The sequence below is a fragment of the Drosophila serrata genome, unplaced genomic scaffold, assembly GCF_035046125.1.
Source record: "Drosophila serrata isolate PLE 108 unplaced genomic scaffold, ASM3504612v1 contig_359, whole genome shotgun sequence".
In the NCBI taxonomy this organism is placed as follows: domain Eukaryota; kingdom Metazoa; phylum Arthropoda; class Insecta; order Diptera; family Drosophilidae; genus Drosophila; species Drosophila serrata.
In genome coordinates, this window is record NW_028257257.1 from 1787967 (window position 1) to 2076324 (window position 288358).

The 288358-nt window shown below is 35.6% G+C and overlaps 18 protein-coding genes across 31 annotated transcripts; 7 read left to right on the forward strand and 11 right to left on the reverse strand.

The window, feature by feature from the left end:
* Positions 1 to 41633: 41633 nt before the first annotated feature.
* On the reverse strand, positions 41634 to 42818 carry Jon74E (Jonah 74E). The gene is made up of 3 exons (XM_020953914.2): positions 42412 to 42818; positions 42082 to 42344; positions 41634 to 42023 (listed from the first exon to the last, which is right to left on the reverse strand). Exons 1-3 carry the CDS (start codon positions 42648 to 42650, stop codon positions 41710 to 41712), a joined length of 816 nt encoding a protein of 271 aa, XP_020809573.2. The 5' UTR covers positions 42651 to 42818; the 3' UTR covers positions 41634 to 41709.
* Positions 42819 to 43373: 555 nt separating this feature from the next.
* Positions 43374 to 46184, forward strand: LOC110185176 (brachyurin). The gene has a single exon (XM_020953894.2). It carries the CDS (start codon positions 43636 to 43638, stop codon positions 44440 to 44442), a length of 807 nt encoding a protein of 268 aa, XP_020809553.2. The 5' UTR covers positions 43374 to 43635; the 3' UTR covers positions 44443 to 46184.
* On the reverse strand, positions 44766 to 51982 carry CycT (Cyclin T). The gene is made up of 4 exons (XM_020953893.2): positions 50628 to 51982; positions 50468 to 50513; positions 49088 to 49707; positions 44766 to 49017 (listed from the first exon to the last, which is right to left on the reverse strand). The coding sequence occupies exons 1-4, from the start codon at positions 51193 to 51195 to the stop codon at positions 46811 to 46813; spliced, it is 3441 nt and encodes a 1146-aa protein (XP_020809552.2). The 5' UTR covers positions 51196 to 51982; the 3' UTR covers positions 44766 to 46810.
* Positions 51983 to 53890: 1908 nt separating this feature from the next.
* On the reverse strand, positions 53891 to 139214 carry Eip74EF (Ecdysone-induced protein E74). Of its 2 annotated transcripts, XM_086838627.1 has the most exons (8): positions 138421 to 139214; positions 114228 to 114858; positions 108205 to 108797; positions 106702 to 107052; positions 104331 to 104811; positions 59438 to 59815; positions 58646 to 58963; positions 53891 to 56554 (listed from the first exon to the last, which is right to left on the reverse strand). In XM_086838627.1, exons 3-8 carry the CDS (start codon positions 108289 to 108291, stop codon positions 55524 to 55526), a joined length of 2646 nt encoding a protein of 881 aa, XP_086694753.1. In that variant the 5' UTR covers positions 108292 to 108797; positions 114228 to 114858; positions 138421 to 139214; the 3' UTR covers positions 53891 to 55523. The 2 variants fall into 2 exon arrangements, with proteins under 2 accessions (XP_086694753.1, XP_020809568.2); XM_020953909.2 differs by lacking the exons at positions 104331 to 104811; positions 106702 to 107052; positions 108205 to 108797; positions 114228 to 114858; positions 138421 to 139214 and adding an exon at positions 72736 to 76468.
* A 655-nt stretch (positions 139215 to 139869) lies between these two features.
* Positions 139870 to 141548, reverse strand: Vps60 (vacuolar protein sorting 60). Its single transcript, XM_020953964.2, has 5 exons — positions 141143 to 141548; positions 140923 to 141074; positions 140513 to 140678; positions 140172 to 140402; positions 139870 to 140108 (listed from the first exon to the last, which is right to left on the reverse strand). The coding sequence occupies exons 1-5, from the start codon at positions 141209 to 141211 to the stop codon at positions 140046 to 140048; spliced, it is 681 nt and encodes a 226-aa protein (XP_020809623.1). The 5' UTR covers positions 141212 to 141548; the 3' UTR covers positions 139870 to 140045.
* Positions 141549 to 141584: 36 nt separating this feature from the next.
* Positions 141585 to 151217, forward strand: anchor (integral membrane protein GPR155 homolog anchor). 4 transcript variants are annotated; one of them, XM_086838629.1, is made up of 14 exons: positions 141585 to 142357; positions 146593 to 146882; positions 146994 to 147133; positions 147196 to 147527; positions 147594 to 147759; positions 147844 to 148083; positions 148143 to 148334; positions 148400 to 148553; positions 148798 to 148890; positions 148949 to 149315; positions 149386 to 149760; positions 149833 to 149958; positions 150058 to 150110; positions 150484 to 151217. In XM_086838629.1, exons 1-13 carry the CDS (start codon positions 142164 to 142166, stop codon positions 150089 to 150091), a joined length of 2703 nt encoding a protein of 900 aa, XP_086694755.1. In that variant the 5' UTR covers positions 141585 to 142163; the 3' UTR covers positions 150092 to 150110; positions 150484 to 151217. The 4 variants fall into 4 exon arrangements, with proteins under 4 accessions (XP_086694755.1, XP_020809630.2, XP_086694756.1 ...); XM_086838630.1 differs by having other exon boundaries at positions 141595 to 142357; positions 148798 to 148866; XM_020953971.2 differs by lacking the exon at positions 150058 to 150110.
* A 4085-nt stretch (positions 151218 to 155302) lies between these two features.
* On the forward strand, positions 155303 to 162234 carry LOC110185219 (prostaglandin F2-alpha receptor). Its single transcript, XM_020953950.2, has 5 exons — positions 155303 to 156473; positions 159565 to 159781; positions 161050 to 161242; positions 161303 to 161661; positions 161720 to 162234. Exons 1-5 carry the CDS (start codon positions 156262 to 156264, stop codon positions 161984 to 161986), a joined length of 1248 nt encoding a protein of 415 aa, XP_020809609.2. The 5' UTR covers positions 155303 to 156261; the 3' UTR covers positions 161987 to 162234.
* A 434-nt stretch (positions 162235 to 162668) lies between these two features.
* On the reverse strand, positions 162669 to 170633 carry Pep (Protein on ecdysone puffs). 5 transcript variants are annotated; one of them, XM_020953904.2, is made up of 5 exons: positions 170438 to 170585; positions 169447 to 169545; positions 168564 to 168933; positions 166003 to 166235; positions 162669 to 164771 (listed from the first exon to the last, which is right to left on the reverse strand). In XM_020953904.2, the coding sequence occupies exons 2-5, from the start codon at positions 169452 to 169454 to the stop codon at positions 163202 to 163204; spliced, it is 2181 nt and encodes a 726-aa protein (XP_020809563.2). In that variant the 5' UTR covers positions 169455 to 169545; positions 170438 to 170585; the 3' UTR covers positions 162669 to 163201. The 5 variants fall into 5 exon arrangements, with proteins under 5 accessions (XP_020809563.2, XP_020809564.2, XP_086694758.1 ...); XM_020953905.2 differs by lacking the exon at positions 169447 to 169545 and having other exon boundaries at positions 170438 to 170633; XM_086838632.1 differs by lacking the exon at positions 166003 to 166235.
* Positions 170634 to 171723: 1090 nt separating this feature from the next.
* Ndfip (Nedd4 family interacting protein) lies at positions 171724 to 178650 on the reverse strand. The gene is made up of 2 exons (XM_020953928.2): positions 178361 to 178650; positions 171724 to 173581 (listed from the first exon to the last, which is right to left on the reverse strand). The coding sequence occupies exon 2, from the start codon at positions 173577 to 173579 to the stop codon at positions 172770 to 172772; it is 810 nt and encodes a 269-aa protein (XP_020809587.2). The 5' UTR covers positions 173580 to 173581; positions 178361 to 178650; the 3' UTR covers positions 171724 to 172769.
* Positions 173922 to 174953, reverse strand: Krn (Keren). Its single transcript, XM_020953930.2, has one exon. It carries the CDS (start codon positions 174951 to 174953, stop codon positions 174285 to 174287), a length of 669 nt encoding a protein of 222 aa, XP_020809589.1. The 3' UTR covers positions 173922 to 174284.
* A 188-nt stretch (positions 178651 to 178838) lies between the features above and the next one.
* On the forward strand, positions 178839 to 179717 carry LOC110185204 (selenoprotein F). Its single transcript, XM_020953931.2, has 3 exons — positions 178839 to 179035; positions 179098 to 179216; positions 179280 to 179717. The coding sequence occupies exons 1-3, from the start codon at positions 178997 to 178999 to the stop codon at positions 179656 to 179658; spliced, it is 537 nt and encodes a 178-aa protein (XP_020809590.1). The 5' UTR covers positions 178839 to 178996; the 3' UTR covers positions 179659 to 179717.
* A 5644-nt stretch (positions 179718 to 185361) lies between these two features.
* Positions 185362 to 194911, reverse strand: Crtc (CREB-regulated transcription coactivator). The gene is made up of 2 exons (XM_020953965.2): positions 193693 to 194911; positions 185362 to 189247 (listed from the first exon to the last, which is right to left on the reverse strand). Exon 2 carries the CDS (start codon positions 189213 to 189215, stop codon positions 186762 to 186764), a length of 2454 nt encoding a protein of 817 aa, XP_020809624.2. The 5' UTR covers positions 189216 to 189247; positions 193693 to 194911; the 3' UTR covers positions 185362 to 186761.
* Positions 194912 to 197569: 2658 nt separating this feature from the next.
* LOC110185253 (uncharacterized) lies at positions 197570 to 211792 on the forward strand. 4 transcript variants are annotated; one of them, XM_086838634.1, is made up of 4 exons: positions 197570 to 197610; positions 200262 to 200448; positions 204175 to 204350; positions 211523 to 211792. In XM_086838634.1, exons 2-4 carry the CDS (start codon positions 200271 to 200273, stop codon positions 211757 to 211759), a joined length of 591 nt encoding a protein of 196 aa, XP_086694760.1. In that variant the 5' UTR covers positions 197570 to 197610; positions 200262 to 200270; the 3' UTR covers positions 211760 to 211792. The 4 variants fall into 4 exon arrangements, with proteins under 4 accessions (XP_086694760.1, XP_020809649.2, XP_020809648.2 ...); XM_020953990.2 differs by having other exon boundaries at positions 197580 to 197960; XM_020953989.2 differs by having other exon boundaries at positions 197580 to 197699.
* Positions 211793 to 220751: 8959 nt separating this feature from the next.
* Ccn (cellular communication network factor protein Ccn) lies at positions 220752 to 288321 on the forward strand. 2 transcript variants are annotated; one of them, XM_020954014.2, is made up of 11 exons: positions 220752 to 220859; positions 221083 to 221287; positions 248369 to 248466; positions 255483 to 255578; positions 255692 to 255713; positions 260317 to 260396; positions 262710 to 262854; positions 274959 to 275296; positions 275671 to 275823; positions 276862 to 277179; positions 286724 to 288321. In XM_020954014.2, the coding sequence occupies exons 4-11, from the start codon at positions 255486 to 255488 to the stop codon at positions 287123 to 287125; spliced, it is 1551 nt and encodes a 516-aa protein (XP_020809673.2). In that variant the 5' UTR covers positions 220752 to 220859; positions 221083 to 221287; positions 248369 to 248466; positions 255483 to 255485; the 3' UTR covers positions 287126 to 288321. The 2 variants fall into 2 exon arrangements, with proteins under 2 accessions (XP_020809673.2, XP_086694764.1); XM_086838638.1 differs by lacking the exons at positions 220752 to 220859; positions 221083 to 221287; positions 248369 to 248466 and adding an exon at positions 254402 to 254420.
* LOC110185265 (phospholipid-transporting ATPase ABCA3) lies at positions 263599 to 269193 on the reverse strand. Of its 2 annotated transcripts, XM_086838637.1 has the most exons (4): positions 268062 to 268197; positions 263947 to 267975; positions 263834 to 263894; positions 263599 to 263776 (listed from the first exon to the last, which is right to left on the reverse strand). In XM_086838637.1, exons 2-3 carry the CDS (start codon positions 267957 to 267959, stop codon positions 263876 to 263878), a joined length of 4032 nt encoding a protein of 1343 aa, XP_086694763.1. In that variant the 5' UTR covers positions 267960 to 267975; positions 268062 to 268197; the 3' UTR covers positions 263599 to 263776; positions 263834 to 263875. The 2 variants fall into 2 exon arrangements, with proteins under 2 accessions (XP_086694763.1, XP_020809671.2); XM_020954012.2 differs by having other exon boundaries at positions 263947 to 269193.
* Positions 269165 to 274745, reverse strand: LOC110185266 (phospholipid-transporting ATPase ABCA3-like). The gene is made up of 3 exons (XM_020954013.2): positions 269513 to 274745; positions 269393 to 269453; positions 269165 to 269332 (listed from the first exon to the last, which is right to left on the reverse strand). Exons 1-2 carry the CDS (start codon positions 274573 to 274575, stop codon positions 269435 to 269437), a joined length of 5082 nt encoding a protein of 1693 aa, XP_020809672.2. The 5' UTR covers positions 274576 to 274745; the 3' UTR covers positions 269165 to 269332; positions 269393 to 269434.
* Positions 277201 to 280986, forward strand: LOC110185268 (spermine oxidase). The gene has a single exon (XM_020954015.2). It carries the CDS (start codon positions 279252 to 279254, stop codon positions 280722 to 280724), a length of 1473 nt encoding a protein of 490 aa, XP_020809674.2. The 5' UTR covers positions 277201 to 279251; the 3' UTR covers positions 280725 to 280986.
* LOC110185270 (spermine oxidase) lies at positions 284266 to 286289 on the reverse strand. Its single transcript, XM_020954016.2, has one exon. It carries the CDS (start codon positions 285879 to 285881, stop codon positions 284445 to 284447), a length of 1437 nt encoding a protein of 478 aa, XP_020809675.2. The 5' UTR covers positions 285882 to 286289; the 3' UTR covers positions 284266 to 284444.
* Positions 288322 to 288358: the final 37 nt, after the last annotated feature.

The window sequence follows — 288358 nt, forward strand, 5'->3', positions numbered from 1 at the left end:
CTGAAATTATATTCTGCAAAAAAGGTATAAAAACAGACAATTTCATTGAAAAATCAATGTTTTCCAAACATCATAATTAAGCCGAAATAGCTTTAATTTTGATTCGGAAAACTTTTCTGTGCGAGTTTTTAAAGCACTTACAAATCTGCATACTACGTTTTTTGATGCAATCAAAAGTTTTTGACTAAAATAAAAAAAACCCTTAAAATAGGTATAAAAACAGCAAATTTCTTCAAAAAATCGTAGTTTAAAAATCTCATAACTAAGCCAAAAAATCATGAATTTTAATTTGGAAAGCTGATCTATGCTAGTTTTTACTGTATTAACAAATCTGCATACTCAGTTTTTCAATTCAAGAAATTCAATTTTTTGTCGATTTTTGATAAAAAGAACGATTTTTGATAAAAGAACCCCTTATCAAATTTTTAAATTTTCACAAAATTCGGATAATTTTATTTTTCTTCCAGACATAGCTAGATCGATTCAGCAGTTTATCCCGATCAAGAATATATATGATTTATAGGGTCGGAAATGATTCCTTCACTCCGTTTCAATCTTCGGACTGAAATCATATTCTGCAAAAAAGGTATAAAAACAGACAATTTAATTGAAAAATCAATGTTTTCCAAACATCATAATTAAGCCGAAATAGCTTTAATTTTGATTCGGAAAACTTTGCTGTGCGAGTTTTTAAAGCACTTACAAATCTGCATACTACGTTTTTTGATGCAATCAAAAGTTTTTGACTAAAATAAAAAAAACCCTTCAAATAGGTATAAAAACAGCAAATTTCTTCAAAAAATCGTAGTTTAAAAATCTCATAACTAAGCCAAAAAATCATTAATTTTAATTTGGAAAGCTGATCTATGCTAGTTTTTACTGTATTAACAAATCTGCATACTCAGTTTTTCAATTCAAGAAATTCAATTTTTTGTCGATTTTTGATAAAAAGAACGATGTAACCCCTTATCAAATTTTTAAATTTTCACAAAATTCGGAAAATTTTATTTTTCTTCCAGACATAGCTAGATCGATTCAGCAGTTCATCCCGATCAAGAATATATATGATTTATAGGGTCGGAAATGATTCCTTCACTCCGTTTCAATCTTCGGACTGAAATTATATTCTGCAAAAAAGGTATAAAAACAGAAAATTTCATTGAAAAATCAATGTTTTCCAAACATCATAATTAGGCCGAAATAGCTTTAATTTTGATTCGGAAAACTTTTCTGTGCGAGTTTTTAAAGCACTTACAAATCTGCATACTACGTTTTTTGATGCACCCAAAAGTTTTTGACTAAAATAAAAAAAACCCTTCAAATAGGTTTATAAACAGCAAATTTCTTCAAAAAATCGTAGTTTAAAAATCTCATAACTAAGCCAAAAAATCATTAATTTTAATTTGAAAAGCTGATCTATGCTAGTTTTTACTGTATTAACAAATCTGCATGCTCAGTTTTTCAATTCAAGAAATTCAATTTTTTGTCGATTTTTGATAAAAAGAACGATGTAACCCCTTATCAAATTTTTAAATTTTCACAAAATTCGGATAATTTTATTTTTCTTCCAGACATAGCTAGATCGATTCAGCAGTTCATCCCGATCAAGAATATATATGATTTATACGGTCGAAAATGATTCCTTCACTCCGTTTCAATCTTCGGACTGAAATTATATTCTGCAAAAAAGGTATAAAAACAGAAAATTTCATTGAAAAATCAATGTTTTCCAAACATCATAATTAAGCCGAAATAGCTTTAATTTTGATTCGGAAAACTTTTCTGTGCGAGTTTTTAAAGCACTTACAAATCTGCATACTACGTTTTTTGATGCACCCAAAAGTTTTTGACTAAAATAAAAAAAACCCTTCAAATAGGTTTATAAACAGCAAATTTCTTCAAAAAATCGTAGTTTAAAAATCTCATAACTAAGCCAAAAAATCATTAATTTTAATTTGAAAAGCTGATCTATGCTAGTTTTTACTGTATTAACAAATCTGCATGCTCAGTTTTTCAATTCAAGAAATTCAATTTTTTGTCGATTTTTGATAAAAAGAACGATGTAACCCCTTATCAAATTTTTAAATTTTCACAAAATTCGGATAATTTTATTTTTCTTCCAGACATAGCTAGATCGATTCAGCAGTTCATCCCGATCAAGAATATATATGATTTATACGGTCGAAAATGATTCCTTCACTCCGTTTCAATCTTCGGACTGAAATTATATTCTGCAAAAAAGGTATAAAAACAGACAATTTCATTGAAAAATCAATGTTTTCCAAACATCATAATTAAGCCGAAATAGCTTTAATTTTGATTCGGAAAACTTTTCTGTGCGAGTTTTTAAAGCACTTACAAATCTGCATACAACGTTTTTTGATGCAATCAAAAGTTTTTGACTAAAATAAAAAAAAACCCTTCAAAAAGGTATAAAAACAGCAAATTTCTTCAAAAAATCGTAGTTTAAAAATCTCATAACTAAGCCAAAAAATCATTAACTTTAATTTGGAAAGCTGATCTATGCTAGTTTTTACTGTATTAACAAATCTGCATACTCAGTTTTTCAATTCAAGAAATTCAATTTTTTGTCGATTTTTGATAAAAAGAACGATGTAACCCCTTATCAAATTTTTAAATTTTCACAAAATTCGGAAAATTTTATTTTTCTTCCAGACATAGCTTGATCGATTCAGCAGTTCATCCCGATCAAGAATATATATGATTTATAGGGTCGGAAATGATTCCTTCACTCCGTTTCAATCTTCGGACTGAAATTATATTCTGCAAAAAAGGTATAAAAACAGAAAATTTCATTGAAAAATCAATGTTTTCCAAACATCATAATTAAGCCGAAATAGCTTTAATTTTGATTCGGAAAACTTTTCTGTGCGAGTTTTTAAAGCACTTACAAATCTGCATACTACGTTTTTTGATGCAATCAAAAGTTTTTGACTAAAATAAAAAAAAACCCTTCAAAAAGGTATAAAAACAGCAAATTTCTTCAAAAAATCGTAGTTTAAAAATCTCATAACTAAGCCAAAAAATCATTAATTTTAATTTGGAAAGCTGATCTATGCTAGTTTTTCAATTCAAGAAATTAAATTTTTGGTCGATTTTTGATAAAAAGAACGATGTAACCCCTTATCAAATTTTTACATTTTCACAAAATTCGGAAAATTTTATTTTTCTTCCAGACATAGCTAGATCGATTCAGCAGTTCATCCCGATCAAGAATATATATGATTTATAGGGTCGGAAATGATTCCTTCACTCCGTTTCAATCTTCGGACTAAAATTATATTCTGCAAAAAAGGTATAAAAAAAGACAATTTCATTGAAAAATCAATGTTTTCCAAACATCATAATTAAGCCGAAATAGCTTTAATTTTGATTCGGAAAACTTTTCTGTGCGAGTTTTTAAAGCACTTACAAATCTGCATACAACGTTTTTTGATGCAATCAAAAATTTTTGACTAAAATAAAAAAAACCCTTCAAATAGGTATAAAAACAGCAAATTTCTTCAAAAAATCGTAGTTTAAAAATCTCATAACTAAGCCAAAAAATCATTAATTTTAATTTGGAAAGCTGATCTATGCTAGTTTTTACTGTATTAACAAATCTGCATACTCAGTTTTTCAATTCAAGAAATTCAATTTTTTGTCGATTTTTGATAAAAAGAACGATGTAACCCCTTATCAAATTTTTAAATTTTCACAAAATTCGGAAAATTTTATTTTTCTTCCAGACATAGCTAGATCGATTCAGCAGTTCATCCCGATCAAGAATATATATGATTTATAGGGTCGGAAATGATTCCTTCACTCCGTTTCAATCTTCGGACTGAAATTATATTCTGCAAAAAAGGTATAAAAACAGACAATTTAATTGAAAAATCAATGTTTTCCAAACATCATAATTAAGCCGAAATAGCTTTAATTTTGATTCGGAAAACTTTTCTGTGCGAGTTTTTAAAGCACTTACAAATCTGCATACTACGTTTTTTGATGCAATCAAAAGTTTTTGACTAAAATAAAAAAAAACCCTTCAAAAAGGTATAAAAACAGCAAATTTCTTCAAAAAATCGTAGTTTAAAAATCTCATAACTAAGCCAAAAAATCATTAATTTTAATTTGGAAAGCTGATCTATGCTAGTTTTTACTGTATTAACAAATCTGCATACTCAGTTTTTCAATTCAAGAAATTCAATTTTTTGTCGATTTTTGATAAAAAGAACGATGTAACCCCTTATCAAATTTTTAAATTTTCACAAAATTCGGAAAATTTTATTTTTCTTCCAGACATAGCTAGATCGATTCAGCAGTTCATCCCGATCAAGAATATATATGATTTATAGGGTCGGAAATGATTCCTTCACTGCGTTTCAATCTTCGGACTGAAATTATATTCTGCAAAAAAGGTATAAAAACAGACAATTTCATTGAAAAATCAATGTTTTCCAAACATCATAATTAAGCCGAAATAGCTTTAATTTTGATTCGGAAAACTTTTCTGTGCGAGTTTTTAAAGCACTTACAAATCTGCATACAACGTTTTTTGATGCAATCAAAAGTTTTTGACTAAAATAAAAAAAAAAACCTTCAAAAAGGTATAAAAACAGCAAATTTCTTCAAAAAATCGTAGTTTAAAAATCTCATAACTAAGCCAAAAAATCATTAATTTTAATTTGGAAAGCTGATCTATGCTAGTTTTTACTGTATTAACAAATCTGCATACTCAGTTTTTCAATTCAAGAAATTCAATTTTTTGTCGATTTTTGATAAAAAGAACGATGTAACCCCTTATCAAATTTTTAAATTTTCACAAAATTCGGAAAATTTTATTTTTCTTCCAGACATAGCTAGATCGATTCAGCAGTTCATCCCGATCAAGAATATATATGATTTATAGGGTCGGAAATGATTCCTTCACTGCGTTTCAATCTTCGGAATGAAATTATATTCTGCAAAAAAGGTATAAAAACAGACAATTTCATTGAAAAATCAATGTTTTCCAAACATCATAATTAAGCCGAAATAGCTTTAATTTTGATTCGGAAAACTTTTCTGTGCGAGTTTTTAAAGCACTTACAAATCTGCATACAACGTTTTTTGATGCAATCAAAAGTTTTTGACTAAAATAAAAAAAAACCCTTCAAATAGGTATAAAAACAGCAAATTTCTTAAAAAAATCGTAGTTTAAAAATCTCATAACTAAGCCAAAAAATCATTAATTTTAATTTGGAAAGCTGATCTATGCTAGTTTTTACTGTATTAACAAATCTGCATACTCAGTTTTTCATTTCAAGAAATTCAATTTTTTGTCGATTTTTGATAAAAAGAACGATGTAACCCCTTATCAAATTTTTAAATTTTCACAAAATTCTGAAAATTTTATTTTTCTTCCAGACATAGCTAGATCGATTCAGCAGTTCATCCCGATCAAGAATATATATGATTTATACGTTCGAAAATGATTCCTTCACTCCGTTTCAATCTTCGGACTGAAATTATATTCTGCAAAAAAGGTATAAAAACAGAAAATTTCATTGAAAAATCAATGTTTTCCAAACATCATAATTAAGCCGAAATAGCTTTAATTTTGATTCGGAAAACTTTTCTGTGCGAGTTTTTAAAGCACTTACAAATCTGCATACTACGTTTTTTGATGCACCCAAAAGTTTTTGACTAAAATAAAAAAAACCCTTCAAATAGGTATAAAAACAGCAAATTTCTTCAAAAAATCGTAGTTTAAAAATCTCATAACTAAGCCAAAAAATCATTAATTTTAATTTGGAAAGCTGATCTATGCTAGTTTTTACTGTATTAACAAATCTGCATACTCAGTTTTTCAATTCAAGAAATTCAATTTTTTGTCGATTTTTGATAAAAAGAACGATGTAACCCCTTATCAAATTTTTAAATTTTCACAAAATTCGGAAAATTTTATTTTTCTTCCAGACATAGCTAGATCGATTCAGCAGTTCATCCCGATCAAGAATATATATGATTTATACGGTCGAAAATGATTCCTTCACTCCGTTTCAATCTTCGGACTGAAATTATATTCTGCAAAAAAGGTATAAAAACAGAAAATTTCATTGAAAAATCAATGTTTTCCAAACATCATAATTAAGCCGAAATAGCTTTAATTTTGATTCGGAAAACTTTTCTGTGCGAGTTTTTAAAGCACTTACAAATCTGCATACTACGTTTTTTGATGCACCCAAAAGTTTTTGACTAAAATAAAAAAAACCCTTCAAATAGGTTTATAAACAGCAAATTTCTTCAAAAAATCGTAGTTTAAAAATCTCATAACTAAGCCAAAAAATCATTAATTTTAATTTGAAAAGCTGATCTATGCTAGTTTTTACTGTATTAACAAATCTGCATGCTCAGTTTTTCAATTCAAGAAATTCAATTTTTTGTCGATTTTTTGATAAAAAGAACGATGTAACCCCTTATCAAATTTTTAAATTTTCACAAAATTCGGAAAATTTTATTTTTCTTCCAGACATAGCTAGATCGATTCAGCAGTTCATCCCGATCAAGAATATATATGATTTATAGGGTCGGAAATGATTCCTTCACTGCGTTTCAATCTTCGGACTGAAATTATATTCCGCAAAAAAGGTATAAAAACAGACAATTTCATTGAAAAATCAATGTTTTCCAAACATCATAATTAAGCCGAAATAACTTTAATTTTGATTCGGAAAACTTTTCTGTGCGAGTTTTTAAAGCACTAACAAATCTGCATACTACGTTTTTTGATGCAATCAAAAGTTTTTGACTAAAATAAAAAAAACCCTTCAAATAGGTATAAAAACAGCAAATTTCTTCAAAAAATCGTAGTTTAAAAATCTCATAACTAAGCCAAAAAATCATTGATTTTAATTTGGAAAGCTGATCTATGCTAGTTTTTACTGTATTAACAAATCTGCATACTCAGTTTTTCAATTCAAGAAATTCAATTTTTTGCGATTTTTTGATAAAAAGAAAATTTTCACAAAATTCGGAAAATTTTATTTTTCTTCCAGACATAGCTAGATCGATTCAGCAGTTCATCCCGATCAAGAATATATATGATTTATAGGGTCGGAAATGATTCCTTCACTGCGTTTCAATCTTCGGACTGAAATTATATTCCGCAAAAAAGGTATAAAAACAGAAAATTTCATTGAAAAATCAATGTTTTCCAAACATCATAATTAAGCCGAAATAACTTTAATTTTGATTCGGAAAACTTTTCTGTGCGAGTTTTTAAAGCACTAACAAATCTGCATACTACGTTTTTTGATGCAATCAAAAGTTTTTGACTAAAATAAAAAAAACCCTTCAAATAGGTATAAAAACAGCAAATTTCTTCAAAAAATCGTAGTTTAAAAATCTCATAACTAAGCCAAAAAATCATTGATTTTAATTTGGAAAGCTGATCTATGCTAGTTTTTACTGTATTAACAAATCTGCATACTCAGTTTTTCAATTCAAGAAATTCAATTTTTTGCGATTTTTTGATAAAAAGAACGATGTAACCCCTTATCAAATTTTTAAATTTTCACAAAATTCGGAAAATTTTATTTTTCTTCCAGACATAGCTAGATCGATTCAGCAGTTCATCCCGATCAAGAATATATATGATTTATAGGGTCGGAAATGATTCCTTCACTCCGTTTCAATCTTCGGACTAAAATTATATTCTGCAAAAAAGGTATAAAAAAAGACAATTTCATTGAAAAATCAATGTTTTCCAAACATCATAATTAAGCCGAAATAGCTTTAATTTTGAGTCGGAAACCTTTTCTGTGCGAGTTTTTAAAGCACTTACAAATCTGCATACAACGTTTTTTGATGCAATCAAAAGTTTTTGACTAAAATAAAAAAAAACCCTTCAAAAAGGTATAAAAACAGCAAATTTCTTCAAAAAATCGTAGTTTAAAAATCTCATAACTAAGCCAAAAAATCATTAACTTTAATTTGGAAAGCTGATCTATGCTAGTTTTTACTGTATTAACAAATCTGCATACTCAGTTTTTCAATTCAAGAAATTCAATTTTTTGCGATTTTTTGATAAAAAGAACGATGTAACCCCTTATCAAATTTTTAAATTTTCACAAAATTCGGAAAATTTTATTTTTCTTCCAGACATAGCTAGATCGATTCAGCAGTTCATCCCGATCAAGAATATATATGATTTATAGGGTCGGAAATGATTCCTTCACTCCGTTTCAATCTTCGGACTGAAATTATATTCTGCAAAAAAGGTATAAAAACAGAAAATTTCATTGAAAAATCAATGTTTTCCAAACATCATAATTAAGCCGAAATAGCTTTAATTTTGATTCGGAAAACTTTTCTGTGCGAGTTTTTAAAGCACTTACAAATCTGCATACTACGTTTTTTGATGCAATCAAAAGTTTTTGACTAAAATAAAAAAAAACCCTTCAAAAAGGTATAAAAACAGCAAATTTCTTCAAAAAATCGTAGTTTAAAAATCTCATAACTAAGGCAAAAAATCATTAATTTTAATTTGGAAAGCTGATCTATGCTAGTTTTTCAATTCAAGAAATTAAATTTTTGGTCGATTTTTGATAAAAAGAACGATGTAACCCCTTATCAAATTTTTAAATTTTCACAAAATTCGGAAAATTTTATTTTTCTTCCAGACATAGCTAGATCGATTCAGCAGTTCATCCCGATCAAGAATATATATGATTTATAGGGTCGGAAATGATTCCTTCACTCCGTTTCAATCTTCGGACTAAAATTATATTCTGCAAAAAAGGTATAAAAAAAGACAATTTCATTGAAAAATCAATGTTTTCCAAACATCATAATTAAGCCGAAATAGCTTTAATTTTGATTCGGAAAACTTTTCTGTGCGAGTTTTTAAAGCACTTACAAATCTTCATACAACGTTTTTTGATGCAATCAAAAATTTTTGACTAAAATAAAAAAAACCCTTCAAATAGGTATAAATACAGCAAATTTCTTCAAAAAATCGTAGTTTAAAAATCTCATAACTAAGCCAAAAAATCATTAATTTTAATTTGGAAAGCTGATCTATGCTAGTTTTTACTGTATTAACAAATCTGCATACTCAGTTTTTCAATTCAAGAAATTCAATTTTTTGTCGATTTTTGATAAAAAGAACGATGTAACCCCTTATCAAATTTTTAAATTTTCACAAAATTCGGAAAATTTTATTTTTCTTCCAGACATAGCTAGATCGATTCAGCAGTTCATCCCGATCAAGAATATATATGATTTATAGGGTCGGAAATGATTCCTTCACTCCGTTTCAATCTTCGGACTGAAATTATATTCTGCAAAAAAGGTATAAAAACAGAAAATTTCATTGAAAAATCAATGTTTTCCAAACATCATAATTAAGCCGAAATAGCTTTAATTTTGATTCGGAAAACTTTTCTGTGCGAGTTTTTAAAGCACTTACAAATCTGCATACTACGTTTTTTGATGCAATCAAAAGTTTTTGACTAAAATAAAAAAAAACCCTTCAAAAAGGTATAAAAACAGCAAATTTCTTCAAAAAATCGTAGTTTAAAAATCTCATAACTAAGCCAAAAAATCATTAATTTTAATTTGGAAAGCTGATCTATGCTAGTTTTTCAATTCAAGAAATTAAATTTTTGGTCGATTTTTGATAAAAAGAACGATGTAACCCCTTATCAAATTTTTAAATTTTCACAAAATTCGGAAAATTTTATTTTTCTTCCAGACATAGCTAGATCGATTCAGCAGTTCATCCCGATCAAGAATATATATGATTTATAGGGTCGGAAATGATTCCTTCACTCCGTTTCAATCTTCGGACTAAAATTATATTCTGCAAAAAAGGTATAAAAAAAGACAATTTCATTGAAAAATCAATGTTTTCCAAACATCATAATTAAGCCGAAATAGCTTTAATTTTGATTCGGAAAACTTTTCTGTGCGAGTTTTTAAAGCACTTACAAATCTGCATACTACGTTTTTTGATGCAATCAAAAGTTTTTGACTAAAATAAAAAAAAACCCTTCAAAAAGGTATAAAAACAGCAAATTTCTTCAAAAAATCGTAGTTTAAAAATCTCATAACTAAGCCAAAAAATCATTAATTTTAATTTGGAAAGCTGATCTATGCTAGTTTTTACTGTATTAACAAATCTGCATACTCAGTTTTTCAATTCAAGAAATTCAATTTTTTGTCGATTTTTGATAAAAAGAACGATGTAACCCCTTATCAAATTTTTTAATTTTCACAAAATTCGGAAAATTTTATTTTTCTTCCAGACATAGCTAGATCGATTCAGCAGTTCATCCCGATCAAGAATATATATGATTTATAGGGTCGGAAATGATTCCTTCACTGCGTTTCAATCTTCGGACTGAAATTATATTCTGCAAAAAAGGTATAAAAACAGACAATTTCATTGAAAAATCAATGTTTTCCAAACATCATAATTAAGCCGAAATAGCTTTAATTTTGATTCGGAAAACTTTTCTGTGCGAGTTTTTAAAGCACTTACAAATCTGCATACAACGTTTTTTGATGCAATCAAAAGTTTTTGACTAAAATAAAAAAAAACCCTTCAAATAGGTATAAAAACAGCAAATTTCTTCAAAAAATCGTAGTTTAAAAATCTCATAACTAAGCCAAAAAATCATTAATTTTAATTTGGAAAGCTGATCTATGCTAGTTTTTACTGTATTAACAAATCTGCATACTCAGTTTTTCAATTCAAGAAATTCAATTTTTTGTCGATTTTTGATAAAAAGAACGATGTAACCCCTTATCAAATTTTTAAATTTTCACAAAATTCGGAAAATTTTATTTTTCTTCCAGACATAGCTAGATCGATTCAGCAGTTCATCCCGATCAAGAATATATATGATTTATAGGGTCGGAAATGATTCCTTCACTGCGTTTCAATCTTCGGAATGAAATTATATTCTGCAAAAAAGGTATAAAAAAAGACAATTTCATTGAAAAATCAATGTTTTCCAAACATCATAATTAAGCCGAAATAGCTTTAATTTTGATTCGGAAAACTTTTCTGTGCGAGTTTTTAAAGCACTTACAAATCTGCATACAACGTTTTTTGATGCAATCAAAAGTTTTTGACTAAAATAAAAAAAAACCCTTCAAAAAGGTATAAAAACAGCAAATTTCTTCAAAAAATCGTAGTTTAAAAATCTCATAACTAAGCCAAAAAATCATTAATTTTAATTTGGAAAGCTGATCTATGCTAGTTTTTACTGTATTAACAAATCTGCATACTCAGTTTTTCAATTCAAGAAATTCAATTTTTTGTCGATTTTTGATAAAAAGAACGATGTAACCCCTTATCAAATTTTTAAATTTTCACAAAATTCGGAAAATTTTATTTTTCTTCCAGACATAGCTAGATCGATTCAGCAGTTCATCCCGATCAAGAATATATATGATTTATAGGGTCGGAAATGATTCCTTCACTCCGTTTCAATCTTCGGACTAAAATTATATTCTGCAAAAAAGGTATAAAAAAAGACAATTTCATTGAAAAATCAATGTTTTCCAAACATCATAATTAAGCCGAAATAGCTTTAATTTTGATTCGGAAAACTTTTCTGTGCGAGTTTTTAAAGCACTTACAAATCTGCATACAACGTTTTTTGATGCAATCAAAAATTTTTGACTAAAATAAAAAAAACCCTTCAAATAGGTATAAAAACAGCAAATTTCTTCAAAAAATCGTAGTTTAAAAATCTCATAACTAAGCCAAAAAATCATTAATTTTAATTTGGAAAGCTGATCTATGCTAGTTTTTACTGTATTAACAAATCTGCATACTCAGTTTTTCAATTCAAGAAATTCAATTTTTTGTCGATTTTTGATAAAAAGAACGATGTAACCCCTTATCAAATTTTTAAATTTTCACAAAATTCGGAAAATTTTATTTTTCTTCCAGACATAGCTAGATCGATTCAGCAGTTCATCCCGATCAAGAATATATATGATTTATAGGGTCGGAAATGATTCCTTCACTCCGTTTCAATCTTCGGACTAAAATTATATTCTGCAAAAAAGGTATAAAAAAAGACAATTTCATTGAAAAATCAATGTTTTCCAAACATCATAATTAAGCCGAAATAGCTTTAATTTTGATTCGGAAAACTTTTCTGTGCGAGTTTTTAAAGCACTTACAAATCTGCATACAACGTTTTTTGATGCAATCAAAAATTTTTGACTAAAATAAAAAAAACCCTTCAAATAGGTATAAAAACAGCAAATTTCTTCAAAAAATCGTAGTTTAAAAATCTCATAACTAAGCCAAAAAATCATTAATTTTAATTTGGAAAGCTGATCTATGCTAGTTTTTACTGTATTAACAAATCTGCATACTCAGTTTTTCAATTCAAGAAATTCAATTTTTTGTCGATTTTTGATAAAAAGAACGATGTAACCCCTTATCAAATTTTTAAATTTTCACAAAATTCGGAAAATTTTATTTTTCTTCCAGACATAGCTAGATCGATTCAGCAGTTCATCCCGATCAAGAATATATATGATTTATAGGGTCGGAAATGATTCCTTCACTCCGTTTCAATCTTCGGACTGAAATTATATTCTGCAAAAAAGGTATAAAAACAGAAAATTTCATTGAAAAATCAATGTTTTCCAAACATCATAATTAAGCCGAAATAGCTTTAATTTTGATTCGGAAAACTTTTCTGTGCGAGTTTTTAAAGCACTTACAAATCTGCATACTACGTTTTTTGATGCAATCAAAAGTTTTTGACTAAAATAAAAAAAAACCCTTCAAAAAGGTATAAAAACAGCAAATTTCTTCAAAAAATCGTAGTTTAAAAATCTCATAACTAAGCCAAAAAATCATTAATTTTAATTTGGAAAGCTGATCTATGCTAGTTTTTTAATTCAAGAAATTAAATTTTTGGTCGATTTTTGATAAAAAGAACGATGTAACCCCTTATCAAATTTTTAAATTTTCACAAAATTCGGAAAATTTTATTTTTCTTCCAGACATAGCTAGATCGATTCAGCAGTTCATCCCGATCAAGAATATATATGATTTATAGGGTCGGAAATGATTCCTTCACTCCGTTTCAATCTTCGGACTAAAATTATATTCTGCAAAAAAGGTATAAAAAAAGACAATTTCATTGAAAAATCAATGTTTTCCAAACATCATAATTAAGCCGAAATAGCTTTAATTTTGATTCGGAAAACTTTTCTGTGCGAGTTTTTAAAGCACTTACAAATCTGCATACAACGTTTTTTGATGCAATCAAAAGTTTTTGACTAAAATAAAAAAAAACCCTTCAAAAAGGTATAAAAACAGCAAATTTCTTCAAAAAATCGTAGTTTAAAAATCTCATAACTAAGCCAAAAAATCATTAATTTTAATTTGGAAAGCTGATCTATGCTAGTTTTTACTGTATTAACAAATCTGCATACTCAGTTTTTCAATTCAAGAAATTCAATTTTTTGTCGATTTTTGATAAAAAGAACGATGTAACCCCTTATCAAATTTTTAAATTTTCACAAAATTCGGAAAATTTTATTTTTCTTCCAGACATAGCTAGATCGATTCAGCAGTTCATCCCGATCAAGAATATATATGATTTATAGGGTCGGAAATGATTCCTTCACTGCGTTTCAATCTTCGGACTGAAATTATATTCTGCAAAAAAGGTATAAAAACAGACAATTTCATTGAAAAATCAATGTTTTCCAAACATCATAATTAAGCCGAAATAGCTTTAATTTTGATTCGGAAAACTTTTCTGTGCGAGTTTTTAAAGCACTTACAAATCTGCATACAACGTTTTTTGATGCAATCAAAAATTTTTGACTAAAATAAAAAAAACCCTTCAAATAGGTATAAAAACAGCAAATTTCTTCAAAAAATCGTAGTTTAAAAATCTCATAACTAAGCCAAAAAATCATTAATTTTAATTTGGAAAGCTGATCTATGCTAGTTTTTACTGTATTAACAAATCTGCATACTCAGTTTTTCAATTCAAGAAATTCAATTTTTTGTCGATTTTTGATAAAAAGAACGATGTAACCCCTTATCAAATTTTTAAATTTTCACAAAATTCGGAAAATTTTATTTTTCTTCCAGACATAGCTAGATCGATTCAGCAGTTCATCCCGATCAAGAATATATATGATTTATAGGGTCGGAAATGATTCCTTCACTCCGTTTCAATCTTCGGACTGAAATTATATTCTGCAAAAAAGGTATAAAAACAGAAAATTTCATTGAAAAATCAATGTTTTCCAAACATCATAATTAAGCCGAAATAGCTTTAATTTTGATTCGGAAAACTTTTCTGTGCGAGTTTTTAAAGCACTTACAAATCTGCATACTACGTTTTTTGATGCAATCAAAAGTTTTTGACTAAAATAAAAAAAAACCCTTCAAAAAGGTATAAAAACAGCAAATTTCTTCAAAAAATCGTAGTTTAAAAATCTCATAACTAAGCCAAAAAATCATTAATTTTAATTTGGAAAGCTGATCTATGCTAGTTTTTTAATTCAAGAAATTAAATTTTTGGTCGATTTTTGATAAAAAGAACGATGTAACCCCTTATCAAATTTTTAAATTTTCACAAAATTCGGAAAATTTTATTTTTCTTCCAGACATAGCTAGATCGATTCAGCAGTTCATCCCGATCAAGAATATATATGATTTATAGGGTCGGAAATGATTCCTTCACTCCGTTTCAATCTTCGGACTAAAATTATATTCTGCAAAAAAGGTATAAAAAAAGACAATTTCATTGAAAAATCAATGTTTTCCAAACATCATAATTAAGCCGAAATAGCTTTAATTTTGATTCGGAAAACTTTTCTGTGCGAGTTTTTAAAGCACTTACAAATCTGCATACTACGTTTTTTGATGCAATCAAAAGTTTTTGACTAAAATAAAAAAAAACCCTTCAAAAAGGTATAAAAACAGCAAATTTCTTCAAAAAATCGTAGTTTAAAAATCTCATAACTAAGCCAAAAAATCATTAATTTTAATTTGGAAAGCTGATCTATGCTAGTTTTTACTGTATTAACAAATCTGCATACTCAGTTTTTCAATTCAAGAAATTCAATTTTTTGTCGATTTTTGATAAAAAGAACGATGTAACCCCTTATCAAATTTTTAAATTTTCACAAAATTCGGAAAATTTTATTTTTCTTCCAGACATAGCTAGATCGATTCAGCAGTTCATCCCGATCAAGAATATATATGATTTATAGGGTCGGAAATGATTCCTTCACTGCGTTTCAATCTTCGGACTGAAATTATATTCTGCAAAAAAGGTATAAAAACAGACAATTTCATTGAAAAATCAATGTTTTCCAAACATCATAATTAAGCCGAAATAGCTTTAATTTTGATTCGGAAAACTTTTCTGTGCGAGTTTTTAAAGCACTTACAAATCTGCATACAACGTTTTTTGATGCAATCAAAAGTTTTTGACTAAAATAAAAAAAAAAACCTTCAAAAAGGTATAAAAACAGCAAATTTCTTCAAAAAATCGTAGTTTAAAAATCTCATAACTAAGCCAAAAAATCATTAATTTTAATTTGGAAAGCTGATCTATGCTAGTTTTTACTGTATTAACAAATCTGCATACTCAGTTTTTCAATTCAAGAAATTCAATTTTTTGTCGATTTTTGATAAAAAGAACGATGTAACCCCTTATCAAATTTTTAAATTTTCACAAAATTCGGAAAATTTTATTTTTCTTCCAGACATAGCTAGATCGATTCAGCAGTTCATCCCGATCAAGAATATATATGATTTATAGGGTCGGAAATGATTCCTTCACTGCGTTTCAATCTTCGGAATGAAATTATATTCTGCAAAAAAGGTATAAAAACAGACAATTTCATTGAAAAATCAATGTTTTCCAAACATCATAATTAAGCCGAAATAGCTTTAATTTTGATTCGGAAAACTTTTCTGTGCGAGTTTTTAAAGCACTTACAAATCTGCATACAACGTTTTTTGATGCAATCAAAAGTTTTTGACTAAAATAAAAAAAAACCCTTCAAATAGGTATAAAAACAGCAAATTTCTTCAAAAAATCGTAGTTTAAAAATCTCATAACTAAGCCAAAAAATCATTAATTTTAATTTGGAAAGCTGATCTATGCTAGTTTTTACTGTATTAACAAATCTGCATACTCAGTTTTTCAATTCAAGAAATTCAATTTTTTGTCGATTTTTGATAAAAAGAACGATGTAACCCCTTATCAAATTTTTAAATTTTCACAAAATTCGGAAAATTTTATTTTTCTTCCAGACATAGCTAGATCGATTCAGCAGTTCATCCCGATCAAGAATATATATGATTTATAGGGTCGGAAATGATTCCTTCACTGCGTTTCAATCTTCGGACTGAAATTATATTCTGCAAAAAAGGTATAAAAAAAGACAATTTCATTGAAAAATCAATGTTTTCCAAACATCATAATTAAGCCGAAATAGCTTTAATTTTGATTCGGAAAACTTTTCTGTGCGAGTTTTTAAAGCACTTACAAATCTGCATACTACGTTTTTTGATGCAATCAAAAGTTTTTGACTAAAATAAAAAAAAACCCTTCAAAAAGGTATAAAAACAGCAAATTTCTTCAAAAAATCGTAGTTTAAAAATCTCATAACTAAGCCAAAAAATCATTAATTTTAATTTGGAAAGCTGATCTATGCTAGTTTTTACTGTATTAACAAATCTGCATACTCAGTTTTTCAATTCAAGAAATTCAATTTTTTGTCGATTTTTGATAAAAAGAACGATGTAACCCCTTATCAAATTTTTAAATTTTCACAAAATTCGGAAAATTTTATTTTTCTTCCAGACATAGCTAGATCGATTCAGCAGTTCATCCCGATCAAGAATATATATGATTTATAGGGTCGGAAATGATTCCTTCACTGCGTTTCAATCTTCGGACTGAAATTATATTCTGCAAAAAAGGTATAAAAACAGACAATTTCATTGAAAAATCAATGTTTTCCAAACATCATAATTAAGCCGAAATAGCTTTAATTTTGATTCGGAAAACTTTTCTGTGCGAGTTTTTAAAGCACTTACAAATCTGCATACAACGTTTTTTGATGCAATCAAAAGTTTTTGACTAAAATAAAAAAAAAAACCTTCAAAAAGGTATAAAAACAGCAAATTTCTTCAAAAAATCGTAGTTTAAAAATCTCATAACTAAGCCAAAAAATCATTAATTTTAATTTGGAAAGCTGATCTATGCTAGTTTTTACTGTATTAACAAATCTGCATACTCAGTTTTTCAATTCAAGAAATTCAATTTTTTGTCGATTTTTGATAAAAAGAACGATGTAACCCCTTATCAAATTTTTAAATTTTCACAAAATTCGGAAAATTTTATTTTTCTTCCAGACATAGCTAGATCGATTCAGCAGTTCATCCCGATCAAGAATATATATGATTTATAGGGTCGGAAATGATTCCTTCACTGCGTTTCAATCTTCGGAATGAAATTATATTCTGCAAAAAAGTTATAAAAACAGACAATTTCATTGAAAAATCAATGTTTTCCAAACATCATAATTAAGCCGAAATAGCTTTAATTTTGATTCGGAAAACTTTTCTGTGCGAGTTTTTAAAGCACTTACAAATCTGCATACAACGTTTTTTGATGCAATCAAAAGTTTTTGACTAAAATAAAAAAAAACCCTTCAAATAGGTATAAAAACAGCAAATTTCTTCAAAAAATCGTAGTTTAAAAATCTCATAACTAAGCCAAAAAATCATTAATTTTAATTTGGAAAGCTGATCTATGCTAGTTTTTACTGTATTAACAAATCTGCATACTCAGTTTTTCAATTCAAGAAATTCAATTTTTTGTCGATTTTTGATAAAAAGAACGATGTAACCCCTTATCAAATTTTTAAATTTTCACAAAATTCGGAAAATTTTATTTTTCTTCCAGACATAGCTAGATCGATTCAGCAGTTCATCCCGATCAAGAATATATATGATTTATAGGGTCGGAAATGATTCCTTCACTCCGTTTCAATCTTCGGACTAAAATTATATTCTGCAAAAAAGGTATAAAAAAAGACAATTTCATTGAAAAATCAATGTTTTCCAAACATCATAATTAGGCCGAAATAGCTTTAATTTTGATTCGGAAAACTTTTCTGTGCGAGTTTTTAAAGCACTTACAAATCTGCATACAACGTTTTTTGATGCAATCAAAAATTTTTGACTAAAATAAAAAAAACCCTTCAAATAGGTATAAAAACAGCAAATTTCTTCAAAAAATCGTAGTTTAAAAATCTCATAACTAAGCCAAAAAATCATTAATTTTAATTTGGAAAGCTGATCTATGCTAGTTTTTACTGTATTAACAAATCTGCATACTCAGTTTTTCAATTCAAGAAATTCAATTTTTTGTCGATTTTTGATAAAAAGAACGATGTAACCCCTTATCAAATTTTTAAATTTTCACAAAATTCGGAAAATTTTATTTTTCTTCCAGACATAGCTAGATCGATTCAGCAGTTCATCCCGATCAAGAATATATATGATTTATAGGGTCGGAAATGATTCCTTCACTGCGTTTCAATCTTCGGAATGAAATTATATTCTGCAAAAAAGGTATAAAAACAGACAATTTCATTGAAAAATTAATGTTTTCCAAACATCATAATTAAGCCGAAATAGCTTTAATTTTGATTCGGAAAACTTTTCTGTGCGAGTTTTTAAAGCACTTACAAATCTGCATACAACGTTTTTTGATGCAATCAAAAGTTTTTGACTAAAATAAAAAAAAACCCTTCAAAAGGGTATAAAAACAGCAAATTTCTTCAAAAAATCGTAGTTTAAAAATCTCATAACTAAGCCAAAAAATCATTAATTTTAATTTGGAAAGCTGATCTATGCTAGTTTTTACTGTATTAACAAATCTGCATACTCAGTTTTTCAATTCAAGAAATTCAATTTTTTGTCGATTTTTGATAAAAAGAACGATGTAACCCCTTATCAAATTTTTAAATTTTCACAAAATTCGGAAAATTTTATTTTTCTTCCAGACATAGCTAGATCGATTCAGCAGTTCATCCCGATCAAGAATATATATGATTTATAGGGTCGGAAATGATTCCTTCACTGCGTTTCAATCTTCGGAATGAAATTATATTCTGCAAAAAAGGTATAAAAACAGACAATTTCATTGAAAAATCAATGTTTTCCAAACATCATAATTAAGCCGAAATAGCTTTAATTTTGATTCGGAAAACTTTTCTGTGCGAGTTTTTAAAGCACTTACAAATCTGCATACAACGTTTTTTGATGCAATCAAAAGTTTTTGACTAAAATAAAAAAAAACCCTTCAAATAGGTATAAAAACAGCAAATTTCTTCAAAAAATCGTAGTTTAAAAATCTCATAACTAAGCCAAAAAATCATTAATTTTAATTTGGAAAGCTGATCTATGCTAGTTTTTACTGTATTAACAAATCTGCATACTCAGTTTTTCAATTCAAGAAATTCAATTTTTTGTCGATTTTTGATAAAAAGAACGATGTAACCCCTTATCAAATTTTTAAATTTTCACAAAATTCGGAAAATTTTATTTTTCTTCCAGACATAGCTAGATCGATTCAGCAGTTCATCCCGATCAAGAATATATATGATTTATAGGGTCGGAAATGATTCCTTCACTGCGTTTCAATCTTCGGAATGAAATTATATTCTGCAAAAAAGGTATAAAAACAGACAATTTCATTGAAAAATCAATGTTTTCCAAACATCATAATTAAGCCGAAATAGCTTTAATTTTGATTCGGAAAACTTTTCTGTGCGAGTTTTTAAAGCACTTACAAATCTGCATACAACGTTTTTTGATGCAATCAAAAGTTTTTGACTAAAATAAAAAAAAACCCTTCAAATAGGTATAAAAACAGCAAATTTCTTCAAAAAATCGTAGTTTAAAAATCTCATAACTAAGCCAAAAAATCATTAATTTTAATTTGGAAAGCTGATCTATGCTAGTTTTTACTGTATTAACAAATCTGCATACTCAGTTTTTCAATTCAAGAAATTCAATTTTTTGTCGATTTTTGATAAAAAGAACGATGTAACCCCTTATCAAATTTTTAAATTTTCACAAAATTCTGAACATTTTATTTTTCTTCCAGACATAGCTAGATCGATTCAGCAGTTCATCCCGATCAAGAATATATATGATTTATGGGGTCGGAAATGATTCCTTCACTGCGTTTCAATCTTCGGAATGAAATTATATTCTGCAAAAAAGGTATAAAAACAGACAATTTCATTGAAAAATCAATGTTTTCCAAACATCATAATTAAGCCGAAATAGCTTTAATTTTGATTCGGAAAACTTTTCTGTGCGAGTTTTTAAAGCACTTACAAATCTGCATACAACGTTTTTTGATGCAATCAAAAGTTTTTGACTAAAATAAAAAAAAACCCTTCAAATAGGTATAAAAACAGCAAATTTCTTCAAAAAATCGTAGTTTAAAAATCTCATAACTAAGCCAAAAAATCATTAATTTTAATTTGGAAAGCTGATCTATGCTAGTTTTTACTGTATTAACAAATCTGCATACTCAGTTTTTCAATTCAAGAAATTCAATTTTTTGTCGATTTTTGATAAAAAGAACGATGTAACCCCTTATCAAATTTTTAAATTTTCACAAAATTCGGAAAATTTTATTTTTCTTCCAGACATAGCTAGATCGATTCAGCAGTTCATCCCGATCAAGAATATATATGATTTATAGGGTCGGAAATGATTCCTTCACTGCGTTTCAATCTTCGGAATGAAATTATATTCTGCAAAAAAGGTATAAAAACAGACAATTTCATTGAAAAATCAATGTTTTCCAAACATCATAATTAAGCCGAAATAGCTTTAATTTTGATTCGGAAAACTTTTCTGTGCGAGTTTTTAAAGCACTTACAAATCTGCATACAACGTTTTTTGATGCAATCAAAAGTTTTTGACTAAAATAAAAAAAAACCCTTCAAATAGGTATAAAAACAGCAAATTTCTTCAAAAAATCGTAGTTTAAAAATCTCATAACTAAGCCAAACAATCATTAATTTTAATTTGGAAAGCTGATCTATGCTAGTTTTTACTGTATTAACAAATCTGCATACTCAGTTTTTCAATTCAAGAAATTCAATTTTTTGTCGATTTTTGATAAAAAGAACGATGTAACCCCTTATCAAATTTTTAAATTTTCACAAAATTCGGAAAATTTTATTTTTCTTCCAGACATAGCTAGATCGATTCAGCAGTTCATCCCGATCAAGAATATATATGATTTATAGGGTCGGAAATGATTCCTTCACTCCGTTTCAATCTTCGGACTGAAATTATATTCTGCAAAAAAGGTATAAAAACAGAAAATTTCATTGAAAAATCAATGTTTTCCAAACATCATAATTAAGCCGAAATAGCTTTAATTTTGATTCGGAAAACTTTTCTGTGCGAGTTTTTAAAGCACTAACAAATCTGCATACTACGTTTTTTGATGCAATCAAAAGTTTTTGACTAAAATAAAAAAAACCCCTTCAAAAAGGTATAAAAACAGCAAATTTCTTCAAAAAATCGTAGTTTAAAAATCTCATAACTAAGCCAAAAAATCATTAATTTTAATTTGGAAAGCTGATCTATGCTAGTTTTTACTGTATTAACAAATCTGCATACTCAGTTTTTCAATTCAAGAAATTCAATTTTTTGTCGATTTTTGATAAAAAGAACGATGTAACCCCTTATCAAATTTTTAAATTTTCACAAAATTCTGAAAATTTTATTTTTCTTCCAGACATAGCTAGATCGATTCAGCAGTTCATCCCGATCAAGAATATATATGATTTATAGGGTCGGAAATGATTCCTTCACTGCGTTTCAATCTTCGGACTGAAATTATATTCTGCAAAAAAGGTATAAAAACAGAAAATTTCATTGAAAAATCAATGTTTTCCAAACATCATAATTAAGCCGAAATAGCTTTAATTTTGATTCGGAAAACTTTTCTGTGCGAGTTTTTAAAGCACTTACAAATCTGCATACTACGTTTTTTGATGCAATCAAAAGTTTTTGACTAAAATAAAAAAAACCCTTCAAATAGGTATAAAAACAGCAAATTTCTTCAAAAAATCGTAGTTTAAAAATCTCAAAACTAAGCCAAAAAATCATTAATTTTAATTTGGAAAGCTGATCTATGCTAGTTTTTACTGTATTAACAAATCTGCATACTCAGTTTTTCAATTCAAGAAATTCAATTTTTTGTCGATTTTTGATAAAAAGAACGATGTAACCCCTTATCAAATTTTTAAATTTTCACAAAATTCTGAACATTTTATTTTTCTTCCAGACATAGCTAGATCGATTCAGCAGTTCATCCCGATCAAGAATATATATGATTTATAGGGTCGGAAATGATTCCTTCACTCCGTTTCAATCTTCGGACTGAAATTATATTCTGCAAAAAAGGTATAAAAACAGAAAATTTCATTGAAAAATCAATGTTTTCCAAACATCATAATTAAGCCGAAATAGCTTTAATTTTGATTCGGAAAACTTTTCTGTGCGAGTTTTTAAAGCACTAACAAATCTGCATACTACGTTTTTTGATGCAATCAAAAGTTTTTGACTAAAATAAAAAAAACCCCTTCAAAAAGGTATAAAAACAGCAAATTTCTTCAAAAAATCGTAGTTTAAAAATCTCATAACTAAGCCAAAAAATCATTAATTTTAATTTGGAAAGCTGATCTATGCTAGTTTTTACTGTATTAACAAATCTGCATACTCAGTTTTTCAATTCAAGAAATTCAATTTTTTGTCGATTTTTGATAAAAAGAACGATGTAACCCCTTATCAAATTTTTAAATTTTCACAAAATTCTGAAAATTTTATTTTTCTTCCAGACATAGCTAGATCGATTCAGCAGTTCATCCCGATCAAGAATATATATGATTTATAGGGTCGGAAATGATTCCTTCACTGCGTTTCAATCTTCGGACTGAAATTATATTCTGCAAAAAAGGTATAAAAACAGAAAATTTCATTGAAAAATCAATGTTTTCCAAACATCATAATTAAGCCGAAATAGCTTTAATTTTGATTCGGAAAACTTTTCTGTGCGAGTTTTTAAAGCACTTACAAATCTGCATACTACGTTTTTTGATGCAATCAAAAGTTTTTGACTAAAATAAAAAAAACCCTTCAAATAGGTATAAAAACAGCAAATTTCTTCAAAAAATCGTAGTTTAAAAATCTCAAAACTAAGCCAAAAAATCATTAATTTTAATTTGGAAAGCTGATCTATGCTAGTTTTTACTGTATTAACAAATCTGCATACTCAGTTTTTCAATTCAAGAAATTCAATTTTTTGTCGATTTTTGATAAAAAGAACGATGTAACCCCTTATCAAATTTTTAAATTTTCACAAAATTCTGAAAATTTTATTTTTCTTCCAGACATAGCTAGATCGATTCAGCAGTTCATCCCGATCAAGAATATATATGATTTATAGGGTCGGAAATGATTCCTTCACTGCGTTTCAATCTTCGGACTGAAATTATATTCTGCAAAAAAGGTATAAAAACAGACAATTTCATTGAAAAATCAATGTTTTCCAAACATCATAATTAAGCCGAAATAGCTTTAATTTTGATTCGGAAAACTTTTCTGTGCGAGTTTTTAAAGCACTTACAAATCTGCATACAACGTTTTTTGATGCAATCAAAAGTTTTTGACTAAAATAAAAAAAAACCTTCAAAAAGGTATAAAAACAGCAAATTTCTTCAAAAAATCGTAGTTTAAAAATCTCATAACTAAGCCAAAAAATCATTAATTTTAATTTGGAAAGCTGATCTATGCTAGTTTTTACTGTATTAACAAATCTGCATACTCAGTTTTTCAATTCAAGAAATTCAATTTTTTGTCGATTTTTGATAAAAAGAACGATGTAACCCCTTATCAAATTTTTAAATTTTCACAAAATTCTGAAAATTTTATTTTTCTTCCAGACATAGCTAGATCGATTCAGCAGTTCATCCCGATCAAGAATATTTATGATTTATAGGGTCGGAAATGATTCCTTCACTCCGTTTCAATCTTCGGACTGAAATTATATTCTGCAAAAAAGGTATAAAAACAGAAAATTTCATTGAAAAATCAATGTTTTCCAAACATCATAATTAAGCCGAAATAGCTTTAATTTTGATTCGGAAAACTTTTCTGTGCGAGTTTTTAAAGCACTAACAAATCTGCATACTACGTTTTTTGATGCAATCAAAAGTTTTTGACTAAAATAAAAAAAACCCCTTCAAAAAGGTATAAAAACAGCAAATTTCTTCAAAAAATCGTAGTTTAAAAATCTCATAACTAAGCCAAAAAATCATTAATTTTAATTTGGAAAGCTGATCTATGCTAGTTTTTACTGTATTAACAAATCTGCATACTCAGTTTTTCAATTCAAGAAATTCAATTTTTTGTCGATTTTTGATAAAAAGAACGATGTAACCCCTTATCAAATTTTTAAATTTTCACAAAATTCGGAAAATTTTATTTTTCTTCCAGACATAGCTAGATCGATTCAGCAGTTCATCCCGATCAAGAATATTTATGATTTATAGGGTCGGAAATGATTCCTTCACTCCGTTTCAATCTTCGGACTGAAATTATATTCTGCAAAAAAGGTATAAAAACAGACAATTTCATTGAAAAATCAATGTTTTCCAAACATCATAATTAAGCCGAAATAGCTTTAATTTTGATTCGGAAAACTTTTCTGTGCGAGTTTTTAAAGCACTTACAAATCTGCATACTACGTTTTTTGATGCAATCAAAAGTTTTTGACTAAAATAAAAAAAACCCCTTCAAAAAGGTATAAAAACAGCAAATTTCTTCAAAAAATCGTAGTTTAAAAATCTCATAACTAAGCCAAAAAATCATTAATTTTAATTTGGAAAGCTGATCTATGCTAGTTTTTACTGTATTAACAAATCTGCATACTCAGTTTTTCAATTCAAGAAATTCAATTTTTTGTCGATTTTTGATAAAAAGAACGATGTAACCCCTTATCAAATTTTTAAATTTTCACAAAATTCTGAAAATTTTATTTTTCTTCCAGACATAGCTAGATCGATTCAGCAGTTCATCCCGATCAAGAATATTTATGATTTATAGGGTCGGAAATGATTCCTTCACTCCGTTTCAATCTTCGGACTGAAATTATATTCTGCAAAAAAGGTATAAAAACAGAAAATTTCATTGAAAAATCAATGTTTTCCAAACATCATAATTAAGCCGAAATAGCTTTAATTTTGATTCGGAAAACTTTTCTGTGCGAGTTTTTAAAGCACTTACAAATCTGCATACAACGTTTTTTGATGCAATCAAAAGTTTTTGACTAAAATAAAAAAAACCCCTTCAAAAAGGTATAAAAACAGCAAATTTCTTCAAAAAATCGTAGTTTAAAAATCTCATAACTAAGCCAAAAAATCATTAATTTTAATTTGGAAAGCTGATCTATGCTAGTTTTTACTGTATTAACAAATCTGCATACTCAGTTTTTCAATTCAAGAAATTCAATTTTTTGTCGATTTTTGATAAAAAGAACGATTTTTGATAAAAGAACCCCTTATCAAATTTTTAAATTTTCACAAAATTCTGAAAATTTTATTTTTCTTCCAGACATAGCTAGATCGATTCAGCAGTTCATCCCGATCAAGAATATTTATGATTTATAGGGTCGGAAATGATTCCTTCACTCCGTTTCAATCTTCGGACTGAAATTATATTCTGCAAAAAAGGTATAAAAACAGAAAATTTCATTGAAAAATCAATGTTTTCCAAACATCATAATTAAGCCGAAATAGCTTTAATTTTGATTCGGAAAACTTTTCTGTGCGAGTTTTTAAAGCACTTACAAATCTGCATACTACGTTTTTTGATGCAATCAAAAGTTTTTGACTAAAATAAAAAAAACCCTTCAAATAGGTATAAAAACAGCAAATTTCTTCAAAAAATCGTAGTTTAAAAATCTCAAAACTAAGCCAAAAAATCATTAATTTTAATTTGGAAAGCTGATCTATGCTAGTTTTTACTGTATTAACAAATCTGCATACTCAGTTTTTCAATTCAAGAAATTCAATTTTTTGTCGATTTTTGATAAAAAGAACGATGTAACCCCTTATCAAATTTTTAAATTTTCACAAAATTCTGAAAATTTTATTTTTCTTCCAGACATAGCTAGATCGATTCAGCAGTTCATCCCGATCAAGAATATATATGATTTATAGGGTCGGAAATGATTCCTTCACTGCGTTTCAATCTTCGGACTGAAATTATATTCTGCAAAAAAGGTATAAAAACAGACAATTTCATTGAAAAATCAATGTTTTCCAAACATCATAATTAAGCCGAAATAGCTTTAATTTTGATTCGGAAAACTTTTCTGTGCGAGTTTTTAAAGCACTTACAAATCTGCATACAACGTTTTTTGATGCAATCAAAAGTTTTTGACTAAAATAAAAAAAAACCTTCAAAAAGGTATAAAAACAGCAAATTTCTTCAAAAAATCGTAGTTTAAAAATCTCATAACTAAGCCAAAAAATCATTAATTTTAATTTGGAAAGCTGATCTATGCTAGTTTTTACTGTATTAACAAATCTGCATACTCAGTTTTTCAATTCAAGAAATTCAATTTTTTGTCGATTTTTGATAAAAAGAACGATGTAACCCCTTATCAAATTTTTAAATTTTCACAAAATTCTGAAAATTTTATTTTTCTTCCAGACATAGCTAGATCGATTCAGCAGTTCATCCCGATCAAGAATATTTATGATTTATAGGGTCGGAAATGATTCCTTCACTCCGTTTCAATCTTCGGACTGAAATTATATTCTGCAAAAAAGGTATAAAAACAGAAAATTTCATTGAAAAATCAATGTTTTCCAAACATCATAATTAAGCCGAAATAGCTTTAATTTTGATTCGGAAAACTTTTCTGTGCGAGTTTTTAAAGCACTAACAAATCTGCATACTACGTTTTTTGATACAATCAAAAGTTTTTGACTAAAATAAAAAAAACCCCTTCAAAAAGGTATAAAAACAGCAAATTTCTTCAAAAAATCGTAGTTTAAAAATCTCATAACTAAGCCAAAAAATCATTAATTTTAATTTGGAAAGCTGATCTATGCTAGTTTTTACTGTATTAACAAATCTGCATACTCAGTTTTTCAATTCAAGAAATTCAATTTTTTGTCGATTTTTGATAAAAAGAACGATGTAACCCCTTATCAAATTTTTAAATTTTCACAAAATTCTGAAAATTTTATTTTTCTTCCAGACATAGCTAGATCGATTCAGCAGTTCATCCCGATCAAGAATATTTATGATTTATAGGGTCGGAAATGATTCCTTCACTCCGTTTCAATCTTCGGACTGAAATTATATTCTGCAAAAAAGGTATAAAAACAGAAAATTTCATTGAAAAATCAATGTTTTCCAAACATCATAATTAAGCCGAAATAGCTTTAATTTTGATTCGGAAAACTTTTCTGTGCGAGTTTTTAAAGCACTAACAAATCTGCATACTACGTTTTTTGATGCAATCAAAAGTTTTTGACTAAAATAAAAAAAACCCCTTCAAAAAGGTATAAAAACAGCAAATTTCTTCAAAAAATCGTAGTTTAAAAATCTCATAACTAAGCCAAAAAATCATTAATTTTAATTTGGAAAGCTGATCTATGCTAGTTTTTACTGTATTAACAAATCTGCATACTCAGTTTTTCAATTCAAGAAATTCAATTTTTTGTCGATTTTTGATAAAAAGAACGATGTAACCCCTTATCAAATTTTTAAATTTTCACAAAATTCGGAAAATTTTATTTTTCTTCCAGACATAGCTAGATCGATTCAGCAGTTCATCCCGATCAAGAATATTTATGATTTATAGGGTCGGAAATGATTCCTTCACTCCGTTTCAATCTTCGGACTGAAATTATATTCTGCAAAAAAGGTATAAAAACAGACAATTTCATTGAAAAATCAATGTTTTCCAAACATCATAATTAAGCCGAAATAGCTTTAATTTTGATTCGGAAAACTTTTCTGTGCGAGTTTTTAAAGCACTTACAAATCTGCATACTACGTTTTTTGATGCAATCAAAAGTTTTTGACTAAAATAAAAAAAACCCCTTCAAAAAGGTATAAAAACAGCAAATTTCTTCAAAAAATCGTAGTTTAAAAATCTCATAACTAAGCCAAAAAATCATTAATTTTAATTTGGAAAGCTGATCTATGCTAGTTTTTACTGTATTAACAAATCTGCATACTCAGTTTTTCAATTCAAGAAATTCAATTTTTTGTCGATTTTTGATAAAAAGAACGATGTAACCCCTTATCAAATTTTTAAATTTTCACAAAATTCTGAAAATTTTATTTTTCTTCCAGACATAGCTAGATCGATTCAGCAGTTCATCCCGATCAAGAATATTTATGATTTATAGGGTCGGAAATGATTCCTTCACTCCGTTTCAATCTTCGGACTGAAATTATATTCTGCAAAAAAGGTATAAAAACAGAAAATTTCATTGAAAAATCAATGTTTTCCAAACATCATAATTAAGCCGAAATAGCTTTAATTTTGATTCGGAAAACTTTTCTGTGCGAGTTTTTAAAGCACTAACAAATCTGCATACTACGTTTTTTGATGCAATCAAAAGTTTTTGACTAAAATAAAAAAAACCCCTTCAAAAAGGTATAAAAACAGCAAATTTCTTCAAAAAATCGTAGTTTAAAAATCTCATAACTAAGCCAAAAAATCATTAATTTTAATTTGGAAAGCTGATCTATGCTAGTTTTTACTGTATTAACAAATCTGCATACTCAGTTTTTCAATTCAAGAAATTCAATTTTTTGTCGATTTTTGATAAAAAGAACGATTTTTGATAAAAGAACCCCTTATCAAATTTTTAAATTTTCACAAAATTCTGAAAATTTTATTTTTCTTCCAGACATAGCTAGATCGATTCAGCAGTTCATCCCGATCAAGAATATTTATGATTTATAGGGTCGGAAATGATTCCTTCACTCCGTTTCAATCTTCGGACTGAAATTATATTCTGCAAAAAAGGTATAAAAACAGAAAATTTCATTGAAAAATCAATGTTTTCCAAACATCATAATTAAGCCGAAATAGCTTTAATTTTGATTCGGAAAACTTTTCTGTGCGAGTTTTTAAAGCACTAACAAATCTGCATACTACGTTTTTTGATGCAATCAAAAGTTTTTGACTAAAATAAAAAAAACCCCTTCAAAAAGGTATAAAAACAGCAAATTTCTTCAAAAAATCGTAGTTTAAAAATCTCATAACTAAGCCAAAAAATCATTAATTTTAATTTGGAAAGCTGATCTATGCTAGTTTTTACTGTATTAACAAATCTGCATACTCAGTTTTTCAATTCAAGAAATTCAATTTTTTGTCGATTTTTGATAAAAAGAACGATTTTTGATAAAAGAACCCCTTATCAAATTTTTAAATTTTCACAAAATTCTGAAAATTTTATTTTTCTTCCAGACATAGCTAGATCGATTCAGCAGTTCATCCCGATCAAGAATATTTATGATTTATAGGGTCGGAAATGATTCCTTCACTCCGTTTCAATCTTCGGACTGAAATTATATTCTGCAAAAAAGGTATAAAAACAGAAAATTTCATTGAAAAATCAATGTTTTCCAAACATCATAATTAAGCCGAAATAGCTTTAATTTTGATTCGGAAAACTTTTCTGTGCGAGTTTTTAAAGCACTTACAAATCTGCATACTACGTTTTTTGATGCAATCAAAAGTTTTTGACTAAAATAAAAAAAAACCCTTCAAATAGGTATAAAAACAGCAAATTTCTTCAAAAAATCGTAGTTTAAAAATCTCATAACTAAGCCAAAAAATCATTAATTTTAATTTGGAAAGCTGATCTATGCTAGTTTTTACTGTATTAACAAATCTGCATACTCAGTTTTTCAATTCAAGAAATTCAATTTTTTGTCGATTTTTGATAAAAAGAACGATGTAACCCCTTATCAAATTTTTAAATTTTCACAAAATTCTGAAAATTTTATTTTTCTTCCAGACATAGCTAGATCGATTCAGCAGTTCATCCCGATCAAGAATATTTATGATTTATAGGGTCGGAAATGATTCCTTCACTCCGTTTCAATCTTCGGACTGAAATTATATTCTGCAAAAAAGGTATAAAAACAGAAAATTTCATTGAAAAATCAATGTTTTCCAAACATCATAATTAAGCCGAAATAGCTTTAATTTTGATTCGGAAAACTTTTCTGTGCGAGTTTTTAAAGCACTAACAAATCTGCATACTACGTTTTTTGATGCAATCAAAAGTTTTTGACTAAAATAAAAAAAACCCCTTCAAAAAGGTATAAAAACAGCAAATTTCTTCAAAAAATCGTAGTTTAAAAATCTCATAACTAAGCCAAAAAATCATTAATTTTAATTTGGAAAGCTGATCTATGCTAGTTTTTACTGTATTAACAAATCTGCATACTCAGTTTTTCAATTCAAGAAATTCAATTTTTTGTCGATTTTTGATAAAAAGAACGATGTAACCCCTTATCAAATTTTTAAATTTTCACAAAATTCGGAAAATTTTATTTTTCTTCCAGACATAGCTAGATCGATTCAGCAGTTCATCCCGATCAAGAATATATATGATTTATAGGGTCGGAAATGATTCCTTCACTGCGTTTCAATCTTCGGACTGAAATTATATTCTGCAAAAAAGGTATAAAAACAGACAATTTCATTGAAAAATCAATGTTTTCCAAACATCATAATTAAGCCGAAATAGCTTTAATTTTGATTCGGAAAACTTTTCTGTGCGAGTTTTTAAAGCACTTACAAATCTGCATACAACGTTTTTTGATGCAATCAAAAGTTTTTGACTAAAATAAAAAAAAACCCTTCAAATAGGTATAAAAACAGCAAATTTCTTCAAAAAATCGTAGTTTAAAAATCTCATAACTAAGCCAAAAAATCATTAATTTTAATTTGGAAAGCTGATCTATGCTAGTTTTTACTGTATTAACAAATCTGCATACTCAGTTTTTCAATTCAAGAAATTCAATTTTTTGTCGATTTTTGATAAAAAGAACGATGTAACCCCTTATCAAATTTTTAAATTTTCACAAAATTCTGAAAATTTTATTTTTCTTCCAGACATAGCTAGATCGATTCAGCAGTTCATCCCGATCAAGAATATATATGATTTATAGGGTCGGAAATGATTCCTTCACTGCGTTTCAATCTTCGGACTGAAATTATATTCTGCAAAAAAGGTATAAGAACAGACAATTTCATTGAAAAATCAATGTTTTCCAAACATCATAATTAAGCCGAAATAGCTTTAATTTTGATTCGGAAAACTTTTCTGTGCGAGTTTTTAAAGCACTTACAAATCTGCATACAACGTTTTTTGATGCAATCAAAAGTTTTTGACTAAAATAAAAAAAAACCCTTCAAATAGGTATAAAAACAGCAAATTTCTTCAAAAAATCGTAGTTTAAAAATCTCATAACTAAGCCAAAAAATCATTAATTTTAATTTGGAAAGCTGATCTATGCTAGTTTTTACTGTATTAACAAATCTGCATACTCAGTTTTTCAATTCAAGAAATTCAATTTTTTGTCGATTTTTGATAAAAAGAACGATGTAACCCCTTATCAAATTTTTAAATTTTCACAAAATTCTGAAAATTTTATTTTTCTTCCAGACATAGCTAGATCGATTCAGCAGTTCATCCCGATCAAGAATATTTATGATTTATAGGGTCGGAAATGATTCCTTCACTCCGTTTCAATCTTCGGACTGAAATTATATTCTGCAAAAAAGGTATAAAAACAGAAAATTACATTGAAAAATCAATGTTTTCCAAACATCATAATTAAGCCGAAATAGCTTTAATTTTGATTCGGAAAACTTTTCTGTGCGAGTTTTTAAAGCACTAACAAATCTGCATACTACGTTTTTTGATGCAATCAAAAGTTTTTGACTAAAATAAAAAAAACCCCTTCAAAAAGGTATAAAAACAGCAAATTTCTTCAAAAAATCGTAGTTTAAAAATCTCATAACTAAGCCAAAAAATCATTAATTTTAATTTGGAAAGCTGATCTATGCTAGTTTTTACTGTATTAACAAATCTGCATACTCAGTTTTTCAATTCAAGAAATTCAATTTTTTGTCGATTTTTGATAAAAAGAACGATGTAACCCCTTATCAAATTTTTAAATTTTCACAAAATTCTGAAAATTTTATTTTTCTTCCAGACATAGCTAGATCGATTCAGCAGTTCATCCCGATCAAGAATATATATGATTTATAGGGTCGGAAATGATTCCTTCACTGCGTTTCAATCTTCGGACTGAAATTATATTCTGCAAAAAAGGTATAAGAACAGACAATTTCATTGAAAAATCAATGTTTTCCAAACATCATAATTAAGCCGAAATAACTTTAATTTTGATTCGGAAAACTTTTCTGTGCGAGTTTTTAAAGCACTTACAAATCTGCATACTACGTTTTTTGATGCAATCAAAAGTTTTTGACTAAAATAAAAAAAAACCTTAAAATAGGTATAAAAACAGCAAATTTCTTCAAAAAATCGTAGTTTAAAAATCTCATAACTAAGCCAAAAAATCATTAATTTTAATTTGGAAAGCTGATCTATGCTAGTTTTTACTGTATTAACAAATCTGCATACTCAGTTCTTCAATTCAAGAAATTCAATTTTTTGTCGATTTTTGATAAAAAGAACGATGTAACCCCTTATCAAATTTTTAAATTTTCACAAAATTCGGAAAATTTTATTTTTCTTCCAGACATAGCTAGATCGATTTAGCAGTTCATCCCGATCAAGAATATATATGATTTATAGGGTCGGAAATGATTCCTTCACTGCGTTTCAATCTTCGGACTGAAATTATATTCCGCAAAAAAGGTATAAAAACAGACAATTTCATTGAAAAATCTATGTTTTCCAAACATCATAATTAAGCCGAAATAGCTTTAATTTTGATTCGGAAAACTTTTCTGTGCGAATTTTTAAAGCACTTACAAATCTGCATACTACGTTTTTTGATGCAATCAAAAGTTTTTGACTAAAATAAAAAAAACCCATCAAATAGGTATAAAAACAGCAAATTTCTTCAAAAAATCGTAGTTTAAAAATCTCATAACTAAGCCAAAAAATCATTAATTTTAATTTGGAAAGCTGATCTATGCTAGTTTTTACTGTATTAACAAATCTGCATACTCAGTTTTTCAATTCAAGAAATTCAATTTTTTGTCGATTTTTGATAAAAAGAACGATGTAACCCCTTATCAAATTTTTAAATTTTCACAAAATTCGGAAAATTTTATTTTTCTTCCAGACATAGCTAGATCGATTCAGCAGTTCATCCCGATCAAGAATATATATGATTTATAGGGTCGGAAATGATTCCTTCACTGCGTTTCAATCTTCGGACTGAAATTATATTCTGCAAAAAAGGTATAAAAACAGAAAATTTCATTGAAAAATCAATGTTTTCCAAACATCATAATTAAGCCGAAATAGCTTTAATTTTGATTCGGAAAACTTTTCTGTGCGAGTTTTTAAAGCACTAACAAATCTGCATACTACGTTTTTAGATGAAATCAAAAGTTTTTGACTAAAATAAAAAAAACCCATCAAATAGGTATAAAAACAGCAAATTTCTTCAAAAAATCGTAGTTTAAAAATCTCATAACTAAGCCAAAAAATCATTAATTTTAATTTGGAAAGCTGATCTATGCTAGTTTTTACTGTATTAACAAATCTGCATACTCAGTTTTTCAATTCAAGAAATTCAATTTTTTGTCGATTTTTGATAAAAAGAACGATGTAACCCCTTATCAAATTTTTAAATTTTCACAAAATTCGGAAAATTTTTTTTTTTCTTCCAGACATAGCTAGATCGATTCAGCAGTTCATCCCGATCAAGAATATATATGATTTATAGGGTCGGAAATGATTCCTTCACTGCGTTTCAATCTTCGGACTGAAATTATATTCTGCAAAAAAGGTATAAAAACAGAAAATTTCATTGAAAAATCAATGTTTTCCAAACATCATAATTAAGCCGAAATAGCTTTAATTTTGATTCGGAAAACTTTTCTGTGCGAGTTTTTAAAGCACTTACAAATCTGCATACAACGTTTTTTGATGCAATCAAAAGTTTTTGACTTAAATAAAAAAAAACCCTTCAAATAGGTATAAAAACAGCAAATTTCTTCAAAAAATCGTAGTTTAAAAATCTCATAACTAAGCCAAAAAATCATTAATTTTAATTTGGAAAGCTGATCTATGCTAGTTTTTACTGTATTAACAAATCTGCATACTCAGTTTTTCAATTCAAGAAATTCAATTTTTTGTCGATTTTTGATAAAAAGAACGATGTAACCCCTTATCAAATTTTTAAATTTTCACAAAATTCGGAAAATTTTATTTTTCTTCCAGACATAGCTAGATCGATTCAGCAGTTCATCCCGATCAAGAATATATATGATTTATAGGGTCGGAAATGATTCCTTCACTGCGTTTCAATCTTCGGACTGAAATTATATTCTGCAAAAAAGGTATAAAAACAGACAATTTCATTGAAAAATCAATGTTTTCCAAACATCATAATTAAGCCGAAATAGCTTTAATTTTGATTCGGAAAACTTTTCTGTGCGAGTTTTTAAAGCACTTACAAATCTGCATACTACGTTTTTTGATGCAATCAAAAGTTTTTGACTAAAATAAAAAAAACCCATCAAATAGGTATAAAAACAGCAAATTTCTTCAAAAAATCGTAGTTTAAAAATCTCATAACTAAGCCAAAAAATCATTAATTTTAATTTGGAAAGCTGATCTATGCTAGTTTTTACTGTATTAACAAATCTGCATACTCAGTTTTTCAATTCAAGAAATTCAATTTTTTGTCGATTTTTGATAAAAAGAACGATGTAACCCCTTATCAAATTTTTAAATTTTCACAAAATTCGGAAAATTTTTTTTTTCTTCCAGACATAGCTAGATCGATTCAGCAGTTCATCCCGATCAAGAATATATATGATTTATAGGGTCGGAAATGATTCCTTCACTGCGTTTCAATCTTCGGACTGAAATTATATTCTGCAAAAAAGGTATAAAAACAGACAATTTCATTGAAAAATCAATGTTTTCCAAACATCATAATTAAGCCGAAATAGCTTTAATTTTGATTCGGAAAACTTTTCTGTGCGAGTTTTTAAAGCACTTACAAATCTGCATACTACGTTTTTTGATGCAATCAAAAGTTTTTGACTAAAATAAAAAAAACCCATCAAATAGGTATAAAAACAGCAAATTTCTTCAAAAAATCGTAGTTTAAAAATCTCATAACTAAGCCAAAAAATCATTAATTTTAATTTGGAAAGCTGATCTATGCTAGTTTTTACTGTATTAACAAATCTGCATACTCAGTTTTTCAATTCAAGAAATTCAATTTTTTGTCGATTTTTGATAAAAAGAACGATGTAACCCCTTATCAAATTTTTAAATTTTCACAAAATTCGGAAAATTTTTTTTTTCTTCCAGACATAGCTAGATCGATTCAGCAGTTCATCCCGATCAAGAATATATATGATTTATAGGGTCGGAAATGATTCCTTCACTGCGTTTCAATCTTCGGACTGAAATTATATTCTGCAAAAAAGGTATAAAAACAGAAAATTTCATTGAAAAATCAATGTTTTCCAAACATCATAATTAAGCCGAAATAGCTTTAATTTTGATTCGGAAAACTTTTCTGTGCGAGTTTTTAAAGCACTAACAAATCTGCATACTACGTTTTTAGATGAAATCAAAAGTTTTTGACTAAAATAAAAAAAACCCCTTCAAAAAGGTATAAAAACAGCAAATTTCTTCAAAAAATCGTAGTTTAAAAATCTCATAACTAAGCCAAAAAATCATTAATTTTAATTTGGAAAGCTGATCTATGCTAGTTTTTACTGTATTAACAAATCTGCATACTCAGTTTTTCAATTCAAGAAATTCAATTTTTTGTCGATTTTTGATAAAAAGAACGATGTAACCCCTTATCAAATTTTTAAATTTTCACAAAATTCTGAAAATTTTATTTTTCTTCCAGACATAGCTAGATCGATTCAGCAGTTCATCCCGATCAAGAATATATATGATTTATAGGGTCGGAAATGATTCCTTCACTGCGTTTCAATCTTCGGACTGAAATTATATTCTGCAAAAAAGGTATAAAAACAGACAATTTCATTGAAAAATCAATGTTTTCCAAACATCATAATTAAGCCGAAATAGCTTTAATTTTGATTCGGAAAACTTTTCTGTGCGAGTTTTTAAAGCACTTACAAATCTGCATACAACGTTTTTTGATGCAATCAAAAGTTTTTGACTAAAATAAAAAAAAACCCTTCAAATAGGTATAAAAACAGCAAATTTCTTCAAAAAATCGTAGTTTAAAAATCTCATAACTAAGCCAAAAAATCATTAATTTTAATTTGGAAAGCTGATCTATGCTAGTTTTTACTGTATTAACAAATCTGCATACTCAGTTTTTCAATTCAAGAAATTCAATTTTTTGTCGATTTTTGATAAAAAGAACGTTACATCGTTCTTATCAAATTTTTAAATTTTCACAAAATTCGGAAAATTTTATTTTTCTTCCAGACATAGCTAGATCGATTCAGCAGTTCATCCCGATCAAGAATATATATGATTTATAGGGTCGGAAATGATTCCTTCACTGCGTTTCAATCTTCGGACTGAAATTATATTCTGCAAAAAAGGTATAAAAACAGACAATTTCATTGAAAAATCAATGTTTTCCAAACATCATAATTAAGCCGAAATAGCTTTAATTTTGATTCGGAAAACTTTTCTGTGCGAGTTTTTAAAGCACTTACAAATCTGCATACAACGTTTTTTGATGCAATCAAAAGTTTTTGACTAAAATAAAAAAAAACCCTTCAAATAGGTATAAAAACAGCAAATTTCTTCAAAAAATCGTAGTTTAAAAATCTCATAACTAAGCCAAAAAATCATTAATTTTAATTTGGAAAGCTGATCTATGCTAGTTTTTACTGTATTAACAAATCTGCATACTCAGTTTTTCAATTCAAGAAATTCAATTTTTTGTCGATTTTTGATAAAAAGAACGATGTAACCCCTTATCAAATTTTTAAATTTTCACAAAATTCTGAAAATTTTATTTTTCTTCCAGACATAGCTAGATCGATTCAGCAGTTCATCCCGATCAAGAATATATATGATTTATAGGGTCGGAAATGATTCCTTCACTGCGTTTCAATCTTCGGACTGAAATTATATTCTGCAAAAAAGGTATAAAAACAGACAATTTCATTGAAAAATCAATGTTTTCCAAACATCATAATTAAGCCGAAATAGCTTTAATTTTGATTCGGAAAACTTTTCTGTGCGAGTTTTTAAAGCACTTACAAATCTGCATACTACGTTTTTTGATGCAATCAAAAGTTTTTGACTAAAATAAAAAAAAACCCTTCAAATAGGTATAAAAACAGCAAATTTCTTCAAAAAATCGTAGTTTAAAAATCTCATAACTAAGCCAAAAAATCATTAATTTTAATTTGGAAAGCTGATCTATGCTAGTTTTTACTGTATTAACAAATCTGCATACTCAGTTTTTCAATTCAAGAAATTCAATTTTTTGTCGATTTTTGATAAAAAGAACGTTACATCGTTCTTATCAAATTTTTAAATTTTCACAAAATTCGGAAAATTTTATTTTTCTTCCAGACATAGCTAGATCGATTCAGCAGTTCATCCCGATCAAGAATATATATGATTTATAGGGTCGGAAATGATTCCTTCACTGCGTTTCAATCTTCGGACTGAAATTATATTCTGCAAAAAAGGTATAAAAACAGACAATTTCATTGAAAAATCAATGTTTTCCAAACATCATAATTAAGCCGAAATAGCTTTAATTTTGATTCGGAAAACTTTTCTGTGCGAGTTTTTAAAGCACTTACAAATCTGCATACAACGTTTTTTGATGCAATCAAAAGTTTTTGACTAAAATAAAAAAAAACCCTTCAAATAGGTATAAAAACAGCAAATTTCTTCAAAAAATCGTAGTTTAAAAATCTCATAACTAAGCCAAAAAATCATTAATTTTAATTTGGAAAGCTGATCTATGCTAGTTTTTACTGTATTAACAAATCTGCATACTCAGTTTTTCAATTCAAGAAATTCAATTTTTTGTCGATTTTTGATAAAAAGAACGAAAATTTTTAAATTTTCACAAAATTCGGAAAATTTTATTTTTCTTCCAGACATAGCTAGATCGATTCAGCAGTTCATCCCGATCAAGAATATATATGATTTATAGGGTCGGAAATGATTCCTTCACTGCGTTTCAATCTTCGGACTGAAATTATATTCTGCAAAAAAGGTATAAAAACAGACAATTTCATTGAAAAATCAATGTTTTCCAAACATCATAATTAAGCCGAAATAGCTTTAATTTTGATTCGGAAAACTTTTCTGTGCGAGTATTTAAAGCACTTACAAATCTGCATACTACGTTTTTTGATGCAATCAAAAGTTTTTGACTAAAATAAAAAAAACCCATCAAATAGGTATAAAAACAGCAAATTTCTTCAAAAAATCGTAGTTTAAAAATCTCATAACTAAGCCAAAAAATCATTAATTTTAATTTGGAAAGCTGATCTATGCTAGTTTTTACTGTATTAACAAATCTGCATACTCAGTTTTTCAATTCAAGAAATTCAATTTTTTGTCGATTTTTGATAAAAAGAACGATGTAACCCCTTATCAAATTTTTAAATTTTCACAAAATTCGGAAAATTTTTTTTTTCTTCCAGACATAGCTAGATCGATTCAGCAGTTCATCCCGATCAAGAATATATATGATTTATAGGGTCGGAAATGATTCCTTCACTGCGTTTCAATCTTCGGACTGAAATTATATTCTGCAAAAAAGGTATAAAAACAGAAAATTTCATTGAAAAATCAATGTTTTCCAAACATCATAATTAAGCCGAAATAGCTTTAATTTTGATTCGGAAAACTTTTCTGTGCGAGTTTTTAAAGCACTAACAAATCTGCATACTACGTTTTTTGATGCAATCAAAAGTTTTTGACTAAAATAAAAAAAACCCCTTCAAAAAGGTATAAAAACAGCAAATTTCTTCAAAAAATCGTAGTTTAAAAATCTCATAACTAAGCCAAAAAATCATTAATTTTAATTTGGAAAGCTGATCTATGCTAGTTTTTACTGTATTAACAAATCTGCATACTCAGTTTTTCAATTCAAGAAATTCAATTTTTTGTCGATTTTTGATAAAAAGAACGATGTAACCCCTTATCAAATTTTTAAATTTTCACAAAATTCGGAAAATTTTATTTTTCTTCCAGACATAGCTAGATCGATTCAGCAGTTCATCCCGATCAAGAATATATATGATTTATAGGGTCGGAAATGATTCCTTCACTCCGTTTCAATCTTCGGACTGAAATTATATTCTGCAAAAAAGGTATAAAAAAAGACAATTTCATTGAAAAATCAATGTTTTCCAAACATCATAATTAAGCCGAAATAGCTTTAATTTTGATTCGGAAAACTTTTCTGTGCGAGTTTTTAAAGCACTAACAAATCTGCATACTACGTTTTTTGATGCAATCAAAAGTTTTTGACTAAAATAAAAAAAAACCCTTCAAAAAGGTATAAAAACAGCAAATTTCTTCAAAAAATCGTAGTTTAAAAATCTCATAACTAAGCCAAAAAATCATTAATTTTAATTTGGAAAGCTGATCTATGCTAGTTTTTACTGTATTAACAAATCTGCATACTCAGTTTTTCAATTCAAGAAATTCAATTTTTTGTCGATTTTTGATAAAAAGAACGATGTAACCCCTTATCAAATTTTTAAATTTTCACAAAATTCTGAAAATTTTATTTTTCTTCCAGACATAGCTAGATCGATTCAGCAGTTCATCCCGATCAAGAATATATATGATTTATAGGGTCGGAAATGATTCCTTCACTGCGTTTCAATCTTCGGACTGAAATTATATTCTGCAAAAAAGGTATAAAAACAGACAATTTCATTGAAAAATCAATGTTTTCCAAACATCATAATTAAGCCGAAATAGCTTTAATTTTGATTCGGAAAACTTTTCTGTGCGAGTTTTTAAAGCACTAACAAATCTGCATACTACGTTTTTTGATGCAATCAAAAGTTTTTGACTAAAATAAAAAAAACCCCTTCAAAAAGGTATAAAAACAGCAAATTTCTTCAAAAAATCGTAGTTTAAAAATCTCATAACTAAGCCAAAAAATCATTAATTTTAATTTGGAAAGCTGATCTATGCTAGTTTTTACTGTATTAACAAATCTGCATACTCAGTTTTTCAATTCAAGAAATTCAATTTTTTGTCGATTTTTGATAAAAAGAACGATGTAACCCCTTATCAAATTTTTAAATTTTCACAAAATTCTGAAAATTTTATTTTTCTTCCAGACATAGCTAGATCGATTCAGCAGTTCATCCCGATCAAGAATATATATGATTTATAGGGTCGGAAATGATTCCTTCACTGCGTTTCAATCTTCGGACTGAAATTATATTCTGCAAAAAAGGTATAAAAACAGACAATTTCATTGAAAAATCAATGTTTTCCAAACATCATAATTAAGCCGAAATAGCTTTAATTTTGATTCGGAAAACTTTTCTGTGCGAGTTTTTAAAGCACTAACAAATCTGCATACTACGTTTTTTGATGCAATCAAAAGTTTTTGACTAAAATAAAAAAAACCCCTTCAAAAAGGTATAAAAACAGCAAATTTCTTCAAAAAATCGTAGTTTAAAAATCTCATAACTAAGCCAAAAAATCATTAATTTTAATTTGGAAAGCTGATCTATGCTAGTTTTTACTGTATTAACAAATCTGCATACTCAGTTTTTCAATTCAAGAAATTCAATTTTTTGTCGATTTTTGATAAAAAGAACGATGTAACCCCTTATCAAATTTTTAAATTTTCACAAAATTCGGAAAATTTTATTTTTCTTCCAGACATAGCTAGATCGATTCAGCAGTTCATCCCGATCAAGAATATATATGATTTATAGGGTCGGAAATGATTCCTTCACTCCGTTTCAATCTTCGGACTGAAATTATATTCCGCAAAAAAGGTATAAAAACAGACAATTTCATTGAAAAATCAATGTTTTCCAAACATCATAATTAAGCCGAAATAACTTTAATTTTGATTCGGAAAACTTTTCTGTGCGAGTTTTTAAAGCACTAACAAATCTGCATACTACGTTTTTTAATGCATTCAAAAGTTTTTGACAAAACATCCACAGATCGCCTTCGCTATATACTGCTTTCTGTTTTCATGAAAATACATGAATTCGAGGAATTGATGATTTTATACTGAAAATGTAAAAATTTTTTCTCCCACTCCCTTCCAAACATTGAAAAAATGAAAACAAAGTCGCTCGTAAAATGCTCAACATTTATTATAGTTTTAGTGCCCAGCACTGTTCTTAGCTTAGTCCTCGTTAGGGAGAACAAACTCTAGGGATAGACCACCCCGGTCACCTCTCCAATCCAGTCCAGGTAGGCGGTGATCCGGGTAAAGACCGAGGAGAATCCCTTGGTGCAACCGGACTTCTTTCCATACGAGGTGATGCCAATCAGCACATCGGAGTTCAGAGAGGAATCATGGTAAACCAAAGGTCCGCCCGAGTCGCCCGTGCAGGTGGAGCGACCGCCAGTGGTGTCCATGCAAATATTGGTGGATCTAATGTTGGCATAGGAATACCAACAGTCCTCGTTGGACTCCACAAAGCGGACAACATAACGCAGGTGATCGGAAATGGCGGTGGATTCTGTAATTAAATTGTAATTAATAAATAAAACAAATTCTTGGTAATTCAGGACAATCACCATCATTAATGCGACCCCAGCCGGAGGCTGTGGCTGGAACGTAGTCGTAACTGGAATATCTAGATGAGATTCCTGGCAATCTGATGGGTCTGATGGCGTCCCCCAAGATAGCAACTTCGGGTAAATGAAGCACAGCTATATCATTCTCCAGGGAGACGCTGTTCCAACCAGGATGTAAATGGATTTCGGGCTGTCCTGACCGGATGAGCTGACGGGGTGCCAGTCGCTGTACTCCACCCAAGTAGTAGGTAATGGAAAGAGCTCTGTAGGAAGTTGAAAGATATTAAGTCAATGAAATTGTTTATATTTTTAGAGAGAAACTACACCTACTTGTCCACACAATGTGCTGCCGTTAGGAGGTATCGATCAGAGATCAAGCTCGCTCCGCACCAGCTGAACAGATCATTGGGCTCTTCGATACTCAATCCCACTTGGTAGGGAAATTGATTAACACCAGCCAGCTCACCACCAGCAATCCTGCCATCGATTCCATGACCCAGATCCAGGCAGAAGATCGATTCTCCCTGAACAGCGATCAGCAGAGCAACTACAACCAATCTGATTTGCATGTTTCCCCGAGTTACCTTACTCTGCCACTGACGTACTTCATCCGCTTGATTGAGGATTTATGGCTGGTTAATCTATCAAACGATTGGTCGTTTTTAGTCGTACGAATTGGTCATAATGCCAGAGATTGTGAATTATCTTTATACAGTGATCAGAACGCCACTTGATTGCTAAAAGAATAATAAAAAAAATTATAACTACACAAGTCTTTGGTTTATTTTATTATGGAGGTTTCCGATAGGAATACTCTTCAGTTAGAAGAGGAGGGTGGAGTGTTCCCGATTGCATAAAAATCTTTCGTTAATTATTATTAAAAAGTTATAATTTACATTATTTTATATTGAAGCATTACCATAGGAATGCTATTAATATGAGAGCTTCTTATTAGAAGAGCTATTATTCTTTTCAAATTTTTATTATAACGTCTCTTATATATATACTAAATAAATATTATTTTTTGTTAGCCGAAAGCCTCAGCAGCTATGGCTGACACTCATACAGTGTACAAATAAATAAATAAATAAATTATTTTTTGTTTTATTCTATTCATATTTCTATACATTCTTCAATAAAAACTACTATTGCTTTTTAGAAGTAACCATAAAGTATGCTACATTTCAATTTCTTAACTTACTGACATTATCTATATTAATTGCGCATTAGTATAAAATGAAGAGATAATATTATTATCAGCAACAATACAAATTAATACAAATTCGTTTTTTATCTGTAAAAACTATATTTTTATATAACTTAACATAGGTTTGTCTATATTATTCCCAAGGTCACATCAGTAAATGGAAAACTATTGCTAAGTTCTTGCTTATCTGCAAGTCTGTGTCCTTAATCCCTGCTCTATCAATGCTCTGAGGGTGCTCCAAGTTCCAAGTGGAGGAGTCTAGCAGGTGCGTCTACTAATGATAATACAGGTTTGCCTATTCTATATAATATGAAGACAACTCACATCGCTGGTTTAATCGATTTAAAATGCTCAAGCTCTTTATACCCAGTGTCCTCCTGTTGGTATCCTGCTCGGCTGTTCCACTCCAAAACAATGTCGAACCATTCATTACCAACGGGGAGCTGGCAGAGGTGGGTCAGTTCCCCTACCAGGCAGGTCTGAACATATCCTTCTGTGGGAACTTGACCACCTGGTGCGGTGGCACCCTGATCTCCCATTATTGGATAATCACAGCTGCCCATTGCATGGATAGAGCGGAATCAGTTACAGTTTATCTGGGTGCCATCAATATCCGGGACGAGACTGAGCCGGGTCAGCAGAGGATTAAGGTGGAGAAGTCAGGGATCATTGTCCACTCCAACTACACGGCCAGCACGGTCACCAATGACATTTCACTTATCCGGTTGCCCATTTTCGTGGCTTTCACGGAACACATTCGAGCCGCCAGTCTGCCACGTCGTCTGAACGGATCCTTTCCCACCTACGATTCCGTGCTAGCATCCGCCTCCGGCTGGGGCAGGGATAGTGACGCCTCAGACACTGTCTCCCCCGTGCTGAGGTACGTGGAGATGCCTGTTATGCCGAATGCCGTGTGCCGGATGTACTGGAGCGGAGCGGTGTCCGAGAAGATGATTTGCATGAGCACGGCCAGCGGCAAGTCCACCTGCCATGGCGATTCCGGAGGTCCGCTGGTCTACAGAGAGGGTAGTATTAGTTACTTGATTGGATCCACTTCCTTTGGCACCACCATGGGCTGTCAGGTGGGTTTTCCGGCTGTCTTTACTCGCATTAGCAGCTACTTGGACTGGATCCTCAATCATGTCATCAGCTAAGGCGGCATCCATCGGTATCTTCTTATAAATCTGAATTTAGGAGACTTTTAGTTATAGAATATTTATAAAATTAAGTAAGGAATAAAATATATTACGTAAATTATACTAACCTTGCAGGGTTAAAGGTTTTTAAGATTAGTTATGATCGAGCACCGAATTCGATCCTAAAATATAAGCTTCCAGAATTTAGTTTCCTTTAAAGCTCGTTTCAAATTGAGTTTTTTGCAGAAACATTATCAATGAACTTTACATCTGCGATTTATTTAAAATTTAATGTTTAACATTAATCCACCATTATCCCGAAATAAAAACACACGCTTGAATTTAATTTTTTTCCTGATTTTTTTGTGATTTATTTTTTTCGCATTTTTATTGATTTTTTGTTTAGAATTTTTGCCTGGTTTTTGAAGATTTTTATTCGTGCCGCTCGCATGGACGTCGTGCCAGTGCCGAGTGCGTCCATATTCGGATGCACAACCAAATAATCCCAATGGGACCCGACACTAGCCCGCCGACCAATCGAGCGGCGGGTTTTCCATTTGCTTTCTAAGTATGTACAAAAAACTTAATTTAGGGGCGGGGAAAATATTTGGGATCGGGGGACTTTATGGGGTTTGGGAGGGGGGACCAAGAATAAGTATGTAAAAGGAAAATCTAAATCTTAGATGCAAATTAAGCATTTGCTCTAGAAAGAAAAACGAGTTCTCCTCGGGGGTTATATCAACTTAAAAGTAAATGGTTTTAATCAGTGATTTGTATGTGGATTAAGATGTGTGTGTGTGTGTTTTGGGGTGTGTGTGGTGATAGTTTAGAGCTATATATGCTTGCAGCTTAATGCAGTAGTAAGAGAAATCGAATACGAATACGAATAGTTTTGAAAAACGCGCAACGTTCGCTTTAACCTTTTGTTTTCTTGCCTTAGCCGAAAATTACATAAAATTTCATTTCATTATCATTTTCCTGCCTCGAATATAGATAGATATAGTTTCTATATGCCTAACTTTTGTTTTGTATAGTTTTCCTCATTTTCTAGCAGCATTTGTAATCGTTTTTAGCTTAGTTTTCGCTTGCATTTTTTCGATAAATTTAAAACGTTTTTTATTTTCTGGTTTTCTCTCTGTGTTTGCACAACAATTTTTGTTTTTATTCAAATTTTTTAGTTTTTAAGTGTTTTTTTTCGCATAATTCGTTTTTTTTTATTTTGTTTAGTTTTGTTTGTTTGTTTGTGGTAATTGTGGTTTCTTAAGTCTACAATTTAAAAATAAATTAAAAACAAATGAAAGCTACACGTCAACACGTTCCAGGCGATCTTGAAACATAATATCCTGCGCTGAAACAATTCAGATCTCTATTTAGTTATCTTTTCATTGACAAAATACATTACTGTATATAATAATAATTAAATATGATAAATATTGCTAAGTGTTTGTGAGGAAACTAATTGAAAATCGGTCGGTCGGTCGGTTGATTGGTAAAAAGGGGGCAAAAAAGCTTTTAAAAAAACTAGAGAGAGAGTGAGAGGCAAAGGAAATAACTTTTCTAACTAAAGATACACAACTTCGTCTTCACATCATCCTTTTTCTTTACTTTCGCTTTAGCAACTAGTTTTTGTTTAATTTAAATTTAAATAATTTATCATGTAGTTGTTTTTTTGGCGTCTTCAATTTAAAATCAAAGCGCTGGCTTTCGTTTCTACGCTCCTCTTCGAATTCTCATCCTCGAATTCTCCTGCTTAGTTGTCGTTCCTTGGATATTCTGAAGTTCTTTTACTTTGTCTTGGCTTCTATATTTTTTGGGTATACATATTTGCTAAGCGGAAGTCGGTACTATATATCTCTCAGTGTGTAGTAGTTTGCTCTGGGTTAATTTTGTTTTCCTTTGTGGCTATGTACAGCATATATTGTAATTGATTTGCTAACTTAAATGCTAAGACGGTTGTTCTGAAGAATGGTTCTGTGTCTCACAAAGCCCGTACTTGACCCGGACTCGGACTCGTTTCTCCGATTCGGATCTCTTATAAACTAGTCTGCTCTATGCATGTGTATATGTGGTGTGTGTACGGTGTATGTATGAATGCTCCTATATATTTATAATTATAAATTAATTAATGCTGTACAATATAAAGTTCTCGCTTGTTTGAGTTCTGCGTACTCCATCGCCGTCAGCCAGCTTCCATTTTTATTTCCGCCATTCATCTCCTGGCATTCCATCCAGACTCTTGCGTTTCTTAATTACCTAAGCTGTCGTGCTACAGTAAAAGTGAAACAATCCTAACAACTAGCATATAGCATATAGCATCGACTGACAGAAGAGCTTTTTTCTCTCTATACACATAGATATAAAAAAAAAATGGGACTCCCTACCACCACTACTTCTTGTTGTAGGCGGAGGAGGAGGGCATAGAAGGCGGTGCTAGGCCCATGGGCTGTGGAGCTGCGTTGATGGGCGCCGCCAGCAGCATGGATGGCGGAACGGCACTGATTAGGGGAGCGCCCATTCCAACACCGGCCATTGAGGCTGCGGCGCCAGCACCGCCAAGAGGATTAAAGACACCACCGGGGACGCCTCCTCCAGATACAGCTCCAGCTCCATTGTATTTAGCATAATCCTTGCTCTTCTTGCTCTCCTTGTCGCGATCCCGATCGCTGTGTTTCTTCTTGCTGCTGCCGCCGGAACTGCTGCCACCCGAAGAGCTATAACCTCCACCACCACCGCCGCCGCCGCTGCTGCTACTGCCATAGGGAGGCGCTGATGATGTTGTGCTAGCCACGGCCGGTGGTAAACCATAGCCTGGAGCTCCTGGCATACCGGCCGCCGTCGAGTAGTTGTTCGGCTCCACCTTGTTCTTGCTTATCTTTAGCTTCAGCGGTGCCGAGGCTCCCACTTGAAGGCTGCCGTTGGGATTCTTGATCATTACCATCTTCAGCGGTTCGTTGGCCAGCGAGCCGTCCTTGTTGGGAGCGCTGCCACTGCTGCTGCTGCGATCTTTCTGCTTGTCCTTCTTGTGCTTCTTCCGCTCCTCCTTCTCCGTTTTGTCCTTTGACTTATCCTTCTCCTTGTGTTTATGCTTGTCCTTCTTCTTTTTCTTCTCCGCCTTGCTGCTGCTGCTCTCCTCCTTGATCTCGCCGACGGCCAGTTTGGTGACCACATCCATCTCCATGGCTGGTGCCGCTACGACAGTCGACAGACTGGGCAGAGGTGTGATGCCCGGCTCCTTCTTGATTATTGGTGGCGTCGAGGGTATGGGTTCAAGCAGTTCCGCCGGGGGCTTGAGACCCGGCATGGTCAATGGGTCCGGTTTGAGAAGCGAGGCATTCAACGGACACAGGCTCTCCTTCAGCAGGCTGCGAACCAGATCCGGCGTCGTCTCAATCCCATTGGACATGTTTAGGGGCGTGTGCTTTTCCTCGTAACTCGAATATCCGGGCAACCCGCTGCTGTTGTCCAGCTTGCGCAGCTTTTCGCGCGGCTGAGGGCCGCTGTCCATCTCGTCGAGCTTGTTCAGTCCATACTGGCTGCCGGAAATCTCGTTGGCTCGCTTCAGGCTGCTGCCGCTCTCGCCGGGATTGGGCACCAGCAGATCGCCGGGGCCGCCGTGTGGCAACATCTTCTTGTGAGGCGGCAACATAGGTTTCGACGAACCCGATGAGGCGGAGGAACTACTGCTACTGCTGCTGCCCATGGGCATGGTCGAAGGACGGTGCTTGTCCTTCTTGGTGGGCGTGAGGCGTTCCTTCTTGGGGCTCTCCTTGTCTCGCGGATGATTGTTCAGCTTGTAGTCGTGGCCCTGAGGCGCAGGCGGAGGTGGAAGGAGACCGTTGAATGGCTGTGCCATCGGCTCCTTCTTAATGTCTGGCCACTCGGGACTAAAGAGCGACATCTTGGACTGTGACGACTGCTGCTGCTGCGGCTGCTGTGCTTCCGGCGGCATATGTTGCTGCTGCTGAGGAGGTGGCACCACCTGCTGCTGCTGCTGCATGTGACCGTAGCCCTGGCTCTGGGAATAGGGTAGCTGCTGCTCGAAGGGCGGCATGCCGTGGACGGTGGAGCCGGATTTGCTGCGGTGGCCGCTGCCGTAGCCGGCCTGGGGCGGTGGCTGGGCTCCATTGCTGCTGCTACTAGCGCCTGGATAGCCGCCACGCGACATCAGCGGATTGGGGGGAGCACTACTGCTGTACGGCGGCGGTGCATTCGGATACATCTTGCTGCTGCTTTGCGACTTGTCCTTGGAGGACATGCTAGATGAGGCCGATGATGAGTTGGAGGCGGATGGATGATTGGGCGGCGGTAGCTGCTGCTGTTGCGGCGGCGGCTGAGGCTTGGAGGAGCTCGGTGGCATCTTGTGGCTGCCGTGTGGAGGCATGCCTCCGACGCCGACAGGCGCCATGCCGCGTGATGATTTGTGATAGTCCACCGGTAGAGACGGGCGCCCAGGCTGGCTCGATGATGATGATGAAGAGTTGCTCCTTTGACTGCTACTGCTGCTGCTCGAGGAGCTGAGCCCGCCGCTGCTGCTGCTTCGCTGGTGACTGGAGGGCAGGCGATTGCTATAGCCTGGCTGCTTGGACTTGTGATCTGCAGAAAGGGGAACACGCTCTGTTACTTGCGTTTCTTAACTTAGGGTAAGGAGAGGCAGGACACTCACCTGGATGCTGGTCAGGCGGCATGCCGCCTTGGTAGTTTGGCAACTTGTGATTGGAGGACGATGACGATGAGGAGGAGCCGTTGGCCGACACACCCATCACCGAGGACGAGCGCTGGTGGATGCCATCCGATCGTCTCTGCTGCGGCACCATTGCCGGTGGCGGTAATAGCGACGAAGACGACTGATCTCGCTCCCGTTCTCGCTCCCTGTCCCTGTCACGCTCCCGATCTCTGTCCCGCTCACGACTGTCATTGCCATTGGCCAGCTCTGGCGGCGGCGTAATGTTCGAGTGATATCCCTTCATCATCTCACTCACCCGCCAGTCCTCCTTGGGCTTGTTGTCCTTGGACGCCGTCCGATTGCTCGCTCCCTGGGCGATCGCCTTGATCGAGTTGAGTTTGGACTTGAGACGCGCCGGACTCTTCTCGTAGATGGCAATGAATTCGTCCGTCAGCTGCTTGAGCAGATCCAGCGAGACGCTCTTGTCCACATAGTAGAACCAGTGCTTGCCCTCGGTCGATTGCGGTATCTCCCAGCGGGACCACTTGCAGGCGAGGTAAATGCAGAAGCAGGCCACCACCGTGGGGCGATATTGCAGGCACATGGAGGTCAGATGCAGGCTGTGTGGCGTGTGCCATGGATTGTTGTTAGGTGGTTTAAATACAGTTTAAAATATAATGCAGTTTTTTTTTTTTTGTTTGGGTGAGTGTGTGCAGGGGTTTTGGTATGACTTCTTCTAATCGGGTTCCCCAAAAGGAGATCTCTCTGGATCTGGACAAACAACACAGATTATTGCAGGGACTTTCTTTATTTTAAGGGAAAAATTCCCGGCGAAAAATTACAAATTCCAAGACTGGATTACAAACCAAAAATACATGAATTGTTTTCTTCGAATTACAAATTATTCCGCGAAACTTTAGCGACTTTTTCCGGTAAGATAATCAACGCGGAAAGATGCTACCTTTTTTCGTAGGAGGACCATTATTTTTCATTCCAGGAATAACAAGAGATTTCCTTGACATTTGGCGGATTTTCCCAACACAAATTGCAATGAGATTGTCAGGCAACAAGGGATAATTAACCCAGAGAACAGGCAACGTATTTCTTTTTTAGGATGCTGGCCCTGTCAAGACTGCCTGCTGTGTGACTCTGGCTCTAAGTCCTTACATTTTCTTTGTTACCTGTGTCTAGATTTGCACAGGCAGGTAGACGGACAGACTTCAGATCTGCCTGTTTTCTGGGCAGGATTTGACCCTATGCACCCGCACACAAACACACACGCACACCGCTTATACCAGAGCTCCAATTTTGGAGCACCTCTCAAGCACGTCTGGGAGGAGGTGGAGGAGGAGGGATTACCATAGAGAGAGTAGCGCATACCTGTTCGAGGCCAAGAAGTACGAGGTCTGCGCCAGATCCTTGCATGCTAAAATATACCATAGTAATCAGTACTCAATCGCTCAACCGGCTACCATCCGACATGGCCTTGGGATATCATGGGAGGACATGGCATTAGAGCGGATTGGTATTGTGGGCCTACCTTTGACCAGCTGGCAGGTGCGCACCACATGCGTGTGCGGATGATCGATGGCCACATCGAAGCCGAGTGTCTGCAGCAGCACGTTCTCATTGAAGACAAGCTCCGCGGCGAGATCTGCATAATTCTGCTCGGTGGTCGGCGGCAGGCACTTGTTGGCGGCCCGAATCACATGCTCCAGCTTCCTTGGCTGCTCCTCCACCTTGGCGGCCAGGAACAGGCTTGCCGAGGCCATCGAATTCCGGTGGAAGTGTGTGAAGGAGTGGAACGCATAGAATCGATGCATATACACAATGGCCGTATTGATGCACAGCTGTGACACTTGCAGTCGCTGGCCCATCTCCTGGATTAGGTACGCGGTCATCTGGCGGTACTGTAGCTCATCGTCGGCTTTGATTCCACATCTTCGGCTTGGTGAATTGGCCAGCTGTTCGTTGCTGAAGTACCAAATCTTGTCCTTTTCAAATGGCAGGTTGTTGTTGCCCTGGGTAGGTGTGGAGGAGCCACTGCTGCTGGCCGAAGATGATGGCGCCGCGGCCCCTGAGGCCATTGGCGTGGCCATGAGACTCATGCTGCTAATGATTTTCCGTTCCCGTTCACATGCAAGCCTCCTTTACTGCGCCGCGGAATCCGCTGCTACCACTGCCGCCGCTGCTGCTGATTTTCAGCCGTAGGAACTGTACGAAGAGGAAGAGAGAGCCAGCAGCGCTCTTTCTTTGTCGGCCGTGCTGCGCGGTGCTTGGGTGCGCTGGTATGGGTGCTGGCTGCGGGCCGTTGGCTGTTGGTATTGGTGTGTATGTGCTGCGACTGCTGGTTGCTGCAGTAGCGTGGGCGGCGACGGCGACGGATCGGTTGTGGGGGGAACAGGGATCAGTGCACCGCATCGGCTATGCCACACTCAGACTCGGGGAACGGGGAAAATGCACGCACATTCGGCGAGGTAGTCCACATTCACATCCACATTCACTCCTCGCTTGTTTTTTTCCGCCGCGCTGCTCGCTTTGCTTGTGTGTGTGTGTGTGCGTGGTGTGGTGAGGTTTTGCTTTCTGGAAATTGCGAAGCGACGGAGGAAACGGAACGCGACGAGCCCGAGCACACTGACACTAACCAGCGACGGACGTTATGCAACTTGGCGTCAATTCATAGTTATTCGCATCGCTATTGCCGTCGCGTCGGCCACTTGCACCATTTGTAGTCGATCACTGTGCGTTATTTTATCCACAAACGCATCGAAAAACGTGAAATGTGGACAATGACAAATACTTTGCAAGAAAAAATGTTTTTTATGTATTTGTAGACAGTGTGACCGTGTCCGATACAAAAGAGCTATCGATGTTGGCGGCTATCGATGTTTTGACAGCTCACGATAGCTGCGATATATCGATGGCGGTTGTCAATGCGGTATTTTTTCGTGCCAATATACCGATTTATATATATTATTAGGACTTGAGCAATGAGAACATATATATTTTATTTTTCAACAAGTTCTCTCCACAGTTTAAAATACCACATACTTTATTAACTGTTTATAAAGTACCATAAATATACTAACAACTCTTATCGTACCAGGGATGGAAAAAGTATCACAGTATATCGATAATGTGCTAAACTGCCATATGAATTTTATACATCTGGCAACGCTGAGGTTAGTAGCGTCACTCAGCTAGGTAGTGTGGCCAACTGCTCTGGTTAGCATACTGTACTTTTGCCGCGATATTTAAATTTAAACTATTTAAGCAGACCAAAGTGATCCCATTTAAAAACGGCAATAAAAACACATTTTTCTTTATTGTTATTTATAAAACAGATAATATATATATATATTTTATAGTTTGTAGATTAAAATATACAAAATTTAGCTAAAAACCTTAAAACTCTTATGTTGTCATAACAGTAAATAATTATGCTAGCTGTGACTTTTGTTCTTGCTTCGTTTCTCTTATAAAAATTAATCTAATCCGTTCGCTTGCTCTATCCATAAAATTCACCTACATACCATATCGTGTCATCGATCTAACGTTCGTTCCCTTACTACAAATATATGCATTAAAGTATATATATTTAATATATATTGTGGCTGGCTTTAGCTGATTTCTCATCGACAGACAGTTCAAAAGCTGTCTGGTAAATGTACAAAGATTGAACAAAAAGTCGAAAAAGAAAAACAAATGTGAAAAGTTCTTAACTTAGGGTTAGTCATAATATTCGTAATTAATATTAATCCATTCAACATATTTATCTAAACCATATCTTAAACTCTGAAATACTATAAATATATATATATGGAAATAATCGCACATTCAATTTAAAAGCTATATAGTTCGGTTCGTCATCTCTTTTTCCTTTTTTTGAGTTACCAATAGAGTGTTTTGTCGGTTGTCCTTAGCCTAGTATAGAAATCCTGCACGATGGCATCGATATTCCTTCGTATTTAATTTAGTTGGTCTTATCCAGCATTCGGGGGTTATCCAATTTAACAAATAATTGGTGTGTAAGTATATATATATTTAAAATACGTTGTTTACGTTTATAACCAAGTGGAAACATGAGGTCCAGAAGTTGTTTATATACAGTTTATCGTCGTGCTAGGCATGTACCATATAAATATTTGGGGGTTTCGAGTGAGAGAGAGTCTTTATGGGAATTTTTCGGATATTGAAACGAGGAAGTACTGTCTCGATTTAAAGCTGCCTTCTGTGGGAGAGGTATGGCTCAGATTTCGTTGTACTCGAGTCGTAATCTCTTTTGCTCATTTATATATTGTTCGATTCATCTGTCTGTGTTTTCTGGGTGCAACTTATCGCCTAGAGCATCCTTATAACATTGGAATATGCATCCTCTAATAACTAATAACCGATTTACGTCTAGATAATGGTATATAGACATACATATATATATATAAATATCCATGATCCAATGTGGGGGAAACCTCATAAACTGAGACCTCGCGATGTGTGTGGTTGTGTGTCAAGTGTGTGTGTTACTTAGAACTACAAAATACACCAATCCGACGACTTTATCTAAAATATGTGCTCTGCTCTCGTGAGACGCGATTATATAAATATTGGTATTATCCTATATAGACTTTGAATATGCTATAACTTATGTACTTGTCATGGGAGGTATATCTAGATTCCAAATTTGTAGCGGGTTCCATATATTTGTATCATATATCTTTTGCTTACACACTAGTTTTCTGTCGGGGTTTCTTTTTTAATTTATTTACTTGTTTTTTTTTTTTTTGGTAAATAAAACGCATGCACAAATTGAAATAATAATTTTATTTAAAAAATAAAAAATAATCATAAAAAATTGTTTACAATGAACAGAGAGTTGAACTCAAGACTCACTTTGTTTATTTTTGCATCATATCATATCAACCAATCCAATCATCAATCATTATAAACAAAATGATATATTGTAGATTTCATCTTCACGTACACATACATAATAATAATAATAATAATAATAATCATAATAATAGATAAAGGTACTTAGAGAACGCAACTATTAAAGAAGTAGATTAAAGAACTAGGAGTTGGTTTTATTCTCTTTTTTTTTTGTCCTATTCAAGGGTTTTTCTTCCTTTCAAGAGATTGCACGTTTTGGGCAGTGTTTGGAAATTGTTGTCGGTATATATTGCATTGAGGATTGCGATTGTTTGCAGTGTTTGAAGCTGAATCTATATCTCTGGTTCTGTTCTGTTTCTGTTCAGGGGTTTCTGTTTCGATCTGTGGCAGTGTGACGTTAACAAAAAATACATTGGGTTGGTCTTTAAATAAAGATAAACTTCAGATCGAGAAAGTTTTGTTGAGTGTGTGTGTGGGGTGTGTTTTGGTGTTCTAAGACTGCTCAAGGAGTGTGTTCGTTCGGGTTTTGTATCCTGTGAGTTTGTAAATATACAAGACTTACGAAATAATAATTACAAAGAAAGTTTAGACCACCAGGTTGCCTGGGTTGTTACCTCCAGTTGTAGGATGTGTTGTGTATGCTTTGTTTTGGGAGACAGTTAAGGGGTTTAGCTGGAGAGAAACACTTAAATAAATAACCTATCGTAGTCGTAAAATTAACTATAAAACTATGAAATAATAAATTTCCATCTCTTTCCATCTTCTTTTTCTTTTATAAAATAAGCAACAAAAACAATTGGCCCAAGCATAGACACCACCGCCCGGATCGTTCAGATCAGCAAGGCTTTAGCCTTGAGCAGTGGGTTAGCTTGGGGGGCAGTTAGAAAAGATATTAGGCTAGGCATATACAGTTACGCAATGTACATTTTAGATTTAGATTTAACTTTAGATCTTCGGATAGAGACAGAGAATTTCTTGTAGCTCATTATTTTTTTACATATTACACACGTTTATCGAATATCAATATGAATCAATCCATAGCAATAGCAATATAGCAATAATAATAATATAATAATAATATTAATAATCGTAATAATATTCATAATAATAACCAATAATAACAATATTCATTAATTAAACATACCGTTACAGTTTAGAGTTTACAGTTTTACAGTTAAAATTACAGTTACAAGTACAACACTAACGCCAAATGAATAGATCATCATCATAATTCAGGGGTGTATGTATAGGGTACAGGACACAGGGTGTGGGATACACATAGGTATATATATATATGCATATATATACGCGTATTGGGACTATCAGCTAAAGGTGTGTGTAACTTAACGCATGTACAAAGAAATCATCGTTATCATCGGATCAAGTTATCATTATCATATCCCGCCCTTGCGTGACTGTGGAAGCCACTATTGCCGCTAGCCGGTTTTGCTTTGACCAATCCCTAACCCAGATTTTTCTCCCCCGGAGAACCACTTTCCATCTTTGATCCTTCACCCATTGATCCTTTATATATATACAGGCCTCCTCCTCAGACCCCATTGCAGTCTATCTCCACGATATCCTTGGGCACGTCCACAAACTGATAAACCAGCCGCTGACCATCCACCTTGGCCAGGATGCCGCGCTGGTAGTAGTACCTCAGCGCCCTGCCCATCGTCTCGTAGTTCATGTCCGGCTTGTTCTTGTGCATTCCCCACAGTCGCGAGACCGCCTTGGAGTCCACCAGCTTGAAGACACCCTTCTCCCGGTTCGTCCACTTGATGAAGCGGGGACAGTACTCGCGATCCTGGAGCAGCTTCAGCAGGAACTCCCACAGATAGGTGGTGGAGCCCTCCCTGCTGCGTCGCTTCACACCCATCTCCAGCTTGGGCTTGCGCGGCTTCTTCGCCTTCCGCTGCTGGAAACCGCCCAGCTCCAGCATGTAGGAGAGATCGTAGCTGACGCTGGACGTCGCCGGTTGGATCACCGAGGATGAGGACGAGGAGGCGTTGGCCGCTGCCGCCGCCGCTGCACTGGCGCTCAGCATTGCCGCCGCTGCCACGGCACTGCTGCTGCTGCTGACCACAGAGGCCGCAGCAGCTGCTGCAGCCGCTGCAGCGATTGTGGAATGCGGATGCGAATGCGAATGCGGATGTGGATGCGAGTGCGAGTGCGGATGCGAGTGCGGATGCGCTCCATTCAGCTGCGAGTGCGGGTGTTGCTGCGCCTGCTGCTGCTGCGCCTGCTGTTGATGCGCCTGTTGCTGCTGCTGCTGTTGCTGCTGCAGTTGCTGATGCAGCGCCTGCTGCTGCTGATGCGACAGTTGCTGGTGGCTCAGCTGCTGCTGCTGCTGCTGCTGGGCCTGTTGCTGCTGCTGCTGCGACTGTTGCTGCTGCTGGTGTAGGGAATGATAGCCGTTGAGGGCGGCACCGCGCTGCGAGGCCGCCGCCGCCGCTGCTGCTGCCGTCGGTGAGGTGAAGTAGGACGTGGGCAGGTAGCCAGGAGTCTGAGGATTGCCCCCCGATCCCGGTTGACCACCACCGCTGCCGGCGCCATTGCTGCCATAGTAATTATCGGGCACTGGAAAGAAAATAAAGGGATTTAGTATTTACATTTAAATTATCTTAGATATGTAGGCTTATACGAATAAATGAATGCGCCTAGAGGTAGGCAACAATTTTGAATAAATGCAAAAAAGAAAACTAATTCGCGATGCCGAAGTTTATATACTCTAGCAGTGTGCTTCTTAATTATAGAATCAACACGACAATCGATCAAAACTAAGCTTAACTTTTATATTTATATAGATTCATTTATGACAGTTTTTAAGACAATTCAAAAGTTTAAAAACCTCATAACTATGTCAAAAATCATTTTTTTACTCGGAAAGCGTTTCAATGATAGTTTTTATTAGGTTAACCAATCTACATACTCAATTTAAATTTTTTTAAATTTTAAAATTTTTGTCAATTTTTGTCAACTCTTGACAATTTTTGACAATTTTTGTCAATTTTTGACAATTTTAACGATGTAACCCCTAATAAAAATTTTGAAAAAATTGGTAAAAATTTGTGTTTCTTCTTAAGATGGCTAGATCGACTCTGCTTTTGATACTGATCAATAATATATATAATTTATGGGGTCGGAAATGATTCCTTCACAGAGAAAAAAACTTCTGACTGAAATCAGAATACCCTGCAATGTTATAAATATATCGTTTAAATTGAAAATAATTCTAACCCCTTCCTTAACCTGACTAATAAATTAAATCAATCTAGACTTTGCTATATTTTTCTCCTTAAATTTTAAAAATATTTCCCAAAGAAAATAATTTATCTGCTTGAATCCCAAATCTATCCCATGGTAACGATCACTCGCAACTATTTCACACCGTTTCCACCTATGTGTGTTTGTGTGTGTGTAGTGGCACAGGTATAATTTTGTATGCTATTTAGTAAGTTTATTTTTTTTTACATCCGGCGTTGCTGTTATAGTTGTTGCTGCTCGCCTGCCCGACGTTGCCCAATTCCACGGCTCAGCCAGTTCGAGTCAAAGATAGAGTGCGTGGAGGGGGGCCGGGGTCAGTCTCCAACTGAATAAAAACAAAAGTGAGCAGCACTCTCTCACAAACACACACACGGACGCTTTCGTTCGTTCATTTTGTTCGGTTCGTGTTTGGCTCGCTCTTGTTCGTTGCAGTTACTCTCTCTCTCTCTGGCACTCTCTTGCGATGAGGGGAATAAGAGTGCGAGAGAGAGAGCGCCAGAGCGCCATTATTGCCACATTGGCGCTGCTGCTGTTGTTGTTGTTGCTGGTGCTTTTTCTGTTGCTGCTTTCGTTGTCGTTGTGACCTTCACAATTTGCGCAAAGGCAATGTGTCGATGACCACAGATTTTTATACAGCAACTTGCACACACACACACTGAGAGCGATAAATGCACACGCACCCCTACATATATACGTACACGAGCAGAGAGCATAAAAGCCAGCGAGTGCTGCACACAGAGTCTCATTGCAATTGATTGTAATGCCACAGTGTGTGTGAGTGTGTGAGCGTTGACATTTTTACAGCAAAAAAATAAAGCAAGCTCGGATTAGAAGTGCATTATGTATGCAACAGATTATCCTAAGTTCAGATTGATTGAAAAACGCAAATGCCACATTAGGTTATGTGATTAATTGGCAATGATATGAGTAAATTCGTTGTAAGCTTAGAGCTTGAAGAACTAAACAAATGCACACAAAATCCTTCTAAGAAATTGTTACGTTTAATTGAAATTTTAGAAATAGAAAAGTTATTTAATTGTGAAGTTATATTTTGTAAGTGTTATTATGTTTTAAAGACTTAAATCCGGCCCTAATCGAACTAGCAAACTCTTTTTAGAAGGAAGCGTATCTTTGGAGACTTTGAATCCTTTGAAAAGCACCTAGAAGTAGGCTTTAAAAGAACCAATGTTCGGCTGTCCATTGAAGTTGCTGTTAAAGTTTAACGACTGTTAAATCTTGACATACCAAATGTAAAACGTAAAGTTTACTTAATTTGAGCCAGTTAAGAGTTAACTTTAATCTAATGCTTGTCCCTACATTAATCCCCTTAACCCTATCTTCCTTTAACCACATTTAAATTCCAGGATAAATGCTTTATGGACACAGTATACTATATATACTCACCCCCAACACTGCGATTCCATATGTTCCTCAGCGAATTCGCCGCATTGTTCTGGTATAAATTCGGATGCAGAAATGTGCCAGTGTGAAGGTGTGCCGCTGCTGCCGCCGCTGCTGCTGCTGCTGCGGCTGCTGCCGATGCGGACGCAGATCCCGATGCCGTAGCGGACGCAGACGCAGAATTATTGTTATTGTTGGCCGCAGAGGAGGCCGGTGGCATCCCGAGGCGCGCCTTCAGCTCGTCGGCGCAGGGCTGGCCCCCGGAACTGGAGCTGTCCACATCGGAGACGCCGCTGTCGGCGGGACTGGGCGGAAATGAACCTGCGAACGGGAGCGAGGACGAGGACGAGAAAGAAAAGGGGTAATTAGCAATCGATATGGACATGAATATACATCTATATAATCTATATATGTAAGTATAGCGAATCGAGTCGAGGGCGTGTGCAGTGGTTCACCTTGCGACTGGACACGCTCGCCTCATTGGGCAGTGCACTGTAAATAATATTGGGAACTGGGTGTTGTCGCGATTGCCACTTTTAAGTTTGCCTTCAAATAGTTTCCTGATTTTTCTTTGCCGAATGTTTTATATTTACATTTTATTTTCTTATAATTAATCAATAAATATTCATTTTCCTCATGAATCTTTGCAGAATTTTAAATTTTTTCAAGGACTTGCCGTGATACACAGATATCACTTGCATTATCTTTTTCATCTCAAGTGTTTTCTACTTCATTTACTTAACAAATACGTACTTAAATAAATTAAGTGAATTATTTTTAATGTGTATTATTCACCTGTTGTGGCCGTCGTGTAGTTTCTGTGATGCGGATTGTGGATGGCACCGCCGCTGAGCAGATTATGGAGCAGCGGTCGGTGCGGAATGGCCAGCGGTTGCTGTTGCTGCTGCTGGTGGGCATTGTTGTTGTTGCCTGCTGCACCATGTAAGCTGTGCTGCTGCTGCTGCTGTTGCTGCTGCTGCAGCTGGTGCGGTGTAAGCAAAGCATTCTGCTCGGTCTTAATATGCAGCAATGCTGTGGCGCCGGCAAAGGATGTTGCATTGTGCTGCTGCTGTTGCAGTTGCTGCTGGAGATGTTGCTGCTGCTGCTGCTGGGAGTGTTGCTGCTGCTGAGGCGCCGGACTTGTCGATTGTTTGACAATAGGAATTTCAGTGTCTGTAATGGTGAGAAAAACGAGTATTTAAAATAAGAAATGCTTAAATTATCTCGTAAAAAAATAAAATTAAAATAAAGAAGTAAAGTAAATTTTTATAGTTTAAAATGTTAACTTAACAGAGCATCCTGAGTGAAAGAGAGAGTAAATGGTAATTTTAGAAAAGCTTACATTAAGGGTGACCATTTAGTGGTAATAAATCTGAATCCCACTAATTACCCTGTACATTCGCCTCTATTGTGTCAAGTTCACCCAATTTACCGTTATCTTTTACAGCACTCTGCTTTAGTAACGGGGTATACTTAACCTCTCAGCAGGGTATTTCGAGTGACCGCCCCCACTTCACAGTAACCCTTTATATTTTTTACACTTACTACGCCCCTGTCGTCTTTAGAGCTGTCAAAAATGTCAAAAAAAAATCCAACAAGAGCTAATAAATATGTACGTAAAAATTCGCATCATAATTTCATAGAAATGTCATGTTGTTGAGTGGAAAACAAGGCAAAAAAAAAGGCGAACGCGAAACGAAAGAGACGAAGTGAAGTGAAACAATTGAAATGCCCCAATTTGGTGAGCCATGAACTCGCAGCCGCAGCAGCAGCAGCAAAACAGTGAAAGAGAAAGAGCAAAAAAAATTAGCTTCTCACTTTCCTTTGCAGCTGAAAAAGTAAAAGTGCATTTTCACTTATTTCATGCAGCAGCAACAGCAGCCGCTGCAGCGGAAAAAAGCAAAGCAGCAACAGCAACTAACAACAACAAAAATTGCATTGAATGTCAAGCTGTTCACACACACACATACATAGGCACACACAACTGCATCAAAGGCAAAGCGCGGAGCAATGAGGCTTGCAAGCACTCACACTCAGACATGCACACACACACACACAATTGGCAGCAAGAGAGGAAGAGAAATCAGGTCAAGGCTTGTCGGCGCTGTGGCTGCGACGACGACGACGACGAGTTTACAATTTATGCTTTGCTGGCTGCATTATTGCATGTTGCGCCTGTGGTTGTGCGAGTGTGTGCGAGTGTGCGCGCCTCTTTATCTCTGTGTGAGTGCTTTTTACAGCTTTTTAAATACACACAGGCCAACGTCGTTGCCGCCGTCGTCTCGTTTTGATTGCCGCCCGCTTCGCTTATTCCGTTCATTCGTCCATTCGTTTGTCGGTTCGCCCGCCCGTTCGTCGTTCGCTCGTTGTGGGTGAATGAGAAGCATGTAAAAAATACCATGCCTACAAGCATACTAACATACAAATATACATATGTAAGGTACACTTGGAAAAACTGGGATACTCTACCAACAAATTAATGAGTACAGGTAGAGTTTAAATGGAATGATTAACCTTTATTAAAGTTTCAAGAACCAATTGACCTCTTTTTTCTATACTAAAATACCTAATAAGATTAATCACTTCAAGAGATTGCAAAAAGTATGCTATGATTATTTAATTAATAAAAAATTAAATCACATTTTAGAATTATTTGTATGCTATTTATATCCCTAAAATATTTAAGCCTCTTATTTATGCACTCAATATAATTTAAGATTCCCAAAAAAAAACATATTCGTAAAATTACAAATTACATTTCTCTCCGTTCATGTAACCATATTTTTTTCTATATGTAAAGCCACGGCAGCAACAGCGAAAAAAAATATATGGCACAAAAGCGTATTTACCCACAAAAATATAAAAATGAAAACGAAAATAAATGAAAACAAAAAAGCCAAAGTCGTGACGGAAATCGCGCGGCAACAAAACAGCTGTGCGGTTGCAATGGTTACAAAGCGCACATTCCCCCTGAATGCCACCCCCCCTTTTGCCACAATTAGCTAGCTGCTGCTGCTGTTGCAGCAACTTTTTAAACGGAAATTATAAATATAATTTTCGCCAGGTTTTTCATTTCGAGAATTTCCTTCAGTTTCTACTCTATTTACTTGAGCTTTAATCGCTTGTCGAAGTGGAAATGTCGGAAATGCCTGTCACTTGCCTCGATATTTCTTGCCTGTGTGTGTGTGTGTGTATTTTTCTTTTTTTTCTTCTTAAATGTTATTTTTCCTCTTAGTTTTGCCGTTTTTTCCGTGGGGAAGTGCTCACGTGTTTTTTTTTGTTTACTGAGGCATACGCGGCGTATGCGTAATTTGTTGCAGGTGTCCGCCAACGAGTTGATTTGAGTGAAGTTCTCAACAATAAATCGATGACATGCAAATGACGTAGCGAATTTGCAAAAATGCAGAATAAATATGAAACTATAAAGATGAAAATGTGATGGAGAAAAATGATGTTTAAATATAGCTTTTGGGGTTTCATTTAATAAGTCATAGGAAAAGTATTTTAATTTATCAACACAAACTGCAATAAACTAAATTTTAATACAAATATTTCCCAGAAATACCGATTGCTAAATTATACTACCTATTTACTGTGAAATATATGACATTTATATATTCACAATTTAGAGAAATATGAATTATATATGTTTGTATATTCAACTTGAGTTTCCCTATAAAACCTCATTAAATTCTTAGAATTTCTTACTTTACTTATTATATTTATTTACTTAGAAAATAGTTTTGTATATGAGAAACATGAGAAACGTGTGCGGTTTATTTCCTGTATGTGGCATACTGGGCGTATGAGTAATATGAACGATTATATTACGCATACGCCCAGGTGTACACACCAGAAGGAAGATCCCAATTTATGAGCACATTTCCTGGCAGTACACGTTGTGGCAGCTTTCACTGTACCTTTTAGCTAGCTGTGGCGCCTCAAAAGGGGAGGGTAAATAGTAAGATAGGAAAAAAACCAAACAACAGAGGTTCAGCTTTAATGGTGCATAAACAAAAAAACAAACACTGCGAAAGAAAGACAAATAGGCAACATTGCAATGCTGCGCCAAATGTGCGCTGACCTCTAAAAATGCGGTCTAATAAAAACCAGCAGACAACTACAACAACTACAACAAGAAAACATATAAACAGCAAAAGCAGAAACAAAATTTAATATATTACGAGAAAACAAAGCGAAATTGGCAAACAACAAATAATAAAAACGAAAAACATAACACACACGCACAACACAAAGAAATTAACGGTAAAGTTGCACTGGTGTTGGCTTTTGCTATTTCTTCTTCTTCGTATTTTTCTCCTATTTTTTATGTATTTATATTTTTGCCTTTTGTTTAATTCGAATCGAGCGAGGGAGCTCCACGAATTTGGACTTGAACTGGCTCGTTGATATGTGCGCGGCATTTTTTGGGACAGTTACATCACACAACTCCGGCGGATAGCGCAGCATTTTGCCGCAATAGTAGGTCAATGTAGGTACGTTCCATCGTTAACACAACTCGAATATTCGTACCGTACTCATATATGTCAGAGTTATGTGTACAGTGTAGTTGTTGCTGCATGATTAGTCCGCCTTATAAAGCCGACCGCCCAAAATGTTTTTTTCTTATATGTTTATATGCTCTAAGAGGGGGTATAGTGGGTTTTTGGGCGGAGTTTGTACTGGTTTTAAGATATTTCTTATTTGAATTTCCATTATATAGTAATGTTAAGATCTTTTCCAATTAAGAATGAGGGTTTACTGTCTTTCTATTAAGTTTTAAAGATTTATTCCAATGTATCTTTAAAGATTTAGTTAAATAAATTGCTTTGTCTTATAGTTTTTTTTATATATTTTAATGATTTACAAAGTTTGAATATATTTAAAAAAAAAAATAACATAAAATTAAATTAACTTCCAATCAATAAACATAATTTTAACACTCTAAATATTATACTTTCAAGAGTTTCAAAAGTCTCCATTACCTCAATTAAAGAGTATTTCAAGTTCGCCTTAAATACTAATCAAGCCATCTTCTTCTTTATGTTTTTGATGTTTCCCCCCTTTGGATTTATTGTTGTTGCGGTGGATTTATATATTTTAATCAACTTCCAACTAATAAAAATAAGTTTAAACATTTTAAATATTATACTTTCAAGTGTTTCAAAAGTCTCCATTACCTCCATTAAAGAGTATTTCAAGTTCGTCTTCAAGTTCGTAATCAACCCATCTTCTTCTTTATGTTTTTGGTGTTTCCCCCCTTTGGATTTATTGTTGTTGCGGTGGATAAGGCGTCATCCGAGGTGCTTGAAATTTTGTTTACAATTTTCGTAGCATTTCCGAAAGCAGTAGAAGCTCCTCGCCTGTCTGCTGTACACAACAATTGCACACCGCCACCAACAATACTAACAACAACAATAACAACATTTTGTAATTGTTTATGGCATTTTTTGGTTATTGGCCTATTTTTTGATGTGCCCAATGCCCGTCGTATTTCTTTGGTGAGGTTTTTGTGGGCGGTAGGAAACGAAAAAGTGAATTTATGCATGTGGGTTCCGCTCTGAAGGGGGATTTACCTATTGAGCTCAAAAAAGCTAGGGAGGTATTTTGTAGCTGACATTAATCAGTTGAAAGTTAGCAAATGAAATTGTATATTCAACAAAGAGATTATTACTGCTTTGGCTTTTTGGCAGATCAAATTACAAGGGAAATTGTGTATTGGTATGAAATTAATGTAGGTAGTTTTGAGAGATTAAAAGCAATTCAAAATAATATTAAAGGTTAAAAGTATATTTTTAAGAAAGTACAAGCAACGTTTATTAAAAATTAGTAAGTATTTCTAAAAATCATTTTATCAGAGTGTAATGTAAATTAAATTCAGGTTAAAAGGTGAAGGCTTTATTTTCAAGCACCTTTTGTATTAATTTTAAGACTCCTAATTGATGTCCCCCCTTGTTTACCATACAAAAATCTGTTGAAAACATATGCAAATTCGATTCATCAAAAAACTATTACGAATTCCCTGAATTTCTAAAGCCAAAATAACAAATAACAAATAGAAATGGTTTTGTATCGATAATTTCACTTGTGCGCAATTTAGCGCCAAACCGGAATCAAATAATAATAATAAAAAAATACGAAAAAAAATGTGCCAACCATTTGGGATACACATTTATTTATTTATTACTTATAATCATAATAATAAAATTTATGGCAATGTTGTTTTTTTTTTTTTGGAAAGAAAGCAACTTCCAGCTAATTCGAAAAATTCAAAATTGCAGTCAGAAATCAAGAGGAAAGGAGATAGCAAATGGAATGCACAAAAAAGAAGAGAAGGATGGCAACAGCAGGACAGCAGAAAATCAACAACGCAAAAGTTCTATATTTAAATATTATAATTTATGTGTTTGTTTGGCAATTGTAGTATTTGTTGTTGTCGTTGGTGTGAATGTCTTCTCTTCCCCGTTTTTTTTTTCTTGCTGTCATTTTTTTCAGTTCCCGTCTGCCTCGTTTTGTATTACTTTTTTGTTTTTTTTTTTGTTTTGCACGATCCCCATTATTCCCATTCCCATTCCCATTTGTCTTCTCTGTCTGTGCTCTCTCTCTCCCTCACTCACTCACTCTCTTTTCGCGACACTCTAAATTCCTGTTCTGCCCGCTGACTTATTTTGGCTTTTATGCCTTCGCTGTCGCTGCCTCCGACGACTCTGCCGGCTTCGCTGCTGCTTTCACATGCGTCTGTGTTGGTGCCAAGAATAAAAGCCCCCAGTTGTTGTTCTCTTTTGCGGTATGTTTGTATGTATGTACATATGTATGTGGCGGAGTGTGTCTCACTGTCTCTGTGTTGCTCACTTTTTTCTTTTTTTTTTTTTTGGTTCGTTCCACTGTATGGGTGTGTACGCTTTTTGGAAATTCAGTCTCAAGTTCAAGGTCTCGCGGATAACGCACACCACCAGCAGACGACAAAAGCAGGCAGGCAGCACAGACACACACACACACACACATGAACACCAGATTCTCATTGTTTATACATGCGGTCAAATTAATAGCATTCTTTTGTGGAGTTTCTTAACACAAATTGAAGAGAAAACTATATGTACCATTATACCCTCGCAGAGTGTTATAATTTCAATTAGAAGCTTGAAATGCAGTGAAGAAAACATTTCAGACCCCACAAAGCATATATATGCTTGATCAGCATCAGCAGGAGAATCGATCTAGCTATGTTCGGTCAAAAAAAAATTTTATAAGGGGTTAATTCATTAAAATTGTCAAAAAAAGTAAATTTAGTATGCAGATTTAATAATGTAGTAAAAATTACTCTTAGAACATTTTTCCGAATTATAATTAATAAATTTTAAGCTTAGTTATGAGTTTTTTAAACTTTACATTTGTCAAAAAATTTGTCAATTCAAAGAATGCGAATATTTTAAGCTTATTTATGATTGATTTCAAATTCGATCCTCTAATTAAAGTTAGTTTCCTGTCCTATTTTCATTTAAAACCAATTTTCCATAGCCATTTCCCTATAATTGTGACCTCTGCTGTCTATGCATATCAAGCAATTTCTCATTGTCGTATGAACTGAATTTCGGCGTTGTATGAATGTTTACTGAAGCTTTCAATTTTAACATATGCATTTAATATGTACAAAAAAATATATATAAATAAATAAAAAATGCACAAACACACTTGTGTTTATATAGACAACAACAACAGCAACAATATTCTACTTCCATATTTCCGCATTAAGAAATGATATGTATGAGACTCTCCCCACTCTCTTTGAGATCTTTTTGGTTATTTTGCATTTTTTAACGGCCGCTATTTCTCTATACTCGAAAATTCTGTCGTATCGCACAAAAGGAAATATAATGTAATTTTTGTATTTGTGTATAAACTGATCTCTACATCTCGTTCGTTTTTTGTTTTTATTTTATATTTTAGCTGAATCTTTTTTAATTTGTCATTAAGTACTTTTATTTGTTTTATGGTGTGTGGTATAATATGCATATAGATTGACGCATTTGCTTTCAGGAAAGATGTTTTTTATTACCTTTCGTTTTAATTTGCTGTGTTCCTTAAATTGGATTTTGTAATGTATTCTATATAATATATTATATATTAAAATACATTAAGTATTTACTGTTCAGATAAAAATGCTCTTTGTTTGCCTGAAATATATTTTCCTGCTTTCATCATTAATATTTTATTGAATTTTATTTTGGATTTAATATTGCATAATTCAATCATACTAATTTTAAGTAATATGATCATTTCACATAAGCCTTCTAACAAATGATTATTGCTTGATCAGATTTCATATTTGTATCTTATTTTATTGTATTTTATGTTTAACTCTTTGGGAAGTTTTAAGTATTCTGTCACTTTTATTGTGGCTTCTGCTTAAATTAACACTTTCTATGCAGTGCGAAAAAACCCTTTTTTATTTTTGTGGGTTGGTCACGAGCCACAAGTTTTTTTTATTTATGTTGTGGTTACAAGTGCTAATTGAAGGTGAATGAATAATTTATTCAGCTCATGATTTGTCAAGACTAATTAATTAATTATTAACAAGATACTCAGGAACATGTCCAAGTTTTAAACTAGTTGTAAGAGTAGTAGTAGTAGAAGTAGAAGATATAATTAATGGTTTAGTTTTATACTTAAATATTAAAAGGATCTTTTTGAAAATTGGGTGGCAAACTTATAAAAACTAATTGCTTTACTAGTTCCTATTAAGGTGAATATATCTCATATATAACATACCAATATTAAATATATTATATTATTATTAAAATCTCATTAAATCTATTTCAATAACTTTTATTATCTTTTTAGCACCCTTTTTATTTACTAAAAGGTTTTAACCTTAAGATTACTCAAAACTTTCAACTATTTCTTACTTATTAAAAACAAGTCTTAGTTTTACACAAGAACTTAAAGTTTCCATGCAGGTTTATAAACTACAAATTCCTGAAAAAATGTTTCACTAAGCTGAACTTACTCAAAACTTTTGCTTTCTTTTAACTACAAGCTATTTTTACCCCTTTGTTATGTTTCTGTAAATACTTTATATTTCAAAAGTTTGTTCAAGTAAGAATTTCATAAAAAAAAACGAGAAAAAACGGAAGCTTCTTGGTGCTGCAAGTTCTAGGTAGACACATCAAGTATACGACTCGTTGTCCGTTTCGTTTGTTGCAGCAACAAGTTCTAGGCCTTGACCCGTACCCATTGCACTCGCCGCTGTCTGTGCCACCGACCATATGGTCACTTGCCACATCATAGTGCCGTGCATTTCGCTCATTTATTTGCTCTCCTGAATTTGCTAATCCGATTTTGTAATTGAGTTACGTTGTGGCCACAACAAAGTGACATAATCTTTATATATACGGTTAGGGGGAACGATAATGGGAATAGCATCGAGTGCAATCGAGTCCAGGCCCCAGACAATTGTCTCTCCTTGAGGCACTATCGCCACGAATCGCTAGTACTACCGATAAGGCGATAAGGAGAACCTCCAATGGAGAGCGACAAGTGAGATTACAAAATCTCTCGAAAGTAAAAACAGGGAAAAAGATACACTGGGAGGAAAAGGGGGTGTATGTAGGGCAATTAACGCTCTTTCTTGAGTGAAACGATTTTCATTTATAAATCATGTTTATAATTAGTTTCATAAGCATTTACTTCCGTTTTTCGCAGATTTAGTAGGTATTTTAAAAGATTCCTGTTTTGGAAATATAAGATACAAATAAAAGATACTTTTTTCAAAATAGAACTCTTTAAAAAATCTTCTAAATAAGATATATAGTATAAGTACGTGCAAGATTCTAGTTTTTTCGTAATAACTATCTTTCTAAAAATATATACTAGAAGTATATATAAGGTATATATAAGTATATATAAGGTTCTAGTCGTTAAGAGTAACTTTAAGATGATTTAATGTACAATAATCTCATTAAATTAATTATAAATCAAAGTAAATAAAATAAAATCCTTGGAATACCTTTAATTTTCTATAATTTTAGCCTGTATAAGACCCTATATTAGACTAAACTTTAAAATAAATCCCAGATTCTTGAAGAACACACTGCTTAACCAATATTATTCTTAAACATTTATCCTTTACCTTCCTATAATTTAATTTAATTCCTGTATAAGACTTTATATTATCCTAAACTCTTAAATAAATCCCACCTCCTTTAAGAACACTCTTCTTAACCAATATTTTTCTTACAACATTTAATTTTTAAATCTTATTTCCCAGTGTTACACACAAATGGTATATGGGGCAGCCGGCTTACATAATTCTAATGCGAAAAAAAATCGCCGCCGCCGTCGTCGCCGTATTTGGGTTAAAAAAAAATAAAAGGAAAACACAAAAAAAAAAAATTGAAAATCATTTGCTAATTTCTTGCCACGAAACGAGAAATTTAAGTTTTTCCGCGCACGCTCTCTGTGTGTGTTTCTCTAGGTGTGTGTGTGTGTGTGTGTTGCTCGTGTGTGTAAGTGTGTTTGTGTGTGTGTGTGTGCGAGTGAGTGTGCGCTCAGTTGTTGCCAATCTATTCCCAACCTACCTCAAAATGTTTTGCGTTAGGCCTGAAAAAAAGCAACAGAGCGAGTGTTGGGTGGTGATGGTTGGTGGCGGCGGCGCTCTTTTTTCACTATTTCCCACAGCAAACACACACAAACACAAACACACACTTGCTGAGCAAACACAGACACTCCAAAAGCTGGTTTTTCATGTAAAATGAGGGGGGTTTCTTGTGGGGGGAAACAGCACAGAGAGAACGCTCTCTGTCGCAATTGAAAGTTGCCTCTTGGCTTTATTTTCATTATATTTTGTTGTTGTATTTTATTTGTTGTGTGTGGGTGGTTCAACGCTATTTTTTTTGGCTTGGAAAGGTTGAAGGTAAGACCAGAGACCAGAGACTAGAGACCATCAAAACAAAAGCCCCAAAAAAAGCAAAAATGAAGTCATGAGGAACACAAAATATAAAAAAAAGGTTAACAACAAATAAATAAAAGATGAAAATGTTTGTCGGTTGAATGTCGCAAGCGGAAAATATATATCATCCTAGGAATTTGTGTGTGAAAAATAAATAGAAATCAAATGCGAGTCAAGTGAAAAGGAAACCCATAAGATTTACCGACCGACGGGAATATTTCGACACAACGTGCAGGTTTTTTAGAGCGGAGCATTTGGTCATTTAGAGGGGGGGGGAAATCAAGGGGGAGGGAATGGATATTTGACCGGGTTTTTTAGTTTCCAATCGGACTTTAAGCCAATACTTATTTAGCAAAATAAGTCAGAAATTTGGGAATTTAAAAAGGGATATATGCTACAATTCAAAAGAAGTAAAAGAATATAGAAGTTTACTATAAAAAAAGTTGATTAAATAAAGGAAAATATAACTAATCATCTAATATATGTAATATATATTAATATGTAATTAGTAATGATGTAAAACCAATAGATTTTAATATCATTTTGGCTTATGAAAATAAGGTAAAACACCTATACTTCGTGTGCCTGTTTTGCTAGATAAATATAATTAAACTAATTAGCATGCTTAATTTTTATAAATATCATAATTAAGCTTTTAATAAGTAAAGAAATTGAGAAAAAATACATAAAATTTAAATTTATAATGAATTAAAATATGTTTTCAATTTAATGAAAAGACTTTTATAATCCTTTTCAGGTTTAGGTTAAGCTTACATTCATTGTAAGTGTTTGATAAAATATGTTTTTTATATTTCCTATACTTTTAACTAACAATTGATGTTTAAATAACAATAAAATATACCAAGTCCCACTAAAAACTATTAATTTCTACACATTCCCTAGCTCTCAGCACATATTAAAGTACATTTTCTCTTATGCCTCCTACAATTACAATTAAGATTCCCCCAAATTTTCCCCCTTGGCACTTTCATTTTTCTTCGCCACATCAACTTCTAAGTAGTTTCCTTGGCATTTTGCGTTTTACCCGCATAAATCCGTTGGCGGTGGCCACTCTTGAAAGCATTTCCGCCATAGCCAGATATCTTTTGGCCAAGAACTGCAGTTGGCAGTTGGCAGTTGGCAGTGTGGCAGGCGGCATTTAGTGTGTATCTGAAGCCCCAGGGCTTCTCCATCTCCATTTGCAACGCCATCTCCTTGGCCAAAATCAAATCCCAGGCCAAAATCCCAAACTAAAGTGGGGTAAACTTGGCCAAAAGCTGACTGCTGCCTGTTCAGTTCAGTTCAGACGACGACGACGCCCCGTGTAAAAGTCAAATAGAGGAAACAAGTTGTTGGCTGCCAGCTAGGGTTACCAGCTTTACAGATACGGATACATATGGACATGGTGCGGGTATGTAGCAAGTGCAAGCAAGATACAGATACATAGATACCCACACACACACACACACACACAGATACTCAAACTGGCAAGAGTATATCTTGGAAGACCAAGTAGTTTAGCGAGTTGCTTTGGCAGTTTTAGAGCAAGTGACTGGGGAAACTACATACTATTCCATAGATACGCAAAACTAGCGAATGCAGCAGGCAAGCCGGAGAGTAAACACATACACACACACAGATACACAGAGAGAAAAACACAGCACAGCTGAGCGTAATAGTTTATAGACTCTCTTGCTCTCTTTCTCTTCCCCCCCCCCCACTAACTCTCTCTCTCTCTCTCTGGTTGGGTCTCTATGGTGGCCCCGCTCTCGGGTAATCAATAAAATTGTTGAGGTGGGTTAGGAAACTGTTACGAAGCCGTTGACGTAGACGTCGCGCTGCTTCTGCCGCTGCCGCTTCTACCGCTTTTGCTTTAGCTTTGGCTTTAGCTTCTTCTTCTTCTTCTTCTTCTTCTTCTAGTGCTTGCTCAGCGACGCCGCCGGCGGAAATTGCGCTATTTTAAATAATGTTTATTTTGCCTCTGGTTTCAAGCATTGTTTTCGTGTTTTCTTCGTTTTTTTTTCGTTCGTATTTTCCGTTTTTCGTTATTTAAACATTTGTTTCTTGTTGTTGCCAAATTGACATTTCACAATTTGGCCAAGTGAAAGACGTGGGAGTTGTTTAGGGAGGCTGGCATTTTGGCCATTTCGTTATTGTTTCTCTGCCACTTGAAAACGACAACAACAAAAATAACAACAAAAGTTGTCGACGGTAGCCAAAAATATGTGACGTTTTACTTGAGATAAAAAAAATAGTCATTTAAATAAAACAGCAAACTCAAAGCATTGGATATTAGGCAAATTGCTAATCTATGACTAATTTTGGTTATAAATTTGTTTATAAATAAATTAGTTTACGAAGAATTTTAATGGGGAAATACCTTGAATTGGAGTATTTGTTATTTAACTTACAGAAAAACCCTTGAATAAATGTTTTATATATCGTATTTAATATATAATATATTGTTAATATTACATTTACGATATGTACCTACAGTCAGGGGTTATGGGACCTTTAATTAACCTTTTATAAAAACAAGCCTATAATTTTAGGAACTTTATCTTATTTTTAGGCATATCAAAATTGTTTTCATTGTTTATATATTTAAATAATATTCGCCCTGGTTTATTATATTATCTTAATCCATGTGTATATTATATGGGGATTATAAATATTCTAAAATATACATAGAATGTACTTCTTATTTACTTATTTCTTTTTTTTAAATAAATTGTTGAACCACCTTTAAAAGGAATCCCTTTTAAATAAATTGTTGAACCTCTTTAACAGGAATCTCTTCTAAACCAAATCTTAAAGACCAATTCCCAAAAACCAAACCTATAAACTTTGTACAAGCCTAAAAAATAAAGAAACCCAGCTTGAGATATGAAAATCTTTAAAGATTTATAGTATGGCATATAAGTCCAGAATCAGATATTATAGTATCGCCTATTAATCTAGGAATCAGTATTAACATCTTATTTCCAGACTTTTCTGCTGTTTTCAACAGTTGAGGTTTTGAAATGATCAGTTTGTTAACCCATCTTATAACCCCCAACATTTCTAGAAATTTCCAGTATCATTAAAATCTTCATATCCCTAGAGGTAATCCTCACTTTTCTCTCTAAAATATTCTGCCACTTACAGTATCGCTTCATGAGGCTCTTCTTGTAGGCCGCCGAACGTTCCGCCTTCCGTTCCGGCTTCAGGCGCATCCTTGCCCGCTCACATTGCGCGGAATCATCGGACTCGGTGCCGGAGTAAGTGCGTCCTCGCCGGCGACTGGCCGCTGAGGCGGCTGCAGCGGCTGCTGAAGCGGCAGCATTGGAGGCACCACCCAGGGACAAATCCAGCGGAGAGTCATAGTCATCCTGGTAAGGCTCTAGAAGCTCCTCATCCTCGCCATCTGCCTCAACATCCGCATCGGCATCATCCTCCAGAGTCTCCTCGTCCTCGATGTCACTCATTGGCTGCTGCTGCTGGGACTGAGACTGGGAGTGGGAGTGGGATTGGGATTGGGATTGCTGCTGTGGTGGCGCCGCTGTGATCACCGAACTCCTTTGCAGCTGCTGCTTGCGCTCCCACAGGATCTTGGAGACATCGTCGAGGGTGCTCCGTGTTTTGTCCGGCGGGGATTGCTGTTGTCTTAGGTGGTTGTAAAGCACTTTAAATTCCCGACAGTCGGACACCTCCTCCTCCTCCTCCTCCTCCTGGTCCTCGTTCTCGTACTCTTTCACCTGGGGACTTGAGGTTGCTTCTGGTGACTTGGGATTGATTTCAGGTGCTTTCGTGGTGGACGCAACTGGACTTGGACTTTGCCGCGCCAACACTGACTCGGTATCAACTATGGCACCTGGTTCCGTCTGCTCCGTCTTGCACTCCTCCTTCGCCTCCACCGTTTCCCCTTGTTCTGTGGGGGAATCCTCCTTGGGCAGCTCCTGTAGCTCCTCCTTTAGCTCCGCTCCTGCGGGTGATGCAGCCTCCGCTGGAGCAGCCAAAGCTGGTGGTGGCGATGTGGGCGTTAAAGGTGATGCCACCGGCGTGGGTGTGGCCGATGATAGCGACGAGGAGGAGGATGAGGAACTGGAACTGGAGCTAGAGCTGGAGCTGGAGCTCGATGAGCTGGAGCTGGAGACATTGACGAGGGCTGCCGCCGCCTGGCTGGCAAAATTGTGAGCCGTGGCGGCCACCAAATGTTGCACCATAATCATTTTGCACAACGCGGCGTATGCGTGATGTCTGACTCAATACGAAATGGGTTCCAATTAGAATATTGCGTATACGCAATGTATATTCACAATGCAGACATGTTTTTTGTAATAACTTTTGTTTTCTTGAATTAAATATATCAACTTTTAGATTGCACTACGTTTTGTCTCCTTTTGTTTTTTGCACTTGGTTCGTTGTTTGTTTTTTTGTTTATTTGTTTGTTTCTTGAGGTATTTGCTTGATTTGAATTTATATATTTTTTTTGTTTTACTTTGTAATACGTTTTTTGTTAATTTAATTTATAACATTTTGCTGTTTTGCACTAATTGTGGACGTTTCTTGCGGCTTAAAATTAAACACATTTTGCTATTATTGCTATTACACTATCTCTACTTTTGCTTGTTGCTTTCTGTTCTCCGTTCTACGTTCACCGTTCACCGTTCACCGTTCTCTGTTCTCGGTTTTCTGTTTGCTGTTTGCCGTTTGCCGTTTGCCGTTTGTGTTTGGTGCTTTGCCTGTGCTGTCCGTCGCTCGCCGCGGCACGTCATTTATCTCTTACGGTATCAGCAAAAGTAAAATCTAAAGTCAGCACAAAAACCGCTGCCAGTGTTTGTTAGGCGCAAACAACAAACGTCGACGTCGACTGTGACGCTGGCGTTGCAGAGGAGCGCCTGCAGCGACGCTGGCATCGCTGCCTGTCTGCATACACAAAAGCGCGCGCGCGCCCCACTCACCGATGCCCGATGCCCGATGCCCCAATACCAATACACACGCGCGCACTCTCACGCACACGCCAACACACGCACACACACTGCAGGTGTAAAAGAGCGCAGAAAAGCGGTCTGAATGGGGCTCGCTCACACGACTGACTGTGCTGTGTGGTTTAAAGCTGCCGCTGTAGACGTCGCTGTCTCTGCCACAGTCTCAGTCGCTGCTATTGCGAAAAACGACTGAGACCCAGAGCGAGAGAGGGATCCAACCGGAGAGAGACATAGAGAGCGAGAGGCCGAAATGGCAAACAAACGTAATAGCAAGAGAGCGCCAATGTTTGGAGCTGTCTCTCAGTCTGCGGCTTCTGTTTCTGTTTCCTCTGTTGCCCCTGGCCTCCACACCTCCCCCTCCGATGCAGCTACTTGTTTGTGTGCGTGTTTGTGTGCCACATGCGCATTTGCATGCAATTCTCGCGGGGGGAATTGGCAGGGACGGTGGCTCCGCTAGAGGGAGGGGGGGGAAGGAGCTCCATCAGTGGGGGTCCGGCAGCAAGTCCCTCAAGAATGCTGTCGAGTTAGGATTACTTCTTTTGAGCACACACAGGAAGAAAAGAAGTCTCCAAATCTCCAGTCTCCATAAATCCGGTTTAGAATTGTATAATTCAAGGATCTAAGGATTATTTTATTAAACAAACAATTAGAAATTAAGACAACTTTAAGTTGTTTTAAAACAAAATCTCTTTTACAGCTTCCTGAACCTCTGGAGAGTTTTTTAAATCTCCACAAATACTCCTTTATAATATTAAAATCCAAGATTATTTTTTAGCAAAACACTTTGCAATATTTTGCCATATTTTAAAGATTCCCTGAAATGAATTACGGCATTTAGTGGCGATGCCACAACAAAGGCCCGATTAATTCCCTTTTTAGAGATCATTACACATCCCAAGCGATTAAAAATAAAAATAAAAGTAAGGCGGCAATACAACAAAAATAACAAACAATCGCAAGCGACGCGGCACGGCGACCCAGACCCACTGCTCTCTTGTGCTCTTTCCTACATCCCAACCGGAGCCCCCCCCCCCCCTCTTCCACACGAATCTCTGGAGAAGGCTCCCCAAATGGGTCAGGCCACGTCCAAAGGGCTAAGCGATCATCTGTTGTCTCTGTCGGGCATCCCATTGGGGGGAGGAGAAGGTGGAATGGGGGGCCTAGCCAGAGAGAGGCAGCGCTGCTGCAATCGACACGATTATGACTCAATGCAAGTGTATGTAAGTGCTGCGCTCCCTGTGTGCGTGGAGCCAGAGAGGTGCTCTCTTGCTCTCTTCCTTTCTGGTCTCTCTCTCTCTCTCTCGCTCGCTCGCGGTGTGTGTCTGTCAGTGGAGCAAATTTTCACTTTCCGTTTGTTTAGTGTTGTTGGGGCCTTTCCATTTACTTTGCCGATTGCGATTGCAAGTGTGCGAGCGGGAGGGCAGCACTTCTCGGTTCCCTTCTTCGGCCTGGCCCCACTGCTGCCCTCTGCCGCTTGGCTGGCATATAATGTATGTTGCAAATAAAGGAAGCAGAGCAAGTAGACGACGACGACGACGACGACGACAAGCGACCGAGCAGAAGAACCGGGGAGGAGAAGACGAGCAGGCGAAGAAGAGGCGGCAGAAGGAAGAGTTTTGTTTTTAGAAACAGCGAGGGTGTAGACGGAACGGGGTTGGGGCTGGTGGCCAGGAGCCAGTTGGGTGGTGGGGGCGGTGGGTTGTGTGCCAGAAGGTGTAGAAGAAGCAGAAGCTAAATGAGGCGACGACGACACAGACATACTTTTGCAATAGCTCTTTGTCTGTGTGTGTGTGTGTGTGTGCGAATGTCTAACTGCGAATGTGTGTGCGTGTCTGTGTGTGAAATGAGTCCAATGTACCGACAACTAAGGCTACACTAGCAGAAAATTCTAACTAATATAAAAAGGATAACATAACCTACAATATAATATTACATTACAAATCACTAAGATTTTGTTTGTAAATTATTTTGACTAAATAGTATCATAAAACTATTTATAAAAATTCTAAATTGGGCTTATAATTTCCAAAGGAAATTAATAGTAAGGAGCTTATATTCATTATATAATAATATATAGAATAATATTAGAAAAGTGTGACCTAATTTTTAGAATTATAAATGTAATAGTTCCTATTCAATTCACATTAAATTGTGTCAGCAATCTTAGTTTTTATTAAGGAATATTATTTATTTACCATCGATAAATAAACGAATCCTTCGAAATTATTGTTCCCAATCCATATCAAAACGTAACCCTGATTTCTCTCCGTGTTGGATTTAGCAACAAATGCAAGGGGAGTACGAGTACACGGATAGAATGGACCTGGGGGAATATCGTTTGGGGTTTGGTGGTCGCCGACGACTCCTTTTGCCAGAAGACGAAGAACAAGAACAAGTACAAGAAGAAGAGGAGGAAGAAGAAGTCAAAGTCAAAGCAAAAGCAAAAGAAAGAGGGGAACTGGAGACTGAGAAAGACAGACAGACAGTCGTAAAAGAATTTGTTGAAGAGGAAGCGCATTAGGTGGCTCTGTGCGCCGCCTGCCCAGCTCCTCCTCCATACTCCATCTCCTGCAGCTCAACCTTTTCCACACACAGCTCCTTGACTCCTTCGGCTGGAGGACTCGAAATCGGTGGGTTTAACTTGGTTTGGGGTGTCGCCTGTGTTGTCGATTCATGTTTCAGCAGAAGTCATTGAACAGCTAACGACAAATGCTGCACATTGGTTGCCTCACTATCAGAAACTAATCAGAGCTTCGGAGATAATGGGAATATATTTTTCTAACTATAGGAAATAATCTAATTTATTTATTTAATTCATCTGAAGTTAGTGTTCGCAGAAAATGATTAATAACTGCCAGCTTGAAATCTACACCTGATTTTCTAAGAACTGAAACCCTTATAGTATGTCATTTTCATGTTAATTTTATTGATCAAAGTAAATATTTTATTATATATAAGATATTAGCTATTATATATTATTAAGAATGCGTTTAGAAGATTTTAAAATTTAATTTTAAATGATTTTTCAGTTCTCTAATCAATCTGAACATTTTATATTATGTTCTCCCACTATAAAATGAGTTTTTAGGTAAAATTTCAGCTTTATATGGTGACAAATCAAGCAATAATTATAAATTCTAAGTTTCAGGATCCCTAACTTTGAAAAGACGGCAGAAACTGGTTATCCTGGCGCCACTGTGCTAATCTTGGGCATTGCAACAACAGCGCCACCTACGACCCAGACAGGCGGAAAGTGGGCAAGGAGAATGTCGGAAATGCTCGATATAAGTAAGTAATACAAGTTTGGGGTTTCGTTTCGTATTGCTTTCAGCTTTCAGCCCCCCCAACAACAATAAGAACAGTATACAGTATACATATACATAAATATATATATATATATATTTAAAACAAACTGTATATTGTGAGCGCAGCAGCGTCATCCAGCAATTTCGGCAGCAGCAGCAGCAGAAAAGCAACAAAAAGCAGCGACGTCGGCGAGACGAAATTTTTGGTGTAAACAGCAGTGAATGACCTCATATCATCTAATACACGCGCCGTGCACTCAAACCCAACGAAATTGGTCGCTCTCACTAACTGACTGATTGACGAACTGAATAGCTGACTGACTGACTGACTGACTGACTAACCTGCAGACCGAAGCTGAAACAGCAACAGAATCACAATCGCACAATCTTCTCCCCGTGTCTACCGCCTCTTGCTATCCTGTTCTCACTCACACACAGATTACGATGGCAACGACAAGGCGACAAAAACCTGCTGCTCTTCCTCCTCTTCTTTTGCCTTTGTACCCCAAAAAAAAAGTTAAGGTACACTTGAAGAAAGGCAAAAGCTACAAGGGTACAAAGGAGTACATAATGGGGTTTAATTTGAAGTATAACATCATTTATAGAATTTATGTTTATAGTTTAAAACTTAACAGATTCATAGATGTAATTTTAAAGATTCTTAAATAGTTTAGTTATAGATATTAAAGTTCTTAATAATTTAGAAAGCAGTTGAGCATCAAATTTGAAGACATAAACACTGAAATCTAAATAAAATTTCCGAAAACCACTTTTTAAGGTAAAAACCAGAAACAAAAAGGGCTAAATTTACACCCAAAACCAAATCCTACAAGTACCAAAAGATGCATAGGTTTTAAGGACCTCTAAAACCGTATTATTGCTCTTTTTAACTTCTTTTCAGAAATATGTCAAATTAAATGATTAGAAATGACCTCTAAAAGCGTTTGATTGCTCTCTTAAACCTCTTTTCAGAAATATGTCAAATTAAATGATTAGAAATGATTTAAAAAAATATTTATGAATTCCGATTTTTAACATCCCCACTTTTTCGCGCAGTGCACAAACTAGAAGCATCGCAGACTTTGTAATTGTTACGCCTGCGATGGAAGGAAGTGGGTGGCAATCCTCTTTGTTCCACGCTCGTAATCTTGCCAAAAAATTATCCGTATATAGTTTCTTTGTCTACGAACGACGAGACGGGGGTGTGTTTTTTTATTGGAATTTCGCCGGGCAAAAGCAAAAAAAAAAAAAAAAACAAACAGGACTCTTGTGGGTTAAACGAGCGACGAGGTTATAATGTCGACGAATTGATGATTGCGACTTTGATGCTCTCGACAAGATTAGGAAGATGCTGCAGTCTGATGGATACCCGATATCAGCAGCAGAAATCGTGACCTGTTGGCGAATGGAGCTTTTAACTTGATTTAACGCTCGACTTGATGAGATGGGAAGCCCGATGCACTTTGTATTTTGAGAGGAATTTCTGATAGGTGAGTTGTTCTAAGCGATGATTCAGAGACGTAATTAATAGTTATTTGACAGAGAAGGGACTTTTCCGATTGTTTGAAGAGGAATTATGAGGGGCTTAAAAGGGTTTAAGTGGGGGTTTTAAATGGAATTAGGTCTATATAAACCGATTTTAATAGACAGATATACAAAAGGGGGTTTATTTTTGGGATTATAAATAAAGATTTGTTTCATGTTCAAAAACTTTCCACAAATCTTCAGGAAGTTTCTCGTTGCACCAAAAGATAAAGTGAAAACCCCAATGAAAACACATGTTCAAAATGGCATTCACCTCTTCACTTCACCGATTAAAACCAAAAGAAAATCATTTCAATTCAGCGGTTTTTCATTAACTCTCTCGGTGGAAAAGCCTTCAGTCCAATTCCCCAATTATTTCCCCCTTTTCATTTGCTTCAGCTTGCACTTGACCATCATCAGTTGTTGAGTTTAAACAATAAAAGAAAATTAGCCACAGAGAATGGCAACACTGCGTATGAGTAATTCGCTTGTTTGTTTTGCATGTAAAGCGGTTATTACAAGTGTCAACTTTTTGGTTATTTTTCTTTTTGTTTTTTTTTTTTTGGGCTCTAGACAAGCAGCAGCAGCATTTGTTTTTGCCTTGACCGCGACAAGTTCTTAACTTGTTATTGAAATGACGTACACGAGGGGAGGTGGTAAAAAATGCAGCCGCAAAAAAGATCAGAGAGTGTTTAGTGCAGCGCAGACTTTTGGTGGCATGATTAAGAATTATGATGATTGCTAGTTTTTCTTTGCTTAGCTGCTGAAGTTGGCAACTTTTTTCCCACCCAATGTCAATGATAAGAAAATCCGCCGTGTTTTTTGTTTTGGCTTTATGTCTGTCACTGCCAATGGCGAGTGGGCCAAGAGATTGTTGTCTTTTTATTTTTTTAAGGTGAGAAGATTAAGCTTTAGTGATGATTATTTGTCCTCTTTTGGAAGAGGTTTTTTGGAAGATTTTTTAAGGTATTTGGAAATATTTAAGATATTTAGTAAGCCCAGAAATTGGTGTGTAATAGGAATTAACTTGAAACAAGATTTTAGTAATTTTAAAAACAGTACTTAAGGTTTCTGTTGAAGATATATATTTTTCTTTTGTTAAAAATCTATTTTATATTGAAGTTTTCTATTTGTAGACGAGTGTTTAAGTTTTTTCGGTAAGAAATAATTAAAAAATAAACATTCTTTACCATTTTGCACTTTAAAACAAAAAAATAAGAAGCCAAAGTTTGCCTACCCTTCATCGATATTTTTTATATGCTAATTTTTTTGTATAAATCACAATTTTTCAAACATCATAACTCAGCCAAAAATGGGATAATTTCCATTCGGAAAGCGGTTCTGTGCTAGTTTTTAAAGGGAAAACAAATCTGCATACTCAGTTTAAAAGGTTAAAAAGTTCAATTTTTTGTCAATTTTTGAGAATTTTAATGATGTATCGAAATTTCGTAAAAATTTCAAAAATTAAGATTTCCCCGGACATGGCTAGATCGATTCAGCTGTTAATGCTGATCAAGAATATATATGATTTATGGGGTCGGAAATGATTCCTTCACTGATTTTTAAGCTGCTAACTAAAATTATAATACCCTTCTATGGAATTAAAACATTTTTTAATTGAATTTCCTTTTAATACACTTTAAAGCCAATTTTTTATTTAATTTGACTTAAAAGTATATAAAAAACTTATAATATACTTGTTTAATCATAATTATGTTAGCATTCAAAATATAGTTTCCACCAGAATTTCCTAGAAGAAAATTAAATTATCTTAATTTTAAGCTTCCTATCAGAATTTTCTTTCTTAAGTAAATCTTTCCCCTTTCTAGAAAATACAGTTTCTTGTGGTCATCTCTCTCTCCCAAGTTAAAATCGCATCCCCTTGGCAATGACATCGTCAACTTTTATGCGTTTTAATTAAACGAAATCGAAAGCTCCAGACGGAGACAGAGAGATGGAGATGGAGTGGAGCCAAAAGGAAATTGCTGATTGTGCTGCATGCAACATTATTCCGCTGTTGTTGGCCAACAAGCTTAGCGATTCATTTGACCACGGCAACAACGACAACAAACTGCGACTTGCACTTGACAACGAAAATGGCACAACAACAACAAACACAACTACATAAGCTGGGTAGCTGGAAAAACTCGTCACCGCAAAACAATGGCATTCATCCTACATTTTGGCCCGAAAACAAGTTGCTCATACGCCCCATTGGCATTGTTTTGCTTTTCCTTTCTTTCGAGTTGAAGCTTCAGCTGCTGCTGCTGCTGCACTTGCACTTGCACTTTCTTTTTGCATTATGGTCTGGGGAAAAACTTTCGATTTTCTCGCTTCAAAAAAGAAATAGATAAAGAAAAAACTATTTCGCTGCTTGCCAAGCAAAAAGAAAATGAAAGCGAAAATGCGAAATGGAAACGCGCTGCAAAAGGGGGAATCTGACTGAAGACTTGAAATGTGTTAGTTGGCAACTTCCAATTGCTAAATGGCAGCCACATGCAACAACATGCCCAACTTAGTTAGCCATTCGAGTTGATGTGGCCAAAACATAATGGGCTCCCTCCACCCCCCTCCCCCCTTCCAGCTGAGTGCCACATGCAACGCCATCTAGACAGGCCCACAGGGCACAAAGCGTCAGATGGAAATGCAAATGGAAATGGTAAAGGAGTTGAAGCAACTGAAATTCGGACATAATGGGGAAATGGTTAAAGGAGGTGAAGTGAGGAAGGAGATGGGTTAACACTAAGGTTAGAAATCAGGCTAAAATAAAGACAATGCTTTATTAGAATTCGAAATATATATATTAATCATGTATTATATTTATATTATCAAGTTACTGCTTGTAATATAATTATTTCTTATATTTCTGACTCATTTTCAGTCTTTAAAATCCCTAAAAGATATAAGACACTCTTCTTTTAAGTCTTTAATAATATTATTCATTATAAATCAAAGCCCTTGCCTCACTTAATATTCCATCCTAATTACCATATCTACCACAGCCTCGAACTTGGCCCACTGAAAGCCAGTATTTTTCCAACCAATTAGCAACGTTGCTGCTTTTGCTGTTGCTGCTGCTGCTGTTGCTGCTGCTGCTGCTGCTGCTGCTGCGGATGTTGCTGCTGCTGCTGTTGCTGCTGTTGCTGCTGCTGCTGCTGCTGCTGATGATGTTACTGCTGTTGCTGCTGCTGCTGCTGCTGATGTTGCTGCTGCTGTTGCTGCTGTTGCTGCTGCTGCTGCTGCTGATGTTGCTGCTGTTGCTAAAGAAAAACAAGCCTTGGCGAATGTGAAAGAAAGGAAAACTCACAACAAAACTCGTGTTGGCCAGGTTGGATGACCAAGCGGCCAGCAACTTGCAATCTCAAATCGCGAATCTTAAATCGCGAATCACACATTTGTATGCATTGCCATTCGGCCATTCATAATGAAAGTGAATTTCGCATACAGTTTTTTTTCCAGGCCCAAGTCCAAGCATCGATCTCTGGCTGCTGCTGCCACTGCTGTTGGCCAATTTCTAATACCAAAAAAACCAGTTGGTAGATGCCTGGTAAAAGTATCTTAGTAGGCCGCTTTTGGCATCGTCATCGCATCGGGGCATCTGGTATCGGGTAACACTGACTGACTAACTGAGTAACTGACTTCTTGGTCATGCAACATGCGGCAGGCAGCAGGCAGCAGGCAGCATGCAGCATTGGAAAAGCGAAAAGAAAACTGTTGGACACATGTGGCTGGCATTTTCACATTTGCTCGCCTCAGTCGTTTCTTTTCTATTTCTTTTGCATTTCTTTTATTTACATTTACATTTATTTTATTTTCAGTTTTAGTTTTGCGTTTTTGTTTTTGTTATTCTTTTTTGTTTTTGGCTCAAACAACGTCCACGTCCGTGGCGGAAAGTATTTATTTTAATTAACGAATCGCGTTGGAGTGCTGAGAGTTGCCTTGGTTTTTTTTTGTATTTATTTATTTCGGCCTGTTTGCTCGATTTTCATTTGATTTCCGAAAGCCATCAATTTGAATTTTTACTTTCGCTCAGTCGACGCCACGCTATTTGAAAATATCAATTCAATTTGTAGTTTTTTTGGGGAAAAAAAGAGGCTTTTAGGGAATACAAAATATAGTTTGACAGATTAAGATACGTTTTAGAAAAGAAATTAGAAACTTAATTAAAATTCTTAAGGCTTGAAAGGCTTTTCTAGCGCATTTCCCTCATCTTCTATAACTTTAAAAACTATTTAAAAAGTTTTCCAAGTTTCCATAGATCCATTTATGCAAATTTAGCTTTGTATTTAAAATATAAATAAAAAAAATTGTCTAGCAAAAATTGTTGATTGCTTTATTTATGGTTTATTGTGGCCATTGTTTAATGCATTTTGTGTTTAGTACCTGCAAAAAATCACGTATACACCATGGTGTCTACAATTCTCAATGCTTTTCATAAAATATATATTTTCTATAAATATATATATTTCCTGGGAAAGCCAAACAAATGTTCAAGTATAGATTTATGTGAGTTATTTATAGTTTAATCTAACAACAACTTGTTCAGGAAACTCTAAAGTTAACCTTTACAAAATATTACGTATACGCAATGTTGTCTACGATTTATACTATATTTTCTTCTAGAGTTTTCATTTTCCTCCCCCTATAATATATCCAGTGACAATTTCCGATCTAAGCATTGCATTTCTAATCATATGTATATATATGTTATATGTTAACAACAACTTTTTCAGGAAACTCTAAATTCAACCTTTATGAAATATTACGTATACGCAATGCTGTCTACGATTTATACTATATTTTCTTATAGTTTTCATTTTACATCTCCATAATAATAATAAGTCCAGTGACAATTTCCGATCTAAGCATTCCATTTCCGATCATATTTATATATATGTTATATGTTAACAACAACTTTTTAAGGAAACTCAAAATTCAACCTTTACAAAATATTACGTATACGCAATGTTGTCTACGATTTATACTATATTTTCTTCTAGAGGTTTCATTTTCCTCCCCCATAATGTAACCAGTGACAATTTTCGATCTGGGCATTGCATTTCTGATCATATTTATATATATGTGTGTTTTTGTCTATAACCTTTTAGAGGTTTTTCCATAACTTCCCTTGACCCGAGGCAGTGGCATTTCTATATATTTCTATATTTCCATCGCCGCTGATCGTTCGAATTCTAATGAATATTGAAATTCAATGGAAACACTTCTCGAAACCGACCGCCTGCCACCCGTCCCACTCGCTCGCCCTGCCGTCTCGCTCAGTGTCAGTCGCCAAACAGACAAAAGTTGATTAAACTGCACAATAACAAACGGCGGCAACAACTACAACGGGGCGTTTTCAAGTTCAAGCTATTGTGAGTGAGTCCGCAAAGATAGTCAGTCGTCAGTCGCCAGTCGCCAGTCGTTTCAAACGCTAAATTCAAAAGAGCATTTCAACTGGAAAATTCCGAAAATAAAAAAAAATAATAGAAAGAAAAATTGAAGAAAAAAAGATGTAAAGGAAAATGCTTTTATGGCTTATAATCGATGCATGCAAAATCTCAATATTTTGAAGCCTTGTTTAAGATATTTTCTGATGAATATGATATTGTTTTAAAGTCTTTTATCTTATTTTCTATACGAATATAGTTTATACATCTCTATAAAAAGTTTTAACACTATATATACACATTTCCTGGATCTCAAAAATATTGAAAATTATTTAAATCAATATTTCAGAAAACTTTTGAATTGAATTTTGATATAATAAAGGTCTTATTGATATCGTTTGAATATTGAATATATTTATAAGACGATATAAAAATCAATATTTCACAAATCAAGCGATGTTATTTTGAATATAATAAAAGCATTTTTGACTAGAATCTACTTCAAATAATTGTTAAATTAAAATGCTGTACTTTTAAAGAAATAATTCTGATATTTGAATATTGGATATTATTTACTTTGCGATAAATTCGATAATCATTTCTTAAACTGATATAAAAAGGATTTATTTTATCGATATATATCATTTATATTTACATCGTAAAGATAAATCCTTTCTATTAAATATTTTTAAAGAATTTCTGTCAATATGATTATTTAATTAAAAAATTTAAAAACTTAGTTTTTAATCTTGTCTTATAGTATTTTTTTTTTACAACAAAAAATACGAAAAATACCTCACAAGTGCATCATACATCTTTTTTGCGTAGTTCTCACGCATTATAACAACTTGATTAAATGTAAGAGAACGCAAAATTGTTTATAATAATAATACAACAAAATATAAAGAAAAAAAAAACAACTATTAACTAAAAGTGCAAACTCAAAGCTTTAGCTTCAGCTGCATTTGCTTCTTCTTCTACTAAATCATCATAGTTTATTGTTGTTGTTGTTTTTGTTGTTGTTGCTTTTCTGTGCGTTTTCATTTTCATTTTGGTTTTGGCTTTTCGGTTTTTGTTGTTTGTTTACGTGTTTTATTGAAAAAGATTTTCAATGCCATTATAATGCACACACACACACACACACACACACACTCACACTCGCCGTTTGTTGTAAATGCAAGCAAAGCAAACGTCCGTCTAACTGTACGACCGTCAACCGCAAACTTTTGGGCCAGCGGGGAGGTCTGGCTGTTAGGGGGGAGGTTACACTGTGTAAGGTGAGGCGAGGGGAGGTGAACACGGCAAACGTCGACGAGTGCAGCAGAGCAACAGCGCAGTCAGCGGCGACGCTAACTGCAACCGCTCATCCGCCGAACGGATTTTTTTGTTGTATTAGTTTTTTCTGTTTTTTTTTTGTGCTAGTAACTGCCACTAAAACTCGAACGAGGGTCGCCAGGGAAATAGTATATATCTTATCAGTGGGTAAAAAAAAAAATTATAAAGAAAATCTTAATAAAAGGGTAGCTCAAGAAACTTTACTAAAATAAATTATAAACAATTTAATTAATGCTCAAATCTGTTCAAAGAGTTAAGGTAGGTCATGACACATAAACTATAGAAAATAATATGTGTTTGCATTAATTATAGTTCTATTGAATGCTTAATTGTATGTTTAGCTTTTAAAAGTTGAAACAATAAGCAAAGTATTGAGGTAGGTTATGACTTTTAAAATATATAGTCAGCAAATCGATTAAGATTGTGATCGAATAAATGCTTAATAATAGAATATAGATTAAGTTTCAATAAGAAGAAAAGGTATATGAACTCGAAAAATTAAAATTGAGGTAGGTTATAATCTATTAGCAAATATAAATATAATGTAAAATAGTTTACAAAGATAAGGAATCTTTGATTATATTAAAAAATAGTTATATTATATTTTTAATATAATCTTTGTAATGTATGTAATGTAATGCATTATAAAATATAAAAATATTTTATAATATAGCTTGTTAAGACAGGGAAACTTTGATCATATTAGAAAATAGTTATATTATATGACTAATATTAAATAAATTGAGGTAGGTTATATGTAATGCATTATAAAATATAAATATAATGCTAAATAGCTTTATAGGATAAGGTAACTTTGATCATATTGATATATATATTAATAATATAATATAATTAATAGGTTATATTATATTATTAATATATTTCAAAATTATATATTATTTATTTTAAAGTTCTTTCACAACATTTAAATTATTTTATTAAAACATTTATCACAGCTATATATCTCGAAGACACCTCTTTGATTTTTCCCTGCTAATTGAAACATTTTCCCAAGTATCACCTCCAGAAATTTCTAGTTATCTTTTTGGACAACTTTTTTAGCCACACCTTTCCCGAAACCCAAAACCCCGAGTCTGAGCCGGCTTATTAATATGTTGCAAAGGAAAGTTTTTCACCGACATGGATGGCCGGCAAATTGATCGTGCAATAATTACTGCATAGCTGCCAGTTGCAAGTTGCAAGTTGCAAGTCTGCTGATGCTGCTGCAGCAGATGATGTTGCAGAGACGATGATGAAGTTGTTGCTGCTGCTGCTGCTGCTGTTTTGCTGGAAATGGAAAGCAACGAGAGGGAAAGTGTTGCCAGTTTCCATTGGCATTTTCCCAGTTTGCCGGCTTTAGCCAGTTGGCAGTTTTCATTTTCCATGGCATGCAGCTAATAATACCAATCATAATAGCCGCATAATAGACACACTGACATTGAAACTAGCCTCCTTTTTGGGCGTGGCTGTGGGCGTTTTGGGTTTGGTTTGGTTTTTTTTTTGTTTTTTTTTGAGAGACAGACAAGATAGAGACAGAAACTGCTGGAAAACAGGATATATAAAGTCAAGAAAAAGCTTAGTAAATAAGAAATGACCCTAATTAAATAGGAAATTGACAAGGCAAACGGAAAGATAAGATAATACTTTAAGCTTGATTATCGACTCTTCAGAAAAAGGATAATTCTAACCGGAAAAGGTTTAACTAAGCGACCATCAAAGGCTTTGTCACATATTTTGCAATTGCAAATGTTGCTTTTTGCTATTTGCTTTTTGCTTTTGCAAACTAAAAACTGCACAACGGCAGCAGCAGCAATAGCAGCAGCGTCGTCGTCGACGACTGCAACGACATTCAACTGATAGAAGTCAAAGTTCTGAGAGAAGGCGACAGATAACACGTCACTTGACTCGAATGGGGACATGGACAACGTGCGTGTCGCCCCGCAGTTCCTCCCCGCAGCAGCAGCAGCAAAAGCAGCAGCAGCAACAGCAGCAGCAGCAACTATAGCAGCAACAACAGCGACAACTACAAGTCCGGCACTCTCGAGAATCGCAATGAATTGTCGTTAGCTTCGCCATTACCCCACGGGCAGTTCACTGGGTATAGTTTTTTTCCCCCTTTCGCACAGCCCACCCCCCTAGCAGCCATCAACCCCTACCAATGCCATTCTCTCGGATCTTAGCCACTTAGAGAAATAAAATAATAGTAAATTTATAGTTTGTGGGAAAAGTTATGAACAAGAAAATAAATAAATAAATATATATATAAATATAAAAAAATATATAAATATAAAAAATATATAATATTTAAAATTATATAATAAATAAAAATATATAATATAAACAAATTACTTAAATATTAAACTTGTTGTAAATCAAAAGCTTTATTTAAGTCGACTTTTGTTTAATATTTAAATAAGTTCTGAATATTTCCAAAGAATGCAACGTATCTAAAACTATTAAGTGGAACAAATTTATCAAAGTCTACTTTTCGGAGCAAGACTTGTTCAGAACAGTAATCTTGATCAAAAAATATTTTTGTTTAAGATAATAATACCCTTGCAGGGTATTATAATTTTAGTCATAAGCTTGTTACGACGTGAAGGAATCATTTTCGACCCCATAAATCATATATATTGTTGATCAGCATTAACAGCTGAATCGATCTAAGGCAGAAAATAAAATTTTAAAATTTTTGCAAAATTATTTAAGGGGTTACATCGTTAAAATTGTTAAAAATGTAATACAAAATTTTAATTTTCTAAATTTCTAAATATTTCTAAACATAAGAAAGCTTTCAGAATTAAAATTAATGCTTTTTTGGCTAAGTTATGAAAATTTAAAACTTTGATTAATCGGAAAAATTGTCAAATAAAAATATTTTTAAATATCAATTCAAAGATTGCGAATATGTTAAGCTTAAATATGATAAATTTCCGATTCAATCCTTTAATTCAATTGCAAACTGAAAAGATATATACAATTTTAGTTAAATGATATATATTTTCTCTTTCCCTTTAAGTTTTAATAACCACCTAACTTAGTGTTAACTTTTTCTCTCTGTGCATTCGATTTGGTTGTTAATTCGCATTTTATTTGATAGAATGTTGCGCGTATCGAACACTGCTACCGCACAATGTTGCAACGGGCTGAAAATCGCTCCGATCTCCCAGAGATTCGTTGGCAAAATAGAGGGGCGGCGTTTATGGCCGTTTGTCTGCCGCAAAAAAAAAAACAATTTTTTCAATTTAAATTGTTTGTTGTTGCTGGTTCTGGGTTGTGTTTCATTTTTTCTTACTTACACATATATATAGTTTTTTTTTTTGGTTTGCTTTTGTTTTATTTGAAATTCTCATTGCGTTGCAGTTGCAGTTAAAGTCAATTGCAGTTGTTTCTGCCGTGTTTGTTGTTGTTTCTTGGCTTGTATTTGAAAGCCAATGTCTCTGCTAGTACGGTGATTGGTTAGAATAAGGGGTGTTAAAGGTATTAACTAGATTAAGATGAAATATGATTTAAAAATACATCAAATACAATATTTTTTCTAAGTTTCTTTTAATATTTTAGCTCTCAGGAAATCGGTTTAAGTATTATAGTACATAAATAACACTTCCTTGTCAGATGTTTAACTGATTTGGTAATAATTTATCCTTAAAATCATATTAGAATGATCTGAATTTTGGTATGCAACAAGATAATTATACATTTATTAAAAAAAAGTAACAATTTTATTTGAAAGAGGTCATCTACATAAAAACATACTCATTTCAAATAAATTTATACCCATAATCACCTACAATTGTTTTGAAATTTGGTATGGTAACACATAAATACTAAATATAAATAATCATTAATTTACCAAACTGATTTAGGTTTATTTAATATCGAAAATAAGCTAGAATTGATATGAAATTTGGTATAGTTTTTTACAAATTATTAATAGTAATAAATTTATCTAAATTATCTAAAAATGTTTTATATAAAAACTACCCATAAGGGATCTTAAACTTGGTATACAACTTAGTTTTTCTCGATCCCCACTAAATAAAGCACCCTGTACAGTGCGAAACTAACGCACAATTTACCCACAGACACAAAATGCATGCCAAGAGTCACCAATACCAATGCAAGGCAACTATCTATGCACAAATACATATATAAATATATATATATATACATATATAGTATATAGATGTATAAACACACATTGAATGCATTTTATTTGCTTAGGCATATTTTTAATTTGCGAGGAAGGAGAACAAATAATGAGTGCCACACAAAATGGCACACAGAGCAAGATAGAGAGGGACTCATACTCATACTCATACTCAAACTCATACTCATACTAATACTCATACTAGCAGCAGACATTGCCGAACGAATTGCGAATTGCGAACTGCAAACGAATGCGAATTCACGAGTACGAGCAATAATAATAGCAACAAAATTTTCCTTTTCTAGGTCTAGGCCAGATGCACAATTACATTCTAAAATATGCACACAGCTGTATACATATATAAATATATATACATACATTTATATAAATATATCACTGGGGAACGAGCAATGCGACTGACGTCTCCAGCGGCAAAACAACAGGTAACACTTGGGATACGATGATGATATAGGGCCTCCCGGGCACTTGACTTCCCCATTAAATTGCAGGAAAGATATGTAGGGAAGAAGTACACCGAAATAAAGTAGGGGAAATATTATTGATATCTTTAAATATTTAATAGAATTTAAAAACCTTAAACAAAACGAGTAGATTTTATAGGTTTTAAGAAGCGTTTACTGAGCGTGCGGGTTCCGGTTCAAGAGCCAACAATGTCATTTGGTTATTGTTTAATTGCTTGTTATATCTATGAATCTTATTTATTTATATTATAAAAAATTCATTAAAATATTTTTTATAGATTAAAATAACTGCTTTTACTTTTTTTGATAATATTTAATTCTCCTAAAACATTTTTTAAATTAAAAGATGCTCGAAACAAGTAAAAAATATTTATGCAAGTGATTTATATCTCAAGTTAATATTTCTTAAGGGGAGTTCTCCTTTTTGACTTTTAAATATATTATTTTTGTGTCCTTTTTCAGATTTTGTAAATGTATCTATTATTTTATACTATTATTTTGTTAAAATTGCATTATTTATTTACTAGTTCATGCTACTTTATTTTATTCTAGTTGTTGTTGTTAGTTGAAGTATATTCTCTCGCTTAGCCACAAATAATTATTTTAGATTTCAAATCAATCATCTTATTTATATATATAGTGTCATTTATATTTTAAGAATGCATTTTTATAGAATGACTAACTCTTTGGATCTTAGTGTAAATCGTTTTGGAGAATCCGTAATGCAATATCCGTGATTATTTTCGCTTAAACTTGGTCTAGTCTCGTTCTCAGTTCCTGCAAGCCATAAATATTAATATCTAGAGAGGCGTTTATATATATACATATATATATATATATATATATATATATATACAGATACGTATATGGATGGATTATAGATGCACACGTTGTAGTCAGACATCCGCCTAATATTTTCTGCAATTGCAGTGGCCGTTGGCATTGCAGTTGCAGTTGTTGCTTTTGCTTTTGCTTTTGTTGCTTTTGTTGCTCTTAGTTGTTGTTCTTACGCATATATGCCATTTTCGCTTTCGTTTTTCACGTTTCTGTTTATTCGCTTTGAAGGACAAGCCCCATGTGCCGAGAGTCTTGTGCATTATGTCTATGTGTCGATGTGTCTGGGTGTCGATCTGAATACCGAACTGCAACAAGCAGCTAAAATAACAACAAAAACTGTCTGCTGTCGTTGGTGCTTTCGAATCTATTTACGCATAGACATTTTTGTCGCATAACAAGCACGCAATGGGCCAAGACATCTCTTACAGGTTTTGTTTTTGAGATACTAAATGGAGATATATTTTGATCGAAAAGATAGATTTTGAGATACTAAACAGAGATATTTTTTGATCCAAGAAATAGATTTTGAGATACTAAACAGTGATATTTTTTTATCCAAGAAATTGATTTTGAGATACTAAATAGAGATATATTTTGATAGAAAAAATAGAACTTAGGATACCAAACAGAGACATATTTTAATTGAAAAGCTACGGAGTTCTTAACTCTCATAAAAGGATGGACGTTTTTTGAAAAGCTCTAGGATTAAGCCTTAAAATATTGTTGTTTATTTGAAATACTTAATTTCCTTTTAGATTTCTAAAGCTAAAAATCAAGGATACCTTTCCCTATCTTTTTTATATTTACATTAGCATTTTACCAATAGAAAAAAATCCCCTCTTTTGAAATGTAAACCCCCTTTTCCATGCACCAAAAAAAAATGTGCTCAATTCACCAGCAACACATCCAATTAGTTTTTGTTTTTGTTGCTTTCTGCTTTTGCATTTATGACACACATACGATCCGAGACAGTTTTCCGCTTATTTTCCCCCATTTTTTTGTTTTCGCCATTTCCCGGCACACTCGCTAATTCCCCAAGAGAGTACAGCGAGATGGACAGCCATCGGGCATATCCGTTGCAAATGTTGCAAATACTGTGTACAAACAGTTGTATGTGGCATATACTATATAGTGCTTCGATTCGGATGTATGTCGGCGCGATCAGAAGGCTAAATGCAGCAGATGACGGATTAGATCGGTAAAGATATATAGTAGAAATACGTTTATATATACATAAGTGGAACTGACAGGAGGAAATAATTAGGGGCAACACGTCGATCAATTAAACGGCGGGAAAAACAAGGGTGGAATTGGAATTTCAAAGTGTATACCGTAGAAGATCTATTTTAAATTGTAAAATGTATTTAGACATTTTAATATTTAAGGTTGTTTTCATTTTGATGTATCATTGGGAAGACATATTAGTGTTTTTAATTAAATTAATAAGATCATTGAGAGAGCCTTGCATAATGTAAATGTTTATTTACGATCAATTAAAGGTTTTCTGGAAAGAGGTCTACAAGCCTGTTTAGTTTCTAAATTAATTAGGTCCTTAATAATATAATAATTTGAAAATTTGTTTCCAAGCCTTGTATATGTTTTTTTACGATCAATTTAAAATCTTCTGGATCTATCTTATCTATAATCCTTTTGATACCCTTTCGAGGTATCATAACTTTAGTTACAGGCTTGTAACCCAGTGAAGGAGTCATTTCCGACCCTATATATCATATATATTCTTGATCAGCATCAACAGCAGAATCGATCTAGCCATGTCCGGTCAAAAAATAAATTTTCGAAATTTTTTCAAAATCGTTAAAATTGGGGTAAAAATTTACAAAAATTTTAATTTTTTGTTACTTTTAAATCGAGTATGCAGATTAATTAACCTAACAAAAACTAACATAGGAAAGTTGTCCGAATTAAAATTAATAGATTTTTGACTTAGTTATGATTATTTTAATTTTTGAATTTTCAAAAAAATATATATCAAATAATAAATATTGCTAAATATCGATTTTATAGATTTCCGACACAATTCAATTGAAATGTTATAACAACTTCGACTTCTCGAAGTTGGTTACCTCTCTTGTTTTACTTATAATTTCAGATTAAGATTAAGATTAGAAAAAGTTTACAAGAGATTTCTTTAGATACTTTATGTAGATATCATAAGATATATATTTTCTTTAAATATATCATTATATATCCTCATATAAATGAAAGCTAAGCTCTGTAAGAAAAATAATCCCAGATCTTTGCTGATATAACTTACTATAACTTACTACCTAACTAACTAAATCAAACTAATTTTTACCTAGATTAGGCATTAGATTATCTCACAAAGTTCTCTACGTATTACCAAGTTAAGATCCCGTTCTTTAAGCTTAGTTCTTACCCAAATTGATCATCTAATTTTTGGGGCCTGTGTGCCCAGCAAACATTCTGTTTGCCGGAGACGGAACGGAAAATGGGATATGCAAACATGAAGCAACGCGATGCGATGCGAGGCGAGAAGTCGGATGCCCCAATGTTTGTGTGTTCCTATGTTCGCGTATATACATACATACATATGTACATGATAGCGCCGCATCTGATTTTTTTTCCTTCTACATTTCGCATGGGGTGCTGCCTGGGGAGGATGAGCAGTGGACAGGGGCAGAGAGGGGGGAGCATCGCCAATGATTGCAAAAGGGGAGCAGAGCAGAGCTAAGGCAGCGACAGCGACAGCGACAGCGGCAGAGCTTTCGCACACTTTGACGAATGCGCGCACGCTTTGCTTATATGGCACGGCACTCTGCTGCTGCTGCTGCCTGCTGCTCCCCCCCAGCGATGGCGTGTGTGTGAGTGTGTTTATGTGCGTATTTATATGGGACCCGTGTTTGTCTGTATGTACGGACGGGTGCAGCGAACTAATTCAAGGCTGCATACCACACACGCTACGGGCAAAGCAAAAATAAAGCTATCAATGTGTTTGTCGCGAGCGCTCTCCCACTCTCCCAATCTCCCACTCTTGCTCTCTTTGTGGGGCCTAGCGCTAAGCTCTCTCTCTCTCTCTCTATTTCGAATAGCTCTCGCGGATGCATTGGTGTTTGTGTGCAAGACAAGTTCAGCGCTAAACATTCAAAGCCATTGCGGTTGGGGGGTAGGTGGAGACGTGGCGATGGGGCGACGAGGTGGTGGGGTGAGGGAGATGGGGGATCGCGGCTGAGAATTTTGTAAGGTTGTATCATCATCATCCTCGTTATTGTTGTTACTGTTGTTGTTGTCGCTGTTGCTTCTTCTGCTTTTTATGCCGCCTTTTGTTTTCATTTTAACGAGATGCGACTGACGGCGCACGCTCTAATGCAATCACAGTCCAAGTCAGTGTAATAGTAACAGTCAAAATCAGGGGTAGAAAAAGTAGAATAGAAGAGGAACTGGAACCGGGAACTGAAATTGAAAGTTTAAGCTGTGAAGCCTAGCTTATTTCAAGAAAATCTTTACAAAGGTGGAGGTTTCTCCATTACAATAAAAAAAAACAATCTAGGCTCTAAGGATTTTTAAAAACACTAAAATATATGTTTAAAATTACACAATAAAATGTTGTAGGTACCAAATACAATAACTTTTTTTTTTAATTATTTTGAATACCTTCTTAATGGGTTTTAAAAACCATGGTTAATTCTCTAGCACCCTCGCATATATTTAATAAAATAAAATCATTACAAAAAGAAAGCTACAAATATTAAAATTAATAAAAAAAAATACCAGCGCCTAATAGTATGCAGTGAAAAATATTTATATATTTGCTTTGATTTTGTTGAAGTTTTATCACAAAATGAATTAAAAAATTGCCAAGGTAATATTTTATAGCTCAAATACATAACACATTTAAAATATTATTTGATTGATAATCTACTATAAACCCCTAACCTCTAACATGCTATATAGGAAATTTTCTTACATGGTTGTTATTAATAAATTCAGGCCCATATCTCATATTTTTCATTCCCATATCCTAAAAATCTGGAAAATTTATAATGGCTCTGAACGATTCCGGCGAAAATAAATATAATTTAATTTAAAAAAAAAGTTATTAATATGATTACAAAATATAAACATAGTCAAATTATTTGTAAACCATTTTCATACATTATTTTTAAAACCCAATTCAATTAATAAGTTTAAAATCTAGGAAACATTTCTAAACTCCAAACCAATTTTAATTAAATTGAAAGTAAAGTCTTTAGTACTATCAATTTAATTAGAAATTTTCGAATAAAAGATATTTACATACAAACTTGCACCTACAAACACACACATGCATAGACCCCTCTTTTTTTTATCCTATTTCATTATTGTTTCTCTCCTTTTCTCTCTTTCTGCTCGTTTGCTTTTCCTATGAGTTTGTTGCATTTGTTTTCGCCGCTGATGAGGTGAAGGTGAAAATTTGTGCAAAAACAGCTTGGGGGCCCCCTTTCTATTGCTCCCAGCGAAAAAAAAATACAAACAAAAAAATAAAATAAAAACCTCACACAGACAATAGGGATTATGCCGAACTGGTTACATGCTGCTGTTATTGGTGCAGTAGTTGCTGTTGTCGCGGGTTAATGGGTTACAGTGCAATTAGGACAGCCAAGGGGGGGGGAGCAACAAGGAGAGATATAGATACATATGTATATAGTACATCATAGTTGTGTATGTGTGTGTGTGTGTGTGTGCTTTGGCATATTGAATCTGATTAATATGTAATGGGAGCAAAGATGCATGCAAAGTACCAGCAGCAAGGAAGTTCACTGAATAAGGAATGCCACGTGGCGAGGATTTCCTTAAGATAATGAGGGGAAATTTAATTAAATTACAGGATATTATGGTTAGAAAAATTAAGAGTTGAAAAGAGAACTTTGTTTTTGAAATTAGTTAAAAGAATATTAGGTTAAATACTTTGTTTTCTCTAAGGAAACATTAAAAATCAAAAGAGAAGTTGTAGATAAAGAACACAACTCCCTTAAAAATCATTTAAATAAAAATAAAATCAAAAGCAAAGCTAAGCCCAAAAATTTCCTTAATTTTCACAACCCCCTTCCCAGTCTACAAATTATCTCTATAACACATATGCTTGCCTAAAAAAAACTAATTAAGCATTTTCATCTGTAGTCAATGTGCCACTGGACCAACTGGACCATTAATCAATCTGCAGCAAAGTTGACAAAATGGCGCACAAAATGACTTCATTGGCAGCACAAAAGAGACCCCATAATGCTTTTTTGCTGCCTTTGCTGCCTGCTGCTGCTGCTTATATAACGAGGCTAAGGCGAGGCTCCTGCCAAAAAATTGAGAACAACCAACAACAACAACTAAACGATATCCGTTAAAACTTGAACTCGGCGGTCAACCTGCAATGCGTACGAACAAATTTAGATAAAACGCAAAACAAATGCACAACAAAATAACACACAACAAGAAAAATAAGAGAACAAAATGTAAATAAAACAAAAAATTGGGAAAGGAAGCAAACTCTGACTAACCGAATTGTTTGTGTACACTTTTTTAGTTACTAGAAAAATTGCAATATATTAAAATAATATAATATAAATAAATAATAAATAAATAGAGTATAAATAAATAATATAATAAATATAACATGAAATACGTTACTACATTTAGTAGTAGGCCAAAAATGTAACATTTTTATTTACATTTTTTATTCCAAAGTTATCTTTATATTTACAAGACTTTTAAATTACTTTTTCAAAGACATTTTTAAATTCCTTCTTTAATTATTCTACTTGTTATAACAAGCTATAAAGATATAACATATGTACATCTTTTATTTATTTAAATTTAAAAATATAAATTTAATAGCATCCTTTATACATTTCTAAACCTTTCCAGGGTATTAATAATTTCAGTCAGAAGCTTGAAACTCTGTGTAGGAGTTATTTCCGACCCTATAAATTATATATATTCTTGATCAGCATCAACAGCTGAATAGATCTAGCCATGTCCGGAAGTAAAAAATTTTTACCAATTTTTTTTTTTAATTTTTACATATTTAAAACTATTAAAAATTTAAAAAAAAATTAAAAATTTTACATTTTAAGTTGTATATACATATTTGTTAAGCTAATAAAAATTAACACAAAACTGGTTTCCGAATGAAAATTAATGCATTTTTGGGTGAGTTATGAAGGATTTTCCACTGCAAGAGTATAGAAATTTCGGTTTCTCAAAGTCAGCTTTCTTTCTTGCTTTTTTTTTATTATATTTTTTAAGTGCATAGACTCCCCCTTTTTTCTTATTATATTAATTAATTAATAAGCTTTTCCTTTGATTTTCTTAATATACTATTTAATTTAAATTAAAATAAATATTTAAATTTTAGATTTAAAGGAAACTAATATTTTACTTTCAGATTTGAAGAAAAAATAATGAAAGTTCTGCAAACTGCTGTGTAGCATGAAAAATCTTAGTAGTTCCTTTTGAAAATCCATCTCATTTTTCTTTGAACTAAAACTTGGAAAATTAAACTCCTAACTTAAGTGACAATACCCTTTCTTTGAGAGGGTGCAATGGGAAAAAGACAACACACAGCAAAACAGTAACAACAAATGCCAAAGCAATCAACAAAATTGCAAAGTGCATTTTGCAGTGGCAACGTTTGGCACTCAGGCATTTGTTGTTATTTTCTTTTTAGGGGGCAGGGGTATTAGAGAGGGGTTTGCCCCCCAGAGGAGAGGGGGAGGGTACTTTTCGAGGGGGTCTCAGGGGGGTGGGGGTTGAGTAGTAGCAGTGTTGCTGGTGACAGTGACGTGCTCGGCCCGGTTCGGTTCGGTTCAGTTCGTTTGCTGGCTGGCAATGGACAAATGAACGCCCCTGACATCGTTAGTTGTTGTTGTAATTGTTGTTGTAGTTGTAGTTGGTGTTATTGCAATTGTTGTGGTTGTTGGTTGTAATTGTTGTTCCAAAGCTTTTGCACGCAGAAAATCCTGATTTGGTTATAACAACGCACATTTTGAAAAGCAGCAACATAGCAGCGACAAAGCGGCAACAGTGATTTTGATTTGAAATTCAAATTGCCAATCCAAATCTAAAGCCAAGAAATGCGTGAAACACACACAAAAACACACATACTAATACAGACACTATAGCCCTGAGCAATGGCTAAAATGATACATTCGTATGTTAGAATAGAAAATGTCAGTTGGAGTAATCAAATAAATAAAATCTGGCTAAGTGCTGCTGTTGCTGCTACTGCACCAGGGATGGCAATCGCAAAAAAAAAAAAACTCCAACAAAACGAAAGTGAAAACAAAGTCAAGACTTTTGCTGCAGAGTTTGAAAATTTTCAATTGGAATTGCAGAGAAAAGTGAAATTTTCCTGGGATGGGAAATATGGTATTCAAAGAAATTGATTTGGATTGAAAATAATGCCATGTTAATGCAAATAAAATAATTGGTGTACTTAGATATGCAAGATAAATTATTAATAAATAAATTAGTAGTAAAAGGGAAGGATATTTAAGTAAATTATGCTTGTTTTGGTGTTATTTAATTATATTTTACTATATTTATGGTTTATTATTTATATTAAAGAAAACCTATTGGCTACCCAGGAAGGCAAATCATCTTACTATTTCGTAAACAGTATATAAAAATTCTATAATTTATTTTGTAGGTTTAATTTATGGCACTCCTGATGGTATATTAATTTAATAAAAATTAAATACTAACAATCATAACTTTATTACTTTTCTTTCCTTATTTTTTCGTTTATTTCCCTATTTTCTTTCTTTATTTCTCATAATAAATCAAATAAAAATCTCTCAAGGAATGTAATCTTAACTAACTATAAGTCCTTTTATGTTGTTCCCAATACCACAAACATCTCGAAACAATATCCAACCATTTAAAATCAATTAAACCTAACAATTACATGCTAATGATAGTTAACAATCGAAATCAAAATCGAAATAGACATGCAAACTGATAAATACCAAACTGAAAATTATCACAAATCAAATGGATAGACAATCAATCTGTCAGATATTTTCTCACAATGACCCAGCCCTCAAATATTCAATATATAGCCATAGATATTTGAAGTGAGCGGACTTACTAACGCAGAAACTAACGCACTTTTCAAAAAACTATATCTAAACTGCGGCTTTGGTCGTGTGTGGAACCCCTTGACATTAATAGCGAGTCGTCGCTAGAAGTCTGCGGCATGGGGCAGGAATGGGGCTTCGGGGGGAGGGGGATGGAGTTAAATTGCTCTGGGGGGATGGTGGAAACGCCACAAAAGAACCTTGGACCGGCGCTGAACTCGCTGCAAAAGTGAACAATCTTAGCCGTCTCGACGCGTCGGTAGCGTTGACGACCGCTCGCAATGTCAACGGCTCGAGCAGCATTGGGTATATTTTTTTCTCCATTTTTTGTTCAATGACTGCCAGCTTCCAGCAGTCCGAGTTCGAGTCCAAGTCCGAGTCCGAGCTAGAATCCGAATCCGAATCCGAAAGCGAGTCCGGGTCGGTCGGAGGTGTATCCTTGAAAGCGAGAGTTCAATGCTTGGGCCGTGCGGCGTTTGAACCCAGCCGAAAAAAAAGGAAAACCAGAGAAAAAAAAGGAGGCGGCGACAGGACTCTCTTCGTCTCTGCCTACTTTTATCGATGTTCTAAAACTGCACTGTTGGAAAATCTGGGTAAGAATTGTGTAAGAATATGCTGGGGAGATATTCCAACCGAAGAATACTTTTTTGAAATTATTTAAGAAGTTTTTAGTGGGTCAATATTTAGGTATTTCTAGTGTAAGAAAATACTGTATATATAAAATAATAAGCATAACAGGATAGCAACCCTTTGAAAGATAAACAAAATGGCGCCCACAAAACTCAAAATATTTCATTGCCTACTTTCCAGCACAACTTAAATTGATTTCTTACTCTGAATAATAATAATTAAAAAGAAAGGAAAATAAAGATAATTAAGGAAAATTATAACTACTCTTCAAATATTCCCATTGTTTGAATCGATATTTATCAAGATTTTATTATGACAATTTTTTTCAACAAATCAAAGTTTAAAAATCTCATAACTAAATCAAAAAAGCATTAATTTCAATGCGGTAAGCTGTCCTATGTTAGTATTAATTAGTTTATTGAATCTGCATACACAATTTTAAAATTCAAAGCAATTTAGATTTTTGTTAATTTTTTGGTAATTTTAACGATATAAGCCCTTAAAATTTTTTGAAAATCTTGAAAAAATTAAAATGTTGTCGAACATAGCTAGATCGATTCAGCTTTTTATGCTGATCAATAATATATATGCTTTATGGGGTCGCAAATGACTCCTGACAGTGTAACAAGCTTCTGACTAAAATTATAATATCATTCTTTGAGCCGATATTTATCTATATTTTTATATGAAAATTTGTTCTACAAATCAAAGTCTGAAATTTTCATAACTCAGCCAAAAAAGCATTAATTTTAATTTGGAAAGCGGTTATATGTTAGTTTTTATAAGCTTAATAAAACTGCATACCTAATTTAAAGTTCTAAACATTTAAATTTTTTATCAATTTTTCAAGATTCAATTAGTAAAATTTTACCCCTGATAAAATTATGCAATTTTTTGAAAAAATTAAATCTTGGTCAAACATAGCTTAATCGATTCAGCTTTTTATGCTGATCAATAATATATATGGTTTATAGGGTCGGAAATGATTTCTTCACTGTTATTTAAGCTTCTGACTGAAATTACAATACCCTGCAAGGGCATACAAATTATATAGATAATTTTAATCAAAATTCTACATGTTTAACCATACATTTTTTGCGCAGTGTTCTTTAACTGTGGGTGGGCCTTGGGTGCAGGACCCAAATCTGATTGCGCCTCGTTTGCGGCATGAACTTCAACGAATTTATTCAAGTTCAAGGTTGCCGGAAAGCCCGAGCCTCGAACGCAGAACCCAAACCCAAACAGACGGCTCTTTGTCTGCGGCACGCACACACACACCCCTTACACCCACACAGGCTCTACCACACGCACACGCACACGCACACTCACGCCAAAATGGCCGACTAACGGATGGAGTGTGGGCAGCCATTTTGTGTTTGTGGCCCCGAAAACACCAATACACAGACACTTTTAGGCAGACATTTCCTACACACGCAACACACACACACACACAGCCGTCGCCACCCACCCACCCAGCCTGGCAGACGGAGCGAGGCAAATATCCTTTTGACCTTGAGCGCACAATTTCCACACGCAAAATTTATTGACCCGACTGTCTGACTTGGCTTCGCCCCATTCGAAAACTTTGTGGAAAACAAAAAACGAGCAGCGCAAAATAGCAACAACAACAAGAAGAAAATTGGAGTAAAATATGGAAGAAAAGAAACTAAGATGAGCAAGACGACATTTTAATGCCCTTGCAAAGTAATATAAAATAAATTATATAAATAAATAACTAACCAATAAATTATTTATTTATAAGGTATATAATATCACCATTGTGTGCCCAACAGATTTTTATAGCCATTTTTATTTTGTTTTTATGATAATGTTACGGAAATTTAGAGAAAACTTTTTGGAATATAGAAGTCTTTTACTTTAGATTTTTTTAAATTAATCTGAGAACTAAAGAAATTTATATTTAACTTTAAAGACGTGTATTTCCTTTAAGGTTTTATTATAAGAATTTAATGTTAATCATCTTGAGCTTATTTAATATTTTATTTTATTAAAGCAACTTTGACACATTAAATATTACGATTATATAATAAAACCTGAAGATTATTTAATATTTATGTATTTGTTTAAATACTTTAATCATTTACATGATGAAAAAACTTTTAATTCTCATCAAAATAAATCAAATCAAGAAATGTATTTATTATAATCAAAAGATAAGAGTTTGTTTTAATCCTATTTAGAAAATATTGAATGTTTAAACCATAAGTTCGGTAAGAAATTAAAACCAGAGAAAATTGTTATAAATAAGCCTTCACATAATTATAGCACTGAGATATATTTATGATTTCTTTAAGAAAACCACCATCACGTAATACCCCTTGAAAGAGTATTCAAATAAAAAAAAAACGAACAAAGAAGAAGAAGGCGAAAGGCATACCAAAAATGGCCGTCCTGTGCGGTTCCTTCTTCGCCTCCCCCTCTTCTCCGACTCCTCTCGGGGTTCTGTCTGGTTTTTATTTTCTGTTTCCCTTCCTTTTTTTTTTTTTGGTTGAGAAAAGGAAGTAGGTGCCCGCCGGAAAAGGGGGCGGTGGCAGTCTAGGGGGGTGGCTGTGGTAAAGCAGACGCTTCCCAGAAGAGCGAGGAGGTACCCCCGGCTCCAAAGGCTGCCGTCTGTGCCTTTCGTGTCAATAGACGTTTATTTGTCTGCCTCCCCGCCCGCTTGGAAAAACCCTACCCCCTTGCAAGGGGAAAATCCCTACCTACCAGCGGGTGGTGGTGGCAAGACCCTACCAAAAATGTTTGGTTTCCTTTCCATTTCTCTTTTTCTTCTTGTGTTTTCTCTTTTTTTTAGGCACAGCCAGGACGAGACAACAACCCGAGGACGACAAGGACGAGGAGGAGGGGGATGGGCTTGGAGCGACGACATTTATATTTCAGTCGCAGTCTCAGTCGCAGTCGCAGTCGCCGTCGCCGTCGCAGTCGTTAGGTGGTTGACTGTCGCGAGGGGGCGGTGCCTTTGTAGGGTTTGCTTTAGGGAGGACATCCTGTCGGGATTTAATAAACAAGTTACTGGCCTTTTTATTTATTTCTGGCTGTTGTATGTGTTTGGCTGACAGTTTCAGTTTTCATAGCGGAATGGCACAGACACACGCTCCGCGCGGGGAAAGGTTCATTGCCAGAAATTAAATTTGGAAACCAGCTGGGAAATTCAATTAGTTAAAACAAATGTTTTTGATAACGTAATTTCCAAAAAATATATATAGGGTAAAAGAAGTTATTAAATGTAAACGGAAATTTTTCATAGGAAAGTAGAATTGTTGAAGTCTTTTTTCCTTTTCTAATCTACCTGTAAATAAGGGAATATATTTCCCTTTTTTAAATAAATAATATAGCAATTTTTTTGTATTATTTTTAAAGTTTTTTTTAAAGGATTTAATCAAAATTAAAAGCTAATTAAACCATTTTTCTCAATTAATTTGATTCTATCTATGCATTTCAAACTGCCTAGTTATAGTCCAATCCCTCAAAACTGTTTCAATTAATCACAAACTGTACAACTGTTAAGATTTCGAACTGCTTTTCCTAAAGCTTTAAAACTGTAAACACGGTCGGCAATGCAGATCAATTTTATGATAAGCAGTGCAAGCAGTTACGGGTTGAGCAAATAGTTATCAAGCAGTGCGAGTTTCACACAATTCCCGAGCAGGTGGCGCTATCTTGCTTTTTACAAGTTGACACACCTTACACGTAAAATACATATGAAGAATACATTTCACTCTCAGTTCACTCAAAACCCACTAGATGGCAACACAGAGAAGTTACATTTCGGAAGAAGTGTGTAGTAAAAGTGACTCAAGTCTGGCAGCATTAAAGAAAGGCGCCCAATTTGAATTCCGAAGACAACTTTTAAAAGGAAACTTTAAAGACTAAAGACTTCTAAACTTTAAACATACTCAAGGTGTGAATTATGTACGCGAAATGAAGTCAAACAGCCCTCAAGTTATGTCAAAACCTTCAGAATAATTTCAAAATAATCTATATAAATAATATCAAAAAATCTTCGACTTACCGCCCAGCTTATCCAGTCGCTTCTCAATGTTTAGACACTTTGACATCAACTTTTCGACGAGCAGCGGATTGGCTGCGGCGCTTGTGCCAAAGCGTGGCTCCTCCGCCAGCGGCTGACCGCCCATTAAAGCATACTCCAGCTTGGTGGCACCACAGTCGCCGGCTACTCCGCCGCCGGAACCAACTCCTCCTCCTCCTCCAGCGCCTACTCCTCCTGATCCTGCTCCTCCTGAGCATTCATTGTTATTGTTATTGATCAGATCCCCGCACAAGGCAGCCGCTGCAGCAGCCAAAGCTGCCGATGCCGCTGAATTGGAGCCATCGAAGGCACCTCCGGTGGCATCCACCAGACTGGCGGCCACCGAATCCACCAAATTCTGGGCACTCAGCTGGGCATTCTCTTTGGCTAACAGATCATCGGCGGCGGCAACCACCGCGCTGCCAAAGTCATCCGATCCGATCACATTGTTGTTGTTCTCCTCCTGGGAAGGATATGGCGTCAGGCGGGAGGATTTGGGAGCAAGTAGTTACAGTGGATACCGGAGAGGGAAGAGAAAGAGAGAGAAGGAAACAAAATAATTATGAAAAATCTGCTTAAAAGTTATATCCTTCGACTGGCAGTGCTGTCTGAGTATGATTTTAAATTACTAAAAACGGAAGAGTGAAGGAGTCACCTACGACCATATAAAGTATATATATTCTTGATCAGCTGAGCTATGATGAGTAAGTATCAACGAACATTAAGTAACTATGATCAGTAAGTAACAACATATGATCACTAATTATGATAAGTAATTAACTATGATCAGTAAGTATCTATGATCATTAAGAAACTATGATCAGTAGTTAACAATGACAAGTAAGTAACTATGAGCAGGTATTAACTATGATTAGTAAGAATCATTGAACACTAAGTAACTATAATCAGTAAGTAACTCTGACCAGTAACTATCTATGACCAGTAAGTATGTATGATCAGTAACTAACTTTGAACACTAGTAAACAATGACTTGCAACTTTTGTAACACAACACATTTTGAAACCTTGGCCGGCAGAAGTCACTTCGTTCCGGGGATGTTAGAACTAGTTGAGAATCATATGCACAGATGTGCGAGATTTGTTTTCGATCAATATTTAAGCTATTTTAATGCAACTACGGGGTTATTCTTCTATATAATTTTACTAGTATATAATTTGGAGCATGGGGAATCGGTAGACTATATATATACATATATATAGCTGACATAGGAACAATCGGACGATTTGTAGAACTATGATCTGTAATTAACTATTAGCAGTAAGTAACTCTAAACCATGAGTATGTATGACCAGTAAGTAACTATGATCAGTAAATATCTATGAACACTAAGTAACTATAATCAGTAAATATCAATGAACATTAAGTAACTATGATCAGTAAGTATCTTTATGTATGATCTGTTACTAACTTTGAACACTAGTAAACAATGACTTGCAACTTTTGTAACACAAAATATTTCTAAGACTTGGCCGGTAGAAGTCACTTCGTTCCGGGGATGTTAGAACAAGTTGGGAATCATATGCACAGATGTGCGAGATTTGTTTTGGAACAAATTTAAGAATTTAATGGAAATTATGGAGTTATTCGACTATATAATTTTACTAGTTTATAAGTCAGAGCATGGCGAATCGGTGGACTATATATATACATATATATAGCTGACATAGGAACAATCGGACGATTTGTAGAACTATGATCTGTAATTAACTAACTTTGAAAACTAGTAAACAATGACTTGCAACTTTTGTACCAAAACACATTTCTGATGCTTGGCCGGTAGAAGTCACTTCGTTCCGGGGATGTTAGAACAAGTTGGGAATCATATACTCAGATGTGCGAGATGTGTTTCGGAACAAGAGCAAAGCTATTTGAATGAAACTATGGAGTTATTCTTCGATATAATTTTACAAGTATATAAATCGGAGCATGCCGAATCGGTGGACTATATATACATATTTATAGCTGACATAGGAAAGATCGGAAAAATAAGAAAAAATATTATAATTTCTCCAGTTTTCAACAGATTTCAAATTTGAAATATAGGCATAATATATTAATCTACAATTTTGTGTAAAATTTTATAAAACTTAAAAACTCTTCTAAAAGTTAGAGGAAATAATATGTTTGCCTTCTATTCCTAACTTTCCTTAATTTTTAAAATAAAATTTCCTATATCTTCCTATTCTTCTTTTGTATAGTTTTTAGTTTATACTCATAGACAGCACTGCCCTTTGTCCCGATATACGTATGTTTCAAGCTTAATCCAAATAATATGTAATGATTAAATATGATTAATAAATAAACTTCTCTGTTCTGTTCTTGGCGGATGTACATTTTCGACTTTCACCTCGACGGTGGCCAAATCGGAGAGCAGGCTCTCGATCTCAAAGTTGCCCTCGAAGCTGCGGAAGAGCTCATCGGAGGAGTCGCTGCCGCAGAGTGGTTCCACCACCACATTGACACTGCGGGCGGCTGCTCCGCTCAGTTCGTTGCATGGCTGCACTGCACCGCCATTTTGTCCCACGCCCAGGGACACGCCCAGGGATACGCCTACTCCTCCTGCTCCTGCTCCTACTCCAGCTCCCCCTCCTCCACCGATGGACTGTTGCGGATTACCGTTGGGATTGCCAGCCGATTGGATTGTGGGATTAATGTTTTCCGTTCCAGTCACCGTTGAATCATCCTGCGATGGGAGTTTAATTAAATAAATCAACAATTAATTATTATGTTAAGTAAATATTTGTTATTATTATAAATAATTAAGGTGTATTTGTTATTACAATAAATAATTACGGTGTATTTTTATTATTATAAATAATTATGGTGTACATAGAGAAAGAGAGCATAGATAAGTGAAAGGAATACCTATAATCTAAGACAAGTTTAGCTTAATCCACGCTAAACTTATTATTTTATTTGTTAATTCCAAGTATTATCCAAATTATCATTGAAAATATATTAAACAATTTTTAACCAATATTTTTTCTCTTAATTTTCTAGTAAAATTAAAAGAAGGAATTAAATTTAAATTGTTTTTTTTTTTAGAAAACGTTTTTAGAAAAACGTTGTCAGAAGTCTGAGGTTTAAAAACATTTTAAAAGATAATCCAAAACATATATAATTTTTTTGGTAGATTTATTATTGAAAAATATTTTAAATTAATGCTACAAAAATCAATTTTTCACTGAGTTTCCAATCTTAGTATTTATACTAGGGTGCTTCCGAAAACACTAAGGGTTTTAATACTCTTAAAATTTGTTCAAAATTAAGCTAAACATTTTTAAAAATTTAATAAAAATCTACACCCAATAAATTTCATAAATTTTTTTTAGACACAATTTTTAAGAGTTCAAAATTTATTTGTAATAAATATAGTTTTTATTATTTCCTTGTGGCAATTTAGTCAAATCTGTGAGTGAGTGATTTTGAAACATCCTAGAATTTTTGCATTTTTAAACTCACTAAAAAGTCAGCTAAAACTTTGCCACAAAATGTAGTATAATTAAAGCAACAAATTGTCACTAAAATTGTTAACTTAAGTATGTTTTTAGAAAGTTATGAGAACCATTTTAAAGAAATGCCAAGTCCCTCTTGGTTTTTCCGATAATCCCCTATTAATGTAGAAGGATTTAGGAACCTACATATAATATTTTCATTCATACTGTAAGAAACTTGTTTCAAATGATTTTAAAACCATTTAAATTCATTAGATTTAGATTTCCCAGTTTTCTCATATGCTTTCAATTATTTCTAGATATTATTTTTTTTTAATTTGTATACTTATATGCTTTCTATTATTTTTAGATATATTTTTCCCATAAATATGTATACTCACGGCTATGCATGTGGCCAAATCTAGACCTCCCACGAGTCGACCATCGTTATCCGGACACCAGAGCAGCGCATCGTCGATAAAGGGCATCGCTGAGAGGGCAAAGCCTGCACTGCAAATGCTGTTCGCTGCCAGCGTGCAGCCGTTTCCCGAAAACCCCTGCCAGTCGCGAAAATTCTGATCAATCTTGATGCCACCCAGGTCCAGGGTTCTCCTCTCGTCTCAAATCAGGAAAGTTTTTCTTAATAAATTTGCTTGATGTAGTATACCTATCACACTTGGTATAGACAGACTCTGTTTCGATGTTTTCTTTCACAATTTCAAATAAGATTTCATAAGATTTGTTTTGCGTTTTTGGAAATATATTCTTTTTTAGGCACTTTATATGAGACGGTTTTGGTTTTATGCTTTAACCATATAAAATTTGTATAAAGTTCGAAGAAAAAAACGTTCGAAATCCGTTCCTTTGTCGTTGTGTATAAAACTTGGTTTAATTATTTTGTATTTTTGTTTAATGCAGATTTAAAAATCCGTGTCTTGTATATATTTAAATGTGTAAGGTTAATTTTAATATTATTTTGGCTTTGTTTTGGAGTCTGCAAAGAGAGGAGAAACAATGGGGAGAATTTTTTATTAATTTTGGGAGTTTATAATTAGATAACATAAGAAAGGAAGCTAACTTTGAGAAGCAGAAACCCATAGGAAATCGATCATAACTTAGCCCAAGATTCTTAAATTTAAACTTAATATTTAAAAACAAAAAAATTGTACTAATTTTTAAACATTTTCAAACTTTACAAGACTTGTTTTGTATCCTGATGTATTGCATCAGGTCAGTTAAAAATTTGGGGGATCGAAAGGCAATCCCTATCACTACCACTATCGATGTTAACAGTGGGGAGGCCGTGCACAGAATGAGGTCAGAGCGATGGCAGTGCCTGGTATTTATAGTCTCCGAGTAAAGAGAACAGATAATCTGAGAGCGGGAGAGAAATTGAGATCTCCAGAGATAGGCAGAGACAGATAGAGAGAAAGGGGGTATCTCTAGAGATGAACAGAGAGAGATAGACATACCGAAAATGAAAGCAAGGAAGAGAGAGAGATAGAGAGAGAGAGAGAGATAGAGAGAGAGAGAGAGGGAGAGTGAGAGTGAGCGAGTACGAAAGAGGGGGAGTGAGCTAGTAGGAGAAAGGGGGAAGAGAGATAGAGATTTTGCTTAAAAGTATATAAAATTAACTTTATAATATTTAAATAATAATTCCCTACAACTTTCCCATAGCATTAAAGGTTTTTAATTGAACTTTAAGATCTACATTTGAATTAAAATCAAGCATTTATCAAATAAAACTAATATTTGATTAATCAAAGCAATGGTTTTTCATTTGTGGTAATTTTTAAAGAAATCTGCAGTAAATCTAAGAATTTATTTATTTATAAAATACCTCTTCAAATTAAATACCTCCTAAGCAGTATTTTATTTTGATTATTTTTTATCTATATTTCTGTGGATATTATCTATGAATTTATATATGAAAAATATGTTGCTCTCCAAGCTCATAAACCTCTTATTTTTAGTACCTATTTTGACATCAAATTATATCTAAAAGAAATAACTCCCTCTTCCCGGTCATTGTATCTATATCTAAAAATCCCATCCATCCCAATTGATTGCCTTTTTGCCAAGTTTTTCTTATGGGGAAATTCCAGACCATATGGATTTACATCTGTACCTTCCCAAAAACAATGCAGCATCATTGGGCGTCCATTAAATTATTTACATTAATACACACAACAATTTCTATAAACAAAAAAAAATAAGATAGTATATATATAGATAGGGAGAAAGAAGAGGATGCAAAATATAGAAAGTCGTCTTGTTGCATTGTTTCAATTTTTGCCTTGCGGCTTCCGGTTATAACTAATTTTCCATTTGAATCAAAGTTTTTCTCGCTCTCTCTCTCTCTCTCCTTTACTTCATCTCGTGTTTGTGTTTAAAGTTCAATAACATTAGAAATTGCGAATTACAACATAAAGGCAAAAGAGCGGAAAGAAAACTCGGCAGAGAGAAAGACGACGAAATTTTTGTCTGACAAAAAAATATACGAAAAATAGCAAAGAAAACAAAACTAAAAAAACAAAAATAGAAGCAAAGCTGGAAAAATGCTTTTTACATAACATGTTACTGAACTGCAGCAGCAACAGCAGCAGCGGCAACAAGTTTTGCACTCGCCAAATTCATTACAAGTGAAAGTCCAAAAACAACACCAACAACATTACTGCAACTGCAACTCCAACAACAACACCAACATACACCAACATCAACAACAAATGTAAGTTAAGCAACAACAACAACAACAAACATTGCATTCACAGCGCAAAAAGTTCGTTAACATTGAACTACGAAGCAAACGAGGCGGAATACGAAGAGAAAAATATGCGCATAGGAAAAAATATATAGACAAAACTTGCAAACAGCAAACTTGAAAGCAGCTTTAAAATGCAAGCATTAGTTGAAAATAATAAAAATATATATATGAGAGAGCAGCAACAAATAATATCAGGTTTAATAGCCACAAAAATGGCATCTAAATAATAGTTACTACATAATATTTGAGGTAATATAAATGAAAAGGAAAAAGGCTAGTCAAAAACTGTTTAGGAAAATGTAAAAGCAAGGAAAAACTATTATAAAATAATAAATAAAAGGAGCTTAAGGGAATTATGGAGTTTAAGGATTTTTCAATATTAAATAGGAGTAAAGAAAATTAAAGGATCCATTTGGAAGATCACAAAAAAATCAAAGTTCGTATTTAAAAACTTAATCTACAATACTAACAGTAACAAATAATTCATGAGACTAATATGAAAAATTTTATTTAATTTGTTAACTTTAAATATAATCTTCACATTCTTTGTTCCAATATTTATAGATATTTTTATACGACGATTTTTTTGAATAGCTAAGCCAAAAATACATTAATTTTAATTCGGTAAGCTGTCCTATGTTAGTTTTTATTAGGTTAATCAATATGCATACTCCATTTTTTATTTTTAAAATATTAAAATTTTTAACTTTTTTTTTTGTTATTTTTAACGATGAAAAATTTGGAAAATTTTGTTAAAAAAAATTGTTTTTCTTGAAACATGGCTAGATCGACTCGGCTGTTGATGCTGATCAAGAATATATATGATTTATAGGGTCGGAAATTATTCCTTCACAGCGTAAAAAGCTTCTGATATAGAAAATTATAAAAATATAAGCTTAATCAGTTTTTGAAAGAAATAACAATACCCAAAGGATTAACAAAACAACAAAAGCACGAAAAATAAGTAACAATAGCAATAAAAAAAGGAACTAAATGTAGCAACAAAGCAGCAACATTAGTGGCTGTAAAGGGCCAACAAAAAAACAAAAAACCAAAAGCAACATTAGTTACTTGAGTTGCAGCATTAGCGATAGATGCAATAGAAGCCACAACAACCAAAGAAACAAAAACAATACTAAAAGCAATATCTAATGCAGTCGAGCACAATGAACAACAATTGCTAGATGCAACTGCAATAACAACAACAACACCAACAACATTATCAAACACCAACACCAACACCAACCACATGCAACTTAGACATTACAACATTGCACCGCCTGGCACCCGCGTCATCATCATTTCTCTTTTCCAGCTTCTCTTTTCATCTCTCTGTACATTTTCCTATTGCTGTCTTTGCTTTGGCCGCTTCGGGTTTTCCACAGCTTGCTGTTATGATGCGCCTGCGCAGCGGAAAACTCGTTTTTCATTATTCAATACAAGCAGCAGCGGCAGCACAAGCCATGGCCGCTGCGCAGCTATTTCACTTTCCAGCCAAACGGCAAGTTCAAGCGAAAAAAAAAATAGCCAAGGAAAACTTGAAATCGGAAAAAAAGCGAAAAGAAAAGCAAAAACTGAGAAAGAGAGAGAAGCAAGAAAGGAAAAGCCAGTAGTGGAAAACCACCTCCAGCTTCAGCTGGCGCCAAGTTAGCCATTTGGACATTTACTGTTCGCCGTTCCCCATTTTCGCCCCGCGGCCTGAATTATAATTAGACATTTGGCCCGAGCCGCTCAACATTTATGCAAAATATTGGTTTGCATTTATCCCCCTTTTACCTCTATGTACTCCTCTTTTTACTCCCCCTTTTACTGCTCTTTTCTTCCCCCTTTTCACTTCCCTTCTCGCCTTTCTTTTTGGAGAATAACGAATAATCACAGAGTTGCAACAGTGCGTATACGCAATCTCTGATTAGCGGTAGATCAGAGATTGCTTAGAACTTGTAAATATGTGTACTTAGTAACTGCACAGAACGAAATATATTAATTATTAATTAAAAATATATCAAGTTAGAAATATTTGATGTATTTTTTATACCAAAACAACCACGTTATATCGAAAATAAAGAGGATTGTTTTGATAACTTACAAGGAACTTAAGTTATCTTCTTCTAAGCATTACTTTATGTTAAGTAAACAATTGAAGAAATAAATAATTGATCAAATAATAATTAATAAATAATAATAAAGAGTCTTCAAGCTACTTAATTTATCAATTTTACAGGAAGTAATCATATTTTTCAATGGAATTCTTTACTTGAATTATAACCATGGCATAAATGGCGTTACACATTAATATTCCTTGCTTTTGATTAAATCTTTTAAAGTATTCATAATTATATAATATTTTTTAGTTAAGAAATTCTGTAAGTTCAGTAATATTTCTTATTTTCTTTCAGTGTTACACAAGCTCAGAGCTCCCATAACTTCCTGGTTTACCCCTCCGAGAGTGGCTAGCAATGAGAATTCTCGATTTGGGAGTGGTCCATAGACCGCTGATCCACGATCACCGATCTCCCAGTGACCACAACACGCAATAAACGGTATTCTCAGTATTTGATTCTTAATGTGAGTGGAAAAGCTTTCTAGTCTTCACTGGAAATGTGTGACCTTATAATGGTTTATTAACCAAATATGTAAAAGTAAAGTAATAAAGTAAAAGTAATCTTTTAATCTGTTAATTTGAAAATATGTGCTCTTTTAGAACCGGTGCAGGTAATGATGCTTCGAGTATAATATGATTTTGATATTATTTATAATCTTTTATTTTCCTTGTTTATAATTTAAAATGCATTATCTTCAATTTCTTTAAATTGTATTAATTTTTTGCAAAGGAACTCTATCAATTTAGTTTCATTTTTATACCCTTACAGGGTATTATGGCTTCCATCAGAAGCTTAAAACGCTATGAAGGAGTCATTTCCGACCCTATAAATCATATATATTCTTGATCAGCATTAACAGCTGAATCGATCTAGCCATCTCAGAAAGAAAAAAAAATTTGTAAAGTTATTCAACATTTTTTACATCTTAAAAATTAAAAAAAAAAAATGTCAAAAAGTTTAAATTTTTTATAATTTAAATTGAGTATGCAGCTTTTTTAACCTAATAAAAACTAACATAGGTCAGCTTTCGGAATTAAAATTAATGCTTTTTTGGCTAAGTTATGCGTTTTTGAAACTTTGATTTATCGAAAAAATATAAGAATATCAATAAATTTCGATAGATTTCCGATATTATGCTATAATTTAATTGCAAACTGCAAGGGTATATATATTTCGGTTTACCAAAGTTAATTTCCTTTTTTGATTAATCATGTATTATAATAGATTTAAATAACAAATTGTTCAAAGTAAATTACATATTCCTTTACTTCTTTACAAATAATTAAATGGCATTTATAAATTTAAGCAAAACTTAGAAACCGATCTAAATGCCTTTTTTAATCATATCTATTTGCTTTGCTTTAAAATTCAATTAGACGTGATAGGTATTGCCCCAATCTATATAATTATTAAATGACATGCGGTCACAGACTATTGTTAGGGTTTATCGTGCCACAAATTGCACCTATGGAAATGATTTTCCCTTGATGAATTTCCAGTTCTAGAGATTAGAGGGAGAGATGACCTTAAATTTTGGGCGGGTTCTGTTCTTACTCACCTTTCGCTTTTTTATTATTTATTTGTTGTTTGTTGTCGTTGCTGAATGTTGATTACTTTCCTCGTTTTGTAAATGGTGTTGTAAATATATATAAATTTTGATTGTTATTGTTACTTGTATATATTGAACTACGATTTAATATTATTATTATTATGATTTATTATCCGTAAGGCAGTGTAAAGTTGTCAAAAAGTTGTTTACTTATTTGGATTGATTCACTTGTTGCACATTGACAATTGTATTTGCTTTGCCGCGCACTCGGGCGCATTTTTTAAAGTTGTTTTTTTTATGTTATTATTTTTTTGTGGCAACAACACTTGTCACAGTTGGTAAGTGGAATTTTTTTTGGAGGGGGGAAAAACAGTCTCTGAGCTGAGTTTTATCTTACAGCGTATGCGATAGATGTATAAAGTTTTATTGCCATTAGCATCGTTATCGATGGCATTGACCAAATTTGCATCAGTTCCCAGTTTGCTGCTTTTGGCACGCATTTATGGTGTTTGAAGGTGCGCTGGGGCATTTGGTGGGGAGGGGGCCCGGGTGGGGGGTCGGAGGATGTCACCGATTTTTCACCGATCGAAAAAAACCCCGCGCGCGTTTTGCCACCTTATGTCGGCTTGCTGTGCGGCCTCTGCAAGTAGAATCGAAGAAAAGAGATTCACAATCAATAAATATTAAATAAAACCTAAGTTCGCTGCATAACTTTAAATTATTTAAAACAAAAAAAAAAAATATACTAAAAGAACAACAACAAAGGGAGACAATGCGAGACATTGACAAACCGGTTGACAAGTCTACGAGCCAGAGGCCAAGACAACGCCGAAGATCAGGGTGTTCCCATTAACAGTATTTTGCGAGAGATAAAATATATATCTAGTTAACCCTTTCTAATTTTATCATATTAACCAACTCAAGTAAATCGAAATCTAAGTGATTGAAATGTTTAGTCTCTTCTGAATTATAATAATAAGTTCTTGAAATATAAAATATATTCACAGATTATTAATGAATAATTAACATAATTTCTTTAAATTAACAATGTGAAATTATATTTTGAAATAAGAAATTCAGTATAATTTCTTTCTTTCTTTAAATTTAAATTGTGAAATCATATACTGAAAGAAAAAAGTTTTTATAAATAAATCCAAGCTCAAGCCAGAAAATAATACATAGAAAATTACGACTAAATTGGTTAAATGATTTAATTTATTGCATACTTTTCTGCATCTTTTTAATTGATTTTAAAAGATTGTTTTTCTTTCTTTTACAAATTTTACCACATTATTTTTGTATTTTTTTGGAATTAAATGTATTTTTATTTTATGAGATTTTTAATTTTAGATTGTGTTTATTAAAACTATACCTATACCACATTATTTTTTATGACATTTTCCAGAACACCCTCGTCATCTTCTCGCCCCATCAATTTTCTGCATAGAATCCCATTAAAATGAAGAAACAAAATCAATTCTACAAAATATTGCAAAAAGAGACGCACACTTTAAAGCTTTCAATGCCTGCAAAAATCATGGAAGAGCTTTTCCTATATAAAAACTATATTAGACTGTATAAAAAAAACTATGCACAATGCGTTAGCTGCAAAGAACGAGAAAGATAGAGAAGAGAGTGAGAGAGAGAGTGAGAGAGAGAGACAGGTGGAAGGCAGAGAGAGAGACATGAAGTGCGCCGGCTTCTTTGACTTTTGTCTATTAACTGCGTAAATATATATGTATTTATGTATATGTGTGTGTGTGTTCTTGTTGTTATTATTCGCCGAGCTTTTGCAGTGTTTTTATTATTTTTATTGTTAGTTGTTTTTTTCTGCTCACTGTGTATGTGTGCATGGTGACCTTCTCACACTGTCATGGCTACGTATAATAAAATACTAGAAAAAAAAATAACAAAAGCTTTTGGCTTTATAATTTGTATGCAGCTCCCAATGCGTGTCGGTGTATGTGTGTGTGTGTGTGTGTGTGTGTGTGTCTGAAGAACATAAGCAAGTCGTGCTTAAAAAAACAACAACAACTACAGGAGATACTATAAAAACTACAATAGTTAGGAGAAAAAAAAAACAAACTATAAACAACAACCACAGGCAGTTTCATTGAACAAAATATTATTAACGTTCCGCTCAAGATCGTCGCTTTTTTCTAGCCATTTGAAAAGTTAAGCCAAGTTTTTGTTTTGTTTTTTTTTCTGTCTGACTTGAAATACTTCCGATTCATCGGTAAAAAAGCTTCGTTTTTTTTGTGTTTGGTGACAAGCTGCCAATGGAGGGGCGAAAATTAATTAATTTACCTAAGCGCGTGCTTAAAATTATTCATTTCTGGATAGTTTTAACAAGGGAAGTGTTGAAATAATCAATTACAAATTATAGTATAATAAATGAATTAATTTTGTATTTACTTTTTAGAGATAGTGCAAAATAATGTAAGAAAAATACATCAATTCTGATTTATGATGTTAAAATTGTTGTGAATTTTCACAGAATTATTTAACGTACTTTGAGTCCTAAACATTAAGTGAACTTCTCTAAAATATTAACTATAAATTCTTATAAAAATTCCTCCTCTAATCTATTAATAAAACCTATAAATAAACCTTAATTTTGTGGGTTTTCCACCTTGATTTAAATACTAAATACTAATTTTCCTTGATCACTAGCTTTTAGCCTTTTAAATATTAGTCACAATTTAAGCTAAATCAATTCAGCAAAATTCAAAAGTGGCTAAATTTTAACCTTGGTCTTAAGCTTTTACTATTTGTGAATAAATTAAGAAAAATGTTGGCAAAAGGCATAAGTTTAGCTAAGTTTTTTAATTCTGTTATATTGCATTATAATATTATAATACTATACAATGCATATCATATTTAATATTATATTATTAAAGTATCTCCTTTAAATTTCCAATAGTTTCTTGCAATTTATTTTTACCCAATATTTAGCAATTACTTTGTGTAGTTACAATTTAGCAAATGTTTAAAATGTAACCTTAGGTTTTTGTGCTTTACTTTTGGTATTTGTTTTTGCCTATTGTAACCACAACAAAATAAAAAACTATAGTATTTTTTCTCGCCCTCTCTCTCTCTCTATTTGTTGTTGTTGTTGCTTAGCCAAGTGACCTTCTTCCCCGCTGCTTCTGCTTCTTCTTCTTCTTTTGCTTTGTTGTTGTTTTTAGTTTTATATTGTTGTAAATGTAGTTGTTGTTGTTGTATATTCCGATTCAAGTTTAAGGTCATCGCTTTGGTAGTTTTTTTTTTTTATTGTAAAATAGACGGCAGACTGTGGACTGTAGACAGTCGCTAATGCCGCACTAATGGCCATTGCTGTAGGGTATTTGTTATTGTTTTTTTTACAGGTAAATGTACAGGTAGCTTAGCACCCACCACCCCCCCATTGACGTAGCCACCTCATCACCAAAAGCCAAGGGCGTAACGAATTTTGTTGTAATCGTGCGTCTCCTTCTTGCTTTTTTTGTTTAACTATTTTTCTTTACCCTTTTTTTACACTTGAAATAACTATATTTTTTTATGAAATAATTTACTTAAGAAATCATTAATTTACCTATAATTTAATTTATTTATATTTAGTTTCTGATCTTTAAACTTTCTTTAAAGTATATATCTTTCAAATTTGAAATTTAATTTAATTTCATGATTTCCTTTTTAAAAAGTGTGTTTATTTTGTTTTGTGTGTATAACCTTTTAAACATTATGCATTAATTTGGCAGAGTTTAAGGTTTTATGTGCGAAAAGAAAATATTCAATTGGTTAATGCCCCTCATTATGTGTAACTAATTTGCAGTGGCAAAAAACAAAAAAAAAACATTACATTAAGTAAAAGAGTGAAACAAATTAAACAAGTCGGTCAGGGCATTTTATAAATACATTTTAGGTAAGACAAAAAGTAATCAAAAGTGGAATTTGATAAAAAATAATATTTTATAAATAAATATTACTAATTATTAAGGGGTAAACTTTTAAAATGATATATATAAACAGCAAATTTTCTTCTTTAGTTAAATCATTGCCCTAAAAAACTATATGTAATATTAAAGGTTTTTTAATTTAAAGAAAATATTCCTAAAAATCCCAAAGATATATAATTTTAAGCATTTATTTTACAAAGATTAAAACCTTTACCTTATAAATTTAATACTATTTCTCTTAATTACCAATCACATGAGATTTAAACCCTTAAGAATCGCACCTTAACTCCATATATTCATATATTTTCCAAACACATTACACATCCGCCACGTTGGCCCACTAAAATATTTAATTTATAAATGCTTGTTAATTAATCAGGCATTCATTTTCCATTTCAGTATGCCCTCAAAAAGCAATTACCAAAATTATTATCATCATTATCGTTATGAAAGCGAGATTCATTGGCATCTCTCGCATTGGGTCACACGCGGCGTATACGTTATATACATATTTCTGTTGATGATGATGATGATGATGATGATGATGATGATGATTTCTTCATCGTGTTACAGCAGAGAACCCACAAAAACAAAAAACCAAGAAAACCTTTAACTTAGCCATGGGAAACCAACGACCTTGCCTTTGAATTATACAACCAATTCTCAAATTCTTGACATAAGAAACACAACTCAACACAACTTAACCAGCAACAAGAAAACACACAGACAAAAACTGAATTCTAATTAAATTAACCAAAAAATAAACATAAACAACAGCGAATGTTAAATGGAAAAATTATTCTGCCAGCGCCATAAAAAGTGCGATCAAGAAGCAAAGCGCAGACACACGAGACACACGGCCATTATGCATAATATTTTATAATGAATAATAGATAGTGGATAGTGGATAGTGTATAGTGGATAAATACATAATAGGAATGTAAATTGCAAAGGAAAAGTTGAGTCAGGCCTCAGAGAGAACGCATCTAAAAGATATATATATATATATATCTGATATATATCTGCCCCACTCACTAACTGATCCCATTGTTCTCGCTGATGGCCTCTAAATGAAACTGTTACAGTGTAAGTGTAAATGTAAGTGCAGTGGAATAATTATAAAAGAAATGTTTGCACTTCGAGAAAATTTTAATATTTAAGGGGAGAATTATTATTTTAATCATTTAAAAATTTTATTTTCATTCCATTGATTATCTTGAACCAGTTATCTTAAAAAAACATGCCAAATGTGTAGGAAAAAAAAATAATATAATATAATATATATTATAGATGTTAGCTTTAATAAACTATAAATGTTTAGAATATTATTAAATTTTTATATTAATATTTATATAGAAAATGTTATCATTTTCTTTGAATTTAGGAAACTTTAAACTTGTATTTAAAAGGAAATTTTTATATCTAGTTAAATTTTAGTTATTTATATACTTTTTTGGTTCTCAAAATGGATTTTTAATAAGTCAAATATAAGTTCATTCTTCTGGCGTAATATGGAATATATGTATATAATTATTAAATGTTGATTTGAAATATTTTTTTTTTTTTTCAAATTATAAAACAAAAATTAAACAAAACTTAACAAAAAAAAAATCATATTTACAACAATATAAAGGGAAAATATAACAAAATATTTAATTCTTTAGTGTGGTATTATTATACGGTAGTAGAAGGTATATTTATACTGATTAAAAAAGTATGAAAAAATAAAAAAGGTACATAATTATGTATTTAATTATCATGTTTAATGCTTTTACTAACTCTAAATTTACTTATTATATTTATAGATAAATAAATATTTTACTTCCCTATATAAATAGTAGTAAAATGTAAGATTTAAAATTTATGAAAAATACCTGTAAATATAGTTAGTAAATTAACAGCCTCCCAAAATTTAACTAAATTCAATATATAAAATCTTTAAACTTTAATAAAAAACCCCTTAATCACTATGATTTAATTAAAAACCGCAATAAAAGTTAATAATTGTCTTGCATTTCCTACACCTCGCGAGTATTTAAACAACTAAAAAATTGTTATAAAAACAAAAGAACAAGAAGCGCAGCAAAAGGCGAACAAAACAAAAAACAAAAACAACGAAAAGAAAAACAAAGAAGAGGCATAACTTTACTACAATTTATCTGTATTTGTGTAGGTCTCCAATGTGCCACAAGCAAAAGTGCATTTGTGTGTGTGAGTGTGTGTGTGTATCTGTGTGTGAATAAAATACACGCAACCTTCAAAAAAATCTAACAAAGCAAACTTGTTCAATAGTCATATGCGTATCAGGAAGTCAGCATTTCAAGGATTGACTCATTGAAAAAGTCGAATGCGACGACGACGACGACGACGACGGCGACGGCAACAAAAACAAGTTCGTCTCTGTCGCACACACATGCACTTGCTGACTCTCTCACACACACACAAACGCACACACTCACACCCACAGAGAGGCGCACCATTAGAAACTTTTGCGAAAAAAGCGCGCCCGGCAAAATGCAATGCAAAAAGTAGCAACAACAATTTATTTACAGTAAAGCCCCCCCACACACACACACAAACACACACAACCAAGATCAGTTGCAATTCATATTGCAACGCTCTCTTACTCAGCCAGAGTGAGCTTTTAGTCAAGAGTAGACTTACTCTTATTTTTAGTATATACTCTTTGACTTTGGCTTCTCTTGGAATGTCTCTTTCAATTGCTTTTTTCTCTTCCGGCTGTCAGTCATTACTCGCTCTGATTTCATTCAAATTGTTTAACGCAAAAGTGCAAATACCGCAAAAACGATGCGAGAGTTTTTCTGCTTGTTTATTTTTGTTATTATTGCTGCTGTTGTTGTTGTTTTTGTTGCTGCTACTCCAGGCCGCAAAAATTTTACTTTTCATTGTGCGAAATTACTCACAAGAAAATGATAATTACGATTTGTGAGGTAATTTCTTTGCGGCAAAAAACAAAAACTCTAGCAAAAACAGGCAAAAGGGCAGGGAACTCCACAAAAAAAAAAATAAATAAATATAAATTTGGCGGGCAAATATAAATGAATATTGATGAAATTGTTAAATGTTTAAATTTGCAAGATTGAAAAAAAATTTAAGAAAAGTCATTCTTTTACAATTTTGTATGAAATTTTAAATATTTTATGTTTATCAAAAGATTAAAATAATCATGTTCATTTTTGTTACAGAAATGAAGAGATTTTAATTCATTTCCTTTAGAAAAACAAATTATTTTTACGTTAACTAATCTGTCTGCTTTTAAAATATAAAATAATACATACATATTTATTAGGTATTAATTTTATTATTTATTTATTTAATAAGCCGACAAACAAAATTTTGACTCTAGTTGGTATTTAATATTTTTCACACAATCATTTTATTCAATTAAATGGATAATATGAGTAAAATATATTTTATATAAATTTGAATTATTTTTTGGTCATTAAAAAATATATTTTTAAATAAGTATTTCATAAAGTTTTTAAATCGCACAATTTTTAAATTATAAAAATTTAGATTTTTCTTTTTGCTTATGCTGTCTTTCTGAATACTAAAATTGAAGCAGTTTTAAATTTCTTAAACACATAAAATATGATATTCATACAGTTTCATTTCTTTTATTAAATTAAAAATTATTATTCATTTTCTTATTATATTATTATTTATGAATTAATATTTTATATTGTGGAAAAGTTTAGTAAAAAACATAAGCATGCACCAAGTAATCATTTAATAATTACATGGTCTAAAACAATTTAATAAATTTAATAAGAAAACATTTTAAAATATTCCCAAACTGAATCCATTAAATTTTATATTTTCTTCCATAACTCCCACTTTTAATCAATTCAAAAAAATCTCAAAAAATTCCCCAACAAATATTGCTTTTGAACTCCACAAAAATTTTCCCACTGCTCGTGCATTATCCTTCGATTTTTTAAGCCCATCCCTGACCGCCGGGAAGCGTTCAATGGCCCAAAAATAAAAAAATAAAAATAAAATAAAGCCCAAAACCCGAACAAGTATTTCGAGGAGACCTTCACTCTCGGGTTCAATGCTCAGCTTCAAGGCACTAAACCTGGCCAAAAACTACTACACTTCTGTCAATAACGATTAGCTCCTTTAGTGAATAAAAAACACAAGAAAAAAAAAACAAAGATACGAAAAACAAGATATACGAAAATATAATAAGTATATGAAAAAGCAAAACAAAAACCCCGAAAAAAACACAGAGACTTCAATTGAAATTCGCGACGACGACGAATTTTGTTTGTGATCGCAATGGAAGGTCGTTGCATTAAAGAGTTTAATGACCAAGGAAACTTTTGCCGAAATATGAAACAAAAGCGGCTAAAATCAACAACAACAACAACAACTAGGCGCTGCGTAAGCTGCAGGCAGCAAGCAGAGAAGCCGACAGCGACGCCAGCGTCAGCAGCAGCGCCCACAACTTACTTACACTCCTTTCATGGCAACAACACTTGGGAAAGGTCAACGAACAACATTGCCTCGTCGGTCAAAAGCAGAGTTCACACGAACGGAGAGCGAGGCGGGAGAGCGGGATGGAGAGAAAGAGAGTGAGAGATGCACAGAGAAAAAATATGTGTGTCAAGATGCATTTTAGGAGGTATAAATTTGAGAATAAATTCACTAACAAAATTATTTAAAAAACTAAAAAGGAAACAAACTTTGAACCTTTTATACCCATTTAATTTTGGGATTTAATTATGAAATAGTATCGAAAATCCATCAAAATTAAGCTTACAATATTCGCATGTTTTTAATAAATATTTTTTGAAAATTTTTAAGACTTTTTCCTTAACAAATGAAAATTTAAAATTCTCATAACTAAGCCAAAAATTTATTAATTTCCAATCGGCAAGCTTTCCTGTGCTAGTTTTTATAAGATTAATTAATTTACATACTCAATTTAAAATTTAAAAGAATTCAAATTTTTGTCAATTTTATTTGACAATTTTTACCCCTTTAAAAATTAAAAAAAAAAATTGGTCAAAATTTTGTTTCGACCTGAGATGTCTAGATCGATTCAGCTGTCGACGCTGATCAAGAATATATATGATTTATAGGGTCGGAAATGATTCCTTCACTGTTTTACAAGCTTCTGACTAAAATTACGTATACGTAATACGTATACTTAATAAAATATTTGTCACTCTTACAGTTTTTGGTAATATTCCCACCCTTATCTTCATTTTCTTCCAGTGCACTTGGAGATGGGTGAGTGAGATGGCCAGTGAGTGAGTGAAAGAGAGGGCAAGACGCAAAATGAAGACTGCTGAATTTTTGTTTTGCTTTTGCATCAAGAGAAGAGTGAGCAAGAGAGAGAAAGAGAGAGAGATACGATCGGGAGCAGCTTAAGAAAAGTGCAAACAACTCCCGTTTGGCCACCCAAAAAAAAAGAGTAAAAACCCATAATGAGTCACCGCAATTAATAATTTATTAATTGTTACTCACATTCGAGCTATTTTCACGCCACAAAAACGTAACACGGCAGCGACGCCAACGCCTACGCTTGCGGCAGCAGCGACGCAACGTTGCGACGTCACCGTTTGCATTCATTTCATTCACTTTTTCAGCTTTTTTGCAGTATTTTTATTTTATTTTTTTTGCAGTCGCGAGATCAACGCACTTTGTGTTGATCCCACGAAACAATTTGCCGTTTAATGCACCCAAAAAAAAATCAACAACAAAAACAACAAAAAATTAAACCAAAAATACAAAAAATCAAGAGCAGCTGAAAATCAAAAAACAAAAGCAAAATGAATTCAAATACAGCCGCAAGAAATGCAGCGCAGCGAAAATGATTTCGCTTTATTGAGTAACTTTTATGGGGAATTTCACTTTTGATTTCAAAGAAACCTACAAATAATATAAATATATGGAGAAAAAAATAGGGAAATATCAAAGGAATTTAAGTCATATCTTTTGGACAAATTTTGGACTATTTAAAATTTTATATTTATTTTTCTTGCATTTTAATTTCTGCTTTAAAATAATTGTATAAATTTTTTAAAATATCTTGGATTTATAACTTTAAGAAAAATAATTTAACATGAAGTTAATTTAAAACTTATTAAATATTTAGTACAATTTAAAAAATATGGATATTACCCTTAAAGGGTATTATAATTTTAGTCAGCAGCTTGCAAATCAGTGAAGGAATCATTCCCGACCCTATTAATTATATACAGTTTGTCAAGTAATTCTTTGCAAAACGAAAAATGCCTCACAATTTTGGATTTAAACTGAAAATTTGTTAATAAATACAAGAATTTTTTAAAATTTTCTTTTACAATATTATTAGGATAACTTTAATCTATAAATATAAAAAACAAAACTTAAATATTTTATCTTAAAACATAGTAAAAAATAACAATAACAAAAACATTGCAATTCGTATGCTGTCAATTAATTCTTTGCAATTTGCAAAGACGTTATAGTTTACCAAGGATAACTTAAAGACTATAATAGCTGCGGCGTTAATATTTTATGTGGAGTCCATTTGCATCTATTACAGCATGGAGGCGTCGCGACATTGGCATTATTAGCCCTTTCAAGTCGTAATATTCTGGAATTTTCTCCCATTTCTCCTCTATTACTTTAATTAAACCCTTTTTATTTGTTGGAGTCCGTTTAGTCACTTTCTTTTCCAAAAAATCCCAAAAATTTTCTATTTATATTTATATCTGGGCTTTCCGCAGGAGTGTCAATGACTTTTTTGCAATTAACAGGAGCCAGGTCCTGCACAGCTGCGATTTGAACTGGAGTTTGTTTTCCTGGTGCAGTTAATATTTATTTCTTTTTGGACAAGTTACGTCATGCAGACCAAATTTCTCCGCGCTTCTGGTCAATTCCTTTTTAAGGATGTCCAAATAAAACTCCTTCGTCATTATATCATTAAAAATCCGCAGCTCACCAACTCCTTTGGATGATATGCACCCCCTTATCATCACAGAAAACTTGCCAAGTTTGAATGTTGGTATGATATTCTTCGGCTGGACACCTGTGTTTGGTTTCCTCCAAACTTTATTGGGTCATCCATGAGTGTATAGCATTATTTTAGTCTCGTCACAAAAAAAAACTTCATCCCCATACTCAGGAGGCTGGTTAACGTGGCCGATAGAGAAATTAAACCGCCATTCAATATTTATAGCTGAAAGCATTGGTTTCTTCCTGGCAATGTGTGAGGAGTATTTGTGGAGATTCAGGACTTTCCTCACAGTCTCATGGCAACCTGTTTTTCTGCAATCATTTTTTAAGTCCAAAGCCAACTTTCTGAGGGTTGTTGGCGTGTTTTTATCAATTTGTTTCGAAATTTTATAATGGTCGCGTTTGGAGAGCTTTTGGTAATCTGCCTGTAGAATTGTACAGGTCAAGTCTATTTTTCTTTTTAGACCGTTGAATTATTTTATACATTGTTCCTAACTTAATATAAAAAATTTCTGAATGTTCCGACGCCGATTACCCTTTATAATGGTTAAAGTAAACCAATTCTATGTTATTGTTGTCAATTCGTTTGCCGAGCATGATTAAAATTCTGGACTCGATCAAACACGAACTTTTTCCAACGAAATTTTTCAAGAATAAAAAAGTAAAGACCACTAAGAAGTGGCAAGCGTTAATTTTCCTCAGAATTTGCTTTGCGTTGCTTAATTCTAGGAACCTCTTCAACTCTTGTTTGCATTTTGCAAAGAATTAATTGACAGCATACGAATTGCAATGTTTTTGTTATTGTTATTTTTTACTATGTTTTAAGATAAAATATTTAAGTTTTGCTTTTTATATTTATAGATTAAAGTTATTCTAATAATATTATAAAAGAAAATTTTTAAAAATTCTTGTATTTGTCAATAAATTTTCAGTTTAAACCCAAAATTGTGAGGGATTTTTCGTTTTGCAAAGAATTACTTGACAAACTGTATATTCTTGATCAGTATCAACAGGCGAATCTTTCTAGGCATATAGGAAAGAAAAAATATTTTGAACATTTTTTTCAAAATTTGTATACATATTTTTTACATGGTTGAAATTGTCAAAATTTTACAAAAAATTAATTTTTAAATACAGTATGCAGATTTGTTAACCTTAAAAAAACTAGCACAGACCCGCTTTCCGAATTGAAATTAATCCATTTTTGGCTTAGTTATGAACGATTAAATATTTCCATATCCTGATTACATTTTGAGCTGCAAGGGTATACAAAATTCGGCTTCACAAAGTTTATATACTTTCTTGTAAGGATTTTATATACCAATTACTTGAGTAATTTAATTAAATATCTTCTTAACTAATATTTATGGTTAATATTAACTAATATATTTATATATCTAATATTATTAATTACTTGAAGCCTAATCAACCTATTAAAAATTATTATAATCTATATGCCTTTGCTATTGAGTCCCCTAGAAATCCCATTAGAAAAGTTTTTAAATATCTATTAAATATAAATCCCCTAGACCCCTGTGACATCTCCCCCTCATCGATTTTAACCCAATCCATTAGTAAATGAAATCAAAAATGAAAACTGCATTTCCACTTGCATTTTGCGCTGCAACTGCAAAACGTTGGCGTCGACAGCAAAGCCAGCTGAGCAGCTGGCTGCAGGCCCAAGCAAGTTTTGTCACATATAATAAAAAACCAAAAATTTTAAATAAAGAAATAAATAAATATAAAATGAGATACGAGCACACACACACACACAGAAATACCAACGAAAGTTGCAGGCTAAGACATTGAAATTTCGTCGCCGTTGCCGAAAAAAGTTCAAAAATAAACCCAAACAAAAATAAAAACTCTTACAACAAAAAATTCCCAAAAAAAATGCCTAAGATGGAAAAGTGCAATATGTACACTAGGGATGCCTGTGGAGAAGATAAACCCAAGTTTTGAGTTCCGAAAAACAAAAAAAAATCGAAAAGCGAGTGCGAGGAGTAAATGTGTCGGTCAAATTCCTTGGCCCCAAACGATAGGAGGAGGAAGATGCCAGCAGATGATGATGATGATGGTCAGGAGGAGATGGCCAAAAGAAGCCTCTCGGACCAGGCCAGGAATCGCCATTCCCAAGTCCTAAACTCGTTTGAAAGTTGCAACTGCTGCCAAGTGGCGATACGCGGAGGGGGCGGTACTGTACTCCAGCGGATCGAATGCAATATAAGGCCTACCTTTTCTTCTCATTTTTTGTATTTTTTTTGGGAATTATTATGGATTATCTCAAGGAGAATGAAGCCAGCAGCAGCAGCAGCAGCTGGGAAATTGACTGCGAATTGAAAATTTGCAAAAAGCCAATATAAAAGCCAAAGTTCAGGTAAAAACTATTAGTAAATTGATGGTGAGAGATAAAAAAGGGATGAAAAGGGAGTTTTGGAAATGAAAGTTTAAAATCGAAACTTATTTTTATAATAAAATGTCTATAGATTACAGATAAACTAATATAGTTAATAAATTTATATTAAAATCACTCAATTATCATATATTTTATATTGTAATAAATATAAGATTGTTGAGGTTCTTAAATTTAAATTTCCTGTAAAGTTAAGCATATGAAAAATGTGAAAAAGATATGGGATTTTTGAGATAAGTCTAAGAATTTCCATAGTTAATAAATAAAGTTTTTGAAATAAAGAACTTCGTATTATTTAACTAATTTGTTTATATAAATAGATATATACTATCAAAAACTCTTCTTATAATATATGGAAAAGTTTTTCGAAATTAAAATTATGTAATGAATTTGGAATGAGAATTTTCTAAGATTTATTTATTTATACTTAAAATAATTATAAGCCAAATGAAGATGAGTTTTCTATATTAAACAAAAAAATTTAAGCAAATATTTCATGTTAAATTATTATATTAAAATTTGAATAAAACTTTAAGCAACTTTTTCAAAAGAAAATCCTTTCCAAAGGGAAAGTGCAACCGATTCTGATCTGCATTTCTCGACACAAAAAAAAGGAGGAAAAAAAAGGAGAGGAAATCGGTATGTATTTTTGCATTGGCCAAAAAACAAAAGCGAATCCGAATGCTGAAGAACTGAAAACTGAAAACCGAAGCAAAAAAATAAAAGGAAAATACACAGAAACAGAAATGAAAACGAGAAGAAAACATTTCTCATTGAAATTGAATGCAGCGACGCAAAAATAAACGTGAAAGGGAGATGGAGATGCAGAGGGAGATGGGAGATGGGAGATGGGAGACGGAGCGAGTGCAGGCCAAACATTTGAAGATGCACCATAAAAACTGGCCAACAACAACAGCAAACACGATGCAACTGCAACAAGAGGCAGCCTCTGCTTTAGCTTCAGCTTCAGCTTCAGCTTCTTCCTATTCCTCTTCCTCTTCTGCCCGCGAAAACTGCAAAAACTGCAAAAGTAACCTAACCATGCCCAATGCCCCCCGAGAGTTCCCTTGCCTTGCAGCTCCCTAACAACACGCCACACAACATTAGAAAACTGCAACCCATCGACGCCGGCAGAGGCAGTGGCTGCAGCAGCAGCAGCGGCAGCGGCAGAGGCAACTGCAGCGAAAGAAGCGAATGAACCGAGCGACTGCACAGTGGATCGATAGAGGTATAAAAATAACTAAAATCTTACTTTTTAGATTGTTAATTTTAGGTAATATTTTCTTATTCGTGCCACAACAAAAGAATACCCTCCTTTGGCTGGGAAAAAGGTATAGCATACTTTGATGCGAAAAAAAAAATTTTATACTATTTTAATAAAGTCAGTTTTTACTTTTGTGCAAGGTTTTAGTGGACCAAACTTTTTAAATGTAGAATTTAAAATTAATACTATAATAATAAATGAATCCTAATTAAATTTTATATAAAATATCAATCATTTTTGACACGAAATTTCTAAAACTAAATATCATAAGAGTCGTATTAATTAAATAAATAAAAATATATAAAAAAATAAGCATAAATAATAATATAATAACGTTCAATATATGAAATTAAATATTTAAAAAATCATTAAGTTATCGAAAATTACTTTTAAGAGTTAAATTTCTTTTAATGTTCTTGAAATAAATAGAGTATTTATTTTTAAACGGGATTCCTAATTGTTCATCCAATTTTTAGTGGAAATATTCTTTAATATCCCAGATCGAAAATCAATCGTGCTTGCGCCCACTGTGCCTGCTAGCAGCAGCGAGTGTATGCATCAAAAAAAACAGACAGTAAATCTGATTGTTTGGGGTAATTGAACTTTCTTAAGAAATTGCGACATGTACACTTTGAAAAGCTCTGGATTTGCGGGCAGAGCGGCACACAGCCGTGGCAGCAGAGGCAACAACAAAAAGTAACAGCAGATACAACAGCAGCAACATCAGCAGCAGCAGCAGCAACGCTGCAGCAGCGGCAGCGGCAGCAGCAGCACACAAATGTACGCCAATGACCGAGTTCGGGTGAAAGACCTTCGATAACCATCGTCATCATCATCATCACATCATCATCATCATCGCAAGCAGCAGCAGCAGCAGCAGTGGCGTTGTTGCAGTTGCAGAGAGTTTTGAGTTTGCCAGCAGGCAACATCATCATCATCATCATCGTTGTGGTGTAACGTGCTGGGCTCTCAGTCAATGCACTGTGCCCAACAATAACAACAAAACAAAAACAAAGGCGGCACACTGGCCAAAGAGAGTGAAAGAGCAGTGCACAGTGCGCGCACACAAAATTCATTGAACTAAATTTAGCCAGGCTCTCTTTCACTGTCACTCTCTCCAGCACGCGCTCACTCACTCACTCTCTCTCTCTCTCTCTCTCTCTCTCTGTCAGAAAAGCGCGGGAGTTGTTGCCATCTCGCTTTTTACGAGCACACGAGTATAATTTGCACAAATGTGTGAGTGCATTTCGAGGTGCATTGCAAGACCTCAACTAAGGCTAAACGCTAAGCGTGTTGTTTTTGTTTTGTGTGTGTGTGAGAGTGAGTGTAGTGGTGTGACTGCCGCATTTGGGGGCTATTGAGATAGGCGCGCGCATTAGAATGCCGCTCAAACTGTACACTGCGGAGCCTTGGCTGCTTAGAGCGGCACGTGTTTACAGTTGGCAAGCCACTCGGTTATCTAGAATGCATCCAAAACTGTCAATGCAACTGTAAATCGTACGAGCGTTTTGTTGTTGTCGCCGCCGCCGTTGTTGTTGTCGATTTCTCACTCAGGGCAGCGACGAAGGACAATCAACTTTATATTGTCTGTGGATCCTTGACATTTCAAGACTAACGCTAACGGCAGGGTAAAGGGAATAGAAGAAAGCATTTGAAGGAAGTTGGGGATTTTCTTAATGGGAAATATTAGCTATCTTTTACATTCTATTCATTTATAATGCAAAAAATAGAATAAAAGATCAATAAATATATTTTTGACATAGTGCCACATGGCGTATGAGTAATAAATTCTCCTAAACGGTTGACTAGAGGAATATTAAGCATATTCCCTGTCAAAATACATGAATAAATTTATAAAATAATATTAATAGAACATAATAAACCAGTCTAAAGGTAAAAATAAAGAGAAACTTGAAAAATGGACACAAAAAATGAAAATGTGAGCAAGTGCCACACTGCGTATGAGTAATATTAATTCCCTTTTTTACCCTTCAAGGCAAATAAAGTAATAAAGAATACAATAGATAAAGAATTTGTGGTTGCATTAAAAGAAACTTCATTATAAAATTAAAAAAAATTAAATTCTTTTACAACTTTAAAATTACTTATTATATATTTAATATCTTAAGTTGTTTTGTTAGATATACTTTCTTCATAAGGAATACTATTTTGAAAACTGGTAGTAATGAAGCAATTATAAAAAAAAAAAATTGTAAACAATTTTCCAGTGCGAATGCCACACTGCGTATGCGTAATGTAATTATAAACCAGTTGCTCTGATAGCCCAACACTTCAAAGAAGGTAATGAACCTTGAATATTATTGTATTTATATCTCACATTCTCTACATAATTCACGTTATTATATACAAATACATAATATATTAGTAAAAAAAAATATATTTACAAAAAACACTACTGCGTATGAGTAATATTTGTATGTGAAAGCTAAGCAAAATTCAAATTTAAATCGAATCAATAGATTAGTAAGCTATTTTTAATATTAATATATAATAATAAATATTAAATATTAATAAAAAACTAACATTATGTCATTTAAGGCTTTCATCATTCAGTTCCCCAAAAAAACTCAAGATTTAAGACCCGCTCGAAATGAAGAACCTTCGAAATCTTTTTGGGGAAATCTTTTGTATCTCGCACAGCTGTACCCCAAAAATATACAGTTTACTTTATAGTATAAAGTATCTCCCCCCCCCCCCTCCCTCCCTCTCTGAGAGGCTGAGGCGACGGACCAAGACCAAGACCGAATATTTCATTGTTTTTGGTTTCGTCAAAAAGGTAAAGTGAATGTACGCGGCGTCAATGCACGCTCAGCGTCGAGAATGACGCGGAGGCAATGTCACTGATCCTGACGTTGACCTCTGCCGGAGGTCTGCTTCCCACTCCCTTCCTCTCTCTCTCTCTCTCGTTCTCTTCCACTGCCTAAGTGACTCTCTCTTTATTTAAACCAATGTTTCTTGAATTTCGGGGGGTTTTATACTCTTTCATATTGACAGGTGAATGATTTTTGGCGAGGGGTTAAAGCTTAGGGTAAAGTTTATATTTTTTTTGGGGACAATATATATTTATATACCAATTTAAATGATTTAATTGTTAATAAGAATTTTCCTAGGAGGAACAATAAGTTCTGTAAAATCTATAAATAAATTTTAAGACCTGTAAAGGGTATTTGCAATTCGTTTCTCTAGTTATTTTTTTTTCCTTTTTCGCCTTTTGTATCGTTTAGTATTTCTTCTTTTATTTTGGCAATGACTTGGTCACTTTTTCGGTTTCGTTTTCGAGCCTGATTTTCGGTTCTACGCGGCAGTGGCTTAGCGCTCATGTTATTTAATTATTATGCTTGAAGCTTTTTTTTTTTCTTTATTTTTTGGGCAAGGTCATTGAAAACCGTGCTGGCCTGAGCTTGTTGCTGCAGGCACTTCTCTTACGCTTGCTTCTCTTCTACACATTCGGTTCGCTTCGGTTCGGTTTTCGGTATTCACCTTGGCCTTATTTTCGAGCAGCGCACTCTTTGCCTTTGCGTGTGTGTGTATGTGAGTGAGTGTGTCTCACTCACGCATTGCCAAAAAAAAAGCTGGCGTCGCTCGCTCACGAAGGCAGCGCAGCAGCAGAGGGCAAGAGCAGCAACACCAACCATCAAGGGGAGTGAGGGAGAACGCGCGACGAACTCAACTGTTGCTGCTGGCATTGTGGAAGGTCATGATTTTTTCGGCGCTTCTACGTGTGCTTCAGAATGTGTGCGTGTGTGTGTGTGTGTGCGAGAGCGACTTGACTTGCTGGCATTTTTTTTTCTACCTTTTTGCCTTTGCGCTTTTTCGCCTTCTACCTTTTAGCCTTTCGGTTGCCGAAAAAAAAATATGAATCTCAATCGGAATCGGAATCTTAATCAGAAACTTAAAACGAAACCGAAGATACTTTATTAGTGGGATTTTTTAAAACGATTCTTTTGAAAATTTACATTATTAAATTGCGTTTTTTTGTAATTTAAATTGTAAAGAACAATGCAAAAATATTTTTAAAATTGCAAATGTTTTTAAAATTGCCAAAAAAAAAAAAAATTTTCAATTTTATAAAAAATACAAAGAATGTTAACCAATAAATAATAAAAAAAAACAATATTTTGAAACAAAATGTTTTATATATAAAGTCCCTAAAATATGTATTTTTTGTATATGGATTTAGTTAAATATTTTTCTAAAAACTATCTTAACTGATTATATTAATTTTATAGAATGTTTTATCTTTATTTAGAAATGTATATAATTTTATTAGGTTAATAATAAAATACAAAAAGTTTAATTTAACCAATTAGTTCGTGTTTTATTATTTGTTCTTTAATTTTTCATTAATATGCTTATTCTAATCCTAATATTTTTTTAAGAAATAAGTTTTATAATTATAGTTTGATTATGTTTCACCTCCATTAACCTAATTTATTACCCATTTACAGAAGTCAGTGAATAAAACAAACTTTTACCCGCTGATATTAAAATTAATTTATGCAGGGCAACTAAGGTTCGCCTAAGACCCAAACAAAGGCACTTGCCATATATCATTTGTTGACTGAGTTTTGTGATTAATCCTAATCCCGCCCCGCTCCCCTACCCCGGGCACGTGCCTCAAAAAAACCATCGAAGCCCTTGCCATTTTTAGGCCTAAATGCTGGGTTAAATGTTTGTCATGGCTACCTTCTTTATCTTTCGTGCCTCTCGAGCAGCGCAAATGCATAATTAAAAATTATAAAACTCAAGAAAATGAAATAAGAAAAAAAAAACCGAAAAGAGTGATATACAAAGTCGTGGCTCAGTTGGACTTGCACTTGGCCTTCAGCGACGATGTCGATGTCGAACGCTCCGTTTCGTTGGGGGTTTTGGTCGCCTTGAACCTCAATGTGCCGAATTGTGTGTTGTTGTTGTGTGTGGGGGCAGTGGCTAAAATATATGGTTGGTAATATCATTTTTTCTCGGTCTGGAGTTGAGCCAGCAGTATGTGCTTTTGCCCGGGTTTTGTTGAACTTGCCGCAAGCGGCAAACAATAACAACCAGGCCAGAGAGTCACCACAGAATGCCAAGAAATAGTTAATAAATAAAAAATAAAGTATACGCCGTGGCAGACCCACCGAAAAGCAAACGTGACTTAAGGTTAAAAAGCAGCTTGGAGCCAAATTTCATTGGCACGAAGCACATCTGCTTCTGCTTTTTCGGGGATTTTGGTTATAAGCCTCACACATATATTTTAATATCAGGCACATAATGCTTAGAACTAGTTTTTGAGTGTGTTTGTGTATTAACTCGAACACACACACCCACCGACCTCCAACCCTCCGCCGCCCCCCCTGGTAGGCAAGGCTAAACGATTGGCCAAGAGCACCTCTACCTTTAACTTAATGAAAATATTTCAATCAAGTGGATTTCTTACAGCTTTTTAACTTGTCTAAGGTTGCTGCTTGCTTTGTTCTTAGCTGGATTTTCATTATCAACCATACGCCCCATTGGCCGCTTATCAGTTTTTGGTCAAAACGAAACGAAACGTAGCGTAAAAAACAAGATCACCGTAGTCATAGCTTAGCTACATAATAAATTCTAACACTGACAGTCAATCGTTCAGATTAACTTTAAGTTTTATGACTAACTATATTAGTAATTCCCATAAAGGTGAGGGAGTTAGTGAAACTAAACCATAAATCAAGCTGATATATGGAGCAGGTTTTGGTATGAGGAAGTTTTAAGGGAGGCCTCCAGGAGTTATGTTTAGATTCCACAAAAATATTTAAGCCCGACAAGGATGAAGGTTAAAGGAGGCTTTAAGATTATTTCAGGGACAACTGATAAATATCAAGTGGTTATAGATCTTATGGCTTCCTTAATTGGTTATTTTTGTTTAGTTTTTAGAATTTCCGCAAACAATTTTCGATTGAATTGCAAATAAATTGATGGCAAAGATAACTTTTTAGTTGTACAACATGGCGTATGATTAATATAATTGAATGATTTATCTAATTCTTAAGTATTCCCAAAACTAAACCTACATAAAATGGTGTTTAAAATGGAATAATTAAGAATAGTAACACAATCTATCTTGTTTATATTTTAAAACTTCTTATAAAGTTTATTTTTGTATATTTTATATCATTCAAAGATTGAAAATGGATTTATTGTATGTACTGATTAAATTAGCTTTTCTCTTAAGCTTATTATAATAATAAAAAGATATTTTATTTACACAACATTTTGATCTTTTTAAAAAATTGAATAGTTTTTATAGCACAAAACTATTTATTTGTATCTTTAGTTAATTTTTACTGAGAAAATGGGACAAATTTTATAGTTTTAATAATTATAAACACCTTTAACACCTTTTGGCATTTAATATGTGTAAATATTATATATTTTTTCAACATTTTGAACAATTACTTACAGATTTGAGTTAAATAAATATTATATTTGCGCTAGAGAACTTTATGTTTTGGTAAATACAAAACTAAATAGATAGTTAGATCATATATCATTGTTGTACCGAAGTTCTTTACTCTTTTAAAACAATTTACCAGCATTTAACTTAGTTTAAGTTATAAAAATAATAGCCTTTGTTTACTTGGAATTTTATCTGCATCCCTCAGTTATTCCTCTCACCTCCCATAATTCCTATTTTATTGCCTTATTTTAGAAACGAAATGAAATAAGAATCGAGCAACAACAACAACTAAAATGCCACTAAATAGTAGCCTATCGTGTGTGCCGGATGACTGTGTGTGTGTGTGTGTGTGCGAGTGTGTGTGTGTGTTCGGGCATAGACAATATATGCGAGTATAGCATAGTAGTATAGTATATATTTTGAATGGTGCGCTTTGTATCGGCCTCCGAATGTGTCTAGAGCTTCAATAGCAGGCCAGGGTCATGCGACATGGGAGGAAAAACTAAAAACTAAACTAACGCGAAACTGAGCGAACTCACGGTGTGTGAGTGTGTGTGTGTGTGTGTGTGTGTATTTTGTATCTGTGTGTCTATTGATATTCGGGGGGGATTTAATGGTATGGGTGCGCCATATGTACGTAGAGCCCGTTATCGGAAGAAAACGCCAAAAGCTCGCGTTCATTGCCTTTGCGAACGATTTTGACTCTTTTTCCTATCTCTTTCTAGTGCGGCAATTCTCTATCTCGCTCACTCTGTCTCTCTTTGTCTCTCTAGCAGATTGTGTTTTTTTTTACAAAAGTAATTGATGTTATTTAATTTTGGTTTTATTTTCACCTTAAAAATGGAAACTTAAAGAGGAGAGGAGAGTTGGTTAAGTACATTAATTGCTAATCATAAAATTGTTATATTTATTGAAATTGGATTTAATGTAACCCCAACACTTAGTAAAAATTTAAGAAAAGCCTTATTAATAGCATGAAACATATGTATATTGATTTTGTTTATAAATTGGGAAACTGAAGTTAAACATACATTTTTATAGCTTTCCAGGGTATTATAATTTTAGTCAGAAGCTTGAAACGCTGTGAAGGAATCATTTCCGACCCTATAAATCATATATATTCTTGATCAGCAAAAACAGCCGATTCGATCTAGCCATGTTTGGAAGAAACAAATTTTTTAAAATTTTTTGTTGCATTTTTTACTTTGCTTAAATGATTAAAAATTGACAAAAAATTTTAATTCTTAAAAATTTTACATTGAGTACGCAGATTTATTAACCTTCGAAATTTTTCGAAAAAAAATTTTAATAAAAATATTTTAATATTTAATATTTTAATAAATATATTTTAATAAAAATCAGTGCCAAAAAAGCGAATATGTTAAGCTTAAAAATTCTTTGTCCCAAAAATTTCTTCCTTAACTTATTTAATCCTAATACCAAACCTTTCTATTATTCTCCTATTTTCTCGCATTTTATAATGATTTAACCTGACATCCTATTTCTTATAAATAAACCATATTCCCATTGAAAAAAAGAATAGTAATCTGATGGGCACTCGACCAGGTAACATATGACGAAGGAGAATCCCCCCCAAAAAAAGCTCATTCTTATCGACGGCGGGAACTCAGGGCTATCGGTTTTTGTTTGGCAAATCTCATTTAGATTTGACTTTTTTCCGTCTTCCTTTTTTTTGTATTTTGCTGCTTTTGTTTGCTTGTTTTGGTTTAATTTTTGGGGGGAAATGGGAATGGGAATGGGAATTCGTTGTGGTGAGGCTGGTCAGTTATTCTGTTGAATAAATTTTAGGAAGTTCATATGCCAGTGAGTAGGATTTTGTTATTTCTCAGGGCCCTTTATATATATCTATAACTCTCGCTCAGGTCATCGAGCATTATTTATTGCCCCCTTCGAAGGCCGAGCGTTCAATTTTGACTTGCAAATCTCTATGACTCTCATTTGTGGCTAACACAACGAAGCCGAAAAACGAAACTGATTGACATGTTTCAGCCATAAAAAAAACGATATATAAATAAAATAGCAAAAAATCGATTAAAAAATAAAGCTATAGTCAAGAAAATATCAGTTTTATGCTGTGTCTGGCAATTTTATTGATCGTTGCTTCTTCAGTTTTGTATCGAATTCAGTTAATTGGCCAAAAAAAACTCTTAACTGGGCCAGCCAGTGCGCTTTTTGGCTTTGTGAAATTCTAGAAGGATGACCGGGCATTTATTGAACAAAATTAATAAAAAATTAAACTTACAAAAAAAGGTTTTTCTTGCTGAATGAAATTTTAGCAAAGTTTGTTCTTTGATTTAGGAATTAGTCATGTTTTTTTGGTTTATAAAATAGAGAATCTGGTGCATTATAATGTGTAAAGTTTAATTAATACATAAATTATGTTTTCAATTTTGTATTTGTTTAAAAAGAATAAGGAAACTGTTGGATTATAAAGTATAAAATAGATCCAAATAAATAATTTAGATTTCAAATAGCTTTAGATGTTACTTCTTTGCTTAAAAACCATCATAAAGTACCAGTTTTAAAAACATGATAGTTTATATATTATATTTTAAGCAAGAGCTAATCTTTAAAATCTTAAAATATAATATAAATAAAATATAATTTATAATTTTAAAACCCAAAACAAGCTATAAATATAATTAAAAACACTTTATGTAATGCATTTCCAACCAAAACAAAGACGCTTGTTTTTATTTAGAAAACATGTCCCAAATACTCGAAATGTTAACAAAGAAAAGCTTTTACCAGCATTATTTCTTATTTCTTTATAATATAGTTTAGTTTTAAAAGCAGCATTATGAACAATATCCAGCAAAATATAGAAAGATCTAGCCTAATACCCTCTCTCTCTAAATATATATATATATTTCCAACATTTTTTTTTCCTGAACTTTCAAGTATGTGCATAGTATATATATATATATATATATGTATATGCGTTTATGTGCAATGTATGTATGTGCAGCGATGACGAAATAAATAAAAAGCTTTTTTTTCTGTGCGCTATTCGCTTCCTGCATTCGAGTTGCAAAAATGCAACGCTGCGTATGAGTAATCTGCTGAGCAGAAAATCATCAAATAGCTAAAATACTAAATACTAATACTATAATAATAATAGTAATATATATATATATATATACATAATAATAATAACTTACCATTTCAAGCAAAAGTAATCCAATTGGCGATATATCCATTATGTTTTTCAGCAGGCCAGCAGCAAAAATAAATTGATTTTCTTATTGTTTTAAGTTTTCATTTGAGTTATTTTCAGATATTTGCACTTATGTTTTGTGTTGTTTTTTTTTCTTTTCTTTGTTGTTGTAAACTTTCAGGCACTTGTTGAGGAAGGGGTCAGGGGTAGGTTGAGGGGGGGTTGGGGGGTGGGCTTACCCCGACCAAAAAACTCTGTCAAAATTGCACCAAAAATAGTTGGCTTTATTTAATTGACATTTCACAGGGGGCATTAAACACACTGTAACTTCGTTAATAATTTTGTGTTATTTTTAGAACTCTTTGTAACGCATTTTAATTAATATTAATATTTTTTTGCACAAATATATTATTTGCCGAAGCAAATTGTTTAATTAGAGACGCGGCGCGACGCGGTTAAGTGGGCGGGCGTTGTTTTTTTTTTTTTTTTGTTTTATATATATATTTTTTCGCGACGTTACAGTTACGTTTTCAACAATTGATTTTTTGTTGCAGTTTGCTTGCTTGTTTTTTTTTTGTAGTTGTTATTGCTGTGTTTGTACAAAAGCGAAGGTTTTCCTGGCTGGAAACGTAGTCGTCGTGGTCGTCGTCGTCGTTGCTTGGGGTGCAAAGAGAATTAAGAGGAAATTTTTGCGACTTTCCGTTACAGCAGTCAAAAGACTACTAAACGGCGAAACGCTTTATTTTTGCACACAAGCAGCAGCGCGCACTGCACTGTCCCGCTCGCTCACCCACACAGACGCACTCCTGGCCCGATGGCAGAGAAACACACGCGCGCGACGCCGCTCAAGTTCATGCTCTGAACTTCAAAGCTTCGCGGGTTACCTTCATGCACTCTGCGAAAGAGAGCGGCGAACGTGAGCGTGTGTGAGGCGTGTGCGAGTGTGTGCGTGGGAGAGAGCGAGGTTAAGAGAGCTCCGGCTGTGATTGCAATTGCAGTTTTAAAAAGCTTGCTGTAGGGAGAGTGAAAGAGAGAGTAGAGTCAGTAGAAGGAACTACAGTTGGGCTTCGACAAGTGGGATTTCTTAAGAGAGTGTGTCCATCTCTTGTAGAATCTTTCGAGTTAGTTAGCTGAAAATTTCAAATGAAATGATGAAAAATTTAGAAACTTAAGCTTCATAAATCAAAAGTGATTTTAAATTTGATTAAATTGTGTCAAGAATAATAATAAATAAATTTTTAAGTTAATTTTTCAATTGATTTTAAATCGAAACCAAAGATTGAATGTTAAACTTTAATATAAGCAAAAGAAAATAAAAATGTTTAAAGTTATTAATTGTAATTATTTACAAAGGGCCAAAAATATAATAAATAATTTAAGAAATTAATAAAATGAAGTGATGATGAAGTGATTAAATTTGAGTTAGTTTGAATTATTTCAAAATCGACGTTAATTTGGTTCTATTTTCGTAAACCGGCTATTTATTGAACAAAACAAATGCGTACAAAAGTGATACTTGAGAGGGATATCTTTGTTTCGTTCCATTAATATGTAAAATATACAAAGCGTGCCCGAAAAGTTCAACAAAGGATGGGGAGAATGGAAACCTGAGAGCTGGCAGCTTGTTGCCTATGTGGTCTTCAGCGAAGTGGGTATCTTTGGCAAGCCAAATTCATCCGTTTCAATGGTGCTCTGCAAAAATTTGTTAACATATATGTTTCTACATAAAGTTACACGCCTTATAAGTAAACATACCTTGCCAGGCACAATGCTATCGGCTCCAGGCTCTCGACTCGGTGCTTCCGGAGCCTTGACAACGTCATCCAAATAGCTGGTGTCATCGTCCAGGGCTATCTCATCGCCCAGGGCATCCAACTCGGCCTGCAGGTCATCGTCATCTACCTCGGGCATGCCGTAGGTGCGACCCAGAGCCTCCTGCACTTCGTCCGCCTGCTCAAACATATCAGCCATGTCGTCTTGGATGTCCTGCAAGTGTAAAAGTTGAATAAAATGTATTCTAAAGGTTCTATTTATATGTAACGTTTCCTTAATTAAACATTTAGTTCATGGAAAATATTTGTGGTGTATATATTTACCTCGATCTGATCAATATTGATCTTCTTGTATTCGGTCTTCATCTGCTTAACGCCATCCTTCATTGCCGCCACAGTGGCCTGAGTATCCTTGAGGGATTGCGCGGCATAGTTGGCTTGTTCCATGTTGAAAGATTGATTGCGCAGAGATTCTGCCTGCTGTTCGTAGCTAAAATATCAATGGAGAGTATATAAGTATCAATAACATCAGTGTTAAGGCAACATAATAATAAAAAAAACACCATTTAAGGGATTAAATCTGGTTAGACCAGGAAAAAATAAAGCTAATTGAGTAAACAAGTCAGAACTGTATCAAAATGTCTACTTAGCATCCAATAAGAGGTAAATGAGGAACCCCGAATCAGATTGCTTTCCTCTAATAAGAATACGAGGGCGCGGCCCCAAACACTTACGCCTTCTTTTGTTTCAGCACCCGCAGCGCCTTCTGCTTCACGGAGTTTTTGGCGGGACCTTCGCGCATTTTGGACATTTGTTCGCGGTATTTGCGCAGCTCCGTTTCCAGCTTATTGATCTTCTCCTCGATGTTTGTGGCACGGGCATCTACCTATTTGCAATAAGAAGTAACAAAAATCTATAATTTCGTTGTTTCCTCGCAAGATTTCCTTGACTTACCCCGGCTATGCAATCGTTTAGGCTTGGGCCCGGCTCCTTGGGCTTGCCGCGACCGAAAAGGCGATTCATTTTGCTTTGATTTTCTTTTCACAACTTTAAATTTAAAGAGGAACAAGGGTTTCCCAGTTAATTTCGTTTTAAGAATTTGTTTGATGACTAATTGTCTTCTTCTTTCATCCACTGACATCAGCTGTTCGGCGATCGCGCTTTCCAACACTGTGTTTTGGTATTATTGTTATCGATATTTTGAATAATTAAATGCTGAATAGTTTGGAAATACTCTTAAAACCACTTAAATAGTTTTGAAAGCCTGTATTTTCAACACCGAAATATTTCAATTTTCCTCATATATTTCCATTTCTAAAAGCCTTCTTGAATCTTTCGAAACTTTTCGACCCTTGTTATTGAAGGTGTACATAGTAGTATTTTTCCGTAGGCTGACGGCATTTTTTAGTACGTTTCCGCATGCCTTAACTGGTGTATTTCCCTCGTGCTGCCACGGTCACATCATTCGCATTGTAATAAAAAAACAAAACGGGCGGTAAAAGCGGCGCTCCGAAGCTCTTAAATAAGTTAATTCCGACTAATTAACTATTTGGCAGACAAAATAATTGTTCAAAGCCAGTGTGCCGCGAGTGTTTTAATTGTAAAATGCGCGACGCAAAGAGATGAAAACGAAAGCAGCCAGCCGGGCGTTGCAGATTTTTCCACCACTTTTCGGGCATTGAAAACGAGTGCTAAAAATACACAAAAAAAAAACAACCACAGCAACAAACAACATTGCCAAGTATTAGCAAACAAAACTGCGTAAATACGGTGGATGAGAGAAATAATAGAAAGAAAATAGCACACCCACATTTTAACTGCAGGGGAAAATTCAATAAACCCCAGCACCAGCAGCTGCAGCTGGCCCTTTGACGTCACGGCCAATCAGCTGTTGGCTCGGCCCGAGGAGCACCCAAAGCCATGACGTGCAAATAGTAACCTTTAACCTACACACACACTCCTGAGTATTTCCGCCATGGATAGCGCCATGTATTATGCCAAGGAGCGACTGGCGGCGGCCATCACGGAGGCCACGGTCGTGGCCATGAACTCCAGTTCCTCCACTTCCACCCCCAATGTCACCGCATCACCACGCACCGACGATGGCGGCGTCTCCATGAACAACTTCTATCCGGCGCTGGTCCAGTGCTTTGGCATTATCATTTGCGGGTTGGTATTTTAGGCATTAAACCCACGCTTGCCCGATTGGGTTTCTTATCGATTTTGCACATATGTTCAGTGGGTTTTTTGTTTCACCCTTAAGTGCCATCTGGTTTGGCATTTAATGGAGGTAGCTTGCATCAGAACTTTTAGTTATTTGGGAATGTTTGTATAAAAGAAAAGTGAGATCTCTCCAGTATGATCCAGTTTTAAATAAATCGTTGGCAACTCATTAAAAAGTTTATGATAGTTTTAAAAGGCCCATAAAAGCCAATAAATTAATGCGTGGCACACTTATTGATTTTGGCCGAAGTTACCTTGAACCCTAAACTTTTATATAAAAAAAAAAAGAAAAAGCTTATGAAGGCCCAGAGATTCATTAATTATTCATAGTATTTGCACATTTCATCACCTTTTTTTCTATATTTTATTAGGTAGAATCGTATCAGGTTCGAGCAAAGCTTCTATTGAAGATAGGTATTAGATAAAATTATTGGAATATATATTTACAGTTTAAATTATCAACTGATATAATTTTCAAAAGCGTACATATAACGACACAGCAAAGCGAACACAAAACCAAAATAATATAATAATAATATGTACGGTTTATTTGTTCATACCAAATGATCGCTTTTGTTATAACAATTACAATTATCTTCGATCAACAATTGTAGTTTTTAATGACAAATAACACCCGTTTGGGTTCAACAATTACGGAAAAATGTACCACAAATTTACCATATATTTCTCTTAATTTATAAAGGTCTCCTGACTGATTTCCCAAACTCACATAATATATATAATCAATTGATACTTATAGCAATATAATTTCAATATTGGCACATCCCACGCGGGTCCAAACTCTGTCTGTTATTGTTCTTATCAACTTTCATTACTTCTGAGTAGTTCCAAAGAAAGTGACTTGATTGCCCGAGCACTTGTTCGTACAGTGACCAGCACTTATGTCGCACACTGTCCCTTTCATTTTCTAATTCTGTGATTTATTTTCTCACCCACACTTATCGATTGACACTCGAATTTTATAATCTCTCCGACAAACTGCTGTCTCACTGTCTGTGCGTACTCCAATTGCCTTTTTCAAACACAAACAGTGAACAAATTATCTTTAATCAGTGAAATTAATTTAAATGGGTTATTTTTAGAAGGCCAATTTATGCCGAATATGAGATTTATTTGGGTTAAATTTTGCAAGTCAGCCAAGGAAACGTGGTTAAAAATAAAATGTAAAGTAGAACACGAAAACAATTGTTGATTTAAGGGGGAAATCTTCTAAATAAGGATTAACTCTAATATCTTTATAAACCTCTTTGAAGAACACTGGTAATGTCAGTGTTTAATATATATATTTAATTAATTAAACTTAACAGGAATGTTTATTTTGTTATTCCCAATTTTATTGCCTTGTTTGTGCTTAATTAATGCTGCAGTTCTTTGTGTAATTGCGGATGCAATATTATGCTAAATTTGTACTGCGGTTTTATAAAGGGTTTATTTACATAAATTACAAAATTTCCGATTAGTCATTAAAGTCGTTACCTGATATATTGATTGATTAGTCAGTTGGAAAGAATCTGAACTCACAAATGGGAAATTCCTATGTTTCCCTTGGGTTTTTCATATTTTCCAATGTTTCCTTGGCTTTGAATAGCAATTACACTTAATACAGATTTTTATAAGTTTAGCAATAGCAATTAAATTAAATAGATATTTCACAATATAAACTGAACTAATTCCTGGGAAATTGCCGTGAAGCCTCCTATTAAATTTTTAAAAATTGTTTAACAACAATCACTAACTAAGGGAGCGGCAGCAATATGTAAATTTCCTGACTTCCATATTAATCTTGATGTATGCATCTGAGCCGAAACTTAATTGCCAACTGGGCAATAATCGAAAGTAAAACGTCAAAACGTTTAGAGAGTGCGAGAGAAAAATACAAAAAAAAACCATATAGAAAATCAACAAAACAATTACAAAAGTGACCTTGCACCAAACAGTGTTTAGCATTTTAAGCCTGTAAATGCAATAACAACAACAATTAGCCACTACACCTGAGGCAATATTTGCTCTGTACTTATATTTGCGGATTATGCAATCGCAATTACCGATTTGTCTACCGATCACCGCCAATTACTGAAATCTATATGCATGCCAAAAGTAACAAAAAGACCAAGTATTCAGGCACAGAGACAGATGCATCTACCCTGACAACTGTTCAATCAAATATATAATGTAATAATAACAGCTTTAGTATAATACAAAGCCGGCTGCATTTAAATGTATTACTTAACCGTACTCGCGATCCGTTCGTTGGCATCTGAATTAATGTGATTGAGCTTCACTTTCAACTTGAAAAATACCCCTTACTCGGAGAATATTTATTTTAGTTAAGCACTAATCTTACCTTTACATTATTATATGTCTTGAATATAATAGAAAGTAGCTTAGTGTATTTAAAGTTGAACTCAAAAGGATTAACTAGTAATAATAATAATAATAACTTTCCATATACCTCTTATTTTAAATCTTAATTGTGAGATGACAATTTCTTTTTAAGTGCTCACTATCATATTAATTAATAACATAACAATTACCCTACCTATTATTACAGAACATAATATGATAAATATAAATATTAAATACCTTCCACCCTTTTAATTATAGGGTAACAACATGACAAAGATGCACATCAATCCCAGTTTTAAGTGGTGCTCGTAACGCAATTAATTTTAACTTTACGATTTTTTATCAGATTGAAAATTTACCTAATCAGTTATTTGAATGATGATGAATCTTTGTTGTGTTTGTTATTGTTCTCTCTATGAGCGACTTGCTGTAGACTTTTATAAAGGGAATACAAACTTGATAAGGGCTTATAAATAGTAATAATAAATGCATGTGTCTCAGGTTCACTGTAAAGGTAAACAATTCTAATCTAAAAGCTGGCAGCTGATTCTTTTGTCTTGGTAAAATGTAACTAATTTGAATGATTTGATTTAATCTACTTTTCATACTTAGTAACAACTCAAAGTGTTATTATTTATGTCATTTAAGATTTCACTTTGCACTTCAAAGAACATAAATATATATAACAACAATTATTTGGTGTTTTTTGTAGTTCTGCTGACTAATTTCTGTTTTGTTCCTCTTGACTGACTTTCTAGAACACTTATTTTGCTCCACAGACAAAATGGGTAAATAAGGAAATATTTATGTTGACTTTTTCAGTTACTTTAACTTTTGTTTATACAAGTCTCAGGGCTTCGTAGGCCAAAACAGCTGTTAAAACTGAAAAGTCTGAAGAAATTATAGGCCATAAATTATACTCATTCATTTAAGCTTAATAAAATTGTTGTAAAAGTCATTCATGAATAAGTTATCTTACTTTTATGAAGTTGATTTAATTTATTTGAAGGCTAATAAATATTATTTGATTAAAATGTAATAATTTAGGGCTCTTTTTTTCTATTTATAGGGTATTCCCTTGTTCAACCTTTACCTTAACTTGAACTCCTATGTTGTCCCTCTTCTTTATCAGTTATGTCTTGTAACCTTTTCAAAACCTTATTGCTTTTACACACTACACTTTAGCAAACATAGATAATGTTCACAATTGTCTTGCATTCCTAAGAAAAAGCTTTCTCACAGAAATATCTTTATATATATTCTGTGACACATGGTTTTTCCAGAACTCAGAAGATGAACTTAAACAAGAGATAACAGAGATAAGAGATTTTCTTGCAGGTACTTCCCTACAATAAAATCGAAAACATCTGCCATAAATCCCGATCGTATAAAGTGCAATAAATCCGATTGAGTCATACGGAAAGGTCGCTCAACTAGGAGGGGAAGTACACCCTACTCCAGATTACCAGACAATCCGACAGACAGACTAAAATATATACTATATATTAAGTTGTTAGCGGCGAGAAACAAGTGTGACTGAAATATAAATAAAACTCACACGAAAAAAGCGTTTACAAATCGCGGTGTTGTATTGGCCAAGTGACAACAGGCCGAAATGAAACTGGTTTATCAGGGGATCACGTGCGGCTTTGGTGATTGTTTTTTCGTATTTCCAATATGCATAATACAACGATTAAGAGTTTCCGGCTTTGTTTGCACTTAAAATAAATAGGGGGCGTGGCCAAAGAAAGACACGCCTTAACAACCTGATTATTTAAGTAATTTTCTCCTTTTTTTGTCACTTTTAATTTCAGTTACATTGCCGGCCGCTTTAAGATCATTAGTAATGCGGAAACCAAAGGATTGGGCACCTTTGTGGGCACTTTTGCTTTGCCCTCGCTGATCTTTCTGTCGCTGGTGGAGCTCAACTGGAATGCCGTCAACTGGAGCTTCCTTCTGGCCATGCTGGTGTCCAAGGCTGTGGTGTTTTTCTCGGTCCTGATTATCTCCCTGCTGGTGGCCCGACCTTTGAACTATGCCAGAGGAGGATTAATGGCCATATTCTGTACTCAGAGCAATGATTTTGCTATTGGTTATCCCATAGGTGAGTTAGGGAGGGGATAAAACTATACTAGACCTACTTAAAACAAGAGTCAGCAAAGATAGAGGAACCTTTGTACGTTTAAAAATGACTAATTCTTAAATTTACTTCCAGTTATGGCTCTCTACAAAGATGTCCATCCAGAATATGCCTCTTATCTGTACCTAATGGCTCCCATTTCGCTGGCCATACTAAATCCCATTGGTTTGGTGCTCATGGAGATCTCCAAGATTGTTAGGAACAAAGAGGAAGTGGTAAGTATTTGAATTTTAATATTCTAACATTTTAAATATCTAATTTATAAATCCCTTTTTAGACCCGCAATCCGCCACTCTGTCCGGAAACCTGTCCTGCCGAGCAGATGGCCAAACGCAATCGCTGTCTCGGCGAGCGTTCAATTCTGGTGTTCAACACCATTGTGGCGCTGTTCTTCAATCCTCTGCTGCTTATGACCCTGCTGGGTGTAGCTGGTGGCTTCCTCTTTCCCCATGGTCTGCCCGAAATGGTGTCCAGTACTCTGCGAACCCTGGGACAGAGTTTTTCCGCCACCGCCTTGTTCCTACTGGGTCTGAAGATTGTAGGAGGAACGGGTTCAGAGCGGAAAAGCACTGGCTTCCTCTTACCCGGCGTTCTCATATTGGTTAAGATGTGAGTTTCAGGCATTCAAATTGTATTTATTTTGCAATTCAATGAGAGAGCACTTTCCCTCGACAGACTGGTGCTTCCGCTGGTCATCCGTCAGACGGTTAACATTATGCAGTCCGGCCAGAACTTCAATGACACTACAGAGTTGAGTACCTTTGGCTTTCTCTATGGCACCTTCCCAGCTGCCCCCGGGGCCTTTGTCATTGCCACACAGTACAACATGGAGGTGGAATTGGTAAGTGCGAATGGGAATGGGAATGGCATGAAAGTCAATCTGGTGACTCAATTAATTACATATTCCTTACCTTCGTTTGTTTAGGTTGCTCGCAGCATGGTTTTTTGCACGTTCATCTCGGCTCCATTGATGTTTATCTCAGCGAAAATGATCTCGCTGACGAATCTGAAGCCACTGGATTATCTGCACGAGCTGGATGCCTTTTCGTTTGACATTAGCGTGGCTGGAGCGGCAGCATGTTGCTGTATGTTAGCCCTCTTGATAGTGACCAAGCGATTTAGACGTATGCCACAGAGGATTACTTTTTGTCTGGTGCTGTCGCAGGTGGGAGAGATCGAGGAGTATTTCATAGTATTTTCTTATATATCTGTTTTCTCCCTTAGCTCATGTGTTGCATAGGCGTTATACTGTGGTCCAAGATGGACCATGTCCACCGTTGGCCCTTGTACCTGCAGTTCTTCCTCTTCAACATAGGCACTTATAGCACTCGCCTGTGGACGGGTCTTTTAGCCATTTCCCTGCTCTTCCTGCAGTGTCGCAGCTTGTGTTTTGTGCTGAAATTGTGGCCCTATATGGTAAATGTTTATATTTACTCTTTTTTAAGTGGTTTCTTATATAAATATTACCTTTTCTGATTTAGTTGGTGTTTGCCTGGGGTGTGCCAGCCTTAATTTCGGGCCTTTTGGTGGCCTTCGACTCGAACGTGGTGTCGGGAGAAAAGCATAATCCCAGCTTTCAGTATGGAAATGCCCAGGCAGCCATTTCGGTGTTTATGCTTGTCATGTGTTTTATAGGTAGGTGGATTTATTTTATAAATGTTTCTTTAAAAAAAATGATGAAAAACTAAATGCATTTGAAGAGTTATTTAAATACCAATGACAGACTTTTGTTGAGAGTGTTATTCGTACTCTTTCTTTGGTCTGTCAGGTCATAAAATGATGCTTGTAAAGTTTTCAATCTGATTTATTCTAAATTTCTTCAATTTTTTAAGGATTTCTTTGTGCATTTTCCTCTTATTTATACTTTATTTAATTACAGTCACTGTGGGTTGCTTGGTGCTGCATCAGCGTTATAAGAAACGCTATGAAAAGTACATGACTTATGCACGTGAGTTGTCCAATCCGGAGTCGGGTAGGTTTAACATAGAAAATATTTATTAAATTAACTAAACATTAATCAATTCCCACAGAATCATCTGATCTGCACTCGACCATATCAACCACCAATTTGCTGAGCCAAACGGATCATGCCTCCATTCGGCAAAGTGTACGCACTACCTCTTATTCCTCCTCTTCGGACGATGATGAGATGATACCAACAGCTGCGGGATTACCTGCAAGCAGGAATAGTGCAGGAGCAGGATCTGGGGGAAGTGGAGGCGGTGGCGGCGGAGGTTGTGGTTCGGGCAATGGCACTTGCTGCTCGGGTGGCGGTTCGGTAACCACCCCTTCAACCACCAGTACTGTGGTTGTGGACATTGAGGATCTGTTGAATCGAACACGTCAGCGGGCCAACAAGGATCTGGATAAGATTGAGGCGGCACCGCGTACAGAAGAGTGAGTGGTTCTTCGTAAACTTTGAAATTTACATATAATTAATAATACGATTTTTAAATATATCTCACAGAATTCGCAATCAAATGTGCAGCAGCTCCTTTAATTGTGGTCCCAGTACCTCACGCCAAAGCTGTCAGACCATAATCGAACGCTATGAGGATCAGAATCGGCGTGGTCTGGAGCCCTTGGAACATACCAGTGACACTGATGAGCATCAAACCCTCAAACATACTGTTCTACTGATTATTCTGCTCTGCTCCATGTTTGTGGGTTTGGCTGTGTCCATTTGGACGCTCGTCATGGAGGGCATGTCGGGCATATATCTGGAATTGAGTTTCCTCGATGCCTTCCTCAACTTTGGTCAGGGTTTGATTGTGTTGGCTGTGTTTATAACCGACATGGGTGAATTGCTAATGCCTGTGGTGAAGATATGGCGCAAGTTGTGGTGAGTTTGGGGATTGATTTCTCTTGATATTAAATAGTTTTTTTTATATTAAATTCTGTTATTTATTAATAGGTATGGAGCCAATGTGGTTAGTCTACCCCATTGGTCGAATGTTCGTCCGGAAACCAAGCACATCTGCGAACAGTTCCGCAATCATCATTTGGAGAACTGCAAGAAGGATATTGCTAAGGATAGAAGGTGGGTTTTGGAAACTATTTTTAAGTTGTAAAAATATTTCCCTTTTAGAAGGTTATTTTTTGTTAAGTTTTTCCTTACAAATATTCCTTTTTGCCTTAGAACTTTAAGCGGCATTAGGAATAAGCATAATTAATGATGTTTTCTTAAGTTAAGTAAGTATGTGGAATGAATTTTTTATTGATCAATTCAGTTAACAGTAGGGACGATGCAAAAAACTGATATATTATAGTATTGATACTGATATTTAAAGCAAAAGTTTATATTTAGCATTGCAATATATAACAACACGATATTCTACTAAATATATTAGACAAATAAATTTCAAAAGAGAGACAAATGTGTTGAAAAACATGTCGGGTATTATATTTATTATGATCCTCCCAATATACACCATTATTTAGCAGCTTTTTGTAGATTATTTAAGCACCTCTGCCGCTTTGCTACATTTTCATATTAAGCTTGAGGTAGTCTTAGGTTTTATTATAACTAAAACATATACTAAAATATCTATATATATATTTTCAGGTGGCGCATCCGTGTGTATCGCAAGGTATTCTACGGCAGCGAGTTCGTCAGCTGGTTGATCGAGGTGGGCCTGTCCAAGGATCGCATGGAGGCTGTGCATTATGCCCGACACTTGGTCGATGGACGAGTGCTGCGGCACATCAACAACGTGTATCATTTCGAGGATAAACTGCTGCTATACAATTTCTGCAGTCGCATCTAGAGAGGCAGCCAACAAAGATGAAGCAACTACGCCAAATTTAGTTTCAATCGATTTCCTGTTTAGTTTATCCATGTACTATATCTCTTTGTATGTAATTTTTTTGACTGCTGTGATTGTTCGCCAAACAAGCACACACACATTACAGCCAAAATGTGTGTGTATGAGCGAGTGTGTGGGAGTGATGAGGAGGATGAGCTAGTGAATTTTTGTTTATAATATTGTCCAAGTAATTCGCTTGGTTTATTTTTTTTAAATGTTTATTACTAAGAGTAGTTGACTCAGCTAACAGCTTGAGCTTTTATATATAGTGCAATATATATATAGAAATAGAAATACTGAAAGAAAGTTTCCTAAATATGCTAAACGAAAATTCTGTGTCACAATTTAAAAAATAAAATGAAAAAAGAGAAAACTGTGCATAAAACGCTATAAACGAATATAACTAAATATGTATACAGAACACTTAGGATAGTAAACATCCATATATAAATAAATATATATATACACAAGCTTATATACCTCAGAACAGAAACATTAACCATGCATTTGTGTCGTTTGTTTCGATTTCAGTCTTAATTTGCATTTGTTATTCTTTCATCCACAGCGAATCTTTCTACTTTTTCACCCTTTAGACTTCCACGCGTCGCGGCATTCGATGTTCTGCGTGTTTGAAATAATAATACCCCTTAATTTTGGACACCCGGCAAAAACTCTACTATTAATTGTTCTGACGCCTTTTAATATTCTGTTAACGATGCGTATATGTAGATATTTATTTTGTTTTTGGTATGCGCCTGTCTCCCATAAAAACATTCTCGGAGTCCCGAGTTTTAAGATTCATTCAATTGAAGTTCTTGTTTGTTGGTTTGTTTGTTATGCAAAATTCAAGGCGTTGCAAAATGCACTTACTGTCATTCGACACACTGTCAACAAAAAGTCTGGGTTCAAGGCAAGTATCCCATTGAATTGCATGTTTAATAACTTAAGCTGTAGCTTAAGTTCCTGCTGTTCTAATGGGCCATTAATTCGTGGGAAATATCAGGGACAGTCTGAAACTATTGACCCAATATAGTCACAAGGTCTGTAATTCCGTTTCCCAAACGACCCTGAGTTCTAATTTTATATATTTATCAACTGCAGAGTGCAGAAAGTGACTCAGTAAGAAGCTAGACCTAGATAATGCAATAGATATTGAGGCGAAATTGGGCAATACTCTTTAAATATAAAATAAAACCTAATAATACCTAGAAATCGAAATCATTGGTTTTTGGTACTTCATTTAAATTGCTATTACTAACTATTTATTTTAATTTAATTGTTAAAAACAGGTGATGTCTATAGTAATTTTTATACCCTTGCAGAGTATTCAAATTTTATTCAGAAGTCTGCAAATCAGTGAAGGAATCATTTCCGACCCTATAAATCATATATATTCTTGATCAGCATTGAAAGCCTAATCGATCTAGCTAAGTCTGGAAGAAAAATAATTTTTTGAAATTTTTTCAACATTTTCTATTTTTTAAATTGTGAAAAACGTTGACAAAAAATTGAATTTTTTTAAATTTTAAGCTGACTATGCAGATTTGTTGTCCTTTTAGAAACTAGCACAGCAAAGCTTTCCGAATTGAAATTAATGCTTTTTTGGCTTGGTTATGGTTTTTTTTAACTTTGATATTTTCACAAAATTAGTTGGTTTTTAATTAGAATAGATTGTTTATTCTTATTACAGTCAGCAGTTTGAAAATCAGTGAAGGAGTCATTTCCGACCCTATAAACCATATATATTCTTGATCAGCATTAACAGCCGAATCGATCTAGCTATGTCTGAAAGAAAAACATTTTTTGAAAAATTTTCACCATTTTTTATTTTTAAAATTGTGACAAAATATTTCACAAAAAATTTAATTTTTTAAACTTTAAAACTTAGTTAGCAGATTTTTTAACCTAATAAAAACTAGCACAGAGAAAGTGTCCAAATTAAAATTAATGCATTTTTGGCTTAGTTATGATTGATCGAAATTGCCAGTGTATTACAACTTTGGCACTCCGTAGTTAACTTCCTTTTTCGTTTAATACTAATTTTCATTTCAATATTCATTTATTTTGTTCAAATTTTTTTGGCTAAATAAGCCCAGTTACTTACAGATTAATTAATAATTAAATATGATTAAAGATATAAAAGCTTCCTTCTTTTTTAAAGCAATATCTTAGTCTGTTTTGATTTAAAATCAAGCTTAAATTCATTTCTTAAATTAAAAAAATAAAATAAAATATATAATTTCCTAATGACCCCTTTTAAAGTGTATAAATATATAAAATTTTTTATATGCACACTTACAAGAAATAAAAAAAGAATTACTTGCTTTCACACATTTATCTTTATTGACACCTTAAACACGATAGTGCAGTTCCGGGGCTTATCAAGATACTAAGGTAGGGTAGATACTTCGAAAATGGTTTGTCAGATTGAAAACAGAACACCCTACACTCCATGGGTTGGATATTAGGAAATAACAAAATATACATTGCATTTGCAAACACTGTCATGACCTCATGCTCTCACTCAGAATCCTGGCCCCATTAATCAGCCGCTTTATGTCTGGCCAAGTGCGGCGTTAATATTACTGCAAATAGTGCGTTATTATTTATTCATTTAATTTTGCAGACAGTATTGTACAAAAGACGAAATCTCCTGGGGGAAAAAGTCAGAGGTCAGTCAACCCTAGAGTTCCCAAGAAAATAAAAATAAGGGAAAAGTAACATTTTTATTTGTCGCTTCCTTCGTCATATACCCCACGCAGTGGAAGGACGAAGAAATATATGGGCTGCTGTCAACGTTGCTTTTCGGGCATCCAATTTCAGGCCAACACAATTAATAGACACCAAAAAAAATTTTTGTTAAGGAATAACAAGGATTTGGAGAGGGAAATAGAGGTGAACCAGAACCAGAAACAACAATGGGAAGATATCTAAAATATCATATATATATTATCATATATATAATATCATATATATATTATCATATATATAATATCATATATATATTAATATTAAATACATATTATTACAAATATTTAGGAGAACAATTCGTTTTACCAAATATAAATATTTTTTAAGGGTACAGTAATATTTATTTATTTATTTTATTTAAAATGTTTAAATATTCTTTTTTAGAAACTCTTTTAAAAAATAAATAAAGAATTAGAACATATATCTATATATCATCAATCAATATATGATATCTATCATTTTTATCATATATCTATATAATTATACGAATTAAAACTAAAGTATACAAAACTCATACAAATTAAATAAGAAAGGTTTAAAAACTCGCATTGATCCTTGCCTAAAATCCGTATATAAAAATTACCCAACGATCCTTAAAAAGGACAACTTGACAGCACTCCTCCAAAAGGGACACCCACATTTCTGATGGAAACATTCCACATTTCATTTTGTGCTTATTTGTTGCCTTTCGGCTAAATTAACTAAAAATAGTCTCAACCGCATGACGTCTGTGAGAGCCTTCGGGATGAAGTGTGGTTTGGGTTTGGTCCTGGGATGATGAGATATTTTATCCTCAATTTCGCACCAACAAGGACGACGTCAGCCAGCGCCTAGCCACAGGCTCGTTAATTCTATCCCAGCTGTAGATGTAGCATTTCATTTCAAGTTCCTCATACGCCCCGTTGTCGCCCCCTGAAAATGGATCGCCGCCGTATTGTCGATAGCCGGCTTCCGTTTTATTTTTCGCCGAATCAATAATTTCCCATTTAAAATGCAAGTATGCGAGGCTTTCATCTTTCGCATTGCAAATCTACTTAATTAATTTCTCAGTTATTTTACAATATACTTTTTAAACGAATCATTAATATGATTTTCTCTTCTATAATCTCTTTTATTTATTTCTTTTGTTTTCTTTTGAAGAATTGGCTTTGGAATTGTTTATTGAAATTACTATTCGGTAACCAGCCGACAAATAACGAAAAGAAAAAAATTTCAATTGTTAATTTTGGCTAGAATGCCGAAAGCTCAATGAAAAGGTATTGCGAAAGAAAAGGAAGTATTAAGAATATAGAAATGCTCTTTATTTTTTTATATTATTGAAAAATGCGGAATTTTATATATTAAATATGTTTTATTTTAATATTTATAAACTTCTGAAAGATGCTTTCCTTTAAAATATTTATGCAGTTTTGGTACAATTTGGATGCAAATTGTGTACAAAATATAAAATGAATTTTTCAAAACTAATTTAAAAAAAAACTGAAAGATTTTATACGGTTTAAAATAAATAAATAATTTTATAAACATTTGATAAAATTGTGTACGGTTTTTAAATAAATATTTTTTTTTTAAACATTTGATTGTAAGATTATCCTAAAATATAAAATATATCAATATATCATTTACTTACTTACATAATTACTCAATTCTTTATTCTGAAAACAAGACATATTTCATCGATCTTGGTATACGGCTATATTTAATACTCCGGGTTAAACCGTTAATTACAATCCCATCTATGTTAAGTAAATATATATATATGTTTATAATAAAATAATAAAAAATTATTTTAAATAAATAATAAATAATGAGGTAAGAAGGCTTTCGTAACCTTAGTAAATATTATTATGAAAGAAATAGAATTATTTCTATTAACTTTATATGTTAAATAAAGATTGAATAATAGTTTTCTTGTCATTCCACTTTCTTAAATATTTTTAAAATGTTTGCTTTGATTTCAATATTTTTTAAAGGTACTAGAAATGATTATTTTCTTAATTATTTAAAATGTGGTTTATTATTTGTATTCCCCAACATTTTTTAAGAGTATAAAAACAATAAAATTTGTCTTGCTATGCCGAATGCTCGGACACACGTTCACCGGCACTGGCACGAGCTATCCATTTTCGATGGGGTGGTGGCTCACGGTGGTGCTTGTGCCCGGAACAGGGGTGTATATATATATATATATATTGTTATATATGTATATATATTCGCTATATCCGACCACCAACAGCGAAGAAGCAGCCGAAGCCGCACGCACGAGCCGCTGCCTTCCGATCCCAGAGCCGAGCACGAGTGGCCAACTGTTGAGCGTCGGCCAAGGAGCACCACCACCCCCATTTCTATATAGGAGCTTATATAGCTTGGAGCAGAGGCAGTAGCAACAGCAACAGCAGCAGCAGCAGCAACAGCAGCAACAGCAGCAGCAGCAGCAGCAGCAACAGCAGCAACAGCAGCAGCAGCAACGTTGAACTAGCAACACTCATTCTAAATCGACGCCTTGCTGACTGCAGACGGGCTCCTCGCACTCGAATCGTATCCATATATATCGCATCGGTCGTTTAATCCCAATATCGAACACCGCGCTCTAATCATTAATTAAGTGTCTTAGTGTCTTGAGAAAAATCGTTATAGTATATGCAACCGATTTAGTTATCGAAACTAGTTTCCAGCTGCCAGTCAATATGTGGTCTCTGCAGCAGGCTCATTTGTGAAAGAGAGATACAAAAATAATAAACTAAAAACTAGAGATACATTTTCACCTGCAGTCAAGTGTAATTAACATGGAGGCATCAACCACACCTGTGCTGGATATGCTGCTGAGGCCACAGAATGGCACATCCTCCACTGTCACCAAGGCACTCTATGCGAATCGGAATCGTTTGATCTTCAGCACCATTGTCATGGGTCTGGGGGTATTTGGAAACTCACTGGCTCTGATTATTTTGGCGCGCAAAAAGCACAACAAGAATAGCAAATATACACTCATGTTGCGGTAAGTCCCATTATACAGCGAAAAAAAAAATAATTAAAAAGCATAAAAAACAGCAAGCTTAATTAAGATTTTTGTAACCACACAGATTATAGGGTTATGACACTGATTTGTAAGGTAATTAAGTATGACCAAACTAAGCAAACAGCTAAGAAAAGACAACTAACTTTTTCGAGATTCCTATAAAGCCAAGAAATTGGGTTTATGATACTGTATTATAAGAATTTTGAAAGTGTAATCGTTGAGAAAGAAGCTAAGAAGAAACAACTATAATCATTTAATGCAAAAATTGAGTTTAATTTCTCTATATTTTCTAGCCTATAAGAATTCTTAATAAATCTTGTTTTATAATTTAAAATTTAATTTTCTCCTCCTAATTTCTTGCTAAATTAACAAATATCAACAATCCATGAATCATCATTATTTACACTATCAAATAAACAAGTTTATTTTCTGATTTAAAAATTGCATCACAAAGAAAATAAGGAAATGTATCAAAATACCATTATTATATACAGTCCGTTACTAAGATAACTTGTAAATTTAAAGTAAATATTTAAGCTCTAAAGCTAACCAAAAAAAATAGTAAAAAAAAGTAATAATTGAGAAGGATAAGTTTAGAACACATAACTTGTTTATTCAATTATTTGTATAATAAAAAGTAAAGCAAATTGTATAATTTTCTATTTATTTTATTCAACAAAATATCGATAAATTATATACAAGAAGTATTTAAAAAAAGGCTGACTTAACAAAATAATTCATAATTTTATAGATCAAATGAATTCGGGTTTTAAATTCTTTGAATAAGAAAGTCTTGTAAAACTTCCCATTTTTTTAAGCTTTTTTATTATTTTTTCCATATTTTTTTTTAAGTGTAAAACTAGCTACTCATTTTATGCACTTAATGTTTGTGACTGTTTGCGGCCAGTTCATGGCTATGTAAGTTTGTTCAACTCCCCACAGTGGCCAGTCTATAGAGTTCGATTGATTATTTATATGCCTATGCGGGCCGCGATTTGCATAGTTTGAATTGTTTTGTTTCGGTTTTCTTTTGCGTATCTTATCAGTGTTGAACGAATTTAATTTATTATTGGTTTCCAAGTGCTTTACCCGAAAGATTTTGGCCATATTTGCGTCTGTTTTGGCCAGTCTTATCGTAAGTGTGGGAATGCAACAAATGCGAGTGCATTAAAAGCTTAACTGTGTAACACAAGACAGGAGATTAGAGCTTGAAAAAAAGTATTAAATGTATATTTTGATGGGGAATTACATTCACAATTTGGAAAGGTAGTTGTTAGTTTTTATATAGATATGAATAAATAATACATTAGCTTATGTTAACGCTGAAACACATAACTTTAATAATATTCTTTGCAACTCTCATTGATTTTCTGCTAAATCAATTCCATTTTATGTATTCCCAAGTATTTACCCAGAATATTTATCACAATTTATTTCCAATTTATCAGCATATAACCCCCATAAGGCCGTTTCAGTGAACATAATTCCAATTTGTTCCTTTTATTATTTTTGCTGAGACACCACTGCGTATGCGTAATATGCGTAAATTGCCATCGACAGCAAAAAATGTCGAGCCATCAAGGGAGTCAGAAAGAAATTAAACCAAATGCCACTCGAAACGTGATGCCTCCTTTTGGCACTCAAGAGAGAAGGAGAGCATTGAGCCCTTTGATCTGTAATTTGATTGATTGAACGAGCCCGGTGATTGGCGCTCAATAAATCAGGGCAAGTAACCCAATGACATCACACCCGCTTTCCAGGAACCGGAATGGAAATGGCAATATATGAATTTCCCTGCTCACATCAACCAAAAAAACAAACAATGATTTTAGCTTTTGGAAGTACATGAGCGTACAACAAGTCAACAAGAATTTTTAGAAAAGTCAATTCATGCGGTATAATGAACAGTTTTGGTTTAGCTTTTCGTTTACAATGTGCACCATAAACTGAAATTTTAATAGTTTTCGCATCAGCAACAAGTGCAAAGGTATATACACCGGGAAACCCCCTTCCATCATAGAGATTATCCCCCACCTCAAAGAGCCGCCTATCCCATTTTATTTTTATTCCAGGCAGGCGGGCGCATTTCTATTTTATTTATTTTTCCATTACGAGAAAGACATATATATTCACATCTCTCTGTTGGATGAGACAAATGAGTTTCCTGTGTCAACTGCGCCCTCAAAAAAAAAAAAAAGAAAACAATCAAAGCTAGACAAACATTTCACCCACAGATGGAATTTTTTATGATACCAATAAAAAGGAAATACTTAATCAAACTCACTAATGACAGAGGTCTATATATCTCGAGGTGTCAAGGGGAAATGGCGCCTAGTATTTTGGGTATATTCAGGTTTAGTTTATGTGACTTATTTAATTATGGCTTAATTAAAGAAAATATAATAAAATCGTGTTAAAATACTTCATAAAGGAAGGCAAACTTAGATTAATAAATATATAAATAATTTTGATTGTCTTTAAAGAATATAAATAACTATTAAATATATTCCACATTCATTTAAATTTATCTATATTTATTCTCCACTCGAATTGCATTTAAACTTATAAATATAAATGAACAAAAATTATGTATTAAATTAAGAATATTTTGTAAGGCATAACTCATTTTCAAAACACTTTATTTTTTTAAACAAAAGATATCCATATATTTGTAATTGCTTTTTGTATTTATTATATGAATTATACATTTAACTTTTTGACGGCAAGTCAATTGAAATTATTTAATGTTCCGATCACGTCTCGAGTGGCCCAAAATGGTTTGTTGTTTCAACCATATGGGGACAGCTTTTCGAGCTATACTCGCGTATAATTAAAAGTTCCGCCTTATCAAAGTGCCAATTAATTGCAAACCGAAATGTTATTACAAACTTTACTATACTTTATATATAAATTAAAGAGCCAAGAATGTTGGCTGGGCGTTAATGGAGTGTAAGATTTTTATTATCCCATTTACGAGGCCCCGAAATGAAATAAAGCTTAAGCCATCCTGAATTTATGGGCGTACTCCGTGTCCGTCGCCTGTCTAATTTCCACCCACTCTTTTTTCTAGATGCCTGGCCACCAATAATCTGTTGGCTCTGCTGGGAATGCTGACCACATCGGTGCTGAAGTACAACCTCTCCGAGGAGGTCCATCAGTCCTTTATGCGACTGGACTGTGTGGGTCATGTGGTGTGGCGGTTCTTTGGCCTCAGTTCCGGTTGTATAGCGGCTGTGATGGCTGCCGAAAGGTGGATGGCCCTGGCAAGGCCCTTTATATACCACAAGGTATGTCTATAGGCCTATGGGCCATTAAACCCGTATAAAAATTGGAAACCTTGTGAGGGTCATTAGATCGAGAAACACAGCCCTTACAATTGGGTATGAAAAAGAAATTTCTGTGAATTTAAATCAATTCTAAGGGTTTCTAATAAAATTCTATAAAATGTAGTAAAAAAATAAGAAAGTAAAAAATCAACAGTTGAAAATGTTTAACTTGAAATGATTAAATTCCCAATTTCTGGCTTCTTATACAAAAATAATAAAAACATAATTATAATTTAATAAACTGTTCAAGAAAATGTTGCTAGAAACATGTTGAGCAACATTCTTTGTTGCTGTCAACACAACGATGTTCCACAGGATCAGTATTTCCAGCTATTAATATACCCTTACAGGGAATTATAATTTCAGTCAGAAGCTTATAACTTAGTGAAGAAATCATTTCCGACCATATATATCATATATATTCTTGATCAGCATAAACAGGCGAATCGATCCAGTCATGTTTGGTGGGGAAAAAAAAGTATAAAACTTTTTTAATATTTTTAAGGGTTTAATTCATTAAAATAGCCCAAAAAATAAAAAATAAATTTTAGGTTTTTAAATTTTTTAATTTAATATGCAGACTTTTTTTCCTATTAAAAACTAGCACAAAACAGCTTTCCAAATTGAAATTAATAAATTTTTGGCGTTGTTATGATATTTTTAAAATCGTATTTTTCGAAAAAATGGTCATATAAAAATATATACTAAAATAATGGTATATAATTTCAGTCAGAAGCTCAAAACACTGTCAAGGAATCATTTTCGAAACTATAAATCATATATATTCTTGATCAGCAAAAAAATGCGAACCGATCTAGCCATGTTTGGTTGAAAACAAAAATTATCAAATTTTTTTCAGAATTTTTTAAGGGGTTAATCGTTAAAATTGCCAAAAATTATGAAAAAAATTTAAGGTTTTTAAATTATTTAATTTAATATGCAGACTTTTCCCCCTAATAAAAACTAGCACAGAACAGCTTTCCGAATTGAAATTAATCAATTTTTGGAGTAGTTATGATCAATTGAAATTTCTAGGGACCACCCTGAATTAACTGTTAGGGTGGGTATATATTAATATATTATAAATAATATATAATACACAACAAATAACAACTTGTTTGTTGTGTTTATTATAATTCAAGGCATTTTAATTTACTTTATAATTATATATTTTTGTTAGTACTTATATAATTTCTAAACAAAGGTTGTCTTTTATATATTTTTCTTAGCACATCACCTACGAGCTGATACGCAAAAGCATCAATAGCATATTGATTGCGGCTGTGATCATCACATTTCTGCCATTTGTTGGCTTTGGAGCTTACATCGACGAATCCAATCCGGAGCAGCTGAAGTGCATACGTTATAGGGATGCCCAGGGTACATGGAACAAGTCCTACGCAGTGCTCTTTATGATCTTTGGTAATAAGGAACCATTGACCTGTGTCCTTTTTCAACTCATCTTATATATCCCTTCATTAGGCACCCTTCTCTGCATCGTGATTGTGGCCTGTAATCTCTTTGTGGCCCATACTTTGCTCTGTGTGATTGGCAAGAGTCGCACGGCCAAGCGGCACATGACCTACGATCTGGTGTCCAGGGATAAATCCAGTGTTCAGATCGATCCAGAGAGTAGTAGCGCCACCACCCTCTACCAGACGCAGCTCAGTTCTGGCAGTGGAGGAAGTGGTAGCCATCGTGGTGCTCAACCTGGTAGGCATTATCGTCAAAGTGTCAGCGTGACCATGGCAGCCACAGAATCCTCACCGGTGGAGATTAAGTTTGCCAAGTTGATGGCGTTCCTCAGCATCTCCTTTGTCATCTGTTGGATGCCACAAATGGTTAGTGAGAAAGAAATTAATACATGTACTTAAAAACTTACCTGAATAATCCTTCTAGATCGCTATTCCCTTGGCCATTGCCCCGAATCGGGTGCCTTCTTCGAATCGTTTCTTCCTCATTGCCGATGTCCTGACGGCTTTGCACTTCACCTCGGATCCTTATGTCTATGTTTTGAGTCGCTCCAAGTCCATCAACTGGTCCCTGCTGGGCTGCATCAAGCGTTGGCGTAGTGGCTGGCGACCGGGTGGACTCCGTCGCTCCCAGAGCGATCAGAGCCGCATGCGCACCACCATGACGGAGGCCAATACTCTGGACTTTAACTGAGAGTCCCCGTTCCGCTCGATCCTCATGCTAATGCACCCAAGTACTTAACCGCAGGGCGGAATCTATCTCGACGGGGGGAGAGGGATACAGGCGCCTCCTAGTCTCGTAAGCTGTATATAATATAACATACATTGTATTACCATATCAAGCTTTCCCCACATGCTCAGCTCACATAATCTCAGAATCCAAGTGGCGATTTCTAGCATTAAATATATAAATATCTCAATGTTTCTGTATGTAAAATAAAATGTGTATGGAAAGTTTTCTTTTTGGATTTTTTAAGGGGAAGAATAAAAAAAATCCCTTTTAAGTTAATTTAATATACATTTAAGTTTAAAAAGGTTTTGGATTTCAAAAATAATATCTATAGGCTTTAAAGTTTTTGATTTATCCAAAAAAGAAAACATCTAATCCCTTTCAATATAATCCGCTTAACTATATACTCAACTTTAATCATGGGTTTAAAAAATATTCTTAAAAATCCTATTCGTAATCTAATAAGGTTTGAAAAACCTTTCCAAATCAATCCCTTATCTATATATTCAACTTCAAGGGAAGTTTTTGATTTCAAAATGTGATATTCTACAGATCGAGTCTTTTGTTATTTACTTATTTCAAACAAACAATTTAAAATTCTTTCCAATATATTTCCCTTAACCCAGATGAGTACACATCCATCACATTTGTTTTACAACTACGTTTTGTTTCATTGTTTATTTGTAAGTTTATATGATTACATAAGTTGAATGGTTGGTTGGTTGGTGTGTCCGTGGTATGCAATGCTGGGAGGGGAGCTTGGAACTGGAATTGGTTTTTGGAATTGTGGATTGTGCTCAGTTTGTTAGGCATGGAAATCAATTCAATCAAGTTGTTTGTGTTGTGTTATGTTGTCTCCTCCCTGGTCACAATATCAGTGTCCAGTATCAAGAAGCTTGTCTTGGATTACAATGTATTCAACTGTCTCATCTCTGGACGATGATTGCGTAAAGTTTCATTCGATTTCTTGTTTGTTTTTCATTTATGCAAATCAGGGATGCAAATGTCAGATTGTAGACTGAGAACGATTGGGTTGATCGACCATCTCCGTCTTTCTGGGCATGTGTCGTGTATGTGTTCATGTATGTATTTTGTTTTATATGTTGCGTAGAATTTTAGTGTTATTTTATGTTTAAATTACGTTGTTATGACGCCGTGTCCGGCGGCATCGAATCTAAATTAGTAGCGATTGTAGCGACCACGTGCGCGTTGACGTTGCGGCGTAGCCTTCGGTCCGGCGGCGGCTCGGGCGGGTGTTGCCTTCTTGGCCGGCGAAGGGGAAACATCGGAAGTGGGCGTCGAAGCAGGAGGAGCGGCAGCGGCAGCGGCTGGAGTAGCAGCAGTAGCAGCAGCAGCTGCAGCTGCAGCCTTGGTCGGAGTCTTGGGCACTGCAGCTGGCTTGGCTGCGGGAGTTGGCTCTGGGGCTGGCTCCGGTTCGGCTTCAGCTTCAGCTTCAGCCTCCTGTTCCTCATCTTCCTGGGCCTCCATCTCCTCCTCGCCATTGTCCTGGTTAACATCCTCCTCACCCTCACCTTCGGCCTCCTCGTCACCGGCAGCCTCTCCATCGGCATTATCCTCGGTCATCTCGACGTCATCATCGTCGCCGGTAGCCTCCGAGGGATCGTACAGCTCACCCTCAGCTCCCTCGGTGGTCTCCTCCTCGGCAGCTGTGGCATCGGCGGACGGGGTCTCTGTCTCCTCAATCTTGCGCTTCTTGCGCTCATTCTCCTCGATGGCGGCGGCAGCGCGCTTCTGTGCGATCTTGGTGTCGCTGGACTTCTCGTTGATGAACTTCAAGAAGTTGCGGTGATGGGTGGCCGTGCGAGTATGAATCTCGGCAGTGACCTCGGTGTCAAAGAACTTGCTGCACACCGAGCACTCGTAGCACTCCAGCTTGGAGACCAGGCCAGGACCGACAGCGCGCTGCCAGTTGTACTTGGGCAGGCGCGTATCCACCTCGCTGGGGATCTCGTCGCCATCGGTAAAGTCAAGGATACAATCCTCGGGATCCACGGGCAGGGCCACCTCCTCCTCCTCTTGGCCATCCTCCTCGCCCTCCTTGGTCTCGTCGGCGTTCTCCTCACCCTCCTTGGTTTCATCGCCTTCGCCTTCCTCGCCCTCGGCAGCTTCACCATCGGCGCCACCCTCCTTCTTAACGCTAGTGTCGGCATCGGCACCAGCCTCACCCTCCTTCTTCACCGGCTTCTTCTTGCGCTTCTGGGGCAGGCGGAGATCACGGGTCTCCTCCTCCTCGGTACTGATCGGCAGAGTCTGGCGCTTGCGCTCTCCAACCTTGGTGTTGCTCTCAGCGGCCTTCTTCAAATGCTCGGCGGACAACAAATGAGTATCGTAGTCGATACGAGTGGCGAACTCCTTGTTGCACTCAATGCACTTGGGGTGCAAGAACTTCTTCAGCTGCAAGTGGCCCTCCGACTTGCGATGGGTCGAGATGTGGCCATGGAAGTTGAGATCGCACATGGTGCAGTAGTCCAGCTGACGCTGCTTGCTCTTGCCCATACGCTTGAGACGATCAAACTCAATGGACTTGAGCTGCTCGGCTATCTTGGCCTCCTGACGGATCATGTTGGCCTTCAGGCGGTAGCTCTCCTCGATACCCTCGCGCATCATCAGATGGGTGCGACCCTTGATGTGGTTCTCGAACGAGTTGGCGTCCCACATATGCTTCTTGCACAGATGACAGTAGAACATGTCGTTCGGCACACTAGCGTACGGAGACTCCTTGGTGGGGCTATTAATTTCGATCATTAATGGGAAATGGAATAAAGAAAAGAGTTTCATTAGTCAGAGATCTTAAAATGGCAGCGGAAAAAAGAGTTGCGTCTGGACTCTGGCTCTATGGAAAATAATACAAGATTAGAGGGGGAAAAAGAGAGTTGTTCGCTTTGCGATTTATATTTATAATACGTCAGTACAGGTGAGTATAGTAAATCAATTATTATTTAGCTATGATGATGCGTTATGTTTAATGTGAATGATTTGCGATGGAGAAATATGCTGTAAATCATATCTAAAGTCTGAAATGATCCATCCCATAGGGTTTTTTATTAATCTTAATTTATAAGTCAAGGTAAAATCCTGACTAGATGGACCAAAACTAAACTATAGAATAGATTCTGTTTACAAATCTTGAGTTTATATAATCCATCACATCAGGTTTTTAGTTTTCATCTTAAAAGATTAACAGAACTGTGAAAACGAACTTCAAATTATTATTATTTTTATAATTATTAATACAATATTTACAGCATATTTCTTATTTAAAAGGACTCTTAAATATATATGATCAAAACATTATAAATAAATTAATTAAATGGAACATGAATGGGATGACATTTTAATTAAAAAGGAAAGATTACCATCTTAAATTACTTTTAATTATATATAATGATTATTTTATATAAAAAGACTGTGAAGTCTAATCGATTATCCCCTTTTTAACTTCAAAGACTTAAAAATTATTTTTTAAAGGCACACAAAACGCAAAAGTGAAGCCCATTCTTCAATTTAAAACGTGATTTGGTAAATGGATTTAAATATAATAATGAATGTTAAATTAAAAAATTTAAATGAAAGCTTTTGACAGTTGGAAACACACATTAATATATTAAAAAATATATTCCCCTCTTCCCCTCCTAAAAACACACACTAACATAAGTAGCATCGAGGAAAAAAAGTAGAAAATATCCCTAAAGAATAACTAATGCTAATTAAATACATGAGGAGACGCAATTAGAGAAATTTCAATTCCTAAGTACTTAAGTAAAACGTTTTAAATTAAATATATATATATATTATCGCTGCTGAGATTTGTTAAATTTTTGTATGTTTTTTTGGTGAAAGAAATTAATCTTTCGATTTGTTGTTTGGGGCAGCAAAAAAATGTATTCTATTTTCTTAATTTGTGGTTTTGTTTTTTGTTTTTGTTTTTGTTTCGGAAAAATTGTTGTAGTAAGTCTTACCTCTCGATTTTCTTTTCGCCAGGAGTAGGTTCCTTCTTTTTATTTTGGTTGGCATTTTTAGCCAAAAGTTTCTTGGCACGATCAAAAGCATTTTGCTTGCGAATACCGCCGCCGCCCTGCTTTTGCGGGGGCTTGGGACCACCAGCACCACCAGTGGCGCCACGATTTTGGAAGCCTCCCTGGCCACGACGGTTATTGAGACGATTGCCGGCACCGCCACCGCGACTGACCATCTAATATTTTTTGTTACATACATAGTTATAGTGCCACGAGACAAGAGAAATGCAGCAATTGAATTGAATTTTGGTTTCGAGTTCGAGTTTAACAAACAAAATTTCAACATCAGGACATTATTTTCGAAATATCAGAGACAAATATGGCGCACACACATTTTTTTTGGGGGGCCATTTACAATGTTTTGTGAGAGACGAGAGATCAAATTGAACAGAGATATTATAAACGGTTTTGATAAAAGGAAATCATTACACATTGGTAAAATATCATAAAATGTATACAAAAATTTGGCATTTATAGCACAGGTTTATGAGCATTTTCATTTGGTCAGTTCGGCGGGGCAGTAACGACGGCCAATCAGTCGACGGGGAAATAGTTGGATGATATATATAGAGATAGCATATATATATTTCATGCGGTTCCAGTCGTTGGCATTGTGGCGGCGCGTGGCATATTATATATTTTGCATTACATATATATAATTATATATTGGTGATTTGATTCATTTGAAAATGGAAATCAGAGGCAGGAACGGAACGTCGAAGAAGAAATTGGCGATGTAGACATTAAGACAATATTAAATGGATATTATTTTGTATATAAATTCGTTTTCGTTTTAGATGTTGCACCATCATTAAGCAGTGTACCAGTACCAGATCGGATTCAGTTTTTTCGGTTTTCAGAGCAGAGCAGATTTGACAATTGCCACAAACGAGTGCAATCAATAACAATCGAGCATTCGAGGAATCGAGCAATGGAGCAATCAATCAGTGGCGCCGCACGGGAATCAATCATCATAGATCATCGCATCGTTTTCGGTCGAGATTTCGCATATACATATTTGATATTTTGATTTGTTTTGATTTGATTTTTGGCATATTATTCGTGAATCGCATGTTGTGTGTGTGCACGTTGCATTTTTCAATTTTATTTGGATTTTTCGAAAATGTGCATATATTGTTGGCCGTTGAAATTGAATTTATTATTTTGTGGGGTTTATATTTCGTTGAGGAGAGAGGCGGGGCATCAACGGCCGCAACAACAACACGCAACAGCAACGGCAACATCAACAACAACAGCAATTATACAACAATATGGGAATTGTTGCATTCGAAATATGCGAATGACGGACGATGCAGTTTTTCGATTTATAACATTGTATTTGTATTGGAAAAGCATCGAATTTTTGAGTTTTGCGTTTTTTTTTGGTTTTGGAAGAGAGAATAAAAATAGATAATGGATAAATTAGAAAAGCGCTGTGAAAGTACGAGGTCCAGCCAAGAGAAGGTTTTGGTGGAATTTCGTGGAATAGTAAAAATGGTTGGTAATTATTAAATGCTTAAGTACATCTAGTAAATAAATTACTTATGATTCAATCTTGATATATAGAGATCAATCATCATTATAATTATCAATCAATCATCATACTCTTTTCATCGTTAAGTGGAACAAGTGTTGGCGGTACATGTTTTAATAGGTACATTTTATCGTTATCAATGCTTTGTTTCGTGTGTATATATATATATAAATATATATATTAATCTTTCGTTTCGATTGTGCAGTTTCTACAGAACTAAAAACAAAAGTTGTTGCATTTTAAATGGAATAAATGCGTTTTTATATGGAAAACCTTTACATCCTTTTTAACCTTACACACAAACACTGCACAATACTCATTACTTCTTTCTTTCAAACAATATCAAACAAACAAAAAAAAGTGTTGCTAATTTGGTTAAATTTTCACTTTTCTATTCGTTGGCTTTTTTAGTAAATAAACTACAAGCTACGGTTTAGTTTTGGTTCTGTTTTTGTTTTTATCTCTTAAAGGAAAAGCATTAGCTACAAGTTTGGCAATATAACAAAACTAATCAATGTTAAAATGTAACAAACGCAAGAGTAGTTGGTTCTTCGGTGGAGTGCAAGGGGTTATTTTTCATTAATTAGAGAAATTATTATCTTTTTACACAAAGTCAAACTGCTAGCAAAGAAACTTCCTCAAATCGGACAATTTATATATATGGAAGTTGCGCATCTTTGAGATTTTTTGCTTCTTCGGATCAAAACATAAACAAAAATCAGACTCTACAGTTTTCTTTATCAGACATGTACCTTAACTTAACTACTAAATACTTCCTATCTTTTAACGAGATAATTTACAAATCTAAATCTCTTATCCTTTTTGCAACTCCACTTTAGAACATCGATTCGTAATCCAAACGAACCTCTAGAAAATACTAATAATTAAATTAACAAAGGGTTATACAACAGTACATTTCTGTTGACATTTTCAACTTAATATAGACATTGTTTTACAGATTTGTACATACCGGGCCACCGCGCTGATTACGATTTCCCATTCCGCCGCCGCCGCCGCCGCGAGGCAAGTCGAGGAGCGATGGTGGATTCTGGTTACGGAACAAATTGTTCAGCAGATTGTTGGCCAAGTTGATGGCCTGGGCATTCATCTGGCCGCCACCCTGGCGCATGTTGTTGCCGAATTGGCCGCCACCGCCGGGATTCTGCGACTCCCACGGCGACATGTTCATGCCGCCCATGCGATTGGCGCCCATGGGCCCTCCATAGTTGTTATTTCCGCCGCCAAAGTTGCGATTACGGTTCTGGTTACCACGGAAAGCCATATTATTGCCGTTGACGTTAGCTGGACGATTCTGCTGAGGGTTTTTGATGATCTTGACACTGTAAAGGGGAAGTAATAAACAATTAATTATATAACTCTTTTGGAAAATTATTTAAACCAAATTTTTAGTTTGGGTGTATGCAAAGGGTAATTATTTTTAAATTGTACTTTTACCAGGGTTCTTTTTCTCTTTAAGGTTCTTTAATATTACAAGTAAAATCAAATATTTGCTACTAATATATTGAAAAAAAAAACAAGCTGAAGTTGAAGTATAAGGTTTCTGTTATTATTATTGTAATTGAATTTACTTGTTTTGATAAAAGGCGACAGATAAATATGCCTTTTTATCTAGTAATATAAACAATTTAGACAAAACTCTAATTGGAAATAATTCATAAATAAGCGAGCTTTTGAGTTGGTATATAAGCCTTTATCGAAAATTTAGATAAAATACTTTAATATCACAAATATTATAATTAAAACCTGTTAAAAATACAATTTCGTTTATGAGGAATTAGATAACATTTTCGGGAACATTCGGATTTGGGGGTTGGTGATTGTGCACAGCATACCTGACCATAATTTTGATGGGTTTTTAGGAGAGTAGTGTGGAATGCTTTTTTTAAGGTGAAGGGTTTTGTTTGAAAGCGAGCAAATTACTTAAAAACAAGCTGAAAATAAAAAAACGGCACAAAACAAGACGAAACAAATTTTGAAATGCAAGCGTCCAAAAATTATTAATAATAATTTTAGTTAGTAATCTTCATTTTGTGTTAGTTAACAATTTTGTTTTACTTGAGAATTTTAACACCGAAAAACCCTTTTACAAAAACAGCGTGCGTATACACACGTTACAGACACATACACACAAGCACACGCAGAGAAAAATATAGAAAAGAATAACAACAAACAAGAAGAAATGGGAACATTTTTGGCGCTTAGTCAGCATAATTTAGAATAAAAAACTGGTTGCCAGAGAAGGTCATTTGCATTAAATTATATTATTTACCGAAAATAAGAAAAAGAACAAAAGGAACACAAAATATATAGAATTCGGAAGCAAAACGGAACAAATACAAGATGGCGGCCAGACGTAGAGGTGCCTGTGTGCGTGCGTACATGCAATTGATTGAGTCAGAAAGCCGGCCGGGCGCCATGCGTTAGAGTGAGAGGGGGATAGCGGAAAAAACTACGAAAAATCACATTATCCAGCCATAAAAATCGTACAACCTCTTGTACGGCCCACTTAATTACACAATATGGCTTCATAAATATGCAAATGTGAGGGCTGCACTAGCTTCTTATAAGTTCAGACCCTCCGTTAATCAAGAAATATCACGAAAATAGACAATCAAAAGGCTCGTAAATGGACAATTATGTTATTATCTCGTTACTGTACCGCTCGAAAGGCCCGGTATAAATCAATAATTACTATTTTAAGCGCCCAGGGCAAGCGTTAAAAAAATTTTCGCCAACAGATACACACACAAAGGTTTTTTTTCACAGCCATCACCAATACACTGAAGGAACTAAAGAAAAAATCAGCATTTGCTGGAAACTTACGTGAAGCAACGGTGGTTTGTCAATTACTGATATTACTATAAATAATTATTTTTTCAAGAGCTACTTCGCTTGATGAAAATATTTTAAGAATATTTTTCACTAGTCAAGACGAAACGATCCGAACGAGAACGAGATGGAAAACAGAGGTGCAAAGCATCGATGATAACATCGATGCGTCGATGTTTTTCGGAAGTCCGAAATTATCGATGTTTTTCGACCATCGATGTTTTTATGCTGTCACTATCTAGAGAAAAAGCAGTGGAAAGATACGTAAACAAGCAGTTTTTTTTATTTTTAAATTATATTTTATGTTATTATATATAATAATAAATTGTTTTAATAATATTTAAGCCCATTATACGAAATTATCTCATCTATCAGTTTCCTAATATAATTAATTTTATTAATATATATATAATTATATTAATATTAATATTAATTAATATATAATTAATAATATGGCCTGTGTGCTTTTTAATAACTTAGAAAACTATATATAAGTTTTTTAAAACTTCGATGGGTGAAAAACATTGATGTCTCCATACATCGATATTTTTGCACCACTATCACAGGGGATATTGTCGAATTCTTAGAGGTGACACTACACACAGATAGGTTATGCGATGATTATTGTAAATTATTTTATATTTGGCATGAAAAACTATTGAGTTTTTTGCTTAAAAAAGAAGGTATTCACTAGCTATAATCATAAATGTTTTATATGTAATTCAACCGTTATTTATAAACGTAAAAAATTTGAGTTAAAGCAAACGATCGCGAAATCCTTTTCAGTTTGTTACGATATTTCGGGAGCATGTCCCTTCAATGGAAATGCAATTTAGTTGCGGTTTACAGCTTTGAAAAATAAAAAAATTTAAAATAATATAAAATAATTATAACGTAAGGTAACTTATGAACACCGAATTTTGTATATCCCTGCAGACTACAATTTTAAAATTGGACCATTAAAAATCTATACATTTCCACCAAATTAAAAAATGAAAAATAATATAAAACAAATATACATTTTAAACTTGTTGTTATGTTATGGTGTTAAAAAAAAATGGTTTTGTCAAATTTATAAATGTATAACATAACTATTAATACCAATAGGAACATGGTACTGTGCGCGGGATATTTAAATAAAAGCTAAGATTTATTTATTATATATTCAGTTTAAGCCCAATACCCATTCCACACATGTGTGATATATTATTTATTTTATATAATTTTTTTTATTTGATCTTTTTACCATTCCACTTAAAAATATAATAAAACTCAAATCGTTTGTTGAATGGCATCATTCGATTTTATTTAATTTGCGTAAAACTGACGCAGATCTCTGCGCCCTTTTGCAATGCTTTATGCATCGATTTGATTTACATACAAAGGGATTAAACATATTAATTGTAAACTTTATAATAGGCAATAATCATATGTACTAGCAATAGTTGTGTTTTTTCCATTTTGTGTATTACTGCTGGCTTTTGTGTAGTTAATTAATTAAGTACCACAGCGTAAGAGTAGGCTCAACAACAAAAATATGTCTGTGGCATATCTTTCTCCTACATCCTTTTAATATTTCTCAATTCATTTTTATGTTTTTTTGGTGTTTGTTTTATGTCTTTGTTTCAAGTGCAGGGATGTGATCTGGGATGGGGGCGTCTACTAAAATTGATAGATTTAACCATACACATTCACATACATTTACAATTAGAATCGATTTGGGGCGGTGCTGGCGAAGAAGTAGCCTCGCCTAAAAACCGCCTATTCACCTTTCAACACACATTAGTTAACGTTATTTATGCTACATTTTTGCCGGATTCGTGGACTAAGTTGCGCTATTAAACAATAGTAACTAGAGAAAAACACTAAACCAAAAATACGACATGCTTCGGTAAACTCTCTTAGATGTCTAAAGGAAAGGATTACTCTAAAAGACTTAGGAAAATGTGCCAAAAGAATTCTAATACATTGGCTTTCTAAGGCCCTAAAATCTGACTGAAAAGGAAAGGTAGGTCTTTTGACCTATAATTCCATAAATTCTAATGGAAAACCATTCCTTTTAAATATGCTTAAATTGTGAATTTGAAAACAAATCTTTTCTGCTTAATGCTTAATACATTTCATCACATTCCTCCACACACCTAATGTTTTCTTTCCAAACTTTATAGATTCCGCGTGCTCGCATTTATTTTGGTTTGGTTTTTGTGTGTTTGTGTGTGCTGTTTCAAGGGATTTCTAGGGACCTTCTGGGATCGGTTTAGATTCGGAGCTTCCTAGAGCCGCCCTCGACTTATTTACATATGGCAGCCGCTCTGGGAAAGCGCACTTAGTAGAAGAATAGCAGGCGCTCCTGGGCCGAGGCGGAGAGCAGACGCCACGATCGCTTGATGCTCACATATTGGATGAGGGCGCGTATGCTGATTAGGAAGCCAAAAGCGCAGATAAGCCACCACAGCCAGGAGTTCTCGTGCGATGCCAAATCCGTTGAATGCTTCACAATCAGCGTCCATTTGGCCAGCGATAAACCGAAGCCAGAGAGTGCACCATACCGGGCGGCGATTGTGTGACAGAAACAGGTGAGCATCAGGAAGCCGATCCAATTGAAGAGGAACGCCACAATGAATGCCGTTATGAACATAATGTCCGTACCCAGCAAGTTGTCCGTGGTGGAGAGGCTGTTCTCCGGATCACTAGCATCGATGGCTATAAATGTCAGCGCTGGCTGAGCCGATCGCACGGCTGCGGCACCGTCGCGCAGCGGATTCGGTGGCAGCAAAGGATTCGGCGGCGGCGGCAACTGCTGGGACGAGGGCAATGTCAGAAAGGCGGGCGGCAGCTCTCCATTCAGTGACTTCTCCATCTGGACCTCCTCGTAGGTGGGCAGCTTCCCGTGCAGCTCTTGCGGCAATTGTCCGTTGATCATCTCCGGTTGGCCCGGCAGCTGCACTTGCATCTGCATCGGAATCTGCATCTGGCCGGGTTCGGGTGTGGCCAAGGCCAGCGAGGGCATCTGAGCCGGCAGTACCACCTGCTGGCCATTAACCGCGTTCGCCTCGTATGGGGGCGGTGCACTGAAGTCTGCCTTGGGGGGGCCCAGTTGATCGTCCCCGGGTGATGGCTGGTTGTTGTGCGGCATGGCTGGAAAAATGGGAAAAGAAACGGTTTCATTAAGTTTGTTTATATCTTGTTATTAAAAACTTAAATACTATATTTAACAAAGCAACTTATGTGACACGATAGGAAGTCAAGGGAGAAAACTAATAGTTTAGTTTACAACCAAGATTTACCTATTGTACGAATTGCTCTTAGGTAGTTTTCCATAGATCACATAGGGGATCTAATACAGCACTAAAGTATAAATATAATTTTTAAAGCTTAATCATATCTCGTATACGTGGCATCGGCATGCATTTTCGACAAGCTTGACTTTTCAAATATAAATATGTATCTTAATTATGGTAAAAGGAAAGTAATTTGATTGATTTTTAGTTTTTCGATTTTATTAACGTTAATAGTTCACGCGGTGTTTTAATAAAATTAGGTGTAAAATAAATAAATAGGCGGCTAGCTGCCAAAATTGCATTGCATTAATTCTAGGTTTTCGTTTTTTAGTTTTCTCTCTCTCTGAGCAATAGTTCGTTAATACTCTTGGTCCAAAGTTTTAATTTTTTTTATAAAGGCACGTCAGTGTGGGACTCTTAAATCTACGGCATTCGTCATCTCAGAATGGTGTCGTTAAAAGGTTAAAAGTAAAAACAGTTGGACATGTTAGACATTCAAAGAAAAAAAACAATAAATTGTTCGTTAGGTGGCACTGCCAGGCTTTTGCGTGGTTTCTTAGTTAGTTGCAGTGCCTGCTGGGGCGATTGGATTGGACCACCGCTTGATGCTGGTGTGCCTCCTCTAGCGTTAGGATGCGGCAGGGGCCAAAGGGACGTCGCACTTGCCGCAACGGTTTCAAACCATCCACCTCGTCCATTCCCTCGTTCTGGCATCCGCCGACACCATCCGTGGTCGTTGTGGTGGTGGTGCTATCGTGCAGCTTCTGCTTCTGCAGCTTCTCATGCCGCAGGTACAAAACCACACAGCACATGGCCATAAATAGAAGGGCCAATGTCGCTCCGCTCACAATGCTGGCCTTCTCCAGCATTACACGATTCCTCGTGGGCAGGTAAGAGCCATCGATCTCCTTGTACTCGCACCTGGGTCCCATAAAACCCAAAGCGCACTCGCAATTATACAGGATCTCGTTGTGTATCTCCACTGTGAAGCAGGTGGCATCGTTCAGGCAATACCAGGCGGCATATGTTGGCGGACAGGCGTAGATCGGAAAGGTGACATTCGGCCTGGGTGTTGTTGTGGTCAGTTCTACATTATCCGGCGGCGGCAGGATCGGAGCAGCTGTTGGCCGCGGCTTGGCAATGGCACGCGAAGAGCAGGCGGCGGTTAGCGGCAGCAAACAAGCGCCGATTAAAGCGATAACAAGCAGCAGATCCTGGACTACTTGCATCTTGATTTTTAACTCATGGCACCCTTTACTTGGAATGTTAGCTGATGATGATACAGGAGTGTGTGTTGTGGTGTATTGAGGAGTGTAAACTGTGGAATTCTTGGCTGGCAGGCGGACTAGCTGGCTGGCTGGCGTGCTGCTGCAAAACAAAAACGAAGTGCAATTAAAATTCAACTCAAAAATTGTTTGTGTGTGTTAATTGCCTGCCTAAGCACCGCGCCAGCCGCCGCCTTCCCACCAACCAAAACACCTATGCTCGACCTAAGTGAGAACGAGAGAAACAGAAACAGAAACAGTTTGAAAAATCGAATTTCATAAATTTTTGAACAGTAAATGTCATCGTTTATTTACCTGGCCATAATCGCGAGCGGAACTCAAGCGGCTGTTGTGTTTGCACAGTTTGCTTTACAATTTTAGAGTATATTTAGATTTGTTGTTGTCTGGTTTACACACTCACTTGACATATGTTCACTTCAGACACTTTAATTCACAAAAATGTTGTGTTTAAAATACTTTATTAAATTTAGACGACAAATTATCAACTTAAACTAATAGGTGCTAATAGAGGTTTCAAAAAAGTGTCAGAGTAATCGCACAAAATCAGAAGTTATATACTCTATGTAGTTTACATAATTTCAATTAAAGACTACTATATATTTTAGTGTTAAATCATGCAATTGTTTTCAATAAAGTGATCTTATTTCATTTTCTGTAAGCAAGATTCCCTTATTTAAAAAGGTATCGAATGGATGGTTCCACCGATATCAACAAATCTTTAATTTAAATGCATAGGCTTTCAATTTTTCAATAGAAACAAACAATTCCATTGTTTTTCTAGTTAAAAAAGCTGCAATTTGAGTGGGCATGTGAATAAACAAATGGGATTTCCGTCTTAGCGGTGATGTTAGCTTTGATCATAACGAATACCATAATAAAATCTGTGCGTTAATCAGCCTAACTAGACGTTTTCTATGAAGGCAGCTGATTAATAATTATTTATTAAACTTAACAGTCAGCTTAACATTTTTATTGTTAAGTAAGCGGCAGCGGAAATTTTCCATTTCGCATTGCATTTATTTGATTAAATATCTAATTAAAAGCAGCTTGTCTTAGCCATCATGGTCTTGCTAAACAATCCTAATCGAATAAATAAATTAGAAAAAAATGTATAATCGATGTTAACCATGCTAACAATAAACTGTCTAACTTTAAATTTAGATTGGAAAGGTAAACGAAGAATTTCACAAGTGAATAGAGGGCTAGAGAAATAGTTTTTGATACGGACAGGATTATTTCATAGATACGATAGAATTTATTATGAGGTTTCCTATTAAATTAGTGTGAAAGTCAAAACAAAGAAAACATTTCAATGGTTTGATTTCCATTCAATGAGCTTATTTTCGTGACTTTAATTTAACATGCGATAAGATAAAGATAATTTACACACAGATATATTTTAGAAAAAATAAGTGCTGTGTGCTCTCTTCTTTTTTCTTACTATTTTGAAATTAAATGAAAGGTTAACAAAAAGAATTGATACTAAGAAATTAAAGTTTAAATTAGTGACTCCATGGAAATATTTATCACTAAAAAAGGTATCCTTTTTGAATCCTTAAACATTACCGTTACAATTTAAATTTCAGAACTCAAAGTCACAAGAGTCTCTTCCCCCTCATATCCCCAAACAAACACAAACACACACCTTTTTACATTCGTCTAAAAATAACAACAACAATACGCACGAGTGAAAGTTGACAGCTGAAATGGCACGAGAGTGAGAGAAAGACAGCTAAAGACACAAATGCAATTAAGTTGACCTTTCGGTCAATTGAAATGGAAACCGAGAAGAAAAGGAACGAGAATTGCGGCCAATCAAGAACAGTGCTTAGATTGTCCCCAATTTCTCCAAGTGTAAGTGCGTTTGGTCTACTATTTTTTTACGTTTTCGTGTGGGCGAGCGGACGTAAGCTTGAATAATGAGCTAATAGACGACAAATGAGCTCAATGGGCCCCTGGGGGCTTATCAAAGAGTGCCCTCGGCGAAAGGGAAACCAAAAGTATGATGATTAGTGCAGAAAAAAGAAGAGAAAATAATACAAAAAGTCAGACCCAATATTGATAAAGGTGACGAATGCGATCCACAAGTGTGGAACGCAAGTGGAGCCATCTAGTAATTACAGTTACCAGCGCCAGTGAGTCAGATGTTGGGGCATTTGAAATATTGCAAAATTGCACGACACCGTAAGATCGCACGGTTGTACAGTAAAGACATCAATAACTCTTATTTTTGTAACAATAAAATGTTATGTTGAAAACTAACATTACTAATTAAATATTAACAATATTCTTAGCAATTGGAGGTTACACATTTTCTTTCCACATTCTGTTTAACAAACATTCGGACTTTCAAAAACAAGGGATCATAGCGAGGTTCCACTGTTACCATGCCCATGTGTGTTTGTGTGGGAGAGGGAGTAGGATGAAGTTGAGAGGGAGAAAGCAACAGGGCCGCCGCAACAAAAGGCGTTGAAAATTAGCAAATTGCCGAGGAAAAAAAAATAACAACGCAGTTTGCGTTTAGGCCAGGTTTTCGTTTCTGGTATTGGTTTTGGTCTTAAATTTCAGACCTGAGCTCGTTGATAAGAAATTCGAGCGCGTGGACCAGCTGCCGTGCAGCAGGTGTGCCAGAGGGAGACGGGAGACACACGAATGACGGAGGGTAAAAATAAGAAGGAAACCAGTCAAACGGGACCGGGACCACAAAAGATGAAGATGCAAGCGAAAGATGTCGATGTGAAGGGGGAGGTGGAGATGCAAGATGGGGGGAGAGATGGAACAGAACGGAATGGATGAATGAAGGTCTCAAGGGGCGATTTCCTGGATTCTCAGGCATTGAATGAAAAACTGCATTGGTATTGTGGGGATAGAGAATAAGAAGAAAAGGAGGAAAGAGAAGGCGAGACGACAAATAGCAACTGCAAGTTAGAACAAGTTTCCAAGCAAACGGCACAGCAGCCAGCTTGTTGTTATTGTACAAGGGCAAATGAATTAATTTACTTGTGTAAATATGAATTAAATAAACAAGTACACACAGCTAGCACACAAACAGCTTTTAAACTTATCAGAGTGTTCACTTTTTTTTTTAGCACCTGAGTGGCGAAACCCCAGCAGAATTAAGTTTATTAATTTGCTAAACAAAACATAAACACATGTACACACACACGCACACACTGGGAGAGAGGGTGAAAGAGAGGGAAAGCCAGGACACTTCACCTGGAGCAACTCCTGTAACTGTTAGTTTTCCGTCCTCTCACTTTTGTTTTCAGCCCTTTTTCTATTTCTGTTTCGATTTTGATTCGAATTGATATTCTATTTTGCCTTATCCGTGCCATGTTCTATTTATTCACCTTGTTTTCTTCTATGCGTTGGTCGTTTGCGTTTGCTTTTCTCTTCTGCGCAGCGCTCTCTTCTCTCACGTTTCAGTTTCCGTTTTATTGATTTATTCAATTTGTGTATTTGTTGTGGCCAAAACTATCGCCAGGGAATACTGCAGTTGATTCGTTGGTTTGTATGTGTTAGCTATACTGTATGGAATTAAGATTAGTTTAAACTTGTTTAACTTCGCGAGCGAAGCGAAAAAACAATTGCACCAGCAAATAAATTTTCGTTTTTCTGGCTGAGCTGGCGATGGCAAACTGAAGGGAATCGCTAGCGATGGTAGGGATGTGCGTGACCGTTGCCACATGCAAAGCACGAACTATCAGCACGACACGAGAGCCTTTAGGTAATTTTTGTATTAGTTAATATTTGTTATGCCTATTACAAAATAGCAATTTTTGTAGTTAACTGAGTTTGTTTCATTGGTTTATCAAATTGGTAGGAGTTGCTTTCATTCAAGCGTGACACGCTCGTGTTGATAGTATCGATAACAGTCGATAGCAGTCTCTATGCATTTAGGGAAGCACAATCGGCCATCACTAATTAAGAAAAATTGTAAACAACGACGTGGACGTAATAAATTTAATTAGAATTTAGCCCCAAAGATGCTGAGATTTGTGGTATTTCTTGTGCTGGCCGTAACCGTGAGTTAATAAGGATCTAAAAGATGTACACCGTATATATTTTCCATATCACATTTACGTAGTGCCAGCAAATCCATGCAGAATTGACGGCCGCCGACTGCCGGGAATTGGGTTTCATAAAAGCACAGTTAATGTGCTCCAGTTGTGACAAATTGGATGATTTTGGATTGGAAACAATCAAGTGGGTTTAATAATACTGTTTATAACTATTATACATGATTCTGTGAAACTTTTCTATATATAGACCCCATTGCAAACAATGCTGTACCTTGGATCAGCAGCCGGCGGCCCAGCGAACTTATGCCAAGGCCATTTTGGAGGTGTGCACCTGCAAATTCCGTGCCTATCCACAGATTCAGGCTTTCATTCAAAGCGGCCGGCCCGCCAAGTTTCCCAATCTGCAGATTAAATATGTGAGGGGCTTAGATCCCGTGGTCAAGTTGTTGGATGCCAGCGGTAAGGTTCAGGAGACGCTGTCTATCACCAAATGGAATACAGACACCGTCGAGGAGTTCTTCGAGACGCATCTGGCCAAGGATGGCGTGGGCAAGAGTTCCTATAGCGTTGTCGAGGATGCCGAAGGCGATGAGGAGGAGGATTATCTGCGTACTAATAGGATCTGAAATTATCATGCCCGAAATGAAGAGTAGATTAATAAAAGCAGTAGAAGTTATAAAGGTAACTCGAACAATCATTTATTGCATGGTCAAGCTTTAAAACTTATATTTTTACTAGTTATAACATGAAGGCATTTTCAGCTGAATTCCATTTGAAACACATTAATTTATATTATTTTGAAGGTTTTGAATAATCTTTAAAAAAAAGTTATATGAAAGTTAAAGAAACCAGTTACCTGTGAATTTGTAAATTTCAACAAGTTCTGCAGTTTGAAAGTCACTCGCCTTGTCTGAGCTTTTTTTTGCGCGCCACCGACAAAAGCTCAACAGTTTGAGAACCAGTTTTGACTTCTACTGCAATGCGACGCCTCAGGTGAGTGAGTCGTATATGTTCTTGATTCATAAATATAATAATTAATACGATTTATTTGTTATCTTGTTATCGATGGGAAAGGAAAGTTCCCAGCACCATCAACAATGTCTGGGCTTTGTGGCCACGCCGCATACCTTATCATTGCTACATCACGGAGGCTTAGGTGATATCTTTTGCTGGGGAGGTTCTTCCCCTCCGAAATAACTCCCCCACCGGGAACGGGAAACGTCGTCAGCCGTGACGTAGTGAGCTCACATGGCAGGGTCCTCAAGTCTATCAATATTTGATCAGCCTGTTGGAGTAATTGTGGTAACTGAAAGAGCAAATAGCATATTTATGCCCGCCAAAATCGTGGCTGATGTCTATTTCCGATGTGTGACGCAGCCTTGAAATCGCTTCCTCTCTCACATAAGGTACATATCTTTGGGTTCTTATCTTTATCCGGATATTGCGCATGAGCAAGTAGATTCTCAGGGGGGTTTGAAATTTGTATAGTTTTCTAAGGGTTTTTTTAAAATAGAGAATAGCTTTTTAGGGACTCTTAAAAGGTTGTTGTTTTTAGAAGTTTATAATGAACTTTCTTTAAAAATTTTCTTTGTGATATGTACCATAAAGGGGTTTTGATAAAGTTTGTTAGTTTAAAAGTTAATTTTGTATAGCCTTAAATTATCAGCTGGTAAAATCCTTTACTTTAGGGAAAGGGAAATAAATGATAAAAAAACGTATTGTTACTTAACATATGACAAGGACTTTTTTATAAAGATATATTAAATATTTTCTTACCCAATACACCTTTTTTTTATTCAAGATTACAATCTGATCAGTAGAGCTTTATTTTTGAATTAAAAATTGCCTGCAGTAGTATTCCTACAACTGATTACCGGGCTGAGAGAGAGAGAGGAAAAGAGAGCAAATAAAATTGTTTATAAACTCTTTGCACTATCGCCTGTTTACGTTTCGTTACAATGCATATTTTCTATTAGTTTTTCTTATTTGCCGTTCTTGATTTAGCTTCTTTTTACTGTTGCCGCTGCCGCTGCGCTTGTTTATTGTTGCAATCAAAGTTGGGCACAGTGGTGCAAATATTGTTTGGTGACCCAAATTCACCGGCTGCATCCCACTGTTTGTGATGTGTGGACCCTTTATCGACGACAGAGCCAGTGCCCTTGGAATGCATCGAAGCATAAATACATGTGCCAATACAATTCAATCCAATCTCTCCCTATAACGTCAATGCTGTGGACTATTTTTAGCGGCTGCTATCACACGCAGACCCCATCGTGCGGAGATATGTACCATATAGATGTGTGTGCGTGTGTGTGTGTATAGGGACAATGTACTCCTAAATGTATGGGGCTAAAAGGCACGTGCCCCGCCCCATACCACTTGACTATGCAACAAAAATATCATATATTTTAAGGGAAAGGATAAAGGATAAGATAAATATGTTTTTGTTGATAAAGAAGTTTAAGGAATTTAATTATTAATATTAATTTTAGACTATTTGTAAAGTAAATTTATTCAAATATTTTTGACATATCCTTAAAACTATTCATCGGTTTTCAAAGATTTTTAAGGATTTTATTGGAAACCTATAGGACATTTAACCCAACTTTCTGCTTTGCATAGTGTCCAATCAAAGGCGGAGGGCTGTAATCAATACTAATTATTTGCTATTATGATTACTCCTACCGCACACACACACGCACAACAAGCCCGCAACACACAATTACAATCGGAATCCGAGAATCTCTGGCGTTCTTATCAATTGTGTGCCATATAAGCAACTTGGGGTGCATTCAACTGGCCTGCGTTGCAAAAACTATATATACAAACATATAGCTTATACAATTGCAATCGGAAAATTAGTATGATTATAGAAATAAATTAAAAAATGTATTAATTATTATTATTTTTCTAACAGACGGAAATGCCTCTTTCAGGGCGTTACAAGCTTTTGATTAAACCTATGATTCCCTGTAAGGTTATCCTTAAATATGTTTATAAGAAAAGTACAACATAGGATGATTTTTCTAGTTCCTATTTATAATTTCGGTGTCCAACTTTAGCTTAGGATGTTTTATTAATGCAGATTTAAGATCGATATTATATTATTGACCCCATCTGTGGAGGTTCGGTGATGAACGCCAGCTGGCAAAGGCAATAGCTATGTAGAAATCCATCCAATAATGGAATGGCAATGTCCCAAAGGCAATGAGTCCACCCTCTGGGGAGTGGAGCGGATGGAGGAGGAGTGAAGGATGCAGGGAGCTGGAGCAGCATATCGCTGAGACTTCGGAATAATGTCGGCCGATTCTGGTTATATGTATTGAGGGAATCGGGAATCTGCCATGTTGTTGTTACTGATAACATTTGCGCCTTTTGAGTGGCTTTGTGGGGGCTGATAACGATAATGACGTTATCGTCACAGCGTCATCGCTGTTCCAGCTAACTCGCAAAACAAACTCACACACACACCAGCGAGCGCACTCACACTCTCTTAGATTTAATTTCATGCCATTTTAACACTTAATTAAGGTATAACATGAACACACACACAAAAAAAAAGAAAATAATAATAATAAACAACAACAATTCCGCCCAGGTATCTCGCTTCGGTACAGTACAGTCGAACCCCCCAAAAGATGTTTGGTAACACCGCCTCGACCTCTGTTAACATTAACAATTAAACACAAGAGTGCGAAAAGTAAACATAAACAGCAATAAAAGCACGCGAAAACATTTCAATTAAAATGTTAAGTTTCCGCTGTATAATATATATATTTGGGACTTTTAGGAAAGAGGCTTGACTGTATATTTGCTGCTTTTGTTATTGTTTTTTTGCCTGGCTACGTGTGGGGCTTGCCCTTTACCGTTAGCTGATAATCGAGCCAGCGCTCCCACGCGAACTCTCTCTTTGGGGATCGATCGAAACTCTCTCAGCAGAGAGAAAAAATATAATCTTTCTGGTTCGGATACTATAAAATCGGTAATGTTATATACGAAATATCTTATGGATTCGTTAGTCTTTTAAAAGTAATATTGATTTTTTAGCTTTTAAAACTTATACTATAAACTGTGTATAAAAATCAGATCATTTCGACTATTTATAACAAAAACCTGTGATATGTATTATAATTTATATTATATATCTATTTTTAAAACGATGTTGAAGTACTTAAATTTCTCCCCTAGCTAAATTGGGTTCTAAATAGGGTAAAGTTTGCAATTTCTTAAATAGATAAAATTATAAATTTATAATATTTTAATTTATACTTAACAGAAAACAATTTAAAAACTATTTTCAGTTATTTTTCCCTGTGAACTTTATTGGTTTTTAAATCTTTTACGCCATCATATCACTCTCCCGCACTTTAGCACTTTCTGGGCTATAAAGAACCGAAAACTTGATTTTGGAATTACGAATCGTTTGTTTTATTTCCCTGCTTGCTGTATTTATTAAACCCAACTGACGTCTTAGGCATTTATGTGAATATTTTATTATTATTAATTGTTTACTAACCAACTCCCCCTCCAGCTCCCTATTGAGCGGCACATGTGCAAATATGTACCAAGCTGTGTGGAATAGGAGTAGAATTCGAAAGAGGAGTATCGAACAGCAATACTGGCTACCTTCCTCCAGTTATTCAATATTCCGCATTGAACTTTGACTACTAAAATTAGCACAAAATACAAAACACAAACTACGTCGCGCTTATTAACAAAGACAGAAACTACTCGCACTCACACACAACCACCTCCACACAGGGAGAGAGAGAGTGTCAAGTCGGCGAGCAATTAACAAATGTGCTTTTGATTACTATTTTTCTTTTCTTTTTTTTTTATAAATTTACATAATTTTACGTGCAATTATTCGCACAACCTAGAAATGCAGTCGCCCACGTAAATGGAATTTTGGAACAACAGGTGATTGTTGGTGCACTGAGGAAAATGCAATCATAAGAATGCTTCTATACAAATCTTAAAAAAATAAAATAACAATTAACATATGGTCTATAAGCAAACATATGCAAATCCCACAAAAATATTATACAGCATTATTCATTAATTAATTAACATATCTTTCATATAAAAACATAGCTAAGTAGCTCATGCATATTAGATACATTTAGTTTCTTTTAAGTTATTAATAATCCAAATTAAAATGCCATGCTTTTTTCTGGACTTTAAAATCAAATTTAAGATTTATTTGAAACAAATAACTGTGTTATTACATTGAATATAATCTTATGGCTTATTCTCCTCGGGTTTTATTTATTCCTCTCGCGGTTTTTGTTGCTGTTGGTGATGAACCGGTATCTGTTTTTTTATATATATAAATGTAATTATATATTACATACACAATTACTTACTTCATATATCGTATATAATAATAATAGTATAATTTATAATTAGCATTTCTCTCTCACTTATCTAGTATTATTATAATTCTTCAAGATTTTGTTTTTATTTGTTTTATTTACGTGTAGATTTTAACACAAAACAGCAGAGACAAATGTTATCGATCTATGTATATATGTATATATATATATTTTGCGCGTTTCCCACATAAATTACATCTTTAAATTACATTTATATTTTATTTATATATTTTTTTTCGTCGCTTTTATATATTTTTTGTGTCGCTATTTTGTCGCGTGTAAAGTTTTCGCGTTGTTTTTACCTCGTCTCTTACTTTAAGTTTAGTTTATAACTAGAGTTACATCGATAATTAAAAAAGGAAATCTTTTTTGTTGGGAGGGGGGAGTAATGGGGCTGGAGGCTTTATTAGCAAAAAACATGCTTCGTTACTAGTATTTTAATTGTATATATGTATAAGTTGTGGTACTCGAATTAAATAAAACATTATTTTCACTTTGCACTTTAGAAGCATTTTTTTTTTTTAATTTAAGTTTTTGTTTCTTTAGTTTTCCCATTTTTTGTTACATTTATTAAGTAGATTTAGACTCAATAATTTGTGTGTGGTTGTGTATTATTTATAAACAGTAAGTATTATATAAAGGGTTCGGGTTCAGGTTCAGGATTGCCTTATCCTAGCTATATATCCATTCTCTTTATTGTTGGTTGCTGGCCATAAAGCTTTGTTTGATTTGACTCTCTTACTTTTATTTGATTAAAAAAGATTTTGAAAATAATAAAAAAAGGATTTAAGTAGGTTCTTTTGGGGGTATTTATAGTGTGGTTCGATAGTTAGGTGATCGGAAAAGGAGTTCGATTTCGAATTGTTTGGAAAAAATCCTATCTACTATTTTGTTAAAGATTTTGTAGAAAAATTCCATTAGGTTTTCTTGTTTTGCTTTTGAGTTCGATTTTGATTTTTGTTTCGTAAAATTTGTCGGAGCAGCAGTAGAGCTGCACTTGTGCCTGGACTATCCACTATATATATCAGTATATATATATATATATTTAGCTATATATGGTTATATACTCGTTTAATTTGTGATACTGCATTTATGAAGAAGAATAAGGGTGTAGTGTCTCGAATCTGTACATCAACTATCTATCGCTTTTTTGTTTGTATTCGAAATGTATGTGGGTTCTCCTGAAGGGAACTCTGAAGACTTTACAGCACTTTACACTGAGGGGATCGGTTTCGATATCGGCTTATCTTAAACACTAGTAATTGCTTCGACGGCACATTGGGATTATATATGTATATTTAGAAGTAGGTAAGGTAAGGTAAAGTGGGACTTGTTTTAATATTTAGCTAGCTATATTTTTCGGGATCGAAATTAAAGAAAATAACAAAAAAATGAACCGAAAATTGGGTTCTGTGACCTAGAATAGATGGCATATTTCCCAGGGATCCTATGGCTCAATGGCGATTCTCTATTTCATGTTCTCTACCCAGCTTTCCTCGGGTTTTTATTTATTTATAGAGAATATAATTTTGGTCGTTGGTCTAAGACACTTTTTGGTTTCAATCCTTTCTGTCGCTCTCTCTTTTTCCCCTTTAGATATTTTGTTATTTTGTTTTTTATATACAGAAATTAGATCTTAAATATGTGTAAAATTGTATGGTGACTTATGTGCGTAGTTAAGTAAAATCTGAGACTCGCTGTATAAAGGTTTTCGCTTTCGTTCAGGGGGTGCTTTAGGGATTTGTGTTTCTTTTTTTTTTTAAAGGAGGAAAGAGGGTGTAAAAAGACACTCAAGTACACTTAGGGGGTTAACAATTGGTTTTTTTCGATTTTTTCTTGGCTTTTTTTTTTGTATTTTTTGTAAGAGCTACGAAAGCACGGACGATAACGAGATAACAATATACGGGGCCTGTGTTTTAACTTTCATTTTCAGCATGATATTGCGGAAGTGAACTTAGCTTTCGATTTTAATTTCTGGACATTAAGCTGAATCGGATATAAGGTCGCAAAATAAAACCGCTTGGCTTCCGGCTAACTTAAAATGGAAATCTCAACAGTTAGGGGAAACAATAACAATGAGGCTTTGCCACCTAAAAGAAGAAGTTGCGCACCTCCTCGTCTAGGTCACTGGAGTCCACCAAGTCATCCATTACTCCGGACACCAGCAACTCCACCACCTCCAGCTCCTTTTTGTCCTTGTCGCTAACTGTTGCTGCTGCCGCTGTTGCTTCCACTGTTGCTGCCGCTGTAGCCACCTCAACTGTTGCCGTTTGGTCATCCGATCCTAGCAGCTCCTGGTAGGTATCCTCCAGCAGCACTCCGCTCTCAATGGCCGCAACAGCCTCCTCATAGTATCAGTTGAGGTCGCGTCGAAAACTGTCCTCGATATTGGGATCAGCAATCATGATGGGATTCTGATCGGAGAGCATCTGCAGGCCGGCCACATCCATTTGGCCCAGATCCAGGTCCAAATTATCGAAGATTTCACGCGAAAAGTCCGCATTGGAGGAGTAATCACTAAAGATAATCGAAGGTATATTCGCTGTGGTCGGCGTGTGACTCTGCGAGGATCCTTGATGATGATGGTGGAGTTGCTGCTGCTGCTGATGGTGGTTCATCACCACATTGTTGGAGTTGGAGCAGGCATTGTGACTCACTGGCGAGCTGCTCGAAAGCGGTGAATTCCCATGATGCGGCGAATGCATCGGCGAATGATGCGGAGAATGGTGCAGTGATAGCGATAACTGTTGCTGCTGATGAAGCTGCTGTTGCTGTTGTTGCTGTTGCTGCTGCTGCTGTTGATGGTGATGATGGTGGTGCTGCTGGTGGTGGTGATGTTGCTGTTGCGGTGATCCCTGTGCCGACATGGGTATGGGCAGCGGTGAGCTGGGACATCCTAAGGGTGAGGGAACAGGCGATGATGTGATACCCAGAGGATCTCCACCCGAGGAGGCCCCGGCGCCACCACTACTACTACTATTATTGTTCCCCGCTCCATTTAGATTTGTGCTTCCGTTGTGCGTCGATCCCACCACACCGTTGCTCAGCCCGTTGTTGTTCAAGTTGCTCACTTGACCACGTCGCATATTATTGTTGTTCCCACTCGCCTCTGGACTGCCGCTCAGTTCGCCAAAGTCCAGCAGATCCTGTTGCTTGTTGTTATAACCGTTGGTCAGGCCACCTCCATTGCTGCCAGAGCCACCGTTGCCACCACCATCACCACCGCTCAGCTCGTCAAAGTCCAGGGCCACAAAGGTATTGGCAAAGCCCTGCTGCTCCGGCGAGGAATTGCTATCGCCCAGCGAGAAGATCTCAAACTGATTGTGAAACGAGGTATTCAGACTGTTGTAGGAGGCATCGAATTGGTGCGTCTGTTGCTGCTGCTGCTGTGCCTGTTGCTGCTGCTGCTGCTGTTGTTGTGCTTGTTGCTGTTGGTGCTGCTGCTGCTGTCGTATAGGACTGGCCGGAGCACTCGAGTGCAGATCCGTGGCCGAGACACTGCTAAGCAGGCCGGGGGAGGAGCGCGGACTAGGCGGATTCGGTGGCTGGCGGTAATCGGTGGCATTGTGCGGTCCCAGTGTTGGCAGCGGGTTAAACGTGGAGCCCGCCGCCTGCGTGGTGGCCAAATTGGTAAAGGACAGGTGCGGCGAACTGCTGGGTTGCTGCTGCTGCTGCTGCTGTGTGTTGCTGGTGGGCGAGTGCTGCTGCTGATGATAAGGTGACCCGGGACCGGCTCCTCCTCCCCCCGCCGGACTGAAGGGACTGGGTGATTGATCCCTTTCGCGATGGTGATTGTGCGGTGACATGACGGGCGATAGAGTTTGCTGCAACTGCTGTTGTTGCTGTTGTTGTTGAGGTTGCTGTTGCTGCTGTGGTGCATAGTTCTGCAACGCTGTGAGATCGGGCAGGGAGCCGGTATTGGCATAACTGGCCTGATCCTGCAACGGCCGGAACAGCGAGTTTGGGAATTTGGCGTTATTGTATGGCGTTGTGTGCTGCTGCTGTTGTTGTTGCTGTTGCTGCTGGTGTTGTTGCAACTGCTGCTGTTGTTGGTGCTGCTGCTGCTGTTGCATCTGGAGTTGCTGATGCAGCTGATGCTGCTGTTGCATCTGTTGCTGCTGCTGCTGGAGCTGTTGCAATTGCAGCTGATGCGGTTGAAGCAGCGGCGACTTCCTGCGCTGCGCCTGCGGACTAAAGCTCCTGCCTATCGCATGGTGCGGCGAGTGAGATCGTTGCTGGACCGGCTGTTGATGCTGCTGCTGTTGCTGCTGGTAGTAGTCCGTATTGAAGCCCGCCTCCGCCGCGCTCTGGTGGAGCGCTGAGTCCGAGCTGGAGCGACGCCACAAGCTGTCCGCTGTGGGCGGGCCGAGAAGATGCGGATTGGGTTGGCCATTGTCCAGAGTCTGCTGCGTGCTGCTGCTGCCGTATGGCGAGCGATCCTGTTTACGCTCCGAAGGTCTCCTCATGGGTCCCACGCCCACGCTGCGTCCCCGGGACTCACGATAGGCGGTTGGGGAACCACCACCGCCGCCTGCCAAACCATCTGGCGAGGCACCACCACCACTGGCTCCACTGCCGGATCCACTGCCACCACCACCGCCGCTGCCTGAGCCATTACCGGCTCCTGGTGAGGCTTGGCTCACCTCCTGACCCCCGCCCAGGCACTCTAGGATTTTCTGGTTAGCCGGTGGTTCGTCTCGCTTTGTGGCATATACTTCCTTCATGATCCGCTCAAATTCCGCCGTGCCCTCCGCCTGCTTCTGCTTTTGCAGGGCAATCTTTTCACTGAACTTGCGCGGATTGGCCATTGTGGAGGATGTGTGGTGTCTGCAGGAGGAAGCTGTTTAAATATAGAAAATAATAATATTAATATTTTGTAAATATGCTGAGTTGTAAGGATATTTGGGGTGTTCGTTTTGCTTTTGCTTGGAGGTTTTTTTTTTTTTTATGTGAAAAGAAAATAGTGGAGCTTGGAAAATCCATAACCGTGACTTTCTAATTTAATTAGCGAGTTGTTGAGACTTTTCTTTGTTGCTATATATTTATAATTATTAGTTACTAGGCGGGAAATTATTTATGTTTATTTTATAAAATATTTGCACGGAAGCTAGTTAAATATTTTCTTTAGAACCGAACATAAATATATAGGAAAATTTGTAGGATTTCAAGCATGTAAGTATATGGAAAAGGTTTTCTTCATTAAAAATTGTGAGAAATGTCTCGGATATCTCTTGCTCTTTATTAAGAGATTTTAAAAACCGCCAAATACTAGTAATTGATATAAAGAAAGGGGACTGTAAACTAGCACTAAATGTTGAGAAGCTGTCTGATAAAAGTATCTCAGGAGAAGTAATAGCTTAGCTTTCCATCAAAGTCTTCCCCCATTTCTTTAAAAAGAAAATACCTGGAAAACCCCTGAATATGTCACAAACGTAGGTATTTTCTCACTCATTTCTCCTCATTCCCTTGACAAAATGAAGTCGCCAATCTGTTGCCATAAGCTCCCTGGCCGCCCATCTCAAGGCATTTCCGCTCCCCTGTCTCGTGCACACCTTTACATATCCCCCAAACCCATTATCTGTCGCAGCAGAAGAGCCATGGAAATGTTTTGTCAGCGGGGAGGCCAGCCATCCCAGGTTACCTTCCCCATTTGTGTGTGTGTTTGTTGCCTTCTTGTTTTATCAATTTGTCAGTTGAGCGAGCGAGCGGCTTGCTGCTGATAAGCCAGATACAGATACAAAACAGTCGCCATCGCCTGTCCGAGTCGGAGAATTCGCATTCGCATTCGCATTCGGATTCCCAGTACCATTCCCAGTTCCCTTTCCCCATTGCGATTCCGATTTGGGTTCGGATCTAGATACGCCATGCGTAGTAATGTTTGCCCGGTCGCTTGTCCCGGTCTCTTTTATTTTTTTTGCGCTTTCAATGCCATTGCATAACGAGTGTCATATGTACGAACATGTGTACGTACATATATGCGATATATATCTATCTTGCCGACTGTTCAAAAAGGGCGGGAAAAAATATAGCGACGACGGACCAGGGCAAACAACAAGTTTTTATGGTTCTTTGAAACTGAAACTCTCTGGGTTCAGTCAATGCACACAAAGAAAATACTTGGCTAACTAAGGGTCATTTGTCATATTTTATATATAATGTAATATGTTCTCTTTGTTTCCATTGTTATTATTTTATTTGTTGCTATATTTCTAAAGGTTTTTGAGGGGGTTTCCAGTTTAAAGAATAAATATTAAGCTTGTTTAAAGCAATATTTTATGCTATGGTATGATAATGGTAACCTTTTATAAGTGTTTTAATAATTTTTTAAGGGTTTTATATAGTATGTTACTTTTTTATTTCAGGTTTGGGCCATACAAATAAGGGTTTTAGTAAATTTAAACAAATTAAGGATCAAATGCTATATATTAACTAAACTGAGACTAGCCTTTAAACTCAATTATTTAAAGACATCTGTATTTAAGAATTTTCCTTGTCAATTTGAAATTAAACCTTTAAAAATTAACCTTATTGTAAAAGACATTTTTTGGGGAATTTATATTTCAAAAGATTAATGTTTTATAGCTCCTAAAAAAGTACGCTTTTTTTCTGCAAGTGTTTCCTGGGGTTCTATTTGTATTTGGGGTTCAGTCAATAGGTTCTTGAGTAGGGGAATTTCTTGGGGCGCTTTTTTTTTGCCACCTGCAGCTGCATTATGCAAATGCCGGGAATTGCGTAGCAAACGAAATAATCTTTTTTTTTTTGTTTTGTTTTGTTTTTGCCTTGCATTAATTTATTCCGGTTCCGCGGCAGTGCAAAGTTGAAGCTTTCAGGCTTGTTTTTGTTTTCTTTTTTTCGCTTACACGTGAAGGGCATTTTTTTTTTTGTTTAACAATCTAAAACAACTTTTGGCCAAGCGCTCATAAGAAATATTAAAGAGTCGCAGTGCGGATTATGCTCCAAATATTCGAATCATCGACTTGGGCTTGGTTGCTAGACTTAAAACCATAAACCAGTTCAGCAGCTTGGCGACAACTTTTCGAACAGTTTGAAACGCTGATCGCTCACAAAGATGATGATCATGAGATACGAGATACAAGATACTCGTACGATGATGCGTTGACAAAAAGACCCCAAAAAATAAATGAGGTGGGCAAAGATTGCTAAAACATCAGGCTAAGCAATCTAACACGCAACTTTAAAAACACAAATCAGAAATCGGTCTTTATCTTTAGCAAAGACATATGAAATATGGGTTGCCGGATGGGTTATAGTTCTTATCAAATATGAAGAATATGTACATACAGTAAGAGAAATTGTAGTTAGGTTACTGTAAAATACAAAAATGAACAATAAGAAACAAATTTTAAAGACGTTTTGACAGAACCTAAGAAGGTTTATGGAAATGTATAGGAATATTTAAATATATCTCATCCAAAGAAACATATCTCTTTGGTATTATTTGTTTTAATTTAAAAGTGCGAAAGTTTACGCTTATTAAGTCATTGATAAAATGCTAGCAATATTTTTAGAACTTTATGGTTTAGCATTTTTAAGTATTTTTGGCGATTGTGTATGATTTGATAAGACCTAAGCTTTTGTTCATTAATTCCCCATTGAATAATTTAATAAACCAAAGAAAAATTTTTGAAAATATTGGGAATTTCTTTACACAAATGAAAGGCAAAAAATTCCAACCATAAAATGAATGTTTTCCCAAGTTCTCACACACCTCCAATTCCCACAACCCCTAATTCATGCTCATTATATCTCAACCATTAGCCAAGTTAACCTTATTGATTTCTTTGTCATCGATAAAAAAAAAATAATAGAAAGAATAGCTCAATTAAATCGATTAAGGTTATTTCGTTTAGGTTGTAGCCTCAATTTCTCAGCTGTTTACAACGCATAATTTTCCCCCCAGACTGGGGAATCTGATTCCGGTTCTATTACAATTTATCAATTCAATTATTTGCTCGAGACTTTCTTGGAACACCTAGCGGTAGACCTAAAATGTTGGTTATAAGCAACAAATACACTAAGTTATTTGTATATTGTTGTGGACGTGTTAATTCTAGCTAAATGCTGACACATCTTAGATATGGGAATCTTTACCTTACTTTATATTGAGTGTGAAAATATTATTTAGTAAATAATTTGCTTGATAAGGTTTGGAATATATATATATTAAGATTTTTCACTTTAAAAACTTGTACGTGACAAATTATTAGATAAAATATATCCCATATGATACTATCTTTATATTCTTTATATCTCCTTTATTTGCTCCTTAATTTATGAAGCTTACTTTAAGCTTTAGTTCCAATAATTCTCTCCTTTTACAGGCAGGTTTGTATTCTTTGTCAATTACCCAAATGGGCTCCTTAATTCACATTCAAATGAGTCTCGCCCAGTCACGCATCGCAGCCATCTCTCTGGCAACCTCCACTCTATTCGATGAGTAATTCCCCACCTGATATCGGAAGTGTAAGGCCCATTATGGCTTAAAGGTAATGCAGCAGGTGAAAAATGATGGTAGAATCTGGTGGGGATTTGGAATGCGGCTCACACTGCCGGCAATTGTAGCCATAAAAAGGCGGAGCACGCCTCAAAAACTAAACAAAGGTAGGTATTAATAATTTTATTTTAACTGGGGAGTGTGGGGTACAATCTTTTGGGGGAGGGTTGTGCCAGAGCGGAAATATTCCCACGAATCGATAATGAAATTTGATAATTAGTTAAAATGGTTTCTGTGAGATATTATCAGTGAAGAAATTATAATGTTTTATTTATTTTGTCAATTGAAGAGTGATATTAAATATATTTAGATGGAACGTGCGGGCTTATAATTGTCAACTAAATATTCTTGCCTGATCCGAAATAATCTATGGGTCATTATTTTTTATTGCTTTAAGTAAAGAATTTACGTGAGCTTAAAATAGCTTGTTTATAACTCCTTTCGTTGTAAAATTTCATATTTTAAAGTGCCTCTAAACCCCCTTTACCAAAATTCAGCTTACGTCCCTGCATTTCTCACTACTCTCCTTCTTTCTTTTATCGGCAACTCTCTTCTGCTCCTGGGAATCGCTTATCAGCTTGACTTTTTGGAATTTTTGAATAATTTCCGATGTTTGTTTATTTATCGCAACAGTTTCAAAGAAAATAACGAAAGAAATGGGGGGGACAAGGGGGAAAAACATTGGCAGAATTGCGTGCAAAGCAAAGAGGCGGCAAAAACAAAACGAATGGGCGGAGGGTGGGAAAGGGACAGGGAAAGGGTTTACTTACAACAAAAATTCCTTTGCTCTCTCACTCTTTCACGTTCTCTCTATCGCGCGCGGCAAACTCCAATTGGATTTTGAGCTGCGGCTGCTGCTGCTGCTCTCTCTGAATGTTGCTCCCTCGCTCTCGCTTCTTGATTAAAATCTCGTATAGAAGAATTTAATTTTTTGGCGCTTTTTTTTTTGTTGCTGTTGTTGGTTGCCGTTTGCCTTTCGCGTTTTTTGCGTCGCCTGATAAAACCAGATTTTGATTTTGAGTCGGCGGCAGTTGTGTGATTAAATCCGAAATTATTTTAACAACTGATTGTTTTTTTTTTCTTTCCTTTCTGTTGTTGTTTGCTCGCTCTTATACACCGACACAAACACACACACACCTGCACACGCGCACGCACACTCGGGCAGGTTTATTGTTTTAACGCAGAACTGCGACGTTGTTTTTTATTTTTTATTTTGAACTTTTTTTTTGTGTGGTTACCGCATGAAGTGAAAAACTTTTGTTGCGCCTTTGACCTCTTTTTCACACGCACACACACAGTCGCAAACACACACACGGGCTCCCCTCCAATTGGGATTACAGCACGCAGCAGCAGCAACAGCAGCGGTTGCGGCGGCGGCGGCAGAGGCGGCCGTTTCTATATTGCATTTCCTTGATTTCTATATATTCTTTGCTCCGATTTTTTGGCTTTTGTTTTTCACACTCACCAACACACACGAACTCACACGCAGGCACACAGCCGCAGAGAGGCAGCAGAATTCTTATACGCACACACACACACTGAGGCACACGAATGTGCACGCGGGCGGGCGTGCGGGGGGAGCAACAGAGATGGGGGAGATTTTACAGTTGTGCACACTCACTTCGCAGCAATTTCTTATTCTTATTTTCGTTTTCGCGTTTTTTTTATGCTCCCCGTTATTCCGTTGCACTCTCTTCTATTATTGCTTCTGCTTCTGCTGCTGCCGTCCTTCTTCTTCTTCGCTCATCTTCGTCGTAGCTGCTGCTGGCGTTTTTCTTTTCACGTTTTTGTTACGTTGCCCGCGTTTATCGCAAGCTGCCTTTGTCGCCGTATTTCGTCCGCGAATTGCGCTTTGCGTTTTTCACCGTTTATTGCACGTTTGTTTTGTTATTTTTTCACTTTTGCACACAGAAATGATAAATAATAATAATACTCGATTTCAGGAGACACTACTATCGACTACTCGATACGGAGAGCCGTAAGCGATTAGTACTCGATTTCTTAAGATATCGATTTAAATAATCGAGTGAGATACGATAGTTTTGGGAAATCAGGTGGCGATGGTTTGTAACCTCCAATTGGATTTATTGAATTGTTAAAAAAGCTTAAAGCAATAGATAAATATTATTTGTAAAACAAACCAGTTTAAAAATAATATTACATTTTTATAAGCATCATAAGTAAATTAGAATTTGATTAACAAAGGAGTACGATTGATATTTCATTGTTAATTGTTAAATGCTAATTGTTATTTCATGTTTATTAAATAATTACAAAAATTAGATTTACAGAAATCTAAATTTAAATATCCAAATAAATTTAAAAATTGAAATTATATATTTTTGTATATATTTAAGATTTTCAAAATTATCGATTGTTTCTCATTAATGATTAGTGCTGTACAGTGCCACCTGCTATTTGGGCAAAAGATGGCGGCAGGTGGAAAGAGGACCTCTAGCGGGAGTTTAGCACAATTAAAGAAATCGAACGTTATTTTTGAAAAGTAAATTTGAATGTATTATTTATTGTTGTCTATAACTATAACTATTTACCGAATAAATTAAATAGAAGCTTGTGTTGTTTTCTGTAGCATCTGTTTGTAAATATTTATTTTGTAAATGGATTTCAGTTTTTAAATTCCGTATTTAAAAACAATACATCTTTTTTCTGCTAACCATTTTTTAGGTTTTAGTGGTTCTTACAAATAACTTATACAAATGTCAATTTAAAATAAGCAATTTTTTATCGAATTTCAATCTGTAAATATAATCAATTTTCCAATTCCACAAAAATTTTCACAAAATCCATTAAAGGAATTATCCAACGTTTATTGACCTGCCGTTTTTCCTTGGAAAATTTGTTTGTACATAGAACCCAAAGGGGTGAGCGAAAAATCCGATTAAAGCCTCCCCACGGGCCACCCGCTAATTCATTTCAATAATTGAGCACCTTTTCGACTACCTTTCGACTGGCCGCTTTTTCATGGCGGAAAAATGTGGTAGAAGGCGGACACGAACGGAAGGGGAAAGGGCTCTATTAGTTCTGACATTCATTTGACAGTTTGACGAATGAATTATGTACACAAAGGGGCACAAATATTTATGAAAGAAATGGATAAAATGCGGGAAAATATGGTGAAAGAAAGTGAAGTAATAGAAAATGTACACTATGGAAATTAGGGAATATTTTGGAAGAAAAATTGTATTAATGAATTGTTTATTTAAACAATTGACATTTAAGATTCAATATTGTACAAATAATACATTTTTAGAGTCTTAACTGAAGAAATAGTGTAACTTTTTGAAACAATAATTTATAAATAACAAGCTTTAACCAGTTGTTCATATTTAGGATTAAAAGCTGCATAATTTATTATTATTGTTACATTATATTGATTAAGATAAAATAAAATAAAAAAAGTAATAAAAACATTTCTATTTAAATAATTTTTCCCCAGTACACACAAACCTTAAAGTGTACTAGGAAACACGGGAAACTGGTCAAAAGGAAATGTAGGGGTAAAAAAAGGAAATATTCAGAGCGATTTCTATCGCTTGCACACAATTTAGCTCCGTTTCTTTTCCAACTTCTTGGCCTTCTTCTTGGCCTTCTACTTTGGGCCTGGCTTCCACTTCTTTTTCCCCTATTTCTCCTTGTCGACTCCCTTAAATGTCTTCGTAACCCCGAGGCCGCCAATTTGCTTCCAATTCCTTGCTTCAAGTGTCTGCGAAATAGGAAAATTTTTGCAGGTTTGAAGGTTTGAAAATAAGGGAAAAGTGAGAGAGAAAGAGCGCGAGCTAGCAAGATTCGTATCGTGGAAAACAATTTTAAATGGCGCACACAAAATGCCGGAAACCAGACACAAAATGTTAACGGAAAGGGAAACAGACGTTTACACACACACAGGCACACACAGGCATAGGCAGCGAAACGCACACACGCACACCGAGTGCCATTTTGAATGTGTTAGTTGATGCAATTTAAATGCCACTTAAACGTCATAGAGAAATATTCTTTTTACTTGATTCATCTCAGCTTCTGATGGCTTTTTACAAATTTTATTTGGTGTTATTTGATTGTTTCCTAAATTGTATTTTAATAATTTTCTTGTAAAATATGAAGAGTTAAGAAACCGTTCAATAAACTAAATATTTTATTGAATATAGATTTATTTCCCCCAATTTATTTCATTTATTAAACATTAACCTGACTATTTTCATTACAAAAACCCATCCAATTATAGAATTTTCAATTTGTTAATGACTGCCTTTAGTTGAACAGGTTTTATTACCTATTTTTCATCATGCTCCTCCTTCGACCCAAGTACCATTATCAATTTTATTTTCGTCTGATGAGCAATCGAAAGCAAGCGAAGCAACAATTTCCACGAGTGGGCGCTGTTTAATTAGACAAAACAGCTCTTCACATTTAACGCATATTAATTTTCAACTACGCTATATTATTAACGAACTTTGCCTTCAGCAATTGCGAAAATAAAAAAAAAACAGGGAATATTATCAGCGTTTTGCTACTGACTTCTTATCATTTGATATCAATGTTGTTGTCTATGACGCCCCCGCAGCTATGAAATCAAAGTACTTGACTTTCTATTGGCAATATTTGGGCATTGATTTCTCACCCTTCAATCAGAGTTCTAGTCTCGTTTTTTTCCAGGTGGTACTTCTCAAGTAAGTCCGTGGTTCAGTTCGCATTTTTTCGGCGGCAACAGCAGTAACAATTAAAACCAACGAGCAACGATTGGAGGCAGCATTTAATGGTATATAACCGAGTATCCTCAGCTGAACGTGTAGTAAAATAGATAGCCAGAGCTGTGAAATTAAATTTTATTTCAAAAACGTTTTCACATAACAACAAAGATAGCACACTCACACAGAACAAATATTAATTGTTGGAATTGGAAACAGAGAAACAGAGATCTGCCACTGACAGTGAAACACAATTGCCTCTGCCGAATTGCAATTTAATTGCTGAAAATATTTGGAACTCAATTTAAATTTGACCAGAAATAGTCTAGAAGGTAAATATAAATTTTGCTTTTTTTATGCACATATTTATTAGTATTTCATGAAAGCAATTTGAATTTATTTTTCTTGCTTTTATTTGCTGTGTGTTCTTGTATTGATTGATAAGCTTTTAGTGGATTAGTTTCTTTAGATTTAGCCAGATTTGGGATTTTCCAAAGAACCTTTGAGTGCTTTTGTGAAGTGATTGATTAGAAAATAAATCTAAATACAAGTAATCAATAGAAAATCAAATGATTTAAAGTTGTTAAAGTGGTATAAACAGCCTTGAAGAGAAATCAATTATAATTATGGCAAAAGTATTTAAAGCTGTTAAAATTCCTCTATACTTGTAAATTAAAATTCTAAATTAAGTTCATTTAAATATACTACGTTACCTTTTTATATAAATTCCAAATTAGAAACTAATTGCAGTTGCTAGCATATGCACTTGTTCCTTGAAGCCTTGTCCGCCCATTTGTGCTCATTATCTCCTCGTCCTGTTTTGCTGATGTTGCTACTCCTCCTTCTCCTTCTGGTTTCCTGCGCTTTTCTTTCTTTTCCCAAACTTTTCTTGTTTTCTTTTCCCACAAAGACAAAATAGCTGCTGCAGATAGAGACAATCGAGTGTGTGGGTTCAAATGCAGGAAATGTTTTCCCTGTTTTGTCTGTGCATTTGCGCTCGTTTTCCATTTCACATATCCTTTTCACAGGAGTAGCTCCTTTTCAGCTCTGCTCTTCTCGCCCATTAAATGGCGCGTTAAGCGGGAAAAAGAGAGCAAAAGTGAAGAGAGTTGGTAATGCACTCTTTAAGCTGCTTAATTGTTGCCAAATACTCAGGGAATTTTCACCCAGACACTGAGAAAATTGCTTTATAGAAATAGTTCTAAATGTAGAAACTAACATTTTGTGATTACAATTACATAAAAGAGACAGAGCCTTAATATGATTAAATCTACAATTAATTATTGATAAAAATAACGAAACTCTAAGACATAAAATATTTTTAGAAAACATGAAAACATTTTAAGTCTTTATTGTTGTAAAATTTTCAAAGCTTAACATTGACAGAACTTAATTTAATTTAATTTATTGTAAAAGTGTTAAGTGTCCGATTTTCATTCTGAGGACTTTTGATTTAATTTTCATGACATTTAATTTTATAACACAAAAGGTTCCCTGTGCTGACACTGTAGTCTTTAACTCTTCAGGAACTTAAGGATGATGCCGGCTCATAAATCTTCAGCCGACGCCATTCAAATTGCTCAATTGATGGCACTGAACAATGGCTGCCGATGCGATGCTGGGGCTTTTGATGGCCGAGGCCAATGGAGGATTTTCCTCCATTTTCTCGCATTGTGCAGCTGTCTGTTTAGCGGGGGGGAAAATGTAGAATGGAGCAGCAGTAAGAGGCAGGATTTGTAGGCAAGGAAGTTGGGCGCGCTGAAGCGTTAATAAGCCTTGCAAAAAAGCACACACAATGTGGCATGCAATCTATGCTGGTTGTCAGTCTTCCAGAAACCAGTAACTTGGGGGTCAACGATGGGCAGATTGGCAGAAAGATCTAGACCATATGCCTTTTAAAATATGGAGGAATTCTTAGCTTAGATTTAGGAGATTTTCAAGGATAATAAGTATTATAAACAAAAGCTTAAAGAATTTACAAATAAAACTATAAATAAATGATGAACTATATAATAAAACCTAACATAAACCCTTAAAACAAATCATTAATAATAGTTTATGAATGAAATTAATATTATTTTTATACAAATTCAATAAGTACCTTTATAATTAAATTGTGTTAACTGAAAATCCATATATTTTGCTCCTAATAATGTGCTAATTAATGGTTTAACCGCAACCTGTTTTGTTAATTAAGTCTAGTGACGCAAATTCAAAAGGTGTTAATAAAAAGTAAATTAAATAAAATCAACAAACGGTTTCTTTAATTGATTGAAAGTCAATAAAAAAGCGTAAATATTTCTTTAAAGTTTAACAAAGAATTATTTTTATACCAGTTAGTTAGTTAGTAAAAGAAATATATACAAATTTAAGGGTAACCCGAAACCTTCGTTAGGAATAAATTGTAGATATAAAGGCCAGCAGTGGCCAGAGGCCAAGTAACAGGAAAGGATACTCCCTACAACAACCCGAGATCCTTTTGTTTCCTTGTTTATGCGCGTAGACAATTGCATTTTACTCTATTGTACAATGGCGGCAGTACTCCTTGAGGTCTCCTTGAGGGCTCTACTTCATTGTATTAATAACTTGACGCCGCCTGAATTGAAAGCAAATTTTCTAATCCTTCGTTGCAGGTTGGCAGGATGGCAGGATACCGTAGGAGTCCTCAACTACAGCTATATATACTCTTGGGCCTGCTGGCCTCGGTGTTTGCTTCATTACCAGGACAACTTCAAGGAGCAGCAGCAGGAGGTGAATCAAGAATAGATGTTCTAGGACTAACGCCGGGCCAGAGAGTCCTGGCTGCAGTGCCTGCAACGGGTGAGCATTGTTTTATGTCATCAGTGATGGTTATTTGGGTTACTGGGATTTTTATAGGAGATCGTAAAACAAGGCTAAAAGGGTTTTCAAAAATATATAGTTAAGTTTGCGGATAATAAGATTTTTAACTATTACGCATCTGAGTCTCACATAAAACTAAACAGTATCTTGTCCCTTGGTTTATTAATTCACTTAACTATATTTTTTATTTTAATATATATATTATTATTTAAGAATACCCTTTAAATTCCCTGTTTCCACATATCTAACATATTCCTTTGTGACTCTCTATATTCCCCTCTTGGTTTTCCAATTAGCTTTGTTTATCACGCATACGCACTGTGGTCTCCTCGCTGGAGTGTCACCTGGAGTGGAGGGCATAGAGAGCACGAATGTCAACGTATTCTTAATTGGTATTTCGTTTTCCACCAACATTTAGTTGCTTTACCTTGCAATCAGCGCTTTTTCCTAGTTCTATTTCCATTCGCATTCCCATGCCATGGCCGTTGAGAGCCCCAAAAATAACTCAAGTGTCACAGGGCGCTCTTGCTCACCACGGCGATGTTTCAAGAAGCTGTGAACCGGTGAGAGCGGGTTAAGAAGAAGGTACAGAAGGGGTTAAGTGAGGTACAGAAAACAGTCAACTGCAGCTAATATCAGGACCTAAAGATTTCCCCAAAGTTATTAAGATTAAAGTATGAAGACGTAATTTTTCCATTTAAATTAAAATAATCTCCCAACTTAGTTCATATTTTATATTATATCTCTGTCTCTTATAGCCAGTATAACCTGTAACTTTTATCACTTACTGAGCGTTTTGTGTGACACTATTATCCCATTGCTTCTTCTCCCCATTTCTCGTCAGTCTTCAATTTTGAGCTCCACTCGTGCTGCTTGTTTTTTTTTGTTGTTTTTCCGCTTCTGCTGGTAGTCGACGACAATCGCTATATCCGCTTGTTGCCTGTGCCAGTTGCTTTTAGTCCTTGTGTGTGGCCCCAGGACCAATCCAGATTCCATGCCTTTGCCCGCATCCACCTATCCTTGGTTCTCAACCGCCTGCAACGCTTCCGTTGCAACGAGCGTTGCAAGCGGCATTTGATGTCGCCTGGTGTCATTTGTCACGCGTTGTCGCTGCCGTTGTTTGTTTGTTTACCGATGCGTTGCTCCTTCTTGCTGTTGGTGTTGCTGTTGCTACTGTTGGTGTTGCTCTTGCTGCTGCTGTTGGTCTTGCTGTTGCTGTTGCTGTTGTTGTTGCTGCTGCTGCTGTTGCTGCTGCTGTTGCTGCTGCTGTTGGTGTAGGTGTTGCTGCTGTTGCTATTGCTGTTGTTGCTGTTGCTGTTGTTGTTGCTGCTGCTGCTTTTGCTGTTGTTTCTCCTTCTTGCTGCTGTTGTTGCTGCTGCTGCTGGTGGTGTTGCTAATGTTGCTGTAGTTGCTCGTCTCGCGTTGTCAACGCAGATAGTGAGACGTGCAGAAAGGAAAATCGAAGGGTAATACGCGATTTGATCAAATTTATTATTAGTTTTTGAAAAATGATCTAAATTTGCCTTTTAATTTCTGAGCAAGATCACACTTGAATTTAGTTTAGAAGCCTTTTTTATTAAATCAAACTAGAAATAATTGTTGAATTACATTTGATGACTTTAAGAAATATTTTTTCCAAGTTAATTAAAGCAATTAATCCAGTTATGATTGTAAATTTATAAATTTGATTGAAATATTTTCTTCAGTGCACTTTTTGTGTTTATTTTTCGCATCCAAATGTGTGGGCCAAGTTTATTCTTGGCATCATTAAGCGCTGACGACAACACTTAACACATATTGTTGCCATCCACTGGCCATGCTCCTCCTTGACACCGTCTCCTCGCGCTTGTCCTCATCCTTTTTCCCTTTTCCCTTCTTCCGCTTGGAACACTTCACACAATTGAGGATAAGTAGTGCCAAATGCCGGGGAAGCCATTAAAATGCAAATTTCTAGTGGTCACGTGATGATGCTGCACGCTTGGCCCACATAAACACAGCGCAAAGAACAACGAACAACAAAATACGAGGCCAAGAAAAGCCAAAAACAACTGACACTAACTCAACACCAGGCACTGCATCATCGGTGACTTTCGCTTTTATAAAAAGAACAAAAACAACAAGAGAAAATGTCCTCACTTTGTTTTGGCCTTTTCCGCTTTCCTCTTTCGCTTTTCCGTTGCCATTTGGTTGCTTTGGTTGGGTCAGTTGTCTCATTTGTTTTCCAACCGCGATGCTTTTCTGTTTTTTGTTTTTGTTTGTGTTTCGGGTAATTTTCAACTTTAAAATGTGTGATTTATTGCCGAGATGCAGCGACAACTTTTTGCGGTGCGTTAAACATGGCGTATGATCAACGTATGCGTAACGCGAACTCCTGCCAGCAGCACTTAGCGACAGACGCTCAAAAGCAAAAAAGCAGAAAAGCAAAAAGCAAAAGCAAAACGAAGAGAAAAGTTATTTCGCCAAAGCGTTTCTGAACTGCAGTTTGAAATTAGTTTCAAGCGACAAGCGCACAAATCGTACAACAAGTTAATTAAATAACTTTGGCGAAACGAAAGTGGGAAAATGATTGCAAAATTAATCTCAAAATATGAAAGATGTTGATAAGTTTATTGCACAAAACTGAAAATCCCTGAATAGTTCAATGATTTCTGATCTAGCTTTTGGGCGCAAAAAAAAAGAAACTGAAAAACAATTAAGAATTTATTAGGTGAAGCATGAAATTTGAAGTTAAAAGTAGATTAGCATTATAAAAGTTTGCTTTCAACAAATATTGCATTTTCGCAATAAGTTTTCATTAAAAGTATTTCTTTTTAATAAATTAATCTTACTTTTAAGATTACTTCAACTAAGATACATCATAAATCTTTTATAAGCTTTATTTTTATCTCCATTTTGTATGAACTCATTGAAACGGAAATTAGAAAGTCATTTCAAGCTGAATGGCATTACCTCCATAAAAAAGGGAACCCTTTTTTAAACTTTTCCCCAAGGTGAGATTGCCAAGCAATTTGATTTCTTTCCTTCGACTTCGATGATGGGACAGAAGAAATGTTGGCCTTAAATGTCCAATTGATTGCCAACGATTTGAGCTCCTCCTTGGAAATTGTCTAATGACTGCAACTCGAGACTCTTATCAAAGATTCATGTGCACATTTGCCAATCACCTTGACGAACGGATCGCATTTCTCCGATTTTCCTCAAGTTTTTCCTTAGCCACTTTTCGCCATTTCCAGTGTGTGTGTGTGTTTGTGTGTATTTTCTGTGGCAATTGCACTTAACTGACAGTAAGTAGCTAGTTGAACTCAAACAAAATGCTTAGCGCACAATCCGAGAACAAAACAGAGAAGAGCTCAAGGAGGCTTCAAAAAAAAAAACTCGAGTGCTTTGGGGTTTTAGATGGAGGACAGCTTTTGGAGTGTTTTACAATTAAATTTCTTGCCAAGAACAGGCAGAAAGAAATTATAGAAAGTGAGGCTGTAACACTGGGAGAAAGGGGTTTAAGGATAAGGATAGGATTAGGATAGTAATAATAGAAACTTGTCATACCTCTGAAGGTACTTAATAAAAAGTACTTTATAAAAAATATTCTGTATATTAAATATATATATTTTCTGCATACTTCTAAACCCCCACAAAATCACAATTACATCCCATTTTTTTCAGTTTAATTTCAACACCTAAGGATATTTTTTCTCCTTCTTACAGGACGCGTCAGTTTTTTGCTTTACCAATTAGCCTCGGCCATAAATTCAGCCGCCGACGGCCTGATGCCTCAGACGCTGCAGGAGGAAGTGGAGGTGGAAGTTCTGGAAGATCGGGAGCAGTTCCTGTCCGCCAGTCCGGATCCCAACTGGCTGGCCGCCATGGCCAATGAGTTTCAGGTAAGGAAGAGCCCTCTCCCAAAGATAACTCCTGCCAACATAAATCACGCTGTGTTGTTGCTGCTTAACTTTTGGCATCGTGTTCGTTTCGTTTCGATTTTAGTATATTTTCGCTTTTTTTTTTTTTAACTTTCGCCCCGGATATCTGTCAGAGCTCCCTTCCTGAGCGGGTGGTAGACATTTTTGGAGTAGCATCTCCTTCGGGCACGTGACCGCACGGTGGTCACGCTCCAGTGCCGCCGGATTTCATTTACAGCCAGAAGGCACGCCACGTCGCTTCCCTGGGATTGAAAACAATCAGGCGGCGCCACCAAAAGATTTATCAGTGTCTTCGATGTGAGTGCCATCGAAGGGCAATAACCGATTAAGTCCTGAAACCAACTTTATCACTGCTCCTTCGATTACACAGGCTCTTAGCAAATAATTGCGAGAGGATTATAAATCCTAACAGGCTTTAAAATTTCAATTTGTTCAGAGGTTTTTATGCTAAGAGCACTCAAAAAAAGGGGTTTGAGTATATATCAAGATAACCTGAAAGGTTTTTAAATCTTAACGGGGTTTAAAAATGGATTTAGTACCGATTGTTATGCTCGAAAAATTTATGATCCTTAAGCCATAAAAAATATAAGGAAGAGAGCTAAGGCAGCTGAAAGAGCGCCCTGCTGTAGAATTTTAATTTTCTATAATAAATATTATACTAATAATATTATAAAGATCAAAATCTAAAGTGCTAAGAATCGATACTTAATACAGTTATTATTCATGTTGACGAACATAAAAATATGTATAATTGATATACCTATTTTTCCCCAATCAAAAGTAACTCTTCATTTAATTTAATTTCTATTATATAGCTCTCAGTTTCCTAGCTTTTTTGCAAAAAAAAAATCCTTCCCTACAACCATTTCCAATTACGTTTCCTTACAACTACCAACGTCCTGTTGATTTTTCCTCCCAAAAAGCCCCACAATGTGGAACAGCTTGGTTTCCTTTGGTTTCTATTGCAGGCAGTTTGATTGAAAATTCATAGTTTCGCCCGTAATAATCACATCATACAGATTCATGATGCAACCCACTTTGCCAGAAATTGCCTCAAAGCCAAACCAATTTCAGGGTTCGAGATTGGAGCTGGAAAAAGCTGAAACTGAGAAAGAGTGTTGGGATTATGACATGCATCGAAAGGTTCTCATTAGCACTTCAATAAATAGATTGTAGCCTCTCAAAAATAGGTTTGCTATATAGTTAAGTTATATATATTTTATAATGGTTGTTTCTGTAAAAATTTAAATACTTGTATCTTAATCTTTCTCCCTCAAAGGGTACTATGGAGGGTAGAGTTTTTCCAGTTTTTCCGCATTGCATTTTGCAATGTTTGCGACTTGGTTTGGCTTTGAGACATCTGCTTTCAATTTTGCAGATTGTCTAGCAAAAATAAATGCAAATTTTATGCAAAACAAACGACACTGAGATAGTGAAAGATATATGTTATTGTAGCTGGAGAATAGGGAAAAGTCCGCCGTTGGGTTTGCTTTTCCGCTGTTTGCATTGATAAGAGACTGTTTTTGGTTTTTGCTTCCTTTTTTCATATATTTCATATTGTTAAGACTGAGTTTTCTGGGATTTTTACAAAGTTTAGTAGTGTATTTAAATATTTGAAGGAAGTTTAAAGCATGTTAAAGAAATCAATAAAAATAGAGCTTAGTATACCCTTTTTAGGTATTAAAACTCTAGGGATCTTTGGAGCAACCTAATATATATTTTATATATTTTCTATAATTTTTAATACTATTTTTAAGTATTTATATTTATTCCAAAATAATATAGTTTTTTTTCTGTCTTAAAAAACAAAGAATATCCTTTAAACGATTCGCAACTAAAGCCCAAAAATCTCCTGGCTCTCCTCTGAGAACACTGTTTACATTTCGATGAATTCCAAAGCTACTCGATTCCATTATTTCTTGGATATCCTTGGCAACATTTTTCAGAGAACCAAAACCGCTGTTCATTAGGCTGTTGGCAGCACAGCATCGCAAGCAAAAGAGAAAAAATACACAAGACAAGGCCTGGGAAATGTCCACTGGGGATTACTTTGCTTAATTCAACTGCAAATGAAAATTGTTTGTTCTGTAAATTCAATCTCTTGGTGTCTTGTTGACGTTGTCATTACGCCGATGTCTGGCTGGGGCTCAAGCAAAGGCTCAGTCTGTGTTTTCAATCCAGGACTTTTCTCCTCCTCCTCCTGCTGGCAGCCATTGCCAGTGTTCAGTTCATCAAAGCGTAATCTGCACAAAATGGCGTCACTTCCTTTTGAGGGCGAGGTGGAAAAAAAAAGCAAGCAGTCCAAGGAGGCAGTCCAAGGAGGCAGTCCAAGGAGGCAGACTGCGAGGCAACTTTAAGGCTAACTATGCCGGCGCTAAGGATGCCCCCTAAGCATCCGAAGGATCTCCGAAAAACCGCCTCCCTTGGCTCTCTCACCTAATGGAGTCATAATTCTTCAGCTCGTTAGCAATACATGCAGCGTAAATATGCTTGCGCCGAAAAGTATGCCAGGCATTTCTTTTCGTCCTTGCCACGTTTTTAAGGACCCTACCCTGGAGGCAGTGCTTTGGGCAACATTGGAAATGCCAGAATCGAGCACAGCCGTTGTTACAGCCAGCTTGGTATTTGAAATTAATTTAATTTCCAGTTAGGGATTGTAAGGAGTTGTCTAGCGGAATCATCTTATAATTTTCTCGTTCTAAAAAATAGGGAAAATTAGATAATATTTGTATTCTAGGTATATTAAATCGATATTTTGATATGCTAATTTTTTGGCTAAATTATAAATTTTTGAATATCATAACTAAGCCAAAAATGCATTAATTTCTTTCATTAATTTTTATAGTGGCAACAAAACTGCATACTGGGTTTTACAATTTAAAAAAATCCACATTTTTGAAAAAATTTTCACGAATTTAACGATGTAACCCCTTAAAGAATTTTGAGAAAAATTCAACAATTTTTTTTCTCCAGAACATGGCTAGATTGATTCAGCTGTTGATGCTGATCAAGAATATATATGGTTTATAGGCTCGGAAATGATTCTTATACTAAGTTTAAAAATTCTGACTGAAATTAGAATACTATGCAAGGGTATAATAATGTATTTAAAGTCGAAAGTCTGGCTTTTAAAACTATCGTAAGGGTAATTTATAATTAAGTTAGGCTCTTAACTTTGAGTTTACATTTGTAGATATTACTAATACAAATTTGCTGTATCACTTTAAATTAAAATTGATTAATAAGGTTCATGGGAATAAGGGAATTAATTGGCAAGTAACTGTGTAGCTAACATAACTAAACTAGACCTAGGCCTGATCCCTTTTATAAAAACTATATACTTGATAATATTGTTATGGTTATTTAGCTGTATTTCAATACTCAGGGTATATTTTTGGGGCTGAAGGGATATTACTATCACTATAATTTTCACTGCCACTATCACTATAGATGTAAACAGGAGAAAGGCCGCGCACAGAATAAGGGGATTGCGACGTCCGTGCCTGTATTTATAGTCCCCGAGTAAAGAGAACAGAGAAAGTGAGAGCGAGAGTGCAATGGAAATTTCTTATTTTAGGCGAAGCGCTATAGAGAGAGAGAGAGAAAGCTATCTCTAGAGACACAGAGAGATAGAGACAGAGAGAGAGTGAGGGAGAGAGGCTATTTATTGCCATTACAATATTATAATATTACAAAAACGGAAGTTGACTTAGTTAACTTCTTTATTTATTACTTATAAATATTTAAATATTTACTAATTTTAATACTAATATTTTTATATTTCCTTATTCTCTTAGGGTATCCCTTTAGTCTTACAATTTTTAATGAAAATCCTTCACCATCAATTTGTTTTCCATATTCCTTGCAGGCGACTTCCCTTTCGCATCTGTGTGTGTGTGTTGGTGTGTGTGGGTGTAAGTGTGCCTTGTTGTGTGTTATTTTTGGTTGTGTGTGTCCGTGTTAAACCTTTTGCCTTTCGGGAAGTTTTCTGGGCCGTGGGCGTGAACCAACAGAATGGCCGCTCAGCCTGACAAGTTGCTTAATTGAAAAGTGTTTTGTTTGGCATGCCTGAGGCCAGGCTGGGTTGCTGCACTGCAAATAAAATATAAGTTATAGATTAAATAACAAAACAAAATTTAAAACTATACTCAGAGTTAAATGAGTTAGAAGTTAGAAATAAAAAATACCACTTTTCTGACTTTAAATCAAACGAATATCTTTTTTGCTGAAGTCCTTAAATTTCTTCTAAATTTAGTTTGTCCTTTTTTCTCAGCCTTGCTTCTCTAGGCCTTCAGGATCTTGGCCCCAAACTGCTGATTTGGCAACTTTTACGTTCAATAATTTGCTGCTTATTTATGCGCGTGCTTTAAACCCGGCTAAAAAGGAGCAACAAAGGACTTCCGCTTTCTTTTCTCGCAGGACTTCGTCATGGCTTCTGTGATTACACACTGGAGGGGAGTCCCAGAAGGAGTCCTTGCCGCATATTTATCACTTGTGCCACTTTTTATTGCTTCCTCTTTCGCATATCGCCAGCTCCTCGTGTCGTTCCTTTAGCTCCTTCCTATCCTCCGTCATAAATAATTATGTTATTTTAGATTCCCTTCTTATTTTTGTTGTATTTTTTGTGCTTTGCTTGGGGCGCCTCGCGTTGAGTCGAGATAAATTGTGGCAATAATTATCGCACATTTTTCAACAGCGCCATTTTTCAACGACTCTCAGCTAAAAATTGGTGACAGTTTCAGTAATTAAGTCGACATGGTGACTTAATGACGTCGCCATGCCCGTGTTTATGTGTATTTTATGTATTTTTAATTAACTCTAAATGTTGATTCGGCAGATTTGGGCCTCTGCTAAATTAACCTAATCAAAAGCAACACTCAGCTTTGTGTCTGAAGTGGAGCTCTCTCTCTCTATCTGGAGTCTGTAGTCCTGCAGTTGATCCTTTGTGTCTCAAGTGTTTGTCTGTCTAATTGGTAAATTTAATTAGACGGCCAACGGTCACCTGGTTTTTGTGTTTGTTTTTCCTCCTCGTCTCTGTCTCGTCCTGGCTGCTGCAACCAGTGTGAAATTCCAATTTTCTGCTCAAAATTTAATAAGCACGCTTCTGGATTTCGGCTAGTTGGGAGTCTAGCTAAAATTTATAGACTCCGCTCCTTTCGTTCCTTCTGGCGGCAAACGTAACTTTAGTTTACCTTTTCCTTTAACTCTGACGTTAACGGAAATGCAACACTCTGGGGCGGTGTGTGCCACGCCTTGATTTTCGCCCTCCAGTCAGTCAACTGAGGCCATTCCAAGGGGTGGGATTTGAGAGTTATTTAGGTTTTAGGAAGAAGGTGTAAATAATATGGGAGAAAAGGCCTAAAAATTAAATTTAATAGAAATAAAATTGTAGAAAGCCATCTGTAATTTATTTAATATATAATTGTTTGTGGCCCAAAATAGGTTTACATATGGTTTATTAAAATAAAAATCTCTATTTTAATATAACAATATTTTATTGTTTATATATAAATTATACATATAGTAATATTTGTAATATTTTTATAAAAAAATTTATATGATAATTCTTAAGACATATCAAATCTTAAAAAACTCATAACTAAGTCAAAAAAGCATTAATTTCAATTCGGAAAGCGGTTCTGTGTTAGTTTTTATTAGGATAATAAATCTGCATACTCAATTTCAAATTTAAACAAATTCAAAATTTTGTCAATTTTTTAAAATTTAAAAGATGTAAAAAAACGATCAAAAACATTGAAAAAAATTAAAAATTTTTTTTTTCAACCGGACATGGCTAGATCGATTTAGTTTTTTATCCTGACCAAGAATATATATGGTTTATAGGGTCGGAAATGACTCCTTAACTTAATTTTAAGCTTCTGTCTGAAATTATAATACCATTTTTTAATCGATATTAACTATATTTTAATATGAAAATTTAACGACAAATCAAAATGTAAAAAACTCATAACTAAGTCAAAAAAGCATTTATTTCAATTCGGAAAGCGGTTCTGTGTTAGTTTTTATTAGGGAAATAAATCTGCATACTCAATTTCAAATTTTAACATATTCAAAATTTTGTCAATTTTTAACAATTTTAAAGATGTAAAAAAACGACTGTAAAATTTGGAAAAAAATTTTAAAATTTATTTTTTGACCGGACTTGGCTAGATCGATTCGCCAATTAATGCTGATCAAGAATATATATGGTTTATAGGGTCGGAAATGACTCTTTCACATTGCTATAAGCTTTTGCCTAAAATTAAAATAAATAAAATAAAGCTACTTTTCTAAATTTCACAAAAATGTTGATACAAATAAAATCCTAAACTCTTGGAACTCCCCTCGTTTCAACATAAAATATATAACATGGCTAAACTGCTTTGGCGCTGTTTACTGCAGTTTTCAATTAAGTTGCCAATGCCCCTTCTGCCTGGCAATTTCCGTGTCCCTCAAAACTCAAACTCGACCAGGTTGCTGTTGCTGCTGCTGCTTCCCTTTTTAATTAGTTGACAAACTTGCACATTTTTATCGCCGCTTGTTCGCTGTTGTACCTTTGCCAACTTGCTCCTGTTTGTTCAATCCCTTAGCTGTCCCTGGTCCTTGGTTCTCTTATTAATTTCATTTTGCACCTGTAATTGCCAGTATATATATTGCAATGCATCGCTCATACGCAGCGTTGTACCGGAAATTAATTTCCGCTGCGCTTTGGCAGTAATAAAGATCAGGAACAAAAAAAAATGGTGGGTGAAGGGTTATTTCCTTAACAATGTCAGGAGCAGCAGGGTTCTAAACTGAAAGATTGAATAACTGAGCAGGGAAAATTATATAAAATTGTAATATTCATAAATTTTAGATTAGGTTTAGGGTTTTTTTAAGAATGTTTATACGGGGAGGAACTACTTTAGTTCTTAATTTTTTTTTAAATTTTTTGACTAAAAATTTATTTTCCGTGTGATAACTAAGGGACTCTTTAAAACACATACCGTCTTTTCAAATATAAAAATTACATGTCTGTTCATTTTTTCTTATATCCAATAAGTTCCTTATAATTTTATTATATTTCTCTCTCTGTACCCTTACTTATCTTTGAATTTTCCAATAATAATCCTTTCCTTTTCCTTTCCTACCAGAATGTTCCCATATATGAGACTTTTCCGGCAGACTTGCAGCACTGGCTGATGGATAGCTATGGCATCAGTGCCACGGATGTCTTCCACAGCTGGACAGGATTGGGATTCAGTGGAAGGAGCAGCAGTAGCAGCAGTAGCAGGAAGAGTGCAGGTCCCCGGAAGAGTCAACTGATCTGCACTGCCGATGGACAGTGCTATGAGGTCAACAAAATTGTCACCGCCTGCTGTCCATTCTGAGCACACTCAATAAATGCATTGAAACATTGAAAACAATTGAAGGGAAATCATAAATTTTTGGCCGCAGGACTCACAGGAGACAGTGTACAGGACACAATCCAATCGATTGGCATGAAGTTCCGGCATTGTCCGCAATGAGACCATTAAATACCGTCGCTCTCGTGGTCTCTGGTCATATGGCGTCCATCTGTTGGTCAGTTTTTGGAAGGATTCGAGGGGGCTGTAATCGAAAGCGGAAGCTGCCAAGAGCATTGACTGCTGATGCATTGGGTTCTCTGTACGGTCAGCGTTTTTTCCCTTTTCTTTTTTTTCTGTGGTGCTTCAGTTAACTAACCGAGATTTTCCGGGTTCATTATACCATGATTTTTTTGTGTGGGACTTCGATTTGGGCACAGGTAAAGGTTTAATATTGTGTTTTTATGTGACAAGGGAGATTTATAAGGAGCTTGCTTTTAATACTTATTGTGAAGTTTTCAGGTATATTTTTTAAATGATATGTTTTAGTTTTATTCAGGAAATAATACCAGCTAGTTATCAATACATGTAGGAGCTTTAAAATGTCTAGAAATTATGTTTCTACATTTATTTTCTCAAAGAAAATTCTACAAGTTAAAGTAGAAGTAGAATAATATAGTTAAACCCCTTTTAAAACACCCAAAATAATATTTATAATTTGTATATATTCTTCCCTTAATATCTGTATTAAAAAACAGGGTATTTCCCAGCTCTACTACCGTTCAGAAAATCCCCAACAAAGGTCCCTCGGGGGCTTTGTACTCTTTATGCGTGTCTGCAATCAGCGACAACGAATGTTTCCATGTACGGAAAGCGTGCCAAAACAAAAGGAAAAAGAGTGTATCATCACAACAAAAACCGGAAAAGCCCTGCCAACAACAAAAACAATACCAACAACATCTGAATTTGGGGGGAAAATCAACATGCAACAGCGAAAAATGGCAGCAACAAATGTCAGTTATTTTCATGCTGCTCTTGCCTTCGCCACCATCTTTTAACTTTTCCTTTATTTTTGCATGCTGTTTGTGTGTGTGGGATTTTTTGTTTTTATTGCAGAAATCATACATTGATTCGTAACTAAGAAAATGTAGAGGAAAATTCCAAAAGACTTTGAAGACTTATTTTCAGGGAAAGTGGGATGCTTTGCGGCTTTTATTTAAGAAAGGTTTTTTTTTAAAGAAGCAGAAAGATACTACAGATAAGATTAGTTATTATATTATGACCCCTTTAAAACAATAGATAATTAGTTCTAAATTTTTATTCACTAAAATATTTATGTAAAATTATAATATATATTTTTTTAAAATTTATATAGTACAAGATCCATTTAATTTTCCCTATCAAAATGTGTGAAAAACACGCCACTGTGCTGCACAGCGTCTCTCAATTGTTTCGCTGGTAAACAATGTGATTTTCAGCGTGAAATTTCATTCAATCGGCACCGGGTAAAGGCCATGGCTATAACCAATCCCCCACTCCTCCTCAGTTACCAACTCCCCCCTCAGTTACCAACTCATGCAATGGCCATTGGTGGGCAATTTGTGTGTGCGAAGCGGCGCGTGTGTGCAATCGAAAAAATATGTCGAGAGGTTTTCCCTGTTAAAAATAAAAATAAGAAAAAAAGTGCACACAATTTTTATAGTATTTTTTAATACCCCCCTCCATTTTGCATTTTTTAGTGAGAGAATTGTTTTGTATATTGTCTGAGAGGATTTTCGGTCTTTTTCTGGGCAAAAATTGCTTTTAATTGATCAAATTGTTTAAATATAAGGCATTCATACGTGCATGCATATATTTGTTTGTTTGTTAGTGTTTCGCTTGATGGGTTTCATGTATGTATTTTAAATTTCAATTTAACTTGCATTACATTTGTTTATTTTTATTAAAATGTTCCATTAAAAGTGGGAAAAAATTGATTTTTTATGTCTGCATATGTAGTTCAAGTTTTTATTGACATCATAATAGCAATTAACTAAATGTGATTTGAATTTAAATTGTTTTTACTATATGGGCTTTTTTTGACATTTATATTTTTTATGACCAGAATAACGCTTTTGCTATTTTAATTGGCATTTTAAGTTTTTGCCAAGACATTTACTTATTTAATTACAAATAATATTAAATGGTATTTGTTATTTAGCCAATTTATCTCACAAATAAAATAATTAGTTGTGTGTTATTAAATTTATTGAACCATTTGCTTATTTAAATTATTCCCACCATCTGCCTGAGGCCTTAAATTCCTTAATAAAAAACAAATAAAATATTAAGCTGTGCCTGTTGAAAAATAAATAAATAATTACTTATGTACATACAAGTGTTTTTTTTTTGTGGGTTATACAAGAATTCAGTAAAGGCCAAAAACCAATGTCTGAAATATTCGGTAACGATCCATTTAAAAATAACAGCATGGCTTATAAAAAAACACGCTCTTAATTGCTGCTCGTTGGAATATAAATAATAAAAAAATGTATTAAAAAACCCTTGATAAAAGTGGACACTTTGATATCCTTTTTTAACAGATATATATTAAAATTAAAACATTTTGAAATGCAAAGCGCATTTATTTATTAATTTTATGCTTTGCTTATTAAGGGAATATATTTGAAATACTTTTCTACGATTTCGGGGACTTACAAAATTATATTTAAATATTTATCAATATTATACACAACCTTTCTGTCATAACCCATGATCTCTTTAATTTCTTACAATCGCCCATCACTTTCGCGGCTCTTTATTTAAACTCTGTTGCAATTTAATTAAAGAGCCTCGCCGATCCGAAATGAAATATATATAAATAAATGAACAAACAGGCAGACAGACAGCAAAAGTGCCAAAAATATTCGCAAGCATAAATGCCAGCGATTTTCCGGGTGCCCTTGCTTTTCCTTACTTAGCAATGGTTGCTGCAACCGGGAAAATGTTGGCTTAAAAGCACTGCTTTTGGCCCTCATTTTTCTCCCCGCCAATCTGTCTGAGTGCCTCACCCATATATATATATATGTATATATCTGCTCCTATGCTATATATTCCTATATAGGTAATGCATGTAAACGATATTGCTTCACTCAACTGTCAGAGGGCATTAAATAATATTTTACGTCTGTGTAAGAGAGGCGGTGGGGAGTCATCATCATCATCATCATCGTCATCATCAGGACCTGTGACATTTCTGACTGCAGGCTGCCAGGGAATCCCGAAAAAGGCCTCACCATGGCACTCCACCGAACGGACAGAGAGACATATATGTCATGTGCAGAATTATGTAACACAAGCTGAAGGGAAGGGGGGCAGGGCATTTAATTTTTTAAGCAAACTAAAATTCTGGCAGCCTTTCCATCTGCCTTCACATTCAGCATGGAAAATGTGCATAAATGGTTGCATACTTAGTGGGGCTTGGCATGCAGGCTCTTCAAAGGATTTGCTGGCAGCCTAGACCTAGTTTCGGGTTTTTTGATTTAGTTAGTAAAAACGTTATTTGAAGTGCAGTAATAAACGTTCGTTTTTTTAGTTTTGAATTTTCTTGGCTTTGGTGGATTTTATAGAGATTTTATTGTGGTTTTTGAAGGGTTTTCTTTGGGTTAGTTTTTGAATTTAAAGGATTTTCGTGGAAATTTGAATCAAAATAATTATAAATTGTCTAAAATTAAGCACATATTGAAGCGAACCATTGATTTGCATTAAAATCTAACCAAATTAATATTAAATAAATATTAAATTTAAGCAAAAAACTGTTAAAATTGAAAGAAGAATAACTTTGTTACATTTTATTTAAATATCAATGAATTTGTTGTAAGATTTTCTAGTATATTTAATATATCCCCATGTAAGCAGTAATTTTTAATTATATATTTCAATGATCCAACATTATTATTCTGTATTTAAATAAATACATATATTATACAAGGATCCCTCGTACTTTTTCTTAAAGACCACTCCCATTTTCCCCTCACTCTTCTTCACTTCTCCAAACCCTTGATAGTTAGGGGACAAGTGAGGTCGGTATTCCCATCAGCAATTTGATAGTTGACTAAATTTATAAGGAATGCATTGCCAATGGCAAAGCACTTAGATATGAAATTTGAGAAGTTTTGCCCTGTCTCCTTACCAATTTCCCATTTTCCACCCTGGGGGAATTTCACCTGCTGACGACACGAACGTGTCCAAAATGCGGGCCTCAATAATTTGAGGTGAGTTTATTATGCAGATAAACAAAATGGGGTGCCTACGTCGATTTTTGCTGATTCAGCGTTAAGTTTGGCCAACTCTCAGACACACACACATGGCTGACTCTTTTGCCAAAAGCCTTTGGGCCATGGTCAACAATTGCCGGCAATCATCTAGGCAGTTACCTTATTACAACAACAAAGAGCGACGGCCAGGATGAGGCTAAAACTTGGCCATAACGGGAGGAGTTATCTGACTGTAAATACATAATCTGCTGGCTGGGAGGCTGGCTGGCTGGGAGACTGGCCCAAAAGTGAACCCGTCGACGTTGCAGCTTTCTGGTTCCCAAAAGATTTTAGCCGGCTCTTGTGCACCTTGAATACGGATTTACTTTTATTGCGGCAGCTTTACGTTGCCCACTTCTTAAGGCACTGAGAGAAATTAGGGGAAGAAATAAAAAGAAATAAAATATATATTAATAATAATAATTATAATAATAACTTGAATATGTTACTGATGAGGTTTTGAGATGGTAGTCTTTGAGAAGAAATATGATTGTTTATGTTTACCTCGTTTATAATATTGTTTTAAAAATATTTAATTATGTAAATATTTTATTTACTATCCATATACTTGAAAAAATTTTAAAATATACTTTTAATAATATTTTTTCTAATTTTCAAAGGACCGAACCCCTGTTAACCTCTACCATTTTATTTTTAAGGAGGTTTCATTCCTACCTTCTGTTGTTATTTCTATTATATCATGTTATTTATGATCCTTAAAATGAAGAAATTTTATATTTAATCAAATATATTTAATATTGTTTTTTAGTATATATAAATTTATGTTCTTAATATAAATTTTTCATATTTTCATAGAACGAAAACCTTGTTAACCTCTCAAATTTTCTCCCTCTGAAAATCTTCTTTTCTTTTCTACTTTTCGTTATTGTTGCTCTGCTGCTTTTGTTGTTATTATTGTGGGTTCCGCATTTAGGGTTAAGCAGGTGCTTTATAAACCAAGCATCCAGGTGGGCCAGCCTCTAACGGTAAATAAGGACAAATACCACGTAATGGGCAACCTGTGCGTGGCTGAAGCACCATAGAGTAAAAAACTAGAGGGATAGCCCAGGTGAATCCCTTTCCTCATTCTATTTCACGCAGAGGGGTGAATGGGGACTTGGAAAAAGGGATGCTGTGGAGGCTGTAAAATTTTCACCTTTTAATGTGTCCCCAATGCGCAATCAAAAGATCCTTGTCAGTCACTTTTGTTTAGTTTTCTCCGAAAGGTGAAGACGTGAACTTGTCGCTCTGATATTGTTGCCATTTTATTCATAATTACTTAAACCAAAGTCTGGCTCGACATCTTTTTAGTGGCTCGTGAAATATTTATTAAGTGTCCGCGAACTTTTGAAATACTTTTCCCCATAATTTTGACGATAATGCGTTGGCTTAGATTTCGGAATTTTGCCCAAGAAGTTCCTTATGGGTTATTAAAGTCCAAAGTTTTTGATAGTTTTCTACTTGCGAGGAAGAGTGTTTTAAGTGGTTATTATCTTGCCTGTGTGTGTGTTGTTGAACTTCATAAATTAAATTACGCTTTAAAGTTTTTAATAGCACAAATGTAATTCGAGTTTACAGGTTGTTTTGTTTTTTAAGTGGGAAGTTAATCTCTTTATGAAATAAATAAGGGACATTGGTGAAAGTTTAAGCAGGATTTACATGGAAATTTTATTTTATTTAATTTGGGTTTGAAGGAGAAATAGTTCTTGTTTTTATTTAAGTTGGAAAATCTAATGACATAAGTTTTGGAATGAGTCTAAGCCTTAAATTACCTAGGGGCCCACTTTTTAACTTTTAATTAATTAATTAAAATTACATAAACCATAGCTAAACTTTCTCCAATAGTGCTTATTTATTCTCTGTTTAATTTATATATATCATTTATTTATAATTTATAAAAAATACTGCTAAATTTCCTACACCATAAAAACGGCTTTGAAATATTTCACAGTTTTAATTATAAACTGAAACCTTTTCAAATATCAACAAAAAATTGTATAAAATTTTGTATAGATTTCCATTTCACTTCCCCCATAAAAAATACCCCAACATGGCCATAAATCCAGGCAATACCCTCTCCCAACCAGTCAAATATCAACTATAACTCACCACAAAAGCAAATAGAAATTGCCTTATATAATCCACACTAGCAACAGCAGCTCTAAGGCCACTAAAATAACATAATTCATACACACACAACACACAAACTCTTCATAGGTCCACCACATGAAAGACAAATAGAAAACAAATGGAGAAACTAGCGGCAAAGCCCGGCCGACATATTGAAATTCATAACTACATACAGAAACCAATTACAATATCAATTTAAAAGGGATTAAAATGGCCTCGTACCGGTCCCCATCCCGGCCTTGGGGCTTAAGCAACGCTACTTCCAGCCAGCTTTGGGCCATGGTCAAAATGCGAGATACTTTGCGGCGTATTTAAGATTTGTTCCCTTGTATAAAATTTGTGAAATTGCAAATTGTATTTGCTGGAGCCAGGAAGGAAAAGGAAGTGAGCGAAAACTTTTAAATGAAATCCTGAGCTGGCAGATTTTCATAATAAATAACGAAGGCATTACACGAGCATAATCAAGCATAATGCCATTGTGTAACATCAAATACGAGTGAGTATATTGTATTGACTCAGGGTAGGAGGAGATGCCCTCAACAAGTGGCAATCTCACTCTCTCCCTGCGATTTGGTGTGGATTTTTGCATAATTTATCTTGTTTGCTTGTTAAATCCAGGAAAATGCGTACACAAAAGACCGCAATTTATTCGTCAGTATTACCAGTATTGGTGGCCAGCGGGCCGAGAACTAATTTGGCTAAGTAAAGATGCAGATAGTGCAAGCCGGAATGGTGTGCAAATAGAGCAAAAGAAGCTGGTTAACTGCAATCTGCACATTAAATTGAAACGCTCGACCAAGCAATTTAATTTCGAAAGTGCCAAAAAACAAGGGAGGTATGTATCTTTATATCACTCATCCTCCTCTGAATTACTGGCTTGTCCTTTCCTCTATGCTCTCATCGATTCGTCGTCCATCCATCATGTCCATCAATTGCTGGGTCTTAGGCCCCGAGACAGATAAATCAGTTAAGCATCGTCATGTCAAGTTAACAGGCGATTACAAGGGATTTACCTGACCAGGATATATGTACAACGTGGCTGAAAGGCTTTTCCAAAAAGGTCAAGATGGTTCTTACCTAGCTTCTTGTGAGTTATTGTATTGCGTTAAATGTTTAGAAGATTAAATAGTTAATTATATTTAAGTAAAGATGATTTCTAATCAATTTTAAATAAATATTCCAGTGTTAAGTTCCTTTTTTTTTAGTCACACTTAAAGAGAACCCAATTAAGTATAGCTGATTTCGATAGGCTTGACCAATGCATTAAATTAACTGACGATTACAAAGGGCTTTCGACACGGACACTCAGGGATATATGTATATATATAAATATCCCCTCCGTACGATAACCAATCGAGTGTAGGCGACGCAACAAGCAAATGACAATTGAAAGGATAACAAGGAGGACAAACAGACAGACACAGTCCTTTTCACAAGCCCGCTTGTTGATAAAAGAAATTAAACACACACAAAAAAAAAACACAGAAATAAAAGAAAGTTAAGCCCGCAAGACAATTGGCAACGGGTGGGAGGAAATGGTTAAAAGGGGCTTTCCTTTCCTTTGGTTTGGGGATCTGCGGCATTTGTCTCGACTGTCGACTCTGTCTCGTTGACATGACGTTGCGCGAATTGTGTGCCAGGATTGTCTGCTCCTTGTTCTGTATACAGTATTCAGTATTCTGTGTTTTTTGGTTTGCTTTTACTTTTGGCCGTCTGTCGTCTGCCTACCACCAAGTGAGCAACACGCGCCAATGATTATGTTGCCGCTGACAATGACAACAACAGCGGTAACAGCAACAGCAACATTAACAGCGGGAAGCAACAGCAGGAGAAGCGGCTACAGTGGGAGCAACATTAACAGCGGAGCAACAACAACAACAAAGAGCCTTAAGACCAGCAGCACACACACACAGAGAGAAACACTTATGTTATTGTTATTAATTTCTCACTCACTCTCACTCACTCTCTCTTGATCTTTATATTTGTTTGTGTGTCTATTCCCCTCTGTGTTTCTCTAGAGATAGCGCTCTCTCTCTCTCTATAACGCTCTGCCTAACATTAACATTAGTGATATCCATTGCTCTCTCGCTCACACGTTCTCTGTTCTCTTTGCTCGGGGACTATAAATAGAGGCACGGAGGTCGCACTCCCCTCATTCAGTGCGCGGCCCACCCAGTGTAAACATCTACGGTGATATCATCTGATCAACACAATACATTTGGATAACCACGAAGAAGCCCATTTCAATAATGAAGTAAGTCTTAAGCATGACAATGTATATTTAAATATAGTATTAATGAAATACCTTATCAATTAAATATTTATATATAAAACATATATTTAATTACTTTTAAATTGTTTTTTTCCAGTGCCTCACTAGCAACATCAAGCAGTCACATTAGCCTTATAAAGCAACTCAAGAAGCAACAGTAACCAGCAACAGTCAAGACACCGAAAAGAGTCTGCAACATGAGACAGCAACATTTTGGTTGGCAACATTCGGACTCCAGTTGGCGGCAAATGTTCGGTTTGCACGAAGCTTTTCATTGACTAAATGTGACGCAGGCGCAACACTAACTCCGATTTAAGGCCAATCCTCCGCCTTCAATTTCAGTTCGTTCTTGTCACTCGTGCGTGTTGGTCACACGCGGCGTATGAGTGATATTAGTTGATCCATCCCAGAGTCAAAGTCGAAGTCGTTTTATTGGATTTTGGCGCAAGTAAGCACACAAAAAGCCGGCTAAAGTGTCGCTACTCGTGTGTGTCTGTGTGTTGACGGAAATACTTTGAGCAATCGAAAAAAAGGCAAAAGAAAAAAAATAAATAGAGAGGGAAAGGTGGAAAAAAACCAAAAGAAAAAGTCTTGGAAAATTAACTTGGCCCATTCGTTATATTGCGAGTATTGTTCTTAGTGGTTATATATTTTGTTTGGTTTCTGCCCAGGCCCCCCTGCCAGCGCGAAAGTAGGTTAATTGACGTGTGTTGTGGGCGTGTATCTACGGGGGAAATAATAAAAATATATACGTAACGAAATCAAATAAGAGAGCTGCCCTCGGTGAAGTGGTCAATTGCCCCAGCCAGAGGCTTCTGAACTCATCTGCAGTACATTCTAAGGGTGTGAGCGAGCCTTGGCCCGAGCTTATTAAAGGTATGTAACAGGAGACTCCTCTTATCACGAAAAAATGTAAATTATATTAAGAAGACTTAGAAAGAATGAAAAAAGTAATTAATGCAGGCATAATAAAAGCAAAGAAAATTTAAAGGAAAGTGTGAGCAAGGGTTAAGCCTAAATGAAAATCAACTGAGAAAACCTGAACAAATATATGAAAAAGACTTGCCATAATGATATTATAAAGGATTATACTAATTAAAAGCTAATAATAAAGTTGAATTGTTATTTTAAATAAATTTAAGGGCTATTTCAATCACTCATTTTATTATTCCAATCATCAAATATTTAATTGCTAGCCACCACTTTGCTAATGGCTCTTTAAATAACTCTCTTTCATATTTTTTTCGGGGGCATTGCATTGGCCTGTCATAAATTTCCATAACTTATCAATAATAGTAGAACAATGCATTGGCAAAATATCTATTGTTTTTAGTTGAATGAGTCTAGGCACAGATAATTTATTTTCCTTTTGGGCAATTTTAATTAGTTTTTGATATGAAAAAGCCATGGAAAATGTGGGAATCAATAAACTGTCAGTTATGTGAATCGATAAAAAATGTTTTATGGCCATAAAAAAATTGTGTTAAATCTATCTAGGGAGTTGAAAAAGGTTAAAAATTTAATTGACTTTTTTGAAATAGAAGTTTTGTTAAAATATTGAAAGAAATATATAACATAAAAAATAAGTTTAGACATTATTCTATAACAACTCACATAAATATTTTTATATACTTTTCGTTATGACATTATTATGTAATACATTATTTTAAAGTTACTTGATTTCATTTAAGTATTTCCCATTGACATCCATTTAATGTAATTTAATTCCAAAACCCCAGTAAAATACTCATCCCTTTTGTAAACCAAATTATAATGAAATTACTCTTAGTTAGCTAAATACAAATATTAGTGCAAAATCCCTCAATTAAAACATTTGATTTTAATTGCAAAATGCCTGACAAACTATCCCTTAATTAGCCACATAATCCAGATGAATTTTTCGTCTATTGTCGCATTGACACTGCAGCAGCAAACATTGAAAAATAAATACATATATGTACATATAGTATAATGCCAAAGGGAATTTTATTGCACAACCAGAAACAAAACATATGCAAAATAAACTTCAAACAAATGTCCCCGCACACCCAGAAAACACACATAAACACACATAAAAAGGGTAAATAAAACAACAGAAATTAAAATAAACAAAGTGAGCAAAGGGTTTCGTGGGAGTGGTTGCGTTTCGGTGCCTTAAAGGCAACTCTGTTGCACAAATTTATTAATTCTTTTTTTTTTCATCTCAAAGTTGTGGCTATGTGTGTGTTGGTTGGGGGGTGTGTCAAAATTTAAAAGCATTCCTTTTGGACGGGCAATGTCCTGGCAGCTGCGGGTCTGTGTACGTGTTGCCTTTCGCCTTTGTTTTATTATTTTGCGGAAGCTGCGAACCAACATTTATAAAAAGGTTTTTCTTGCTCGCCAGGCTACGTGAGCCATGCAAACACACACCCATACACACACACCCGGCACATTGCTCTGCATTACCGTTATTTTATGACGGAAGTACATTTAAGCAGATTTTTTTTTCCACAGGACTCGCGCTCGCAAAAAAAAGGGCTGCTGCCAAATAACAAAGCAAAAAAATAAAAATATAAGAGCAACCGAGGAAATTTAAATATTTTCTTTTACGCTCTGCTTTTCATTTGCCCGTCTCGCTAAAATTTATGACCAACAAAATTGGAATATGCCCCGAAACAACAGCAACAATAATAAAGACACAGCACAAAGTTTACTTCGATTGCCATAAAAAATAAATGCAAAAAGGATCATAGGGATTTTTTTGTTTCCTAAAAAAAGTAACTTAGGGATGGTTAAGGAAAAAAGTTTGGTGATATGATATTGACAAAGTATGTTAAAGTTAAGATCTGGATTTCAATTTGTGTTATTATCAAAAAAATATTCTTCTGAAGTCAATTTAAGTATATTTGAATAATATAGAAAATTTCTTACTGCAATTGTGTCAATAAAATGCCCATAAATAATGTAGAGGTACACAGAGATCTCTTATTATTTTCGAAAATATCGATATCTAATTCTAAATATTTTCCATATCAGTAAATACTAAACATATCGACTTTCGGTCCAACATAAATCTATCTAATAAAACCAAAAAAAGGCAGAAACAAGAAGTCACTTCCTTGAAATTTCACCCCACGTCTCCACCACATATTTCATTAATTGAAATTTAATACAATTACCAAGGCGAATGTGTGGAAAGCCAAGTGAAAGTCAGCACCAAAAAACACACATAAATTCAAAACATTCGCACACACTCACCCTGCTGCTGTGTTGGGTGAGAGATTCTTTGCCAAGTAAGTGACTCAATAAATAAATTTACTTGCCAACTTTTTGCGTTGCTTTCTCTGCTGGTGCTGTTGTGGCCTTGGGGGACTGATTGTTGCTTTCTCAAGGTAGATTTGTAACCCAGGACCAGGACGAGGACCAGGCACAGGCCAAGTACTTTGCCAAAAGATCTGAGGATACTTGGAGCCGTAATAAACAACACTTGATCGGGACAGAAACATGGGGCACAAAGTTAAGCGCAATTTTTGTTGGGGCAACTGGAATATATATTTCAATAATTTAACTTGATAAATAAGAATAAACGGAGCCATTCATTCTGGGTAGACTTCATAAGGGAATATTTCAAAGAATTTTCTATGAAATTGTTTACTTAAGGTTAAGCCTATATATTGTATATTAGGGGATAAATATATTGGAAAATTCTTAGTCTTCAAATTAATTTGATTTCTATTCTCTCAAAATGTAAATATATATTTAATTATTTCCTTGAACCTCCCCTCGAAGCTCTGAATTATAGGATGCTCTGCATTATGATCTAATCTTAGTGAGGGTCGTAAAACAGAATTCCCAAGAATATGAACTTGAATTTGCACAGCATTAGCACGAGGGCAACCGAAAAATAGGAAAAGCAGGGGAAAACTCGCAGAGCTGAGAGCATTTATTAAGTAAGTGAGCTATTCAAAATCAAAGCAGCGGAAAAATCCAGCAGCATGTCGAGGAGGGTTGAATGTGTCGCCTGATGATTGTCAGGCAAATGTCAAGCTGAAGCTTCAGGGGATGCGATGCTCAGCTAGTCTCACGTCTCGTTTAGGTCTTCCTTCCTACCTGTTTGCCCTCTGATTTTCCCACGGATTTTACCCTGCTTTTCTCGCCACCTCCGCTTGCCCTTGCACCAGCAGAGCTGCAACAATGTGCAGACATTTATGGCACCAGATGCCGTCGGCAGCAGCAGGTGAAATGCCTTGAGTGGCATCGCAATGGCAGCTGGTCCGCCATTCCAATGCTGCCGCCGCCATTTCCATGACATTTCCGTGGTGCGTTTGCCGGAGCACTGAAAGCGCATTAGCTTTGTCATTTATCGCTGCATACTTTCCGGCATCTTTGTTGCCAATTCCAACTGGGACGCGAGAACGTTGGCTTAAAGCGTATCCTTTCACTCCGAAACTGAATACACACAATCTCGCAGGTTAGCAGCAGCTTGAACTTAAAGTTAAGTTTGATTTACCTTCAGCGTTTGGGGTTTTTTGATATTTTAGGCAGAGAGGGGAAGAGATTAATTTTTCTATAGTCAGAGGTGTGTGCTGGGGTTTTTCAAGTATTTTTTTTAAGAAGTCAAGTATTAATAGGGTATATTGGATAATTTTTCAAACAGTTTTAAATGAGTAATTTACTTAATAACAATATTTTACAATACGTAGTTAGTTTTTAATTTTTGAGAATAAAATAAATAACTTTTAAAGATATTTTTACAATGGCTGTGGAGGCTTTGAGATGTTCATGAACATATTTACTAAATTTTTTAACATCCCAGAATTAAATAAATTGATTTTCTTATTAGGGAAATTGTGTTTAAATTTTTTACATTTTAGATCAAGAAAAGCTAACTCATAACCATTTATTAAATGCCAACAATAAAATAATACTTTAATAGTTTCAAAACAAACACAATTTCTTTGCCGAAACCTTCGCTTTTCACAACCTATATATTAAAATATAAATATATATATATTTTCAATATATATTTTCAATATGCATTTTAAGACTGTCTGTCCTCTTTATGTCATTGCTGCCGATGATGTGTGCTGTCATATTTCGCTTATCAAAGTGCCACTGACAGATGGGAGGTCACCGAGCAGAATGTTTGGTTTTGGTTCCGGCCAAAATGTCAAGGTTCCATATGCTTCGTTAGCTGCATTCTCATAATGTACATAGCCAGGATCCTTCAGTGAAGAGAAAGCCTTAATTAAAGGCTTGAATTTCCAATTTTCAAGCATTGAAAATTAATTGTATATAGACACAAGAGGCAGTTTCTCTTTTTACCTTTCACTCACCCTTTTCCTTTGTGTGTTTTTTTTGTGCATAAAAAGTGTGAACAATTTTATTGTGTGGAAAATTTGCTTGCTCACATGTGTACATGTGTGCATGTGTGTGTGTTTCGGCTTCGGAACATACTCTTGCATAATTTAAAAATGCCCGCATCACTCATACGCAGCGTTGCACGCTCTTGGTTGCCGTGATATTTCGTGCCAGGCGGCCAAGGTAACAACAATGGGAAAGGTCGCATTTTCACCATAGTCAGAGTTTGTCTTCTTTTTTGTTAGCTTTTTGGTTTTTTTATTACTCCCCTATTTTGTAGTTTAGCCATTGTTTGTTTTAAACTCTTTTTCGTACGCTAGCTTAGCTTTATGAATTCGTGTTGGAATTTGTGGAAAATGTGTCAAATTTCGGTTGAAAGTTATGATTTGGTTTTTGCCGGTTTCAGTATAATTTTTAGACGGGGTAATTGGTTAAAAAATGGGAATATTTCACCTTAATTATGGATAACAGATTCGGAAACTTTCCTAGTTTAGTTGTTGTTTTTTTTGCGACAAAAATCTCTTTTACCGTTTTCAATTTTTAAACTCGTTTTAAGCTGAATTTATGAACTAGAATTTAAAGCCAGTGTGAGTACGGTCAGCTAATCCCCTTGAATATTCTTAAATCCCCTTTTTGTGTTTTGGTGCAAAGCCAAATCCTTTTCAATTGCCAGCGAATCCCACGAATAGTGTCTGACAATTAAAAACTCTAAGAAAAAAAGCAAAACAAGGCGGGTCACAGCATGAACCCCACTTGAATGCAGCTAACCATGAAAGCGTGTTAAAAAAGCATTGTATGCACATGGACGTTTTGTAGCCCCAATCCCAGTCCCAGTTCCAGAACCAAATCCAAGTCCAAAAACCCCACTTTGCCATCAAATATGCATGTAAAAGGCAGCAGGGAGCATGGAGCACAGCTCCGAATGGAGCTCAACAATTTTGCCTGCGGACAAGGTCCAGTTCACAAAAAAAATCAAGAAAAAATATATAAATCTTAAATGCCTTGACATGTGTTCACCGAAAAAGCTGAAACTTATAAAAAAAAACCTAGATGTGAAGGTAAACTGAAACTCGAAATACTCTTGCAGATTAAGTGAAAGCTGAGAGAGCTTGGTCGGGAAAACTTTGTTTAAAGTTTTAAGGATATGCCTTTGTTTTTTTGTGGTTTATCGCTTTGGAAATTGTGATGCGATTTTGATATTGAAAAGCTGATGAAAAAAGATATTAAGTACTTATAGTTTTTACTGAGATTTTGCATAGTTTAAATTGGTTTATAAATGGAAACTTAAACATTATTTCAACACGGCTTCTATGCAAGTTTATGGAATGGTTTTTATGAAGTTCTATTGCTAACAATGTTAAATTACTTAAGAGAAATATTCTTTTATTTAATATTTTAAATATTTACATTATTTAAAATATATAATAATATATATAAAATATATTTTAATATATATAAAAATTTAGGCAGTCATTAAATATAAAAATCTTTTAGCCAAAAATCGAATTTCCAAATTTGCCAATTAATATTCAACAACTTTTATCGATGGAAAACGAAAATATACCTGAATGTTGCAAATACAAACCAGAATTTAAAACTCTTCCATAATCAACGATATAAAAATAAATCCTGGTAAAAACAACAGCCCTTAGAACTCCACTTTATTCATTCCATAAAACTCAATGCAAAAATAGTGAAAATAATCCTCAACTCGACGGGTGGTTGAGTGGTCCTTGGGATTGGCAGGACTAGCTATTGGGGTTTGTATTTCGTCCTTTGTAGTTTGGTATGTTGCTTAGCAGCAAATTACTTGGCATGTCAATTGACGTTGATGACAAATTTTCACAGTCAAAATAGTTTTTCTTTTGCCCCCTCGCAGCAGGTAGTATTTTGTTTAATAAACCATTTGCCTGAGACGGTGACTGCAAGGGGGTGTGCTGGGGGTGTGTACTGTGTGTGTGTGTGTGTAGTAATATTTATGGGTTTATTTTTGCGGGCATGTGTATAATATGTAGATTTCGAAGGCAACAAACCCAAAGCGGTAAATCAAAATACATGCATTGCGTATGAGTGTTGAAACGGAAGCATAGAGGAGGTGGAGTTTTCTTGTGATTTATAAGCAATTTCTCATGTTGCACGAAAATACTTGAGTTGCAAGCTGTATCGAGAAAGTTAGTGATGTGTTCGAGTTGATTTTTGGTTACATTTTTTGGTTATATTTTTAAAAAATAATTTTTATTTATTTTATATAATAAATCTAAATTATCAGTTATATAAAAGTGCTTTAAAGATGTGCTTATTGTCAATAATATTTATTAAAGAATCTTAAAAAAGTATAGAACATTCTAGTTATTTATTTTTATATCTTTACAGGATATTATAATTTTAGTTAGAAGTTTAAAATAATGCGAAGAAGTCATTTCCGACCCTATAAACCCTATTTATTCTTGATCAGCATCAAAAGCTAAGTCGATCTAGATATGTTTGAAAGAAAAAGAAAATTTGATAATTTTTTTCAAAATTTTATAAGGGGTTACTTCAATAAAATTATTAACAAAATTGGCAAAATTTTTAATTTAATAAAATGTTAAATGTAGTATGCAGTTTTATTAACCTTATAAAGACTAGCACAGAAAAGCTTTCCATTTTGAAATTAAGACATTTTTGACTTAAATATGATCCATGGCAGATTTAAAATTATGATCCCTTGCCTAACTGCTAACTGTTTAAAATTAAAACTAAATCCTAGACCTATTTCAGAACCAATAATAATTCCCTTGCTCTCTTTTAATATATATTTAAAGCTTACATATTTCAGAATCTTTCACTTAGCACAACAACGACTCAAATAAATTCTTATTAAATACAAATTTTCGTCTTTATTCTCGCATAACTTTAAGGTGAATCCCCTATAAAATTCCATGTAGCAGATGGCATGCTCATCTCTATCGTTGGCTTTGCTTGAATAGGCAAATTTCTAGACTTTCCCAGACACACACACACACACACTCACAGTCCAGAAGTGGGGGCAAAAATGCTTAGATATTTTTTATGCGGAAAATAAATTGAACTTGAGGCGAAGTAGATGGATGGATGGAAGGCTAGGGGGAAGGGATGGTTTTTTTGGGGGCCCAGGGATCAGGGACTTGGGCAAAGGCAAATCATTTGGAGTAGACGAAAAGCGACGAAGCGCATAAATTGTTGGCACAAACAAACCTACAGAGCTACATTGCCTTCCATACATATAAGGCGAATGAAGTTTTGAGGGAGGCGGCAACGTCCAAAGTGCTTGAGTTGTGTTGCTGCTTTGAGGGATTATACCTGCTGGAAAAACGAAGGGAAATCCTTAAGCCAAACCCCAAAAACCCACATCCCAATCCCAGCCAGGACGTTGCTGAAAGCTCATCTCTAGAGGATTCTGCCTTAAAATTATGATTTATATCAATATTATATATATATTATAATTTTTTCTGCCATTTTTTCGTGTAGTTACTGCTACTGAGAGTCTTGGATTTAAGTTGGAAAATTCGTGCTGTTTTTGGCTTGCCCCCCAAGGCAATATTTTTTGCTTTTAATCGCCGCCGTAGCTACGATATATGAGTCCCGTTTGTACTCTTGATATAGCCATAATGTGACGCAAAGTGGATCCAGTGGTGTTTCCTGTCCCCCCAGTCCCAAGGATAAAGCTGTCAAGCGAATAGGTTCGATCCATATAGAGGCCACATTTATCTCGTGTTTCACTTTTTGGGCAAATCGATAAAAATACACCTTGCCTCCGCTATTATGCCAGAGAAAATAAAAGTGTATAATGTGTAATCAATTTTTTGTATTGCCAAGCCAAGTGTACATATATATAAATATATATATTTTTTTTTGATAACTATTCCCTGCTTAAGAGTCTTCTTTTTGTTGTGTGAAAGTTTTAACTTTTTGTCATGGGCCAAATGTGACCAAGTGATGATGATGGTGATTGCGATGATGTTAAGAGGATGTCAATGGCTTTGGCCTTGCCTCAGAGTATTTGCCAAGCATTTGTGGAAATTACTTTTGGCATAAAAATCGATGTTAGATATCGGTAATGATAGCAAAAAAAAGGTACATTAATACACAGAGAGAAAGGGTAAAATCATTCACAAAATCTTTTACAAAATGTACATGTGTCAATATTTAAAGTTTTAAGGAAAACGGGCCTTAAGTTATTATTTCATGGTATTATAATTTCAGTCAGAAGTTTGTAACGAAGTAAAGGGGACATTTTCGACCCTATATATTCCTGATCATCAGCAATAGCCGCGTCGATCTAGCCATGCTCGTCTGTCCGTTTCGACATATTACTTTGCCGGTTTTCAACATATTTTCATTTACTGTAGCGTTTGAACATTTTTTATTATTGCAGAATATACCATAACATTATAAAGCTTCCTTAGAAACGATCGAAAATTAATAGACTATTATTATATTTATAAATTTGTTGCTTTTTAATATAGTATCTATTTTTATCTATAATAAACTATGAATAGTACCAGCTAGGTTTGAGTCGTAACTGAAATCTAAGCTTTTTGGAACAGTCCAGATTATATTTGCGATTGAGCTTTACATTCCCTCTCCCTCATAAGGCAACCCCTCTCCCAAAACTTTTCCATTGATCATTGCAAAATAGTTTCTCCGCGCAGGTAGATCGTAGATCGGTGAATACGACGCAATAGTAAGAACAGGTGCCAAAAGTATTAATGAAATTAAAGTTAAGTGAAAAGTATTAGTTAATAAGGGAAAGACCAAGAACAGCCTCTGTTGTGTTATATTTATTTTATTTTTTTTTTACAGTGACAAGATTAGTGCATTTTTTCAGTGATTTGATTTATACTTATTATTATTTTTTTATATGTGAAAGTGAATAAAGTGTTTTAAATCAAGGTTAAAGTGAAAAGTGTTAGTTAGTTAACCCCACAACAGAGACCAGGCACCTGTCGCGTTTTTTTTTATATATTTTCATAGCCAAGATCAGTACGTAATTTTTATTTTTCGTTTTATGGCAAAGACAATCTGTAAAAGTGTGCATTAACCTTCAATTATAAAGGGTTTTTGTTGTATTTTGTACACTAATTCACAATTGCAATCAATGGGTGAGTGAAAACAAGTATATTTTGTCCTGCTCTTATCTTTGTGTTTCCATGTTATTTTTTCCCCTCTCCTCTTGGTCCCTTAATATCTATTTCTTATCTTTTCTGTAAAGTGGAACTTAAGAGAGGAAGAGCCACTTTAGGAATACGATCCACTCTTTAGGCTACTAAGTTTAAAAGTTTACCGTATTTCAAAATTTTGTACACAATTAAAGTTTAAAAAATAAGAATGATATAAATTCTCATGCATTTTTCTTAATTTTAAATTGAGTATGCAGATTTATTAATTTAATAAAATACTTACAAAGGAAAGCTTAAACTTAATGCTTAATTTTTTTTGCTTATTCAGGAGTTTGTAAAACTTTGACTTGTCGATAAATATTAATTCAAAGAATGTTAATATATTAAGCTTGGTAATGATCTGTTACTTTCAAACTTCTTTTTCGATTTTCATAACTTTTCTTAAAGTGCAAAGCAGGGTTAACTGATATGGTAAACTGAGCACCCGATGTGGGTGTGCTTTAAGCCAAGTTATGACCAAAAGAGGTGGGGAGCCCATGTCGGTCTCCCTTAACTGGGCACCTAAGCCCGGATAATGGAATAGGAAATTTGCCATCAATTGCGTCAGTTTCTAGACACCTGTTTCGGTCGTTTGTGGAAAATGATGACCACAGGCGACTGCTCTCACTTTACCATCTAAATCGATTTGCTCAATTATTGAGGAACCTGGCATGCGGATGGGGAATTGCATCCAAATGAAAGTTTAATAATGCCAACTGCAATATTCCGTAATCTCTTTGGCCAAGAGGAGAACTTTAAGGCCAAACAATGGTCTGCTGTGTGTTTGTGTGGCAGCACTTTCATTTTGTTTGTAATGTGTCCAATAATAGTGGCATTACGCTCATTTAACATGCACGCACACAAACAGCAGATGGCTACCACACACTCTCTCACACACACACACATGGGCTGTGCGTGGGCATAAAAATGTCCTTAACCCACTAACACTAGTGGGGGTAATATTAGCATAATGTGCGTGAGCCATTCTGGAGTCCCTGTGTGCACACACTAACACACACACACCAGAAACCGCTTTGGTCCTGCAGTTTGGCCAACACACACACATATCCTTGTTGCCGATGTTGCCATAAACAGACATCGAGTCACATGGACCGTAAAGTTCTTTGTATACTCTTTTGGAGGAAAGTTGGAGATCAGGAAATATCATAGATTTTCTAGTATTTTTAGTTAATAAAATAATGAAAACTTTAGCAAAAAAATATTTAAATTATAAAAATAGTAAAAATACGTACCAAATGATTTAAACCATAATTTAAACTTAATTATTAACATTGCAAGTACTATTTTAAGTCTCTTAAAGGTTAATTTTTTCTGATAATATATAACATGGTATAAAAAAATAAAACGAATAGGAAGTCCAATTAAATAATATGTATAAATTCTTTTACAATATATTAAAATATATAACAAAAAGGCTGATACTTAATATTAAATAAATAGATTATATGATTCCCCTTAAAGATTGCCTATAACTTTATGGAATATTTTAAATTCAGAGAGGCTTCTGAGGCTTATTTAAGCTTCTTACTGAAAGGCATTTAAATAAAGTAAATAAATACTTTCGTAGGGTATTTGTAGAGGAATCTTATGCCTTTAAATTTCCATCTCCTCGATGATATATTCGTGGAGCATATTATTTCCATTATAACAAATAAAGCTCACTACTATCTCTTTCTTTTTGGCCTTGTGTATGGTTTTATTAGTACCTCAACTCTGGGATATCTTGCTCTCTGACATTTTAGAGGCTCTCACATGCAATTTCTTGTATTTCCAATGTGTGTGTGTATCCTGCCTGGCGATCTGGCGGAAAATTGCGAAACGAGTTTGGTGCATCCGTTTCCGTTCGGCATTTGTTCCATTTCGCTGCCTGCGAGCCTGTTAGCTCGTCCTTGCTCTATCAATGTTATTGTCAAATTTGCTGTTGTCCTGCCAGCCATTGAGTGTGTGTGTGTGGGTTTTGTGTGTAGAAGGATGTAGGATTCCGGCCTGTTCGGTCAAAGATTAAACACATAATGGGCGCGTGCTCTGGCGATTCTATGGCCGCGTTTTTAATAACATTTTATGCCGCTCCTCGGGTTCCTCGGATTCACAAGCCGAGTCGAGGCTATGTTTGGCAATAAATGAGCCGTTAAATGCTTTAAGTTGGCCGGGACTGGGTACATGTGTGTGTATATGTGTGGTAGCCATTTTATTGCCGCTTTATTGTGGGCCAGTGGCGGCGGGGCCTTTTGGCCAAGTTAAGCGTCATAAACGGGTTAATGACTTGGAAGTTGCTTTTAATACACGCACAAGAGAAAAAAGAGGAGAACTCACCAATTCTTTGTGGTAGCACTCAAGTGTTTTCCAACTCCTTCTGCTCCTCGTCCTGGCTGGCGTCTTTATTGCTGATCTGGGCCTCGCATGGCGCATTCTTTATTGGCCGTTGCTCCGTTTTTGGCCCAGGCTTTTATCAATTTAATGTCGCTTGTTTGTTTTGGCGCAATATGATTATTTTTTTATGGCCAATTTTTAATTTGTTTACACACATCTCTGGGGGTCAGGGGTGAGCAGTCGGTTTCCTTTATCGCTGCCTGTCAGTGAGGGTTTGGCATTTGGAAAGCCTTCTTTATTTTTTACCCTTCTTAAATGGTCTACCAGTTGCGTAGTTTTTCCTACACATTTTTCCCTCCTTCCTCTCTCTCCTCTCAATTGTTGGGCATTTCCGGTTTCGGTGGCCCACAAAATGGTTTCTCATTTTTATTTAACACTAACATAGGAATGCTGGTTGGGGGTTAATGGCAGTGTGTGTTTGGGCATAAATATTTTATGAAGCCAGCTTTTGATTTATGTCTGGTTATGGCAGGCGTTTAGGTGTTAATAGTTTCGTGCTGTTTGCCTAATGCTTTGTCCTTTGTCCTTTTATTTTGCTCTATCAATTTCAAGTGCTCATAACTATGGCGACTGTAGAAGGGGTGTAATTAAAAAGAAATAAATGTTTGTGTCCAGACAAGCTAAAAATAATTGTTTACATGTCAAATTAATGGTATAATGTTTAATAAAGATTATTCATACCTTATTTGACATGTTGGGATGCAAAATTGTTATAAAATATCATCCTTTCTCTTTAATTATATCATTTTAAAAAAGAAGTTAAACTCGGGTAACCGAAACTTATATACCCTTCTTATGTATGTATGTATATGTACATATATATAGTCCACCGATTCGGCGTGCTTCGATTTATATACTAGTAAAATTACATAGAGGAATAACTCCATAGTTTCATTCAAATAGCTTAAATTTGTTTTAAAACAATTATCGTACATCTGTGCATATGATTCTCAACTGGTTCTAACATCCCCGGAACGAAGTGACTTCTGCCGGCCAAGGTTTCGAAATGTGTTGTGTTACAAAAGTTGCAAGTCATTGTTTATTTGTGTTCAAAGTTAGTTGCTGATTATAAATACTTACTGGTCATAGATACTTACTGATCATAGATACTTACTGTTCAGAGTTACTTATTGCTCATAGTTACTTAATGTTCATTGATACTGATCATAGTTACTCACTGGTCATAGATACTTACTGATCATAGTTAATAACAGATAATAGTTATATAAATCGTCCGATTATTCCTATGGCAGATATATATATATATATATATAGTCCACCGCTCCGCCACGCCTCGACTTATATATTGGTAAAATTATATAGAAGATTAACTCCAAAGTTTCCTTTAAATATCTCAAATAGCTCTAAAATTTGTTCCAAAATGCATCTCGCACATCTGTGCATATGATTCTCAACTGGTTCTAACATCCCCGGAACGAAGTGACTTCTGCCGGCCAAGGTTTCGAAATGTGTTGTATTAAAAAGTTGCAAGTCATTGTTTATTTGTGTTGAAAGTTAGTTGGTGATCATACATACTTACTGATTATAGATACTCACTGATCATAGTTAATTATTGCTCGTAGTTACTTACTGCTCAAAGTTATTCATTGATCATAGTAACTTAATGTTCATAGTTATTCACTGACCATAGTTTATTACTGATCATATTTATTCTCTAGCAGTGATATTATATAGTATGATTCGAAAATGACTCCTTCACTGCTTTGCATACTTCTGAATGTAATTAGAATACCCTACAAGAATATAAAAATATATAACTGAGCAACCTAACAATTAATTTAGAGGCAAAAGTAATAAAATTATCCTTCAAAATACTCATTTAACAATACAAGCCACAGCTCATCAGGCAGGCTATCTACCGTTGCAGGCCATTAAAAGATATCAAGCAATTCAAAAACATATTTGGAGAGGTGCGACGCTTGTTAAGGACAAATTCTGTCTCAGCCACATTCCCTTTATTTTTATGGCTCACTTTTTATTTGGCTTTCTCTTTTCGTGTTTCTTGGCTCACGTGCACTTCATTTGGTAATTACCTCAGCGTCGAATGCGACATCGTTCTAAAAATTTGTCGAGTTAATGACAAAATGTTGGAAATTGCCAGCGTTATAAAAGGGAGAAGGCAGTGAATAAATTTACACACTCCCAAGGACACACACACACACACACGTGCAGAGAAGTGATGGCGGCACACAACTTCCGGTCGCCATTTGCATTGGTGAAAGGAAAAGTCACGTCGCATCGTTTTGCTCTCCGGTCTTCATTCCTCCTCCAGGACCTAAAATTGTGCAAAAGTTAATTTGATTTTGCTGTAAGTCAGACACACAAAACTAAATTCCTTCGCAAAAAAAAAAAATAAAAGAAAATAAAAACTCGAAACCCAAACGCGGCGCCTTTGCCAAGTCGGGCGAAAAATCAAAATTTCCGCATATTGCCTATTTTTCAAAGCAACACTCTGGCTGTGTGTTTTGTGTGTGTGTCTGGAAGCAAATTTATTTGGAGTTTATGCACACGTATGGCTCCTGTCTGTCCTGTCCCTGCTGTCTGAGTATTTCTACCGAATCGTTTCTGCCTTCAGTTGCTGCCTGATAACCTGCAAATATACACATATGTCTGTATATATATTTTGCAATAATTTTTGTAGCAGCCTGTGTTTTTGTTTTACACAAGGAAAATTTATATATATAAATTATTATCTAATAAATAAATAAGATTTTTTTTGAATTATTTATTATTATTTTTTGAATTATTAAGTGTTCAAAATACCTTTTGAGCCTAATAAGGGTTATAGCTTGCTTTATAAATGATTTATAATTGGTTTTAAATATTTATTTTATAAAATTATAAAAAAAGAATATTATTTTACACCTTTACCTATTTTTAAATATTTTATTTATATTTTTTTTGACAGTGCTTTGCCATGAAGTGAGCCTGACTCACGTGCTGCAAGCCGCTGCCGTCATTCAATGTTGTCAAAAATTTATAGCAAGCAGACGAAAAATAAGAGAATAAAAAGAAACCCAGTTGGGGAAACAAGTTCTGGTACATATATCTAAAGAAATGAATAAAAATAAGGCATAAAAGCATGCAAATAAAATTAACAAAACGAAATGCAAGCTACGAGCAGCATTTCCTCCACAGACCTCCTTCGCTTTCCTTCATTTCATTTCATTTTATTTTATTCGTTCGACAAGTTGTTCAAACTTCTGAAAAGGTGTTCTGGAAATCTCTTTGATTCAAAGTTGTTGAAACAAGTCGAGAATTAAAGTTTTCTGCAAGGGAAATATAATAGAAAGTTTTTCCTTGAAATAAAGGTAATAAATTAAGAGTGATTTGAGGCTTAAAGAAAGAGCTTATCAAAATGATTTTATTTAAAAATCAAATGGTATAATTACTTTAAAGAAAATAGGAGAATTTATATTCTGGAATGACTCTAGGGACATGTGTGTGTTCTGCCTTGATATGGCAATTCCTGGCATATTTTCCCTCTTCTCCTTTCTCTGTTTGAATTTTTCCTTTTAATTTTCCTTTGGCACCTGCATCCGCTGGCACTGGCGCTCTTCCATTTTCTTTGTTAGCTTTGGAATGATAAAATCCAGTTGAATATTTCATGCAGGCGGCGACGCCGCCATAAAAATCAATTTTGTACAGAATACAAGTGTATTTATTTATCTGCTTATTTTTGGATGAATTTCGGTGGAAAATGAATTTAAAGAAATGAAATGAAATGAAATGAATCGAATTATGTCATAAATGTGCGCAGACAGGAAGGCGGCCGGAATCAGGCCTCAGTTGGCTGCCAATAATCCCATTTAGCTCCATCAAATTATTATTGATTTATTATTTTGGTAATGCAATTTCCCCCAATCCGGATGGCGCAGAGAGTCGGCCCTCTGAATTATGAGCCGCAAATGGCAGCCAAAACCGCGAATCCTGAAAGGCTGAGCTCGAAAGAGCAAACGTGACCAGAACACAGAGGTCACTCAATGAAATGTCTGCGGTTTTTTGGTTTGGGAATTTGTTTGGTTTTTGGTTTGTATTTTTTGTTTTGTGATTTTGCTTTAGGCCTTTAGGACTGTCTTCATATTGATCAGAGTTCGAAGTTAATGGGAGATGAATTACATTAAAATGGTTACACAGGGCGTATGTGTAATATTTAGCTTTAGTTTTGCTTTTGATTACAGAGAAGCAATGAGGGGGAGACAGTGTTTATATTTATTTCTAGGCTAAATAATTAAATATTTAACAGAAACTATACTCAAGAAACATGTAGGTTTAACTTATAACATCCTAAAAATTAATTGTTTTAAGTAAAGTATTTAAATAAACCACATTTCTCCTTTTTCCTATTAAATTGTTAACTAATTTCATTCCTGCTTATTAAATACCAAGCTAATATCATGCTAGAATTTAGTTTAATTTCTTTCACTTTATTTTCATAAAACTTTCCATATTTTCCAACCACTTTCCCAGCTCAATATCAACCTTTTTCCTATCATTACCATTAGCTTAAATCCTAGACTCTCTCCCAACCCTTAAAATCAACCACTAATACCTTAACCTAAACCAACATGTAAATAACTCAACAAAAATTAAATCGTGCATAAAAATAACTAAACGCAGCCAACTTGAACCATTTACACTCAGAGAAACTACCGCAGGGAAAAACAAGTATAATTTGGGCAAACCGCAAAATCCCACATGAAAAGGCTTTTCCAACTTCATAACCCTGACCCAAAAGGATGGACAGCGTCTGGTAGTTGCGGAAAAACTGTCATTTGGGGACTAGAGTTCTCAATGGGCCGTGCTGGGAAATGGGGAAAATGGAGAAAGAGTACCAAAATGGGATGATGGAAATGGGGGTAAGGACTTTCACCTATCTGCTGGGTGCTTTTCGCTTTTCCCCCCCCCCCTCTCCGGTTAAATGATGTGTGCATTAATCCCTTCAACATGCTTTTCACATTTTTCTTTCGTGTTGGTATTTTTTTTTGTTTCCTTCGGTTTGGTCCTGGATCTGTTGAGCAGTGAGGCTCCATCACTCAGCTCCTCGGCACCTGTGACAAATGTTCTCTCTCGGCAGGTGGCCTAAAAAGCGGCATTGGTTGGGGGGCTAACATAGGCAGGAACAGTGGCAGTGGCAGCAGCGACAACGAGTAACGAAAACTACTCGTACAAGGTCATATATTTTCGTGTCGCTTTTGTTGCTTTGCATGCTAATGAAAAATTAAAATTTCCACTACAAAAACTGTGATTCATTAGGCTGGAGCAGTCAGGCCAGGCCAGGCCAGGAAAGGTTTGGGGCCCAGGAAGGCAGTCAGGCATTGCCGGTGAATAATAAATAAGCCCGCTGGCTAATTAAGTGAGGTGGGACTTCCTCCTTCTCCCCTATTTTGGCCTTCTCCCACTCCTCTTAGTCCCCTCCCCCCTCCATTTGCATTATACTTTTGTAATTTACATAGCACACGTGTCCTGAAGATGTGTGTGTGTGTGAGTAGGATCGTATCCTGTGAGAACATTGCCTCATTGCAGAAACCATTCGAGTAAAATGGCAATCGATGCACACAAGAAAATTGGGAGGTAAATGGGGTAACCAATTACAAAGAAATATATTTTAAATGGTATATATTATATTTATATGTCCAATGATTAATATACATAAAGAAATCAATATTGTAGAGCCACTAAAATGATTATTTCGTTTGAAATGTACCCATATAATTCTTTTAAGCACTCTTAAAATGATTTAAAACGTAGTAAATTGAATGCTTTAGTGAAACTTTATTTAATTATGGTATAGTATTAATATTAACAATTTTTTCCAAGTGCACAGTTAGGAGAAATAATAGAAGGTTGTGTCACTAAGGAGGCACAAAGCTTATCCTGTGAATTAACCATGACCAGCAGCTGCGTCCCAGCTGTTTCCTAGTTACTGCTACGTGACGTCAGCTGCTGGTAAGTTATGAATTATAAATTGTAATTCAACTTAATTAAATGCACACACACACATAAATATTCGCATATGAAAATGCGGATATTTTACTGCATTGCCTTAATTTATGTGTACAAAACTCCCCTTGAAATCAGAGCTACAAAATTGCAGTTAATTTACCCGCCAGCCGAACTTTATTTAATTTAGGCCATCATTTGCTTTCCATTTCGATGGGAACCGCAACAACGCATAACACAGCATCAATTAGCCATAAATTCTCATTAGTCCAAAAGTACTTCCATAAATAAGGGACCACCAAGGAGGTGGAAAAACCAGCAGTTGTAGATGAAAAGCCATCGCTCAGGCGAAGGCGGCAAACCGAATATAATTTCAGGCACTTCACACGCCACAAACATTTGGAAAAGCGGCCAAAATTTAAGAACTATGTTTTTTGGGATTACACTAAAAGAAAGTAATAACAAATATTTGGAGAATTAATATATTTATAATAGAAAATGTAAGAAGTTTTATACCCTTGCAAGGTATTAGAATTTTAGTCAGAAGCTTAATCAGAAGTAAAGGAATCATTTTCGACCCTATAAAGCATATATATTCTTGATCAGTATCAATAGCTGAATTGATCTAGCCATTTCAGGCAAAAATCAATTGTTTTCAAAATTTTCAAAGTTTTATAAGGGGTAACATCGTTAAAATTGTAAAAAAAATTGACAAAAAATTGAATGTTTTATATTTTAAAACTGAGAATGCAGATTTGTTAGGCTTTTAAAAACTAGCGCAGCGCAGCTTTCCGAATTTAAATTTATGCTTTTTTGGCTTAATTATGAAGTTTGAAAAACACTGATTATTTTAAAAAATATCCTGTTTTTATACCTTTTTGCTGGGTATTATAATTTTAGTCAAAAGCTTTAAACAGCATCAACAAACGCGGTATGCAGAGTTGTTTGCGGTTTAAAAACTAGCACAGAACAGCTTTTTGAATTGAAAGTAATACATTTTTGGCTTAATTATGAAGTTTGAAAAACACTGATTATTTAAAAAAATTGCGTATTTTTATACCTTTTTGCTGGCTGTTAGTATCAATCAGAAGCTTATAAAACAATGAAGGAATCATTTTCGACCCTATAAATCATATATATTTTTGATCAGCACGAACAGCCGAATTGATCTAGCTATGTCAGGCAAAATTTAATTTTTTTTCAAAATTTTTAAAATTTTATAAGGGGTAACATCGTTAAAATTGTCAAAAATTGATAAAATTTTAACTTATTAAAATTTTTAAGAGCAGTATGCAGTTTTAATAACCTTACAAAAACTGATACAGAACCGCTTTCCAAATTGAAATTAATGCATTTTTGGCTTAGTTAGGAGTTTTTTAAACTTTAATTTGTAATAATAAATTGTTATATATAAATATCAAATAAATTAATGATAATATTTTAGGCCCAGCTAATGTTTCTTGTTCATATTTACTAAAATATTTTAAAGAAATTATTAATACAAAGCAATTTTAAGCAGATATGTTATATGTTACCTAGGGAAAATATATATTGAAACAAAAGAAATAATTCTAAGTTTCATAATTAAAATACCACTTTTTTTCTCAGTGCAACTGGAGTATTTGAACAAAGACTTTTTTTGGGTGGCTAACGCTGATCATACTCCTTACAATTACAATTATTTTTCGTAGTTCTCGCCCGACTGGCCAACATTGGTGGCTGCGACGCATAAAAATCGCAGCTGTCAGTTCAAAAAGCCAAAAACTTCAGCAACAGCATCAATTTTCCACACGCCAGCGAATTTTTGCGCCACCAATCTGGCACACACGCAACACACACACCCAACACACACCTACTCGCACACTCATTCACAAACACACAATCGAGGAAGACATGTGAACGCAATTTTCACGTGCAAACTTTGCTCTTCCAAAAGGCAACAAACAAACGAAGCAAATAAACCAAGTGAGATGTGTGAGTGTGTGGGAGGCAATTGATTTATCCGAACTTTAGATACACTCTCAGGGGAGACAAAACTAGGTACTAGTTGAGGGTGAGGGAAATCACGTCTTGGCTTTCAAGGATATTTATTACACCGAATGGCCATTAATTTCAATGAAGTGATCAAGGAATTAACGAGTACTTTCTTTCTTTTATATTAATCTAATATTTATGAGGTATTTTTGAGAATTTCATTTGAATATTTATGTGTTTCTTTATGATTTTTAATTAATTTTATATGGAAACCTTAAGGAGCTTTACCTAACTGCAGGGCATTGCATAAAGCAAGTGTAACAATCCAGCAAACGTGGCATAAGTTGGTGCAAATAAAGTAAAGTAAGCTGCACAATTTTATTTCGTGCGTTCAGAGGAGCTTTCAGCAGGAGGGGGAAAGGACCTTTTCCTTGTGGGTGGAAAATTCGGGAACGCTTCGGGTGCTCCCAGCTAATCTCAACAAACAAAGCGTGAAACTAACAATTCTGCAAATACAGACAAAACCACAACCCACCACCACCACCCACACACACAGAGACAGGCAAGGGGGGAGCTGGTGGTTGGTGGAGGTGTCTGCGGGGGTGTCTGGTGCGGGTGTTGGTAATAAGGGAGGGGGACTATGGGGGCCAATGGAAAACTTTGTCTTGCTCATTCGCGGCCCAAGATGAAACTTTATTTCAGCGTGTGGCAGAGAGCTACGGCCATCGAATTTATTTTCATGTCAAAGCTTGGAGGCAGCGATGCCCCCTTTGCAGTATTTTTCTTTAGACAGAAATTCATTTATTTATAAAATAAAAAATATTAAGATTAAATATAAAAGTACCATTTTCCAGAACTATTTTCTTATCTTATTTCATTATTAAAATATTGATATTCACATAGAAACTATCAAACGTTTCATATTTTATTTTTCTTGTTTATAACAATTACATATTTATAGATTTTACTGTTGATTTAATATATTTTTTATATGATATATTTTAAAACTAGAAAACTAATTGTATTAAAATTATTATTAAAATTAAAAACAAATTACTTAAATGTTTAATAGAAATCAGCATGAAAATTCATTTAGTAAAGATGAAATCATTTCTGAATATTTTAACTTAAAAATAGTTAAAAAGGCTTTCAAATGCTGTAAAAATATTTTAAATTCTTAGACAAACGAACATGCAGGGCTGCTGAATGTTTTTTTTCCTTAAATTTAATCGTATTTAATCATTAACATTATTTAATTTCTCAATTTTCTACATTAATTTCAGTTGGCATCACTGCCCGAATACAACCCCCCATCTCCTTCACAACTTCCTTCTCGTTTAAGCTAGTCCCATTTAGGATTGGCGTTAAATTGGCAAAAATGCGATGGCTAAGCAAATAATGAACTTGCTAATTTGCCATGGTTTCGCCATTGGTGGCGCAACCCACAACGTTTCGCTACTTCCGCTGCGTGCAACATGGCGTATGAGTGATGTGCGGGCATAAATTACGCATACGCTGCGTTGCACATCTTAAGCGCGTTAAAGCATCTTGAACCATTGGCCCAAGTGGCCGGGCTGGCAACCTTGGCCAACGAGCACAAGCAACAAGCGACTCAGAGGCTAAGCTCTAATTTTCTCACGTACTTGTAAATTTTGCGGAAAACCGCAACAAATTCACTTATAAAAGTAATCTAGAAAGCGCGTACGCAACCGGAAGCACGAAAAGGCGCGGGAAATACAGGAAAAATCCAAGCTAAAAAGGGGGGGAAAGAAGAGGCACGAACACAGAAACCTAAAAACGGAAAAAGGAGCCAGGAAAAAGAAAAAAAGGAAACAAAAAGCGCACAAAACTCGTCCTCGTCGTCGCTGTCGTTCGTCGTGTAAAGAATTGCGTTTGTCGCGACACGGCGACAACTTTTGCCACCGCGACGTGGCATGAACCAAAAAGGGGGCATGAATGGTATGAAAAGGACGAAGGACTAAGCTTTAAGCGGCCTCCACTTTATCACAGATTTAAAACGAAATGAATGTAAGCACATTAAATGGCTTGGACTTGGGGCCGGGTACGAGCTTCTATTAAAGGACTAGAAAAGATTTTTGCCCCTGGGGTTGAGAAAATTTAGCATAGCTGAGCTGCCTTGTTTGCATTGTGAAGGGGGTGGCAGCGGCGGCAAATGAAAAAGTTTCCAAATGCAAAGTTAGTTTATGGAGAAAACAAAAAAGGATTTAATTGGAGAGCGATTTGTTGGGCGGTTAAGAACAAGACAAGTTGCTCTTATCATTTTGCTTAATTTACGAACCATTTTGGGAGAGAAAAAAAGGGAATGCTAGAAGCCAACCCAAGGACCCAAAGGATTCATGAGAGATGTAAAACACAAATTAAATTAACCATGAAAATGCCTTAGAAGAGCCTGCCAAAACTTTAGCAGTGTTTAATTGAATTTTCTAGTTTTACTAAAATTTAGAGTGTAAATTCCAATGAATAAATGCTCCTAAAATATCATTTATTTATTTATTTATTTAATTGATTCAGCGGCTTACTTATTTATTATAAAGTTATGGAAATTATTTTCCCCTTCCTGCAAACAAATTAATTTAATTAAGTTAGTAAATTCTACAAATTGAATAGGCTTATCTTAAGCGGAAATATCTCTTAATCACACGACAAGTTTTGGCTTTTATTTGTCCAAAAAGTTTTCGATTTTTAGAAAAGTTTTAGGCCGCTTATCTGGGCTATTAAGCTAAAATGCCATTTGTTGTGGCTTTCTTTTGTGTGGATTATAAGAAGACCCTCCACCGTTCTTTTTCTGTTAATTTCTTTGATATCTTTGCACAAGAGGCAAGCCTCTGTTAAATCCCCAACAAATGAATATTAAATAACCTGATAAAGTTGTGTTCCAAATTATTGCCTGCAGCAAGACCTCGGAAAATTCTCTCTGTCTCTCAACCCAAAGGCTACATCTGCAATTAGAAAAACAACTTTTTTATGCTGTTCAACATTCGTTACAAGCGTTGAAAGTCTGAAAGTCTGAAAGTCGGTCGCAACAAATCCAATTTTCGGCAGCACCAAAAGAAAAAAAAAAGTTAAATTATCAAAAGAAGAAAATAAATTGTAGCTTGGGCGAAAAGTTGGTTGTCTGTGGAAAAAGGGGAGGTGAGGCCATCCGCGCCAAGGACAATGTCAGGATGTGGTATAGACCAAAAGCCCATTTTCCCCCCTGCAGCTATGTGTCACAATTTTCCCGGAACGGATACTCCATCGTTATTAGCAGCCAAAAACAGGGAAAGTTTCTCTCTCTCTCAATCTCTTGTAGCTATGCTTTTAATAAACTTTTACTTGGCATTTGCCATTTGGCATTTATGCAAATTGCAAATACATACACACACACACCGAAATATTGAGTGGAAGGGCGGCCAATAACAACAAATTTCAATTATGCCATCAAATCTATTTAGGTGTATAAATATTTGGGCATTTTCCGGTTTCCCCTCGCTTCGCTTGTTCCCGCCGGAATTGTGGCGTGTAATTTACAGATTTTCTTGTTAAGATTGTGGCCAAAGTTTTCTCCAGCCCCCTGCTTTTCCCTCCACGCCATTGTTCGTAGTTTTTTGGCCCTCTCGAGAAGGCCATAATTGGCCCAGTTAATATATATATATATACATTTGCTTGCACATAAATTTCCCAGAATATTTTACAACTCATTGCTGGTGTTTGCATTTGTGACTGCGTTAAATTTTGACTTGATTTGATTTCATTTCAATTAGAGCCTCGAGGCGAAAATAAGCTCTTTAGAGACCCCAGAGACTTTTTCGAGTTCATTGATAAAAATGGAAGAAGGTCTTGGGTGCCGAGCAAATTAATCAATTATGTGAATGTGAGAGTGTGCCGCCTGGCAATTTGGTTAATTAGGAAAAATGTTAACAATAAATGACAAAGGCAATGGGTTTTTATACTAAAGAAGTTGGGAGATTGGTTTATTTAGAGGGTAAAGGTTTTTTAGTTTTCTTATATTATTAGGTAACCTAGTAAACACCTTCTCAAATACTGAACTCCCATAGGACCTCTCTACAGTAATCCATTATCAAAATACAAACCAACTTGATTAACTAAATAATATTTGTTAAATATCTCTAAATATCTTCAGTTAGCCATAAGTATCATATCTCTGTCGAAACACTCCAAATCGCTTTTGCCACTTAAAGAAATCAATCATAGCCACACTTGGCCATTCATTTCTACATTCCAATGACTGCCCTCCTATTTGCCAGGATATGTTCTATGGTCGTCCTGAAGTGCCTGGGTCATTTACTTTATTGATTACAACTTTCTCTTGTTTCCCATAACAAATACAGCAGAAAAAATAAGAAAAGCGAAGCGAAAACAACAGCAATTTGAGTTAAGCGTGGTGGCAGCAGCCAAGGATATATAGCAACATATCTGGCAGGATATTTTCACCAGATGAGGCCAGGGGAGAGGTTATCCTCATACAAAAAAGTTGCCACAAAAGTAGCCTTGATTAAAGCCGCTTTATTCCGGCTGAGGAATAAAGGCCATGTATCGACCTGGTCTGCCTTTTGTTATGTTTTGGCTTCTTATTTTCCGTAATGACGGGGAATGCATAAATAAATTTTCAATTCACTTGCATGTCTGGGCAATCACTACAAATAAATAAAGCGAAAACCGAGAGATCAGAGCACCGAGAGCAGCATAAAAATGTCATAATTTATGAAGTTTATCATTTGGTTTGCTGGCTTGTGTTTTTATACATTTATTTATTTGTCGGCGGGGCAGGCACCCAAAACGCATTTGTGTCAATTTAAATTTATGTAAACATAAAATGGCCAACCAAAAAAATAAGAAGAAAAAAAAGAAGGAAAAGGAAGTTGTCCTGTATGAGAGATGTGGTCCTTTTACTTGGATATCACATTTTTCATTCGTGTTTGGTACTCTTTTATTTGGGTAATTAAGTTTTATTTGTCGGTGAAAATTTTTAAAGAAATTTTTTGTTTAGCAAATTAACTAAGAGCTAGAATTAGAGTTAATAGATTTGGTTATATGACCTTTTAGGTGTAGTAACTTATTAACTTATAGAGGAAAAATTTAAGAACCAATAACTAGTATCTTGTAACTAGTAAATACGATAATTAAATAATAAAATCTTGAACAAAAGTATCCTTATTATAACATTTATACCTTAATTACTATGAATATAATATCACTTATAAAACAAACCCTTGAGAAGGGCATTCAAAAATCCTTAACCGAGAAACCAAAAACAAAAACTGCCGCCTTCATGGTTATCCTGTAGGGATGCGGCGTCGGCTCCTTATTTTATTTTTTTCCTCCTTATGATTTAATGCGCGCGGCATGCCGTGACGTTCACTTAGGCATGGACAACACAATAAAACTCCACAACAGCCAGAGGAATATCAATATGAGCAGGGACACGCGACGCGACGGGAGGACGAAGGGCAGCAGGCCAGCAGGATACGCTTTTCTGGGCCGCCTGCGCACTTTTGACATTTCATTATCCTGTTAAGTATTCAAAAGTCAAGCAAGCCCAGGACAAACCGGACGAGGACATGAAGAGGGACACAAACGCAGGACAAGAACAGAAACTGGAACCAGAAATTGGAACCAGGATGGGGAAAGGGAATGGAGGGCAAGGGGAAGGACATGTCTGGGCCATGGCCAGGACATTGCCCCTCATTCCCGCTGGCTGGAACAGGTCCTGCTGCGTTACCAGCTTATCATTTATGCCAAACGCGTACTTTTTGGCTTTTAGTCGCAGCTTCTTGGCTCCTTCTGCCAACGTTGGAGCTGCCTTCTGCCATTTGTTTTGTCTGCCCGTAATGCCATGCGGAATTGCCTTTGTGTCCTTGCCGTTTATGACATTGTATTCGAATCTCATCCCTGTGTGTGTGTGTGTGTGGGTGGTGTATAAATTACATTACATAACAAGCAATATAACAAACGATAACAAACACCTTGCCGCAGCCACAAACACATACAGGGAGCAAACAAGGAAATGACAATGAGCAAATATGAAAGGTAAGGTGCCACAGGAACAGGAGCAGGAAGATTATGAGAATAAAAAAGGAAAACAATTTAATAAAAATGTTTCAACGACTTCGATTTGTTGGAATCAGCTTTATGGTCTGTCATTTGTTTATGACAAATGTTAATGATGGCTCCGATATCATCCTTGTTTGCGTGGTTAATATTAGGGAAAGATATGATATTATGGATTTCATTCCATTAGAAATCAATTGGAAAAGTTGTTTAAATTTTGAAAATATTTAAAATCTCGACTTCAGTTATGAAAGAAGAACTTTTTATAGATAGTTGAAACTTCCACAACTTATGCTTCGTAATTAAAGTATATTTTTTATCAAAAATAAAATGAAAATAAAATTGTACTGTCTTTAATATTGATTCAAAAAATTTTGTTTGTTTTTAAGCCACATTTTGCAAACCTCTTATAAGCGTATTTAATATTTTAAATATTCAGTTAAATTATTTAATATTGGTTCTTCACAATCTTTGTTCGCATAAACATTTTGCCTTACTTTTCTTTGCATTTAAACCACAATTTTTCAACTTTTAATACGTTTATTTAAACTATTTTTCCATCCACTTTTGGTCTCTTAGCTTAAGCATTTCACTTGGCCACAAAAAGCCAATTAAAAATCCTTCAAGAAACTCAATTTCAATATATCACATTCTTGACTTTCCATTGAAGAGCTTTAATTTATTTTTATAAATATTAAATCACTACTTTTTGATTTCCATTTCGTTTGAATTTAATTTCAAGTCTTTGCACTTGAGCACGTTTTGCAAAAAAATCCTTAATTGTCCTTCGAGTTGCAGTCAAATCAGGCAATCGATTGAGCCGCAAAAAGTCAATTAAAACCATCATCAGAAATATCTCCAGCTAAATAGTGCTCTTGAGCAATTTATTTGCACACAGTCCACTGGCCTTAAGTCCCAGAATCCCGGAGATCTATGTCTCCCTGGACAGTATCTCAATAAAGCAATCAGTGCCACTGAAAAGTGTGTGTATGTGTACTTGCAATATAAATTCCATTTCATTTCATTTTCCTTGCAGGCAGTCAACAGGATACAGGAGCAGTAGCAGGAGCAAAAGCAGGAGCAGCCAATGCAACCTGCACAGCAGACATCATTAGACGTGAATAGCAACCACACGTGAGTAACTTGGGGCTTTTGGCGCCCACGGACAAACACAGACTATATCGACACTATATATCTCGGACATGTGTCGGCCATCAACTTATGCAATCAACGATTTGGCTTTGACCGGGGCAAAACTTACTGAGACTGCTGCTACTGAGTCTGAGTTGGCCGCCGTCGGGTGCTATGTAAACTAGGACCAAAGACGCCGAGGCTATGGGCCCAAGGAGCTGGAGGAGCGGCCTGGACAAATGTTTATTTAAGCATAAAGCCACGTACGCCCCAGCACACACACACAGCATGTGAGGCACTGGGAGAAAATTCTGGATTTTAGAAGAAAAGTTGAAGGATATTCAAAGAGGTTTTATTGAATCATTGGTGGTAAAAATGTATAAGCAATACATTTTTATTGCTGCCAAATTCAATGTAAATTATAGTTTTTGTGATTAAAATTTTATTCATCCGTTAAAGGGTTAAAATATTTATATTTTCATATTAATATAGCTATAAATTTGCTCTAGAAAAACGTATTTTTCCAGTGTACACATACTGTTCTTTAGTGTGTGAGCTTTGGAGCTATGTACTTAGGCACAGCTGTACTTGCAGTCCATGCTTGGTAATTACATACAGACTACGGGGCCAGGAGTCCTGCCAATCCGCACTTTGTCCTTGTCCCTCGCTCCTTGCTCCTTGGGGGCTGCTGGATAAATATTTGGTTTAACCTTTTTCCTTTTGTGCGGCTTTGGCTTCGTCGTCCGGTTTTGTATTTGCCTTTGGTTTTATGGCAGCGCCTGTGTCACTATTTCATTTCGATTTGAGCCGAGTTTGCCGCAGTTCTTAGCCAGATTTGTATCCTTAATTTATTTGTTTGCGATTTCCCTGATATTTTGTAATTGAGTTTTTCCTCTTTCTGTGTGTTTTTTTTTTAAGCGCTGATGAGGGTACAGAAAAAATGACAAATGTTGAGAGTTGGGAAAGAATGAAAGAAAACAAGGCAAAACTGGAAAGGCAAACTCTTGATATTCAAAGGACAGGACACGTTCACAGTCCAGGATATATATTTATACCAGGAACTTGGAGTGAACGTGTGCGTGTGAGTTCAAGTTTCAAGGGAAAGGCAGAGGAGGCAGAGGAGCCAAAGGAATGTAGGAAATACTCAGCGTCTTAATTTATCGTTATGAATGAATCACTTCGCTTTAGTCTCGGCGACTCTTCTTGGAAGGACACGTACCTCCAGCGACAGAATATACTTTTGACTTAATTTGATTTCGCCCGAATGAATTTCAATTAGCTCCAAATTAAATTTACGCTACGTTAAGTGATTCGTAGTAAGATAAAAGGCTTTTTCCAACTAGTTTGTCTCTGGCTGGGTGACAATTTAAATTGTTGGGAAATTTCACTTTCTTCTTTGTCCTTAGATTGATTATGATTTCTATCTGAGGGGCAGGGAATCTAATACGGGGGATTTACTCAGTTCAGCCCCCCTTTTTCCATTGAGCCTTTTGTTAAGCACCGACACTTAACCGTGTCGAGCTGGGATTTATAGAGCCCCTCTGACCTCACTCTACACATCCTTCAGATGGGATACCTTAGAGCCTTATACCCCAGCTTGTTACTCGTACAGCTTGGCTGTTAGTTTTCCTGTTTTTGGCCCCGAGAGTTGATTGATTTCTGTTCTAGGGCCAGTCTAAGCCCACCCCCTCGCTAGTCTGACAGTATATTGACGCGCAGTCATAAATAAAAACACTCAGATATTCATGCCAATGATTCCTTGTATTTTTTTTCTCTATTTCTGTGTTTTTCTCTGTTGCCTGTTGTTGTTCATTGAGGAAAGCCTGCGGCAAAAACCACTCATACCACACACACACAAATTGTATCACTTAGTATTTGTAGCCTACATACAGTTCCCAGTTCCCAGTTTCCATTTTTTTGTTACACAACAAGAAATTTAATTGAAAGACTTATAAAAATGGGATATATAGCAAATTTAGAGGATTTTAATTTTAGCTCAGATATTAGGGAGTTTAAAGTATTTGTTACTAGAGTATATAAAGTATTGTAAAATATACTCTTCTTTAAAAGAGATACCAGTTTTTAAATCATTTAAAATACTATCTAAAATCTATATACAAAAAAATATATATTTATTTTACAAAAATTCAATAAATTTCGGTTCATATAACTCTCTTTTTCCCTAAATTTTATATATATTTTTTCCCAGTTCATCACTGTTCCCATTGTTGCATGCTGACGTTGCCTGGTTTTGATCCATTTGCAGTTAGGGGAATGAATAGGACTGGGTTTTTGTGTCTCCACTCCTTGGGAATCCTGAGCGTTTTGTTGATGATTTGCAGGTTCTTGAATAATTGATGGAATGACAGTCTTTCGATGTGTCAGCATTGTTGTCACGCGTTGTTATCATCCCGATGAGAGGCCTCAACAGCTCGCGATGATGGCGTTCATCATCATTATTATATTGTCATCGCTGACAGCGGTCGTTGGCATACTCCTCCAGAGTGTGCTGTGTGTGTCATGTTGTATTTTGTGTGTGTTTTGAATAATAAGATGCTAACGTTGCAATACATCCGCTTACACACCCACACCCACACCCATACCCACACCCACTGCGGCTTATGAATGATGAGCAGTCAAACAATCAGCTTTGGCCCCGCAAGGAATCAGGGATTTATACTGATTTACACATAAAAATAGGGAAAGAACCGAAAGCTGTGAGGCTAATGCTTTGCCCATTATGCTCAACTTCAAAAATTAAACAAGATTAATTTGTTGGCTCATTTAAAATGGCTTAACAATATCATTAATTTCCAGAGACCGGAAACCAGAAACCAAAGTAAACATATTCAGGCGGACAAACATGGCTTAAAAACGCTTTAAAGCCATCGAATTATGAGGGGATGTCTGTCTGCCTGTTTGTTGGATCATTAATCAATTTGCGGGGTAAATGGCCATTTAAAAAGGTCATAAAATTCTGTCAGCAAAGCCCCAACTTCAAGTCCGATTTTTTGTAACTATGTATAACGAAAAATTGGTATAAAATTCTGGATTATAATACATTTAAACGGAAACTTTTACATCATTTTTACAACATTTGTTTTTAAAAAAAATCACTAAACAAGATTTCAATTGATCGTTTCTAAAATAATTTCTTTGTATTTTTAGAGATTTTGTACTTTGAGGTATTTAAATATCATATTATTAGGACAACTCTTATAAAAAACTTGTTTATTTCTTAGGTTATAAACTAAAGAATATGTATACTTTACATGAAAAACAAACTTATTATTTCGCCATGTATGTAGGTCAAACTTTTTGTTGCACATATATATACTATATATTTATTTTTTGGGGGTCCTGTGATTCAGCTTGTGAGCTAGTTCCTGTTTTGTTTGTTATCTATTCATTAAATTTAATGATATAGCTCCCCAGAGGTGTCCCATCCTGTTCTCTGTTTTGAAATCATCAACTTTACTTGTGCAGAATCCTGCGGCAAACATTTTTAAACGCTTTCAGCTGGCACAGACTTTTCCGTTTTCCTTTTTTCCTTTTCCCTAACCTTTTGCTTTTGCTTTGGCTTTTTCCCTGCTCATTTCCGAAGTGACACACACAATTTGTGCCCCGTTCGCCTCGGGCTGAATGGGTGTGTATATATGGTGTATGGGTTACTATATGGGTTAGGTTTGCGAGTGGGTTGTCTGCCCCCTTTCATCATAATTATAAACACAAAACAGACAGCAGGATGGATGGGTAAATGGATGGGTTTTCATAGGTGGGGGAGTACATACAACTCTTGTTCGTTGCCTCCTTGCACTTTTCCATTTACCATTTACCATTTGCCATTCAAGGCGAGGCACAGCAACATGTGGCAGTCTTTGTACGTGGCCCACATTCGCCTCTCGCAATTAACAGATCAGAGCGATTCATCTCCAGACTCGACGACGGCGGGCCATCCATTAAAAGGGGTTCCAGGGGGTTCTCTTCTAGGACCTGGTCCCGCCTTTGTTAAGTTGGTCTCAGGCGCCTCGTTGGTTTTTATTATTATCGTTGACCAGAGTTGGCAGCTTTTAGCTGGGTTTTATTTTGATTTATTTTGGTAAAAACTAGTACTTTTAACCAAGTAAAATTTTATATATATATATAGTCTACCGATTCGGCATGTTCTAAATTATATACTAGTAAAATTATATAGAAAAATAACTCCACAGTTGCATTAAAATAGCTTAAATTTGTTCCAAAACAAATTTCGCACATCTGTGCATATGATTCTCAACCAGTTCTAACATCGCCGGAACGAAGTGACTTCTGCCGGCCAAGGTTTCGAAATGTGTTGTTTTACAAAAGTTGCAAGTCATTGTTTACTAGTGTTTAAAGTAAGTCTGATCATAAATACTTACTGGTCATAGATACTTACTAATCATAGATACTTACTGTTCAGAGTTACTTCCTGCTCATAGTTACTTAATGTTCATTGATACTTACTGATCATATTTACTCACTGGTCATAGATACTTACTGATTATAGTTAATTACAGATAATAGTTCTATAAATCGTCCGATTGTTCCTATGACAGATATATATATGTGTATATATAGTCCACCGATTCGCCACGCCTCGACTTATATAATAGTAAAAATATATAGAAGAATAACTCCATAGTTGCATTAAAATAGCTTAAATTTGTTCCAAAACAAATTTCGCACATCTGTGCATATGATTCTCAACCAGTTCTAACATCCCCGGAACGAAGTGACTTCTGCCGGCCAAGGTTTCGAAATGTGTTGTGTTACAAAAGTTGCAAGTCATTGTTTACTAGTGTTCAAAGTTAGTTGCTGATCATAAATACTTACTGGTCATAGTTACTTACTGCTCATAGTTACTTAATGTTTAATGATACTTACTGATCATAGTTAGTTATTGTTCATATTAATTTACTGTTGAAAGATACTTACTGCACCTCTACATTTAACAACCGTTTCTCTGGCAGTTTTATAGTATTATGTATTATTCCGATTTTCTTAAAACTAAAAAAGATAAAAATATTAATTCTCTGACTAGTTTCGTGGCAGTTCTGATGAACTACCGTCTTGTGCCATATCCTTGTCCATGTGAATCTCCCTTTCGATTTACATTCACATTTACATTTCCCCACCCGTCATCGTTCATTGTAATTACGATAATTACAACAAGGACTGGGGTGGATTGGATAGCTCCTTGGAGCGGCACCTTAATGAAGCCGCATTCAATGCAGTCCACTGATGCAGTCCCTCTGCATCCGAATGGGTGTTCCACATGAGCGATGGCCACTCATCCGTCACTCCCCGGGCTGTCCGCTACCGTCCAATTTCAATGTCCTCGTTCTCCTTGTCCTTGTCGTCCTGTTTATCCACTTAGCAGCTCACGGACCTCGTGTCGTTAATTGAAATCTTTCGCATTAAGCCGCAGGACTCCTCCAGCGTCCTTCGTTCTTCGTTCGTTGCTTTTGCGTTTCCCCATTGTTCCTCCCGGTAGCCGGGCATTTCCGCTTATTGTTTTTGTTATTAAAGTTTAATTAAATACCTTTTTAAAAACGCTCACGCATGAGTGGAAAATATTTTTTAATGAGCTTTTGCGCCTTTTGTGTGCAGAAAAATGAAATATACGCCACGGCGGCGGTGAGGTGGCCAACACGGCGTATGCGTGTTGTTCTTAGCCATTAAAAAGCGCGTAAATTGATTGCAAACAAAGCGGGCAAAAAGCATACACAAACACCTCGAAAATAATTAACACTCCCAGGCGTAAAAGTTGCAGCCATATATATCAGTTTTCATAAAAAAAATTATTGATAAAAGAGGAAAATATATTTCCACCGAAAGTGTTAAAATGCTGATGACTTAAGCCCAAGGGAGACCGAGACCCAGTGGTATTTGCAGATGGAAATTATTAAATGCCATCATCCGAATTAATTGTACAGGTAACTCTGAGAAAAAACGCAAATATTAACTTTCATCATTCAGTCTGCATTGGCAACAAAATCAATTAGCTTTATTATGATGCCAGGCATTGTTCTAGCACTTACTTCAATATTATTGTAATTATTTTCCTCTTTAAACAAAAGCCCTTTCGAGTGGCAACAATTGATAGCAATTCAGTTTGTTTTGTTTGGAGTGAAATTTGATACATATTGACTTTTCATTATAAAATAAATGACCAATTAGCCGGAAATCACTTAATCAAATCATTTAAATTGTAACTTGAGTATTTAATAATTGAAACAAATACAATTTTATTAACTTGACATGCTGAATAAAGGTAATTAAATATATTACTAAATGAAATCCAATTTAATTGCTACATAAATTCAACATTTCTGCCTTTGGCAAGGTCATCACTCTAATTATTCAACTCAGGGTTTTGTATACATTTTTGGGTTTTTGTATTTATTTTTATATCCTTGAGGGAATTACAGTTTCAGTCAGAAGCTCGATCCTATGATTCAATTGCAAACTACAAGGGTATATTAACTTCGTTTTAGCAAAGTTTTTTTCCTTTATGGTTTTGAATTCTTTCGACCAAGAAAGGCAAACATAAAATTAACAAGAAATAAAAAGCTGTATAAATATTAATAAAATTACTAGGCACACACAAAAAAGAAAACTTTTATAAGTACCTGCCTTGGATTAATTATACCGTTTGCTTGTCTACAAAAAAACTTTCGTTGTCTGTGTGTAATATAAATCCCAAAAATACTTGTAATATTAAAGGTGGGCTTCGGTGGCGTGAAAATCTCCGGAAAATGTAGAAGAAATAGGAGCAGGAGTGGAAGCTTGGAAAAAGCCAATGCTAAAATGCAAAACACAACCGTAACCATGGCCGTTGTCGTAACCATTAGCCGTAACCAAAAACCGAGCCAGACATTGAATTGACCTTAATAAACTCGACTTGCCTGAGCCTTTTTTTTTACTTTTATTTTTATTTTCGTATATATATATATTATGTTGCTGTTTGTAAATAATTCGAGTTTCTCTCGTTTCAGAAAATGCTGATACTGCTGCCGCTGCTGGGGATTTTTGGTAATGCTCTCGTTGCTGAAGTCGAGGCCAGTCTGAGTCTGGGCTTTAAGGCCATCAAAGTGAGTGTGAACGAAACCGAAGCAGCCATGAAAATCTTTTATGAATGCTTTTAATGTTCTCTTTTTCCCAATTATGCAATCCCATCGCCATTGATTTCTTTCCCATGGATCAGTTGCCCAGGCATCCCAATCCGGGTAAGTTCCTTAGGATTTCAATTTCAATTGAATTGCACAGCATCGATGCGTATTTTGCAATTCGGAAGTTGAGTTGAAGAGGAAGATTTCCGAATTACATTTACTGTGTGTGTTAGGGCTTCATTAATCAAAGGCCTGTCTTGGCACCAACATCATCATCATCATCAAAAAAGTGTATTTTTTAAGTGCAAAAACAAGCTAGAAGGCAAGAAGCTATTACAGTTTCGTTTTTTTGTTGCTATAACCAAGTCATTAATTTCTTTTTAATACAACAAGTTGGTTAAATAAATATTTATATAAATGTTTTTAGGTAGAAAAGGTTTAAAAATACCTTCATTTTAATTATATTTCTTTTTGTGTAATAACTTTATACCCTAGAAATATCCTAAATTGAATTTCTCATCGCCACCTTTCTTTGTCAAGGATTGCCTTCAGTGAAAAGTACCTCTAAAAATACACAGATTTTTTCCCAGAGAGAAGCCAACATAAAAAGGGAATATAAAATTTGACAGGCACAATAGATGGGCTCAGAAATTTCATTAAAACTTGCACCAAGGAAATGTTTTTCGTTGTTCCCATTTCCAATTGCTTGTTCGCTTTTTCGCCAAAAAGTTGTTTTGGACTCGACGCTCTTTCTAATATTGATTGTGTGCACCTATATAACCAGCAGCAGCATCCTGGATTTGGGATTCCATATCCTAGCTTAGCTTAGCTTAGATATAGCATCTCCTGGGAAATATCCACAAATACAAGCACACACACACACACAAGCCAGCTAACTAACGAGTAAAGTGATTTTAATGGTTTTATGTTCGATTCGTTTTCTTCATTTTTTTTGTGTTTTGTACGTCCTCCCACTCCTCGGTGGACTTTTTACCAATTCGCCCCGACATGTGCCATTTTCCATGCTCTTTTCAATGCTTTTCAATGCTTTCAACACACACATGATGTTGTCGTAGAAAGCTGTTCGAAATTAAACAGCAGCCAGCAGTAGTCCAAACTGTGCCAGAAACTTTTCGCTTCGATTCGATGCGATTCGTTTTGGCCCTCAAAAAGTAACAACAGCAACAACAGAAATTCAACCAATATCGTGCTTCCTCTATATTATATATATGTTTTTTAGTCAAAAGTTTTGAGTCAAATGCCAATACAGCTTGTTTGTGTGCTGCTGCTACTGCTCGGTCAGAACCAAAAAATAAAAGTTTTTCCTGGCCAAACTGAGCTCCGAGCTCCTGGTGGCCCTCGCACGTAGTCCAACGAGTGGTCCTGCCCCAGGACATATCAATGCCCCACACGTCAGTATTGGCTTCGATGCTATGCAGAGGGAAAAATATATAGAAATTAATTTTTAAAGTTTTATACTATAAGATGTAAATGTCTTTTCTAATGTAAACTGCTGGGAAAATGTTTTGTTTTTTGAAAAGTAAAGAATTTCATATATATTATAAGAAATAAATAATTTCACAATCTTAAGGCATCTTTCTTACCCATAAAAACCAGATTAAAGTTATTTTTCTTCAGTACTTAGCTTTCCCTTACCCAACAACCCGAGTTGCATTGTCCAGGCGTTGCGGAACAAGTTTATTTAAACTGTAGAACTTACTCTTTATTCCATAGAAAGTTTACCAGGAACACGAAAAATGCTGAGACTTTGTGAACTTGGCCCAAACATATTTGCGAATACGTGAAGCAATGAAGAGCTCTCCCTTTCCCTAACACAAACAAGCCGTAAAAGTTCACTTCGAATGAGCTGCAAAGATTAGTCCTGAACATATCATTTGCAGGCGATGCCAAGGAATGGCCATGGTCATAAAATTCGCAAAAACTTTCCCTTGGAAAAGTTGCTAAAGGGAAAGCCATTTAACAAATTTCTTTCAATCATACAAGTTGAGATTTATGCCGGCTTTCTATTAAGCACTATTCTATATTCATATTTAATAAATTAAAAAGAGTAATTATAAATTATTACTTTTCCTGGCTTTAAACTACTTCAATTTGTCATTTAGCTAATAGTGTTGTATTCAGGCCTTTCCCCAACTCGTTGAACTTTGATTTTCCCTTTGGCAATCTGGGACAAGTGTATTGTCAAACATATATCCTAGGGCCAGTCACAATCTCCGGGAGAGATTTTAGTTTCTGAAGTAGAATTGGTAACAATTTTTCAGCCCTCAATCACATGTGATGGCCCAAGCAAACACTTGAGATACAAAAATTGCGCATACGCAGCATGGGCTAGGGTTCTTTTTTGCAAACTTTTGTTTGAAGTAAGAAGGACTACTTTTTTTTTTTTTGCTATATCCATGATCCAGGCAGGCGGAGAGGGCACTCAAAACTTGTCGCACACGCTCGAGTGCTGTAAATCTTTGCACAAAATGAAACTTTATTTGGTCATGGTCATCAACGACTTAAGTAAATCTAAAACTCTAAGTAAAACAAACACTCCACTCGAGTCCGAAGGCAGTTGGGCCTTGCAGAGGCCGCATAAAACAAATAAACTGCGGACACGTGACCCCAAAATAGGGGGTCACATTGCTGGGTGCACCATCATCGGCAAAAAGGGTAGAGTTCATTTCGACCTTAGGTATATGTACATGTATATATATTATGTATATGGTGTAGCCAGGCAGGGAGACATATCAGCGACCCCTTGAGTGCGCTTTGCCGAGCATCCGAGGGCCTTTAATGTTGTCAACGAGCGGCAGATAAAAGCGCTCGCAATGCACATTCCAGAGTTCACTTCCGCCTACACTTTGCTCTGAGGATGGGTATATTGCATATTGGATCTAAGTAAAAGCATCCGAAAATTTCGTTAAAAAGTTCCTTAAAAATAAAGGTATACAAGAGGCAGTGTTTGATTCAAAGATAAGTTCTTAAGTTAAACAGTTGAGAAAGGTTGAGAAAATTCACCATGATTTTTATCTAGTAATCAGTAAAAATTTCTCTCTTATTAGTATAAGAACTCAATTTTAATTACCTTAAAGAAAATGTATTTTCCTATATCCCACTTAAGAGTATTTAATCTACATTAAAACCCTTTCCCCTAATGCCTTGCCTTGTTTTTGCTCAGCTCGATTCGTTAAGGATAAGCGATTCGTTGTAACGAACTTGCTCACACAAAACATCCTCACAGGTGCATGTTCGAAAAATGTCCCTGTGTGTGTACATCTATATAAAAGGATTCCTTACACCCACATGCACCCACCTCTTAAAGTGTGCAGACATCTTCCTGAAAGTACGGAAAAATACATTAAGAAGATTGCACTCTCGAAAATGACACTGCGAGAGGCGGGTGCAATACCCGTAGATACTTCGAACTTCCGGTTCGAATGGCGACTTTTCAATAATAAACGAAAATTGCTAATGTCATAAAGATGCGACAACGTGCCCATATTCATTACAATCAGCTTGAGCAATGCCAATTTTCACATTAACCATTGATGCCAAATGAATGATGATGCCAGTTGTAGACGAGAAGGTCTCCCTCCCAGTCGTGGCAGTCACGTCGCCAGTGAAATCAATTCAAAGTGGAAAAGTACAGGGCACGTACCCGATCTCCCACAGAAACGCACAAGTGGCAGGAGGAGGAGGAGGTGGAGGTGGAGGACCAGGTCCTGGGCTTCTGTGAGCTAACAGCTTTCACACAGTGCGATTGCAAATGCCTTGCCACAAGCCCTAGTAATTGTGATTGGCGGCTACATACACGAGTTTTTGGCCAGGCCAAAACAAGGAAGGAGCACAAAGGAGCTCGGGAGATAGGAACAGTAACAGAAACATGTGAAAGGACACTGGTGGAAAATTCTAGGAAAATATAATATATTTAAGATACTTCAAACAACTTTATTATATTTATTATCTGTGAAAGTTAATATAAAAGACAATCTAAAATACATCGAGACTTGAAATCAAATTTTCAGGATTTTTTATTCCCTAAATTTTCTTCTCTGTAAAAAAGAAAACCTTTCTTTTTGGCAAAAGCAAACTTTGGCGACCTAATGGCATGCCATAAAGCAGCGGCATTTGTCAATATCAATTTTGATGAGACACGAACGCAAACGCAGGTCTATTGTTTGCGCTGTAAATATGCGATTCCAGCGAAATTTATAACAAAACACATATAGCACATAGCACATAGCACATAGCTGGCTGACATTAATTGGGTTCCCATTCATTCGCATTGCACATACCACATACGACATGTATTACGCATTTGATGACATAAATTAGCTGGGAAATGAAACGAAATGAAATGAAATAATAAAGTCGAAGCACAGAGACAGTGAGCACTGATTGCCAAAAAGGGACTCCAATCCCACGAAGTTTCTTTCATTTTACAGGACACACACACACACAGTACACAATTTGCTTTTTGGAAATTTTCCAAGGAACCTTCACAGAGTTTTTATGCTCATTTAACTTTTGTATTTTCTATTTTTCCTGCTTTTCCCCTCCGGTGCATGCAACCAACGCTTTTTCGGTGACAACAATGGCACAAACCCGGCAACAACCAAACAAAAAAACCGCCTGCCGCTCTGGATTCGGATATGGTCTCTTGGATCCTTGGATTCCTATTCCGAATTTCGCCCCCGGTCTTCGGTGCCTGCAGCCAATTGCAGCGTGGGCAACACAACATTCGCACATGGAGTCACATTTAAATTGGATTGTAAAACTCAATGCGTTTGCGAGGTGAGTTGCTGGGGGCGCCGACGACGTTGGCTTAAAAGGAGGGCCGCGGGCCATCCGCACAAGAGTTGGCCACAAACCACAGACATCCTCAGCCACAGGACCAAAAAAAAAAAAAAAAATACGGATGTGGATACTTGTGCACTGGGAAAATTAAAAAAAGTGGAGGAAATGAATTGTGGGGTTTAAGGAGGAGTAATTTCCGACCCTATAACTACTACATATAACTTGATCAGATACATATATTCTTGATCAGCATTAATAGCTGACTCGATCTAGCTACGTCAGAAAAAATTTTAATTTTTTCACAAATTTCAAAAATTTTATATGGGGTTACATCGTTAAAATTGGTAAAAATTGATCAAAAATTAAATTTTTATATTTTTAAACAGATGCAGATTTTTTAACCATTTAAAAACTAACACAGCAAAGCTTTTCGAAATGAACTTAATGAATTTTTTGATTAGTAATGAGTTTTTGAAACTTGGATTTTTTTACAAAATTTGATTATTTATAATTAGGATGGATTCTTATTGTAGTCAGCAGCTTGCAAATCAGGGAAGGAATCGTTTACGACCCCATAAACCATATATTTTCTTGATAAGCATGAACAGCCGAATAGATCTAGCTATCTCCGAGGAAAATTATATTTTTTCCAAATTTTTAATATTTTATAAGGGGTTACATCGTTAAAATAGTCAAAAATTGGCAAAAAATTTAATTTTTTTTATTTTTAAACTCAGAATGCAGATTTGTTGACCATTTAAAAACTGACACAGCAACTTTTTCCGAATTAAAATAAATGCTTTTTTGGCTTAGTTATGAATATTTAAACTCTGATTTGTCGACAAAAATTGACATTAATTCAGATTCAAAGAACTCGAATATTTAGTGAAATATTTTCGCATAGTTTTTTCCCCAGTGTATACCACATACACAGGGACATAGCAAAGCACTTTCACAAATACGAAGCCGCATTCCGGCCAAAAGCCAACTGCAGTTCAGTGAAACGATTCCCGTTTTGGGATCGCTGTTGTTTAACCTGTGCTTAGTCCTGCATTCCGCTTTCCATTTCCCTCCCTCTTGACTGGCTTTTAGTTTTTCATTTTTGGGTTTATATATATATATTTTTCGGTGGGATTAGCGCCAACACTTGCGCCATTTAAATGTGAATTGCTTTCGCTCTGTAGCGATTTTAATTAAAATTTAAATAAAGTGTGAAACGCTTGAAATTACAATTTTGGAGCGTGGCACAGTAGTTATAGTTACAGTAGTTCTTTGATAGCCGGAATAATGGGGTAAATTCCGCAGGCTAATTAGAGTTAAATAGTGCTTAAACTAATTTTAAATATAAGCATTAGTAAAAGTAGTATATAAAACCAAATTTAAACTATTTATAATACTATAAAAAGCTACAAATATTCCGAAAAAATGTGAAAGCTGCTTTTCGGTTAATTTTATCTTATGCATAATGATCTGAGATAAATACCTTTAAAGTTCATTTATAAACAAATTTCAAAACAAAGCAAAAACTTAATCCCTGACATTGCTTTATGGCCAAGTGCCTCGCCCTGTAACCCTTCCTAGTTTTTTCAACTTCTGGTTTCTGCACCTTATTTCCTTTTGGTAGTTTATCATGTGGCATAAAACCAACACAAATACTCGAGTGCCTCGCAAAATTTATGCAATGCAATTTCGTGACGATGCCAAAGATGGAAAAAAGCATCATCGGTCTCTGACCGCTTAGAGGGCGGAAAGTGGATTACAAACAAAGCAGTTTGGGTCTGTCCGAAAATGTTAATTTCCACATCAGAGATGCTGGGAAATTTTGTCAATAAAAGGGAGAAATACTTGTTTAAAAATAATAAGAAATTTAAATTATATACAAGAGAAAGCTAAGTATTGCGTAGAATTTTTAAGACAACTTTTTGTTTAAGATTTTCAATATTTTTAAAGTAATATTTCCTTTCCAAAGTGTTAAAATCTCATTAAATTTAATCTGCCAAAACTTATTATTCCTAAAATTAAAAATCAAATACTAAAATGTGATTATTTTCATTCAAAGTGGAAAATATCAGTCAGGGAAAAGGACAAATCGTCAGCACTCTTGCTCCACACACCAGTAAACTTACACACAACACGAAGAAAAACCCCCTTGTGAACAAAGTTCGTGGCCAACTCAACTTAGTTCCGCCTCGTGCGATTACCCCAATATTTTCTTTACATTATGACTTTATTTTCGGCTGCCTGGCCAAAGCTAAATAAACAACAATGTTGGGCCAACATATTTAATGTATTTTAATGTGGCATTTACAGAATGGCCGCCACGCCTGCTCGACTCTATGTCCCAACGAGCAGCTTCCGGCGCCGGAGGATACGATTTCCTGCCGATCGCCGCGCCTGGTCGAAGTTCCCGGCCACTGTTGCAAGATGTGGCTCTGTGAGAATCCAACAGCTGATGGTAAGTTGTCCATCCAAATACTGAAATAAAATACATAGTAAATAAATAAAACAAATAATTATAAAAGAAATGTAACATAAGTAGTAAAAGGATTACGAAAGTATTTTCTAAAACTAAAGATGCCATTTTAAGAACTCATATTCATATTCTTTTGTGTCAGTGCACACTATGGGACTGCCAGCCCTCGTCTTGTTATTGTTTTATAAGTGTGTTTATGGCTGTGGCCATCCCATTGTGTCCACCTCCTGCTCCTGCTCCCGCTTCTGTCCAGTGGTCCGAGTTAATGGCGCTCAGGGGCGTGTCATGCGCAACTTAATGCTTTTTAAGCGCCTTCCCCTCAACACAAACCCGCACCAAAACCAAGTCCAAAGTGCAGCGCATATTTATGAAGATGAATTATTCCATCACGAGACAGGGACTGTTGGCGACCAGCAGGAGCATTTGCCGGAACAAGACACGGAGCACGAGCTGGAGCAGGAGCAGGAGCAGTAGCAGGACAAGGAGCAGGAGCAGGAGCAGGAGCAGGAGCAGGAGCAGGGGCTCAGCTAGCCGGCGGCGGCAGCAGCAGAGTAATTACTTACACAGGGATTAAGTGTTAATTAAACGCGCAGAATGCAATAAATAAACAAGATATTAAGCGCTTCAGCCTTGTACCAGGAAGCCATGATGAAGCTTGATGAGGAGAGGAGCTCACCAGGATGTGAGGAATTGAGACCGATTACCAATCCTTTGAAGGTCCACATATTTCCATAAAAAATTAATTGAAATTTTTATTATTTTCATTATAATTCCCAAAAGGTTTTAGTAAAATATCAAAGCTCATGTTTTTGGATCAGCAGTTATTAGTCATTAATACGACAACTTTAACAAAAAACAAAAACATATAAATTGTCTTATTTCCATTATAAAAATCCAACTGGTTCTAGATAAAAAAAATAAATGTTAAAGTTAATTATTCATATATTTTCAAAAGACTTACCGTGAAAATCTATCTTTTGAAGCGATATTCAAATGATAAGCATTAACAACAACATTTTTTTCTGAAAGAAAATAATTAAATTTATAAAAAAAATATATGAATTAAAAACATACTTCTCAATTACATCTGATTCACGATTTTCACAATTTAATGCAAAATCTAGGAAAACTTCCTCGAGCCTCGTTTGCGTTACCAAATAGTCTTCAATACATAATTTCTTCTGGTTCTCCTCAATGAGCTGAAACACTTTAGCCAGAGATTCATTCTGTGGCATAAAATAGGTGAGAAGTCCATTATATTCATCTTTTAGTTCGGCATCGCGAATGTTTTTCAGTATAAAAGTATTTACGATTAAAATTCGATTCGAAAATCCCGTGTCGGGTTTCAATTTAATTTCTTCGACGACTCTGGCTGAGTTCTCATCCAATACTCTGTCCAGTTCTAGGGTTTCCGAGCATGACGATGACGATCTCTGTATGATTCTTTGAAAATTTTTCTTTTTGAACTTAACTTTTACTTTCAGGATGAGTCCCTTTGCGTACTGATTCTTAAGACTCTGCGTTGAGCCAATGCACTTGAACTCACCATCTACCATGATGGTCAGGCGAGTGCACAGCGCCTCGCACTCGTCCATGCTGTGCGAGGTGAGGACAAGGGACTTCCCCGCCGTCCGAATGAGATCCATTATCTGCCAGAGGTTTCGCCGGGCACCGGGATCCATGCCACTGGTGGGTTCGTCCAGGAAAACCACCGATGGGTTGCCCAAGATGGCTATAGCAGTGCTCAGCTTCCGTTTGTTTCCTCCGCTATAGTGTTTGCTCTGCTTATTCATGTAATTTTCAAAGCCAAAGGCCCGGGCAAGAGTCCAGCTAATGTCTCTCACATAACGTCGCTGGACGCCCCTCAGTAGACAATAAATGCGAAGATTTTGTGTTCCTGTCAGGTCCTCGAAGATTGCATCGAATTGCGGACAGTATCCGATCTTATGGCGAGCCTGTCTCAACTGCGTGGACACACTTAAGCCATCTATGTAAGCATCTCCAGAGGTGATTTCGTGGTCTCCTGTTAGCATCTTGAAGACACTCGTCTTGCCCGCCCCATTGATTCCCAGAAGACCAAAACATTCGGCACTTCCAACATGAAATGAGACGCCTCTCACAGCCAGTTTTTTCCTATATTGTTTCCTGACGTTGTCCACCAGTAGAGGTATTTCTTTTCTTCGCGAACCTAACAGTTCTCTGACCAGCATACGTTCTGCTACTACATCCGGATTTTCTGCAGATCCACCGGTTTTTCGCTTCTTCGAGGACTTGCCTAATCTCCTTAAAGCTTGCCTTATGGAATGAATCAGCTTGGAATCTGTTATGATCAGAAACAGGAAAAGTAATATGGCCACAATTATGATGTACATTATCTCCGGCAGAACTCCAGGATGCTTCCATGCAAAGTAACCTGGAATTTTGCAACACATTGGCAACTTCTTACACTTTACTTCTTGGGGAATTCTTTTCAAGGCAGGCACACTACATCCACTGCGAATATTGTGGCTAATGTGCAAGTGACGAGTGGCACTGGCCAGGCAATAGTGGGGAAATATTCGAAAGTACCAGGCCATCTGCTTGGCCACATCCTGCAGCTTAAAGGCCTCAAAAGAAAGGGTGATATAAAGCATATATGTGGCACACCCCGTTGCCAGATTAAAAATACCAATGCGAACGAATCCATTGGCGGTGTCGGAGAAGCAATCGGCCAAGACATAACTTATTGGCAAACCACCCAAGCCAAATATCAATAACATGACATAATATCGACTCAGGTCGGTGACTGACGAATAGCCCGGCTCTTGGAAGGCACAAATTGTGATAACGGCCATGAAAGACGATATCGCGAATATCAGGAAGTCCCATATGAACATTGTTGCCCAGTAGGAGAATGCATCGACGCCAGAGAGGAACTGCAGAAGCTTCGCTCGCGTCTCCCGCTCCTTGATAATGGGTATGGCAAAAAATGCCGTCACGAAGCACATACACAATGTTAGATTAAGGGCTATCTCGGCGCCCAATCTCTGACCCTTGCTGAGTCGCAGGACCCGGGTATCGTCGCTGTATGGCAATGGCTTATTGGTCACATAGGTGCCGGCCCTTTCGCCCAGATAATGTCGAGCCATGGCATTATGGAATATATTCAAGGTCAGGGGGGCAGTGTGCAGCGGCTTATTATTCAGCCAGACGGTGGTGTTAGTTTTGTGCATTGTGGCTCCCGCTATAAAGGCATAGTCCAAGCGGTGGTTCCATTTTTTGCCCAGACCCAATATGTAATCCTCAACGCCGAGATCCCCTGTTTTCAGCAACTTACACCGTTTCCCATAACGTTCCGTATGCTTTGCATAGGCCATGGCCAGGGGACTCAATTGATCGTTGGTCGAATTATCCTCCAAAACCATGAAACTCGATTTATATTGGAATGGTGATATCTCCATTGCTGGTAGTTCATAGTAAATGCGACCGCCCCGGGAGTTTAAAATGGCCAAGACCAATATAACCACGGGCAGCAGGATCTGTATCAACATAAGCCAGTAATTACGAAAGGTTACCTTGATCTTTTTCAACATCAAAGCCTGAAAGCACATTAGGCAACGAATCAAAAATCGATTCTCCCGCGTTTTGTTGTCAAACACAAGGGTCTGAAAGTCAGGGGTTGCATTCTTCTCTTCACCTCCCTCGTATCGCTTTTCCTTGTTAACCTCCATGAACACGTCCTCCAAGGTGGCCACACTCAGGCCATAGCCACTTAGCTTTAGTTTCGCACAATTCCTATCGAGATCAGCCAGCAAGGCAGAGAACTTTTTGGACTCAGTGTGGGGCAATCGATAGGTCAGTTCGGTGCCCATTTCCCTTTCCGGTTTCAGATACGGCAAATGGCGATTTATCAAGTCAGTTACGGCGTCTACATTGCAGTCTTTCTGCATGATGCACACCAACTGGTAGCCCGTTCCATATCGCTTCTTCAGGTAGAAGGAGGTGCCATGGCACTGCAGTTTGCCCTCGGACAGGATGGCTATGCGATCGCCCAGGACATCGGCCTCGTCCATGTAGTGGGTGGTGAGGAGCACCGTCCTACCCTGCTTCTCCGACTGCAGCAGCTCCCAGAGGCTCTTTCGTCCGGCGGCATCGATGCCGGAACTCGGCTCATCGCAGAGCACAACCCGGGCACTGCCGCACATGGCACAGCAGAGGGATAGCTTCCGCTTCATGCCGCCGGAAAGATTCTCGGCAGCCACCTTGGACTTGGCCTGCAGGCCCAGAACCTCCACGTACTTCTTAACTTCTCTGTTAACAGCCTCGGATCCACGGACTCCCTTCAGTTTGCTAAAGAACACTATGTGGTCCCGGACACTCATCTTCATGAAGAGTATATTGTGCTGCGGACAGATTCCCAGCGACTGGCGGGCCATGTCCAACTGGGTTCTAATGTCATAGCCATTGATCAAGGCCGTTCCTGCTGTGGGTGCTATTATGCCTGTGAGCATATGCAAGGTGGTGGTCTTTCCAGCGCCATTGTGTCCGAGTAATACTGTGATTTCATCGCGATACATCTTCAAGTTCAGACCCTTGACAGCCTTAAATTTCCCAAAGGTCTTCTGTAAGTTTTTTAATTCGACGCCCACCTGTCGTTTTCTCGTGCCACCTCTGTGTTTCTTCTTTGGAGAATCTGTGGGCTTAGATCCACACCAAAACTGTCGTTGGAGAAAGAAGTTCCACCTGCGAGCGATGCCATAATTTCCTGGAAATACCTGTTCCACATACATGCAAATCCCCAGGTAGATAAGCGCCGACATAGTGAGCGTCATGATTATATAGAACAAAGTGATGTCATCGTCCGCAGAGACAGTATGGAACATACTGCTCCAAGTGGCTCCCATTCCAGTGCCCTCAAAGTCCATTATAATGTTAAAGCCAATACCCAAGGCTGAATTCGAAAAGACCAGGGCTATCATCAATTTTCCAAATAGGCTGAGGTGTTCGTAGTAGTAGAAGGCAAACGTGTACGGAATATAGGTGATGAACCACAAAATACAGGTAACAGCCGACGCCGTACTGGCCTTGGAGAAGAATACGGCCAGCATGAAACAGAAACATATGCTGGCAACGACATAGGTGTGCAGGAACACCAAAATCACTATCCACTGGGAATTGGTGAGGATGGATACGGAGGTATAGAAATTTACCTTGAACAGAAACAGGATGAGCAGAACCACCATCATCAGCATCAGGTAGCTCTTCAGGAACCAGGCGATCCAGTGCAGCCAGTTATCCACACCAATTAGCTTCATCATATCCTTCAGCTGCAACTCCTTTTCGGAGGTCACATCCTTGGTCACCACCGAGCTGGGGTACATGAAGCTTAGGATAACTATAAAAGGCAGCAGTTGTCGCAGTCCCAGTAGAAGTGGATCAAACGTGTAGGCCCTGAAGGGAAATCGCTGGAGTCGGACGCGCGGGAACTTGAACATACTTTGTCGCGTGGCCTGGGACAGCCAGGACATGGTAAGGGCATGCTGTACCGGTAGAAATCCCTCCCGGATATAGCCATCAGGAACGCCTCCATCATCGTGCTCCGGATTGCGTGGCCCCGACAGGTCGTATCTCACGAATAGCTCACGCGTATGCCAGGTTTCTATCACCGGCCCCGGCATCGTTCGCAGCTCACTGGGAAATCGTAGGCTGTAGGTGAAGTTAAGGGGAAATCTTTGATTCTTAGCTCCACCATCGTTCTGACCAAACTCAACGCCGACCAGAAAGTTGTGCTCCAACATGTCGTGTTCCATTTTCTCTGCACTCTCATAGGGACGCGTACCATTAAGGAACAGGAAAATGGCGGCAGACCTCGCTATAGCAGCATTTGTCGGCGTATCCGGTGTATAGCAGAGATATGCCTTTGGTATATTAAGCGTACCATTGGAATGCAGGATCCTGTTCCCCGTTTTCACCCATTGCAAGAATAACACCAAGCTCTCTATAGGCACGTGTTTGTAACGACTCTCTGGCATCTTTTCGGGCAGAACCAGAATGCGCAGGATCACAAGGAGACTTATGAATACCAATGGGAAGATTAGACCCACAATAATCTGGATTTTTTGATTCCGCTGAAGAATCCAATTCTTCCATAGGAGTATCTTCAGTTTCTGCCAATCTCCCACGGGGTATACCTCACTTTCTAAGGATCTAATGTCGGAGCTCATGTTTTTGTGGAAATATTTTAATTGTTGTTGTCTTTTGACAACTTGTTGACTTAAATTTCAAAGATAGTAAAGGTTAAGAGAAAAAAATACAAGCTGACCAATTTGGATTTTCATTATATTTGCCAAACAGTTCTAGCAAAAATACAAAATACCACAATTTGGGTTAGCAATTATCAAAGTTCCACTGACAATTTCAAGGGTTACGGTATTTGGATACAATAAATTTAACTTTTATCATAGTTTCCAACTGGATCCCGCTGAAAATGTAGGATTTATCAGTAAATTAAATTTTTCAAAAATATTTTCAAAAGACCTACCCTGATAATAAATTTTGGATCTGACATTCATATTATAAAGAATCAACAACAGCAACGTTTCCTGAAAAAATACGCAGAAATTATTAAATTATTTAAAGGGGATATGAAATTAATACGTACTTTTGAATTACATCTGCCTCACGGGTTTCACAATTTGAAGCAAAATCTAGGAAAACTTCCTCGAGCCTCGTTTGCGTTACCAGATAATCTTCAATATATAATTTCTTCTGGTTCTCCTCAATGAGCTTAAAAACTCTAGACAGAGATTCATTCTGTGGCATAAAATAGGTGAGAAGTCCATTATATTCATCCTTTAGTTCGGCATCGGGGATATTTGCCAGTACAAAAGTATTTACGTTTAAAATTCGATTGGAACGCACCTCCTCGGGTGTCAATTTCGTTTCATCGGCTGAGTGTTCACCCTTTTCTCTGTTATGTTCTAGGGATTCCGCGGATGACGCTGATGACGCAGATGAGGTCTTTGCGGTTTTATGGGCGTTTTTCTTTTTGGTCTTTACTTTTACCTTCAAGATGAGTCCCTTTGCGTACTGAGTTTTAAGACTCTGCGTTGAGCCAATGCACTTGAGCTGACCATCCACCATGATGGTCAGGCGAGTGCACAGCGCCTCGCACTCGTCCATGCTGTGCGAGGTGAGGACCAGGGACTTCCCCGCCGTCCGAATGAGATCCATTATCTGCCAGAGGTTACGCCGGGCACCGGGATCCATGCCACTGGTGGGTTCGTCCAGGAAAACCACCGATGGGTTGCCCAAGATGGCTATAGCAGTGCTCAGCTTCCGTTTGTTTCCTCCACTATAGTGTTTGCTCTGCTTATTCATGTGATTTTCAAAGCCAAAGGCCCGGGCCAGAGTCCAGCTAATGTCTTTCACATAACGTCGCTGGACGCCCCTCAGTAGACAATAAATGCGAAGATTTTGTGTTCCTGTCAGGTCCTCGAAGATTGCATCGAATTGCGGACAGTATCCGATCTTATGGCGAGCATTTCTCATCTGAGTGGACACACTGAAGCCATCTATGTAAGCATCTCCAGAGGTGATTTCGTGGTCTCCTGTTAGCATCTTGAAGACACTCGTCTTGCCCGCCCCATTGATTCCCAGAAGACCAAAACATTCGGCACTTCCAACATGAAATGAGACGCCTCTCACAGCCAGTTTTTTCTTATATTGTTTCCTGACGTTGTCCACAAGTAGAGGTATTTGCTTTCTTCGGGATCTTAACAGTTCTCTGACCAGCGTACGTTCTGCCACTACATCCGGATTTTCTGAAGATCCACCGGCTGATCGCTTCTTTGACTTACATAGTTTCCCAAGACCCTGGAACAGCTTGGTGTCGTGTATGATCACAAAAAGAAACAGAAATATGCCCACAACAACGAGATAGACGATCTCTGGCAAAATTCCGGGCTTTTTCCATGCAAAGTAATCTGGAAGATTACAACAAAAACAACTATTAGGGCCGCCAAATTTCTGTAAGAGCCGGTTTGGAGCGGATTCACACATGTTTCGAATAGCATATACTGAGAACAAGTTGCGTATGCCATTGGCCAGGCAAAAATGGGGAAATATCCGAAATACCCAGACCGGTCCCGTCAGACCAAACGTGTCCAATGGGATATTCATGATATATAGGCCACAACCTGTTATCAGATTCAAAATGGCAATGCGAACGAAACCCGTGGCGGTATCGGTGAAGCAGTCCGCCATGAAATAACTAACTGGCAAAGCACCAATGCCAAATATCAGTAATAAAGCATAATTTCGTCCCAGCTCATTGACAGTCTTATAGCCCGGCTCTTGAAAGCAAGCCAGAGTCAATATGGCCATCAAAGCCGATATCGCGAATATCAGGAAGTCCCATATGAACATTGTTGTCCAATAGGAGAATGCATCGACGCCAGACAGGAACTGCAGAAGCTTCGCTCGCGTCTCCCGCTCCTTGATAATGGGTAAGGCAAAGAATGCCGTAACGAAGCACATGGCCAATGCCAAATTGAGGCCTATTTCGGTGCCAATGTGACCTTGGTACTTTTGCGTTCTTTGAGTTTCCTCGTTGTATGGCAACGGCTTATTGGTCACATAGGTGCCGGACTGCTTACCCAAGTATTGCCGTGCTAAGGCATTATGGAATAGATTCAATGTCAGGGGAGCCGTGTGCAGGGGCTTATTATTCAGCCAGATAGTGGTGTTACCACTCCCCGTTGATAGTCCCGCTACAAAGGCATAGTCCAAGCGGTGATTCCATTCCTCGTCCCGACCCAATATGTAATCCTCAATGCTTTGATCGCCTGTTGCCAGCAAATGACTGCGTTTCCCATAACGTTCCATATTTCTGGTATAGGCCATGGCCATGGGACTCAATCGATCGTTTGTCGAGATATCCTCCAAGACCACATAACTCGATTTATACTGGAGTGGTGATATCTCCATTTCCGGCAGTACTTTTAAAATGCGAATGCCTAGAGCGTGGAATGTGGTCAACAACAGTATGATCACAGGGACCATGAACATTATCAGCGTTAGCCAGTAATTACGAATAGTTATCATTATTTTTTTGAACATCAAAGCCTGAAAGCACATACAGCAACGAATCAAAAATCGATTCTCGCGCGTTTTGTTGTCAAACACAAGGGTCTGAAAGTCAGGGGTCGCATTTTTCTTCTCCTCACCTCCCTTGTTCCGCTTATCGTTTGTGACCTCCATGAATACGTCCTCCAAGGTGGCCACACTCAGGCCATAGCCACTTAATTTTAAATCGACATAATTCCTATCGAGATCAGCCAGTAAGTCAGAGAACTTTTTGGACTCAGTGTGGGGCAATCGATAGGTCAGTTCGGTGCCCATTTCCCTTTCCGGTTTCAGATACGGCAAATGGCGATTTATCAACTCAGTTACGGCGTCTACATTGCAGTCTTTCTGCATGATGCACACCAACTGGTAGCCCGTTCCATATCGCTTCTTCAGGTAGAAGGAGGTGCCATGGCACTGCAGTTTGCCCTCGGACAGGATGGCTATGCGATCGCCCAGGACATCGGCCTCGTCCATGTAGTGGGTGGTGAGGAGCACCGTCCTACCCTGCTTCTCCGACTGCAGCAGCTCCCAGAGGCTCTTTCGTCCGGCGGCATCGATGCCGGAACTCGGCTCATCGCAGAGCACAACCCGGGCACTGCCGCACATGGCACAGCAGAGGGATAGCTTCCGCTTCATGCCGCCGGAAAGATTCTCGGCAGCCACCTTGGACTTGGCCTGCAGGCCCAGAACCTCCACGTACTTCTTAACTTCTCTGTTAACAGCCTCGGATCCACGGACTCCCTTCAGTTTGCTAAAGAACACTATGTGGTCCCGGACACTCATCTTCATGAAGAGAATATTGTGCTGCGGACAGATTCCCAGCGACTGGCGGGCCATGTCCAACTGGGTTCTAATGTCATAGCCATTGATCAAGGCCGTTCCTGCTGTGGGTGCTATTATGCCTGTGAGCATATGCAAGGTGGTGGTCTTTCCAGCGCCATTGTGTCCGAGTAATACTGTGATTTCATCGCGATACATCTTCAAGTTCAGACCCTTGACAGCCTTAAATTTCCCAAAGGTTTTCTGTAAGTTTTTCAATTCGACGCCCACCTTGCGGTTTCTTGTGCCAGCCCCATTTGTCTTCTTTGGCGGATCTGTGGTCTGAGATCCACACCAAAACTGTCGTTTGAGACAGAAGTTCCACTTTCGAGCGATGCCATAATTTCCTGGAAATACCTGTTCCACGTACAAACAAATGCTCAGGTAGATAAGCGCCGACATAGTGAGCGTAAGGATTACGTAGAACAAGGTGATGTCATCGTCCTCATTGACCGTGTCGAACATGCTGATCCAAGTGGCTCCCATTCCAGTACCCTCAAGGTTCATTATAATGTGAAGGCCGAGGCCCAAAGCCGTGTTCGAAAAGATCATAGATATTGACAGTTTCCCTGCGAGACTGATGCTATCGTAGTAGTTATTGATAAACGAGAATGGAATAAAGGTGAGATACCACAAAATACAGGTAACCACAGACGCCGTACTGGCTTTGGAGAAGAATACGGCCAGCATGAAACAGAAACATATGCTGGCAATGACATAGGTGTGCAGGAACACCAAAATCGGTAGCCACTCGGAATACCTGAAGATGGCGGTGGAGTGAATGAACTTTACCTTGAACACGATCACGTAGAGCACCACGACCACCATCAGCATCAGGTAGCTCTTCAGGAACCAGGCGATCCAGTGCAGCCAGTTCGCCACACCTATCATCTTCATGATCTCCTTCAGCTGCAGCTCCTTCTCGATGGCCACACTCCTGGTCACCACCGCACAGGGGTACATAAAGCTCAAGAGAATCAGCAAGGCCAGCAGCTCACGCAGTGTCCCCATCAGAGAATCGTCCTGGTAGGCTCTAAATGGAAACCGTTGGAGCTGGACAGATGGAAGCTCCGACACACTTTGTCGCGTGGCCTTGGACAGCCAGGACATGGCGAGGGCGTGCTGGACCGGTAGAAATCCCTCCTGTATATATCCCACCGGAGCGCCGCCATCGTCATCACCTCGGTTGCGTGGCCCCACTTGGTTGATTTTTTCAAATAGATGATTCGTACGCCAGGTGTCTATGATCGAGCTCCTCCGTATTCGCAATTCACCGGGAAATCGCAGGCTATAGGTGAAGTTAAGGGGAAATCCATCCTTAGCTCTACCATCGTTCGGACCAAATTCAACACCGGCCACATAGTTATTCTTCATCAGGTCATTCTCCATTGCTTGGGCACTTGCATAGGGACGCGAACCATTGAGGGACAGCAAAGTGGCGGCTTCTTTTGATATAGCAGCATTTGTCGACGTGTCCGGTGTATAGCAGAGATATGGCTGCATTGTATTGTTAATGAACGACGAATATCGCATTATCGGCGACAAGTCATCTATGGGAACTTGGTTATATCGACTCTCGCTCTTGCTGTGGGGCTTAACCACAACGCGCAGGATAATGAAGAAAAATATAAATATAAAGGGGACGAGGACAGCTGCCACCATCTGGAGTTTTTGACTCTTCTGAAGGACCCAATTTTTCCATAGGAGTATCTTCAGTTTCTGCCAATCTCCTAAGGGATAGACCTCACCGTCCAAGGATCTTCTGTCAGAGCTCATGTTTTTTGTGCAATTGTTTTGTATGCTGTTTTTTGATAACTTGACTTAAATTGCAAGGATAGTAAGGGTTTAGAGATAAAATATGTAAGGCTAATAAATTGTGGAGTACAGTTTTATAAATAGAAAATTGAATACAATAAAATTGATATTAAAAATCAAAAAGATAAGTTCAGAAATAATATAATCATTTTGCCACACAAACTTCTTTGTTTTATCGACCTGGTTTTCTTCGTTACCTATTTTTTGTTGATACCAAAATTCAATTGAGAGTTCTGTGCGAGAATCTTGTATAATGCATTTGTGTATTTTCTTCAGTGATTAATGACTTTATCCGATCTTGAGCAGGCTCATAAGTAATCGAAATACCTTTCGTTCCGTTGCAGTCTACGCCACCTGCCACAACAGCACTACCAGCGGCAACTGGACGGACTGCAGCAGGAGCTGTGGCCTTGGCACTGCCACGAGGCACACCTCCACGCACGCAGGATGCCATCAACTGAGCAATTTGCGGCTCTGCGAGAATCGCAGGTGCGACAAGGATGACTTTGTGGACAATAAAAGGAGCGGAAGCGGAAGCAGCAGCCATAGTAGAAATTGGAGCCACCACCCATTAATGCCTAACCGAAAGATTCACCACTCTAAGACCAACTCCCACTCCCACTCCCATCATCATCATCATCATCCTCATCATCATCAAACGGAGCCTGCCCACAGGATACGAGTGAGTATCCTTATTCCACTTATGGGGGTTAAATAATAAGTACAGGGAAAAATATGATACACCATTATTATTATTATAAATTGTTAGCATATACATAAAACGATATTTATACATATATTTGTACTAAAACTCGAAGCATAAACAATTAAAAACTAAGCAAAAAGAAGCTTTAATTTCAATTTAAAAAGCACTTCCGTTTTAGTTTTTGAAAGGTGTACAAATCTGCATACTCAGTTTTAAAAAATATAAAAAATGCAATAATAATATTTCTACTTCCATGTATAAATTATTGCTTAAAAATGTAAACAATATATATTGCTCTCACTTATCCGAACATTTTCTTTGCATTTCCCATCCCAAATTATCCGGCGTAGAAGGGCCACGAGTGCCGCAGCATCCAGCGCCTGGGTCCGGCAAGGATCCGGCTGGGCGAGTGCATATCCCGTAAGCTGTATCGACCGAAGCTCTGCGGGCGCTGCCATCGCGGGGTCAAGTGCTGTGCCCCGGCGGTCTCCACCACGATACAGGTAAGCATCAGAAAGGGGATTCACCACACATATATCCCTGAGCCATCTGCCAAATGGCAAATGGGGCTAAGACGGTCTCAGCTTGAAGTCCGTCGCCTAAAGAGGAGATGAAAAAAATGTCCGCGGATTGAGTTTCCCTTTTTTTTCTTGCCATTTCCATTGCTCTTTTGCAGCGGCAGGAATGCAAATTGCCAGCATCCTTGCTTGTTTGTTTGCTATTTGTCTGTTGCAATTAAATTACCGTTAATTTGAATGCAATCCCATCGAAAGGCATTAAAAGGTGCCGCCTTTGTGCTGCAGCAATAGGTTCAAATGCCATTGATACCCTGGAAATATCGAAAGTGTACAGTGGGAAAGGGATCAGAAATAATCAAAAATTCTTTATTAAGACTTCTTTATGAAAATCGAAATCTAACAAATTATTAAATATAGTTCTTAAATAGCCATTTAATAAGATAAAAATATAATGCAAAGCAATGAATTAATTTAAATATCTCCCCCACAAGCTAATATTTTTCTCTAAATGTAATATTCTAGCAAAATCAACTTTTATTATGCATTCTTTATTATTTATTTATTTGCAAATTTACTCTGCGACTGACCGCTATTTTAATATACCAAATTATATAATTGACAAGGTCAAAAAACAAATGTTATTCAAAATTAAAATAATTGACAGGATATGCCCATACCGGCAATACCCCGAAGGCAACTGAACATCCCAATGGCGTTTTAGCTTAGTTTATTGGCTCTTGCCTTCTGCCTTTTAGTTTTAATTAAAAAGCAAATTGCATTAAAACGTCAATTTGCAGAGAGAGAAACAGCAATGCCCAAATGGTAGCAAAATTAAAAGTCAAATGTTGGCCAGATGTCAAAATCAATTAAACACCTCCTGTCCTGCCAATTGAATTTCTTCCAAGGAAGAAGAAATCCACTCTCGGCTGAGATTTTAACTCCTTACATCTTCAGTCTCTTTACAATCATTCTTTTTTTTCCTACCATTTTTTCTCAATTTTTCCCCATTTTTTGCCGCTTCAGGTCGAGCTGTTGTGTCCCTTAAATGCTGTCGATCCAATTAACTACGTACAACAGCGGGAAAAGGCCAGAAAAAGGCAACTGAAGGAGCAGCAGAGATCCAAGGATGAGGATGACTACTACAATGATGGGGAGGAGGGAGTGGAGGAGGCGCAGGTGGAGGCGGAGCAGGAGCAGGAGGATTTGCCGGAGAATGCACAGTTATGGGACACGGTCGCCTTGGAGCCAATCGATCAGGAATTCCTGCAATCACATCAGATACAAATCGAGAATAAATTCATTGCCGTCGAATGGATACTGAAATGTGAATGCAGCACAAATGTGAGTAGCCTGCCGGGTTTTTGGGTAGGGGGTAGTCCTTGTTTCTTGGCTTTTGTCCTTGCAGCAGCATCGGTCCCTTAAACGTTGTCATATTACACTGGCCAACCGTATTCACATGCCATTTCAGGCAATCATTCGGTCGTGTCCTTTACCTCACAATCATTTTCTCCTCAGGATTTTCCAGATTTTTCCCCCTCTCATAGCCACCTCGTAGCAGATGCACGAAAATTGCTTTCACTTGTCATTTTAATCGCATCTTTTGTTGTTGTAAATGTGCTGGAGAGGAAGAGATACCCATCACTGGGGAACAGAGGCTATGGGTATGATGGGTTTTTCAGTAGCTTGTTGAACATTTTTAGGAAGGGGAAAGTTCAGTTTGGAACTATGAAAAGCTTATAAATTAGTAAATTTGGTTGTATGCCAATATATTTAATTGTTAATGAAATGAAACTAAGTACCAACTAGTCCATTCTTCTACCATTTTTAACTTTCCTTCAATTCTAGTTATTTCCCCCCCCCCCCAGTCTATGCACAAATGTGTTTTTGTTTTCCGAAAAAAACGAAAGAAAAAATTATTGCTGCAATTTTTTTGTTGCAAAATGTTTTGTGTGTGAATAAATGGCGAATGGGTGGAGGCATGGCATTCCCTGTTAGATTCGACTGCTGCGCCCAGCTGTCTGTTGTATTTTTCCCATTATTTTGGCGAATTCATCTTGAATGCCTCTGCCTTCGCTGTGCAATTGCAATGATTGGATTTTTATGAATACATTCATCAAAGGAGCGTTTGGCTGTGCCACTGCGCCACCGGCAAAGTCGAATGAAAACATTTTGTACTCGGTTTATGTCTATGTGTGTGTGTGGGGCCCAAAGTGATACCTTTTGTTTTGGTTTGTGTCCTTTATCAGGACTCTGAATGGTTTTTCCCAAATGGAGTTTGCTACAATGACAGTCGATTGCCAAAAAGTGTTCCACCGTTGTAACTGAAATTTTATGGCCTAAATGGGTCTAACCGATCGAGCATTTTTGGTATTGTTTCACTTTAATTTAATAGACAAAAATTATGATTTCTGAATGAAGATTACATTCAGAGTGTGCTTCCGGTCCAGAATCAGCGGAATAGTATGCTATGTATTGACACTTCCGCCTATTGCTTATCAATTCAGCCGAAAAGATGCACCATTATATGACTTGACAATACCAGCCATTTTCAGCCACTCTTGCGGTTTCAATTGCATACTTTCGCGGTGCCTCAGCCATTTGAACAGTGTTCATTTCTAGCAGACTGTTTTTCGCAACAAAGATGATAATGAACTGAATTTAGAGGGTGGTGATGCTGATCAAGAATAAATATGGTTTATAGGGTCAAAATTGATTCCTCCACTGATTTGCAAGCCGCTGACTATGATTAGAATACGCAATCTTTTCTAATTATATTCCCTTATTTAAGAACCATGAAAAATAGGTATTTAATATGTTAAAAGCTATTTATTGAAGTAATTTAACAGTTTTATAATTTTAATCATATTTTATTTCTTATACACGTTGGGTATTTCATATTTATTCTGCATTTATGCTGAATAAACAACAAAATTCAAGAGTACGAGTTTTTATAGGCCATGTGTTAAGGGAGCAAAGAGAGCATAAGCTATAATAAGAGAAAGTTCCGCTCTCTATTCTTCACCAGTTTAAAAGTTGTACTCTCTGCGTATGAACTGTTTCTCTTTACGAGCTGATAATAATTGCTGATAGTGAAAAGAGTGCTGCTTTATTCTCTGCTTAACTGCATTGACATAATACCTGCAAAGCAAATAAAATATTGCCAAAATCAACAATGTGTTATCAGAAAGTTGGATCTTATCGGGGAGAACCATAAACATTGAGGAATAGAGCGATAAACTACTATAGAAAAATATATATAGAGAGAGAGAGAGAGAAATGTTCAAGCCCATGACAACTATGAACAACAGAAACTCATATTAGTTGACTCGCAAACACTGATGGTGAAAGACGACGGGCGGTCTGTCCATTATACAACAAAAACTAAGTAGTTTTAACAAAAAATTACAATTAATATGAGTGCCTCATCTTTACGCCTGCTTAGTAAAACTAAACAAAATGCTCGCATTGTGATAATTGGAGCAGGATCCGCTGGCATTGCAGCTGGCACACGACTCTTGGAACAGGGTTTCAAGAATGTCCTGCTGCTGGAGGCTGAGGAACGCATTGGTGGCCGTATTCACACCATACCCTTTGCGGATAATGTCGTCGATCTGGGAGGTCAGTGGTGTCACGGCGAGAAGGATAACATAGTCTACGAGACTGTCAAGAATTTGGATCTCCTCGAGGCCACGGAAGATCACTACGAGACCTTTAAGTGCGTGCGATCCAACAAGGATGTGCTACCCGACGAAATAGCGGATCAGCTGAAAACTATAGCCTTTAAGTCTATACCGGACAGGCAAACGGAGCTGTTGGACTTCAACGGCACCCTAGGTGATTATTGTAACCAGAAATTCTGGAAGGAATTGGCCAAGCTGCCGCCCATCGATCTCACCATTGCCAAGGAGTTTCTGGAGATATTTCACAAATTCGAGGCCTCCGTGGAGGCGGCAGATCACCTGTACGAGGTCTCCGCGAAAGGTCACCTGGATTATTGGCTGTGTGAGGGAGAACTGCTGCTTAACTGGCGGGATAAAGGCTACAAGAGCTTCCTGCGACTGCTCATGAAGGCTCGACAGGATCAGCAGAGGGATCAACCCGAGGATCTGGGAGTCCTCAATGGGCGCGTGATGCTCAATAGAAGAGTTTCCCAAATCAATTGGTCAGGGGAAGATGAGGTAATCATAAGCTGCTGCAATGGGGAGATCATCACGGCAGATCATGTGATTTGCACTGTCTCCCTGGGAGTTCTCAAAGCGGAGCATAAGGAGCTCTTTGTGCCAGGACTTCCCTTGGCCAAAGTTCGAGCCATAGAAGGACTCAAACTCGGCACCGTGGACAAGTTCTTCCTGGAGTTTGAGCATCCACCTCTGCCTAGTGACTGGCCTGCGTTCAACTGCCTCTGGCTTAAGGAGGATTTGGCTGAACTGCGCGCCTCCGAACTCTTTTGGCTGGAGAGTGTCTTTGGCTTCTATCCCGTATCCAAGCAGCCAAGGATTCTGCAGGGTTGGATAATCGGTCCACATGCCCGGCACATGGAGACGCTTACGGAGGAGAAGGTGCTGGAGGGTTTGCTCTGGCTCTTCCGCAAGTTCTTGCCCTTCGAGATGCCGCATCCCAAGCGGATGCTGCGGACTCAATGGAACGCGAATCAAAGCTTCCGGGGCAGCTACACCTTCCGTTCCACGTACACGGATGAACTACACACGGGAGCCTGGGACCTGGAGGCCCCACTGCAGGATGTGGGCGGCAGGCCGAGACTCCAGTTCGCCGGAGAGTCCTCTCACAAGCACTATTATTCCACAGTTCACGGTGCCGTTGAGACGGGTTTCCGTGAGGCGGATCGACTGAACACCTACTATAGGTCACGGACAGCTCAACTTTGAGCAGGGGAGCCTTTGTTGGTCATCCTAAGGAAGAGTTATCCTAGAGAGAAGCTTTATAACTGAGCAAAACGAAGCATTAAAAAACTTGAGAAAAGAAAAGATTAGCTTGAGTAAAAAAATTAAAAGTAAAATCAATTTAAAACGCTTTTAAAATTAATTGTAATTACTCGCCAATTTTGTTCACAATATTTCAAGCTTTTTAAGTTGTGTTAATCGTATATATTAAAGAAACATAGTTAATTAAATAAATTGGCCTTTGAAATTATCAAACTAGTATCAAACTAGTATACCTTACGAAGTTAAAGTTTTAATGTTTTAGTTAGTTGACTTTATTGGTTTTAGTTAGATAACTAATCAGCGGTAAGAGCGTGGGGGGGTCAATATTCTTAGAATAATTTTTATAATCTTATCATTAATTTCACATGTTTCTTTTACTACCCATCGTTGAGTTTATTTATGTCCAAGATTAGATATAAGCATAAGATCGTATTTGCCTAAAATAAGTTTTTTTTTAAATATTTTTTCGATGAATTTTTTCCACTCCCAACTACCCTTTAAATATCTCAATAAACTTTTATATCGTAAAAGGAAACCAACTTTAGCTGGCAATGAAAAATCAATTTTATGCTTTCCCTAACAAGTTTGTGTATATTTTATAGCCAATTTTAATGTCTTTACCCAGACACAACATATCAGTTTTACGATTCATTCATTATTTTTGCTGGGTATTATAATTAAAGTCAGAAACTTAAACAGCAGGGAAGGAATCCTTTCCGACCCTATAAACCATATATATTCTTGATCAGCATCAACAGCAGAATCGATTTAGCCGTGTTCGGCAAAAAATGATCATATAAAAGTATGCATTTTTGGCTTAGGTATGATCGATCCAAATTCGAAATTTCGGTTTCACGAAGTTACCTTAATTTCTTGTTTTTTTTTTTTTTTTTTTTTTTTTGGCGACTGATCAACAGTAAAGCCTCCCCCTATTGTAAGCAAATACAGATCTTTAAATTTCAAGCCTTGCAGTTGCTAAAAAAAACTGTATATATAGTAGGCTAAGCCAAATAAAAGCCAAACATGTTGACCAACTCATTTGCAGCGAGCCGGGCAAACAACATTGTAATTGCGCCTGTTTTTCGGGCCAACATTTTCAACAAACACACTCGAATTCGGAAAAAAGGGCACGAACTGGGAGGGGGCGTGGTCAGTGAGGTCTCACACATGCAAAAGTTTGCAGATTACGTGCGGAACAGATATATAGACGGAGGGGCAGAAATCAGTTTAGCACATTGCGACTATCTCTGGTGCTGCGAAAAACGCAGGCCAGGCCAAAGGCCAACCAGACCAAGGATGGCCACAAAAACCACAACGGGACAACAGGAGGAGGAGCAGCAGGAGCACTACGAACCGGAGCTGGGGATCATTGGAGGAAGCACTGGCCATGTGATTCCCCTGCAAAATGGTCTCTCTCTCTCTCTCTCCTATCCAACAATTGCCGGGGCGGCGGTACAGAGAAGCACTTTGCCTGGCCATGTTGAAAATTCAAATTTATGCCAAGCCGGGGCCAGAACATTCAAAATTTCCCTTTGCTCCGATGTGAGCTCCTGTTTTATCCTTCTGGTGCACTCCTATGCACTGCGAGAAGAATTCTGTAAAGTTTGAAAAATGTTTTCCTAATGGAATTCCTTTTAAGTATTGTAGGAATTTATATAAATAATTTAAGGTGCAATCTGGAGGCCTTCATGAAGCTGTCTTTATAATAAAACTAAGGTCCCTTCAAACTTTATAGTCTTATCAAGGGAAACCATTAAAAACTTTAAAGTTATCCTAAGAATTATCCCAAAATGTTGTGATTTATTTATATAGATTTAATCAGTATCTTTAATATATTAGGATATGTGATTTGTTCTTTGTGCTCTAAGTCCTGAAATTATAGTATAGTTTAGTTTATAGTTTACTATCTAGTTTTCCCTTCAGTGTTTTCTGCCTGCCTTTGTGTGTGTTGCATTTGTTTGTTTGTTTGCATGTCGCCCTGGTGGTCGTAGTCGTATCTACTCCTAGTTCATCTGCTCCTAGCTCATCCTCCTCATCCTCGACCATCAGCTCCCAATTACATATGCGACTTTGTCGCCCTTCCAGCTGAAGGCGGACTGGTCCCGACTACAAGTTGGTCACATCTGTTGTAGCTTTGCAGCTGAACGTGTCCACATACCAGTGTCCCCATATCCCTATACCAATCCCTTAACCAATCCCCTTACCAATCCCCCAACGAATCCCTTGGTTAATGCGCTGCAGAAGCGACAGTCGTTAGACCCATCGTTGGCATTGGTGTCTAGCCAGCCGGAAATGTGGTTTTTTTGTGCCCCCAATGCATGTGGGAAAAATTTTGTTTAATAAAATAATACAAATTTAAAATGGTAAATAAATAAATATGATGGTAAATGTTAGATTTTAGGGCTTTTACATTGGTTAATATATTGATAAACTTTGAATCTTTATACATTTGAAATGTGTTTTCCAGTAATAAATAATTTTAAAATAAAATCGTATAAAGATTTCTTTTCAATTTAGTTCTTTTTCAATTCAGCAACAGAGTATAATCTAGTAAATTCTTAAATTTTGGTTCATTGATCAAATTTTTTGAGTAAATCAAAGTTTTCCAAATATCATAACTAAGACAAAAATGCATTTATTTAAATAAGGAAAGCTTTTAAATGCTAGTTTTTAAAAGGATAACAAATCTGCATACTCATATAATCATTTAAAAAATTCAATTTTTGGTCAAATTGTAACAATTTTAACGATGTAACCCTTTATCATTATTTCAAATTTTTGAAAAATTTATTTTTCTACGGGACATTGCTAGATGAATTCAGCTATTTATTCTGATCAAGAATATATATGTTTTATAAGGTCGGAAATGATTCTTTCATTGATTTGCAAGCTCCTGACTGAAACTAGAATACCCAAAATGGGTATGTTTTATAATTAAATATTTATAATTATATTAACCTTAAACTCTGCTTCTTATGCATAATAATATAATTTCAAGATTCCAAGCCAGACTTTATTAAACATTCCCCTCAGTGCAGCCATTCTCATCCACGTGCTCGTGTGACTCCTCGAGTGACAATGTTAAACAAGTCTCTGTTTGACCAAAGGACACACACATTTGCCTAGCCAATGTCCTGTCCTGTCCTATTCCTGTTCGTGTTCCTGTTCCTGTCCCGTCTTTGCCAGGACTTATGTTATGGCCCAGGTAATGGTTGTTATGACTGGCAAAGTATTTCTCTGTGTTTGCTGATTGCACGGCATGGAAATCGTGGCGGGGATCGGGGTATCCTGGCTGGATGCTGAGTGGCTGACAGTTGAAGTCGGCACTCCTGCAGACATGGCCCAAAGGTGGAGGTGGAGTATTCGGCTTAATTGTACAACTAACTCACTGGCACCGGGATTAAATGGGTTTAGTTAAGGGGATTCCTTTATGCAAAGGCACGATGGCAGCCTTCGCCTTTTGAGTGCATTAAATTCCGTGAAATTGTAGTTCTGTATTCTCAGGTGTTTTATTTACTTGGGGATTTTGAAAGTGGGTGCTAAATTGGTTAGTTATAGCAAAAGGGAAATTGTTTGTTGGTGCTTAGAAAATGTTAGCTAGGTTAATATAGTATTTAATGACATTCTTTAGACAAATATTTAAAATGGTTGAAGTTCCGTGAGTTAATTTTCAGCTTTGGCTTTGTAGAAATCTATAAGGCGATCTGCCTCTCGCCATCCCGACTCAGTGGCTCCATGGACCGTGCCCCAGTGATTTCCGCTGGAAGCCTCACCAGCAAACTGCACCCTTGGTCTTCCGTTGGTCACATCCACCAGAGGTGAAGCCAGATCCGTGCGTCCTGTCCTCAGATCATCGGCATATGTGGGATAGAAACTGTAGCTCCCACGGAAGTTCGGATTGGAGTGCCATTGCGTGCGAATAAAGTGCTTCGGTCGGGGCACATCGAAGGTGAGGAATTTGCGGAAAAGCCACAAGAGTCCCTCTAGGACCTTATCCTCGCCAAGGGTCTCCATGTGCCGGGCATGGGCACCAATAATCCAACCCTCCAGGAGAGTGGGTTGCCTGTCCACGCGATGAAAGCTACAGACACTCTCCAGCCAAAAGAACTCCGAGCCGCGGAGTTCAATGAGATCTGCCTCCAACCAGAGTATGGCAACGTTGTACATATTCTCCGGAAACGGATGCTTCTCAAACTCCATTATGAATTTGTTGACAGTGCCCAGCTTGAGTCCCTCAATAGCTTGCACTTTGGCCAAGGGTAAAGCTGGAACAAATAGCTTCTCATGCTTCTCCTTGAGGACACCCAGGGACACAGTGCAGATGACATGATCCGCTGTGACAATCTCTCCATTCCAACAGCGGAGGGTTAGCTCACCGTTGCCTTTCCAATTGATCTCTGCGATTCTCCTATTGAGGTGCACATGACCCTTGAGGCAACCCTGATCCCCCGGTTGATCCTCCTTGGCCTCGAGCAGGAGACTCAGGAAGTACCAGAAACCCCTGCGCCGCCAGCTGAGATTTTGATCTCCGTCAGCGAGGTGAAAATTCGTATAGTTCCTGGACGAAAGCTCAAAAAGATGATCACAAGCATCCGAGGTGCAGATGTACTTCATCATAGAGCTCAGTGCCTCCTTGGCAATGGTTCGGTCCAGGTCCTTGCCCACCGTGTTCCAGTAGTTATTTGTAAATCTATCGCCCACAGATCCCTCCCAATCGACGCTCACATCGAAGGCATCCACAAATTCCTTGAGGGGTTTGGTCTGTTCCTCGGATAAAATCTCCTTATTAGAGCGCACCAAGTGCAAGGCCTGATCGGCTGTCCTGTCCAGCACATCCAGATCCTTAACGCGCTCAAAGACCACATTACCCTGCTCTCCATGACACCACTGGGCACCCAGATCGATGAAGCTATCCGCAAAGGGTACTGTCTTAATCCTGCCACCAATGCGATCCTCCGCCTCGAAGATTTGGACATTGCGGAATCCTTGCTCGAGGAGTTTAGTGGCAGCTGCAATGCCTGAGGGTCCTGCGCCGACAATTACGATCCTGGTGGTCTCCTTTGTTTTTGGGAAGACATTTCCTACTGCACAGGAAGCCATTATTTAAATATATTTTTTATTTTAAGGAAACTAAAATCTCAACTGCAGAAATGTACATTGTGTTGGTAATCGTGGAACTGCTGCCTTTTATATTGCAAGTTTTTTTTTTGTCATATCAAAGGAGATCTCTTTGTGGTTTATATTAAATGTTTCTGACCTTAATTCTTTGTTTATGTTTTACCATAATGCAAACATTTTATCAATCTGAATATGGGCCAGAGAGACTATGAATTTTAAGCTTTCGATGACCTTGCATTAAAAATACTATAAAACTGCAACATAAGTAATTGCCTTTACTATCTACTTTTCATGGTTTTTGTTTATATTTTATTTTGCACTCGTTACAAGGTTTTCAAGTGCATCTTGAGGTTCTTGTGGTACCCTTACCTTATCTAGTTGACAAACAAAAAAAAACACACTTGAATAAATCGACAGAAACAAATAATCTATAAACTATGGCGATAGCTGGTTATCAAATACAGTAGATATTGCTGAAAAGGTACTAGGAAATAGTATATTTTTGTTATAAGAAAACATGTTTGAGTAATATTTGCCTTACTTAAACTGCACAATACTGGAACAATTTTAATTTGCTTTATATAAATATAATTCAGCGGTTAAATAGTTTTGTAGATAAACTTTGGCCATTAACTATTTTTTTTTTTTTACTAAACATTTAATATTTTATAATTTATTATATTTCACGTGGGGCCCTTCTAATAGCTGTAACTTTTAGCCCATCGCCAAGAATTTAATTAAATATTTGCGAAAACTACATATTTGTATTGCTCAGTTTTTATTCAAATTTCATACGGTTTCATAATTTTCTTTCTGGCTTACAGAATTGCAACAAGGACAAGGGCAACAACAGCAGCAACAGCAACAGCAACATCAACACCAACGACGACAACATGTCTTACACAAATAAATATGGTTATTACAATTTCGAAAATACTCACAATGGCGGCCGGAACCACGAAAATAATGGCGAACCAAATGAGGCTAAAAACAACGAAGAGAATGTGGCTGCGGCTGTGTCAGACAGCAACGACAACAATAATAATAACAACAAGAACATGGATAGCGACCGCAATGAGGTGGACAACTCGTCCTCGGAACAACAACCGGATATTATACCATATCCTTTGGGCGTGGGCGAGTCGAGTTGGAAGGCCGAAAAGCTTCGGGAGCAGGAGCACTATCAGCAGGAGCAACATCAACATCGCTGGCAGCCACACACATAGCGCAAAGGCATCAACAACATTGCCCAATAATACAATATTCTGGCTCTGATCTGATCCAGAGGATATCTAGGAAAGCATATATAGACTCTAAGATTTGTACAGCATAGCGATACTTAAGGCCACCCCCATTGGTTCCCATGGATGGTTAAGATTGTAAAGGAAACAAATAAGCGTTGGTTTAGGATTTGAACATATCGAGGCAGTAAGTTTTAGATATGTGAACGATATAATAGGGTTAGGATTAAACCAAGGGCGTAAGGAACAAAAAGAAAAACTGCGAGTGGAACACAAGCCGAATATTACAAATATTTTTGCAAGCATCTATACACAACAAAAACGCGAAAAAAAACGTAAATAAAAAATTAAAAAATTAACAAGCAAATTAAAGAATTTTCAGAAAAACATTTGAATGAAAAATGCTGCCCAATAATAACGTAATAATATGGTAAAAATAAAACTGGCCGATTAAATTAGAGCTTCGGAAATATAATGGAATGGATGTGTAAGTTCTTTGAAGGATTTGTCTGGCTGAATAAGGATGTGTTTTAGACATTTCACATTTAATTTTAGCTATTTATTTTAGCTATTTATTCTAAGAGACTACAATTATTTGAAGCAGAAATGTGGTGCACAACGTCACTAGCAAATAAATCAAATATCTGTATTATATATTTCTTCAAATTGAAAGTAAATATTTTAAATTTTTTATCCAAATCCTTTATCAGCATAGCGAAAACACACCAATAACATATACTTCCATTGCAATATATTTTTGACATTGGCTAGCTTAATTTAAAACTAACTTAGATGTAAACCGGCTTAAAAAACAATGCAAAAAAGAGCAAATGCTAAAAATTCGTGTGCATTCAAGTTATAACTGTGCTATATACTCACTTGTATTCAGATAGGACTCTGCTTGAGGACTTAAGCTAAGCTTGCTAAAGAATTTAGCTGGCATAACAAGGCCAGGATGCCGTAAAAATAGTTTCGTTGAACCAAACCACAAACAAACCCAGACATATCCCTCTAAAAAATATCCCGAACAAGTTCTTTGATTTTAGGCCATGTAACGAGCGAAGCTTAGCCACCACCCATATCAATTGTATATCGATGTAAGTCAACTCTTAGCTAGCGTCAGAGTTATTCGTGTGAGCACACGAAATTCAAGTAAATAAAATGCGAATATATAAGAGAAACTCCAGTGTTCAGTTTGTTTTTTAAAAAGAGGAGAGA

Bases quoted from the DNA above. Each gene is read 5' to 3' on its own strand.
- LOC110185219 (XM_020953950.2), top strand. From the start codon at position 156,262: ATGGAGGCATCAACCACACCTGTGCTGGATATGCTGCTGAGGCCACAG. The intron at 159,782-161,049 runs GTATGTCTATAG...TATTTTTCTTAG, and splicing joins GGCCCTTTATATACCACAAG to CACATCACCTACGAGCTGAT. The intron at 161,243-161,302 runs GTAATAAGGAAC...TCCCTTCATTAG, and splicing joins AGTGCTCTTTATGATCTTTG to GCACCCTTCTCTGCATCGTG.
- Eip74EF (XM_020953909.2), bottom strand. From the start codon at position 73,801: ATGATTATGGTGCAACATTTGGTGGCCGCCACGGCTCACAATTTTGCC. The intron at 59,816-72,735 runs GTAAGTGGCAGA...TCACCATTACAG, and splicing joins GAGCCTCATGAAGCGATACT to ACACTGAAATTCCTATTGTC. The intron at 56,555-58,645 runs GTGAGTATATAT...TTTTCTTTCCAG, and splicing joins ATGGAATCGCAGTGTTGGGG to TGCCCGATAATTACTATGGC.
- Jon74E (XM_020953914.2), bottom strand. From the start codon at position 42,650: ATGCAAATCAGATTGGTTGTAGTTGCTCTGCTGATCGCTGTTCAGGGA. The intron at 42,345-42,411 runs GTAGGTGTAGTT...AACTTCCTACAG, and splicing joins GCAGCACATTGTGTGGACAA to AGCTCTTTCCATTACCTACT. The intron at 42,024-42,081 runs GTGATTGTCCTG...ATTTAATTACAG, and splicing joins CTGGGGTCGCATTAATGATG to AATCCACCGCCATTTCCGAT.
- LOC110185253 (XM_020953989.2), top strand. The intron at 200,449-204,174 runs GTGAGCATTGTT...TCCTTCTTACAG, and splicing joins GGCTGCAGTGCCTGCAACGG to GACGCGTCAGTTTTTTGCTT. The intron at 204,351-211,522 runs GTAAGGAAGAGC...CTTTCCTACCAG, and splicing joins CCATGGCCAATGAGTTTCAG to AATGTTCCCATATATGAGAC.
- Vps60 (XM_020953964.2), bottom strand. From the start codon at position 141,211: ATGAATCGCCTTTTCGGTCGCGGCAAGCCCAAGGAGCCGGGCCCAAGC. The intron at 140,403-140,512 runs GTAAATATATAC...TTACACTTGCAG, and splicing joins TCAATATTGATCAGATCGAG to GACATCCAAGACGACATGGC. The intron at 140,109-140,171 runs GTATGTTTACTT...AAATTTTTGCAG, and splicing joins ATAGCATTGTGCCTGGCAAG to AGCACCATTGAAACGGATGA.
- Pep (XM_020953904.2), bottom strand. The intron at 166,236-168,563 runs GTATGTACAAAT...AAAAAATATTAG, and splicing joins GTAATCAGCGCGGTGGCCCG to ATGGTCAGTCGCGGTGGCGG. The intron at 164,772-166,002 runs GTAAGACTTACT...CGAAATTAATAG, and splicing joins GGCGAAAAGAAAATCGAGAG to CCCCACCAAGGAGTCTCCGT.
- LOC110185176 (XM_020953894.2), top strand. From the start codon at position 43,636: ATGCTCAAGCTCTTTATACCCAGTGTCCTCCTGTTGGTATCCTGCTCG.
- CycT (XM_020953893.2), bottom strand. From the start codon at position 51,195: ATGAGTCTCATGGCCACGCCAATGGCCTCAGGGGCCGCGGCGCCATCA. The intron at 49,708-50,467 runs GTATGCGCTACT...CACGCCACACAG, and splicing joins TACTTCTTGGCCTCGAACAG to CCTGCATCTGACCTCCATGT. The intron at 49,018-49,087 runs GTGAGTGTCCTG...CCCTTTCTGCAG, and splicing joins GCCGCCTGACCAGCATCCAG to ATCACAAGTCCAAGCAGCCA.
- anchor (XM_020953971.2), top strand. From the start codon at position 142,164: ATGGATAGCGCCATGTATTATGCCAAGGAGCGACTGGCGGCGGCCATC. The intron at 148,891-148,948 runs GTAGGTTTAACA...CAATTCCCACAG, and splicing joins GTTGTCCAATCCGGAGTCGG to AATCATCTGATCTGCACTCG. The intron at 149,316-149,385 runs GTGAGTGGTTCT...TATATCTCACAG, and splicing joins GCGGCACCGCGTACAGAAGA to AATTCGCAATCAAATGTGCA.
- LOC110185270 (XM_020954016.2), bottom strand. From the start codon at position 285,881: ATGGCTTCCTGTGCAGTAGGAAATGTCTTCCCAAAAACAAAGGAGACC.
- LOC110185268 (XM_020954015.2), top strand. From the start codon at position 279,252: ATGAGTGCCTCATCTTTACGCCTGCTTAGTAAAACTAAACAAAATGCT.
- Ndfip (XM_020953928.2), bottom strand. From the start codon at position 173,579: ATGCCGCACAACAACCAGCCATCACCCGGGGACGATCAACTGGGCCCC.
- Ccn (XM_020954014.2), top strand. From the start codon at position 255,486: ATGCTGATACTGCTGCCGCTGCTGGGGATTTTTGGTAATGCTCTCGTT. The intron at 260,397-262,709 runs GTGAGTTGCTGG...TGGCATTTACAG, and splicing joins AAACTCAATGCGTTTGCGAG to AATGGCCGCCACGCCTGCTC. The intron at 277,180-286,723 runs GTGAGTAGCCTG...TCTGGCTTACAG, and splicing joins AATGTGAATGCAGCACAAAT to AATTGCAACAAGGACAAGGG.
- LOC110185204 (XM_020953931.2), top strand. From the start codon at position 178,997: ATGCTGAGATTTGTGGTATTTCTTGTGCTGGCCGTAACC. The intron at 179,036-179,097 runs GTGAGTTAATAA...ACATTTACGTAG, and splicing joins TTCTTGTGCTGGCCGTAACC to TGCCAGCAAATCCATGCAGA. The intron at 179,217-179,279 runs GTGGGTTTAATA...TTCTATATATAG, and splicing joins TTTGGATTGGAAACAATCAA to ACCCCATTGCAAACAATGCT.
- LOC110185266 (XM_020954013.2), bottom strand. From the start codon at position 274,575: ATGAGCTCTGACAGAAGATCCTTGGACGGTGAGGTCTATCCCTTAGGA.
- Krn (XM_020953930.2), bottom strand. From the start codon at position 174,953: ATGCAAGTAGTCCAGGATCTGCTGCTTGTTATCGCTTTAATCGGCGCT.
- LOC110185265 (XM_020954012.2), bottom strand. From the start codon at position 269,075: ATGAGCTCCGACATTAGATCCTTAGAAAGTGAGGTATACCCCGTGGGA.
- Crtc (XM_020953965.2), bottom strand. From the start codon at position 189,215: ATGGCCAATCCGCGCAAGTTCAGTGAAAAGATTGCCCTGCAAAAGCAG.